We start from the raw sequence: 253,443 nt of genomic DNA on the forward strand, positions 1-253,443 counted from the left end.
GATGGAACATGGGAATTCAGGGGTCCCATGGGTTCAGATACTTTAGGATTTGGAGCCCCAGACTATTTTCATTCCGTGATAACTTTATCAAAGGCTTGTTTGCCATTCTCTAGGCCAAAGGGACCTAAAACAGCAATGTTCATGCTCTGTTCAACATTCATGCTTCTATTGTCCTGGTGGTAGTGATATTGATGATGACAATGATGGCACTGCTGGTGCTGGTTTTGAGAGCTTTCATTAACAGAATCTCCATGCTCATTTTATAAATACTATTTCACTAATCTTCACAACACCCCTATAAGGTGGTATTGTTATCTTCATTTCTTTAGGCCAGAAACTAAACCAGAGAGGTTAGATAACTTGCTCAAACTCAGCCTGCTAATAAACAGAAAGGAACCAATTCTCTAACCAGAAGAGTTATACCATTTAGACTGTTAGGAGCAGTGAGAGTGTGCTGGTTTTACCCTCAAGATGCTAGTGGTGTGTTACCATGTTTAATTTATACATACCCTGCCCCTTTTAATAAAGGGCTTGAGGTAGCTTACAATAAAAGCACTCCAATATGGCTTAAAAATAGGTACTATTGAGTGGGAATTAAAGCCAATATGCTAACAATAAAAGTATTCCAATTTGGCTTAAAAATAGGTAATATTGAATGAGAGTTAAAACCAATGTAAAGTAGTTGCTGTGATTGCTCAGATAGGGCTCTGAGCTTCCTGGCAGCCACGGTAAAAACAGAGGTATTATAAGTCGTAAAGCTATTATTGTGGAGATACAGTGCGTGTTCTTCCTGGGACTAATTTAGAAATTCTATATACCTTCTATAAAAACCAAAGGCAGGTGTTAGGTTAGGTTTCCCCAAAAGCAGACTCTAAGTCTGAGATTTGTGTGCAGGAGGTTTACTGGGGAGTACCAGGAACAACATCTCTAAGGAGGGAGTGAAGCAGGATTGTGCAGGGGGAAGTTGCACTGCAATGCAGTTGCCACAGCGGCCTCATCCTTCTGACTCTATAGGAAGCTCTGGAGCTTGGATGGCCTTTCAGAGATGTCTCATCCTAAGTCAAAGGGGCCAGGACTTTATTCTCCTGCATCAACTATTTATTGGATGTGGACTTCCCCAAGTGGGGACACTCCCTTCAGTTTAGGGCAATTCTCAGAAAGCGACTCAGTTGTGAGCCATCAGACACCAACACCTGTGACACCTCAGGGAATGCACGTTTTTGTCCTGAAAGGGAGGCCTGGGTGGTGTACCACAGCAACCATTACAGTCCGCCCCTTGTGTCTCTCAGTTCCACTTGCTTTGTATAGTAAACTTATCCCATCTTGGAACAGCTCCTTTAGGATTCTTGTAGTTTCTTTTGGGGAAAAGCTTACAAGAGAAAGGTTAGTGAGACAAACTACAGACCCCACTGCTAGAATTGGTCTTAAAGCTGCAACTGATACTCATCATCTATGGCAGGCAGAACAATAGTCCCAAAAAGATGATTTGCCTACAAGTGATTGTTCTCTTTGAAGGATGGTGCTCTATCAAGGGCTCTGCTTTTGTCTCTGTTATTGGCACATTGGGTATTCAGCAGTGCAGTGGCTAGATCAGCCTTGATGATTGCGAGCCTGTGCTGTTGGGTTCATAAATGACTTCTGTCCCTGGTACTGTGGATACTTCATTGACACACTCATTGTGACAGTACCGGAGTGGCTGATGACAGAGGCTGACTGATATCAACTAGCCAAGTCATGCTAGTTGGCTTTCAGTGCCTCTTCCATGGTGAGTGCTTTCTGGTGAGTGCTTACATGTGACACAATGATCTTCTCACTTCGTACCCACTTCCATAGGTCCATCCGTATGTCTCTATCCTAGACTTCCTTGTGCCTGATATTCCAATCTTACTCTTTCTAGGACCCTGACAAATCAGCTAAGTCACTCACCATTGCCCATGAGTCAATGCATATTCTTATCTTGGGCTACTTCTGTTTCCACACAAAGTGGATGACCACGTATACCACGCGAAGCTCTTCCCATTGGGAGGATTTCCTCTCACCACTCTTTTTCAGCGCTACATCTGAGTGGAGGCTGCATGCAGCAGCAGTTCATTTTGGCTCCATGTACCAAATGACCCATCTGTGAGGCCTTTTACTCTTCTGTCAACTGGTCATAAAGGATCTTCCCTGTGACCATAGTTATGAGAGCTGAGGGAGAGGCGCTGGTGCAACAGTGATGGATGACAAGGGGTCTCAGTCACCTGCTAGTGCAACTTACTTGTGTCCTCTGGTCTTATTTGTGCCCAAACCTGATATACTACTTCCATCTTGCAATGGATTGCTGCCAGACCTACCTGAGCTTATGACTTAGTGGGTCTAAGATAATCCAGTTCAGATGTGCAGCTGTGGTAGGGATCATTTCTAAAATGGCCCCCAAAATGTCCTTTCCTAATCCCTAGAACTTGTGAATATGATAACATATCCCTCCTGTGATTCTGTTATGTTATTTGATCTTAAGATAAGAAGATTATCCAGGTGGGCCTGATCCAATCACATGAGCCTTTCAAAGTGGAGACCTTTTTCTGCTTGGTAGCAAAAGAGGAAGTCAGAGAAATTTGAAGCATGAGGGAAATTTGATGCACTGTTCCTTGCTTGAGGATGATGGGGGCCACATGAGAAGGAATACAGTGGCTTGGTTGACAGCCAACAAGAAAACGGGGACTTCAGACCTGTATCCATAACAACTGAATTTGGCCAACAATCTAAATGACGTTAGAAGCAGATTCCTACCTAGAGCCTTCAGATAAGAGCTCAGCCTGGCCAACACCTTGGGTTTGGCCTTATAATACCCTAAATGGAAAACTCATCTGAGCCTACGGACTTCTGACCTATGTGACTGTGAGCTAATAAATTTGTCTTCCTTTAAGCTGTTACATGTGTGTTACACATCATAGAAATATAAAATAGCATCTCTGGCCACACAGTCACTTGCTAGTCCATGGTCAGCAAGGTCAGAGGTTCTGTCTCTACCAGGGCCTAGCTATTTTTCATCTGGTGTAAAATTCCTCGCTGTACGTGTCATGGCTTGCTCCAGAACTCAGCTGTGTATCTTGTGATTCTCCGACTGGGGTTTGTAAAAAGTTCTACATAGCATCCTGTCCTTCCATAAACCCCTCTGGCACTATAGGGTCCTCTGCATCATGTGGCCCAAGCAGCAGAGTGACTTGCACCACAGCCTGGACCTGCTGCAGAATCCTTTCCTAGTCAGCGCCTCGTTCAAAGCTGGCAGCCTATGTATCACTTGATAGGTGGGTCAGAGGAGTGTCCCAAGTGTGTGACTTTGGGTTCCTCCAGAACCCAAAGAGGGCAAGCAAGTGTTGGGTTTCCTTTTTGGTGGTAGATGATACAAGATGCAATAATTTGTCTTTTATGCTGGAGGGGAGGTCCTGGCAGGCCCCCGACCATTGGATCCTTATCAACTCTCTAATGTGGCAGGCCCCTGAATATTTACAAGGTTTCATCTCTCACCATCTGGAATACAAGACCTCCAACATATTTCTTGCTCACCTAGTATTTTAACATCATGTCGTCAAAATAGAGGACTACTGTGATATTGTGCAGGATGCCCAGCTTCCTCAGGTCCGTTTGCACTGTTTTATAACAGATGATGGGAGAGTTAACACAGCTCTGAGCCAAGACCCTGGTTATATACTGCTCACTGTCCCATGTGAATGAAAACTACTTTTAATAGTCCAATAGGCTCTCGTGGGCTTAGCCCATCATGCCGAAAGGGGAATTATTAAAGCAGAAATTAATGATGTAAAAAAAGTAGAAATACAGCAGAAATAGTAAACATATCCAAACGCTGGTTCTTTGAAAAATCAACAAAATACGTATGAAGAAAAAGGAGGAAGGCAAAAATACACAAAATAAATAACAGGAACAAAATAACCATTGGAAAAGAGAAAATTTTAAAACTAAGACGATTTTTCACAACTCTTTGTGAATACACTGGAAGACGTAGATGAAATCCATAATTTGCTAGAAAATACAATTTACCAAAATTGCCCATTGTCAAGATAGAAAAGCTAAGCAAAACAATTCCCATAAAACACTCTCTTCTTAAATACACTTTCTTATTTTTCTACTTTGTTTTGTTGTTAATCATAGCAGGAGATGAAAACTAGTCTTTGAATTGCTTTTTTCATCAGATGTAATGAAAGCCAAAGTATTCAGATTTCTTAAAATAGCCCTAAATGTACTTTTGAACTTCTTACTGGGGCAATGTTTGATACTCTAGTATATAGGCTGTATTTATGTAATGTTTAGAGTGACATATTTATAAATAATCTGTTAAAACAGGAAAAAAAAAACAAAGCCCAGCAGTTCTCAATTTTTTGTGTATCATGACACTTTCACACTCTTAAAATTTTTTGAAGATGCCCAAAGAGCTTTTGTTTATGTGGGTTATATTTATTGATATTTACCATATTAGACATTAAAAGTGATAACATTAAAATAATATTTATTTATTTAAAAAAACAAATAAGGGGCCGGCCTGGTGGCGTAGTGGTTAAGTTCACACGCTCCACTTCGGCGGCCCGGGGTTCGCTGGTTCGGATCCCAGTTGCCGTGTAAGCACTGCTTATCAAGCCATGCTGTGGTGGCATCCCATATAAAGTAGAGGAAGGTGGGCACAGATGCTAGCTCAGGGCCAATCTTCCTCAGCAAAAAAGAGGATGATTGGCAACAGATGTTAGCTCAGCGCTAATCTTCCTCAAAAAACCCCAGAAAACAAAAAACAAATAAGCCCATTGTATGTTAACACAGATAACACCATTTTATGAAAAATAACTATATTTTACAAAAAAAAATTTAGTGAGAAGAATGGTCTTGTTTTACATTTTGCAAATCTCTTTAATGTTTGCCTTAATAGAAGACTATTAGATCCTCATGTCTGCTTCTGCATTCAGTCTCTTGCTATATGTTGTTTGGTTTGGAGAATATAAAGAAAATTTAACCTCATGCATATATTTAGTTATAAAGGAGGACTTTGCAGTCACCCTGAAAGGATTATAGAGACCCCTGAGGGTCCTCAGACCACCTATTTGAGAACCAATTCTATAGAAGAAACTGAAAAAGCTGTCAAATATCTTTCTCACACATACACACACGCATTAGGATCACATGATTTTACAGGGGAATTCTTCCAATCCTTTAGAGACCAGATAATCCTAGTGTTAGAGCACAGAAAAAGAAAAAAAAAAAAACTCTTTTTATGAAGTAAGTATAATAGTGATACCTAAATGCAAAAGCACAAAAAAGGAAAATGTATAGACAATTCTTACTTATAAATATTTATACAAAAATTTCAAATAAAGTATTAGCCAATAGATTCTAAGAGGACATTAAAAACAATACAACATGATCAAGTGGGATTTATTTCAGGAACACAAGGATGGTTTGATATTATTCATTAATATAATTCACCACAATAGTAAATTTATGAGAAAAGTTATATGAGTATATCTATAGATACTGCAAACCTTTTGACAAAAGTAACTACCCATTTATGATCAAAATGTTAAATAAAACAGGAATTGATGAATTCGTTTTAATAGAATAAATGTGTGTGTGTGTGTGTGTGTGTGTATTAAGACTACTTACTTCATTCCTAAAGTCAGCATCTTACTTAGTGGATAAACACATGAGGTGAGGAACAAGGAAAGGATGCCCATCCACCATTATTTAATATAATATGAGCGATATTAACCAATGCAGCTGGACAAGAGAAAACTATTAGAGGCATAAGAATTGAAAATGAAACATAAAACTATCTCACAGAAAGAACTGTTCAGTGGTTACCAGGGTCAAGGAAGGTGGGGGGTGAGCACAAGGGGCGAAGGGATGCATTTATATGGTGACTGACAAACAATAATGTACAAAAAAAATTCACAATAAAGAAAAAAATCTTAAAAAATGGAAAAAGAAAACTATCTCTATTTGTAGATGATATGATAGTATAGTTGGAAAACTCAAAAGTTTTAATGATGAAACTAACACAAACAAAATAATTTTGTAAGATATACATACACACATGCAATTTTATATAGATAAATAATATATAAATATGCAAATATGTTTAATTTATATAAACAATAACCAGTTAGAGGAGGTAATGAAAGAGAAACCCCTATTTATTACAGAAACAAAAAAGCATAAAATATTTAGGAATAAAATAGTAAGAAATATGTGAACTATGCAGAAACTCTAACATAATCTGTTAGGGACTTGTTTATAATTGTGGCACTAGGCATCTAGAAAATGAGTTACATAGCTGTACATAAGAAAACATACTATATAAGAGGCAAGCTTTGCTCTGGAAGTAGCCACCCACGTAAGTAATTTGGAATCTCTAGGGTGTTACGAGGTCCCAGGAGGGCGATGTCTGGTCCCAGGAGAGGTGCTCTGGGTACACCTTCTGGCTTGGCTGGCTGTCCATCTGGCTCCGGGCCTCTTGTCCCTCTGGGCTGTGAGACTGGCAGCTGGCGTCAGTGTGATGACTTGCTTGGCTCTGTCCTCTCTTCTAGTGTCACTTTTTCTGTAATAAAACTTTGCTTTGATCTGCTGGAGTGTCAAGTGTTTTATTTGCTACCACTAAAATCGTCAGAACTTCTCTGAGGATAACTTTAAAATACTCCCAAAAGGCAGAAAATTAGACTTGGACAAAGCAAAAATCACCTCTTGTTCTTTGACGGGACAACTCAGCATGATAAATTCTCCTCAAGTTAATATATAACTTTAACATCGTCCTAATAAAAATACCACACTTTTTTCTAGAGGAGTTGATTCTGGAACTCATATAGAAAAATAAACATGCAAGAGCAATAAAAACCCCCAAAAAGAAGAGCTGTGAGAAGACACTAGACTTGTCAAATAATAAATGATATTATAAAGGATCTATAATTAAAACTGGTAAATTAATAGACAGACTATTAGAATAAAATAGCAAGTCCAGAAATAGACCTAAGTGCATATGGAAATTTAGCATATGATAAAGATAGCATCTCGAATCACCGAGGAAAAGCTGGTTCTTTTAATAAGTGATGTTGAGGCAGCTGGATGGCCACTTGGAGAAAGAAAACATGGGATTCATGCCTCACACCATACACCAGAATAAACTCCAAATGGATCAGAGGTCTAAGTGTAAAAAATGAAATCATATAGGTACTAGGAGAAAACAGGAGAGTTAAAAAAATAATCTCAACGTGGGAGAACTTTTTAAACTCTGACTCAAAATCCAGATGCAACAAAAGAAAAGACTGATTAATTTCTCTACGTAAAAATAAAGCAACATTAGTATGGCAAAAATATAGCAAGCAAGATCAAGAAACAAATAATGAACTAGGTGGAAATATTTGCCACCTACATCAGAGATAAAGATCTAATTTCCCTAATATATATAATATAGGATAATATGTAAAATATATAATATTTATTTTATATATATATATATATATATATATAATATAATAATACAAGAAGACTTAAAATTGAGAGGGGGAAAATAAAATCAAAAACCCAATATAAGAATGGGCGAAAGTTCATTAAAAAAGATATACAATGGTTCTTAAATAACTTTTGTGAAAGAAAGAAGGGGAAATAAGACTATGTGTATATTACACATACACACAAACACACGAAAGAGAAAGGAGGGGGGTGGGAGAGGGAGAGAGAGAAGAAGGAAGAGAAGAGAGAGAGAGGAGAAAAGAGAGGAGAAAAAAGAGAGAGAGAGGAGAAAACAGGCAAGGATCATCAGTGGAGGCTAAAACCATTGGGTGAATGACTGTTGGTGAATAGGACACTTACATAGTCTCAGAGTATCAGTTCAAAGATGATTTCTAACTGCAAAAGGAAAGAGACGAGATCTGCTTTAACCAAGGGAGACAGCTCAGCATCGTCAACAGTAGTGGAACAAGCCAGAGCAATGGGCCTCCTCACGTGAGGAACAGAAAATACACATCACTTATGTAGTCTTCTTGCTAAAAAATTTTAACCTGAATCTGGTAATGGGAAAATGATAAGACAAATCCAGAATATAGAATATGAATTCTACAAGTCAATTCACCTGGACTCTTCAAAAATGTCAATGTTATAAACAACAACAAAAAAAAGTGTGGAAACTATTTTAGGATAAAGCAGACTAAAGAGAATAACCAACAAATACAATGCAAAATTTGTTTGGATTTAAACAAAAAAGCAAATATAAAGGACATTATTTAGACAATTGGGGAAATTTGCATATGAACAAAAAATTATACATTATTGTATCAATGTTAAATTTATTGGATGTCAATGGTGTTGTGGTTATAAGGGAGGATATCTTTGTTCTTTGGGAATATTTGGTATTTAGAGGTGAACTGTCATAGTGTCTACCACTTATTTTCACTAGTTCAGCAACAACAAAAATAATTAGGTAGTTAACCCATGAAGGTTAATATGAAACACACATTTAAAAACCTGTTGCTTTAGTAATGATCTTCATGACACATCCTTAAAATCCTAAATTCTCCTTTTTTTTTTTTTTTTGCTGAGGAAGATTCACCCTCAGCTAACATCTGTGCCAATCTTCCTCTATTTTGTATATGGGTCGCCACCACAGCATGGCTGACAAGTGGTGTACGTCCGCGCCCGGGATCTGAACCTGGGCCGCTGAAGCAGAGTGCGCTGAACTTAACAACTATGCCTTGGGGCCAGACCCCAAATCCTAAATCTTAATTGTTGGTGGTGGGGAGGTGTCTTGACATGAGTACAGCCACGTTTGGCCGCTCCATTGACCTACAGCCACCAGCACACAAAGAAATACAAAGCTGCTTTCTGTGTGGTGGGAACTGGCCTTTTCCCGGGAACTGGCCTTTCTCCCACGGAAGGAGTTGCAAGTTGTAACAGTTCAAGGCTCTTGGAGCGTCGTAGCACGGGATGGACTGGCCATCTGTGCCGGGCTAAGACGATAACCAAAGAAAACAATGCACGTACACAACTACTGGGCTGGGACGTTAGCCAAGGGGCTCAGTGCACGTACGCCACTGATAACCATTTGTGCATGGAAACACTAGATACTTGCTCTGTAAACTCTGTAACTGCTTATATAAACTGCTGGAGACTGAGACCTGGTGAGAGTTCCACCTGTGGAAGGGACACCTTGCCCAGGACGTGTGATCCTTGCCCAGCCACGTCGACTGACAGGGCTCTCCCGGCAGTGGGGCGTGGATATTGTGAGTAACTAATTTGATGTGAGTAATTGATTTACTGTAAAGTAACTGATTTGATGTGTTCTCTTTTCGGTCAACCTGGTGTTTCTCTTTCCGGTTGATTTGTGTCATTTCCCTTCAGTCGATCTGGTGTTTCCCTTTCCGATCCATCTGACGTTTTTCCCTCTTATTATATGACCTATTCGGATCTGCTGCTATCTCAGCCCATGTGGATGTTTTCCCTTTCCAGTCGAGCTGGTGTTTTTTCCCTCTTATTATTTGACCTATTCGGATCTGTTTGCGGACTATCACCTTTACTATCCTCTATATAATAAAATATACCTTCAGTCCATTTGTTTGGAGTGGAAAGTGTCTTTTACATCTCCGATCGAATCCCCGAACCTCTCATAACATAATTGGCGCTGTGAGCAGGATTCGATTAAGGAGATGCCTTTCCTATTCAAACGAAAGGTAACTGAAGCCAAGGTGGAAGAAATTCCAGGATGGGAGGACCCTCCTTTTTGCACTCTGGCTGGGGAGTGGGCTCGTAGTTCAGGGTTATGTGAAGCTTGGGATGCTCATCTGCCACGATTGGAACCGTTGGATGTGACCAAAGCTTTGCAGACGGTGGAAAGGAAAAACAAAGATGATGTTTCTTTTTTGGCACGGCGAGGTTGGTGTTTGCTGACTGCTTATCGTCGGGCTATAGAAGATAGGGATAAGATACAGAAAGAGAAGGCACTCTTGAAAAAAGAAAATTCAGATTTGCATTTTCACTTGGCTATGATTCAATGTCAATATCATACACTGGGAGATCAGGCTCGTAACTACCAAGCTATAGCAGAAAAGGCTGCTGTAAGAGTTGCCAAATATAAATATAGAAAGAGGAGAGGAAAGGTAAATGAACGAAAAGTTCATAGGGCCATAGCATCGGCCGGTCCTAAGTGGGACCCGGACACATGGGATGGTGATATCTGGGATGAGGATTCTGAAACTGATTATGAGGAAGAGGAAAAACCGCCCAAACGCACAGAGGCACGTCCTCTTTGCCGTCGGCGGATGGAAATGGATGGTAATCATTCTGTAAGGAAAGATGTGATTGAGGATTTTAACCAAAAAGAAATTTCTGATATTTTAGCCCGGGCTACACAAAAGCCTGGAGAAGCCATTATAACCTGGCTTGTTCGCCTATATGATATGGGCGCTACAGGAATTAATCTGGATGCAGGAGATGCTTTTAAATTTGTAATTTTGTCCAATGATCCAGTAATACGGGGAGCTTTCAGAGATTGGAGCATGAATGCTCACCCCCCAAATGATCGTGGACAAGACACTGATGGTACAACTTTATTGGCTCTTGCAATAAAAGGAGCTCAAGATAAATACCCCACGGAGGATATGTGGCCGGACACTGATAGACCGTAGTATACTTTAAAAGATTGTGTCCAAAAGATGAGAGAAGAAACCATGAAACGGGCTGTGTTTCTGGGGTGTGGTGAAGCTTTAAATGAAATGACTTTAAGTGTCCAGGTGCGAAACAAGTTGATAAAAACTGCACCTCTGGCATACAAACAAATAATTACAACCCTTCTCATGAATGAAACTGAAAACCCTATAGCAACACTTGCAGATAAGATTATGCAGCTAGCAGACTTGGGAGACTGGCAGACAACTGAAAACTCTCCAGGAAGGGAAAAAAGAAAAACATTCTTTAAAAAGGATAAAATGACTCGAGGTAATATGTTTTTGGCCCTACTCCGGGCAGCAGTACCTAAAGACCAGATTGATGGAGTTGACACTAAAAAATTATGGAAACTATATAAAGAAAAAGGGCTGAATGTAAAACAAGTGAATAGAAGGGACAATATAGAGAATGCTTCCAACCCAGTGCCTACTGCACCTAGTGCACCGCCTCCTCCCTCGGATCCTCTTCTTGCTGACTTACGTGATTGAGGGAAAGGCCAAACCTCTGTATCGATTAGTGCCACTATAAGAAAAGATATTAGACCACATGTACCAATTAAAATATTTTGAAAGAATGGATCTACAACTAGTGTGCAGGCACTTATAGATACAGGGGCGGAGGCCACCCTTATCTATGGGAATCCAACTAAGTTTCAAGGTACATCAATTCTGATAACTGGATTGGGAGGAAAAGAAATCCAGGCAGTTACCACTAATCTTTCTGTGCAAATTGGGCAACTACCCCGGCGCACATATCTAGTTATGATTGTGCCAATACCAGAATATATAATTGGGATTGATATTCTAAAAGGATTGACATTAAATTTGGCTGATGGACAATACCAATTTGCTATTAGAGCTTTGTCTTTTCATATTAATGCTGTAATTGTGGGATGTTTGCATCATGAAGTAGAAATTCCACCTGCCACGCAAGTGGTCAAAGACAATATCGCATCCCTGGAGGACAACAAGAAATATCTGAGACCATAGAAGATAATTTGGCTGTAAAAGTCCTTCGCAGAGTAACTACAGCCTGGAATAATCCTATCTGGCCTGTTAAAAAAGGTGATGGGACATGGAGAATGACTGTAGATTACAGAGAGCTAAACAAAGTGACTCCGGCTATTCAAGCGGCCGCCCCTGATTTGATTACTCTTATAGAAAAAGTGCAATGTTATCCAGGCACTTGGTATGCAGTCATAGACTTGGCTAATGCCTTTTTCACCATACCTATACCTAAAATTGTCCAAGAACAGTTTGCTTTCACGTGGCTGGGACAACAATATACCTTTACTAGACTTCCTCAGGGATATGTGCATAGTCCCACTATCTGCCATCGACAGGTTGCTGAAACCTTGGCAAAGGTACCTGCTTCTGATGATGTCCAAATAGTACATTATATAGATGATATTATGATCTAAGGAAATGAAGAAGAAAGAGTACAACAACAGTTAGAAAAAGTAATGGACACACTTGAGGAGGATGGATGGAAAATTAATCCAGCTAAAATTCAGGGCCCAAGTTCAAGTGTTAAATTTTTGGGAATACTTTGGAATAATGAAAAACAAGAAATTTTACCTAAAGCTAGACAAAAGATATTAGATTTTGCAGCACCCCATAACAAAAAGGAAGCACAAAAATTTATTGGATTATTTGGATTTTGGAGGGCACATATTCCACATTTAAGTCGGCTCCTTGCACCTTTATATAAAGTTACCAGGAAAAAATATAAATTTAAATGGGAAATGAAACAAAAAGAAGCTTTTGAAGCAGCCAAGCATGCTATTCAGACTGCTTTAGATCTATGGCCAATTAAACCGGGACCCATTGAGTTACAGGTAGATGTCATTGATCAATATGCCAGCTGGAGTTTATGGCAAAAACAAGGTGCCCGACGTTATCCTCTGGGATTTTGGAGTCGCAAGCTTCCCTGTTCCCGTGAAAGATATAGTCCTTTTAAAAAACAGTTGTTAGCCTGCTATTGGGCTCTAATAGACTCAGAAAGCCTTACCCTGGGACATGAAGTAATTATGCGACCCCAAATACCCATCATGCAATGGATTCATAGCACACCTGTTACTCATAAAATTGGACATGCACAAAAATTTAATATCATCAAATGGAAATGGTATATTCAAGACCGGGCCAAACCTGGCCCAAAGGGGTTGTCTCTATTGCATAAACAAGTGTCTCAATATAGCAGTGAGCCAACTGTGTCACCTAAGACTGATATAACAGAATCTCCTCTTCAATGGGGTGTCTCATATGACCAATTGACTGAAAAACAACAAAAACATACCTGGTTTACGGATGGTTCTGCCAATATCAGGCTCACGGAAATGGAAAGCAGTTGCCTATAACCCATCCACCCAACAAACAATTGTCACCACCGGAGATAATATGAGTAGCCAATATGCTGAACTTTATGTGGTGTATCAGGCACTTCAACAAGAATGGGGGCAACAATGTCATATATATACTGATTCATGGGCAGTGGCACAAGGTTTGGCAACGTGGATGCCACAATGGAAAAAACATGATTGGAAAATTAATGATAAAAAAATATGGGGAAAACAATTATGGGAAGACATATGGTTATGGTGTCAAAACACGATTGTTACTGTATTTCATGTTGATGCTCACAGTTCTTTAATTTCTGCAAAACGAAAGCATAATTCTCATGCTGATCAGCTGGTGCAGATTCGTGCAACGCACAACCCAGGCTTAGCACAATGGGTCCAAGAAAAGAGTGGACACTTGGAAGAACAAGCTTCATACAGGTGGGCACAACAAGGGGGAATCCTTGTCACCCATGATATTGCCACTGCAGTACAACAATGTCAATTATGCCAACAGTTAAATAAACGGGGAGTTCCACACCCCTACCAAGGTCATATCCAAAAGGGATTATTTCCCGCCCATACCTGGCAAATAGATTTTATTGGACCCTTGCCAAATTCTTGTGGATATACTTATGCCTGCACTGCTGTTGATACATATTCTGGTTATTTACTGGCTATACCAGCTAAAGTGGCCACCCAACAGAGTGCCAGAAAATTACTAGATACAATTAAGTTATATTATGAAACACCAAGGCAAATTCAGAGTGACAATGGTTCCCACTTTACAGGTAAGTTGATTCAAACTTATACCAAGGAAAATTATATAGAATGGATTTATCATATACCTTATTACCCCCAAGCTGCAGGCCTCATAGAACGAATGAATGGATTGCTTAAACAACAATTGAGGAAACTTGGTCATGGCTCATTAAAGGGGTGGCACAACCATCTAAGTACTGCTCTAAATATGTTAAATAACAGGCCACTAGGCCCTAATGAGACTCCTCTGTCAAGGTTGTTACCAGCAAAGATTACAGAAGTGACAACCACCACGCATGAGTTTATGACCTTAACCTATTGGCCCCTGACTCAGTCTGCTAAACCACCTTTTCGTGCCACGGCCGAAGCGGCTGGATTGGATTTATCTACTGTTCATTCTATTCAATTGCCCCCTAAGAAGCAGTCTACAGTCCCTACTGGGATAAGGGTACAATTTCCCAAAAACACCCTTGGTTTGTTAAAAGGATGCTCTGGACTGGCAGCAAAAGGTATTGATGTACTAGGAGGAGTCATTGATCCAGATTACCAAGGAGAAATAAAATTTATATTATATAATGGTAGTGACACAATACTAACTGTAAAGTCTGGGGAACGAGTGGGACAATTATTGGTGCTTCCCCTTTTGACTCCAAATGTGTCACAAGGACAGCCTCCAAGTAAATTAACTAAAAGAGGAATGCAAGGATTTGGGTCTACAGATGGATGGAAACCTGGAGCAAATGTGTGGGTGACACATCCACCCAATGCGGCTCCCCGTGCCACAGAAGTAGTGGCCCAAGGGCCCACTACAACACTCATAGTTATGTATCCAGAAAATAAACAGTTATATCATGTTCCTAAAAGTTCTGTTTCTTTGCGTGAATAGATATTCCTGCTGTGTTCACTATGCTATGCTGCACCTCCATGTCTGCTGCAGACCTACACACCAACTAATGTCTCCGTAGGACAACCTTTGACCCTGCACTGTTAGACCAACTGCTCTACACCAGTGGGACCTATAACCTGGACTATGAATGGCCAAGAAATTTGGTCTCAGAAACATCAAGCAACTTCTCAATATAAGATAATTTCTCTATTACCCTGTCTTCTGCTACCCTCTGTGATGGGGGCTGGTCTGGACTTCTACAAGCTAGTTTGTTAGGCCTAAGTGTTACCTTATCTAATGTTATCTTTGATGCTGTACATGATTTGCAAAATCAAGTTAATAACATTTCATATTCTAAGGGGTTATTTGATTGGTTGCCTTGGGGTTTGGGTCTTTATTGTGAGATATTTTTATAATTATTATAGTCATTGGATTTTGGATCCTTGGATGTGCCTTATGTACTTGTGTACAAAGTTCATTATCTGTACATATGGTGTCTTATGGTTAATGGAGACGGCCGCGGCCGAATATATCATGACATGAGTACAGCCATGTTTGGCCGCTCCATTGACCTACAGCCACCAGCACACAAAGAAATACAAAGCTGCTTTCTGTGTGGTGGGAACTGGCCTTTTCCCGGGAACTGGCCTTTCTCCCACGGAAGGAGTTGCAAGTTGTAACAGTTCAAGGCTCTTGGAGCGTCGTAGCACGGGATGGACTGGCCATCTGTGCCGGGCTAAGACGATAACCAAAAAAAACAATGCACGTACACAACTACTGGGCTGGGACGTTAGCCAAGGGGCTCAGTGCACGTACGCCACTGATAACCATTTGTGCATGGAAACACTGGATGCTTGCTCTGTAAACTCTGTAACTGCTTATATAAACTGCTGGAGACTGAGACCTGGTGAGAGTTCCACCTGTGGAAGGGACACCTTGCCCAGGACATGTGATCCTTGCCCAGCCACGTCGATTGACAGGGCTCTCCCGGCAGTGGGGCGTGGATATTGTGAGTAACTAATTTGATGTGAGTAATTGATTTACTGTAAAGTAACTGATTTGATGTGTTCTCTTTTCGGTCAACCTGGTGTTTCTCTTTCCGGTTGATTTGTGTCATTTCCCTTCAGTCGATCTGGTGTTTCCCTTTCCGATCCATCTGATGTTTTTCCCTCTTATTATATGACCTATTCGGATCTGCTGCTATCTCAGCCGATGTGGATGTTTTCCCTTTCCAGTCGAGCTGGTGTTTTTTCCCTCTTATTATTTGACCTATTCGGATCTGTTTGCGGACTATCACCTTTACTATCCTCTATATAATAAAATATACCTTCAGTCCATTTGTTTGGAGTGGAAAGTGTCTTTTACATCTCCGATCGAATCCCCAAACCTCTCATAACAGGAGGTTGTAGGGACACTCAGTTATCCTAAAATTACCCTTGATGAAATAGTTCTTCAGGCAACGAACACCCAGCAATGGAGAGGTCATAACTTGTCCAAGATTATGAACAGAAAGAAAAGACTGGAACATGAGGAAAGAATGCCATCTTATTATCTATGCCTTAGACTATGTGAGATTTCTTTTTTCTTGTTCTTTCTTTTACTTTTTAAGGAGACTTTTCATTAAAATATAACAAATATGCAGAAGAGACACAAATCGTACATGTATAGCTTATTGTGTTTCTACAAAGTGAAACCATCATCCAGATCAAGAAACAGAACAATCCAACAGCTCAGAAGCCTCTTTAGGGCTAAGATTAAAAACTCAGCTTGAGGATCACCCAGTGGATGCTTTGTTTCCCTGCTTACTTGGCATATCTATTTAATTTTTTTCAGCAAACATTTTTTGAATACTTTCTTCCATGTCAGACACTCTGCAATGCGTGTTGCCTCATTGTGTCCTTCATTCTCAGCATGCATCTGCCATACCAGCGGCTGTTCGTATGTTAACATCTTTTTCAGTTATAGAATAGACGTTTCTCAGGCTTTCACGGTCCAGCATCCATTCATTCCTGGCATCCTTAGATTTTCCACTGGAGAAATCACAGACTCGCCAGTTTTCAGTATGCATGCTTCAGGTGGAGTTGATGTCACATCTGGCACCAGGGGTGAGCACGTGACTCTGGCTCAGCCAAGGAGATTATCACGTTTTCTGGCCATAGATTGATTCATAAATAGGTACATGACCCAGTCAGAGCCAAAGAAATGTAATAAGGATTTTCTTAGGACCGTCGGGAGAGGCATGCTCACTTTTCTACTAGACTTGAAGCTGGGGGGATGTAGACATGGAAATGCTGAAAGCTATTCTGCCACTTCTGAAGGGTCACCCCAGCTTCAGAATTTCTATGAGGTTGGCTGAGGTCTCCATTGACACTTTATCACAGCCCACCTTCTCTTTCTGCCCAATCCTGCTTCCTTCCCTTCCCTTCCACACGTATTGATGCCTGGAGCAGCCCCTAATAAACCTGCTATACCCCATCTCTATCTCAGAGTCTGCTTCCCAGGGAACCTAACTTTGGCAGGCACGGTGCTAAGCACTTACATAAATTATTCACCCCACAGATGAATTCTGAAGACATACTATGTGCCAAACACACTGTGTTGTGATTCTCACCACAACCTATGAACCTCATTTTATAGGTGAAGAAACTGAGGCACACAGTAGTTAGGTAACTTACCGGAGGTCACACAGCTATTAAGCAAAAGAGTAAGGATTCGAACTCAGGTCCGTCTGATTCTAAAGCCCATGCCCCTAATGATACTGCTACAAACAAGCCAATGGCAGGACTAAAAACCACTCCAGAATTCCAGATCTTCATAGCTAACATTCTTGTGCTGAATCAAAGAAACAAATATGTACTCTACTGTGGGCAGATCTTGGTGTTTGATGATGAAAGGGCTACTAGGAAAGGCAAGCCCAGTCTCTGCAGCCCAGGCATTCCTGATAGTCAGGAGAACAAGGTATGATGCTTGAAAAATTAAATCACAAAAGAGTAAAAAGAGATCACATTATCAAATAAAAAATACACATGATTTACTGGGGAGTATATGATTAGCTGCCAAGTGGGATGTGCAGACCAGCAGTGCAATATGCTCTCCAAGAAGGGAGGCATTCCTGGGGTGGAAGTGGTCTCAATCAGGCAGGGCATGGAGGGAGAGGGGCACTAAACAGAGGGCGAACAGCAGACAAGAGGAGGTGTAGGGGGCACAAGTGCAGAAGGTGTTTTCCCAGGGAAAGGCTTAGACCAGCCTGGCCAGAGACTTCAGTGTGAAAGGAGCCAAGCCTGGAGGCTGGACCAGGGTGAGGCTGTGAAGGTTTTTGGATGTCAGAGTCCTTCCTTTTTGGATCATCAATCCTTGTCTCCCGGCTCCTCCTCTGCCTCCTATTCTCACTTGGTCCAAACCTCTTGCCTTCCTTGGTGGCCCTGGGATCGGAATTGAGCTCAAGCAGGGTGAAGAGCCCCTGCTGGCTGTGCGTTCCTTCATTTGGCTTTCTGGGCTCTCAGGTCACGGGAACAAAATCTCCCCAGCCCTGCCCTCCCCCCTAGGCCCATTCCTCCCCATATCACTCTCCTCGGGCTGCTGTAACAAAGTACCACAAACTAGGTGGCTTAAAACAACAGAAATTTATTTTCTCAAAGTTCTGAAAGCCAGAAGTCAGAAATCCAGGTGTCAGCAGGGCCATCTGAGACTCTGGGTAGAATCCTTCCTCTTCCTAGCTTCGGGTGGCGGTGGCCAATCTTTGGTGTTCCCAGATGTGCAGCTGCATCATGCCAATCTCCGCCTCCGTCATCACACCGCATTCTCCCTGTATAATCTAGGTCCACATGTCCCTCTTGTTGTAAGACACCAGTCATACGGGATTATGGTCCCCGCTAACAACCACATCTTAACTTGATTATATCTGCAAAAGCCCTATTTCCAAATAAGGTCACATTCACAGGTGCCAGGGGTTAGGACTTCAACGGATCTTTTGGGAGGACACAGTTCAGTCCATAACACTCCCTTAGACGTTTTAGACATGCTTATTTCCTCTTCCCTGGGGAGAGGGGAGGAGAGTGAAGCAGACATATGTTAAAAACCTTACCCTGCCCCAATCCTAACAGGCCTTCCCTGGGATTCTTTAAATCATCAGAAGTCAGATTCCTCTGGGAAACATTCCAAGCCCCCTGCAGGCAACCCCCCTGCAGTGCCTCCAAACACCAAACCAAACCACACCTTTCACCATCCCCCCTACATCTCTTGGGTGTCCTGATTTCACCCGACTCAAGTTTTCTGAGCCGCCTGGTGTAGTGTGACAGAGCAGGTCATCATTATAGCCACTGGGACTGAGAGGTGATTCTGGGCCAGACTGTGCTCGCAACCACAGGAAGAAAAGATTTGTTACCCCATCTCATGGATGAGGAAACTGAGGGCAGAGAGCTTACGAAGCAAGCCCAAGGTCACTGGGTTGGCAAGGGGCAGAACCAAGATCCAAACCCAGGTCTGTGAGTCTCTTACCCACAGAGTGTTCTTCTGACAATACCCGCTTTTCCCTGTCTATCTGCCAGATGGTTTTTACAATTATATCCTTTCACCCTGGGCTTTGACAGGTAGAAGGTGACCGACATCCTGACTCAGAGCTCCCCTCTCTCTTTCAAGAGAAGACTGTGTATTATGATTATTGAGTCTCCAATGGGAAGTCCAGTAATCCTAATACTAAAAACAGCTAACAACAGCTTGCTGGGTCCTGATCACATGCCACCTGACACTGGCCTAAGTGCTGTACATTTTAAAGAAAATTTCAGCTTTACTGAGGTATAATTGACATATAAAATTGTAACATATTTAAAGCGCACATCATGGTGGTTTGATATATATATACATTATGAAAAGATTCCCTCCATCTAGTTAATTAACACATCCATCACCTCACATATTTATCTTTTTTTTTTTGATGAGAACATTTAACTTCTACTGTCTTAGCAAATTTCGATTATACAATACAGCATTAGCAACTATAGTCACCATGTTTTACATTAGCTCCCCAGACCTATTCATCCTATAGCTGAACGTTTGTACCATTTACCAGCCTGCAAAGTGTTTTACATTTAATCCTCACAATAACCTTACTATGTGGGCACTATTGTTCCCATTTTTCAGATGGGAACACTGAGGCTCAGAGAGGTAAAGTAACTTGCCTAAAGTCATGCAGCTAACAGATCACGGGCTGGGTTTCTAATGCAACTATTCTCTATGCTGAGAGGGGGCAAGGCAGGGTCTCCTGCATGGGGTGGCCCTGGGATGACCAAAGGTCTCACATCAGGGAGTGGCACCAGTCTGCCCGCTCCAGGCCAGCTGCATGCCACTCAGTGAGGTCAGCACATCACAGGCTATCACTGTTCCCGGCGTCACGCTGGCATGCAGAGGCTCCGGTGTTGCCTTCCATAATGGTCACCTGATCCCTGAGCTGGTGGGCAAGCGGCCTGAAATGTTTATTCCCTGACGACCAACTGACCTAACAGACAGACAGCCTGGGTGATAAGAGAAGACCGAGGAGGTGAGTGGGGGGAGAGGCTGGATAAAGGAATCCCTTGCTTCTGAGAAGTGCTGTTTTGCTTGGCTGGGGCCCAGAGTCACACTACCGGCCTCTGAATGACAGCGACATTCCCCAGGGATTAAGCAGTGTAGAAGCGGGTCTCCACAGGGGGTGCAGAGCCCTATGGAACTTCAATCATGCAATAGCCACCAGCTAACATTTCTCCCACATTCATTTCATACCTTCATCACTTCCCATCCCCCCCCCAAAAAATTCAGCTACAACTTGTTTTATAACATCTCTTCTTGTACCCTGTGGCTTTGGTTTCTCTTGGAAATAGCAAAGGAGATAAAGTCATTTTCTGGATCCTTCAAAGCACAGCTCAAAATTCTTCTTTTCCGGGTAACTCTGCTGTACCTCTGAGCTCCCTGGGATTCTGAACTCAATCCACAGTTGTTGGTTTGTTGCCAGGTACTGAACAAACGGTGGAAGGACAGAGCTCAAGCCACCTGGGCTTGGGGCAGTGAAACTTTTAAGGGAGGCAAAGATGCTGACGTCACTCCTGGTTTGGGATGACTGCTTTTCTGTTCAGGGACGTTGGATACACTTAGTGGTCCAGAAGCCAGATTTTCTGACTCCCAGCCAACTGTTACTTTGAATATAATACAATACCTGTGTGGCTCATTAGAGGACGAGGGGCCTGGCTGATACATCCAGGGCCGGAGAGGTAGAGCCTTTCCCGGAAGCCAATGAGGACATTCTGTGAGTTGTTAGGCAGAAAAGAGCCTCATGGGTCGTGTCCTCACTTTTCCTCAGCTAAAGTTCCCTGTCTCCTTCAAACTCCAATGTGCATCCAGTTCCATGAGTAACCATATTATTTTTAAACAGCATCCTCCAGCCACTGCCTCTCCTGGGCTTTCAGAGAGGCAATTCTTTGTGAAGCCAGCATTTTATGATTGTTTAAAAATGGCTGCAGGGATTTCATGAGTTTAAGTAAAAGATTATGCTATATATCTGAGAGAGGGGCCAGCATATGGATAAAGTTCATCTCGGGGGAGGGAAAAGAGAAGCTGGGTCCTGTGGAGTGACGGGAAACCAAACGGTGAGATACTGGAGACAGCAGAGAGGGTCAAACCAGCCAAGATTTGAGACTAGAGAGGCGTCCAGTCTCAAAAGCCCCATTACATCAAGAAACACCATGCCACCATGCGGAGTAGTTAAAAGTTCGACCCTAGGAGTAATAGAGACTGGGGTTAGCTCTGCAGCTCCTCCACTTAGCATCTGGCCAGGTGGCTGAACTTCTTTGAGCCTTAGTTTTCTTATCTGTAAAATGGGCATAAAAACAACCACCTAATAAGGTGGTTGTAAGGATTAAATGAGAAATATTATGTGCTCAAGACAGCCTGGCATACTGTAATACTCAAGGAATGGTAACTGTTATTATTAACACCCAGATAACAGTTAATATGTTATGGCTAACTTTGATAGACTGCTTAATATCTATCCATAGTTGTCAAACTGGTAGATTGTAACTGTATCAACATGACTGCTGGCAACTTAATGAGTTAATTATTCAACTGTCGCTGTTGGAGCTGGTAGGATAGCAAAAGCCTGCTCTGGACAGTACATTGTCCAGCCTGCTTTGCCTTCATTCCTCCAGATGAATTTTTGCTTTAAAAATAAACATCCTATTAATGTGCTAAGTGTTGTTAAGAGTTACTAGTTGAAGAAACAAATAATCGTTTTGTTGTTAGTTAATAAAAAATAACATGTCCATAGTAAAAAATTTTCAAACAATACATATACTTCGATAAAATTTTATTTCAAGTATGCAAACAATATAAAAGGTCATAAAAGAAAAAGGTTCCTGCCCCATCCCAATTTCCCAAGGTAACTAGTCTTAACAATTAATTATTTGTATAACTTTCCAGAAATGTTTTATGCTCTTTGATTTTACACAAATTTAATCATACTGCAATGCTGTTGAGGAACTTACATTTTCTCCTTGGAGGCAAATGCAGACGTTTCTCCGTCTTGGAATCTCTCCCTAGCACTACATGCAGATCTACCTCCTCCTTTTTAAGCGCTACATTATATTCCCTTGTAGGTAGGGGCCATCTTTTATGTAACCAGTCCCCCACTGCTTGGCACTTTGGTTGTTTTTAGTTTTTGCTATTACGAACAATGCCACAATAAACTCCCCTGTACGTGGAACTTTGGTTGTTACTACAAATAAACCCATAGGATAAACTCCTAGAAGGGTAACTGCTGAGTCAGTTTCCTTTGTTGTGATTTTAACAGCGCCAGCTCACTTCCAAAGAGGTTGCAGCAACCGACACTTTCACCCACAGTGTAGGAGAATGGCTGTGTCCTGCAGTCTCACTAGCTCTGGGTATTATCAAACTTTACTAAGTAAACTGTTATTTAAAAAACAACATTAATAATACACATATGTGGAAGGGCAGTACATATGAAATGATCTCATCTGCAGAGAGGAATGCTCACAATCACCCCGAGAGGTGGGCTAGCTCCCCTTTGAACAGAGGGCAGGGAGCGCAGGGAGTCTGACCAAGGTCTGGACCTCGGCTCCATTTTTATTATCCTGTGACCTTGGGCAGGTTCACCAAGCTTCTCTGTCTGCAAACTGGTGATATTAAATGAAATAAGGCATGAGAAAGCTCCTAGAACCAGTGCCCAGAACCCAGTAAACATTTATTAATATTACAAAGCAAGCCAAAGTGCCCGAGTCCCTGGCAAGTTTGAGAATTACCTCAGTACTAACAAAGACCTGGGTTCTATTTCCCACTTGTTCCTACTACTTCCTGCCAGGCTGCTTAATTTCTTTGAATTTTCATTTTTGTAAGATGTCAATTTGGATCGCTCCTATTAATTTACTGATCTAGATAGATATGAGTGGCAGAGTTGAGTCACAATGCAAGTAGCATTTTACATTCACTGCATGACACAGGCAGCATCACAGCAAAAGAAGACAGGTGGGAATCTCAGCTCCATGTCTGTCCCTGAGGCAATGAAGAGAGGTTTGGGGCCAGATGGACCTCACTGCAGTCCTGCTTCTGCCCCTTAAAAGCCAGGTGAGCTGGGGCAAGTTCCCATAGCCATCTGAGCCTCGGTTTCCTCTATTCTAAAACATGGATAACAGTGGCTAACTCATGGGATTATTGTGAGTACGAAGTTAGCAGCTGACTCCTGTTAAATGTTCAATGTATTCATAGACAGAAAAAGCCCCACTGCCTGATAGTAGTTTACTGGTAGGTCAGGAGGGACAGGATGGTTCTGCAGAGTGGAACAAAGAGAGATGTTATCAGCCCTCCCCGCCGAGTCACGCTCCCCATTTGTCAAGTCAGGTGACTCACACAGCAGTAACTGCGAAGCGCATCCTGGTGTGGTGGGGGTGGTGAGTGCACAGGGCAGACAGAGCAAAACTGCTACTTTCTTGCATGGCTGCAACCCGTGCCAGGGATCTTTCTCATTCTTCCTGGAAAGCAGCGAGAAAACATAAGTTAAAAAATAGTTTGGGGCCAGCCTCATTGCCTAGTGGTTAAGTTCAGCATGGTCCGCTTCGGTGGCCCAGGTTCGGCTCCCAGGTGAGGACCTACACCACTCGTCAGCGACCACGCTGTGGTGGCGACCCACATACAAAATAGAGGAAGATTGGCACAGATGTTAGCTCAGGGTGAATCTTCCACAGGAAAAAAAAAAGTTGTCATTGGACCTGCTTAATACACTTAAAGTTTGACTTGCAAAATGGAAATGCTTGTTGGATATGATCCTGGACACCATTTTGTGGGGATTTGAGGTAGGACAGGAACTAGATTTAGGGTTATGCTGCAGTGTTCCCCTCTCCCTTCACGTCCACTTCAATTCAAATTTCAGTTAGTACCCAGCACATAAATTGCAAATATTAAGCTATAATCATGGGAATGGGATTTTTGAAAAACACCTTATGAATTACTAATTTTTTCAAATTTTTTTATTTTGAAAATTTCAAACTTACAGAAAGGATGCAAGGCAAGCGCAATGAATATCTAGGTTTACCGACTGTTATTATTTTGTCACATATGTTAATACATTATTTTTGAGATGCAGAGACTGCATTCATAAAATATAGTCTTTCTTCTCTGCCAGTAAAAAAGTTATGGGGATGGACTTAGTTATATCAATATTGCGACTGCCAGGCACTCAGTTTCCTGTAGTTTGAGATCCGTTGTTGTATTTGGCTACAAGGTTGGAATATAAGGAATCACATTTATAATAACTGCCAAATTGAATACCTCCTGCACCAAATATGGAGATACATTCTCTAATCCTAACAGCGACTGTGCAAGCTAGGGTCTCATCACTGCCAATTTACATATTTGGTAACTGACAGAGAAGGTGAGTTGCCCCGCTGGTAAAAATAGGTCTATCTTTTTGACTACAAAGCCCTTTTCATAAAGGTTTTGGAGGATTCTCAGAGGGACATTTTTTTTAATTGTGAAATTTTTGTTGTACATTACTGTTTACCAGTCACCATATAAGTGCATCCCTCCACCCTTTGTGCCCACCCCCCACCCCCCAGCCCCTGGTAACCACCAAACAGTTCTATCTGTCAGTGTGTTGGTTCATCTTCCACATATAAGTGAAATCATGCACTGTTTGTCTTTCTCTTTCTGGTTTATTTCACCTAACATAATACCCTTCGGGTCCATCCACATTGTTGCAAATGGGACGATTTTCTCTTTTTTATGGCTGAGTAGTATTCCATGGTGTATATATATATATATATATATATATATATATATATATATACCACATATTCTTTATCCAATCATCAGTCGAGGGACACTTGGGTTGCTTCCAGGTCTTGGCTATAGTGAATAATGCTGTGAGGAACATAGCGGTGCATAAGCCTCAGAGGGACATTTTAATGCAAGCATATGGAAAGTTTTAAAATTAGTTTCTGGGAGAGTTGTAATGTTAACTTCGGGTAATTACTCTCGACCAAGGAGGTGGGGGGCTGTGGGAGGTGGGGTTTTATGGAAACCATAGTCAAGACTTGAGTGATAGAAACTAAAGATGATCAATTAACCACTCAGACAGCCTGAGAAGATTCTTTCTGAGATGGGCTCTTACTAGCCATGTAGGGTGGGACAAATCACCCCGATGACTCCTCATTTGTGAAATGGGGACAACATTCAATACCTCTTTACCTGTTTTTTTTGGTGAGACAATTTTGCGAATTCTGATGATCCTTATGGCTACAAGGAATTGATGTATCATTTTATCTGTAGGAAGAAGAGAGAGAGAGACGAAGGAAGGAAGAGAGAAAGTTGACAGGACATTTTATCTGTAGGAGAGGGAGGGAGGGGAAAAGATCTAGATAGGATGACAGAAATCAAGGAAGGCTTAGCTTCCTGGGGCTAGTGGGGAAGTTGACAGAAACTCACAGTCTGGGGAAAGAAGAAAGCATCTTTCAGGGAATTCAACTAGTTGCCTGGTTCCAGAGAACCCATCTCCATAATTTTCCTCCGCGTGGCTGCGAGAGGAGGACGGGTGGGTTTGAGACCATCAGCAAACTTCTTTCCAGGCCGTGGGGCACCCTGGCGTGCGCTTTGGCTTCCAAAGCACCCAAGGGACGCTTTTCCTCGCTTCCCAGGTCTGCCGGTGTCAGGATTTAAAAAGTCCGTGCGCCCGAGGAACAGTAAGGATCTCCTGGGTAACCACTTTGCCCAGCTTCTAGATATTTCTGCGGCACCAGGTGCCTCCCCAGATCTCCACCCGCGAGCCAGGACATTACACCCGCGAGCCAGGACATTAAGTTGCACCTTGCAGGGTGGCTCCTCAGCGCAAGATGCCCGTGTCCACAGCTGTGAACCGATGTGTGCAGGTGAACCGGCGCACACCGGCTCCGGGGCAACGAACAGAGCTTCAGAAGCGGCGGTGGTGGCTGCGCGATGTTGGCGAACTCACTCCTTTTCGTCTTTTACCTTTCCACTGAGATTTCGCCAATAAATAACAAGGATAAAACGTATGCTTGGTTTTCTCTTTGCGCTTGCAGGATCGTGGCGGGGCTTTTAAAGAAGAGGGGGGAAAAATGAAGAGAAACCACGGCGGCCCCACCGGGTGCTTCTGGGCACCCCCGAAATCAGCAGCTGGAACTGCCAATTTGGAGAGCCCTCGGGCCTGGTCATCTAAGACCTGGGGTTACAAGTGCCACCGACCTGGGGGAGGGTCTGGGCTTTTCCCTCGGGGCGCCGGGCCCCTCAGCCGCAAGCGCACTGGCCAGGCTCCAGCCGCCAGAAGCGGCAAAGCCCGGCGCATTTCGCACTGGCGATGCGCGCGGACACCCCGGGCGCGCTCCGTCCGCCCCGCTTGGCAGGAGCGCGCGAGGCCGCGCGCGCCGTCCCCAGTGACAGCCCCGAGGCCGCCGCGCTCCCGGGAGAGGCGAGAGCTGGGCAGCCGGCGGCGGGCTGGCGTGTGTCTCGCCACCTCACGCGGTTGTGCTGCGCTGCGGAGCGCCCGGCCTGGGACCCTGAGGGCGCACGGTGGCGGGTGCCACACGCTACGCTCCCTCCCAGCTCGCTGCGCCCGGGTTCGGCGGGCAGACGTCTCCGGACCTCGCCGGCGCCGAGCAGCCCCCGGCTGCCGAGCTGCTCCTGCCGGCCGGGAAACGCCCCCTGACCCCCACCCCCGCGGGGCCCGGCAGGGCCAGCGGGACCCGCGGGAGGAGGAGGAGCAGGCGGCGCCGCCGGGACTGCCTCCTCCCCGCCCCTCGCGTCTCCTCCCCGCGCCACCGGGAAGGACAAGGGGACTGGGCACGGGGACCCCGGCCAGTGAGCGCCCGTGCCCCGGGGCCGCCCTTCGCGCGCGCTCTCCTGCCGCGAGCCGGGGCCGGTCTCGCCTCACATGGTGCTGGCCGCAGCCATGAGCCAGGACGCGGACCCCAGCGGCCCCGAGCAACCGGACAGAGATGCCCGCAACGTGCCCGGTGCCCCGGCGCCTCCAGCGCCGCCGGGCCCGCGAGGGATGCCGCCGCCGCCGCCGCCGCCGCCGCCCCAAGCCGGCCTACCCCAGATCATCCAAAAGTAAGAGGAGGGAGAGGGGAGCGGGGAGCGGGTGTGCACTTGGGGAACACGCCCCGGGCGCCCCCTTCTTTGGCTGCTTCTCTCCTGTCCCTGCTGAACTTCGCTTGGCCGCCTGGCGTTTGAAGTTCTCCTGCCCACTCTCTCGGCGGAGTGGGTCTCTTTCCGCCTGTTTGTGAGGTTGGGGAGAGGGAAGCCAAGTTATGCGGGGAAAATAATTTTCTTTTTCCTTATCCCCTTTCTCATCTCTTCAGGGATATTTCTGGATGTTTTGAACTAAAATAGCTCAAATTGAGGGAAAATGGACCAGAGGGTGTATTTCATCTTTCTGGTCCCAAGAGGCCGCTGAAATATATGGAGAGCCGTGCGTGAGTGTGCGCGCGCGTGAGGGGGTGTAAGGAAAAGGCTGCCAGGAAGGAACCACCCTTCATGGGGCCCCTGAAGTTTGTAAACAACACGTTTTGCTTTGCTCTGATGGAAGTATTTACACTTCTCAGGAAGGCCCTTGCGAAGAGTTCTTAGCCGCGCAACCGTTTACCGTTAATGTTACCATCTTGCGATTCAGGTGAACTGTGCGACCTGGGTCGCGCATTTTGAGAGCCGCCCTTCCCAGCGCGAGAGTAGATTGGGGGTGGTCGACAGGCTCTGAGAAGTTCTTTCGGCTCATTTGGGGGCCATAAAAGTCAAGTGATGATGTTTTGTTCGTTCTTTCGAGATTTCGTTTGACAGTTTGAGGCCTAGAATGTTGGTTTGTGTGAAGGATCTTTATTCTCTTAAGGGTTTCCTCAGCCTGGCATGAAGTTCCCCAAACTAAGAAGTGTAGGAAAGTCAGAATAATGAGTGCTTGGGGGAAACTGACGAAACTAGAGAAATACACACAAGTACAGCAAAATCAATCGTATGGAACAGAGCGGAGATTTTCCGGCGCTGCTGTATTGATGCTTTGAGTTACATAAACTTATTAAAGTGTAGTAAGAGAAATAGCCAGTTATGGGGTATAAATGGTACTTAAATATTGCTTTTAAGACTGACATATAATAGAAAGAATAGCGAAAATTCAAGTTTGATATCAAAGGACGCTGGTATCGTATTTCAGAACAAAATGGTTCCTTTTTTTGACTGGTAGAAAAGGAAAGCTCCATTTCTGACAACTCTTTGCTTTAGTTTGATGTTATATAACTTTCAACTACTAACAAGTTTCCAACTGTTTGAAAATGAAAATATTTATATTGTTATTCTGTTCCTATTGTTTTGCAAATTGTTTCAGCTGACTTGCTAAATATGATTGACAGTTTAAGTACATCATTACTTAAAAATTTCTCTTTAGTCCTTAATATAAATATAGGTCAACAGAGAAAAAAATGTTTAAAACCTTAAGTTTATTTCCTTAAAAAACCTGATTGACCAATTATTAATTGGGAGATATCTAATGTATTTCTTACCAGCCCAGTGTCATGTGGCTTCAGATTAGGCTGCGCATTAAGTCGACTGAATTTGCTTTAGTATTGGAATCACCCTGCATTTTCCTATCATTTGCTTTAAATTAGGAACAAAACAGGAATTTTATGTTCACAGAAAAATTTTTGCAGATGCGTGTCTGATTATGAAATGTTGCCAGGTTGAAAACAAATGCCATTTTGTGGAAAATGGATCAAAGTGTATTTTAGTTACCTCATTTAATAATTTGCCTTGTAAATGTATCCCCATTTGGAAAATTCCCTCTCTGGAATAGCTTACTTTAGTAGATAATTCTGAGCTTTTCAAACGTGGCCCCTCCTGCTTGCAGTCCAGGATGGAGACCTCTGATAGCTCTGCCTTGTTTTGCACTGGTTACAGATTGGTGTTTAGGGGCGAGGTCTAGGGCCAGTGAATGTGCCTGTGGGATTTGATGTTTATGTGCTTATGTTTCAAAGTCTTTCTTTATAAGGATGATTTGGGGTTTGCACTCCCCTCAGTACCCACTGAAATTCCGCTGGAACCGGGCGTAACACGGCAAATGCTTTGCAGGTCCAACTTTAATGCGCTGAAATTTGAGCAGCTTATTTTGAAACTGCGTTTGCATAATTTAATCTGAGCAACCATTTTTGTGTAGTTCTGAGGTGCTGTTTGCATCAGCCATCTTTGAGAAAACGTAGCGAGGAGATTGCCCTCAGCTGCAAAATTAGTTGCCCGCCTCTTGATTTGGGAATTTTGTGAGCTAGAGCTTTGCACGAAATTCTTCTCTAGTGGGTCGAATATTAAATAGATTTTATTGGAGAAGCTGTGTTTTTTCTAGTTATTTTAGGGAGGTTATTATGTAATTCATAAGAGGAGAAGTTTTGATTTCTTTCAAATGATAAAGATATTAGTCTTCATGTTGCATAGCGTTTAAGGATTACAAAAGTCTTCACTTCTTAATGTCTATGTTTGCTCGTTTTCATTAATAACGGCTTTCATTTTGGGTTAAAGTCAATGACTTTGTTAAAATAATACTTATGATCACAATAAAAACTGATTCCTGTTCATGTACATTGTATTTGGTCTTAAGAGAACTGCTGTCTAGTACATTTAAGTAACTAAACCCATGAGGTGTGATGACGAGTAAGACCAGCTTTGGGTTTGTTTTATGGAAGATGGTCTGGGTCCTTATGAAGACTGCATCGAAAGTTAATTTCTGTGGAGTACTTTTGTTCTACTCAGGTATATTTCGTTTTCTTATTATTGTTTCTTAGCTTCAGTCACGAACTGTGCATGACCTTTCTGCTTGTTAACCCCTGACCCCTGGCCAGTATTGGCTTTACCTATAAAGATTATCAGTCATGTTTAGACACATATAACTAATATCTTGTAAGATCTTTGTTTTAGACATGCATTCTCTAAGTTGGCCAATGTGGAGGTGTTATTGGATAAATGTCAATCATTATATAAGGCATTTAGGCAACGAGAAATATAAATAACACCTTAAGAGGAGATTTGGGACGAGTTTAGTGAATAGGAATAATTTGAGGACTTAAAGTATATATATTTTCCATACTAGCAGAAGTAAAAAAAACATTGGTGTGTGTCGGCAAATGTTTTATAAGGATTTATCTTCTCAAACATTCACAATATTTTATTTTCAAAAGTGTTTTAATTTGTGCTTTAAAGATCAAACCTAATTCTTGATTTATAAGAAGTTATTTATTAACCCTGATGAACATCAGAAATTTGAAGTTTAGGTTGTGAGTTTTAAAACTCTCTTCAGAATCAAAACAGTGCCACTCAATTTTGTGTGAAATGTTGAAGTTGGTTGTCAGACGTAGCTACAAAGTGTGCCCCTAATCCTGGTGAAAATTAATCAAACAAGCATACACACAACTTCTATGCAGTGAATACACAGGTGATTTTCCTAAAATTATTTGACTTGCAGCAAAGTATTCCTGGCTAATGCATGACCTCAAGTTGCATATTTAATTTGAGTATAGATGACTTATTTTTTCCTTTCCAGATTATTTTGATAAGCAATGAATAAAAATCAATTATAAAAATAGAAAAAGTTTTGGTTTAGTATTTGATAGCTAGTGTCACCTGCATGTATTTGTGGCTTATGAAAATAAAAATCCAGCTTTGATTTCTAAAGTTTATAGTCTTCTGCATAGCATTAGGATGCTGGCTGACTGTTTTCAGTGCAAAGTGCTCCCCTGATTCAGTATAGAAAGTGTTATAAGTAGTCACTCTTGATTGCAGATAATTTTACAGACATTCTGCATTTGGAAGTATCTCCGTGTAACTCCTAGGGAGTGACATGCAGGCAAGTTGTGTGTGATGTCCACCTACTTTGATGGGCATGCTGACAGTTACATCCAGAATCGGGGAGGAAATAAGAATTTGCCAAAAAGGGATATTACCTCACACTCACACTTGGTCCCTTTCTGGAAGGAGGATGGAATTTCTAACATCTGCCAGTTTCTAACATCAGTTTAAGTCCATTTTTAGGGGAAACAGGGATCCACTTATAGAAGGAATTTTGAAAATTTTAAACACCATCTTAAACTGCACGTAAGACAAGCATTCGGCAAGAGAAACCATCTGAGAGGATTAAGCACTTACCCAAAACAGGGTAGGAGAGAGGGTAGGTTCTTTTCTTAGCATTCTGAAAAGTTTCTTTGCTTCTCAAGAAAACCTCTTAAGGGTATTTTTTTTTTAAAGAAATTTTGCTTGAGTGCTTGTTGTGATATAAGTATTTTTAGATAGTAAGTGTAGCCATCTAGTTAAGAGTTTTTCTCAAATTGCCAAAGAGATCAGTATTATGAAATGTAGTACATTATTCTCATTAGTCACGGAAAATGACTGTACATATGGTGCGCACAGCAGTTCTAATGCCAGTGCTATGGGGGAAAGAAAAGAAGAAAATTTTATCACCCATTTTATTCTTCTATCCACTTACTCTTTTGCTACCTCCTTAGCGGTTTATCAACTTAATCATTTTAAAAGCCCAAATCTGTCCATTGGAATGTGAACTCTGATCTGTTGAGTTATCTTTGTCTGTCCTTAATAGTTACAAGAGGGGGAAAAACCCCACCAGGATTAACTCACAGTGAAACGATCCCACATTATCCAATTTCTCTTTCTCAATCTGATATATTTTCTTGCGGCTGTAGGTTCTTGACACCAGTTAAACTAATATTTCTTCCCTGCACACAACAGCTAATCCTTTAAGTAAACAAACCAATGTGGCTCCGTTCACAGCTTTGATAAACAAGAATCCAGAAAAGGTGGGAATAAGGGTCTAATCAAGGGGTAGAATTGAAATGGACTGAACTAAACATGGAAAGCAAGCATGGAAGAAGCTTGAGATAGTGGAGTTAAAATTCCGAAGAGAAATTCAGCAGCAGGGCTCCCTTCTCGCTTCATCCACCCTGGTCCCCCTGCCAGACGAATGCTTGAAGGGGTCTTCTGTGCCACAAAATCCCACTTAATCTGATTTTTATTTCCTGCCACAGTAATTATCTTGTTTGGTATGGTCTAACATATTACTTTATGTACTTGAACAGAGAAAGTTGCTGTGGGTCCACAGCTGGTGTGAATGGCTGGTAGCTGGGTTTAGAGTAGTGCACTGAACAGTTTTGCAGAAAGTAAAGCAATCCATATCCCAGAATCAGGGCAAAGACGGGAATTAGTGGTTTGTAGAAAGGAGTACAGGGCAATTCCCTTTCTGGTTAATGAACCTGGCAGGATCGTGGTGATATGTGTGTTATCCTGGAAGCTTCACGTTGCTTGTTCCCACCAGTGAGAAGACTTGGAAATCCTGACTTTAATTAAGAAGGCACATTTTGAATCAGGAATGTGAATTTGGTTTCCAGCACCACCGAGGAGGTGTCGGTGGTGGGCTGATATTTTGTCGGGCTCAATGGGTGGTCACTGTTTAAATTCCACCCAACTAGGGTTTCAGTCTTTGACATTTACAGGTAGCAAGTTTGGGGACAAGTCATCACTGCCAGCTGTTTGAGGAGGAGGTGAAAGGGAAGAAACCGCCTCCCCCAATATTGTGTTTCCATCGAATGTGATAAAGTCTTTACAGTGGCAGAAGTTACAGCCAAGTTAATTGATCCTCCTCTTTCCTCGATTCCTGCTATATTTTTTAAGATAAATAAGTCCCCTGATGGTTTAGAAGGCAACTTTTCCAACTTGCTGACAGCAGATCCATCAGGGAGATGGTACACATTGCTGTGAATGTGCTTTTTGAGCACAAAGGGAGCCGTTTAAGCAGCTTGCATGAGGATGTGTTAATAACTTGTAGCTCAGTTTGCCAAATAAATCTTTCCACATGTTCAGAAACAAAAGGCTGGGAGTCAGGCATGTGTTGGGGGTAGGGGTAGTTGTCACCCCGTGAAGATGGTTTTCACGCCACTTTTCTCTTCTTTCATGTAGGTATTTGCTTTAAGGATGCCCCAGGGCCATTTGGTCCTGTCCTTTCTTTGCACCTGCTTTCTCTCGATCACACTAATGACCCATCAGTTTTCAGTTGCTACTTCCCACTCTGGCCCAAACCTGGAAACCTCCACTCATGGTTGTCTGGATATCTTAAATACTTCTCAGTTTTGCAAGTTGTCTATAGACTGTCTCCCAAATATGATTTTGGCTCCTGTTAGACCCACCCTTAAACCTGACCTCCAGTGTCATGACACTGAAGGAGTAGACAAGGTAATATATATTTTAAAGACGTATTGATTTCACTAAGTTACTTCTTTTGGTTTATTTTGAATTCATTATTGAATAGAATGGTTTAGGATCTGCCTGGTGTTGTCAAGTGTAAAATGAGCATTTTTGCTCTAAATTAATTATTGGGTTTCTGACAAGGAGAGTCAGAGAGGAAAAGAAAACCCTGGATTGGGAGTTGGTGATCTGGACAAGCCAATTAACCTTCCTAATCCAGCCTCTCCAGGGATTGGAAATGATCGATGGCAGTTCCTTCCAAGAATTAAATTATGCGAATGTCCAAGAATATTGCTGAGTGATCATCAGTGTAGACTGCCTCCCCTCTCCTCCTGTACATCTGATGGAGAATATATCCCACATCAGTTACATTTTAGCCATGGGCGTGGGTTCATGTTTGTAAGACTGTTCACTCATGAAAACAACAATAACCACAAAAAAAGAATTTTTTCTTTTTCCCAATATTTGCAAAGAATATTTGGATCAATGCCATAATTTTAAGTTAGAAAAGTAGACGCTAATGTTAGTGAAAAGGAGGGCGTTTTATATTGCTTTATAATCACTAGAAATTTTTTTTTATTTTTTAATAAAGAACGATTATTTTGGAATGTTATAGTGAATATTTGAGTTTGCAAAAAGAGTACTGTTTTCAGTTCAGGAGACAGATCCAATCATTTTCACGTGTCTAAATTGGATTGTATTAAACACAGGCACGTGAGAGTATGTTTGGTGAGGTTACTGTTTTTAGAGGCAGAAATGTAAACGCAGAACCTACAGACCGTCTTCCAGGAGCTCGGCTGCTGCAGGGACTCGGACTCCATCAGCCGTGTCTCGCGGTCACTCTGCGTGGGCTGCAAAGACTCGCCCAGGGCTCGCGGCCTGAAAAACACCTTGCGAAGAGATCGTGGTTGTCCAAAAGGTGGGCCTCAGGTTTCTGTGTGGCTTCCTCGAATCGAAGAGACCAAATGTTTCCAGAGCGTCCTAAGGACCGGGTTTCCTGGGGCCCCTGCGTCCTCCTGGCCTAGCAGAGTAGCTGAAAGCCTGGAGTTATGGATATCCTTTGTTTGATACTTGAAAAGAAAATTTTTAACCTTGGGCATAAAAAGGGAGATGAGTTGTGTGATTAAATATTGATTTATAAACTTTAAGTTATATATATAGTAAGGATGAGCATAAAGATATTTATTGCAGCATTTTCTAAAAGAGCAAAAAATTAGAAACCATCTAAATGTTTCTCAGTTGAGAAAGTAAATCATGTGCCTGTATAATGTCATGTACCATTCAGCCATTAGAATGATGCTGTTGTCTTATATTTATTAATATGGGATACAAATCACATAATATTGTTAACTAAAAGAAGCTACAAATAGCACGTACACAGGGATCGCATGTTTTTAAAAAAATATGTGTGAGTGTGTGTGGGGGGCTTGTAAGCCTGGGAAAACATCTAAAAAACAAATATAAAGATGTTAACAGTGGTTCTAACTCTAGGTGGTACAATTATAGAGGCTTGTCTTTTCTTTTTTTTAATATACTTTCTATTTTTTTTTCAGTGAGCATGTATTAATTTTATAATAAGAGAAAACAAAACTATTTCCGTTTTTAAAACAAAAATAGGACTAGACATTACACATTGGTATTGTACTGTCTTGAAGACTGAACTGCCCACTAGTGTCTTAGATTTTAGACCTGGAAGGCATCTGAGAGCTGCTGTAGCCCAGTCCTCCTGTTTTGCTAGGTAAGGCAGGCGAGCATCAGAGAAGTCAAGTGAATCCTTCAAGATCACATAGCAAGGTAGTGGTCAGGCTGGGATAGGAATCCTTGTTTTTCCATCTCTTGTGTTTTCTACTTAGGCTGCCCTTTTGTCTGCCTGGAAATGGAGGAGAGAGAAATGGAGGCCATTCATAAACTAACCATTTATCCACTGGCTCTAGTCTGCTCAGATCCCCCAAGGGGATTTTGGGTATGTTATCTTCCCCCCTCCCCGAATCTCACCCCTTGGTTTTTCTGCCCATGGGGTAGACTGGGTCTCTCCAGGGCATCTCAAGGTCTCTTCCTTCCTGCTAAACAGAAGCTGTGTCACATTTTCTCCTCTGCTCATCTTGGCTCTAGGTGACTTTTTTTCAGATCTTTAATAGGAAAAACCCAATACCCACTTTCCATTCATATCCAGAAACATTCCCTTGACACCCTTCAAGCTATGGTATAAAGATGGACCTTTTAAGGTAAAAGGATAACTAATATTTTTATTTATAGGAAACAAAATACATTTCACTTCTTATTCTCAAGCAAATAATAGGAATCCCTGGTATTATTTCTGCCACCTCATCCCCTACTCATTCTGCTTCAAATTTGTTTCAACCAAGGATATAATTTTGACTGTACTAAAAAAGTAATCTTTGCTTTTGGGGGAACTGCATTTGTGTTCTTCCTTGCTCTCTCAGACGTACTCTCTTCTCTCTCTCTCCATATATGTATTTAAGCTATTCAAAAGTAAGTTGCATAACCATAGTTCTGTTATCCTATCTGAGGAAATTAGTCTTACTTTAATTTTTTTTCCTAATAAATACTAGATTTTTAACTTTTTCCAGTTTACAGAAGAACATCTCATATAGCTATTTTTACAACCCTTGCTGGTTCAGGTTTGCAAGTGCATTTGTTCATGATGTCTCTCTTAATTTAGCAAGTGTACTTGCCTTTTTCTGTTCTTCATGATGGAAGATTCCAGGCTAGCTGTCTTGTAGAATGAAGCATGATCTGGATCTGTCTATTGTTTCCTCATGACCAGATTCAGGTTAGCATTTTGGCAAGGATATGCAATGGGTCATGTGTGTTCCACTAAGTTTGATCCCTTGGTTAACGTGGTCACCGCTAGATCTCCCCATCATAATCAGGCATTTTTCTCTTTGTGATTAGTAAGTTGTCTGTGGGAGTGACACTGTGAGACCCTCTGAATATCCTGTTTCCCAACAAACTTTCATCTAATGGTTTTATCTTTTAATTTGACCATATTTTTAAAAAGCCCCTTTGATGAAATATGTGGAACTGAAATGATAACTAAATATCACTTTAGAATGGATTAGCTTGAGTATATAGGTTAAATCAGCCTTGCACATGTGTTTGCATTGTACCAGCCATAGAAATTATCTGTAGCCTCTAGAATTTTCTAGTCCTGACTTGATAGGAACTTAATTGATGGACACACTGCTTCCCACTTAACCCCTACAGTGGGCATTCTGTCACGGGCTGCAGTACTTTTTAATACCCATACAAAGTGAATATAAATCCCTTTTAACGCTAATGGCAGTGAGTGGATGCTCATGTAATTTTTGCTAGCTCACACAATTTTTTAGGCATCCTCTTGAAGCTGTGTCGACTCTTTGCAAAAACCTTTTATCTTCCTTTTCAAAATCATTGTATGAAGCCGACTTTAAAAATGCCTGATGACTTGCCCTGAAGCCTAAACTGGGTGAGTCCTGGAGCTGGTCTCTGACTACCAGTTTGTTCATGCTTTTTAGATTTAAGTTACACAGCTATTTTTGCCTCTTCCAGATTGGTCTTCTTATTTTCATGCACAAAATATGTCTGGGTGGGGAGTACTGAAAAGAATCAGGAGCAGGCATGCTCTCTGGTCTAGTTTCAGCTTTGCCACCGCTAACCCTGAGCCTCAGTGTTCTCGTCTGCAAAAGGGAACCACAATAATAAAGTAATTATTATTAAGCGTAATTAAATAATGAAGGCAACAATAATAACTACTAACATTTATTGAGTGCTCCCTGAGTGCCAGCTACTATTTCAAGCACTTTGTGTGTTTAATCTATTTAATCATTTAATCCAACAATAATCCTGTGAGATAATGCTGTTATTCCCCCTCCCCCATCCCCATTTTACAGATGAGGAAATCAAGTCACAAATTTACAAGGACTCAGCAAAGCTAAGAAAAATATTCCTTATGAAAGAATTGGCAGGCTGGGGCTGGGATGGGAGAATGGTATGTAAATTCAGTTGATCATATCTCTATGTAAATATCTGTCCTCAAAATAATTTATAGAAAACCCACCATTTACAAAGAAAATATTATAGAAAAAGATTGCTGAAATAAATTTGAAAGTAAGGCAAATTTAATTTGAGATAAACTAAGCAATCCAATGAAAAACATTTTCTTCTGTTTCTTTTTTCCTTTCTTAGTCTCTTGTAGCTTTAAATATGCCTTTTGGTTTAATGTGAAATCCGTATCCCAATTTAAATTCCACGAGCAAATCTGACTCTGGCATTTGATTCACTGTTTTATTCTACTTGTTATGCATGTTAGGCAAGACCTGAATTTGATGCTCAGAGAGTATATAAACACTTATAATCCTCTCAGCATGTGCTAAAATAATAAAAGATATGATAGTTTGATTTGCAAAATGATCATCTGCCAAGTTCTACCATACCATTTTGAACCAATTCAAAAAACCAAGATTCAGCAATGATTAAAGTGTTGGAGGCTCCTATTAATAGCAAAAAGAAGTTCTGATTTGAAACATGGCCACATCAGCTCGCTTAGTCTCCATGAGACCTACTTTTTTTTTTTTTTTTTTTTTTGTGAGGAGATCAGCCCTGTGCTAACATCTGCCAATCCTCCTCTTTTTTTTTTTGCTGAGGAAGACGGCCCTGGGCTAACATCTCTGCCCATCTTCCTCCACTTTATATGGGACGCCGCCACAGCATGGCTTGCCAAGCAGTGCGTTGGTGCGCGCCCGGGATCTGAACCAGCGAACCCGGGGCCACCGCAGCGGAGCGCGTGCACTTAACTGCTTGCGCCACCGGGCCGGCCCCGAGACCTACTTCTTGAACAGTCTTAGCAGACGTCGTTAGAGATGTTCTTTTGCTTTAAGAAACAGTTGTCTGTCAAAACCAGACTGAATAGAATCAATAAATCAGGAAAGGATTGTTTGCTTTTGACTTTCAAAAGGGTTTACAGTAAAGATCCTTTAAACAGTGAGTTCTTCAGTGTATTTCAAATAGAAATTTAATAAGTCTAAGACTTCAGAAGTCCAATGATAGTTTTTAAAACTTTTGTCTTTTTTGATTTTGCAGAGGTATAATTGAGGTATACGAAGCCGCATGTGTTAAGGCATCCATCAATCAAGATAATAAATATTTTTATCACCCCCCAAAATTTCTTCATGCCTTTTATAATTTCTCCTTCTCTCTTTCCCTTAACCCTCTTCCCCTCAGGCAACTACCCATCTACTTTCTATCACTAGAGGTGAGTTTGCATTTTCTAGGATTTTATACAAATGGATCACAGTATGTACTCTCATTTTTTTTTTTTGCTCAGGAGGATTCGCCTTGAGCTGACATCTGTTGCCAATCTTCCTCTTTTTTTGTTTTGAGGAATGTTAGCTCTGAGCTAACATCTGTGCCAGTCTTCCTCTATTTTGTATGTGGGTCACCGCCAGAGTATGGCAGATGAGTGGTGTAGGTCTGTGCCCGGGATCCAAATCTGAGAACCTGTGCTGTCAAAGTGGAGCACTCGAACTTAACCACTATGCCAGGGGGTGGGCTCCGGTACTCTTTTTTTTTTTTGGCCTGGCTTCTTTCACTCAGCATAATGATTTTTTTGGAAATAATATTTTAAAAAATTTTGATAAAATTCACATAACATTTGCCATTTTAACTATTTTAAATTCAGTAGTATTAAGTACATTCACAGTGTTGTGTAGCCATTATCACTATCTAGTTCCAGAACATTTGCATTACCTCAAAAGGAAACCCTGTCCCCATTAAGCAGTTATTCCCCATTCCCTCCTCCCCACAGGCCCCTGGCAACCACTAATCTGCTTTCTGTCTCTATTGTTTACGAATTCTGGACATTTCATATAAATGGAATCATATGTTATATGCCTTTTTGTATCAGGCTTTCACTTAGCAGAATGTTTCAAGGTTCATGCATGTTGTAGCATATATCAGTACTTCATTACTTTTTATTGCTGAATAATAGCCCATTGTATGGATGGACAGCATTTTGTTTATCCATTCATCAGTTGATGGATTTGAGTTGTTTCCACCTTTCGACTATCGTGAATAGTGCTGCTATGAACATTTGTGTACAAGTTTTTGCTTGAACATCTGTTTTCAGTTCTTTTGGGTATATATCTTGGAGTGGAATTGCTGAGTCATATAGTAATTCTGTGTTTAATTTATTGAGGAATTTCCAAAGTGGCTGCACTGTTTTACATTCTCACCAGGACTAAATGAGGGTTCCAGTTTCTCCACAACTTTGCCAACACTTGTTATTTTCCTTTTTTTTCACAAAAATTATGGCCATCCTAGTGAGTATAAAGTGGTATCTCATTGTGGTTTTCGTGTTTTTCTTTTTTTAATTTTTAATTTTTTTTTTAATTTTATTTATTTATTTTTTCCCCCAAAGCCCCAGCAGATAGTTGTAGGTCATAGTTGCACATCTGTCTAGTTGCTGTATGTGGGACGCGGCCTCAGCATGGCCAGAGAAGCGGTGCGTCGGTGCGCGCCGGGGATCGAACCCAGGCCGCCAGCAGCGGAGCGCGCGCACTTAACTGCTAAGCCACGGGGCCGGCCCTTCATTTGTGTTTTTCTAATGGCTAATGATGTTGAGCATCTTTTCATATGTTTGTTGGCCATTTGTATATCTTCTTTTTTTTTTTTTTAAAGATTTTATTTATTTATTTTTTCCCCCTAAAGCCTCAGTAGATAGTTGTATGTCATAACTGCACATCCTTCTAGTTGCTGTACGTGGGACGCGGCCTCAGCATGGCAGGAGAAGCGGTGCGTCGGTGCGCGCCTGGGATCCGAACCCGGGCCACCAGCAGCAGAGCACACACACTTAACCACTAAGCCACGGGGCCGGCCCTGTATATCTTCTTTAGAGAAATGTCTATTTAAGTCCTTTGTCCCTCTTTTGAGTTGTTTATCTTTTGTTGTGAAATTGTTAGAGTTCTTTATAAATTCTGGATACTAGACCCTTATCAGATATATGATTTGCAAATATTTTCTCCTGTTCTTTGGTGTTTCTCTTGGCATAATGATTTTAAGGTTTGTCCATTTTTTTGTGTATATGACAAGTTTGGTCCTTTTTATTGCTGAGTGGTGTTCCCTTTTATGGCTATATCACAAAATGTTTATCGATTTACCTGTTGATGGACATACAAGTTGTTTCCAGTTTTTGGCTATTACAGATAAAGCTGTTATTAACATTCCTTTGCAAGTTTTTATGTTGGATGTATCTTTTAGTTTTCTTGGGTAAATATCTAGGTCATTGATAATTTAACCTTTTAGGAGCACAGAGGTGATACATAATAATTTTTTGAGTGAAAACATCTATGAATTTTTATTACTATGTCTTTGAATGGAACATGTTATTATGACCCTTCAAGGCGTTTAAAGAACACATGCTTTTTCATCTTAGTTTTCAGGGCTAGTCTCTCATTAGCTTAGTTTTTTGTTTTTCTTCTACTGATGAATCTTCTTTCAATAATTTTTCATTTGACAAATAATTGTTACCAGGGAACTTGGGTCACAAGATGAATAAGACAACAAAATTTTGGAACTTCAAGCTGGAAGGGACCCTAGACCTCATCTAATTCAGTTCTCTTGTTTTATAGAGAAGGAAGCCAGGTCCAGAAGGACCACCAGATTTACCTAAGGCCACTCAGCTATTAGAGAAGTTAAGTGAGCAGAGAAAACTTACGTGCCTGTGAGAGTAATTTTAAGTCTCCTGGTGACGAGGTGTCCACAGATGCAGCAGTGCTAGGGGGTGAATGAACGGCACTGTGCTCCTGCTGTGCTGTGGGGTTCACAGGGCACTCTCTTACTTCCTAGGTTATCCCATTTAATCCTCCAACGACCCTGTGAAGTAGGTAGGGATTAAGTAACTACTCAGGGTTCCCCTAGCCAATGACTGGAGAGCCCAGGCTCAGAGCCAGGCCTTCTGACCCGTTCTACCTTGCGCTCCTTCCTTCCTTCCTTCCTTTGGAACCACCCCCACGCCCCCTTCCGTGCCACTGCCATTGCCTTAGTGCAGGCCTTGTAGCTTTTCCTCCTGCCTCCAGCTGGGCCTGTCTTCTGATCTTTCTTTTCTCTACAGCAGTGCAGCCTTAATCTTGTCGTCTGCTTGCTTAAAGCCCTGTGGAGCTTCTTGTTGCCTTGTTGAGATTCAGACTGCTTAGAAGCCCCTTGTGGATCTGCCCCCACTTAGCTGTCCAGCCTTGGACTTGCTGTTCTGTCTTTGCTGTCCTCCTGTTCTCTCTACCTATACTACCTTCTCTCTCCTGAACTCGAGCGTTCCCTTCCGTCTATACAGATTCTGCTTAGATCTCACCTCTTCTAGGGAGGCTTCCCTGACCCAATGCAGGAAGCGGGGGTTGGGTGTCCATTTCCTGTAACACTTCATGGCCCCCACTGTAGCATTTACCACATGCTTACCTCTTGTTGGTCTCCCCTGAAGACCCTGCAGAGTCCTTGTGGGCAGGACCAGTGTCATTCATCTTACTGTCCTCAGCATCTGGCAGGCTCCCTGGCTCATAGTTTGTTGAATACATGAGAGAATGAGCAACTTAACTGCAGCGCAACTTTGGATCTAGCTGACTTTGTGATGAGAAAGGACGGTCTCATGGATGAGAATTGATGCGAGACTAAAGCTTGGTTTTCTCCAACTTAGGTTTTATTCAGGCTGCCTGTCTGAAAGAGCTAGAGAGACCCAGATACTCTGCTGTTGTGTTTTGAGAGGTGGGATAGGTGGCGGGGTGGGCAGCACAGACTTAGGTAGTAAGAAACCCAGCTCTGGTCTGGGCTCCACTGTCAAGCCTCTGTGTGAGCAGAGGAAGGCACTTAGTCTCTCAGGTCCCACATTTGTTAAAGGAGGTCCAGGGGGTGGGATTATTATAGGGTATGGGGCTTCCTGTAGAGTGTGGGCTTGTTAAAGGGTGTGGGGTTTGTTATAATGATCAGTGAGATGACGTGAACATGCATTGATAGGAATAAAGTGCTGAACACGTGTGTGTCATAATGTAACCTGACTTTCTGTGTCACTCAGTCATCTCCAGCCAGGGACCTGATTGTGCCTGTAGAGGTTCAGGCAATTTCCAGGCTGAATTTCTTTTGTGAGATTTGATCCGAATAGGAAAAATGGTGGAAATGACCACATAGAACACCCCTTAAACCCTCGTTGCATCACAGCTTTCAACGACGGAAATTTCTGGATCACAAAAAAGGTTTTCAAGCCCTAAGCAAACACTTTGCTTATTTCAAGCAATTTCTTTTTTTTTTTTTATTTTGTTTTTCCCCCAAAGCCCCAGCAGATAGTTGTATGTCATAGCTGCACATCCTTCTAGTTGGTGTATGTGGGACGCGGCCTCAGCATGGCTGGAGGAGCGGTGCGGCGGTGCGCGCCGGGGATCCGAACCCCGGGCCACCAGCAGCGGAGCGCACGCACCTAACCATTAAGCCACGGGGCCGGCCCTCAAGCAATTTCTAAAACAACACAGTTGCGACACTGAGATACTTTATTATTACCTTGACGTTTGTGATAATGATAGTTTAATTGTGGCAATGATAATGACAGTTGACCTGTGGCAGCTGCAAAAAGGAGTTGCCCAGAAAATAAGTTATTGCCCATAATTTTTCAATGAGACCTACTCCAACCACCCTATTTAAATTGCATCCTGCACCTTCCAATCTCCCTTACTTGCTCTATTTTTTTCCACAGCACTTGTCATCTCCTAACAGGTAATATAATTTACTTATTTTCCTTGTATACTTCCTTATATATTTACTTACCTCTCCTCCCACTCTGCCTGTGCCATGTTAGCTCTACAAGAGGAGGGGAGTCTTATTCAGTGATTACCCCCCAGCACCTAAGAATAATACTTGGCCCCTAGAATCAGCTCACTAAATATTTGCAGAACAACTAGATGAACTGTTAATAAAAATGCCAAGCTTAGGCATTGTTACGTGGTGGCATTTGTTTCTTCTCGGAGCCCACCTAGGATGTGAACTGTATGGGCTCTAGGATCTGAGTTTTGTGACTCGGGAAACTGAAATGAAAGTGCAAGATGTTAGAAGATCATAGCCTCTGTTCCTGTGTGATTCTTGGAAGTAAAGAAGATACAGAACCTGGGCTGCCCCCCGGGCCCTGGTTACCAATGACTCGGTGCTCTTATCGCTGCCTGGCGCCTGCAGTGGCCAGTCTAGTTGGACTCTCTTTGGCAGAGATCTGAGCTGTGCATCTGGTGAGATCTTGTTGTTGGAGAAAGAGCAGTGGGGCTGAGCATCCTCAGTCCCTTGAAATAGGGACCCAAAAGACTGGAACAAAGCAACAGGGGATTAGTGAATAAATTCGGCTATATCCCCCCATGCTATGAGGACCATCTCTGTTTGCTGTTACAGAGCAGTCTCAAGCATATGGGGAAAAAAGCAGGGTGGGAAAAGTGTGTGTAAGAAAAGGAGAGAATAGTAATATATGTATATATTTTACATTTGCCTTAATTGCATAAAAATACTGGAAGGATAAGCGAAAAGAAAACCTAATAAAATGATGACCTATGAGTGCAGGTGGAGAATAGGATGAGTGGGTAGAGGGTGTGAGAGTGAGAGCCAAGTTACAGCAGGTGATGGAGGGGTGACGGAGGGTGATGGAGGGTGAAGGAGGAGGCTCCAGGAAAGACAGGTCCATCTGTCTCAGGAGGTCAATCTGAGCTGATTCTGAATCTACGCCTAGGGGCTTGTCAGGTTGTTGGAGGAAGGTGGGGTCTAGATGGAGGTGGGAGGAGAGCATTCTAGGTAGGAATGCATTTTCAGAGATGAGAAAGACCATGGTGAGCTGGGACATCAGAGTAATTCCACTTGACTGGAGGTCAGAGTGTGTTTTTAATTAAGGAGCACTGATATGGGATGGGGTAGCTGGGGAATGGTGAGAGCTGAGGATGTAAAATAAGGCGGGATGCTGGTGATACAGAAACATGTTTCTCAGTGTGTTTCTCTAACATGTCAGGAGGCCCCCGCACTAGTTGGGCGAGAGGTGAGGAGGGTCTGAAATGAGGAAGCACTATAGCACAACAGCTAAAGGTAGATATTGGAGTTTGCATCCTGGCTCCCTACTTGCTTGCTAGCTCTGTGACCTTGGACAAGTTACTTAACGTCTCTGCAATTCTATTTCTTCAGGTGTAAAATGGGGCTGATTGGGTATCTACCTCATAGTGTTATTGTGAGGAGTAAATGAGATCATACATGTAGAAGTGCCATAAATATTAGCTATTTGTATTAAGGCAGTGGCAGTGGTGATGGAGGGGAGGGGCCAGATTTGAGAGACACTAGAAATAGGGATGAGCAGGAAGAACCAACAAAGTCTGCATGCTGCCTAATCTCAGATGCTGGGAGGATGCGTGGGGGAAGGAAAGCTCAGGGAAGATGCTCTTCAGTGGTGTGGGTGTGTCTAGGGGGCCAGCACTTGGCTGTGGGACTATAACTATCCACATCAGATCTGTGATTTGTTAAAAGGATGAAAGGCAGTTAGGAAAGGAGAAAGCACCGAGAAGCCTCCCCCTGCTACCATGAATTTTGATTTTCCAATTCAGGGAACCACTTGTAGTTCACAAAGACCTAAACTAACCTATGATATTTTCAATCTGAATATTTAATACTGTGCCTAACTTCTCTGACATAGTTAGGGGAGAGAAAATTATGTGTAAAGTGAGCATGTAAGTCAGGAAAGGCTGAGGATAAAGGCAGTTCCTTGAGCACATCACTGTCGTTTCTCAAAAGAAATTTCCTTTGTCCAAAACGTAGAGAATTAAACCAGATGGCTTTAATTAAAATCCCTTTCAGAGATTGTTAATGAAGCCCCCTGAGATTTCATCGATTTTTTTTTTTTTTTATTTTTATTAAAGTCCCATCTTATGGTGGGAATGTAAAAATGGTACCTTCTATGGAAGGGAATTTGGCAATATCTAGCAAAATTACATGTGCATTATTTTTTGACCAATCCTATTTTAAAGATCAATCCCAAAGATAACATGAGGAAAAATAAGAAAAGACATATGCGGAAGGCTTTCCATGGTGGCATTATTTGTAATAGCAAAAGACTGAACATAACCCAAATGTCCATCAATAGGGAATGGGTTGAGGAAACTATGGGACATCCATGATGTGAGATCCTATATGGCTATAAAAAGGAAGGAGTACAGTCTCTATATGCAGCTATGGGATGATCTCCAGAGTATATTGTTAAGTGAAAAAGGCAGGGTGCAGAAAAAACAGATAACTTTTTTCTGAGAAATACATATGTATTTGCTTATAATTAAAAGAAATGGAAGAGTAAACCAATGATTACCTGTAGGGAGGGAGGAAATGGATGGATGGATCAAGGATAGAAGCTAGACTTTTCTGATTGTGTTTTGTACATTTGACTTTAGAACCCTGTAGATGTTTTTCTTAACTATAGACAAAATTTAATTAAAATAAAAAATAATTCCCCCAAATCAAGATTAAAATGAAACAAATGTATGTATCAAGGTGATAGCTTACCACATACAGAATTATTTCACATAACTTTAAAACACAATAATTTGATTATACATCTCTGGTGGAATATATCTTAAGGTCAAAATAAATTCCAAATAAATATTAAGTTATTTTAGTAATATTGTTAGTAATAATATTGATATTACTATTCTGAATCAATTATATATATAGTAAGTAATTATGTTAAAATCATCAGAAACCCATATTTTTAGTATAATAAAAAAGAGGCAGCAATTTTATACTCAGAGATGTTAAGTAAAAATCCTGTAATCCCTAATTTGAATTGGAAATATCAGTATGAACTAATGATATATTTTCTCTTTAACAAATAAAAAAGCAGTTCCTAACTTTGTCCATTGAAATGCCTAGAAAAAATGACTAACTTAGTAGCAATAAGCACCTCTAATGTCCAGATTGGACATGGCCTCTAAGTACAATTTCCCACTAAAAGGGACTATGAATCCTCAGAAAAATGGCTTATTCCAGGTCTGGGACAGGAAATGTGCAAAATGAGTTGGAATATCTTGTATCAGAAAGCAAAGAAGCTGTCATAGACCACTTGTGTCCTGTCGAAAGGGCTCAGGAGCCAAGTTTAGCATTTCTCACTGCCCAAACATGGAATAATTTGAGCATTAAAAAGAATAACTATAGTAGATTGACATACATCAAATATATTACAATTGTGTAAAATCCACGAGTTAAAAATTCAGTGGTCCCCAGTGGAAGAGGTTAGGGAACCAACTTATTCTGAAAATTAGTCAAGAAAGCAAAAGAAACAGATTCTGTCCTTCCTTTTGGTTATCTTAGGGTATCCAAATTGTTGATGAGGGGAAGTTCTTTTTTATAGAAGAATTCTATCTAACAAATACAGAAGGAATTATAGAATTGGAACGTCACCATTTTGTAACCTTTAGTGAAATAATGAGTTTAGACAACATGGTTATTAAATGTCTGCTAAGAACATTAGATGAAGCTGATGGGAAACTCTATAATGGATGGATCAGGCTAATGACATTCAAACCCACTGATCAATCTTAATGTCAAAAAAAGAAAGACTTCCAGACATCATGTGCCTACTGAAGTGATGCGATAGGAAGTACACAGCACTATCAAAAATAGAACCTGAATCTGTGTCAGGCCCGACATCTAACTACCAGTTTATGGAAGATACAGGGGACAGAGGAACATGTGAAAACAACACCATGGAGGGCCAGCCCTGGTGGCCTAGTGGTTACGTTCATCGCACTCTGCTTTGGCAGCCCGGTTCTGTTCTCATGCGCGGACCTACACCACTCGTCTGTCAGTGGCCATGCAGTGGTGGCGGCTCACATACAAAAAGAGGAAGATTGGCAGTGGATGTTAGCTCAGGGTGAGTCTTCCTCAGCAAACAAACAAATGAACAAAAAAACACCACCATGGAGATACAAATCAACCAGTTGGAGTATGGGACGCTCTTCAGGCCAGAAGACCTGGTTTCTTCAACAAATAAGAAAAGCAGGAGGGGTTCTTATCTATAGATTAAAAGAGACTAAAAATACTTACCAGCAAAATGCAGTCTATAATCTTTGTTTGGATCCTAGTTCGAACAAACCAACTATTAAAAAAAAAATTATGAGACTACTTAGAACATTTGAACAGACTGGATATCAAGGCTAAAGAATGATTTATTCATGTATTATTTTATTATTTATTTGTAGTTGTGATAATGTAATTATGTTAAAATTAAAAAGTTATTATATTTTAGAGCTATATACTAAAGTATTTATAGATGAAATGATGTATTTGGGATTGGCTTCAAAATAATAATGTGGAGGTGAGAATGGGCAGGGGTGCAGAGTAAATAAGATTGACCAAAAGTTAATAATTGTTGAAGCTGGGTGATGGGTACATGAGACTTTATTGTGCTGTTCTCTCTACTTTTGTATAGTTAGACAATTTCCATAACAAAAGTAAAAAAAAATAAAGCCCACCAGCTCAATCAGTTGGCCGGTCTTGATTTCAGCTGTCCCTGAATGTAATTTTGGGCTGTGGAGTATACTCTTGCAATCACCTGACTAGCGGTTAGAAGAGCTGGGATTCTAACTCACATCTGTCTGGCCCCAAAGCTCGAGGTCTTTCCATCTTACCTTGAAGAATATGTCCCTCTATGGCTCAGACTGTTGTGGAATGGTTTAGATTGAGAGTTTATAGGGTTTTACAAGCAGCTGTAATATAAACTTGGGAAAATGGAGGCAAAAGCAAAACAAGAACCAAAAATCGGAACCAAAACATCAGAGTTGGTCTTCCTTCGAAGGGAGGAAATTTAGGCAAGAAGATGGAAAGACTGCATCCCTCCCCCCTTGACCTGGTGGGGCCTTTCCTGTTGTACCAGGGTTGTGGATTGAGAGAGACCTGGATTCAAGCAGCATGGCCCATCACTTACTAGCTATGTGACTTACTGTTCTGTGCCTCGATTTCTTCAGCCAACCTCATCGGGTTGATGGGAGGATTATGTGAGCTTGTAAGGCCTCACATGTTTATTTAGAAGAGAAAGCAGAAGCACAGTTCACTGAGATCCTAAAAATCCTAAAGCTGGGCTGGGCATTCTGTGTTTGGAAGTGCCTAATGACCTGGATACCCCCCTCTCCTCTCGGCCCTAGCACATTCTCCAGCACTTTCTCCAGGACCTGGGGCAGCCTTGCCTGAGTTTGGAATGACCGTTTAGCTTGGGTGAGGAGGCACAGTGCTTTAAGGGCAGTAATTTTTCCACCTGGCCATGTTTTATTTTGTTATGTGGCTGGATAGCCAAGGGCAGCTGGAGAAGATCCTGCTTAGGTGAGTCCACAGAAAAGTCCAGCCAGATAGCTGGACACCAATGTTAACTTTGCCATCTTTGAGATTGGAAGGGAAAGGTGAAATTGCTTGTCTTTTCTGAAGGAAGCACCACATTTTCTTTTCCTTCTACTCTGTTTACCTCTTACAACCATAACCCGCCCACCTTTCCTCACTAAATGTCATAACACACAGGGCTCCATCCTGGCAATGGGGATGTTTTCATGAGCCTTTTAAGAGTTCCTGGCGAATGTGCTTGGTTGAGTCACTTGGTCACCTGGGAAGCGTCCAGGAGCCATACCTTGTGCCTTTGATCCAGTGTGGCCTTTGATCCCTGGTGTCCGGCTCTCTTTCCCCCACTGCGTGTGACCCGTCCACTCGGTGGGGGCCTGGGTGTGAGTGAGCTGCTGGTTGAGGGAAGCTCAGCCACATGGGGCCCTGATTTACGAACTGTCCCGATTTAACTGAGGCTACAGCACTTTTATTAATAGAACATGCTGCATTTCCCTTTTATAAAAATATGAAGATCACTGCACTCAGGAAAATGCCTGGTGACTTTCTGTCTTTAGGGCATGTTCATCATCAGGCTAAAATTAAAAGTGAAGTCAGGCCCTTCTTGAGTCTATTTTTAACTGAGTTTAGCATATGAATGTGAACGTGAAGTCTTTCTTTAGATCTCCCTTAACTCAATTACTTACTTATGCCAAGCATCCCGCCTGGAGTTCCAGAGCCATGGCTGGGTCTACCTAGGGTGAGAGGCCCAAAGGGATGTTAGGGTCATCTTGCTGATCCTCTGCTATCTGAGTTTATGTGTCTTCATCCTTCCTAGCTTCACTTATTCCAGAAGGTTAAGGTGGAGCTAGTCATTATACTAAAAAAAAAATAAAATGGGAAAAACTCAACTAACCACCCAACCAACCAACCAACCTGTGACCATTCTGTGATGCTTAGATATCAAGTAGCCCCTAATTGGTACATATTTTTCTAGGGGCTCCAATTTAGGAGCAGCCACTTGGGTGGAAGGGGAGACACTGGATGGCAGGGGAGACTTTGTCATTCAGCAGAAAGTGCGAATGGCCCTGGCATACCACGGGAGACTTGGGACAACAGGTGGAAGGAGGGAGAGGGAAAAAAACTTAACAAGTGTCATTCCTGTCCAGAGAGTTCACAATGAGTGATGAGAGTGCTAGGGGAAACCTGCAGAAATCCTCTTAAATTCCCTCTTTGAAATCTTTTTAAAGTCTACTCTTTGAGGACTGCGAAGGGAGGGGAGAGCAGAGGGCAGAGTTGATCCTAACTCTTAAGATTCTTTGGCCTAAAGTTTCACTTGAAGGCAGAGACGACAAAGGCTCTTTTTCTGAGCTGCTGCTTAAGGCAGTTCCCTGTGGACAGTTTTCGAGTAAAACACTTTTTTAAAAAGCTTATTTATCATGATAAGTCCTGACCCTTGTTTTGTTTTTTTGAAAAGTGATTTTGAAAATGGTGATTTTATGTGAAAAAATAGTGTTCAAGTTGTGTCATTTTTCTTTCCACTTTTACATGAAAGTATATTCAGCTCAGATTGCCCTGAACCCCTTAAAGGCGTTGTCATTTTTAAGCAGAGGAAAAACTTCCTTTTATTTTTTTGGTGTGGCAGCAAAGCCATCATTGAGGATAAGTGAAGATTTATTTAAAATGCCCATTACTTTTGCTAATCCGCTGATGGTGAGGTTGTTTATGGCTGGAGAAGTATGAAAACGTTTCCAGATAGAGTCTGAGAGGGGAGAACAGGGAAGGGGTGTGTGTATTTGTCTCTGTGTGTGTGTGTCTGTGTGTGTGTGGCAGGGTGGTCATTTTTACTTTTGGGAACTAGGAATGATATTTCAACAGTAAGCTCCTTCCATATATTATTTGTGTTTTCTGTTGAAAGCAATCAAAATGAAGTATGACATGTTTATAGGCCACTACTGTCTGTCTTAAAAAGTCTCTTATGGGTTTTTGCCTGCCATTTAACAAACCACTTACATGCTTTAATGATGTTTTCAATAAAACTTTGGATTAAATTACAACACTTTTAGGCTCAGAAGGTTGTTTTCAATTCTGAAGACTTTGCACCCTCACTTGATTGCAGTACATTTTAAAGGACTGGCTGGCCCAGCCGGATTGATACTTCTGGGTGTGTCCAGTTAGTAAAAGAAGGTAAGGTTTGGAGTGGGGAAGGGTATACACTAAACGTGCTTAAGAAAGTTGCCATAGTCCTGAAGCAAAGTGGCTGAAAGATGCTCTCCTGGTTTCTGGATAAGGCAGTTGCTTGGGACTTGTGAGTGGACAAACCCCTCATAAACAGAATTGCTGAATTCAAAATAATATGCCATTTCTTTGAAACCATTCAATTTCACCCTATTTAGTTGTTCCAGGTATTTTGTTGTTGTTGTTGTTGAGGAAGATTGTCCCTGAGCTAACATCTGTGCCAGTCTTCCTCTATTTTGTATGTGGGATGCCGCGGCAGTATGGCTGACAAGTGGTGTAGGTCCTCACCCGGGATCCGAACCCTGCGAACGCCGGGCTGCTGAAGCGGAGCACACAAACTTAACCACTACACCACTGGGCTGGCCCCTGTTCCTAATATTTTTGTCTTGGTTTTTACCTTGACTCAACTTTATTCCTTAGTGAGCCTAATGATTCATCTCTTTGGAACCTTTTATTTCCACCTTGTTTGGTTGTTCCCGTTTAGGAGAACATTTTTGTCTTGTTTTTCCCTTGCCTCAACTTGACCCCTTAGGGAGTCTAAGGATTTCACATTTTGGAGTTTCAGGGTGGATCCAAGAAATGGTCAAGATCACTCTTGTCAATTTCCCAGGGACTGTTGGGTGGTACATGGTACAGATAGATAAGAGTGTAGCACATCCTTAAATTGTCCTCTGAGGTGAGATCTGAGCCTAGATTTCAACTGAGCTGTGTTTCTTTAGATCATATGCTTGTGGTGTGTGAAAAGCCCCTGCTTTGCTTCTTTCACTGTTAAGATTTGTGGGATTGAGGCTAGGCCTGGAATCCACCACAGTGTTCCTCTCAGCTGGAGTTCTCCAGCACAGGGGCTGAGAGCAGTGCTAATTCCAGCTGCCAGCATGATCCTCCTCCTTCCCTGACAAGGGGGGGCCGGGCTCAGAGAACATTGAAATGCAGTAGAACCATCTCTCTTGCAAGTTTCTTTCCGAATGCTCATGGCTTGTGAAAATCTGACTTATTCTCATAAATACTTTAAGACGTACTTCCCTTTCTCCAGGTTTTATTTGTAACAGCACTACTGTAATAACCTAAAGGGACATTTTTGAAAGAAAAAAATCATTACCGATAATCTCTTTGTCAGACTCAATTTGCCTATTTTGTCTTCATTCCTTTAATATTTGGTCATGCGCATATATTTTGAAATATTACATACAACTTTATGTTCTGTTTTTTCTACTTAACAATATATTGTAAAAATATTTTTTGAAGCTGTATCTTCATAATTTAATTTTCCATCACTGCTTGAAATTCCACTGAGCTGATCTACCAAAATTTATCTAATTAATCACCAACTGATGGACAATTATGGTTTCAGTTTTTCACTCTTATCAATACTACAGTAGTGGATATTGTCATGCATGTAGGATGTAGCTTTGGAATATTTCCCAGGAATGGGATTTAGGTCAAAGGGTATAAATATTTTTATTGCTCTTGATATATTTGCCATATTGCTTTACAAAAAAGTTGTCCCAGTTTACAGAGTTAGCAGTAACTTACGAGGGTATGAGTTTCAATATGAAACTTATGAGAACCGCTCTGCCTAGGTGTGAATCCCAGCTTTGCCACTTGCCAGTTACCAGCTGTGTGACCTGGGGCAAGTTAACCTCCCTGTGCCTCAGTTACCTCCTCTGTAAAACGGGGATAACCCTAGTACCTACCTCACAGGGCTATTCTTAGGAATGAGTTAATATTTGTATAGTGCCTAGAACAGTGCCGATGCAAGATTATGCACTGTGTGTTTGTTAAGCAAACACATCTTGCTAGTTCAAGATTTAAAAAAATAATCAATTTAGTAGAAATAGTGACTTTACTTTCTTTTTAATATTTTTACATGTTTATTAACAGTATTTCTAAGAAACACTCTTTTTAAATCTCTTTTTTGGAAAAAGTAAATTTAAAAATGTTAATTTACAAAACAGATCCATTCTGGTGGGATATTATTTGGGAATTCTTCCTTAAGCTTTTACCACAGAGTCCCATATTCCTTTAGGGTAGGGGCTAAAGGTTAGTGTAGCTGGCCCCTGAGGTGCTGAGGCTGACAGTCAGCCACCCATCTCTGAGGAATTAGAATGCTTACATGCAGCCTGCCCCCTCACCGTGGGGGACAAACGTGGGTATTTTAGGGCCTGTATTAGGGGCTCTTCTATTCTGGTTAATGTAGAATCCCGGGTTTTTATTTTTTTTGTGTGAGGAGGACTAGCCCTGAGCTAACATCTGATGCTAATCCTCCCCTTTTTCCCCCTTGAGGAAGATTGGCCCTGGGCTAACATCCATGCACATCTTCCTCTACTTTATATGGGAGGCCGCCACAGCATGGCTTAACAAGCAGTGCCTAGGTGCGCGCCCGGGGTCCGAACCTGTGCGCCCGGGATCCGAACCTGTAAACCCCGGGCTGCTGCAGCAGCACGCGCTCTTAACTGCTTGCGCCACCGGGCCAGCCCCTAGAATCCCGGTTTTGATGTCGGAGATTGCTTTTACCTGGGAAACTGTGGAGACCCCCTCCTCGCTGTCCCCGGTGTTTCTCGCGCACGTGGATCAGGTTCTCCCGCGCCAGTGGCGATGCCCGGGACCCTGCGGATGGGGGCAGTGGTGAGGCTTCAGCCAGACCCTGGCAGGGGGGCTGGAGGGCGGGAGAGGTGGCGGCACTGGTCACTTTATGGCTCGATCAGCTTTCCTCTCCTTAATCCCGGTTGTTTTTGCTGAGCTCTCCGAATAATTCAACCCTGTGTGTGTTTAAAAACTCTAGAAGCCTGGGAAATCTCAGCGAGCCGGTCGAAGGGGAGGCTCCCCGCGCGTCGTGTGTCACCCGCACCCAGACCCTGCGTCCCCGCTCCGTAGAGACCCCCTCTCCTGGCTGGCTGCCGGCTTCTCTCGGACCCGCCGAGCTTTCGGGCGTCGTCGGCCGAAAGCCCCGGGGCCAGCGCGCTGTGCGGCGATCTTCCCGGGAGTGCGCGGAGGTGTGAGCGCAGCGCGCGCGCTTCTCCGGCCCCGAAGCTGCTCCATCGCCGGAGCTTCTGTCCCCTGCCTGGAGACATTTCCAGGCCCGGGGTGTCACAGCAGCCCCCGGAGAGATGGTTGTTTCTCCAGGAGTGGGAAGGCTCTTCTTTCTTTTGGTGCGCCAATGCCCCCAACCTGCTGGGATGTACCATGGACTGGTACCTTATCAGTTTTTCAGATAACGCTGAACACGAGCTCATTATAGGACAGAGGAAAAGTAGGAAAAAACCCTCATGGGTCCACCTTCCAAAATCAACTGCGGTTTAGGATAGTCCTTTTGCCTTCTTTTTCTATACATAAATTAATTTTTTTCTAGTTTTAATTGTGCTATGGGGTTCAATTTCGAAGTCTGCTTTTTTCCTTAACATTATTTTACAAACAGGCATACTGGCTGCATAGTATTTTATTAAGTATGTACAACCATCCCCCTGTTGGATATTTAGTTGGTTGGGGTTTTCTTCTTCTTTTTTAAAAAAATAGTTCTGTGGTAAACATCTTTTTGCCTAAAGATTTCTCCCTATTAGGTTATAGTCCCATTATTGTGATTCTTGGAGCAAAATGTGGGGATATTTTTAAGTCTTTCTCTCTCTTTCCCTCTCTCCCTCCCTCTCTCTCTATATATGTGTGATATATACATATATATTTTCAAATGACTTTCCAAAAAGTTTGTACCAGTTTTCACTCCTGCTAGCTATGCTTGAGTGTATATTTTACACCAGCCTCACCGGCACTGGGTATTGTGAGAATCTTTGTCCGATACTGAGGCCAAGGCCACAGGTGAGGGGAGTTAGGAGGTACTGACTTGGAAGCCTGCATTTTGTAACCCACTTATTTCCAACTCCTTGCATTTTGAGGATATCGGCCTATATTGAACCTGGAGGAATGAGGTTTAGTTGTGTTTCGGGGGTTGTGGTGGTTCTAGAGGTTGTCTTGATCCGTGTGATTCAAGTAGAGCACTGTCTGAAATGGTCATAGCTTGGTAACCCACGAGCTTGAGTCACATATAAAGGGAATACCATTTTTCTACGTGTGGCACACATTTTTGGGGTTGGCTTCCATTTTAAGGAGAGTGGTCCACAATGAAGAGGCTTTCCCTTGGCAGTTTGAGGATGTATCTTCCTGGGGCAGGGACTAGACCTGACATCGTTTTGAGCACCCTCCCCCCTTCACACCCTGTATGTTTATATTGCAATTGCTTGTTAAGGTTGTTTCCTGGAGAGGAGGATCTCTCTTCAAGGGTGCACTTCAGTCCCTTTGTCTGTCAGGCTCATGGGAAGAAATGCAGAAGTCACTTAACAGCCATTAGTCTGCCAATGTGTTGGAAGGGGTGGGTTTTAATAACAAGTGAACTGTGTAGGATGATTTGAGTTGTTCGTCAGTTTTTATGTTCTGTAAAATCCATTAGAAAACCTGTAACTGTATCACCAGTCCATGTATTCTGTGCCTGCCTCTCATGTTCATGAGGCTTTGCTTACAATAGCGAGCTCTTAAATCCAAGGCTGCTGTATTTGCCCTACTACTTTGAGTTAGAGCAAGATTCCGATGTTCTGAAATGTAAACAAGTTCTGAGTAGCTCCCTAGAATTATTCTCAATTCCCAGCCCATTTCCAGATGCCAGGCAGACTTGAATTACAGAACCTGTAGTTGGACATTTGTGTCATGACTACACAAGCTCAATAATGTCTCCCAAGTCTTTGTGGATCGCTTAGAAGCTCACTGGATTAATAGGGTTGAAGCCTTTTAATCCAAATAATTTTAATTGCATTAGGAAGCCTGCATATTAACAAGCCGGTAGTTAAGTGCAGGCATTAAGGTTGATACTGCTTAAGTCTTTGAGATCAAGTATGGAATCTGGTATTTTTGAGGCTGTAGATGAACTATATTCTTTAGACTCTTTCTTAAGTTCATTCTCCACTCTTGGAGGTAATTTAATTATCTCAAAATTATTTTAAATGTCTTAAAATAATTTTAGGATTCCCCCACCAGGGGACATGCCTATTTTATATGGCTGTGTGTGTGTGTTCACTAGCTCTGTGTCATTGCTTATAGAGGATATAGAAGTATCTCACATACTGTCCTCAAGGAGCTTCCAACCAAGTTGTGGGGATAAGGCAAACAAAGCTGAAATATCTAACGAATGTTTCAAGACAGGATATAATCCTGTATTCACAGTGTGTTGCTGATTGGTGATGATGTTCTAAGCGCCAATGTTGTGGGGTGCAAATGGTCTGGAAGGAGAAGACCAGTGGGTCCTCAGTGTTTGGGGAAGACATGGAGGGGTCAGAATTTGGAGGGGCCTTGAAGGAATGAGCAGACTTTGGATAGGTGGAAGTGAAGTTATTGAAGTTATACCCCGAGGAGACTCTGGGGCAAATAAGAAGAGAGCCTGGTTAGAAGAATAAGATTTTTGTTGAATTGTGGTGGGTAAAAGGTTAGATACGTTTGGGAGGAGCCCAAAGTCAAGAGGAGAGGCTGATCCTTTATATCACCACTGCCATCACCATCATCATCAACCACATGTTACTAGCAGCTAACCTTTATTGTGTGCATACAACCTGGTTCTCAGGGCTTTACATATGTTATCTTATTTAATCCTCAAACAACCTTATGAAACAGATTACAATTATTATGTCCACTTTATAGCAGAGGAACTGAGACACAAAGAAGTTAAGTAACTTCCAGCTGGTATGTGGCAGAGTTGGGGTTCAGGTCGACTGAATCAGGCAGCCTGATTTCAGAGTCTGTGTTCTTCACCACAATATATTACTACCTCTTAGTAATAGTTGAGAGCTCCTGATGAGATTAACATGATCCCCTTTGGGTTCTGGAGGAGCCCAGCCTTTCAAGTCAGACGTGGGCTTACATTCTGGCTTTACCACTTATTAGCTATGACCTTGGAAGTTATTTCTCTGAACCTCAATTTCATCATTTATGAAAGAGGGATAATAATAATAATAATACTAACGTCAGCATTGTTGGGAGGATTAGATGAGATAATATACACAAATCACTTAGTGGAATGCCCACTGGGGAATAAGCAGGCAGGCAATGATAGCTGCTCTGGGCTTATATTTCTCAGCTATACCTGGGGCTGTAAAGAGGTCTCTGAGAAGGAGAAGGAATGAGAATAAGACATGATTCAGTTAGAATTTATTTGGTGTCACTTGCAATGATAATTAGCCAACACAGATACCAGACGTTGTAGTCCTTCTTCTGGAGCATTCCAGGAATGGACTATAAATTCCAGATGTGGTTCTGCATTGCTCCAAGAACTGACTGCATTTCTCCTTGTCCTCCAAAACTTGGAGGGTAAAACCAGGACATTGCCATTGTACTGAAATTCGGCACAGGATCTGGTGCCAATTGTGCATTCCAGGGGCTGAAATTGGGATCTGCTGAAATTATTGGTGTCCTAGCTCTGCCGCTTCCCACTTCCGGATGGTGCCGACTGCAGATAATTGCCCTGCATCTCAGAGAGGAAAATAGATAGCTGAAAGTAGCATGTTTAGTTGTCTATAAGGTTAAACAATGCATGGAATAATTATAACCAAGACAGAGACATTTAAACAAAACATTTAAAAGAAAAAAAAAAAACAGTGGAAGAAAAACTGTGTTCTAAGATGAAGTGCTCATTAGAAAAATCACTCTCAGACTTTATGGAGAAATAACACTTAGTACTTCTCACATTTGAGTCCCTGCACATTTTTAACTGTTCACATAGTAGTTTTTCTCTATGTGAGATTCTGTGGTTGTAGAGTTTTTCTTAAGATTACTTCCTCCAAGAATTTCAAAAGCCACAGTGTGAGTGTCTACCAAGAAGAACAATTTCTAGTCCTCTTCTGATTTTCAGTCTCTTTGGTGGTGACGAACTTATTTGTTCTGTCTCTGTTTCCTCGGTATGATCCAACTTGGTTTCCTTGGAAACACTAAATGTTCTTTGTTGCTCCTAATCCAATACTGGTTTTGAAATTTAGGGATGTAAGAAGCTGTAAGGAAAAATAAGAGTTAAAAAAATATGTAGTGTGTCTGAAAATGTGAAAATTTTATTAAAATCCCAAAGTCACTGTAGAATTTTTAAGTTTTCAAATAAGGCTAGAATCAGATGGCTGCTTGTAGACCTATTTTGTGCTAAGTGGTATTTTGGAAAAACTGGAGTTATGTTTAATTTTCCAAATTTTCTAATAGGTGAATTTTAAAACAGAAGATCTTAAGTAGTTGGTGGTTTTGATGGGCATATACCTCATGTTGCTCGTCTTCATGTAATGAATGTCTCTACAAGAGTAATGGTGTCAACCTGGCTGGTAAAATAACGGCTCTCTGAATTGTTTTGCTTGAAGTAAAGGGGGTTCGCATCCTCCAGAGCTGGCTGCTTCCCAATCTAACCCATAGGACACTTCATTCCTGGTTCATTCAACCAAGAGAAATGTTCATTGAACACCTACTGTGTGCTAGGTGCTATCATAGGTGCTCACTGACAAACAGAACAGGTGTGGTCCCTATGGGTGGAGCCCACAGTCTAGTGGAGAAAACAAACATAAACCAAAAAACATACAGATAACTATAAAAGAATAAATTGAGATAAATACTATGAAAGAAAAGAAAGGATTTCTTTCAACCTAAGGTGGGGAAATAGAGCTATGGGAATACTGAAAAGTTTATTCATACAAAACAGATTCCTATAAAAAGCTAAACAAAGAACAAAGATTAAAAATGATTATGCAAAAAATGTGGAGGTGTCAAGGCATTTAAATACATCAAGTTTCCATTAATTGGCCATGAAAGTGTCACTAAATGGAATTCTGTCTCAAGACACGTTTGAGCTCATGGCCATGCTGAGACCACAAATAGTGAATCTCCTTGTAATTTGGTTCACTTTAGTGAAAGTAGCCTCGTACTCTCTGCAGCATCACTGAAGATGGACCTCCTGAGTCAGCCACCTTGGAAAAGCTCTGATTGGGTGACTTCTCCCTCATTGTTCATTTCTGCTGAGATGCGCTTTGGTTCTGGAGAGTACCCTTGAGTGCAAGGCCAGGGGATCTGGGTCCTACTCTCCATTCTGCTGCCAGCTCCTTTGGTCAATGAGCTTGGCTTCCCTGATACTTGGAGACTTGGGATATGAAGGGGTTGATCTTGGTGACTTTAAGGAGTTTTTCTGGGTCAAATTTTATTTTATTTTTGTGAGGAACATTAGCCCTGAGCTAACATCCGATGCGAATCCTCTCTTTTTCCTGAGAAAGATTGGCCCTGGGCCAACATTTGTGCCCATCTTCCTCTGCTTTACATGGGACACTGCCACAGCATGGGCTGACAAGCAGTGTGTCAGTCCATGCCTGGGATCTGAACCTGCGAACCCTGGGCTGCCGAAGCAGAGCGCATGAACTTAACTGCTAAGCCACCGGGCTGGCCCACCAATTTTTTTTTTTAATTTTTTTTATTGAAGTCATAATAGTTTATAACATTGTGAAATTTTAGTTGTACATTATTCTTTGTGAGTCACCGTATAAATGCATCCCTTCCTCCCCAAATTTTATTTTAGAAGAAATGGGCAGTAGGAGAATGTTTGGGGTAGCATCACTTCATACTTAATTAAAATGTAACATTTTCATGGTGCGATGCAGTTTTGGAGCACTAGACCAGGAGTCTGAAAGTCCCAGGCTCAGCAATACCACCAACTCCTGGAGTGACTTGGTTTATGCTCATTCGGGCCCATGGCGCAGATGGGTTCATGCTTGGCTGCAGCCACATTCAGAGACAAGGAGGCTCTGTAGTGGGTAACCATGCAGATTCTGGGTTCAAATCCAGAACACTCCACTAAGTAGCCATGTGGACTTGGGCAGGAAACTTGGCCCTCTTGAGCCTCAGTTTTCACATCTATAAAATGGAACCTCTGTTGCTCATCTATAAATACTCTACTCTTCCTACCAGGGTTAGAGCAAGGATGAAGGCCATGTAAGGTGGTTACCACAGTACTAGGCACATAGTAAGTGCCCAATAAATGTTCACTGTCCCTGTCATTTTTGTTCTTATTAATAATTATTATGGCTTCTGTTATTGTAGTTCTCAGGTGGGCACAGCATGTAAACCCCCTATGCCTTGGTGTCCTACCTGTGGCGCCTGCCTCACAGGTTGTTTAGAAAGTCAAATGTCATTATGTGAAAGTGCTTTGTGAACCCTCAGATCCTCTCCAGAGGCGAGGGGGAGGACTGGGCAGGCAAAAGCAGAAGGCTGGAGGTCTGTCTGTCTGCAGCTCGGCTGATTTCGAGGGAGGGCTTGGCTGAGCCTGGAAGCCAGGTCTGTCTTCCTCCAGCCCTGACAGACTGAGGCACATGCAGACGCACTTCCCATCCAGGCAGACAGGCCCAGCCCGCAGATGGCCACAGAGTCATTCACTTGGTGATTGTCAGTCACAGCTCCTGCCATCTCATGCCAGAGGCAGTCAGAGGGCATCTCCATCTCAATTTCATCTCTAGACTGACTCTGCCCGCTTTTAACCTCCTCGTCTGAAATTTCTAGAGAAGGGCATAGTAGGACAGCACTGTTTTTAAATGACTTCAAAAACAATTATATAGGGTACTCAAAAACAGTAAAATCCAGAAACTGTGAGTGATGGCCTTAGAGCCGGGCGGGCACCTGTTCTCATGCAGGCTGCTCTGGGGGAGAGCACTTAGTTTGTTTGGCAAAGCCGCTGGAATGTTCTTGGTGGGGCGGAAGCCCAGGAGTGGGTGGTGGGTTTGCTCCTTGGGTGTGTTGTCTCCTTCCGAGCAGATGGGGCTGAAAGAATTTCCAGAGGGAGGAGGGACAGCACTGGCTGGGGAAGGCCCAAAGGGCTGTTTTCCTGTCCAAATGGCCCATTCATAAAACGCCTCCTCTCCCTTCTCCAGATGGCACCAGCCACTGCTTGGTTTTTCCCCACCTCAGGGGTTCGTTTCTTTCAAAGGAGGGAGGAAGAGCGCTGTCAGCAAAACGTGGAAGAAGCCTCCATTCTTTGAGCTCCCTCCGTTTTACTGCTCACCTGCTCTGCGTGATAGATGGCCTCCACCTCCTCCCCGGGTCACGTGTTTAGCTGTGAGCCAGGATCTGCCAAGGGTGTTTGGCTGGCTCTGGGGCTGACACACATGGTTAACCAGCCTAGGTTCCAGTACTCTGTCACACGGTGCCTGTCACAGTGACAGCTCACCTGGGGGGAGGCTGACCGACCTTGGCTTGCTCTGCTTGGTGGGACCTTCGCCTCTGCCCCAGCTTAGTCCACTTAGACTGGGGCCGATCACTAAGGCTTGGGGGGAGAGAGATGGTTCCTGAGGGTCAGTTTGCCCAGCTGCTCCTTGCAGGGGAGAGCTGCACCCACTTTTCCTTCCTGCTCCTCCTGTGTGCTCTCCTGCCACCACCTCCCTTGCTCAGCCCTCCCCCTTGCCTTCTCTCTTCTTTCCACTTCTTTCTTGCAATCTCTGTCTCTGATTCTCTCTCTTTTCTGGCATAATTATAGATGTGATTTGTTAAAATTCATGAAAAATCTTGACTCTGTGTGGCATGTTTCCCTGGCAGTTGCTTGGTGGGAGAGAAGCAAGGGTCCCTTCTGTCATGTTCCTTGCTGACCACGCAGGGATAGCTCTTGAGTAGTAAATGAAGAAGGGACACCTCCGCGGAAGGCATTTCATTCCCTTGTCAAGGCTTGTTGAGAAGCTGGTGACAGAACTGGCCCTGCATCGTAGGAACTCACTATCTCCCTCTGCTGTCAGACCCGTCTCCTCTGCGGTGGGGTCTGCACCCAACTGCCCCTGGGCGACTTTTCCAAGATGATCTCCCCATTCACCTCCCTCTTAGGGTTGGTTTAGGCTTAGAGAGACAGCATGGGAGAGATTTAGATGTCTAAGTTCATCCTTTTATTTAGTACTTTACATTTAAGTACAGGGATCCCCAAGCCATACTATATTTTTACGGGCAGTATTGGTTGAAGCAAGAAATACTCTCTGCTAATCCTGTCTGCCTTCAGGTCACTGGCACGAAGTGTCAGTGACGTTGGAATTATTTTCACAGTTGCCTTTAAGCCCCATAAAGACAAACTTTGGAAGGTGATGCTGGCCTAGAGACGGCATTCCCTCAACCTCAGACCAGGCTGAGGAGTTGATCACAATTCTTTGTTAACTTTTTATTTTGAAATAATTTTAGACACAGAAAATTTGCAAATATGACACAGAGTTCCTGTGTACTTTTCACCCAGCTTCCCCAAGTGTTAATAACTTACAGACCATGATACACTTATCAAAACCAAGAAGGGAATATTTGTATAATATTTGTAACCAAATGACAGATTTTTTTTGGATTTTAGCAATCTTTCCACTAATGCCTTTTTCTATTCCAGGGTGCAGCCCAGGATGCCACATGGCATTTAATCGTCATGTCTCCCCTCCAGTCTGTTTCAGTTCCTCAGTCTTTCCTTGTCCTTATGACCTCAACACTTCTGAAGAGTACTGGCCAGTTATTTTTTAAAACAAGGATCAGCCAACTTTTTCTGTTAGTAAAGAGGTAGTAAATATTTTCAGCTCTGCAGCCATGCGGTCTCTGTTGCACCTCCTCAGCTTTACTGTTATAGCACAAAAGCAGCCTTAGACAATATGTAAATAAATGAGCACGGCTGTGTTCCGATATAACTTCATTTATGAAAATAGGCAGGGGTCCACATTTGGCCCCCGGCTGTAGTTTGCCAACCCATGTTGTAAAAGGACCCTAGATTTAGTTTGTCTACTATGTTCTCATGATCAGATTGAAGTTATGCATTTTTAAATAAGAATCCCACAGAAGGGATGTGCCCGTCTCAGTGCATCACTAAATCACTGGTTAACGTGATGTTAACTGTAAAGTTAAAAGTTGCTTTTCCCCACCTGGGTAATTAAGAATATCTCAAGGGAAATACTGTAAGATTATGCAAATATCCTGTTTCACCTCAAACTTTCACTTGCTAGTTTTAGCATCCATAAATAGAGCTTGCCTGCAACAGTTACCCCCATGGTGTTCTAATGCTGAATTTCTGTTTCACGCGTTTCTTCTACATTTGTTAACTGGAGTTCTTCCATAAGGAAGAACTGTTCCTTCTCTCCCCTTAATGTATTCATCAATTATTTATATCAGTACAGACTCACAGATATTTCTTTTATTTTTTGGATTATGATGCTCACAGTTTTTGAAGTGGCTGCCAAATATCACCTCTTTTGGGCTTCTCTGGTCTCATTTAAGTCTTGGCCACCCTCTCGATTTCATAGTTGGCTTTATTCCAGTGACAACTTGGTGGGTGTCTGGTAGCCTTAGACCTAATAGATCTGTTTCATTCATTTGTTAATGGCAGAGGGCACTTCTATTTTTCATCCCAAAGCACTGGCCAAGTTTATGCTCTCCATCTACCACACAGTTGGTTGAGTTGCAGTAGGAGTGTTAGGGCGATGGGAGCCGGTTGGAAGCTGGTAATTGGTTTTCATTAATTTTGTTGGGTGGAGGAGGAGTTGGTAGCATTTTCTGGTACATGACAGGTCCAGTTTGAATTGAGTATGGTCCAAGGTATTACTTCTTCCTCCCCTCTTGCTCTTTAAGAGCTTTCTTTTTATTCTATTTGTTGGGAACCTTTATGGGTGAAAAACCTGGCTTGGGTGCAGAGTTTAAAGTAAATAGAGTTGCCTTGCTTTTGTACGCACATGTCTAGATTAAAGTAAAATGTCAGTTTAAATGATTTTACCTCAATTAGAAAGCCAAACAGGCTTCCAAAATCTAAGCCTCTGATCTGCTTTTAAACACAATGAATATGTTGTCCACTTTCTAAAATAGGAGAAACTTCTATTTCTGCCTATATTTATAATTATTCCTTTAGTAACCATTTGGAAGATTGGGTGAGCGGCCGGCAAGTGTGGCTCTTACATTTCTGCTAGCCCTTTAGATGATTTCAGAAAATGCCCTTCGCTTAGGGCTCCTTGGTCATGATGACAGAAGGAAGAGAGGAAAATGCAACACGTCCTGCGACCAGGAACAGGCTTGTATTCCTCACTTTGAAAGATTTTTTTAACTAATTAATTTTGGGGGGAAGGATGAGTAAATTCACTCAGCTTTTAAAGAAATTAGTAGAAAATTCTCCCACAGTATCAGTTAAGGAACAAAAACAGAGAGAAGAATTGTCATTTGCCCAAGAGATTGTTAGAGTCAAAAAAAAAGAAAGAAATTTGGGAGCTTCTGATCTTATACTGGACAGAATTCACTAAAAGATAGAGCCTCATAAACTGAAACTTCATTTCTACCTTCTTTAGGTGGGTATGTCTGTGCTACAGAGTCCTGTGGAAGTTCAGGCTGGTTCCCACTGGTAACCGAGAAATTGCATCCGTAACTTGTTCATCTTGTCTGACTGTAGAATTGGATGAAAAGCCAAGATGTTAATACTATTTCAAAATTTACGAGAGAGAATCATAGACTTCGTTGCCATGTGTTTATTTCACTATGTGTGAAACAACCTAATAAAGTTAGATATCTGAGTCAGATGTAGATCTCTTGAAACTTAGGGCCACCAAAACAATCACTCCCAAAAAATAACGTGAAGGAGACAGGTCAAGAGGACTGCAGCAACATATCTGGGTGATTGTGATAGACTGTGACGTCTTGAGAAGTGAATTTATTCACAAAAACTCAGAGCGCTGGGTCCTTGATCTGCCTCTCGGAGAGTGCCGCGTGCCTGAAATGAAGTGAAGAGTGGTTTGCTCATTTGTGAAATGAGGAGATTGGACCAGCTTTTGGTTTCGGAAAGACGTTGTGTGGGTCGTTTCTGTCCTTTCTGGGGTTTGTGATCACAGTGGAAGCTCAGCATTTTCACACATGACCTGACAGATTCGTTGTCATCTTGTCCTTGGCGGGCCTGTCAAAAAGAAGTTATTTCGAAAGCATATCGCTGGTTGTACATTTCATTCCATCAAGTGCTCATGTAACTGCTGCAGGCCTCTGAGATAAGAGTGGAAAAGTGCCCTGTGCCCTTCCGAGTGGTGGGTGATCTATTTTCGACTTGGAGACTGGTGACAAACCTGTCTTCTGTCAGGTCAAACTCGCAGAGACTTTCTTGTTTTCTGTTCTTCTGTTGACAGCTGTGTCCGTGTTCAGAATGGTCATAGGGTAGTGGGAAGATAGCTGTGGCATTTAAACACCTAGATAGGAAGGGGCGATGGAATGCATTTTTCTTTGCTATTTTGGTCAGCAAGTCCCTAGTAGTCTATAATGAGAGGTGAAGAAGTGAGGAGAGACCTCTGGGAGGATGGGCAGGAAAAGATGCCCAACTTCTGGTTTGGAAGACACAGAGGGAGAGACATCTCTACCATTGGTGGGTTTAGTGTCTGGAAAGGGAGTGGCCAGAAGGAAAATGGAAAATGAAGGTTGGATTTGAGGTAGCCTTGGGTGGTGGGAGGGTATGGAGGTGGGATGGAGATAATGAGAAAGGCAGGGCTCTTTTTTGTTTTTTGCATGCTGTATAAAACATAAATTAAAACCCATCCGCTGAAAATTGCATTTCTGTAATACTTTTAAATATTGTGAGATCTTTTTTTAAAAACACAGTGGTACAGGCTGACATGATGGGAGAGAACTTTTAAATCCTCAGCTGTACTTACTATAAAGATGCATGTAGCTCTGATGGGGATTGGTTAAATGTCTCCTGAATTCCCAGCATCTTGCATGCACATTTATTAGCCTCAAAGCTTTCACAAATCCTTTGCTTTCCTCATCTGCAAAATGGAGCCACATCTATCTGCCTGACTCACAGGGCTGTTTTGAAGGTCCAAGGTCCAGTGCTATGCTACATTGTCAGGGCTCTTTAGATATTTTATAAAACCTGTAATGGAATCTAGGGGTCTCATGCCCAGACCTCAGCTTCCTCTGTTTATTTATAGTAGCTAGTGATTCTGCCCCTTGCCCCCTCCTTTATTTAAGGTCGTGGCTCCCTTCGAGATTCATATATACAGGGCTCTTTTTCTCAGAAGCACACACATGCAATTTAGCGTAGAATATTAGAGGCTCACAGTCTCAAGCCCAGTTGAGAACCTCTGATTTGACTGGTTTTGTTTTCTGGAAATTACAATTTGATCTGAGAGAGCTAGGTTTTTACAGATGCCTGGCATTTGGAATTTTCTGCTTGTATGCATCTTTCTTGATTACTTATTTTTCCAGTGGAAGAAATCATTAAATTGTGTTCTTAGTGTAAGCTCAGTGCTCTGCTAATACTGCCCCCGTTCAGCTGCATACAGCAAGACTGTAAACTCACAAAAGCAAGATTGTAAATTCAACACAGGAAAAAGCTGAGTCATATGGTACCCACTGGGAAAGTCGTAAGATATTAAAAGTACATGAGTCAAAAGCACCCAAATCATATTTCCCTTTCCATCCTTGAAATGTCATAGCTAGCCAGAGGGTTAACATTTTTTTTAGTGATGACCCCAATCAATGTGATTTAAATCATCCATGATATATTTATAGCTGAATAATTAAATTGGATGATGTGACAGAACACTTAAATTGTATTTATGGTCATTGATGGTATTATGCATTATTAGAGAGAAGCGTAGTTACACCAAATTAAATGGAGACATCTGATCCAGACATCAGTTCAGTAATTTCATGGGAAAAAATAAATCTAAATGAGCAAAAAATATTGTGGTATTAACTCCAATGTGATGGTATTACAAGTTTTCCCAGTTAATTAGTAACACATATTGTAGAACAAATGTTTGAAACAGAAATCACATGCTCTTGCATAACAGAAAGAACCTTGCACTAGGAGTCAAGCTGGGAGACTTAGGTCTCCCACCACATTGCTGTGTGTCCTTGGGAAGATCACTTCACTACTCTGGAGCTGTGAAATGCAGGAAATAGGACTACATTTCTTAAATGAGAGAAGATTTCTTGCAATGTTAATATTTTGTGACTTTAAATTTAATTCTGCGATTGCTGCTTTTGAAAAAATGTGCTGTCAACATTTAACATAACGTACAGAAAAGTGGACAAATTGTATGTGCATAGCTCATTGAATTTGCACCCTTCTAACCAGCCCTGGATTAGGAAATACAGTGTTATTAACATTCTAGAAGCCCGCCTTGTTGTCTCTGGGTCTTGAGTGCTACTCCAAAACGTTTTAAAAAAAAAGAGAGAGAAAGAAAGAAAGAAAAAATTGAGGTGATAGCAATTTTTAGAAATTTGGAAGTTTAGCATTAGAAACCAAAAACTGTATTCGTTTGAAATCCTATTAATCCAGTCCACAATCCCCAATCCACTATTTTGAAATTTGAATAACTCTGAAAACTGAGAGTTTTTAGCAAAATTATTGGGCAACAAAATTTTACCTGAAAGGATAGATGGCTGTTTGTAGGTGGCTGTTTGTAGTTTTCATTTATCCTGTCTGGTGTGACTGTTCATGCATCTTGCTGAAGAAGTGTTCACGTGATTGATGATAAGATGTTGCCCCTCGACTTCACTTGGATTTAATGTACAGCACATGTGTCATGTTTCTTCTTTGAAATCAAATAGATTCTAAATTCCCAAACAAATCTGGCCCCAAGGATTTTGGATGAGGGATTGCATATTCAAACCACAGTGTAATTGTTTATAAGGGTGGACACTCCAACTTGTTTATTGCTTAGATTTGTATGATATTTATCTGAAAAGTAAAGCAGGTGCAGTTCTGATTAACTACCTTGTGCATTATTGGACGTTTCCCTTCTAATGCTTTTTTTTATATTTAAAAAAAAACCAACCTTTTATTTTGAAATAGTTTTAGATTTAATAAAAAGTTGCAAAGATAGTACAGAGAGTTACCATATACCCTTCATTCACCCTGCTTCCCCTAATGTTACCAGCTTACATAACCATAGAACATTTGTCAAAACTAAGAAATTAACATTGGATACAATACTATTGACTAAATTATAGACATTATTCAAATTTCCTTAGTTTTTCCACTAATGTCCTTTTTCTGTTCCAGGATCCTACATGGCATTTAGTTGTCATGTCTCTTTGGTCTCCTCCAGTCTGTGACAGTTTCTCAGACATTCATTGTTTTTTATTACCCTGACAGCTTTGAAGAATACTGGTCAGGTTGCATGCGACAACATGGATGGACCTTGAAGGCATTTTGCTAGGTGAAATAAGTGAGACAGAGAAAGACAAATACAGTGTGTTCTCACTTATATGTGGAATCTAATAAAAACGACAAACAAAAAGACTCCCAACAAACTCATAGAAAAAGAGATCAGATTTGTGGTTAGAGGGGGAGGGGGAGTTAGAGGAAGGTGGTCAAAAGGTACAAACTTCCAGTTTTAAGATAAATAAGTACTAGGGATATAATGTACAACATGATGACTATAGTTAACACTGCTATATTACGTATAGGAAAGTTGTTAAGAGAGTAGATCCTAAGAGTTCTCATCACAAGGAGAAAAATTGTTTTCTTTTCTTTTTATTGTATCTATATGAGATGATGGATGTTAACTAAACGTATTATGGTAATCCTTTCACAATATATGTAAATCAAACCATCATGCTGTATACCTTAAACTTATACAGTGATGTGTGTTAATTATTTCTCAATAAAATTGGAAAAAAATAGAATACTGGTCAGGTATTTTGTAGAATTCCTTTTAGGCATTTGTTTGGTTGTTTGTTTAGATTTTTGTTGATAAACTCTTTAAATTAAACTTTTATTTTGAGATCATTGTAGATTCACATGCAGTTGTATAAAATAATACAGAAAGATCCTGTGTATCCTTTACCCAGTTTTCCCCAAAGGGAACATCTTGAAAGCTATAGCCAATATCACAACCAAGATATTGACATTGATGCAGTCAAGATACAGAACATTCCCATCGCTGCAAGAATCCATCGTCCAGCCCAACTCTTGTACTCTTTTGGCTCAGCACGTGTTGACTGAGGTCTCCCACGGGTCAAGCTCTGCTCGAGTCCTGGGGAGACGGGTGAACAAGAGAGACAAACCTGCTCTTACGGAGCTTAGCTTCTGAGAGACGGACATGAACAAGGAAGCACACGCAAGGATAATAGAATGTCAGCTAGTAAGTGCTGCGAAGAAAAATCGGGAGACTAAGGACTGGGAGGAGGAAATCCAGAATTCTGGCTTCTCTTGAATTCGAGAGCCCTGGTCATATTGGGCCGCCCTTCCCTCTCAGCGCAGCAGGCAGGAGCTTCAGAGCAGCTGCTTGCTTTTGACGGGGTAACTGTTTAATCTGTGGTTCACACTGAAATCGTGTGTAACTCTTTTACCTCCTGTTTGTTGGAAAGCCCTGGTGGTGTCCTGTGCTGGTGGTGGGTCTTTAAAAATCTGAGGAGTTTGTTTTAAGTGCAATTCCGTGCAGAGACATGCTTCTGTTGCTTCTAATCCCACAGTGTAGAGTCTGGCCTCACAGTGATGGCGTTTTGTGGAGTTAGTGACAGCAGACGTCGTGTATAAAGCCTATTGTAGCGTTTTCATTTGTTGGTATTCTTAGTATTATTGAGAAGCTATGACACAATCAAGTGGAGGGGAAAGGTTTTGGATTGCAAATATTTAGAATGGGTTTTTCATCTGATTGTCAAATCGTGTCACTCATAACAGAGATTTCACCATTTTAAGTGCTTCCTGCAGATGATGGGTATTAAAAAATACTTAAATAGGGCCTTCACATCAATATATTGAATGATATCAGTTATTTCAAAATCCTGGAAATGAGTGATTTCAAATGAACAACTAAGGCCATTTTTTAATTGTAAAATATACATAACTATTTTTAAGTGTACAATTCAGTGGCATTAAATATATTTACAATGTTGTGTAACTATCCGCACTATCTATTTCTTTAACTTTTTCATCATCCCGGATAGAAACTCTGTACCGATTAAACAGTAACTCCTCATTCCTCTCTTCCCCCAGCCCCTGGTAACCTCTAGTCTACTTTCTGTCTCTATGAATTTGCCTAATTAATTCATATAAATGGAATTATAAAATATTTGTCTTTTTGTGTCTGCCTTATTTCACTTAGCATAAGGTTTATCCATATTGTAGCATGTATCAGAAATTCATTCTATTTTCTGGCTGAATAATATTCTGTTGCATGTACATTGTATGTATTTTGTTTATCCATTTGTCTGTTGGTGGACACATGGGTTGTTTCCATGTTTTGGTTATTGTGAATAATGCTGCCATGATCATTGGTGTAAAAATATCTGTTCAAGTCCCTGCTTTTCAGTTCTTTTGGGTATGTACCTAGGAGCAGAATTGCTGGATCATATGATAATTCTTTGTTTAGCTTTTTGAGGAACTGCCAAACTATTTTCTAGTGTCTGCACAGTTTTATGTCTCTTCACTCTCTTGATAGTGTCCTTCAGTGCACGAAAGTTTTTAATTTTGAAGTCCAGTTTATCTATTTTTTCTTTTGTTGCTTATGCTTCTGGTGTCATATCCAAAAAATCGTTGCCAAATCCAATGTCATGAAGCTTTGCCATATGTTTTCTTCTAAGAGTTTATAGTTTTAGCTTTTAAGTTTAGGTCTTTGATCCATTTTGAGTTACTTTTTGTATATTGTATAAAGTAAGTGTCCAATTTCATTCTTTTGCATGTGGATATCCAGTTTTCCCAGCACCATTTGTTGAAAAGATGGCCCTTTCCTGTTATACATGAGAGGTTTTTCTGGGGCTCTCTGTTTCATTCCATTGTTCTGTATGTCTATCCTTATGCCAGTACCACACTGTTTGGATTACTATAGCTTTGTAGTAAGTTTTGAAATCAAGAAGTGTGAGTCTTCCAACTTTGTTCTTCTTAAAGATTTTTTTGGCTATTCACTGTCCCTTGAGATTCCATATCAATTTTAGGGTAGATATTTCTATCTCTGCCAAAAATTTCATTGGGGTTTTGATAAAGATTGCATTGAATCCAGAGATCGCTTTGGCTAGTATTGACATCTTAACAATATTATTAAGTTTTCCAATCCAGTAACATGGAATGTCTTTCCGTTTATTTATGTCTTCTTTAGTTTCTTTCAGTAATGCTTTGTAGTTTTCAGTGTACAAGTCTTTCATCTCTTTGGTTAAGTTTATTCCTAAGTATTTTATTCTTTTTGATGATATTATAAATAGAATTGTTTTTATAATTTTCTTTATGGTTTGTTCATTGCTAGTGTATAGAATTGCAGCTGTTGATTTCATATCCTGCAACTTTGCTGATTTGTTGATTAGCACTAACAGTTTTTTTAATGGAATCTTTAGGGTTTTCTATATATAAGATTGTGCCATCTGCAAACAGAAATAATTTTACTTCTTCCTTTCCAGTGTGAGTTCCTTTTCTTTCTTCTTCTTGCCTAATTGCTCTGGCCAGAACTTCCAGTACTATGTTAAATAGAAATAGTAAAAACAGGCATCCTTGTTTTGTTGCTGATCTTAGAGGAAAAGCTTTCAGTCTTTCACCATTGAGCATGATGTTAGCTGTGGGTTTTGCATAAATGCCTTTATCATGTTGAGGAAGTTCCCTTCTATTCCTAGTTTATTGAGCATTTTTATCATGAAAGAGTGTTGAATTTTGTCAAATGCTTTTTCTGCATCAATTGAGATGATAATGTGGTTTTTTTGCTTTATTTTGTTAATGTAGTATATTACATTGGTTTTTTTATGGTGAACCATTCTTGCATTCTGGGAATAAATCCCAGTTGGTCATTGTGTATAGTTCTTTTAATATGTTGCTGAATTCAATTTACTAGTATTTTGTTGAAGAATTTGCATCAACGTATCATAAGGGATATTAGTCTGTAGTTGTCTTTTCTTGTAGTATCTTTGTCTTTGGTATTAGGGTTATGCTGGCCTCATAAAATGAGTTAGGAAGCATTCTCTCTTCATCAAATTTTTGGAAGAGTTTGAGAAGGATTGGCATTAATTCTTTAAATGTTTGGTAGAATTCACCAGTGAAGCCATCTGGATTTTCTTTGTTGGGAGGCTTTTGATTAATGATTCAATCTCTTTACTTGTTACAGGTCTTCTCAGATTTTCTATTTCTTCATGGGTCAGTTTTTCCAAATTGTGTGTTTCTAGGCATTTTTCCATCTCAGTTGGCAAAATAGTTACTTCTGTCTGTTTTATTTTATTACTTTCTTGCCTAAGAGTGAAACTCTCATTTTAAATGGCATGTTATTTCTTTACAAGATAAAGTACCAAGGAACATGAAGGTTTTGCTTGTATATGTCATTGTTGATGTGTATTCTATTTTTGTCAAATATTTAATAAAATATTTTACTGTGTGTCTTGTGACCCATTAAAAGTAGGAAACTGTAGGGGCCAGCTCGGTGGCATAGTGGTTAAGTTCGTGCGCTCTGCTTTGGTGGCCTGGGGTTTGTGGGTTTGGATCCCAGGCGCGGACCTACGCCACTCATCAAGCCATGCTGTGGCAGCGACCCACATATAAAATAGAGAAGATTGGCACAGATGTTAGCCAAGGGACAATCTTCCTCAAGCAAAACGAGGAAGATTGGCAACAGATGTTAGCTCAGGGCCAATCTTCCTCACCAAAAAAAATTTTTTTAAAAGTAAGAAACTGTATATAAGATTATCAGGCTATATAAAAATGTTTCCAACATACTAGTTACTTATAGTTTAGATTACAAAGCTTCTATGGAGTTTTTGGTAAAATATTATCAACTGACAGTTATCCTTACTCTTGTAAACTGACTTTGTTTTTATATGGTCTTTAGCCCATTTCATTGGCACAACAGAATGAACCAATGATATATTTGGCTCAAGTTTAAATTTCTCAAGTTTTTTTCCAGCAGTTGGGTCAGATGGGGTCAACAGAAGCAACCCCCATCTGTGTGGTATAGTAGCTCTGTAACTTTCTCCTGTGCTTCTACCTGGTCCTCATGGTGGGTATTTCCTGGTAGAGAGTCATTCATTCAACAGTTAAGTCCCTGCCATGTGCCAAATACTGCCCTACCCAATGATATCCCAATGATGCAAAACGCAGAATCACACAAAACAGGCAACTTCCTGTGCATTGAGAGAACCAAGGGATGAAAACAAAACCAAAGGCAGCTTTGGTTCTCAAAAAGAAGATGATTCTGCCATCCGCACTGTAAAGTTTAGAACCTTTTTGTCCTGTTCCTGTGAATGGAGTGACTCCATTCCCAGGCTCTGTCATATTGGTTGGGGCTGGGTTGGCCCTTATGTTGGAAGCTCGAGTAGCCACCTTTAAGGGGAAGGGGGCTGTGATGAAGCAGTAGGGAAATTTGTGCAGGGCCTTGGAAGCGTTCCAGAGTTATATGTGAAAGGTGATATTCTCACTACAGAGGAAAATATGGCAAAATGGGAATCTAACCATTTCGTTGCAACAGGAGATTGGACTCAAGCTACTAATGTAGGGAGAGACCGATGGAGAAGAATTGAGGTTTGAATTCTGAGTAGTTCTGCTTGAAGCGAAGAGCTGATGATAGTTTGCATTAAAATAGTGATTTCCAAGCCACAGGCTTTTCAACAACAGCAAACTGGATCTTACCAAAAGAGGGGAACTAATTCTGTTAGAATGTACCTTAGTATTGCATCTTAATCAGATACCATGAGAAGCTGACTGGTGTTTAGCTTGAGAGTTCCTACAATTTTGAAATACGCTCTACCCAAAGAATGGGAATAAATCTGGCCAGTAGCCTTCTATAGCGAGTCAGACACGTGTGTCAGGAAAGATATACTAGTGGAGTATCGTGTCCATGGTTCAAAGGTTGCCTTTACTTCTTGAGTTACATTTTCATTGAGAGCACAGAATTGAATTTTTCAGGTGTTGTTACTTCAAAGGGTTCTCCAACTCTTCCATGCATGACAATTTCTTAGGACATCCTTAGGTAGAGGGTGAGATGATATCCTGGGGTGCTGAAATTGCCAAGTTTTCCGGCCCCTGCTGAGTTGTGACCCAAAGTCCCCTGCAGTTTAACTGAGGCGCTTTATTCCTCTGCAGACTGGAAGCCCAGGATTGGAAATTTAACGCGAAATAAATAATTAAGTCTCAGCTTCCACAGGTGCAGAGGGCATAAATAATCCAACTGCGTGCTGTCCGGGCATTCCATATCATGGGCCATTTAGATTTAATGCCCAGGCACTCACTCGTAACTGAATATGTCAGAGTGCGGCTCCTGCCGGGGACAGGGAGAGGGTGCTGTTTCAGAGCCGTGTGCTTGCCTGTCTGCTGGAAAGCTGCCTCCACCCTCTGAGTCTTCTGGAGACCTTTTGCTGGCTTTGTCTCCAGGGAAATTCATCTGCCCCTGCTCAGCGCCGAGGACAAAAAACTACAACCAACTCCTCTTCTGGTTCGATGAAGGAGGTGATATATTGAAGGGCAACCCAGGAAAATCACTCATTTAATTGGAAACATTTGGGGAAATGGATGAGTTTACTGATGGGAGTGGACCTTGAAAACTTTGTTCTGAGTCAGGAGTTTGAACCTGAGACCATTTGAGCATTGTGGAGTGGCTGAAAGCTGGTGTCCCTTTCTGCTTCAACAGCTAATCTTGTGAAGGGCACTGAGGAGTGGCAATCCATTTTCTGGTGACCAAAGATGAGGACACAACTACTGGTTCTAATTATGTCTGCATCATTTACACAGCTTTGCTCATGGTAGAGGTTTAATAAAAGTTTGTTAAATGAGCAAATGAAAGAACACTGATGCGTCGTGATGTTCTGTACTTCCTAGCTTGTCTGGTCCAGTGCCACTCACAGGGGGGTTCCCAGACCAGCAGCATCAGCATCACCTGGGAGCTAGTTAGGAGTGAAAATTCTCAGGCCCTGTTCCAGACCTACTATTCCATGTTGCTGGGTGGGCCCAGGAATCTGTTTTTAACAAACTCCCCAGTGATACTGATGCCCACTAAAGTTTGATCACCACTGGCCTAGAGTTGCTTCAACCAGGGATGTGATTTAAGAATCTGACCCACACTCACTTCCTCTCTCAGTAGGAAGTCACCACAGCTGGTTACGAGAGAATCATACTTTAAATCCTTTCATGCACATGTTTCTTCACGCCCCAGAGCTTCTCACTCAGGACAAAGCTAGTCCCCTGGCTTTTTTCTTCAGATCTTATGTTTCCAGGTTCTGTGCTTATTCTCTTCCAGGAAAATAGAGATGGGGTGAGGTGGGAGATGTCCTTCTATCGCTGATGGCCAGAAGGAGGCAATCATGTCAGACACTTACTGGATGCCCACTGTGTGCTAGGCCCAGGCTCCGGTCTCTGTTCCCAGGACCTCGGGAGCTCTGAGGGAGGTAGACAAGGAGGTGATGAGTGCTGGGCCAAGTGAAGGCGGCACTCACTGGGCTGTGTCTGGGAGCACCAGATGGACCAAGCTCAGACCTGCACTAGGGTGGGGCAGAAGAGGCTTCCCGGAGGAGATGCTGCCTGGGCACCTCTTGTAGGATAAGTAGGGTGGCAGAGAGTGCAAATAGGGAGGGGCAGAATGGAATTTTGGGTTAAGGAGCAGCACCGCTGAAAGCATACTCTAGAGAGTGCTTTATTCAGCTTTTGGGGACTCCATATTTACTTATCATTGTACTTTTTAAATTGACTTTAATCCTACATGTAGTAAAAGTGTGCAACTCAGATTTGCAGCTCAATGAATTTTTAAATGTGTCCTCACTCTTGTAACCACCACTGAGATCAAAATATGGAGCATTTCCAGCCTCCTGCCAGGCTCCCTATAGTCTTTCTAGTCCATCGGCCCCTGCCCCCAAAGGAAACTTCATTTTCACCTGTGTCACCATGGATTAGTTTTCCTTGGGGACTTTTTTAGACTATAAACTTCTTGAACAAAAAAATTTATCCTGGACAGCCAGAGATCGCTAACAGGCTGAATATGGCTTCAAATTATGTGTTTTTGTTTGGCCTGCACAGTTTTTTTTTTTTTAATTCATTGCTAACATTTAAAAATTGGGGGATTTCACATAGCAATTGAAAGATCTCATAACATTGGGCTCCTGTACCTTGGTAGCAGCCCTGGGCTGCAGTTGCGTAGAGTCTGCCCCCCTGAAGAAGTCCCCGCTACTCCCCATGGCTCACTTCTAGCCGGCTACACTTCTGTTACCTGCCTGGCCCTGATGGCGTTTGAGTTTGCGATCACCTTTCAGTATCATCTTGTGTCTTGGCTTGGGGCCTCCAGCGTGGCTAAGGGTGCTTAATAATTTTTATTTGTTCGTTTGTCAGCGTTTATGGAGCACTGACTATGAGCCAGGCATACGCTGGGAACTGGGAATACAGAGGTGTTTACGGGCAGCAACATGATGCATTGTTTGTTAGCTTGCCGTGCAGCTAACTAGACGTGTGGCACGTCCTGTCTTTGTGAGTTCACTTCTCACTACCCTCTTGGATGCCACCCATGCGGGCTGTTTCCTGGTCTCTGAGCCCACTCTGTCCCTTACAACTGTCCCTCTTCTGCCATCACCATCCCCTCTCTCTGGCCCTGACCTCTGCCTGAAGCATTTGCTCAAGTTCCACCTCTTCCAAGAAGTCTTCACTGACCATCCCTTTCTCTTGTGACACCTCCCTCCTCTGAACTCCTATCAATGTATTGCCCACACCACTGTGCAATTAATTCTGTCATTGAGTCCCTCACATCAAAAAAAAAAAAAAGCCCTGGGCCGGCCCCGTGGCTTAGCGGTTAAGTGCACGCGCTTCGCTGCTGGCGGCTCGTGTTCGGATCCCGGGCGCGCACCAACGCACCGCTTCTCCGGCCATGCTGAGGTCATGTCTCATGTACAGCAACTAGAAGGATGTGCAGCTATGACATACAACTATCTACTGGGGCTTTGGGGGGGAAAATAAATAAATAAAATTAAAAAAAAAAGCTCTTATCTCTTAAACTAGATATCACATGCCCTGTGGGCAGAGACTTTGCCTTATATTTCCTGACATCAATCCATTATGCCCTGCATAGTTCTGAGCATACAGCAGGCGCCCAGTAAATACAGGAGATGCACTGGAGAGCAAAGCTGAGCCAGAAGAAGAGGCTGCGGATGGCAGCGTCTAGGGGGGCAGAGAGGGAAGCACCAGCCTCCTCACCAGGAGATGCCCTTGCTGGCAGTTGCCTGGTAGGAATCCTGCCCTCCTGTGAGGATCTAGCGTCCTTGTGAGAGCACTGACACCCTGCAAGGAGGGGACAGACACGCCGGCCACTGGGCCACAGGCATTCCAGGCAGTGTCATGTGAGGTGGCAGTTGCGGTCTCCCCTTACAGCCTGACCGAGTGTCCGTTGGGGTGGCAGGAAAAGGCTCACCGAAGACAACTGGTGGCTGGAAAGGTAAGATGTCGTTTCGATGGTTGTCCCCTCAGCTTTCTGCTGTGCTCCATGGAGAGCCTGGGGTGCCTGCTCTGTCTCACTCTCAGTTCCTGACTCGGTGATAGAGATTGCTAAAGGCAACCCAATTGCAAACAGCTCCATACTTTGTAACACTGCCTCCTTGAGAAGTACCTTAGATGTTGGCAAAGGATGGTGACCTTTCTTGAGTAGACTTCTGTGCCCAGCCCAGCCTGCCAGCCCACTGCAGTGGAGGTGAGAGAGGCAAGAAGAGCCTTTAATTTAAGGGCACTTGGCAGACAACCGGCTCGTTTGCTAGGGTTCTGTTATATGTCACTTGATGTGCAGGGTTCCAAGAACTATTTGGTCTCTTGACAGGGAGCATGATAGAATGTCAGGACCTAAGCTAATGTAAAATATGTTTTGCCCTGCCAAGTCATGCACGGGCAGCGCAAGAAGCCCATCAGTCATTCACACGTCTGCACCGTGTGGCTGAGGGGCTCCGCTGATGGGATTTAGCCTCTCCAGAGCGATGCGATGATGGAGATCCAGCACACAGTGGGTTCTTACCCAGAGCATGCTGATTTTGAAAAGCATGAGGCTAAATACCCAACAGTGGAATAGCTGGATCATATGGTAGTTCTATCGTTGATTTTTTGAGGAATCTCCATACTGTTTTCCATAGTGGCTGCACCAGTTTGCACTCCCACCAGCAGTGTATGAGAGTTCCCTTCTCTCCACAACCTCTCCAACACATGTTGTTTCCTGTCTTGTTAATTATAGCCATTCTGACGGGCGTGAGGTGATATCTCATTGTAGTTTTGATTTGCATTTCCCTGATAGTTAGTGATTTTGAACATCTTTTCATGTGTCTGTTGGCCATCTGTATATCTTCTTTGGAGAAATGTCTGTTCAGGTCTTTTGCCCATTTTTTAATTGGGTTGGTAGTTTTTTTGTTGTTGAGATGCATGAGTTCTTTATATATTTTGGAGAGTAAGCCCTTATCAGATGTATGGTTTGCAAATATCTTCTCCCAATTGTTAGGTTGTCTTTTCGTTTTGTTGATGGTTTCCTTTGCTGTGCAGAAGCTTTTTAGTTTGATGTAGTCCCATTTGTTTATTTTTTCTATTGTTTCTCTTGCCCGGTCAGATGTGGTGTTTGAAAAGATGTTGCTAAGACTGATGTCGAAGAGCGTACTGCCTATGTTTTCTTCCAGAAGTTTCACAGTTTCAGGTCTAACTTGAAAACACCAATTTGCAAAGGTACATGCACCCCTGTGTTCATTGCAGCCTTATTCACGATAGCCAAGACTTGGAAGCAACCTAAGTGCCCATCAAGGGACGAATGGATAAAAAAGCTGTGGTATATGTACACAATGGAATACTACTCAGCCATAAGAAACGATGAAATCCAGCCATTTGTGACAACATGGATGGACATTGAGGGCATGATGCAAAGTGAAATAAGTCAGAGGGAGAAGGTCAAATACCGTATGATTTCCTTCATTAAGTAGTAGATAATAACAACAATAAACAAACACATAGGGACAGAGATTGGATTGGTGGTTACCAGAGGGGAAGGGGGGAGGGAGGAGGGTGAAAGGGATAATTGGGTACATGTGTGTGGTGATGGGTTGTAATTAGTATTTTGGTGGTGAACATGATGTAATCTATGCAGAAATAGAAGTACAATGATGTACACCTGAAATTTTTACAATGTTATAAACCAATGTTACTGCAATAAACAAAAAATTAAAAAAAAAAAGAAAAGCATGAGGCCACCCCTTAAAAAAATGCACATTCTTAAAGAGCACTCGTTTCCCATCTCTCTTTTTTCTTACACTTCCTTCTTCCTGTTTTTCCTCTCTCCCACCCTCCTTTCTCCCTCTTTCCGTGTCTTTGTGTTTATCTCTGGTGCCTTTGGCACTAACCCCGGATGTCCAGGTGACAAGCTTGGCTAGGTATATAGGTGCTACATTCTGTTACTTGGGGACTTCAGATTTAGATACCAGGACAAAGCGTTTTATTCAAGTTTCAGCTTCAGGCCAGTTAGGGAATCTGACACTGGCAGCTATAGTACAATTGTTGAGCAAAATCATTATGGGGAAGTTGTACCAATTAAGAAATGTTTGGCTGCCAACAGAAAACCCAACAAACAGCGGCTTAAACTAGAGAGACATTTATCGTCCACTTAACAAGAAGTCTGGAGGGGAAAGCTGGGGCTGGCTGAAACAGGACCGTGTAATCCCATTAGTGGTTCAACAGGGTCTTCAGGGGCCCAGGGTATTTCCATCCCTCCACCTCTCCATGCCCACTGAGCTTCTTGTTCTTATGTCTGTGGCCTCCTCTTCAAAGAGTGGCTGACACAGGTTCCAGGTATCATGTATTTTCATGCCGGCAACCAAAGCAGGAAGTGAGGGATGGAGGGTGGGCCACAGAGCAATCTCGTAGTTTACTTCTCTCTTATGTGGGAGTGGAAATTTTTGGATCCTTGTTACGCAAAGGAAGTACTGCTTAAATGTGAAAACTGACACATGGACCTGGGTCATTTTGGGGTATCTGTGACAGAGTGAACTGAGACTTCATTTTCCTGGTGACCATTCCCAATTGCATTTCCAGTTGTTCTTTCTCAAAATCACAGATTTGAGGAACTGTATTTCCACCTAGTTTCTTCCAGCCCAGAGTTCACAGTTGGGCTTAGTTTTCATCAGCGGATGAGCCAAGGCTTAACTGAGAATCTCTGTGAGCTCCTGCCTTAGAAACCAATTAAGTGTCTGGCCCTACTCCCTGGTACCCATTCCCTTTTTTCTGAGTGGTGCATTGTCTCAGCCTGGACCATGGGTAACAGACTGTTCACATCATTTAGCGGGTGGAAACTGAGCTAGAGCTCTCCCGATGAGCGTTAAGTTACAGTGCCCTCTGGTTGGGAGTCTGTCTTTTGAAAAGTTTGGGTCTAGCCCTCCTTTTGCCCTTTCTAGCAGTGAATCTTGGGAAATGATTTCTCTCCTGAAATAATTTTGGTTTGTATGCTTGCATGTCCATAGACACATGCATACGCACATACCGCAGCTCTAGGCCACTGCAATGGGAAAGGGAGACTGCGGTTTCATGGTAGCTGTCTTTCTGATGAATGTCCCTGTGTCCACCCTCAGAGGCTGTGACATTCCTGCCTTTTCCACTTTATAATCTGAAAATGTTCTGCGCCAGGTTGCCTTGCTATAGGCCTGCAACTCTGGAATGCCACATAGGTTCTGGGTTTCAATCCCCAGGGCCCACATCGTCTAGCATTTTTAAGAGCCTGTGGGCTTGAAGCTGATAAGGCGAGGGCTAATGGAGGCCATTCTGAGAGTGCTGGGAAGATAAGGTGTTCCCGGTGACAGGGCAACAGGATTGTGAGAGCTGGGGCGAGGGTGTGTGAGCATGACACCATTACATGGTCTTGTGTCAGCCTTCCCCTTTCATCTGCTCCCAGACGCATTTTGCTTTTGAGGGCTCCTCACTCTTTCCCTCTAAAATGTGCTCCCAAATGTGCCTAAGTCCTCTCTCTGTTCTCCAACCTCTGCTGGCAAAAGTGACAAAAGGAAGAGTGGACTTTACTCTGTGGGAAGTTGCTCCGAATTGTTAAAAGTATTCATCTTCCCACCCGGTGGATAGTTTTATGTTAGAATCCAATAATTCTGCTTACTTCCTTTAAAGTGGACAGCATATGACGTTTATGGTTGACTTTGTGATCAGAAGGATTTGTCATACTTTTGGTCTGGATTTTGGGAATCTTCTAGAAGATCCATGGTCAGGATTCAGGGTCTAGTGCACTTGGTGGCCCCCAGCCTTCAAGGGTGAAGTGCAGAGATCTCTGAGGGGAGAGTTCTAAATCTAGATTGCCTGCCTTGGAATCAGATTCCATCTGTTAACTTATTTGCTCTGTGTCCTTTGGACAATGTATTTAACCTCTCTGTACTTCATTTCTCCATCCGTAAAACGGGAATCATAATAGTACATGCCACATATGGTTGTTAGGAGTCAATGAGTTAACATTTAAGTGCTTAAAATATTACCTGACAATTACTAAGCACCATATAAGTGTTCGTTAAATAAACAAATCTTACTAGTTTGAGATTTTTTTGTTGGCTTACTAGTTTTCTAACTGAAATTTTTGTTGAGATAATTGTAGATTCAGATGCAGTTGTAAGAAATGATACAGAGAATTCTGGTGCACGTGTTCCGTTTATCCAGTTTCCTCTAGTAGTAACATTCTGTGTAACTACAGCACAATATAACAATCAAGATATTTGATACAATCCACCTATTTTATTCAGATTTCCCCAGTGCTATGTGTACGTCCTCGTTTATATGTGTGTATGCATTTAGTTTTATACAATTGTATCACACGTGTAGGTTCATGTTTGCATCACCATAGCCAAGATACTGAACGGTTCCGTCACCACAAGAATTCCTCATGCTGTCCTTTTATAACTGCCCACTCCTCCCTCCCTTTACCTGCAGCCCCTGGCAATGACTAATCTCTTCTCCATTTCTAAAATTTTGTCATTTCAAAAATGTTAAATAAATGGAATCATATAGTTTGAAGCTTTTGGAGATTAGCTTTACTCACTCAGCATAATTTCCTGGAGACTTACCCAAGTCATTGAGTATATCAATAGTTCATTCCTTTTTTTTGCTGAATAGTGTTCTATGGTATATTGTTTAACCATTCACCTATTGAAGGACATCTGGGCTTTTTCCAGTTTTTGGCTATTACAGATAAAGCTGCTATGAACATTTGTGTACAGGGTTTAGTGTGAACAAAAATTTTCATTTCTCTGGGATAAATACCCAAGAGTGCAATTGTTGGGTCATATGGTAACTGCCTGTTTGTGTTTACCACTTTAATAGGTATAAAATAACACTTTGTTATTTAAATTGGCCTCTCCCAACGCTAAATTTGTGTTCAACTCTTTGACTTGTAGTAAGCACCGTGTTAGTATTTGTTAAATAAATTAAAATGGGCTACTGGGATTTACAATGTGTCCAGGACTGTGTAAAAGACAGGAGAAGGAAGGAGATTCAAATGGTATGGTGATGATTCTTGTCTTCAAGAAGTGTTTCATCTTGGATCTGGGAATTGAGTAGTTGCAAATAAGAGCCAATATAGATTGCGACTGTGTGCAGTCAGATTATAGAAGGCTTGGAAAAGCCCAGTTGACTGCTGGGTGGGAGGCCTGGGATGGAGAGAGGGTGGAGGTTGGGGAAAGGATTGTCAGTGTTGGTGCCACCAGTGCTTGAGATCAGGAATTTGATGGTCTTTTGTATTTGAGAAAAAGTTGGAAATATTTGAATTTGAAGTAATGCATCAATTTTGCATGGAGTATGTGTTTTGGGTCAAAGGTGAAGATCATTGTAGAGTCATAAATTCCTTTGAAAGGACGTTTGTTACCTACAAGAACAGAACAGAATCATGGCGTTGCTGGAAAACCAGCTGGGTTTAACATTTCACCATTGTGAACAAAGAGTTGGATTCCTGGCCAGGCGACATGCTGGTTTTCCCAGGCCCTAGCAGGAGGCTTGTTGTTCCTATGGAGTGGGGTCACCTTGATGGAGTGCAGTGAAAGCTCACCTTAGCGTGTTTGACACCTGGAGCAGATAATTTTTTACATTCCTATCTTCTATATGTCAAAATTATTTTCAGCAAAAGTCATGTAATCAGCAGTCATTATTTTCTTGATTTTTTCCTTTAGTTTGTAAACAATGAATGATTGAAAAAGAATACATTTAAGTTTTAAAGATACTGAAGTGGGCTTTCACCACTTCAGAGTGACTGAATTGAAGTAAGTCAAGTTCTGTTTGTTCGTTTTTTAAAAATTATTTTTAGGGCTGGCCCCGTGGCTTAGTGGTTAAGTGCGCGCGCTCCGCTGCTGGTGGCCCGGGTTCAGATCCTGGGCGTGCACCAACGCACTGCTTCTTCGGCCATGCTGAGGCCACGTCCCACATACAGCAACTAGAAGGATGTGCAGCTATGACATACAACTATCTACTGGGGCTTTGGGGGAAAAAATAAATAAATAAAATTCAAAAAGAAAATTTATTAAAAATTATTTTTATTTTTTTTGCAGGAGAAGATTCGCTCTAAGCTAACATCTGTCTATCTTCCTCCTTTTTTCTTCCTCCCCGCCACCCCAAAGCCCCAGTGCATAGTTGTGTATAGTTGTAAGTTCTTCTGGCTCTTCTATATGAGCCGCCGCCACAGCATGGCTACCGACAGATGAGTGGTGTGGTTCCGCACCGGGGAGCCAAACCCCAGGTCGCCGAAGAAGAGCCCACTGAACTTTAACTGCTAGGCCATCGGGGCTGGCTCTCTTCGTTTTTATAATCATTGTTCTATCACCATTTGTTTTAAATCTGTTTAAACAGAGGGATATATAGTACTGCAGGGATTGGAGACATCAAAAGATTCTGAACTATCATGAATTTATTTTTGAAATCACTGGGAGTCTGGTTTGCATATGTCAGGGCCAACCGCAAAGCTAGGAGTTCTGCAAATTACCTTTTATGTAAATACAATGTTTATTAAAGGATAAGTAATACAAATATGCTAATTTGAAGCTTACATATGTATATATTATTTAAATAGTAACTGCAGGAATTGTTTACAACTTAAGCCAATAAAATATTTGTTTTTCAGGAGGAATAGCTTCTCACTGATGTTGGTTAGAATTGCTGATGTTGGGCCGGCCCTGTGGCTTGGTGGTTAAGTGTGCGCGCTGCGATGCTGGCGGCCCGGGTTCGGATCCCGGGTGCGCATCGAGGCACCACTTCTCCGTTCATCCTGAGGCCGAGTCCCACATGCAGCAACTAGAAGGATGTGCAGCTACGACACACAACTATCCACTGGGGCTTTGGGGGGAAAAAATAAAATAAATAAAATCTTTAAAAAAAAAAAAAAAAAAAGAATTGCTGATGCTACGTGATAAGAAAAAGTGATGACTTTTAGTGGTTTGATTATTGTTTTAAACTCTGTAGAGACAAAGCTCTGCCTTATTGCCTGCACTGGGGAAGCCCCACCTTGGGTTTGACCACTGGTGGAAAGCAAGGGCTTTAGGAGTTCTGCTGACCGGAAATTGAAGCCCAGCTTTGCCAGTTTGTAGCAAGCTACTTTACTAGCTGTAGTCAGCTTCCTTACTTGCAAAATGGTAAGGTTTTGTGTGGGTTAATAATATAACCTGCATAAGGTGCCTGGAGTAGGCTCTGGTGCACAGTAGGTTCTTAAGAAATGTGAGTTGTCTTCCTTTCTCCATCTGGAATGGGCAATATCTATGTGTCTCGGGGACTAGTCCTGGACCCTGAGAAGGGAGCTTAGGCTGACCTTTTCATCCTCTTTCTGACATCATCTGGGAACCCTTTAAGCAGCATTCATTGAGTGACTATGTTGAATCCCAAGGGAAGCTAGAACACACTCCCAGTGATTCTGAGATGCATCCATCAGGATGTGGGCTTGGGTGTAGAGAGCGATCCTGGTCTCTCCTGGGCTGAAAGGGAGGGGAATTTTAGGACAGTGTGTTCAGTTTGTCCACCAGAAGGGAAACCTCAGGAACAAGAGTGATTCTCCTTTGCTTGAGAGAGAAGAGCTTCGGCAGCTGTTTCTCCTAAGGGAAGAGGCTTGGTTGTAGTCTGAACTTTACAAACCACTTTCCCCCTCTTTCTCTGCCTCCTCCTCATACTGATAATTGCCAAAGAATGTGGTTGAGGCCTTTTGTTGGCTTTTGCGAGCTTTTTATAGCAGTTTAGAAGGAATTCTTGGTATTCTTATCATGTATTAAAGATCAAGCTATTCTTATGTATGACTCAGCTCATGTTAAACATGGAAATATGTTGAAATGACCAGGGAGGCGCTAGGATGGCTACTTTATGTAGCAATTTTTTTGTCATAAAATGAACCTGTTGCACTTTAAAGGGACTAAAGAGAATTCTTAATTTTATACAGTTTAATCTGCTGGTGATAAGGTTTTCTTTTCCTTTACTTTTAAGGGATGTCTATTTAATGACAGCTTATTGGAGCAAAAGGAAGGACAAATATATTTTGTTATTTAAAAAAGTTTAAAGCGTTTATTACAAAATGTATCCTAGAAAACTGTTTCATGTTGTAAATAATCTCAGATATGGATTTTTGAATGTGAAATGGAGCTTAAGGTTTCATTTTTGCTAACCTGATATTCCAGAATGTTTTGTACTTCTACAAAATTAGCTGCATAGCCAATTCATTTCAACTGGAAAATGCATCAGAAAACATATAAATTAATCAAAATCAAGCTAAAAATATACTGTTTTTTAGTGTTTTTCCTGGTCTTAGTCTCATCTTGCCAATTTATTCCTTAGGGCAAGCAGAATATTTTTAGAAAACATAATGAATGGTCTTAAAGGCAGACATGACAGATCTGAAGCCTTAAACACACCAAGTAAATGCTTGGTAGTCACATGGTTAACGTGCCTAGGAGGGCCAGCTTCACTAGCATGTGACCTGTGCAGTCACACGGGGACCCATGCGTAGAAGGGCCCCAGGCCTGGTTTAATGCTTTGTTGTCACTGTTTTGAAATTCTTAATAATTTTTGAACCAGGGGCCCCACATTTTCGTTTTGCACTGGGCTTTGCAAATTATGTAGCTGGTTCTATGTATCGGCTACCTGGTAATTCAGCTTAAACTAATTTTGGGCTTTTAAATGTTCAGATTAATCCTAACTAGACATTTATCAGCTTTTTTTTTTTTTTCTGTACATGAATTTGTGAGGACCCACCTAATGACCTTTTATTTATACATTTCTTTTCAACTATTTTCAAAGTTCTAATTATTGGATAAGGTGGTGTTTTTGAATATTTTAATTTTGTTGTGTAGATGTAAAATGAAAGTCCCATTTCTTTACCAGTATCTATTCAAATATATAGGTTCCATAGATTTTTGCTAGAAAAGAAATGAAACTCGTGTTTCTCAAATTGTTAGTAGTGGCCATGGCTGGAGGCTGAGATTTCAGAAGATTTTCACTTTTTCGGTTTTATAGCTCTGAATTTGAGTTTCTGCGGCAAGCAGGAATTATTTTTGTGATTGGGGCGGGGAACAATAAAAATTAAAAAAAACAAAACCTTTCATTTATTGTAGCTTTAAAAAGAGGAGCAGCTCCTGTTGATTCTGGCAGACAGCCTCACAGAGTTGGGGCTCTGGGGTTCCCATCCCTGCAAGGGGTCACAGAAATGTTAGGACAGCTCACGAAACGGCTGGGAGCAAGCGTGGCCAAGAGTGGGTGGTACTATTTGTGGCAAAAACATTCAGTGGGTGTTTGTAAACTTGGGGGAGTCTGGGCCTGGCATTCAATTTTACATGAGGGCCTGATGGAATCTTATTTCATTTTAAGTCCTTGGCTATCAATTGTTGTGTTTTTCTGTCTTTCTTGTTTTAAATGCTCCTCTCACCCTTCAAGAGCAGGTCAGAAATGTGGTGCTTTTGGCCAAAGCTGCTGCTCGCCTTTGAACCAGGACAGGGCCGTTCTTCTGATGCGGGGTCAGGTTCAGTGTGAGATAAACAGCTTCGTTCTCTAAACCCTTGTTGACATCTCACCCTGCTCTACCCGTGGCACCTCTGCAGCCCGCCTGCTGCTTGTGAAATAGCCAGGATTTAAATGCCGGGGTCGAGAGTAAAAGAACCAAGGGGTGACCCTGGCGTTCTGTTCTTCTGCTGGACGCCTGCCTCCCAGAGGGCAACCCCGAGGGCGTGCTGGGAGCACTGGAGCAGACGGCAGGCCAACCTGGGACAAGCTCCACTCCAGCCAGCCCAGTTCCTCTGCTGAAGGGAATTTCTGCCCTGACGCCAGAAGGTCATCTCTTATTTTTCTGTCTCTGCTGTCTGTGGGCAGAAATGCTTTGGCCCCAGGCCCCGGCAAATCTTAAACATAATTTTATAGATAAATTATAATTTCAAAAATTATAAGGCTCAAAGTAGAGCGAAGTCAGAACCTATTTGCATTTAAGAGAATGTAATGTTTGATCCATTTGGCCACGTTATTTTTTTAACTTGTGTCCCTTGGAGCCCCAGGAGCTGCTGCAAAGGGGGCAGGATAGGGTGAGAGTCTCCTCTAGGTCCCCACTCCACATCTCCCAGACCTGCTTCCATCATACCAGCATCATATTTTGGTTTTCCACCTAGTATTTCATATGAAGAAAGAGTTCATTGCTAAAAAGCGGGAAGTGTGAAAACCACAGAATTTGGTTAATCTCTTACCATACCGTTTGACCCTTAGCATCCACGATCTCGTTAGCGGAGATTTGTACCGACGAGTGAAAACATACCCAGTAGTTGGGCTATGACCATATTGAACATTTTGCTTTGTATTTGAGGTCGTTTCTAGCACAACAGGTTGGTGGTCATGCTGAGCAGGATGTTCCCCGATAATCTGGAAATGTAGCCAATCTCTAGACCATGATGACAATAATGCAAACTCTTCTCTAGTGTATACTGTGTGCTTGGCACTGGTCTAAGCACTTACGTGCCTTCCTCATTAATCCTCGCAACAACCCCAGGAGGTAAATCCCCAGTTTTTGTTCTTATCCCCAGTTTTTGGTGCCTCTGGTTCTGAGTTTGGAGAACAACTGACTATTGGGGCTGCCCTGTTGGCCCTCCTGAGAGAGTTGCTTTTCCACCTGCTGTTCTCTGCCTCCCAGCCAAACCTCTACCCCACCTTAGCCCTCCTTGCCAACAGGGGGAGATTGAGGAGGGAGAGGGAAGCTCACATTTTGGGGAGTGCAGGTTTCTTGAAGACAGACTGGTCTCTCCTTCCTTCCTCTCCCCCTTTGGGGAGAAGGGGGTGGGGCTTCCTTTTCCCAAAGTCTCTTGTGAATTTTGGGCACCCCAGCAGCTAGTTTCCCAGTTGGACGTCTGCTTTGTCAGGAACTGCTACCTGTTCTGGGCTCTCGGCACAGGAGGAGAAGTAGGGGTGGGACCCTCACCTGGAGGACAGGTCCCCTGTGAGCCCCAGACTCTAGAATGTGGAGGAGGGCAGGTGACATTGGGGCCACTGTCTGCTGGGACTGCTGTTGCTTGGAAACAAGGAGGCTTCCACATAGGAAGGTTGTCTTGAGATGCTGCCTCTGGAAGGGGGCATCCAGATTTCCCAAGAGGAGAGGCTTGGGAGGGAGGCTTTTGTTAGTGTCCTGAGCCCAATAGACCACAGATGAGGACGTGTGTGTGTGTGTGTGTGTGTGTGTGTATGTAGTAGTAGTAGTAGGTGTGGTACAGTAGTTCCCCCTTGTCCGTGGTTTCGCTTTCCATGGTTAGAGTTACCCTTGGTCAACTGCGGTCTGAAAATATTAAATGGAAAATTCCAGAAATAAACAATTCGTAAGTTTTAAATTGCACACCGTTATGAGTGGTGTGATGAAATCTCATGCCTTCCCCTGGCTCTATCCTGCCTGGGACGTGAATCATCCCTTTGTCCAGCTGATCCACACTGTATACACTCCCTGCCCGTTAGTCACTTCATAGCCATCTCGGTTATCAGATTGTTGTGGTATTGCAGTGCTTGTATTCAAGTAACCCTTATTTTACTTAAAAGTGGTCCCAAAGTGCAAGAGTAGTGATGCTGGCGATTCAGATATGCCAAAGAGAAGCCATAAAGTGCTTCCTTTAAGTGAAAAGGCCAAAGTTCTCGACTTAATAAGGAAAGAAAAATAATTGTATACTGAGGTTGCTAAGATCTACAGTAAGAAAGAATCTTCTAGGGCCGGCCCTGTGGCTTAGTGGTTAAGTGCACACGCTCTGCTACTGGCGGCCCGGGTTCGGATCTTGGGCACGCACCCATGCACCGCTTCTCTGGCCATGCTGAGGCCGCGTCCCACATACAGCAACTAGAAGGATGTACAACTATGACATACAACTATCTACTGGGGCTTTGAGGAGAAAAAGAGAAAAAAAGGAGGAGGATTGGCAATAGATGTTAGCCCAGGGCCAATCTTCCTCAGCAAAAAGAGGAGGATTGGCATGGATGTTAGCTCAGGGCTGATCTTCCTCACAAAAAAAAAAAAAAAAGAAAGAATCTTCTATCGGTGAAATTGTGAAGAAGGAAAAAGACTTCATGCTAGTTTTGCTGTCACACCTCAAACTACAAAAGTTACAGCCAGTGTGATGAGTGCTTAGTTAAGAGGCCAAAGGCGTTAAATTTGTGGCTGGAAGACACGAACAGAAAACATGTTCCAGATGACGGTGACATGTTGCATCAGAAAGCATTGAGCCTGTGTGAAGATTTCAGCAAGGGGTCCCCTGAAATGAGTGACACCAAGCCATTCACTGCAAGTAAAGGATAGTTACACAGATTCAGGAATGGGTTTGAGCTGAAAGAGAGAGAGAACACATATGTATAACTTTTATTACACATGTTGTTATAATTGTTCTGCTTTATTATTGGTTATTGTTAATCTCTTACTGTGCCTAGTTTATAAATTAAACTTTATCATAGATGTGTATGTATAGGAAAAAACATAGTATCTATAGGGTTCGGTACTATCTATGGTTTCAGACATTCACTAGGGGTCTTGGAACGTATCTCCTGTAGATAAAGAGATGCTACTGTAGTAGTAATTGTGAACAGAGATGAGCCTTTTAAACTAAGGCTTTTGCAATTTAGTAGCTATTCTAATAGTCCATGCAGTAGTCAAAGCATGACGTGAGAAGACTTTCTAGAATTTTTTAGTCTTTATTGATTAAGGCTAATAAAAACTGTTCTAGAGACCCTGATAATTACTCTTCTGCTATGTCATAGGTGTATACTTTTAATTTTTTAAATTTTTATTAATTTTTTTAATTGAGGTAACATTGGTTTAGTATTATATAAATTTCAGGTGTATATCATTATATTTCGACTTCTGTATAGACTGCATTGTGTTCACCACCAAAAGTCTAGTTGCCATCTGTCACCATATAAATGTGCCCCTTTATCCCTTTTGCCCACCCACTTCCTCTCTGGTAACCACCCATTTATTCTCTGTCTCTGTGGGTTTGTCTGTTGTTATTGTTTTATCTTCCACATGTGAGTGAAATCATATGGTTTTTGGCTTTCTCTATCTGACTTATTTCGTTTAGCATAATACCCTCAAGGTCCATCCATGTTGTCACAAGTGGCACAATTTCATCTTTTTTTATGGCTGAGTAGTATTACATTGTATATATATACTACATCGTCTATCTATTCATCTGTCAGTAGGCACTTAGGTTGTTTCTAAGTCTTAGCTATCGTGAATAATGCTGCAATGAGCATAGGGGTGCATATATCTTTTTGAATTAGAGTTTTTGTGTTCTTTGGATAAATATCTAGGAATGGAATGGCTGGATCATATGGTAATTCTATTTTTAATTTTTTGAGGAATCTTCATACTGGTTTCCATAGTGGCTGCACCAATTTGCATTCCTGTCAGCAGTGTACGAGGGTTCCTTTTTCACCACGTCTTCTCTAACTCTTGTTATTTCTTGTCTTTTTAATAGTAGCCATTCTGACAGGTGTCAGGCGATATCACATTGTGGTTTTGATTTGCATTTCCCTAATAATTAGTGATGTTGACCATCTTTTCATGTGCCTATTGGCCATCTGTATATCTTCTTTGGAAAAATGTCTGTTCATATCCTCTGCCCATTTTTTTTTTTTTTTTACTTATTAAAATCTTTATTCATTTTCTTTTTTTTTTTAAGAATTGAAACCCATAGAACACATTAGAAATTTAGGTACGTCTCTTGTCTTGTTTGGTTTTACCAAGCACAACCTCTGTGCAACAACAGCTCTGAGAGGAAATCCTTGGCAGATCAAAACAGAGGATAGTGGTTCCTACACTTCCCTTTTAAGCAAATAAATTAGCTTCCCAGTAAGTTATTCCCAGCTCCCCCCCAACATTTGTATTTGTGAGTAACACCTTAGTTCCTTAAAAATCTGTGGCAGTACAGTACCCGGCCCCTACCCTTTCAACCTACACTTGAAGAATCTAAGGAAGAGAATCGGGCCTTCCCCTGTACAATAGGTCTCACCAAGTCAGGCCCACCTGGCTCCCTTGTGTGCCCAGCCAGGGCGGGCACACCAGAGCTGCTCAGCAGGTGTCTGCTGAATGCATGGTCTTATGTCACTGAGGGTCCACTCTCAGACACTGAGAAGGGAACCTTTTACAAGCTTCAAGTTCTTCAGCAACATAAATCAGTGTTTCCCTGTGTCAAAATAAATACTTTTTTCTTGTTAGAATACATATATGACTATATACATACATATACCTTTACTCATGCTTCCTGAAGCTCAAGCTCACAAGATGACTCATACAAGACAGCTCACTGACAGATGCTGTTTTACCATCATTGAGGTGTGGTCATTCACTGGTCAAACAAAAATACAGGGACCATCGAGAAGGGAGGTTGAAGGAATATGACAGATGGAAGGCCAAAAGGCTTTTTTTATTTTTCTCTTTTTACAGAAAAGAAAAGATGGATCTCTTTGGAAGAACATGTTGCCTTCAGGTGACATTGAAAAACTGCCACGTATAGGATTCATCTTTCCCAAAACAATATACAATGGATGTACCTGAATTCTTCCATTTCCTTCTTAAATTTAATTTGACGTATTAATCCTGAGTGCAAACAGGGATAAATGCCTTATTAATAAATTATTGAACAATACTCTGAGCAAATCAGATCCTATTAATTTGTTCTGTATAGAAAATTATTTATGCCCAAACCCACAATATAGCCTCATATTGAATTAATGAACAATTTTAGAATGAAACCTCTATACCCATATTTCCCCGCTCGAACTCTGCAATGAACAAATATAAGAAGTGGAAGAAGGTGGGCAGGAAACTGCAGTCAGCTTTGAGTTCTTGGTTTCATAATATTAAAATGTATCCACATCTACCTATACGTTAGCTAGGCGCACCCAACTTACGGCTCACCAAAAACCCTTCCAATGACTTGTTTGATTATAATAGTCCTAGATTCTTTTTTTTTTTTTTTTTTTTTGTGAGGAAGACCAGCCCTGAGCTAACATCTGATGCCAATCCTCCTCCTATCTGCTGAGGAAGACCGGCCCTGGGCCAACATCCGTGCCCATCCTCCTCTACTTTATGGGACACCGCCACAGCATGACCCGACAAGCGGTGCATCTGTGTGCGCCCGGGATCCAAACCCGTGAACCCCAGGCCGTCGAAGCAGAGCACACGCACTTAACCGCTGTGCCACCTGGCCAGCCCCCTAGATCTCTGCCCATTTTTAAATCAGGTTGTTTGTTTTCTTGTTGTTCAGTTGTATGAGTTCTTTATATATTTTTATTAACCCCTTATTGGATATATGATTTGCAAATATTTTCTCCCAATTGGTAGGTTGTCTTTTCGTTTTGCTGATGGTTTTTTTTTTTTTTTTTGCCATACAGAAGCTTTTTAGTTCGATGTAGTACCATTTGTTTATTTTTTCTTTTGTTTCTGTTGCCTGAGAAGACATATTCAAAAAGATACTACTAAGACCAGTGTCAAAGAACATATTGCCTGTGTTTTCTTCTAGGAGTTTTATGGTGTCAGGGCTTACATTCAAGTCTTTAATCTGATTTAAGTTAATTTTTGTGTATGGTGTAAGATAATGTTCTACTTTCATTTTTTTGCATGTGGCTGTCCAGTTTTCCCAGCACCATTTATTGAAGAGTCTTTTCTTTCTCCATTGTATGTTCTTGGCACCTTTGTCAAAAATTAGCTGTCCATAAATGTGTGGGGTTATTTCTGGGCTCTCAGTTCTGTTCCATTGATCTATGTGTCTGTTTTTCTGCCAGTGCTGTTTTGCTTACTATACCTTTGTAGCATACCTTAAAATCAGGAAGTGTGTTACCACCAGCTTTGTTCTTTCTCAGGATTACTTTGGCAATTCAGAGTCTTTTGTTGTTCCATATAAATTTTAGGATTCCTTTTTCTATTTCTGTGAAAAAAGTCATCAGGATTTTGATAGAGATTGCATTGAATCTGTAGATTGCTTTAGGTAGTATGAACATTTTAACTCTTCCAGTGCATAAGAGTGGAATATCTTTCTGTTTCTTTGTGTCTTCTTCAATTTCTTTCAACAATATTCTATAGTTTTCAGAGTACAAGTCTTTCACCTCCTTAGTTAAATTTATTCCTAGGTATTTTTTTCTTTTTGTTGCAATTGTAAGTGGTATTGTATTCTTGATTTCTCTTTCTGCTAGTTCATTGTTAGTGTATAGGAACTTATTTATTTATTTTTGCTGAGGAAGATTTGCCCTGAGCTACCATCTGCACCAATCCTCCTTATTTTGTATGTGGGTTGCCACCACAGCATGGCTGATGACGAGTGGTGTAGGTCCATGCCTGGGAACCAAACCCACGCTGTCAAAGCAGAATGTGCTGAACTTAATGACTAGGCCATGGGGCTGGCCTCCCCAAAACTAATGTTTCTATGTTGATTTTGTACCCTGGAACTTTACTGTATTTGTTTATTATTTCTAATAGTTTTTTTTTTTGTTGGATTCTTTAGGGTTTCCCATATGTAAAAATCATTTCATCTGCAAATAGTGACAGTTTTACTTCTTCCTTTCAAATTTGGATGCCTTTAATTTCTTTTTCTTGCCTAATTCCAAATTTTTCTTGCCAAGAATTCCAATACTGTATTGAATAAGAGTGGCAAAAGTGGGCATCTTTGTCTTGTTCCGGTTCTTAGAGGGATAGCTTTCAGTTTTTCACTGTTGAGTATGATGTTAGCTGTGGGTTTGTCATATATGGCCTTTATTATGTTGAGGTACTTTCCTTCTATACCCAGTTTATTTAGAGTTTTTATTATAAATAGATGCTAAATCTTGTCAAATGCTTTCTGCATATGTTGAGATGATTGTGTGATTTTTAATCTCCATTTTGTTAATGTGGTGTATCACGTTGATTGATTTGTGGATGTTGAACCATCCTTGCATCTCTGGAATAAATCACACTTGTTCGTGGTGTATGATCCTTTTAATGTATTGCTGTATTCAATTTGCTAATATTTTTTTGAGGATTTTTGCGTCTATGTTCATCAGTGATATTGGCCTGTAATTTTCTTTTTCTGTGTTGTCCTTGTCTGGATTTGGTATCAGGGTAATGTTGGCCTTGTGTTGTCCCCTCCTCTTCAATTTTTTGGAAGAGTTTGAGAAGGATAGGTATTAAATCTTTGAATGTTTGGTAGAATTCACCAGGGAAGCCACCTGGTCCTGGAATTTTGTTTTCTGGGAGGTTTTTGATTACTGTTTTAATCTGCTTACTAGTGATTGGTCTATTCAGATTCTCTATTTCTTCTTGATTCAGTTTTGGAAGGTTGTATGGTTCTAAGAATTTATGCATTTCTTCTAGGTTATCCAATTTGTTGGCGTATAGCTTTTTGTAGTATTCTCTTATAATCCTTTGTATTTCCATGATATCTGTTGTAATTTCTCCTCTTCATTTCTGATTTTATTTATTTGAGCCTTCCCTCTTTTTCTCTTAGTGAGTCTAGCTAAAGGCCTGTCAATTTTGTTTATCTTTTCAAAGAACTAGCTCTTAATTTCATTGATTTTTTTCTATTGTCTTTTTAGTCTCTATTTCATTTATTTCCACTCTGATTTTTATTATTTCCTTTCTTCTACTGATTTTGGGCTTCATTCGTTCTTCTTTTTTTGTTCCTTTAGGTGTAATGTTAGATTACTTGAGATTTTTTCTTGTTTCTTGAGGTTGGCCTGTTTTGCTATGAACTTCCCTCTTAGTGTCACTTTTGCTGTATCTCATAGATTTTGGTATGTTGTGTTTTTATTTTCATTTGTCTCCAGGTATTTTTTGATTTCTTTGTTGACTCAATAGTTGTTCAGTAGCATTTTGTTTAATCTCCACATATTTATGACTTTTCCAGTTTTCTTCTTGTAGTTGATTTCTAGTTTCATACCATTGTGCTTGGAAAAGATGCTTGATATTATTTCAATCTTCTTAAGTGTATCGAGACTTGTTTTGTGACCTAACATGTGATCTATCCTGGAAAATGTTCCATGTGCATTCGAAAAGAATATGTATTCTGTTGTTTTGGGATGGAATGTTCTGTATATATCTATTAAGTCCATTGGTCTAATGTGTCATTTAAGGCTGGTGTTTCCTTATTGATCTTCTGTCTGGATAATCTATCCATTGATGTAAGTGGGGTGTTAAAGTCCTGTATTATTATTGTGTTACTGTCAATTTCTCCTTTTATGTCTGTAAATATTTGCTTTATGTGTTTAGGTGCTCCTGTGTTGGGTGTATAGATATTTATAAGTGTTAATATTCTCTTGTTGGATTGTTCCCTTTATCATTATGTAATGCCCTTCTTTGTCTCTTGTTACAGTTTTTGTTTTAAAGTCTGTTTTGTCTGATATAAGTATTGCTACCCAGCTTTCTTTTTGTTTCCATTTGCATGGAATATCTTTTTCCGTCCCTTCACTTTCAGTCTGTGAGTGTCTTTAGATCTGAAGCATGTCTCTTGTATGCAGCATATATATGGATTTTGTCTTTTTATTCATTCAGCTACCCTTTTGATTGGAACATTTAGTTCATTTACACTTAAAGTAATTATTGATAGGTATGTACTTGTTGCCATTTGCTACTTTTTTCCTGGATTTTTTGTAGTTCTTGTCTCTTCCTTTCTTCTCTTGCCCTCTTCCCTTGTGATTTGATGGTTTTCTTTAGTGTTATGTTTGGGGTTCTTTCTCTTTATTTTTCGTGTATGTGTTATAGATTTCTGGTTTGTGGTTACCATGAGGTTCATATATAACAACCTATGTATATAGCAATCTGTATTAAGTTGATGATCTCTTAAGTTCAACCTCATAATATAAGCCCAACATTTTTACTCCCTTCCCCCATTTTATGTGTTTGACATCATATTTTATGTCTTTTAATTTTGTGTATCCTTTAACCTGTTATTTTATATGTAGATGATTTTAGTACTTTTGTCTTTTGACCTTCATACTAGCTTTATAGGTGGTTGATCCACTACCTTTACTATTTGTTTGCCTTTACCAGTGATATTTTTCTTTGATAATTTTCTTATTTCTATTTGTGGCCTTTTCTTTTCCACTTAAAAAAGTCCCTTTAACATTTCTTGTAAGGCTGGTTTAGGGGTGATGAGCTCATTTAATTTTTACTCATCTGGAAAACTCTTTATCTCTCCTTCTATTCTGAAGGATTACCTTGCTGGGTAGAGTATTCTTGGCTCTAGGTTTTTTCCTTTCAGCACTTTGATTATATCATTCCACTTCTTTCTAGCCTGTAAGGTTTCTGCTGAGAAGTCAGCTGACAGCCTTATGGGATTTCCCTTGTACATAACTTTTTGCTTTTCTCTTGCAGTTTCTCTTTATCTTAATTTTTGATAATTTAATGATAATGTGTCTTGGTGTGGGCCTCTTTGGGTTCATCTTGTTTGGTACTCTCTGTGCTTCCTGTACCTGGATGTCCGTTTCCCTCCCCAGGTTAGGAAATTTTCAGCTAATATTTCTTCAAATAAGTTCTCTGCCCCTTTGTCTCTCTCTTCTCCTTCTGGGATGTCTATAATGTGAATGTTAGTACACTTGATGTTGTTCCAGAGGTCTCATAGGTGTATACTTTATCACCTGGACTCAAATAAATGTTTCTGTTTGGAAGAAACAGTATTTTTTCTTTTCTGTAATTCCCTATCACATCTATTATTACATCTATTATATTCTCTATAGAGTATAATAGATCTTAAAATGGTTGTCAGTCATTCTAGGTCATCCTCACTTTGGCCTCCATATTTTGAGTGTCTCTTCCTTCCTCTTTGAGTCCTTCAGTTCCCCCAGGCTACCTCCTTTAATGTTCTTTTGTTCTGCCCACTGTCTCAATTCTTGCTCTTCTTTTCTCTCTGCTCTTCAGGACTCTCAATGTGAGAATCACGAAAGATAAGTAGTGGACATAGAGGCTGGACTAGCAGGGCAGATGCAAAGAAGTGGGTTTATATGTACACATGGAAATAGTCCTGGAAAAGGAGTCTGGACAGTCGGGTTCCAGGCCTGGCTGTGTGGTTCTAAGCAAGTCTCTGACACAGAGTAACATGCAATAAGTGTTAGCTAGCATTATAGCTGTTGTTGGTTATTAGTTAACCTTTATGGGCCTCAGTTTCCCTCCTTGTTAAACGATGGATATGCCTTAGATGATATTCTGAGTCCTTTCCACTCTCATTTTAGGTGCAACAAGATTAAATTGGATTATAACCCTGACTAGGGTAAGTCACTAGGGAATAAGGACCAGGCCTTAAACCTCTCTGTGTCTTTTGTGATACTTTGCACACTAAAGGGATGGAGTGGTTATCTAGTAATTTGGTACTGCAATCTGATCATTTATGGCAGTAATAAGGAATTTTAATTAAATATATGCATTTCTTGCACATTAAAAGAATAAATGAACTAATACTACTTAGCATTTATATAGTGTTTTGAAAGAGCTTTCACATTCCTTAATTTAATGTCAGTCTCACAACCGTTCCCTAAGGTAGTAGAGCAGATCTAACTCTAGTTTATGGGTAAAGAACTGAGGCTTAGGGAAACAGTTATTTTTTCAGGTTTCCCAGCTTCTGACTGGCAAGTCTGGAACCAGAATCCAGGGCTCCTTATTGCTGGGACAGTGTACCCGCTAAGGACTGTCTCCTAGGCTGGTTGGGATCAGTAAGAAATACTTCCTTGTGAAGACTGATGATATATAGATGTGTTAATCCCAGGAAGATGCATGTCCTACAGGATCATAACCCAGGAATATTATTAGGATGAAGCTTACCCATCTACGGTGAGGACCTGGGTTAAGCAGGTCTGTGCCCGGGGTTGGTTGTAGAGGTGCTCCTGATCCTGCACACGGGTTGTGGGAAGAGGAGTTGGGACTTCTGCTAAACCCACGGAGCAGACACTTGAGCCTTGGCACACATAGGATTGAGGAATAGTAGGAGACTCTCTTAAGGGAGATAGAGTGTTCCCTGATTCAAGATGCTCATGACCCTGGGTCTTGCTCATGGTGGGCAGCTGGAAATGTCACCATATCTGCAGTCCTTGGAGGGCAATGAAAAGGTTTTGTAAAGGAGGAGTTCATTGGCAGATGTCTCTGATACCATTGCTGCAACAAAGAAGGTTGGCCTGGTACTGTCCCTCTGAAGCGGTGCTTTGCAGTGCTTGTGGGCGTGCTGGGCTACCCGTCTGGCCATCCGGGCTCCTAGGAGCTGCTGGAGGGGCAAGACACTGGGGACTCCAAAAGCTGCCAACCCGAGGCACCCCTGGAAAATCACATTACTTGAGAACAGGAACTTTTGCCACCAGGATTGTTGAGCGACCTAGATGAGAGCAGCTGCTGGCTGCTGTCAGAAGGAGCTGCTGCCCTGAGAGAGCAGGGACAGCCACTGGGAGCTGTAGGTGGCCCGTGGCCAATGGAAGCCTTCAGTGGGAGCAGCAGATAGAGGGCCAGGCTGGGAAGTTCTTCCCAGTTGTCCCTAGCTCCACAGACTTCTTGAAGAGGGGTAACATGGTCCATCTTCCAATATACTTCTCAGCGAGGATGGAGAAGAATCCTTTTCCATTAGGTGACCTCATTGGAGATCCAGCAGCTCGGAGGGCTTCAGCTGGCTTGAATCGTCACCTGGTCCTCAGGTTCCTGGGAGGGGGATGGCTCAGAGAAAAAGGATTACTTTTATTATAGGCACCTTCCCAAATGAACTGGAAAAAAATATCAGTAATCCAGCAGGTTTTTTTCCATATTCATGTTGTTAATATTTATATTTCTTCTGCTCCATCACTCTTTACTGATTAACTCCCAAGTGGAAGTGAATGTTTCCTTGTCTTAGACTCCCGTCATCACACTATCTACACCACTTTTATGTCAGTCAGTCATTCATTCACTCCTTCACCAGACGTTGGTTGAGTACCTTTGACGGGCCAGTCAGTGTCAGCCTTCCTTTGTTGTGTTTTACTTATTTGTGTTCATATCTTAGTCTTCTACTAGACTGAAAGCTTTTTTATTAAGTCATGATAGACTTATGCTACAGCCGCCAAATCCCAGAGGCTTAATACAATGAAAATTTATTTCTCACTCCTTCACGGGTCCTACATGGATTGGTGGGGCAGACCATGGAGGGGCTGCTCCATACAGTCCCTCAGGGTCCCAGGATGACAGAGGCTCCACCCTCTCATAGCTGCACTAACTGGACCACGTGGCCTTCTTGTCACTGAGACAGGAAAAGAAAGAGAAGTGCAGAGGCTCACACCAGTAATTAAGTGCTTCAGCCTGGAGATGGCATCACTGCTCCTTGCAGCCTATTGGCCAGAACTGATCACATGGATCCACCTTTATAAACTACAAGAGGACCAGGAAGTGCAGTCCCCCTGTGTGCCAGAAGAAAAGAACTGGATAAGACTGAGCACTAGAAGTCTCCACACGAGCTTTTTATTATGCTCTTTGTTCTCTCATTGGCTTGAAGCAAAGTTGTCTTGGGAAGTCTCACATTCTTGCTTTGTAAAAGAGGTAGGATGTAAGTGATGAAGAATGAAGTATGTGTTGCTGATGGCTCAGTTTGGAAAAGACTAGTAATAAGTAGTTTCGGCATCTCTGTGTGAAGGTGTCTGTCTTTTCCCTTTTCTAGCAATGGAGAGGTGGGTGGTTAGGGATGGAGCCAGCCCTCTGAGCAGGCCCCAGGTCCTTCAATCCAAGGCAAGGTTTGATCTCATTTCCTATAAGGAACAAGAGCTAGGACTGCCGTTACCCCTCCGTACCTGAGCACCAGAGCTCCTGGCTTCTCCTGCTCTATGGGCCTGGGTAAAGACAATCTTAATTATGCTGCAGCCAACATAATTAAAAAATGTATTGTCTCCTTTTATGTATTCAACACCATTGAAAGAGTATCATTTGGGATTGGGGTAATCTGATTGATTTAATATTGTGAGATATAGATTATGCCCTAATTTAGAATGAGAACACAAGAGTGGTCAGGATTTCAGAAGACAGTGGGTATTTGAGTAAGCAAATATTTATTGAATAAATAGCTAGAGTAAAAGGATTAAACAATATGGAAAATTTGGATTTATGACTGTGCCTGTTATCCATCCTGTAACTATTTTTAAACATCTGTTGTCTGAGCTTTCTTCCTTATGTGTTTGGATTCTGTATAAAGAGAAGTTGGTTGGCTGTGTTGATGTCGAGTTGATCTCGTCTGTATATCCTGTGACAGTCACCTACACCAGTATGTCCATTTTTAATGACAATCGTCTGAGGACAGAGCTGTGGGATGCCTGCTTCATTCTCTTTACATAGCTCCTTCCACAATGCAAAACAAGGTGTTTAATAAATGATGAAGGTGGTCTGCAGGAACAGTCTTCGTATTTAGTTCACTACACCCTCATCCTTTTCTGTTCTTTCAAAGTACTGTGTGGACACGTCTTGTCTTTTTCCTTCATATCTTGTAAATATTTCGCTGCCCCCTCTCATCCTTCACCTCCCTCCCTCCAGCAAAATTCTATCTGTGAAAATTTCATTTTGTTCTAAGGATGATAATCTGGAGGGAGCTTTAAGGAATGTAATGGGTTTACTTGAGTTCTTGGATGACAGGCCCCCAGCACCCCATTCACATACACAGGGGTTACCAAGATTGGTGTCCTGGCCATTGACTAGCTGTGCAACATTGGGCAGTAATTCCAGATCTTGTTCATTTCTGGTCTGTCGTGGATTGTGTTGTCTGTTGCTTGGTCTGCCTGTCACACTTTCCCATCCCTCTTCCTCTGATTCGAGTTCCTTTGGGGACACTCCTCACTGAATCCACATGGTCCTAGTGGGGCTGTCAATCATGGAATCAGGAAGGGGGTCTTCCTCACTCACTGGAGTGGGTAAGTGACCCAAAGTTCTCCATTGCACTGGCCCCACTCACTGAGTGAGGGAGAAGCACCCTTGTCAAAGTTTCCCCTGGGACTAATCAATGGAGAGAATCAGTTCCTTTTGCACTAGGGCTGCTCAGCAGAGAGGGTATGTGTCTGGAGCTTCGGGCAGCCCTCTTGTCTGCCACGTGGTGATATTCTTGGTGAAGGAAGAGAAACCGAGACAAGCAGAGTGTGAGGTGGGGCTGGAGACAGAGGCTTGGCCACGTTGTCTCAGCCCCTGCCTGCAGTGGGGCCTGAGGTCAGTGCCACCCCTGGCTCCCCAAATACAGGAGCCACCACTTCCTCTTTTGGTTTCTGCTTCTTTGGGTTGGGTTTCTGTCATGTGCAATGAAAAGAGTTTGAATACAAGTCCATCATCATCCTCTAGTTTTTAAAATGCTTTCAATTTTATAAGCAGTATATGAATTCGTAGTTATAAACGTTCACACACCTTAGCATTTCCTTAGAAGTATTGAGTAATAAGTGGAGGGCTCCATTCTTCCCCACCCTGCCCAGTTTGAATTCTCTCTCCAAAAGTCTCACTGCTGAGAACAGTTTAGGGTATACACTTCCAGCCCTTTTTCTTTGCATTTACATCCATATGTATGTATACAAACATATATAATTTGTTTTATTTTTTTGGCAGATAGAGTAACATATTACATGTGTCATTCTATAACTTATCGGGTTTTTTTTTTGAGATCTTTGATGCTGGTACATGTAGTTCTGCTTCATTCTTATTAAAGACTTCATAGTATTTGATAGCATGGATACTTTGCTTAAATAAGCCTATGTTGATGGACATTTAGTTGTTATTGTCATGTCTTTTCTTTCTGTTACAACAGTGCTGCAGTGAATAAGTCTGGTGTTTTCTGGCATACATATGGAGATGTATCTGTAGGTGGAGCATTCTAGTAGAATGACTGAGGCATAGGACATACACATGAAAAATTTTGATAGATTCTGCCAAATCGTGTTCCAGAGAGGCCGGACTGACCCGCGCAGTAGAGTGTTTGTTTCCCATCTCATGGCCAACACCAAAGGTGAGTGCTCTTCAGTATTCCTAATCCCCAAAGTAAAAAACGTGTGGTCCCTGTTCATATGCATTCCTCTGAATGCTTGCGAGATGAGCATCCTTTAACAGGGGTCTTGAATTTCTCCTTGTGTTCGTTGATACTCATAGTTTTTGCTTGTTAAATATGTGGTTGTGTGTCTTTCTTATTGACTTGAGTAAATTCTTTGCACATTATGGATTTCAACCCCATGTTATTGATGTTGTAAATATTTTCTCCCAGGTAGCGCTTTTAGTTTTATTTACAAATGGGTTTTGTTTTGGTTTTGGTTTTGTCTCTTGGGAGTATGTGTGTGTAATATTAGATTTTGTCTCTGTTCCTCTTTGATTGGGCAGATGTTTTACATTTTTATGAATTCAGATTTGTCAGTCTTTTTCTTTATGGCTTCTGAGTTTTGCATCTTGCTTGGGAAGGCCTTTCCCATCCCAGATTATAAGGAGTTTCTCTTAGGTGTATTTTTTTTAAAGTTAGCTATTTCGTCCAGCATTGTCATCTTCATCTTAGTTTCTTCATCTGTGAATGAAGATAATATGTACCTCCTGAGGATTTAATGAGATGATATGTATAAGGGTCCTGCCTCCCTCTCCTCCGTCCCACCTTTCCAGTCACAGCATTGGGAAGCCTACTTCATTCATAGTGGAGTCTTCAGGGCTGTTTCTTTGATGCCAAGGAGTTCGGGCACAATGTTTGGGAGCCCTGTGTCCACTCTGCCACCAGCAGGTGACTGGCTGCTTCCAGGGAGTGCCCACGACCTCACACCACCATCGCTCTCCTGGAAAAGCGAAACTCTTCTCACATCCGCTGTCTTCCGTCCACAGTTTGCAGTACAGGCTTGAGACTAACGTATTCTCAGATCGCAAACCTTAGAGTCACCCTGGACCCTCATCTTTCTCTCTCTCCGCATCCAGTCCATCAGCAGATGCTATCAGCTCTACCTTAAAACACATTCAGAATCTCCCCCTTCTCACCACCTCTTCTGCTGCCACCTGGGCCAGGCCACCATGGCCTCTCACCTAGACAGGGTGGTGTCCTTCCCACCCTCGCCATCTGTAGTCTGCTGTCCCGCAGCAGCCAGAGTGACCTTTTAAGATGTAAGTCCAGTCATTTCCCTTCTCTGCTCCAACCCTCCAGACCCGCGTTACTCAGAATAGAATCCACAGGTCTTGACCACGCGGCCCTCTGTGGCCTTTGCCTTCAGGTCCTCTTCCTTCATTCCTGTCCTCTCCCTGACACTCTGCCCCTGGGTCTTGCTCTTCCTCAGGTGCCCCAGGGCCTTTGCTCTTGCTTTCTAGAGCTCTCTCCTTCCAGAGGCCTGCAGCATTCCCTCCCTTGCTTCATGTGGCACCTGCTCAGTTGTCACCTTGTCCAGAGCCCTTCCCTGGCCCCTGTCTCCAGCAGCAGCCCCCAGTCCTCCATCACTCTCTGCCCCTTTTTCCTTTGTCAATTTTTCTCTTAGTGCTTATCATTGCCAGGCACATTATACATTTATCCATTTTTCTGTCTTCCTGTAGTGGAATAATTTCTGTGAGAAGAGAGATTTTGTTTTGTTTCCTGCTGAGTGAATCTCTGGCACTCAGAGCAATGCCCAGCATGTAGAAGTTCCTCCTCTGTTTGTTGAATGATTGTAGGAATGTGCAACCTGGACTCTTTCTGATGAGGGCCGAGCCTGCTGTTATATCCTTGCTACCTTCTCATCTATCAGCTTGGGGTGGGTGCTTGCTCTTGTTAACGCCGATTCCTGTGGCCTCAGGGAAGCTCTGTCAGGACGCGAGAGGTCGGTGTTTGCATGTGTCTGCCACGTTTGTGTCCGTCCAGGCAGAGTCCTTCTAGCAGTAAATCATCGCTGTACAGACTGTGCCTTTTCACATGACCCAAGGGCAAATCAGCAAGCCCCTCGGCAGCCTCCCTAATTGGTGTCATCTTCAAAAACAACCTGTGGCTTCGACTCTGGTTTTGCTTGTGAAAGCATCTGCCTGCTTCTCATAAAACATCTTAATGTGGCCGGGTGTCTGGATCTCACTGCACCTTCTCATGTCGCCAAGCTGTAAAATGAAGGCCTAAAAATAGGTGTGATAAGCAGATTAAGGCAATTTATTGCAGAGCTCCCCTCCCTGCTTCACCTGCAGCCCAAGAGTAGACACATGAGCACAGGGCAGTCTCGGGGAAGACGCATCCTGAGACCTCAGATGTTGGAATGAGTCACGTGGAGCGGGCAGAGCTTTGTCGCCTCTCCCAATTGGGGGGGCTCCCCCGTTGGGCACCTGCCTCCCGCCCCACCTCTGACCTGCCTTTTCTCCACCTTTGGTTAACGGTTTTGGGAGAGAGGGCCGTAGTTTGGAGCAATGAAGTTAATCATATTAGAAATGACTTTCTTCCGATGACACTTCTTTCCTCTATACAGACTTCCTGGCTTTTCATTGCTATCAGTGTTTAATTCTGGTAGTGAGGCCAGATGATTTGAATGATTAATAGAAAGATGTATTTCAAGGAGAATAGGAGGCATTTTAAAAATTAAATTTTAATTACACAAGTAATATATGAATACACCTTGCTTTAAAATATTAAAACATTACCTATAAAGCTAAAGTCTCTTTTTTCCACCACCCGCAATCTCAGATCCTGCTCCAGAATCAATCACTGTTATCTATTTGCATCCTTCCGTTTGCACCTCAGGGACCCTGGAACACAGGGTGAAACTCATTCTGCCTCGAGTTCTGTTGACAAATGGGCACTAGGGCCGGGCATGTAACAGGGGCTGCACAGCAATGGGCTCGTGTAATCCTTCCAGCCACCCCTCCTGGGTTAGGAGGTGGGCACCCTATGGTTGATAACAGCTCAATTGAGATATATGTCACATACCGTAAAATTCACACTTTTAAAGTTTGCCATTCAGCGGTTTTTTGTGTATTCACAGAGTTGTATATCTATCACCACTGTCTCAGAACAGTTTCATATTCCCAAAAAAACCCACACGTCCATAAGCAGCCACTCCCCATTCGTTTGTGTAACAACCTCTGCTCCCACAGGTTGCCAGCCGCTCAAGTTGAAATTGCTCAAAGCTGGACGCTGCAGAGCTGAAGTGGCTTTACAGCCAATGACTACTGCTTTGTTGAAGGAGGGAGTCTGTAGGTGTTTCCTGAGGCCTCATCTTTTTTACCTGCTGCCCTGCAAGAGTGTTTAATCAGGATCCTCGGTTCTCTTTCTGGGGCAGAGGAGGGATTGCTGGGTTGTTGGATCATTGACTCATTTTATAGTTGTGAATGGAGAGAGGGGTCAGTTATTCAGACTGTCGAGTGTCCGTCCACTGAATCCTGGGCTTTTCCTCCAAGATGGCTGCTGTGAAATGTCCAGTAACATCCCTGTAGCCACCGGTATGCTGGGTCATGTGGTTGCCCCACCAGCGGTCTGGAAGTTCGAGACCTGGAAAGGGTACATTCTTTCTTTGTAGCCAAAGCAGATATTTTTGCTGCCTGTGAATCATGAGGAGTGAGAACAGCAGGCAAGAAAGACAGGATCACCATTATCACCAAAAAGCGTTTATCACGTACCTGCGTGTGCTGGGTTTATTATGGCGATGCCCGGCATCCCCCTGCCCCTGGGAACTTGACCTCTCGGACCCTGATCGTACACCTGGCACGTGCTGGGTATTCAAGGAATGAGGCCCCGTTTCTGTCCTCAAGAAGTTTTAAGTCTTTGGGTTGGAGAAACACCTGTGGACCACCGCGTTTCTGCAAGGTGGACTGTGATAAACAGTTACTGAGCTGCTAATAAAGTGACAGGCACGCCCTATGAACTTGGGCAGTCACTGCCCTTCCCTTCTGTCCAGCAGGATAATAATTCTTGTTTAATTCACAGGGATGTCTTGAGAGTCACTGAGACTGAGAATGTGCCAGCCCTGAATGTGCTAGTAGCTCTAACATTTTGGGGTCAGATATCTCTTTAAGTAGCTGATGAAAGCTTTGGACTTCCACCTGAGAAAAATTATTCTGGAGCGCACATCCACGTGATTTTACAAACAATTTCAATTTCATGGTTTTTGTCGACATCCCATAAACCCATCCTTGGACCCCTGTGGGGCTATAGGTTAATAAGACCTGTTTCAGAGCTTATCCCCTGAAGGGTGTTTTTAAAATCCCAGATGGTAATTCACATCTTTATTATGAAGAATACTGTTTCTCAGTTATTTCTACATTAAAAATCTTTCTCCTTAAAAAAAATTATTTGTTAAATGTCCCTTATGACTAGATATTATTTAGATTCTAGAACCCCAAGGATAAAACAAAAGCCAGGTAATCTGCTTGACCGTAGTTTTCCTCCATGCTTCTATACATGTGTAAAATAAAATAGAAAACAATGGCATAGGAGCAGATCTTTTTAAAAAGTATACAAAGCACACAAATCTGGATTTTAGGTAGGACATCTTGCTTGGCTGTGTATTTTGGGGCTGCAGAGCCCACAGAACTGTTTGGGGGTAGGGCTATGTTAAATCCACCACTCTTGTAAAACTAATTTTATGGCACATAGCTGGGGTGGCATGTGTGTAGGAGGCCGAGGGCATTGGCCACACCAGGTTTCCTGAGACGCGGGGGCAGGATTGACAGGCACAGCTTGGTCTCCACGCTGGGGGGGAATCTGCTGCGTATGCAGCCTCCTTCCTGCCCCTCCCCGTGCTGGCAGGCGGTGGTGCCCCGGCAGACAGACCATCCCTGCCTGGAGGCAGACGTGCGTTTGGCTGCCCCATCTGCCCCCTCCTGCCTGAGTCCTCTCTCTGCACACCCACCTCGCGGCTCCCCTGACGCAGCCCCTCGGCCAGCCCCTGGGTGGAATGTCCTGTCCTGGGAGCATTGCATCACTGCTGTCCAGGCTCCTGCTCCTGAGGGCTGGTGTGACTCTGACCATGAAAGGGCTGAGGTTTGGGTTTCAGGGCTGCTGTGGGTGTCTCTGTCCTAGGTGGCCTGTCTCAAAGTTGGAATGGTAAGGTCACAATACCACCCTGCATCTGTACAGCATGGTATTTGGTTTTTTCCTACTAAAGCATTTTCTAAGATCTCCTCTTAGCCTCCCACGGCATGGGCTGCTGTTCAAAGCGCCAGTATTGAGTGAGGCTCTCTGTTCACTCGTCCACAGCTCTCAAGGGAGCCTGTCTGGCAGATGGCAGCAGGACCACTGTGTGCCCAAGTGAGAGTTTTACTGATGCCGCACCTTGGTGATCAACCCCAGGGCCCCCACCCCCTGGATATGGGAATGTGGGGAAGCAATGGCCTCTCTAAACTACTCGGTCTCCTTGTCTGTGAGGTGGGAATGATAATACCTACTTCCTTGGGTTTATATGAGGATTAAATGACATAGCAGAAGGATGGCAAAGTTTGGGGGTCTCTAAGACCACTCTCACTTGTGACACCAATTGCAAACTTGGGGGTCCCCAAGACCACCCTCTATTCTGACACCAATTGCAAGTTCAGAGGTCCCTAAGACCACACTCAGGGGTGATAATTTGTTAGAAAGATTTACAGAACTTACTGGAAGCTGTTATATTCACAGTTATCGTGAAAGGATAGGGATTAAAAAAAGCCAAGGGAATGCGCGCACTCCGCTGCCGGCGGCCCGGGTTCGGATCCCGGGCGTGCACCGACGCACCGCTTCTCCGGCCATGCTGAGGCCGCGTCCCACATACAGCAACTAGAAGGATGTGCAACTATGACATACAACTATCTACTGGGGCTTTGCGGGGGGAAGAAAGGAGGATTGGCAATAGATGTTAACTTAGAGCCAGTCGTCCTCAGCAGAAAGAGGAGGATTAGCATGGATGTTAGCTCAGGGCTGATCTTCCTCACAAAAAAAAAAAAAAAAAAAAAAAAGCCAAGGGAAGAGGTACATGGGTCACTTCCAGGTGTAGAGGTTCCGATTGTCCTCTCCCAGTGGAATTGGGCAAAGGGCTGACTTTTCCTGGCAACAGTGTATGACAGTAATACACCTGGAGTATCACCAGCCAGGGAAGCTCACCTGAGCCTTGGTGTTTAGAGTTTTTACTGGAACTCAGTTCTCTAGACATGGTTAACTGCCCACGTGGTTGACCTCAGTCTCCAGCCCCTCTGGAGGTCAAGCTGATACCACATGGCCCACAGCCCCCACCATAAATCACGTTGTTAGACTATTCAGTGTGACCCAAGGCCCCCAGGAAAATAGACACTTGTCAGGCAGGACAGTCCAAGGGCTTAGCAATCACCTCCCAGAGCCGAGGGGAAGGCGTAGCCAGACCTCTCTTTGGGTAAGGTCGATTCTTTACTACACAAGGACAGTGCCTGGTGCAAGGTGGACTTCAGGGAATTGCTGTTAGTTCTCATTTTTATGCCCCAGGGTCAAGATGACGGAGAGTGGCTTTGATTTTCTTTCTTTCTTCCTTCTCTTTAATTACGTCTGTGGTCTTGGGAGGGTGTCACTCACCTTGCCAGTTTGAAGTTAATATTGGAGTGTGTTTTTGCCAAATAATAATTCCTCTCTTTCACGTGGTGCTCTAAACCTGTCAGGCTCACCTGTGCTTGTTTGAACCTCACAACACCTGATGAGGTGGGTAGACAGGTGTTGTTATCCCAATTTTACAGGTAAGGCAGTGACATCATAGGAGGCTCGCTGAGTCACCAGGACTCAGCACTGACCACAAGGATAAAGATGGCAGTCCTTGGGCATCTTTCCACCTCCTTCTGTTGACACCTGAGCCATCAGCTCAGATTTATGTGCACGGCCTTGAACTAGATGGGCCTGGGTTCAGATCTGGTCCCTGCCACACCCGGGCTGCAGGATCTTGGGCAGTTTCCTTTACTGCTCCCCTGTTCAATAGGTTTGTTGTCAGAATCATGTGGAATCAAGCATGGAAAGGGTCGGATCGTAATACAGGCAGCTGATGTGGAATATTAGCACTACCAGTAATACTCTTTCACTGTTATGACTACCACTGCAGCAACAACAGCAGTAACATGTTAAGCATTTTGCTAGGTGTGTAAGAAATTCAGCCTGAGAGGGTATCTTGAATACAGAGAAGACAGTTCATGGCACAGTCATTAATCCTTTTTAGATAATTGCCAGATAATTATATAAATAGACTATAAAACAATATTTGTTGCTCCCAAACCTCCCTCCTGCTCCGGGGTGTCCCTGCCTTCAGTTCTGGCACCTGGGCCTTCCTTCTCTGCCCATCCTGCCTCTGCTCTCACCTAGGAACCCCTACACCTCCTTCTCAGCCCAACTCCTCGCTGACCTAGTTACGGGGCTCACACCCACTAATTTACTCTCTCCTTTGAAGCATTTATCCATCGCACGTTCACATTTCTTTGACAATTTGATTAATGTCTATCTCTTCTGCTAGGCCCTGAGCCCCATGAGGGCAGAGGCTGGGATTTTATCTCCCAGATCCAGTGCGATGCCACCATAGGCTGTGCAATCCCGACAGCCAAGTGGGGTCTCTTTGAGGCTCCGGGGGTTGATTCCCACTGTGGAGAACACTGACCTTCGTGCCCTGGTGTAGTGCCCACAGCCCGAGGGGGACCATGCCCATCTGTGCCACATGTAGGCTGTTGGAATGCTCAAGAGACGTTCTGCTGACCTCCTCTCTCTGGGGAGTATTAATGTCATTGCCTTTCCTTTTCAAGACTTGTCCCAAGTGCCAGATGCTCATCTGCACTGGCTCTCAGCTCTGCACGCTGCCTGGGAGGAGCAGCTCCCTGGATGGAAGACAGCAGCTAGGTGTTTGCCTGAAACTTTTGACACGGTTTCCTGGGACTTGCCTTCTCCCGATTGTGCATTAACTTAGCAGCACCCAGGCAGAGCCTCTACAGCCAAGATTTAAGAACATCCACACGGAAAGCTCCCAATTTTAACCTCTTTAATCCTGGCTTGGAGTCCTCCCCATCCCCACCCCCTTTACTGGGTGTCTGACTCCAGAACACACCACTTCAGACAGGCCCTCTAGGAGAAGTGAACACAGCTCTGGTGCTGATCACTCCTTCTCTAGGCTAAGACAGGGAGCCAGCCTTGTGTGGACTTTGGATTCAGCTGTGCTATTCCATCTGTGGCTTTGAAGAAGCTTTAAGCTGCTAGGAGCTTCATCTGTACAATGGCCGGAGTGCCCGGCCCATGGTGGGCCCTCAGGCTGTGTCAGCATATCCTCCTCTCCAAAGCTCATCATGGTGGGATGGAGTGCTCCCTCTCCAGTCTTGTTCAAGTTCCTGAACGAGGACAAGGAGCTCTGGGACCCTGTGCTCAGCTCCTCCTTCCTCTTTCTTCTCTCCTCTTCCTAATTAAATGACAATGCCAGGGCAGAGTCATGGCTAAGAGGCTGGCAGGCAGGGAAACAGGAGGAAGGAGAAGGGGGGCATTCTTTTTTTTGGTTTCCTCCCTCCCCACACCTACTTGAAGTGCCAACCCCCCACCTCCCATCCTGCTTGGTGTCCTGCTTAGAGTGGACGTGTAGATCAGGCAGCTCGTACTGTCCCAATTCAAACCCAGGGTGCTAGATCTCTTCTTTAGTGTTGTGTAACTTAACGTGCTTTGTGTTGAGCTGTTTCTGATAAGTATTCCAGTGTTCCATTCAATGACTAAGGTGAGTTTTAGGTGTGAAATTGTTGTGTTTTATCCTTTCTTGGTATGAAAGGTCACCGTTGCCCTAGTTACTCTGAGTGAGGCCGGTTCTCAGTATCCGGGAGTGGTAATTATCTGTGTGGGAAACAACCAGGCTCCTTCTTCCTCCCCGGTGGCTGTCCTCAAACTCAAACGCAAAACCAGCAAGCAACCAAAGAAGGTGCTCATTTCCCTGCTTTAATCCTTTCCTTGAGAGAACGAAAGAGAGAAGAGGGGTCACTCATGTGGTTCCTTAGTTAAAAGAAAGGATGGGACGGGTGAGGGGAAAGTTGAAATTGTGTTGGAATTTCCATTAGAGCAGTGATGTTCTCTCCATGTTGTCTTACACCTGTACCCCAGGTCACAGGTTTCCTCTGCCATCTCCCATATCTTTCTGAAAAAGCCAGGAATCCACCCTTTTTAGCTGAATTCGTGAATCAGCTTCAGTTACAATTGTGTAACTGTACAATTTTCTGTGTGCTGCCGCCTTTGTCCTGTCCCTAAAACAATTTTTCAGCAGCCCTTTATCTTATAAATTTGTAGACAGTCTCTTTTTCCCCCTTATTTTGTTATCTAGGGTGGTTCACCTTAGACTTTTCTGAGAAGGTGCTAATGAAAATAGAAATTCTTATGGCAGAGTGGCTTCGGAAGGCAAAAGCGACCTTTCTTTGTCCATCTCAAATTACTTTCCTTAGGGTTTGGACTTCTGCAGGAATTTTCTTTAGTTTTACACTTGGTAGAGTGATCTCTTCAGCTGAATTTGCAAAACGTAAGTCTTTTTGTGCTCGGTTTAACGTTATAGTAAGATTTGAGGTATAAATCTGGTCTTTGAGCATTCTCACCCATTGCACTTGGCATTAGATGCCTCTTAATCTCACATGAAGATTGATCTAACCCCATGTGTGCACCTTCAACACATCAAGAGCCATTTCTTATCTCCTTAATCTTCCTACCTACTTTTTTTCTAAAAGGACTGTGTATCTCAAATAACTGCTGCTTTTGATCTGAGTTAATAATCACGCTGTATTTCTGATTCTGACAGTCATTTTTCCCTTTTCTCCAGGTGTTTTCTTTTACACAGCAGCCTTCAATATTTCTATATAGCGGTTGTGTTTGCTTGTCTTTTTAATGATTATCTCCACTTTTTCCTATTCTTCCCAGCCCTTTGTGTTTGAGAAGTTAGTGCTGACTTTCTTTTTCTGACCTTTCTTTCACTGTTAGTCGTATTTCTCTCCAGAATTCTCTGTGCTCTCTTCTATGAGAAGTATTTCTTATGCTGATTTCTTATGCCTATTTTTAGGCATCTGTCTCTGCCCCTAGTCTCCTCTCTTAGATTTCTTCTAAGAATTTGGGGGAAGCTTTCATTTCTCCATCAGATACAAGCAGTGTCACTTGCTGCCAATCCTGACTTCTCACAAAGGTAAAGCCAGGTTTTCAAAGGCATGTTCAGTTCACTGCTCTGTCCACAGCAGTTGGGGTTCATTCTTTGGAAGATTCTGAAATCAGTCCCTAAGTTTTTTTTCTTTCCTAAACTCCAATTTTTCCATCCTGGGGCCCCGGGGCCTTCTGGGCTGAGTGTGAATCACCAACACTGAAGTCTGTTCTTGGTGGTCACTGACACCCCATTCTTGGATTTTTTTTTTAATGTTCAATTTATTTTATTTTTCTATTGATGTCTTAATAGTTTATAACATTGTGAAATTTTGCTTGTACATTTTTGTTTGTCAGTCACCATATACATGTCTCCCTTCACCTCTTGTGTCCTCCCCCTACCCGCATTGCCCCTGGTAACCACAATACAGTTTTCTCTGTCCATGTATAGGTTTATATTCCACATATGAGTGAGATCATACGGTGTTTGTCTTTCTCTTTCTGGCTTATTTCACCTAACATAGTACCCTCCAGGTCCATCCATGTTGTTGCAAATGGGATGATTTTATCTTTTTTTATGGCTGAGTAGTATTCCATTGTATATATATACCACATCTTCTTGATCCAGTCGTCAGTCGAGGGACACTTAGGTTGCTTCCACCTCTTGGCTATAGTGAATAATGCTCCAGTGACCATAGGGGTGCATAAGCCTCTTTGGATTGTTGATTTCAGGTTCACTGGATAGATTCCCAGTAGTGGGATAGCTGGATCACAGAGTATTTCTATTTTTAATTTTTCGAGGCATCTCCATACCGTTTTCCACAGAGGCTGCACCAGTTTGCATTTCTACCAGCCATGTATGAGGGTTCCTGTATCTCCACATCCTCTCCAACATTTCTTGTTTTTTGTCTTGGTGATTATAGCCATTCTAACGGTCGTGAGGTGATATCTTAGTGTTGTTTTGATTTGCATTTCCCTGATGATTAGTGATGTTGAACATCTTTTCATGTGCCTATTGGCCATCTGTATATCTTCTTTGGAGAAGTGTCTGTTCATTTCCTCTGCCCATTTTTTGATCGGGTTGTTTGTTTTTTTGTTGTTCAGTTGTGTGAGTTCTTTATATATTATGGAGATTAACCCCTTGTCAGATATATGTTTTGCAAATATTTTCTCCCAGCTGGTGGGTTGTCTACTCATTTTGATCCTGGTTTCGTTTGTCTTGTAGAAGCTCTTTAATCTGATGAAGTCCCAGTTGCTTATTTTTTCTTTAGTTTCCCTAGTCTGAGTAGGCATGGCATCTGAAAAGATTCCTTTATGACCAATGTCAAATAGTGTGTTGCCTATATTTTCTTCTATGAGTTTTATAGTTTCAGGTCTCACCTTCAGGTCTTTGATCCATTCTGAGTTAATTTTTGTGAATGGCGATAGCAGATGGTCCACTTTCATTCTTTTGCATGTGGCTGTCCAGTTTTCCCAACACCATTTATTGAAGAGACTTTCCTTTCTCCATTGTATGTTCTCAGCTCTTTTGTCAAAAATTAGCTGTCCATATATGTGTGGTTTTATTTCTGGGCTTTCAATTCTGTTCCATTGATCTGTGTGTCTGTTTTTGTACCAGTACCATGCTGTTTTGATTACTATTGCTTTGTAGTATGTTTTGAAGTCAGGGATTGTGATGCCTCCAGCTTTGTTCTCTTTTCTTAGGATTGCTTTAGCTATTCAGGGTCTTTTGTTGCCTCACATGAATTTTAGAGTTCTTTTTTCTATTTCCATGAAGAATGTCATTGGGATTCTGATTGAGATTGCATTGAATCTCTACATTGTTTTAGGTAATATAGACATTTTAACTGTGTTTATTCTTCCAATCCATGTGCATGGGATGTCTTGCCATTTCTTTTTGTCATCATCGATTTCTTTCAATAATGTCTTGTAGTTTTCATTGTATAGGTCTTTCACCTCCTTGATAAGATTTATTCCTAGATATTTTATTCTTTTTGATGCAATTGTAAATGGTATTTGTTTTTTGAGCTCTTTTTCTGTTAGTTCATTATTAGCATACAGAAATGCAACTGATTTTTGTAGATTGATTTTGTACCCTGCAACTTTGCTGTGGTTGTTGATTATTTCTAATAGTTTTCCAATGTATTCTTTAGGGTTTTCTATGTATAAAATCATGTCATCTGAAAATAGTGAGAGTTTCACTTCTTCGTTGCCTATTTGGATTCCTTTTTCTTGCCTAATTGCTCTGGCCAAAACCTCCAGTGCTATGTTGAATAAGAGTGGTGAGAGTGGGCAGCCTTGTCTCGTTCCTGTTCTCAGAGGTGTCGCTTTCAGCCTTTCCCCATTGAGTATGATGTTGGCTGTGGGTTTGTCATAAATAGCCTTTGTTATGTTGAGGTACTTTCCTTCTATACCCATTTTGTTGAGAGTTTTTATCATAAATGGATGTTGGTATTCTTGGATTTTTGAGCAGAAATTCTGTAGGGAGTGTTGCTCTTTTCTTGCTCTGAGAAGACAGAGATGGTGTCAAGGGTGAGAACCTCCTCTAGGAGACCTGAGGACCTCGCTGGAAACTGATGACTGTGCTGACATCTGGAACCATCAGCAGCCCCCACCCCCATACATAGTTCCCCCTAACAGACCCCAGGAAACTCTAGGAAACCTTCCCAGGCAGCAGGGTGTGGCCTGAAATCAGTAACGACCAATCTCAGTTACCTGCATTATCAAGGCTACTTACCAGGCTTAGAAAACCTCCTTTCTTTCTTGTCAGTACTTTCCTTATGGAATCGTTCTTATGGGTACCGGGATCCCTGCTGGACATCCTACTTCCATCAAGATTCTTTGCTCCCTTCCCTTCTTGTCTCTGTCTTAGCATCATCACCACTTAAAAATATAACAAGAGGGAAGCTAGTAAGGCTCCAAAATGATGCACTGTTGACAAACAATGCCCTTTTGGAAAATGGAGTTCTTTTTGAAGTCTTTCTTGGGACCTCTTTCCACCCTTCTAGCTCCAGAGCTTGGTTCATGGTGTCTCAATTCTGTCCATCCCTGTCCTACCCAGACATTTCTTTAGGGCAGAATTGGTGACCCCCTCCCACCCTTTGCCCCCTGCTGGGGATGCTTCTTGTGTAGGGATGAGCAGAACTATGGAGTGAAACCATGAAGCACAGAGCCAGGTATCGGGCTGAGAGGATTGTCAGTGTGGCTTCCAACACCACATAGTGGGTGTCTTTGGAGGAGGCTGCCTCTGGGTAAATGATCTCCGGATACACGGTGTAGGCAAACACCATGATTTGTGGTTACTATGAATAGAGTTGCCCAAACGAGGCTAGCTCTTTGGTGTGTGCACCTTGATTAAGGTCAAGGCAAATCAGGGGTACAGCCCCTTGCATGACCCCTGAGGCTTTTGTCTGTGGTTTCTGTTTAGCCTGAGAAATACTGGCTTCACTCTGGCCACACATTTCCCACACTTGTGACTCAGCACTTTCTGGCTGCCTTTGACTTCCTGATGCCTGTGACTTTGCAGAATGCCTAAGAACTGCTCCCTCAGCTACTTTCACTCTCACTTTAAAGATTATCGCCTCTAAAGCAAGGTAATGGACATATTTTATCCCCAGCAATTTGGTTTGCTCTTATGGAGCGTTTTCACAAAAGAAGGATCTCACACACCACTTCAGCTCATCAGCTTGTGTGGGTGTGATGTTTAACCATGCCTGTCTTTTCTTGTCTTTTCAGTATACCTGGGAATGTCTGTTAAACCACATTCACTAGATTCATTCCTTCCTTTTTTTCCTAAAAATAAAATGAATGCCTCTCTTCCATTGGATGGGGAGAGAATTTTCATCATTCACTGAAGGTCTACATTCTGTCTTCAGTTATTGATCTTTGGGCAAAAACTTGAAAGAAGCATGCTAATTCAAAAATGTCTTCTTGATTGATTTAGTTTTTATAATGTCATAGAATATTAGGAAGGTCTCATTTTTGTGCTTGGAGAAATTGACTTGTTCTTCCATTGTTGTTACTTTGATCTACTCTATAGATGTTGAGCAGAAGGCTGGTGAGGTTGTGGGAGGTGAAAGAGGAATGGAGGACAGACTGAATGAGGAAAATTAGGTCTAGAAGTATCAGTATAGAAATGACTCCAAGAGTTGGCTCCAGGAGCTCAGACCCATTTGTAAATTTTAGGTCATTTACTTTCAGATATGGTTTTGAGTATTTTTTGAACTTGAGGTGTAATTGGAAATGATTCGCTGTTTAATCTTTTAAAACTGGATTTGCATTTGCATCAAATTTTATGTTTTAGCCTACCTTATTCAATCCTGTGGGTGAATTCATTTTATCCTATAAGCCAAGATGTTAAAATTTTGGCATGGATCGTAATAAAAATTCCTTCATATTCTCATTTCAAGAGGGTCCTTATTATACCTAGACCCCAACCCACTGAAATGAGTAATCTTAATGGTGGATATTTTCTCATTTGTAAGATAGGGCTGCTGAGAGGATGGGTGAGGTTATGTACGTACCTGGCACACCTCCCAGGTAGCTCTGTCATTATGATCATCATCACCACCACAGTGGCCCCTACTCAGTCCAGCTCAGCCATTACAGTGAGGGAAGTCCAGGCCTGGCTGTCTGCCCTCTGGGCTGTGGGCTGGCCTCAGGTGGCCTTTGAGGCATATCCATGGCAGGGAATAATTGTCTTTCCCTGCCTCTCTGAAGCTGAGTGTCAGAGCTGGCTGCTCAGCTGCTACAGGGGCTTCTTGGTGAGGCTTGGAGGCAGGTGGTGCCCCTGCCTCTTCCCCAGGCCCGGGGATAGCACTCAGACCCTGCTTGCCCATCCCACCGGAAAGCCAAATGGAAAAGTGTTGGAAGTAAGGCACACTTCCACGTTAACCATCTCTGTCCTCAGAAGCAGCTGGGTCAGTGAGAGGCAAAATGGGGAAATATGCTGATGATCACTCTGGACCGTTCCCTGAGCCCTAACTTCATCCCGGTGGTTGGGGCACTGGGCTGAGCAAGTTCACCTACAGGGCCTCATTTAACCTGCACGGTCATCCCTGCGAGGATGTGTTACTCTCTGCACCTGACAGATAGGGAAACAGAAAGGTGATCTGCCAGTGACACATGGAGAGTAAGTGGCTGAGCCAGGATTTTAACCCGAGCCCATCTGGCTTTAAAGGTGTGATCTTGACTAGTCCCTAGAGAAATGTATGTTTAATGAATATAATAATAACATCAAGATACCTGAGGCCAGGAGGGAAAGTGGGTTGGGCTCTTTCATAGGCTGCCCAAAGATATAAAACATTTGAGAGATTTATTATAGTTTTTTTTGGAGGGGCGGGGTGTCTTGTTACATCATAACCTTCTAGCTCCTCTTCAGAGCTGACGTGCTCTTGGAGTCATCTTGAAATAATAACCCAAATAATGCCACTTGGCTCAGTGTTTTTTTTTTGAGGAAGATTAGCTTTGAGCTAACGTCTGCTGCCAATCCTCCCCACTTTTTTTTTTCTTTTTTTTTGGCTGAGGAAGATTGGCCCTGGGCTAATGTCCTTGCCCATCTCTCTCTACTTTATATGTGGGATACCACCACAGCATGGCTTTGATAAGCAGTGCGTAGGTCCACACCTGGGATCCAAAGCTGCGAACCCTGGGCCACCGAAGTGGAGTGCGCGAACTTAACCGCTGCACTGGGCTGGCCCCTCAGCCTTTGTTTTAATGTCTCCTCACAAGCTGTGTATCTGTGCTGTTATTTGGCTCATATTGATTTGGACAAAAGTTAAGTTTGTGTCTTCTAGATGTATATTTTTCCAGCGACTAAAACTAAACTAAACTTATTATTTGAAAAAATTGCATGCATATGATAACAATGCAAATGATGCAAAGGTATATATAATGATCAGTAAATCTCCCTTCTTGCGAGACCTTCACTTCTCTTATTTCCCCTCCTCAGTTTCTTGGGCATCTTTCCAAAGATATTCTTTACTTATAATAACATGTATCTGCGTATGTATCTTTTTTATGCAAAAAGAAACATATGCACACTATTTAGCTGCCTTATTTAACTTTGTTTTAACAACATGTCTCTGAAGAGATTGCTGCCTGTCAGCACATACAAAACCTCCCTGTGCTTTTGTCTTGAATAGTATTCCACCCTGTGAATGACCGTAATTTATTAGCCCAGGCCCTGTCGATCGAGGTTGTTTCTAATATTTTGCTATTCCTGACGGTGCTGCAGTGAGCATCCTTGCACATGCATCTTGGCATGTAGTATGAGTCCATTGGAAGGATGCATGTCTATAAGTAGGATTGCTGGGTTGAAGGTGTATGTGTTTTTATTTTGATAAAAATAACCATCCAGGGTATGAGAGTGCCTGTTTGCCCCACCAGTCTGCCATCATCTCTGGTTTTATGCCTTCTAGTTAAACACCTGCTACCACTCACAGAACTCAGGACACTGCCCCACATACAGAAGGTATGTGGGTAAAATTGCTAATTAACATGCATGTTAGTAGGAGTTTCACCAAGATTTCTGGTTTCATGGCTTGAGCATCTGACCCAAGTTGTGAAAGGCTTCAGAATTTAACCACAGGCTTAGGCTATGAAGAAACATTATTCCCCACACTTCGTCCTGACAGCAGATTAACTGGGCGATGGGCAAACCTGGCCCTTCCCCTCACCAGCCGGTCTGCCTCAGAGAGTGCAAATGTGTTTGCACAAACATTCACACTTTCAGACCCGAAGAGGGTGAAACTCAATCTTTTGGCAGCAAACCCTAAATAACATGCACTTAGGAGTACAAAGTCACGACTTCATAACCACAGGGCTTGGGAAGAAGTTGCTTAAAGCAAGAAAATCATAACGCAGTTTCTGCAAAAATTAAAGAGATCAAAATCCACCTTCCCAAATTACATTCTCTGTCACGTGCTTACTTCTCTACAATGCTCTTTGCACTAAACAGACCCAGTTTGCACTGAATTCCATACTTGCTCCCTTCCCAATCACACGCTATATGTGTTTGTCAGCACATTTACAGCTGTGCAGAACAAGATGTTTTGTTTTATTTTTTGCCTTAAATTTCATACATTTTTGGATTAGGTCATTCAACAATAATCCTGTTTCTATTTGGTTTTTCTTGGGAAAGCTAGTTTAAACATTTACCCCCATCTAAAAAACAAAAAAAGAAGAGCCAGCCTGTCATCAACCAAGATGACAGAAACAGAGAGGGACGTGGTTGTTCCAAGTGCCCGTGTGTGCTGGGAGCACAGAAGTGTACCAGCAGCGTTGGAGGCAGTGCTCCGGCGTTGCTCAAACTCTTTCTTGGCCTGTTGAGATTTAGTGCTGTCTAATGGAGGAATTGTCTTTCCTTTTTTTTCAGTAACCTTTTTACTAATGTACCTCAGCTTGATGAATTTTTATATCGTAAACATATCCCTAAAAACTTGCGCCTAGATCAAGAGACAGAACATTACCAACACCCCAGGAGGGGCCGGCCCGGAGGCATAGTGGTTAAGTTCGTGTGCTCTGCTTCAGTGGCCCAGTGTTCACAGGTTCGGATACCAGGCACAGACCTATCCACTGCTTGTCGAGCCATGCTGTGGTGAGGTCCTCTATAAAGTAGAGGAAGATGGGCACAGATGTTAGCCCAGGGCCAGTCTTGCTCAGCAAAAGGAGGAGGATTGGCATCAGATGTTAGCTCAAGGTTGATCTTCCTCACCAAAAAATAAAAATTAAAAAAAAAAAGAAAACACCACAGGAGCCCCCTGGCCCCCTTCCAGTTACTACCCTCCTCCAAAGGTCATTACAATTTTGAACATTCAGGTAGTTTAGTTTGCCTGATTTTGAATTTCACATAATTGGAATTATACAGTATGTTCTCTTTTGTGACTTTCTTTTGTTTGTATGATTCATCCATGTTGTAGCAAGCAATGGTACTTTGTTAATTTTCACTGCTGTATAGTATTCTGTTAAATGGCTATACCAAAATCTATTTATCCATTTACTGTTTGTGGATATCTAGGTTTTTCTAGTTTCTGGCTATTACAAGTAAAGCTGTCATAAACATTTTGGTACATGTCTTTTGGAGAACATTCGTACACATTTCTGTGGGGTATATACTTGGGGGTAGAATTGCTGGGTCATTGGGTTGTCTTACCATGGGCTACAAGACCAGATCTCACTATTGCTAGACTCCCTGTGGTCATTCATTTATTCATGTATTAATTCATTCATGTGCCAGGCACTGGGATATGGTAAGGACCTGAAACAGATGTGGCTTCTGCTCTTGTGCAGACATTAATCAAGCAAACACCAACATGAGGTGGTGTAATTGCAACGGAGATAAGGGATAGAGAGGAAAGAAGCAGGATTTCAAGAGAACATATGGCATGGGGAATGGATCTGGACTCAGAGAGGGAGTGGTGTGTAAGGGAAGGCTTCCCTGAAGAAGTGACACAAGCTGAGATTGGAAGGATGAAGAGAAATAAGCTAGAGGATGGAGAGGGAGGAGCTTTCCAGGCCGTTGGAAGGGCATGTGGGGCACGTTCCTGGAGCTCAAGGAATGCCAGGGTGGCCAGAGTGCAGAGCAGGATGAGGGGGTGGGAAGTGAGGCTGAGATTGGGGAGGGGGTTGCAGGCCTTTGTGTTTTTCCTAGAGCAATGGGAAGCCATTGAGATGTTTCAGAATGCGGTCACGCGATCTTGTAGGAACCATGAGGACCTCCCTCTTTATTCTTCTGTTTGTTCATCCTCCTTTGAAACCAGGTGAGGCTGGGCTGACAGCACTGAGTGGAAGAGGCAAAGCTCTCAGAAGGGATTGTCAGCCAATTGGATGACCCCTCTTAGGCCAATCTCCTCATCTGGACCGGGCGTTGGCTAAGGGCGCTTCTATGTCTGGGTGGGTTTTGTGTGTGACCCTGTGGACAAAATCAAGACACTCTTGTGATTCTTCTGTCTCTCACCTATCCCCTTGGTTTTTGTTTATTGTGTGTTTTGTTTTGGTACCTTCTCTGTAAAAAAGGCAACTAACTCCTATCCTGAAACCCTCACTGCACCTGTGACATGGGAAGCTCTTTACAGATGTCACATTAGTTAATCCCTGCAACTTTACCTGGCCCCAGTTAATCCCTGCAACTTTACCTGGCCCCACAACCAGCACCTGCCGCACTCCTGCCAAAATGAGGCTCCTTCCCGGCCCCAGCATTCCCAGAGTCTACTTTCTGCTGTTCTTTGTGGTGGTCCCCTTGCAAAGAAGGTATCCCAATTTATCCTTTTAGCCTGCTCTTCAGGTCCCAGGCGAGCTCACCTCCACAGGAAGCCTTCCCTGATTACTCCCACTCACGCTCACTTGCCCCTTTCCTCTTCCTAATAACTGCTATTGTCCCTGAGGACAGAAGCAGTGTTGGAACATTTCTTTGGATGGATGGGTAACTGAATTTCCTAAGGGGGGTTTTGAACAAACCTATTTAATATTTTAACACAATTTTGATTTTTGATTAATGAAACCAACTCCCACTTTTGTAATAGACCCTGTAGGAATTAAAGCCAGGCAGATGTTCTTGTCTAGTGATTCTCAGTGGGCTTGATGGGTGTCAGCATCTATGTGTGGGGGATAAAGGGAGATGGGGGTAGAGAGGGTGGTATATGAAAAGGTGCTCAATGTTATTACTCACTAGGAACATGCAAATTACAATGTTATATGAGATACTACTACACACCCACCAGAATGACTAAAATTAAAAAAGGCTGACAATACCAAGTATTGGTGAAGATGTGGAGAAATTGGAACCATAATTCATTGCTGGTGAGACTTCCGTAAATTGGTGCAGCCACTTTGGAAAGCAGTTGGCAGTTCCTCAGAAGGTTACACATAGAGTTACCATATAGCCCAGCAATTCCACTCTTAGGTATATCCCAAGAGAAATGAAAACATATATCCACACAAGGACGTGTACATGAATGCTCGTAGCAGCATTATTCCAAAGTGGAAACAACTCAAATGTACATCAACTGATGAGTGGATAAATACAACGTAGTCTATCCATACAATGGAATATTATTTGGCTATAAAAAGGAGTGAAGTACTCAGACATGCAGATGGAGCTTTCCTACACCACTGGTGGGAAGGTAGAATGGTACAACCGTTTTGGCACACAGGCAATTTCTACTGAAGTTAAATACATGTCTGTGACCATGCCAATCTGCTCATTATACATCGAAAGCAGCGAGTATGTACATCCACAAAAAGACACGTGCAAGAATGCTCATAGCAGCTGTATTCATAAGAGTTCCAAAACTGGCAAATGGATAAAGAAATTGTAGTATATTAATACAATGGAGGGGGCCGGCCCGGTGGCTTAGTGGTTAAGTTCGTGCATTCTGCTTCGGCGGCCCAGACCTTGCAGGTTCGGATCCTGGGCGTGGACCTGCTCACCACTCATCAAGCCATGCTGAGGCAACATCCCACAGAGAAGAGCTACAACTCTACAACTATGATACACAACTATGCGCTGGGGCTTTGGGGAGAAAAGAAAAAAAAGAGGAAGATTGGCAACAGGTTTTAGTGCAGAGCCAATCTTCCAGAAAAAAAAAAAAAGGCAATGGAATGCCACTCAGAAATTTAAAAGAACAAATTACTGGCATACAGTCAATATAAATGAATCTCACAGATATGTTGAGTGAAAGAAGCCAGACACAAAAAGAGTATGCACAATATAATTCCAGTGATATGAAGTTCAAAATCAAGTAAAACTAATACTTAATATTAGAAGTCAGAAAAGTGGTTACCTTGGGGGTGGGGGGAGGTATAGATGATGGAGGGAGGTACATGAGAAAACTTTTTGAGGTGCTGGAAATATTCTATGTATCTTGATCAGGGTGATGGTTAGACGGGTGTACATGTATGTTAACGAGATTAGTGCCCTTTATGGTACATTTCTTATTTCACAATTAAAAAAAACTAATTAAAAATTATTTGATTTTATTTAAAAATTTTATATTGAAAATTATTTTTAAAATTTAATTAAATTTTAAACATTTAAAACCAATTTTAAAATTGTCTTGGTTTTCAAACTAGTTGTGAGCTCCTTGAGTCAGGGACCTTGGTTTGCTCCTGTCTGGGGGCCACTCCCAAGCCAATGGAAGGCCTGGCTCCCTAGCTGTGTTTTTCCTTCCAAGTCAGCAGAAATAATTTGGGGGCCAGGGGAGCCTGCCCAGTTTCAGCAGGGCCACTGCAATTGATCTGTTCTTCTCCTAAAGGAAATAAATGGTGTCGTAGGACCTTCAGACACAGCATTCCTTAAAGAGAATCTGGCTGAGGAGCTTTGTGAGATGTGGAGGGGGCGGGTCCCGTGTATCTGTGATTCCTCAGTGGGACACAGGAGCCCTGTGATGGGCGCCCAGACCAGCGGCACCGAATGGGAAGGGCCCACTCGGCTGTAGAATTGGTAAGAAAGGTTTGAAATGTTCCACGACGGCTCAGAATCCCTCAGGGAGCTGATACATAACTGAAAGGGGTATGGGGAGTTGTCAGCGTCCTGCAGGGGGGTAACCGCTGCAGGGGGCATTTCTGGCTGGACACGGAAAGGCAGTCGGATGCAGTTCTGTTGGTGGCGTGTAGCCCCGTCTCTGAGGACTGAGGGTGAGCCTGCACATATCCGAGTTATGCTGTGTCCCTGTGGCAGCTTTAGTCCAGCTTGGGGCTCTTGAAGCCTTGCCTTGTTTTTAGGAAGGGGTTTGACTAGGAAACCATGAAAACTTTGCAAGAATCTGCAGTCTGGGAGGGTGTTTGGTCAGCAAACATGTATTGGGGGTCCACTCTGTGTCAGCATGTGCCAGGCGCTGTCCTAGACACCGGGCTTTCCACAGTGAACAGAACTGATGAAATCCCTGTCCTTGTGATGCTGCGTTCAGCCAGTCTTCTCAAAAAGTAGGACTGTTTTGTTGACCTGCTTGTCTCTTGACATCCAGAGAATTTTACATTAGGGAAAAGTGCTTGTGTGTAGGCATCAGGAAGAAAGAAAGTAGGGAAGAAAGAAAGCCTTCCAGATAGAACTCAGTTTGAGGACTGACCTGGCAGGGAGGCTGATTGGAGCATCAGTTTGAATCTTGGCTAGGGCAGCTTCCTGGCGGTTTGGCTTTGGGCAACTTCGATCTGTAAAGTGTAAAATAATCCCCATCGGCAGGATTGTTGCGAAGATGAACCGAGATCACATAGGTCAAGCCCCTGGCCTGAGGACAGGTGGCCGTCTTGGCCATCGAGGTATGAGGCTTCCGGAATATACCCCACACAGCAGTGAGAAAACCTCGCCCAGCGGCCTCACCCGTCCTGGGTGTTCCCAGCCCCAGCTGTGCCGCCTCCTCCTCCTCCCTGCCCGGCGCCCAGACCTGCTGCAGCCTCCCCTGATCCTCAGCAATGCAGACTTGTCTGGGAACTGGGGCGGTAAGGCAGCCTGGCATTTTTGGCCAACTGCTGAGCTGAGGCAGGTTCGTCATCAAGGCCGGGGCCAAGGAAGGAAGTCTCTTTGGAGGCCCCAGGGCTGCTGGCCCTGGAGTTCTGGAAAGAAGGCTGTTTAGGATTTTGTAAAAATATGCTGCTTGGGTGTGTGTTTGATGGCCTCGGCTGTGGGTTGGGGTGGAGTGGTGTTGACCTTGGCAGGTTAGGATGCTTTTGTTTCTGATGGAACCATGAAGCGTAGGTTGCCAGTCTTGTGTGGTGGAGAGAAAACTAAATTTTTTCTGAGGTTGGATGTTTTCGAACCAGCCAAACCTGAATGGCAGGACATTCAGTCCTGAGTTAGTTGGGCCCCTGAGTTAGTACCAGCTGGGTGTGAGTGTTTCGTGGGGGAGGGCGGGGTCTGGGAAGAGAAGGTTGGCCAAGGTTCAGCTGGAGAGGGAGGCCACAGGGGAGCTAGTGGGAGCCCAGTGGGGGAGCTGCCTTTCTGCAGAGCCGGGATAAGGATCTGCCAGAGAGATGGAGCCCACCTTTCCTCTTGTCCCCTCCACAGCTTCCTCTCCCACCAAGGCTTGGTGGGGAGCTTTGGGGGAGCAATATAGGGGGGTAATTTTTGTGGCCACCTTGAGCTCCCCTGGGAGTCGACTGGGGACTCCTTCCTGGGCTAAGGTGACTTGGTTTCTTCTTACCTTCGTGCATCTCCTTACTCAGGAGGAGGGCAGCAGATGTAACATCGTTATTTGTGTGAAAACATAAACACATTTGTTCCAGGGGGCAGTGTTCAGCAGATGCACAGGACACTCGTGTTTGCTCCAGAGAGCTCAGAGAGAGGATGCAGAAGTCAGCGGGGTCCAGCTTGGCAGAAACATCCTCAGCAATCCCTGGTGTTGGGAGCCTCTGTCCAGGGTAACATGGCTCTCGTTATCTGGGGTTCAGATCCTTCTCTACCTTACTGTCTGCATCTGTCTTTTCCTTTTGATTCTGTGGTATTCAGCTGGACTTTCCTTAACTTCCTGACCGTTCAAGATGGCAGCTCTCCTCTCACATGAGGCTGCGCTTCCCTCAGCAGCTCCCGACACCTCCTCCAGCTTGCCTCGCTTCTCCAGTGTCTCCCATTGCCATCCGTACGTTCTTTGTCCTTGCCTTCCATACCAGTTTTCATCCAGGACGTCTTCCACCCCTCCCCAGGCCAGAGGCTCCTGGGTACAAGCTGAAAAGCGCACGTATTTAACGTACCTTAGGGTGGATATAGAAGAGAAGAAACTGTCAACAGAGGTACGCAGAAAGCACAAATAATAAGGAAATACAGGTCTCTGCTGTGTCATCTTCCCAAGCTTCAGATGTGGGTGTCCAGAGGCCTGCAGCCATTTCCGCAGTATGTCCCCTGGCACCACAAACTTCCTGTGTCTGAATTTGAATTCGTCATCCTCTTGCCCCGTCTCCTCCTGTTCTACACGACTCTACCACCAACTCAGGAGCCATCCTGGACTCCCTCCTTCCCCTCACCTCTACCCACCCGTACCTGCTCCATGTCCAGTCATCACCAAGTTCTGGCAGCTTTCAATCCTAAAGGTTTTATAAATCTAACTCTTCAACCCAGGCTCCTGCCATTTGCTGACTCACAACTCTGTGGCAGGCCGAGATTGTTTTCAGTTGCCTGTGGCTGTGCAGGTGCTGTTCCCTGTGCCTATAACCCTCCTGCCTCAACCTCCACTTCTTGCCTGGCTTCGTCCTACTCTTTCACCAAACCTCAGCTCAGACCTCAGCTCTTCTAGGGAGCCTGCCTGGACTAAAGGTGCATGTTCCCCCCGCTCTCCCCAGGAGCATCTGGCGGTACCCTCTTCCAGGCTCCTGCTCCTCTAGAATGTCCGTTTCCCACCTGGTGTGGGAGTGGTCCTTTCAGATACCTGCCTCCTCCTGGACTGGCCACTCCTCCAGGGCACAACCCAGAAGTGGCTGAAGTTGTCTTCGCCCAATTTGAGGAAGGCAGGGAAATATAGAGGAAAAAGCAGTGGATGGAGGGTCGGGAGCCCAGGTTCTGCCTGGACCCTGGAGCCACCCAGTGAGTGCGCGTCTGTTTTGGTAGACCAGATGGACCTAGGAGCAGCTGCGAAGTCCCTTCCTGCTCTGATGTTTTGTGAGTCTGCCCATGGGTGTCTGCTGCCTCCAAGTGGACTTTTCCATCTGCTCTTCCTCATCAGAGAAGACTTCTACACCACCCACTCCCAGGTCGGGGCCTGGGGAGAGGGAAGACCTCTGCCTTTCTGTAGCTTCCTGAGCCGTTCCTTCCTTAGCTCGCAGCCTGGAGGCCCTTGCCTGGTCCCCCATATAGAGACCTCCCAGGTCCTAAGACAAGAAGACAGAGGACTTGGACAGTGTTGCTGCTCGAGCCACTGAAGTCTCCAGAACCTTAGCAACGTGGACCCCTGGACCTTGGTCTGAAGGGTGGGGCCTGGGCCAGTTCCCTTGCAGTATGTTCACCCGGCCTTTTTCTGGAAATGTTAAGGCAAGAAGCCCAGCTAAACCCAGCATTTTTTACTTCACTCACAAACTTCATTGTCTGAAGGTTCTGTTTTCTCATAACACTATTCCTTTCTTTTACAAAAGACATACCAAAAGAAAAAAGAACCTCAACCTTATACGCACATCCAAGTAGTACTGCCTAACACTTCAGGCACAGCTGGTCCAGTAACTATATTTTAATAACTCTTCATAGCGTTTTCTGTTTTGAAAGCACCTGGGTAGTAGCTGGAAGGATCTGTTAAGGTGTAAAAATCCCCAAAGTTGTATTTACAGAAAGCAGAGACCCCTCTTGTTCTTGAGTACAAGGCTTATGCCAGAAACACAGACAGATCCATTTCCGTCTTCTTCAACCACGTTCTTCACCTCCAGCTCCCACTGTGAAATAGCTGCTTGCTGGTGAGCTTGGGTCCCGGAAAGACGTGTTAGCTGGGCACAGGCCGGGACTGTCACGTGAGGTGCTGGACTCTGCCTTGGTGCGACACAAGCCATCACTCTCAGAGCAGCTCAGGCCCGCGAGGGCTTCTGGGAACCTCGTGGGTTAATCACTACCCTGTTTGGGAGCTAAGAAGAAATGTATTTTAAAAGCTATTTTTGAAAGGTTTATGATAAAATGGCAAATTTTATGTTGTGTGTATTTTACCAAAAAAATTTTTAAAGTCTTTTGAGCTAAATAGAAGCTGTCACATACATTGCCTCACTTAATTCTCTTAACCTCCAACGGGGAAATAATCCCCATTTTAGAGATCATTAAACTAAGGCGCAGAGAGGTTAAGTGGCTTGCCAATGGGCAGGACAGTGTTCGTGAAGTAAGTGGGTTTTAAACTCTGGTGAGCTTTACTCCAAAGCTTCTCCCTCTGCCCACCTTCTCATAGTTTGCCACCCCAGAGTTTACACACAGACACACACACGCACACACACTCAATGCCTGCATTGTCCCTTGGTTTCATTTTTATTAGGTGTTCCTTATTGGAAGAAATCAGCTTCTCTTCACTGAAGAGATTTGTCAGTGATCCCTGGTAGGGGCTCCAGACCCCTTTTAGTTAGGAGGAAATAGAAGAGTGTATAAGAGCACAGGACCAGGATGGTGTCACATTTCCTAAGTTTGAATCCCAGCTCCTTCACCTGCTAGCTGTGTGACTTTGGGCAAGTTACTTCACTTCTCTGAACCTCAGAAGATACCTCACCCACAAAGAGCAAGTGCAAGTAGAAGTATGAGGAGGATTAAATGAAATAGCGCCTGTCAATCTCTTAGCACAGTGCCTGGCACATGGTAGGCTTGCAGGACGCCAGTGGCTCCTGTGGTTCTGATGCGCCTCACCTGGGACCGTTGAGGGTGGCATTCCAGACCCTCAGGATCTTAGAGGGTGGTGGCTGGGAGGCTGTGGTTTCACCAGCACCCAGCTGATGCTTATCATTGGGATGGCGGGGACAGCTACCAAAGTGAGAAGATAAAGATGACTTGATATATAAAGTAAAAGAGCTTAGAGGAAAGTTATTACCTTAGAATATTGGTTCTCAATGTTCTAGCGGCGCCTGGGAACTTGATGGAATGCAAATTCTCAGACCTCACTCCAGACTTACTGAACCGGGAACTCTGGGGCGGATGGTAGCAGCATTTGCTTTAACATGCCCTCCAGTGATTCTGATGCCTGCTGAAGTTTGTGAACCAAGCCTTAGAATTAAAGAGCCAGTGCCTTATTTAATTTCAAATAAGTAGAGATGTACATGTAGCCATTGGGGAAGAAATCTAAAGATCCGTTCACTGTGCCAAGAAGAGAAAAGAAAGGAATCCATGCACATGGGGACATAGTTATATTTCTAGTGAATGCAACGATTCCATCCTGGTCTTTGCTTGTCTTGTGGTGAAACACACTGGCCAGCATGTGAACCAGAGAAGCCGATGGCCGGGACCCTGAACAGTAGCCTCGACCTCGCGTCTTCCCAGCGGCTCCAGCGCTCCCTCCCTGATTGCTCCAGCGTCCTTCTTATACACTCTGTCTCTTCTGGTTGTTGTTTGGGTCCGTTGTCAGCAGTTGCTTGAGTACAAACCTTCTGCCTTCTCTTCCTTGTTGCTCCTGGGCAAGCCCAAATGGTGACTGCAGAACATCTCAAAATAGGCACATTTTCTAAGTGTCTCCCACCCAGTTCAGCAAAATACCCCCATCTAGTGGGAGCTGAGCTGTCTAGTCAGTGGAATCAGAGGCTGTTTCTGCTACACACCAAGTATCACAGGGCTCCCATAGAAGATTAAGACTCTCCTAATACGGGATCAGCAAGAAAGGGGCAGAAGAGGGATGGAATATTACTTACTCTAACTCCTTCTATGTTGTTTCTGCTTCTTCCTGCTTCTCGGAAGCTGTCACATCACCCTTTGTCTGTTTTGGGGTATCAGGAATCTCTTAGGCTGTCTTGTCCTCGTTTTCTCCTTCCTTTTCTCTCAGCATTCTTACCCCTCAAATTTCTGGGCAGAGATTTTTCTCTACTCAGATTTCACTTCTACTTTTTTAGGGACGAATATTTATTTCTTCCTTTCTTTTGTACCTTCTCCCTCTCTTGGAAAGCCTCTCTGACCCTTCCCCCTTACCCCATTTGACATATATCCCAGACTCCTCTGGGATGTGGAAGAACATCTCATCTTGAGCAGGTAGGATAGTAACAGCCCTGGGCAGGTCTGTTACACCTGGGCCTGGGAGGGGGTTAGCTCTGAGGTTATCTGGGCAGCGGGGCCAGTCTCAGCCGTCTGTGGAGTGCCCGGGTGAATTCCAAACCACTGACAATTGGTGTTGGTTCTTAAAGCCTTGGGTGTCCTCAAATTCCAGCTCATCCCAAATGGCTCTAGCAGTTGGTGACATGTGAACATTTTCCTTTTCCAAACTCATTCCTTAAAGCTGTAAAAATCCCAATAACAGTACTATTTATTGAGGGTCCATTATGTTTTGGCTAGATCATTGGTCCTCAAACTTTAGCAGACATCAGTATACCTAGAGGGCTTGTTCAAACACAGATTGCCAGGCTCCCCCTAGACTTACAGTATTTCTGACTCTGTAAGTCTGGGGTGGAGCCCAGAAGTTCCCAGGTGATGCTGACGCTCCTGGTCCAGCGGCCCCACTCAGAAAGCCACTGCCCTAGATCATCCAACAGGTGCTCAAGGGATTAACTTCAACCTCATAACACCCTGTAGATTAGGAATTATTACCCCATCTTACTGACAAGGAGACAAAGGCCGTGAGAGAGAACAACTTCCTTCAGGTCATGGATATCAGAAAGCCAAACTAGGATTTGAATCCAGAGTCCTTGTAGCCACTGTCCACCATCAAGCCACAGTGTCTCCCAGATCTCAGGGGTTGCACAGACTGCGGAGGTGCTCAGGGTTCTCTTCTAGGCTTATCTAACAGTGTGAGACCCAGAAGAGCCCTTGGCCCCGTTAGCCCAGCCCCCTCACTGTTCATGGGAGGCCAACCATTCCCCAAGTTTTTGCCTCTGGCAGAGATCTTGACTCACAGCCAAGTCCTCTGTCCTCTATCCACATCATTTAATGCTCCTCGTTCAAGTGTTCGTTGAGATTCTCCTTTGAGAAGGGCCCATGTGAATACAAAAGGAATCATGTCATCTCTGTCATGATGGCCTTTGACTATCTTTCATGGCAGAGCTAGAATTGCATCAGGAAGAAAGATCGTCAGAGACCCTGATACTGCTCTGGGGGTGAGATAAAGAGAGGGGGGACTGTGGTGGAGAAATGCACCGAAGGCATGAAATAATCTATTCATCTCCTCAGCTGTAAGACCTTTCTAGCCCACAATACCCCATGGCAAATCCTACCTGTTTGCTGTCATTCTTTCCTTGCTGTGCTCCACATCCCAGGGTGCTGATCCCTGCAGACTGCACCTCCTAGGTTCCTGCTGGGTCTGACTGGTGCCAGGCCCTGGTGGGAGATTGGAGGGGAGGAAGGGAGATGCCAGGATATTTCTCCTCCTTCTTCTCTGTGGCTGGTCCCGTCTTTGGAAGTACCTGACTATCTTCCAGGGCTCTACCCACCCCCTCCTGTCCCTACCATCTTTTGTTTGCCTTCTCACTTGTATAACAAATTCCCTGGATTAAATTCTCTTTGTTCTAAATACTTGGAGTGGTTTCTCTTTTCCTAATTGGGTCGTGACTAATATAGTGTCCCTCTCCCCCCAACACACAGGTGTCACTCTTCTGTTCTGACCTACCACACACCACTCTGTTGCTATGATGTATTTGCACGTGTCTTCTCCAGTAGCCATGACCTTCTCAAGGGCAGACATCATATCTAATTCAATGTCGGGTCTTTAGTGCCCCCCCCCATAGCTATCACTTGTAACATGCTCAGTTAATGTTTGATGAGTGAATGAATGATAACATGTGGCAGGGCCTGAAAATGCATAAGAAAATCAGAGTATGAACATTCAAAATCTGTGCAACAGTCAAGATTCACCATGTGGATACTGATGTATGCTGCCCCTCTCCCCAATTTAAAATAGTAATAATAAACCTTAAGTTGGTTAAAAAAGACATAATAGGCCCAAAATGGAGACATTTGCCCCTATGACAGCAAACCAAGACTTAATTGCAGTTTCGACCTTCAGCAGGAATGTAATCTTATTGGACCAGTCTGGAATTTCCTAACTAGCCCTAGTGAGGTTATCTGAATGATAAGACCCCTGGGGTTCCCTTCCCGAAAAAGGAGATGTCCTGGCCTGAAACAGTCCTTCCTTTTCTTTTGCTAATAACTTCCTTGCCCCACCCTTCTGCCTGTAAAAACCTTCCATTTTGTACATCTCCTCAGAGTATCTCTCTACTTCCTAGATGGGATGAATTGTTGAATAAACCCAATTAGGTCTTCAAATTTATCTGGTTGAATTTTATTTTTTAACAAACTTATAGTCCAGAATACAGATTTTTAAAACATAAATTTGAGGGTGTGTGTTAGTTATTTACTGCTAGTTTACAAGCCACCCCAGAAGTTAGTGGCTTAAAACAACAGTTCACCATTTCTCGTGATTCTGTGTGTTAGTACTTGAGTTGGCCGGTCTGCCTGGCCTCACTCATCGCTGCATTTGGTTGTGGTTCGCCTGCGACTGCCTGCTCTTGGGTGGTCTTGCTCACTTGTCTGGGGCCTCAGAAGAAACGGCTGAGACTGCCCATCCTTTCTCTCCACGTGGAGTCCCATCCTCAAGGAGGCTAGCCCAGGCTTGTTCAAAAGGCGGCAGGGTTCCCAGAGGGGGAAGTGGGAAGCTCTCAGACCTCTTGACGCAGAGCCTGGAAGTTATGCAGCCTCACTTCCTGTGCATTCTGTTCCAAAGCAAGTCACCAGCCCAGCCCAGATTCAAGAGATTGGGACATAGATTCCAATTCTTCCTGGGAGGGGCTTCAAAGGATTTGTAGCCATGTTTAATCTACCGCACAATAGTTATTCTCATTACAAAACAATCTTTATTAGAATATTCAGTACAGGCGTACCTTAAGTAGAGCCTTCTGGGGTAGATTTAAAAGGTGATTGAATAACTCAGGGTCCACAAAGAGCTAGCTAGCTATCACTGATTTTCTTAGTTCTTTGTCTGACCACCAGATGGCGGCATTGCTCAGTGCACTGGAGCACGTCAAGGCCGGCACCCAATTCTGCCTGGAGACGCCCTTAAAGCTGAGGGAATCCTGTGATTTTGCCATGGTGGATCAGGGCAGGGCAGTGCTGACTGCAGAGGGGACCTGGGATGAGGATTGTAATGAACATTGGCTGCTCCTCTGGAAAAGGAAACAACAACCCTTTCCTCCTTATTCTTATAGAACTGTTGTAGGAACAAGGATCAATGAAATCTCTTCACCTCCTGGAATGGGAGACTGGAGTAAGAGGCTGCAAACATCATCCCATCACAATGGACACAATCACAAAGAAATACTGTTTATAATAAAGTAATGTTTGCATACTCCTAGACTGCCTATCAAAATTACATTGTATTGACTTCACTACAGTGTTGTAAATAATTCTGTACCAGTGGTTTCTCTACCCTCTGCACCATTATAGTTGTTTATAAACTTAAAAATGACAGTGTGTCCAAAAACTGATGACATCTGATTAAGATCTGCAGTCTAGTTCGTTGTATTGTGCCAAAGTCAGGTCCTGGTTTTGAGAACATAACATAGTTGTATAAGATGTTACCTTTGGGGGAAGCTGAGTGATAGGAACATAGATGTCTCTGTACTATTTTTGCAAGTTCTCCTGAGTCTATAATTATTTCAGAATAGAAAGTTAAAAAAAAAAATCCTCTCTATAAATAACCCCCACCTGGTTGTGTATTATTGGTATGTGCATTGTTGTTTGAGAGAAGAGGGTTGGAAAAAAGATTTTTTTGGTTGTTCTACCGCAATAGCATCCTCTCCTCCCCATTTAGATCCACTGACCGCTTCCGAGAGCCCATGCAGACTCAGAGCACCTGTGAGACCAGCTGATCAGCTGTGCAGAGGAACGGGAGCCAAGGACGTGGAGGTGCATTCACCTCCCTTCTTCCTCTCTGGACTCAAGACCCTCTGTTCCAGGGCCTCCTACATTCAGGGCTCTGCCCTTGACTAAGTGCTTTTCTGTTTGGTGTCTTACGTCACCCTTCTTGGGCTCATAGGAAGGCACTTTTATTCCCATTTTGTGAATAGGGAAACTAACTCTTAGGGGTTGAGAGACTTGCTGGAGGTCATAAGTAAGTGATGGACGCAAGGCTAGCAGGCAGGCCTTGACTTTTAACCTAGGTTTCCCTTGTTAATTCCTAAATAGACTAAAAAGAGAAAAAAACTTTTTCAATTGAAGTAATAAAACTTGTTTTGAAGTTTACATGTTTAAACTCTAAGCCGTTATTTCACATGTTTTTATTTATTGGCTTGCTCTCTTAAAATGCACCCTGTAATGTTCACACAGTGTTTGAAGTAGGGAAATGAAAGTTTCTTATGAATAAGTGGAGAAAGTGGTGTTCACTTTTTTCCCCATCAATGAGAAAACAATAGGTAGCAATGGGTTTAATAGTTCTGCGGTAAAAAGGCATTTCCTGAGATTGAATCAAGGGCGAAAGGAGACTCTCTTATGTTTGGCTGACCAAAGGAACGTGGGAACTTTTCAGCTAAAATATAAGTTAAAACTGTGAAAAATATAAATAGCATCCAGCCTGCTTTTCAGTTTCCACCGCACCAGTGAAGTCGGTAAGCCTGTGGGAAGGCTCAGACACGGGTGCTGCCCTCAGAGAGCTCCCAGTCCAGCTGTGGAGACCACGTGCAGTGTGCAGCGTGCATGACGCCGCCAGAGAACAACGCAGGGCTCTGATGCTTTGGTGCCAGGCCGTGTACCACAGGCGTTTCTGGAAACAATGGCTACTGAGGCCTGGACCACTCAGAGGAGGCATCGGGGAGAATGTGCTGGACTTGGGCTGGATGTAGAGATGAAGGGGGATAGCTCTCTGTTGACTCTTAAAATTGCAGTGAAAAACTGGGCTCTTATATAGCCTTGTGCCATATAACGATGTTTCAGTCAGCGATGGACTGCATATACGACAGGGGTCCCATAAGATTAGTACTGTGTAGCCCGGGTGTGTAGCAGGCTGTTCCATCTAGGTTTGTGTAAGTACACTCTGTGATGTTCACACAATGACGAAATCACCTAACAACACGTTTGTCGGAGTGTATCCCCATTGTTCAGTGACACGTGACTGTAATTGACTGTTATATTCACACAAGCTAGCTGTGTGCCCCTGGAATAATTATTTATATCTTCTCAGCCTCGTTTTTTTTTTCCTTTTTTTGTGGTAAAATACCCATAACATAACCTTTACCATTTTAACCATTTTAAGGTATACAATTCAGTGTCATTAAGTACATCCTTAATGGTTGCAACCATCACACTATCTAGTTCCAGAACTTTTTCACCGCCCAAAAAGGAGTCCTTGCACCCATTAAACAGTCGCTCCCTCCTCCCCCAGCAATTGGTAACCACTAATCTGTTTTCTGTCCCTATGGATTTGCCTGTTGTGGGTATTTCCTATACATGGAATCGTACAATATGTGGCCCTTTGTGCCTGGCTTCTTTTACTCTGCACGTGTTTTCAAGGGTCCTACCTGTTGGTTAGCCTCAATTTTATGTTCTGAAAAATTACTGTGTCAAAGGCACTGTGGGGCATGACCAGGCTAAAACATGGTTCATACTCTGAAGGGTGCTTGTCTGCTGGAGAAGAGAGGCATGTATCTGGTCCATTCTGATACAAGGTGGTAACCTTAGTGGTACAGGGAAGAGCACCAACATGACCCCAAAGTTCATGGGTGACAAAGTGCGTGGTGTGTTTGGGTAAATGCAGGTGGTCCCGGGGTTGCTGACGCATAAAGCCTTCTGGGAGACAAGGTGGACGAGGAACCCAGCTCAGAGCTGAATGCCTTTCTGAGAAGTCTGGACTCAGTGACAAGTAGGAGCCATTGAAGGTTTTGAGCAGAGGAGTGAAGTGCTCCACCCTGCTCTTCAGGAGGACGACTTGGTGGCAACATGGAGCTTCATCTGGGGCTGGGAGTGACAGGAGTGGGTGTTAGAATAATCCAAGCAAGAATGCCGACTGGGGCGTTGGCAGTGGGAATAGCGAGGAGCGGATAGACTTGCTATTGCTAATGGAGACTGACTCAGAAGAGTTCGGTCTCTGCGTGGCTCTGGGGGCTGAGGGAGACGAGGAGGTGAAGATGGGCTGAAAGGGATCTGGTGGGAGGCCCTTGCGCCCGGCTGTCCTGTTCAGCCTCTCTCCTTTCTGCTCTGTGGTGTATCAGGCTGGATGTGTCTTGCAGGTTACTAAATAATAGAGGAGTTTAAATGACACCATAAGGGAAGGCGTTATGGGTCTTCTGGCCAAGCCCAGGAAGCTAATGGCTCATCCTCAGTCTTCTCGGCTTGCCCTGGGTCCTTCAAGCCAACCATTCAGGGATTTTCAATCTCTGGCCTTAGTGCAAACTTCGTTCAGGGGCTTTGAGTTTTTTAGGGACCATGCAGATGGTCCCTTATCCCTGGCCCATGCTGCAATAGTACTTGGGACCATAGTGTCTGTCCCCATTTTACAGATGAGGTACTTAGAGATTGCAAAGTTGCCTTGATGATATGGCAAGTAAGTGGTGGGGCTGAGACTTGAACCCAGGCCCCCTAATTCAAGAGGGGCACGGTCTTCTCTCCACCGCCTGCCCCTGCTCCCACTTGGCCTTTGCACTCTGTGCTGCTGAGGAGTGGGTCCTCCTCCGACTGCTTTCAGTCGTTCTGATTTTACCCCGGATGTGCAGCATTACTCCAGTTTTCCCTCTTTCCAGCTGTTTGCTTGGACAAGGCTAAGGAGAGTTTGGGGTTGCTGACCCTGATGTTCCTCCGTGTACCTCAGACAAGTGAGCTAAGAGCTGGAGAGAAGCTTGAGCATAAGAAGGGAGCATAAAAAGGGAGCAGGATCTTGAGCATGGACTGTGGTTCTGTCTCTCTTCCTCACCACAGGCATTTTCTCATCAGGACTGAATGGAGTTCCTGGTGGTTTTGTGTGTACAGCCTCAGGGGGACTATGCTGGCCACACTCCCAGGAATTGCATTCTTGCTGAGAAGCCAGGAGGTGTGTGGCGTCACTCCAACTGAACTGTGTGAGAAACCCTCTCCTGCCTCTGGAGTTGCTGCTCTGCACAAAGGAATAGGTCCTTGTGTACCCAAGAAAGTCAGCGACCCATTTAGGGGCCAGTTAATCTCTCCAATTAATCCTTGTTCATATGAGATGAAAAAGGAGGGAGAGGTTAAACGGTCTCCAGAGGGTAATCAAATCCCAAATCTCTGCAAGAATTCACTTTTTAAAAACCAAAATTCTTCTGCTTTCTTCATGAACCCCCAGAGCCTCACTACGTGAACTGCCATAAAGTTAAGTATGTACACACACACACACACACACACACACACTCTCTCTTAAAGAACACTCATCTTAAAACCATCTGGCCAAATGTTACCCCAGCACCTACTACATTTGGTAGGGTCAGAGGAGCAGGAAGTGTCAACATAAACACCACAGCAGTAGAGTGTAGAAGGATATAAGCAATCAGCAAACATTTATTGTGCACTTACTGGTGACAAGCACTGTGCTATGGTAGATGGAAAGATGTATGAGATTTATGCCTTGCTCTGAAGGAGCTTACTAGTTGGAAAGATGTCATCTGAGAACTTAAAAAAGGCAACTGCTACCCCGTGGTCAGCATCATGCCTACTAGGGAAACCTTAGCAGTATTCCCAATTAGAGTCAGAAATAAGATAAGGATACTGGACATCACCACTGCTGTTCAACATTGTGCTGGAGGACCTAGCCAATGCAACATGACAAGAAGAATAAATGAAGTATAAGGATGGAAAGTAAGAGACAAAGTTCTTGTTATATGTGAAGATTATATGATTGTGTGTACCTTCAAAATTCAAGAATTTTCAAAAGTATTATATAAAATAAAAGAGGTAAGCAGAGTTGCAAAGTATGGTATCAACATACAAGAAGCAATAACATTTCTAACCCTAAGCCTAACCCTCAACTATAGGAAATGCTATAGGAAAAAAGATATTGTTCATAATAGTAACTAAACTGTAGGGTACCTAGGAATAAATTAAATAAAATATGTATAAGAATTTAATGGAGAAAATCATAAAATATTATCAGAGTGTATAATAAATGGACAATGATATGTTCATGGATGGGACAACTTATTAGCATAAAAGCATCTTCATTTAAGATAATTCTAATGAAAATCCCAATAGGATTTCCCTTAGAAGTACACAAAGCAATTCTAAAATTCATTTGGAAGAGTAAAGTACATAAATAGGTCTGATCCTTCTGAAAAAAAAGAATAAGAAGATCAATAAAACAGATTAGAGAGTGGGAAAACAGGCCTAAGAATCCCTGTGAACTTGGCCTGGGGCCGCAGTGCATTATAATCCAGTGGGAATGGCTGAACTCTTCAGTGACTCATGCTGAGACAACGGGCTTTCTATAGAAAAGATTAGATCCTTATCTCACAGCACATACAAAGATAAATTTTAGCTAACCCTAAGTGTGAAAATCAAAATTTCAAGCAGTTCAAAGATAACTTCAGGAGACTATCTTTATGACCTAAGAGGTTAAAAAGAATTTCTTGGAAAAGACCCAAAAAACACAACTCAGAAGTGAAAAGATTGATAAATTTGACTATGTCAAAATATTATTATTTATGGATGTATTGTGTAAGAATATGGCTTAGCAGCATTAACAGAGATGTTGCCTCTGGACAGGGAGGGAGGAGGGAGGATGAGACAGGGGACTCAACTTTATCCATAATGTTAAAAGCAACGAAATGTTAACATTGGTTAATTCTGGATGGTGGAAACATGAGAGCTTGTTATATTTATAAATATTTTTGTATTTAAATTTATTTTCAAGAAAATACAAGGAGTGCTTGCTTTGGCAGCACATAGACTAAAAAAAGAAAACCCAGAGCAACTAGCAAGCCAGATCAGCATGCAATGTGGAAGTGATATTTGTATTACGGGAAACTGCCTGGCCCCAAAAGTCTGATTCTGGTCCTGGCACTGCCATCAACAAGCTGTGTCCATGGGTGAGAACCTTCCCTCTTGGAAGCTTTTCACTCTGGAAAATAAGAGGATTGGACTGACTCCCTGCTGAGGTCTGCTCCCTTGCCAGCTCTCACATTTTCTCTTCTCTCCATGGGAGAGAACAACTGCTAGGAGAGCAGAGAAGGAAGAATGTGTAAGGAAGAGCATTCTTGTAAGCAGAAGTTCTGCACAAGCGTATGGAAGTGATTATCATTGCGATCAAGTCTGACTTGCCTGACCTCTTAATTCGTAGGCCTCGCCTGATTTCGTAGGCCTCGCCTGATTTCTGTTAAGCCCCAGACCTTTCTGTTTTCTTTGACAGGGTGGGTCTGGGTGCCCTGTAGTGGTAAGTGTGCTCCCTACCAAGTGGCAGAGATTCTTAATTAGCTGGGACTGAGTAGGAGTGGCATGCTGCTGACATTAATATAGCAGCTTAATTGGTCTCCATTATTGCTCTGGAGTCATAGCCTGAAAAAAAGCCAAGAAATACACCTGGGAATGGTGGAGTAGGTGAGGAAGGATGTGAGGGGTCTCTAGGGAGGTACCACTGTTTCAGTCAAGGTGGTTATCTGTGGCCTGGTGATTTATTTAGAAACAGGAGTCTTGGAATCCAGCCTCGCCTACGGACTGGCTGACCTCTCTGGCCTGAATTTTCTCATCTGTGCAATGGGGTTGACCGGATGAGACCAGAGTGATGTAGGGGGTCATTTCCTTTTTGCTTGCAGAGAGAGGGCTTTGAAAACATAAAAGGGGGTGGGGGGCAGTGGTGGTGAAGAACTGGTGCAGTTTTCCACTGGTGCTGGGTATTTGTAATTACAGTTACCAAGCAGGAAGTGTAACCAAGATCTCAGGCATCTCAAATAACTTGTGTGTGTGGACAGACTCTTCGAACTTTACATGATGTCCCTAAAAAACCGGTCTGGGTGCTGGATGACAAGAAAATCAGAGTTGAAAGACAGGGCAGCCTCTAATGGCCCCTGTTGGCCGCGGGAATGAATTTTAAAAGACTCAACTGAGAATCTAAACTGAGAGGTATTAGTAGCAGGATCAGATTAGGGGTGTAGACACACCCAGTCCCTCCATTCGTCTTGATCTTCCCACTGCACAGACTGAAGAAATTTTCCTTCTATCACAGCCTAACTCTTATCTTTTTCTCTCCTCTGTTTTTCCCATTCTTACTTCATTTAGCCATCTCTTCTTTGCGTCTTCTGGGTGTTTTCCCTGTAAGATGGTTCGGGAAATGAGGGGCCTTCAGAGGCTCCATTCTGTTGTCACAACAGTGTTTTGTAGGATATGCTCTAGAGTTGCCCTAAAATGAACCCCCTATGGCTATCTGTGACTTGAACAATTTGAGTGAAAATGGCCACGCTTTTTTTTTTGAGGTCATAACAGTTTATAACATTGTGAAATTTCTGTTGTACGTTATTATTTGTCAGTCACCATATATATGTGTCCCTTTACCCCTTATGCCCACCCCCCAACACCCTTCCCCTCTGGTAACCACTAATCTGTTCTCTTTATCCATGTGTTTGTTTACATTCCACATATGAGTGAAGTCATAGGGTGTTTGTCTTTGTCTAGCTTATTTCCCTTAACATAATACCCTCAAGGTCCATCCATGTTGTTGCAAATGGGACGATTTTGTCTTTTTTTATGGCTGAGTAGTATTCCATTGTATATATATACCACATCTTCTTTATCCATTCATCAGTCATTGGCACTTGGGTTGCTTCTACTTCTTAGCTATTGTGAATAATGCTGCAGTGAACATAGGGGTGCTAAGTCTCTTTGAATTGTTGATTTCAAGTTCTTTGGATAAATATTCAGTAGTGGGATAGCTGGGTCATATGGTATTTCTATTTTTAATTTTTTGAGGTATCTCCATACTGTTTTCCATAGTGTCTACACCAGTTTGCATTCCCACCAGCAGTGTATGAGGGTTCCCTTTTTTCCACATCCTCTCCAACGTTTGTTATTTTTTGTTTTGGTAATTATAGCCATTCTAACGGATGTAAGGTGATATCTCATTGTAGTTTTGATTTGCATTTCCCTAATGATTAGTGATGTTGAACATCTTTTCATGTGGAAAATGGCCATGCCTTTTGAATCCCACAGTTCCCAAAGTGCTGGCTGTGATTTGACTTTGCAACTTTTAAACTTTATCCCTAGTTTGTTGACATCCGTGAAGAGAGCGTTCTCATTTAAGAGAGTTCATTGAAGTGATAGCATTTGCATAGAAAAATTGAGAGTGAGGGGGAGCTGGGAAAAGTGGACATTGCTCAGAAGCAAATGTGAGGTTCCTCTGCTTTCAGTGACCAGCGTTGAAAATCTTGAACTTTATGGCAGTTGTTTTAATCTATTAGGAGATTATATAGAAAATTAGCAATAAACGAAAGTTGCTCTTTAAGTATTTATTTGTATTAGAATGAAATAGGTTTCTTAAAAGCTCTGTGCAGATTTAATTCTTAAGCCATTGCTGCTATTTGTGCTTCTCCTTCTCCACAGTCCCTGCCTACCCACCCCCCTGCACTCCCCAAGGCTGTGTGATATCCTTGGTCTGGGGCAGTGGCTGCTCCCCCCTAGTATGAGGCTGTTTCTCTTTGGGATGATGCATGACTCTTCAAGGTTTTAGCAGCATTGTTTTGGTGAACATCTCATTGGGAAGCCCCCCTCAAGTCCAGGCTTGATTATGTGTCCTGTTTTTTCAATCCCTGCTCTTGCAGCATTTGAATTGTATGGTTGCACCAATATTAAGGGAGAGTCTTGCAAAAGCATTGTTAGTTACAGGCAGTCACACATTTCTGGCCACTAGCGTGTCTGTCTTAAATATGCAGAATAGTTAGAGGCAAGCGGATACAGACTCAGTTCTGGGGCTATCTCCGTGCAACAGATACAACACTGGGAAATCATTCAGATGTGTTTGCGACATATGGAGTGTGTGTATGGCGAGTAAAACATAGAATTTGCTTTTTTTTGGAAAGGCAGAAGTAAAAGTTATTCTTAATTAGCTGTCTGGATGAAATCACAATGGCCTTGGATGAATTATTCAACTTGACTAGACTTCAGTTGCATTATCTATAAACTGGGTGTAATAAGATTTACTTGTCTGTTAGATAGAAGGCTGGATGTGATGGTCTCTGGAGAATTCCTCTATGGATTTTTGATTTGCTAAACACTGAGCTGAAATAGAACAGTCTAGACGTAGAGTGTACTTGAAAGGGGTAAGTATGTGATTGTTGTTGTTGTTTTCGGTCATTTTCCATTGTAAAATGTTGCATATACACCAAAAAAATACTTAAAGCATATATATGCAGAGTTTTATAAATAAGGCAGACTCCTCTGTAACTATCACCAGGTCAATAAATGGGATGTGCTGGCTTCCAGAAGCTCTGAGTATCTCCGACCCATTCCAGTCTCCTTCCTCACTTACCCTTTTGTGGTAACTGCCTTGCTTTTCTCTATAGTTCTACCACCTGTGTTTCCTTCCACTAGTTTGAAAGTTGTACACTCTTTCTATTCTAAAAATTAAAATATTTGTACTTAAAGTTTAAAGTTTATCAAACTTTCATTTCCCATTTGGTAATACCAGGTTGTTGGAACCCTCTAAAAACACTTACCCCCTCCTAGCTTATCTCTTTCCTCACCATTGTGTTTTAATTCTACATATTTTTAAGAACACCACAAAATATATTGTTCTACACAGTCAGCGTTCATTTAGATTTATTCTTGCATTTGTCACTGTCTTTGCTCTTCATTCCTTTTGTGTTTCCAGTCGTCCATCTGGGATCACTTTCTGTCTGCCTGACATACAACCTTTAGAATTTCCTTCGCTGGTAATGAACTGTCTCAGGTTTTGGATGCCTGAGAACTCCTGAATTTCACCTTCGTTGTGGAAGGAGAGTTTTGGCAGTTATATTAGTTTCCTATGGTTGCTGTAACAAACTGGATGACTTAAAACAACACAAATTTATTCTTGTACAGTTCTGGAGGCCGGTAGCCCACAATCAGTTGCACTGAGCTAAAGTCCAGGTGTCAGCAGAGCTGTGCTCCCTCCGGAGGCTCTAGGGGAGAATCTGTTTCCTTGCCTCTTCTTTTCCAGCTTCTGCAGCTGCATTCGTTGCATACCTTAGGTCCTGACTCCTTCCTCCTTCTCAAAGCCAGCATCACAGCATCTTCAAATCTGTATCTTCTTCTCTCACATCATCTTCTTCTCTGTGTTGAATCTCCCTCTACCTCTCTCTTGTAATAACACTTATGGTTACATTTAAGGCCCACTCAGATAATCCAGGATAATCTACCCATCTGGAGATTCTTAACTTAACCACATCTGCAAAGTCTTTTTTGCCGTATAAGGTAACATTCACAGGTACCAGAGACTATGACTTGGAGATCTTTATTCATCTGTGCACAGGAGTGTATAGAATTATAGGTTGGTTGTTATTTTGTTTCAGCATATTAAAGATATTATTCAACTGTCTTCTGGCTTCCATTTTGATGTTGAGACATCATCTCTCAGTCTAACCGTCAATTGTTTTAAGGTAATCTATATTTTTCCTTTGAGATTTTATTCCTGGTTTTGATCACTATGATTACTGATCACTGTGATGTGTCTAGGTGAGCATTCCTTTATATTTATTCTGCTCCAGATTGTCTAGGTCTTTTAAATCCATTATGTCTTTTGATAGTTCTGGAAAATCCTCAGCTATTATCTCCTCAATATTGTCTCAGCCCTATCCTCATTCTCCTCCTCTTCTGGGACTCCAATCAAATATATGTTGGATCTTTTTACTGTTATCATCTATGTCATAAATCCACTCTTCTGTGTTTTCCATATTTTTGCTTTTCTATGCTATATCCTGGACAGTTTCCCCTGATCTAACTTCTGGTTCCTAATTTTCTCTTCTATTGTTTTTAGTCTGCTGCCAAACTCTTCTATTGAAATAGTCATTTGTTACTGATTTTTTCTTTTTCAAACGTTCTGTTTGATTATCTTCCAGATCTCCTAGGCTACTTTTTACAGTTTTTTCCTTCCCTGCAGGTATTTGCAGACATGTCATTTACTTTTTTCACGTAGTAAGCATATATGAACTTAAATCTGTAGCTGAAGCCTCTCCAGGTGTGTTTCTGTTCTCAGTTGTTTATATTGCTTCTTACTCACGTTGCCTTATTCCCTCTGCGTCTGATTATTTTCAACTGTTTTACTGGTTATTGCCCTTAAAAATTGTTTGTGGAGATTCCCTGAGGTCTGCAATAAGTGTCCTTTCCTCCTTCTAGTTGATTTTTAAGGGCACTACAAGTTGGAAACCACTTCAAACCAAGTTCATTGCCCGTCTATGCTATACGTTCCTGGGGTGCAAATCTATATGAGGGCAGGTCTGTGGCCACATCTTCTCTGGAGTATTTTATCCCCTTCCTTTTCCTTCTCCTCCTCTGCTTAGGTCCAGAGCAGCCTTCTCTCTGGGCCTGTGGGGTTGGGGAGGAACAGGAGGTGACAGATTAGTTCTGGTTCATCCTAATCCTATTAGTGTAGCCCTTTGGGACGCAGCTTAATGCAGGAAAAGGTGCCCTGTAAGAGTCTTTACATTGAATGTGCTGTGTGCCATGACTTCTGTCACCCTTACACCTCCAGTGTCTTCAAGACAAAAGCAACTGTGGCACTCAAATAATCCTCTGGTCTCTTTGAGTTCAGGCTTCCCCCCAGAACTGGCTTGACAGGGAAGGCCAATTTTCAACTTGTTTTCAACTCCTCAGTGCTTTTAAGGTGATTATCCGATGTTGTTTTCAGCCAGAGGGTTTGATCTAAATAACCCACTACCTAACCTGACCTTATGGAAAATAACTATTACATTTTTATTGTATAAAATTATGTATTTGTTCAACAACTATTTGTTGTTTGATATTTGCCTTTAGGAATTTTATAGGGCAGAAAAGATCAAGGGAGTGTAGGTCCACATATTTTTATTTGTTTTCAGAGATTAGTAGTAACCATATGGAAGACTGATCTGGTGTAGATTTGGGGGGAAAAAAGGTGTGAGACTTTTGATGGATTGTCCCATCACCATTATGAAATCGAAGAGCCCATCTTGCTTGACGCAACTTGTTCTTCCCTGAAGAGGTAACTTCAGTTGGCCAATAAGTTGCATATTTGCCTTGAAAAAATAATGACCAAAGGAAAACAAACTACTCTTAGCTGGTTTCTCAGCCACCTTGGCCTGGTCCTGAGCTGCCCTGTAGTGGCCAGGGTCCAGCCTCTTCAAGTTAAGGGCAGCTGTGAGGGCGGCTGGCTTTGATTCTTGCTGTGGAGACAGCATTAGTCAGCAGCCTCTTCTCTCATGCCCTCGTTCCTTAGCACTCCAAAGTGTGTCTGTGACAATGAAGGTGGATTCCTGACTCTGGCCATGGATAAGTGGATATGTTTGGGCCAAGTTTGTGAGTTCAGTCTTTGGCTTACTCTCAATATCACATTTTGACCAGTTGGTCTTAAATCATGCTTTTAAAACTTTAAATCCCAAATGTCAAGAATGAATTTTTGACCCCTTGTTCCTCTTATCCCAGATTTGGACGGAAACCTCTGAAATTCTAATCAATGTGAGGAAAAGCCTGTAAATCATTTGTTGATTCAGAAAATGTTTAATGGACTTCTGTTGTGTGGAAAGCATCATGCTGGGTATTGTGGAAGCCTTGCCCTCAGGAAGCTTATAATCTTGTCCTATGCAGAGAACTCAAGCACAGTCACCTAAGAAAGAAACTGAGATTTAGAGGGACCCCTGAGGTGGTTGTGAGAGTGATGTGGCTGTGATGTTTGTCCCATTAATCATGAGGTGTGATTTGGTTGCTCTGGCTCGTGGTTTTCTCTCCCTTCTCCATACCTCAGTGAGCATCCCTCCCAAATCTGGGCTCACGTCAATGAGTGTGACCTTGCCACCTGGAGGAGGACCATTCTTTGGTCAAGGTATGGAGGTGGCTGTGCGTCTCTGTTTAAGACTCAGCAGAAGACTAAGTGGAGAAAGCCTGAAGGTGGGAACTGATCTTGCTGCCTGTCACCAGGCTCCAGGCAATCTTGGCCAAAGAAACAAAAATTAATTCATGATTTATGCATCAGAATAAACTCAATTTCCTAGAAATCATTTCAGAATGGATATTACAATTTGATTAATAAAACATGGCTGGAGTGAAAGACGTTTTTTCCTTGCCAATTCTCTCAAAACTCATTTTTCTGCAATGCTCCTACTCAAGTGAGGTTGGTGCGTTTATTGATTGACGTCACTAAGAGAGCAGTTAGAGCTTCTGCAAACAATGGTTGTGTGCTCCTTTAAGGAGGAACCAGCCTAAAATCAGATTTGTTTCCTCAACAAGAATTAGGGGGTACACTGTCAAAGCTTCTCCAAGCTGCCCCTCTCTTTCTTGGCAACTATCAGGCTGTTAGCTTCCAGCACCCCAACTTCCTTGACTCTGGGGATTCCTTCCTGGTTTGATTCTGAGCACACACTCTGCCTGCTTTTATTTTTACTTTCTATTTGTTTATTATTCTCCTTCCATTGCACATGCTCTTTTTCCTTGCGTGCTCCTCTGATTGTATTGCTGAGTTTTTTGATCCTAAACAAGGATGAATTTTGCACTCAGCTTGTTGTGAAAGTGCAGTAACACGTGACTCATGGTATGTTTCCCAACTTTTATATCCTTATATTCCTCTGGTGTTTGGCCATGGGGATCATGTTTTGCTGAATGTAGTACTCTTCCCATTCCGATTTTAAGGTAAATAGTAAAACAAAATTGTAGTAGAGTGGCTCCTCCTTCTCCTCCCCTCCTCCTCCTTCCATTCCAGAGGGGGCATCAGCACTCAGAGCATTAAAATACCAACTCCTTAAACTTAGGATAGAGCCCATCCTGTTACTTGCTTTTGTATATGAGTGTGGAGAAAAAGTGTTGCCGTGGAGGCTATCTAATACTATGTTAAAAGGTACTTTGATCTTTTGCAAAAGCAGAGAAGGAAGACAGTGCGAGACACAACAGTGCTGGGCACTGTTGACTGACTGATGGAGGCGATAAAAGGCAACTAGTGTTCTTGGAGGAGAGTCAGGACAAAGTTGAGTGTTGGCTACTCTGCTAGTACCTGAGCACTCCCAAAACACTCAGTCTCCCCAGATGCTCTTGCTGGGGCCTGTGCTGGGACATTATCTTGATCCATGGGAAGATTAGCTGCAGCTGTCTTGAGTGGCTGGTGTCCTCTGATCTCAGAGTGATAGGGTAGACCCTACCTAATTTATTCAACAATATTTACTGAGCCTCTACTTGTGCCGGCTACTGTTCTAGGTGGTAGGTGTGCAGCAATGGAACAGGCAGACAAACTCCTTGTTCTCACAAAGCGTATATTCCAGGGGAGGAACAGGCAATAAAGCACGAAATAAACAAGGTAATTTTAGATAGCAATAAAAGTAGGATAAGGGAACCGAGAGTGACCATTTGTCCTGCCTTAGGTTATTGAGTCTGAGGTGGCTTCTTTGGGAAGATGACGGTAGCACAGGGACCTGAGGTTGAGAAGGAGCCAGTCACATGAAGATCTGAAGCAGTGCTGTCCAGTAGAACTTTCTGAATGCTGGAGATGTTACTTACCCTCCTGTCTAGTATGGTAGCCTCTAGTCCCATGTGGTTATTGAACACTTGAAATGTGGCTAGTACAACTGAGGAACTGAGTTTTAAATTGCATTTAATATTAATAAGTTAAATTTAAATAGCTACGTGTAGTTAATAGCTACCCTATTGGACAGTGCAGATCTAGAGGAAGGACTTTCAGGCAGAAGGATCCTAAGGATAAGGTCACCTTGAGAACCCAGTATGGGATCTATGTCTGGAAGCTATATTCAGTCTTTAAAGAGCAAATCTGGAAAACTTAAAAATGCTTCCTACCTCTGTTTTGTGGGCCCCTGGAGAACCTACAGAGGAACAACAGTTAACCAGATGGGAATTAAAAACCCTTGCTCAACAAAGAACCCGTTTCCTTTCCTGGGAAGGGCTCATTCCCACATTGTCTGACTCACAACTCTTGACTGGTTTCCTCGGCTAACGGGCTGTAGTGGCATTTGTCTGTGCAGGATGTAGCCGTTACACAGGCCCAGCTTGTTCATTCTGGAAACGAATCCTGTCTTTGTTTGTTCCTTGCATCTTCCTGCAACAAGAGGTTGGAACCTCTACCATCACTCTTTCAAGGGGTCACTTTGCATTCTCCTTACTGCCACTATCCATCCTAGGGGACTGAGACCTCATTTTTTCTGAATTAACTTTTCTTTGTTCCCCCATTGCTAAGGATGGCATATTCAGCCCTGGTTATAAAGAGAAACTGGTGTTTACAGATAGTTTCACCATGAGTTGCCACTTATGTTGAAAGGGTTAAGAAAGAAAAGAGGAGAGAAAAGGAGAGAAAAAGAAAGGTTCCGGGAATGTTTCCAGTGGTTTTTTCACATGCCACACATGCGTTAGGATCTCTTAGGCTGTGGAAGCCTCTGTACCTCTTGGCCGAGAATTGGGCTATTCCAAGCAGCCACGGGTTTATCCCAGCAGAGCTGGGGAGGCGGGGCCAGCTCTGCTGGCCATGGCGGGGACCAACTCTGCCCATCCAGTGTGGGTGGAGACTTGGTTCCAGCAAGATTCCAAGCTGAAAACAGAGCTGAGGTAGCCACTCCTGGCTCAGAGTGCTGAAGATTAGAGGAGGCCCAGCTACACAGTGTCTAATCCTGGGCTAGCCTGAATTAGTCATTGGTTACCACTCTCTTTGCACTGGCATACCAAAAGAAAAGACAGTTACCTAGCACCGCCCTGAAAGGTTTATAAAACCCAGCCAAAGGGATCAAAATGTTAAACTGGAGACCACAAGCCCAAGCCTGCTTCAGGGGGCTGGGCAGTGACCCCGCCTTTTCCCCTGGTCCTCCTTGACTGTCTGCAATTAACTCAGAGCTCCTCCTTGCCGCCCCCAGGCCAGCAATGGTTTGGGGGTGTGGGCAAGGGGAAAGGGTAGAGTGGACTTTGAACTGTGGCACCAAGGAGAAGATGTCTGGATATTGATGACCTAGATCTCTCTGGTGAGAAGTCTGAGGTCATAAAATGAACGCTTTATTTACCCCTGAACAACGTGCTGGCATGTTCCGCCTGCTTTGTGCAAGGCACCTTCCTGGAATACAAGTGTGAAAACCCATCTGAAGCATGTGCTTTGGCTTCACGAGAAGACACACGTGGCCATGGCTTGCGTGGGTGCCTCACTTCTCCATGTGCCTTGCCTTACTTTTTGGCATATGGTTCTCCAGGAGAGCAGTGCCTGCTATGGGCAAGGGGCAGTGTTAGACAACTTAATCTGGGGATGTTCATTTGAAGGTCCTTATAAGCTAGATGGGGCAGCATTAGCCCAACTGAATTCATTTATGCCTAAAAAATTCTTTTTTTCATTGAAAAATGAACGTTCATTGAAGAAAAATTGCAACATTTACAAAATGAGAAAGGAGAAAAAAATTACCTACGATTCCACCATCTAAACATAGCTGCCCCCATGAACATTTTGATGTGTTCTCTAATAATATATATGTTTTTCTACCTAAGGGTTATTTTGCCTTTTATGTGGCTATAGCCATACTATATATACAATTTTGTGCACTGGTTTTTAGTTTAACATTAAATAGTAAGAGGATAGTAAGCATCACTTTTGATGGCCACGTGGCGTGCCTTTGATTTCCTGTGTACTTGGCATTGGGTGTTTTGATCCACGAGGACTCGGTAACTGCTGGAGGTCACACAGTGAGTTGGTGATGAAGCCAGGCGCAGCTGAGCGTTCCTTAACCTCACTGGTTCTCGACCTTCCCCTGCCTTCATCCCTCACGCATGGGCTGTAGACCCCTGCCAGTTGTGTCTCTTGTTACATTATTGTGTTTAACTTCCTCCTCCCCCTTCTATGAGGATCACTACACCACCTGCTGCGGGACATCTCCCCAGGTGTGGAAGCCAAATTATCCTCTTCTGTCGTGTCACCTGAAGAAACTCATAGTATCGTATTAAGTGGCAGTATTGGTTTGGGCCCCATTTGCCTCCTGCTTCTCCCAGCCCAAGTTTTACCCTCACACCCTTCCCACCCCTTGTGTTAATGCTGGCTCTGTAGCAGGAGAAAGGATTAGCTGGAGGAAACAGAGACAGGCTGGGCTGTCCAGCAAAAGGCCATCGGGCTGTGGTGTCCTTGGAATTGCTGCTGTCATTGTGGATGGAAGACGTGGCCCCCACCACTCCCCTTCCCCTCAGAGTTCCTCCGTTCCATTCAGGCCTGCTCTGTGGGCATGTGTTCACTTAGGGCCCCATGCTCAGAAGGGCCCTATGCTTGGTGTCATGCTCTGCAGTCGCTATCTTGAAATTCTTTTTTTTTTTTTTGGTGAGGAAGATCAGCCCTGAGCTAACATCCAATGCCAATCCTCCTCTTTTTGCTGAGGAAGATTGGCCCTGGGTTAACATCTGTGCCCATCTTCCTCTACTTTATATGGGACGCCGCCACAGCACGCCTTGACAAGCGGTGTGTCAGTGTGCGCCCAGGATCCGAACCTGCGAACCCTCAGGCCGCCGAAGTGGAGTGCACACATTTAACCACTACGCCACCGGGCCAGCCCTTGAAATTCTTAATAAATTTTGAACAGTGAGCCTGCATTTTCATTTTGCACTGGGCCCCACAAATTATGTAGCCAATCTTGTTCTCATTACACTTGGAACACACCTTACCTGCAGCATTCATCTTATTTTACTGTATTATTTACACTTATTACTCATCTGGCACACTGGGAGGTGTTTTAGTGGAAAGATGCTACAGACCTAGTGGAATCATACAGACCTTGTTTCAAATGACCACATATTGACTTAGGGACTTTGGGAAAGTTACCCAGTAATTTGGAGCCTTAGTGTTCTCATCTGTCAAGTTGGGATAGTGAGTTTAACTTTTTAAGACTCGTGAAGACCAAGAGAATGTGTGAAGCGGGCAGCATAATGCCTTGCACATCCACACTCTATATGACCTCACGTTCCTCCCTCCCTGCTTACCTGGCACAGTGCTGGTATACAGTAGGTGCTCAACATGCACTTTGAACAGAACTGAGCTACACTGAACTGAATTTCAGTTTGTGATGGTCAGTGTGTGCCCCTTCATTTCCAGATGGGCTCAGGGATTGAGTCCTAATCTCTGGGTGGGAGGTAGGACCACACAATGAGAAGGGCTCATTCTAAAGACTGGCTTTTCTTCTCCTGAGAATCACACTCCAGGCCATTTATCAGGATTCCTTTTATCTTAATAATCAAGTTCACAACAGGCACTGGGCTGTTGGACACACACCTGCTACTGTAATCCTGGAGGTAGGCTTGGTCCTCATTCCACTTCCCGTGGCTGCCTGCAGCTGTCTGGCTCCAGGGCATGTGTTCTTAACTACTACACAGCACTGCTTCTCCTTTCGGGGGCAAGTGAGAGCAGAGCCATAGTTATGGGTTTGGGGAGATGTATGTGGTGGAGTGCTTTTCAGTAAACTCTTAGCCTAAGAGAGTCCTGAGCATAATGAAGGAAGACAGAGACAGAGGATGGGCAAAACGTGCAGTCACTGATTGGAGCCAAGCCTTGCATCTTGGGGAATCCTCATACATCACAGGAGGGACTCAAGGCCTGAGCAGAAATGCAGCTTCAGCCAGGTTGGCTGGTTCCCGTAGGTCGGGATCTGGGACTGGCGCCTTTAGATGTCTGTGACTGAGTCAGCTGCTGAGAGCCAACCAAGCCTGGGGCAGCCTGTGGACTGTGACTAAATTAGGAAGAAAGAGGCCTTGGGCTCTCCCAGGAGCTCACTGGGGAGGTGGGTGGTGGACGGGCCTCTGGTGGGCAACTGGAAATGGGCTGTTCAGACAGACATGACTGGCTTTCGCTTTGCCTTTTCCGTGGGCTGTCGGGATGTCACACACTGAGTCCTAGCAGGAGAGAAGCTTCCAGATGCCGGTGACCATATACCCAACTCCCTACCTCCAAGGGTGTGAGTTACATAGGAGAACCCAGTGAGCCTTCATCCCGAGTCCTTTATAAACTCTTTCAGGGAGATTTCACCTTGTAAAAAGCATACCTTGCTGCGTAATTTTGGGAGAGGATTATACTGAATACTGGGCATCACAGATGAGGATCAGACCGTCCAGACAGGACAAACTGGGATGATGGCTGCTTCACACAGCCTGGCAACGAGGTACCTGCGGAAAGCAGATTTTGAATTAGAAAGTCACGGGAAGGTTTCGTTTGGTGTGATTGTTTAAGTATTACAGTGTGAGATTTGGAAAGAGAAGAGGAAAGAAAGTGACAGGAGAATGGTGGCTCCTGGGGAGAAAAGTGAGCAAGTTTCTAAGTAATTAAACCATAGATCAGTCCAAGCCCATCACTAGACCCCAGGGCTTTCAGTCAATGAGGGGCTTCTTGACTTTCTTTTCTTTCTTTCTTTTTCTTTTTTCTTTTTTTTTTTTTTGGTTTCATATTTTCTGCAAGACTTGTGGGAGGGCTTAGCATTGGAGCAGTTTCTCAACGGCAGCACTACTGATATCTTGGGCTGGGTAATCCTTGTTTATGGGGTCTGTCCTGAGCATTGTAGGATTTTAGCAGCATCCCTGGCCTCTGCCCAGTAGATGCCAGTAGGACACCCCCACCCTCCAGTTCTGACAAACAGAATGTTTGCAGCATTCCGTGGGGGGAAAATCGCCCCCAGTGAAGAGCCACTGCTTGGAGCCGAAGACAGTCCATTTTCCCTGCTGGAAAGTATTACAGTTACCACAGGGCAAGTGAAATAATGAGTCGCCTCACTTCATCTCCTGCTGCACAAAAGCATAAAAAAGAAGGGGCAAGCTGTTCAGGAGGTTTGCTGGTTGGGAGTCAGTTTGTCGGTGCTGTCTGATGTGGCTACATCACTAAAGGTCCTTTGGGGGACCTCCAGGACCATATTGTTGCCCGTGAAAACCCAGAGTAAAAAACAAGCAGGTAAGCAAAAAACAAACTACCATCACTACCAACACCACCAACAAAAATTAAGAAAGTAACCAGGTCAGGAGGCTGTGGAATTTCATTAAAATGCCCCCATGGTTAGCCTCAAGACCTCCTCCCTCTGAAGCACTCTCAGGCGGCCTGTCTGGGTAGAGCTGGCCTGGGTGTTGATATGTGAAGAGGCTGAGAACATGTGGCATAAACATCGACTGATATTGTTTGCCATTTACACTCAGCATGTGTAATGCAGCAGGAATGGCTCCTGTGGCATGTGACTCCCCTTCCAGATGGGTATGCGGTGCGCTGAGACCGCTCTTTCTCTTTTGCTCGCTCCCTCGCTTGCGTCCCCCCTCGTCTGCCCCTTCCAAGACTCGGGAACAGTGGATGCTTGTCATGATTGGCATGCAGAAAGCTGGTAGAATGTCGTTGGAATTTTCTAAGGAAGCACACGCGTGACACCCAAAATGACTCCCGGCTTTGGTGGCCTCAGGTGAGCCCTCAGTGCCAGGCGTCCTGGTCTTTTTCAGAAAGGTAAGGTTGCATGACGTCATTCTACCTTTCCCCGGCACAAGGGGGAAACCAAGGGTTTTCTTTTTATTCTCTAGTCTGGGTCGCACTTGTGACCATGTTCTTGGCGCTGAGCATTTGTGCATGAGTATGCGATTTGTCTGTATCCCCACCCCCTCCTGTTTAAAAAAATTGTAATAAATGATTCACAAGGGCAGGGTAACATGTGACCTAAACACAGCTCCCCATGACCCCAGTGAAATCAGCGATCCCAGTGTCAGGAAGTCTAGATGCTCTTTTTACGCCGGTTACTAAACTAAAAAAGAAAAGTCGTGCGACCACGGGAAAACAGATTGCGTTATCGCCAGATCTGAGGGAATGGAAGGGGACAGTTTTGGAATCCTGAAACCTTATGAATGATGGGAGTCTCTTAAGGTTGAGGTGTTTTGTGTTAATTGCTGGAATTTGTCAATGATGGAAAGTGAACATAAAGGCATTTGAAATGTCGGAGTCAGACTCATGCACCAGGAGGGGAGTGCCAAGTAACAATTCGTGAACAGGGGATATTTTGCCAAGGAAGAAGCTTGAAAGTTGCTTCTAAGCACCTCTCAAGGAGCTTGCGATACAAATTTCAGCAACTATTAGGTATCCTTAAGAAAAGTTAAATTTCACAACAAAAGTATTTTAATAGTCCCCAAGCAAGCAAGTGTATAAACTTCTGTCATGAGGTCCAGGGGACATATTTGGACCTGGATGTGATGATCTGTTAGCAGGCTCGAGAACAACCAGACATGACTCACCTTGTTTCTTTATCTGAAGCAATTAAAAGTCGCTTTGACACATTCCGGGGAAGAATACTGGTTTTCTGCTTGCAAGAGTGTAGAAGCAAACCCACGCTGGTAAAATGGCGTGTATGATGTATTTTACGTCATGGGAATTTTTTTAACCTTAAAAAAATCCATTATGTAGCTTTGCCATTGGCTTCTGCCTTATATGTATTGGGATCTCTTTTTTTTTCTTTTTTTCATGTCTTTGCAAAGATGTCAGAAAACTGAGGGGGAGAGGGTTAATATTTTCACGCATTCACCCCTTCCCCCACATGCATACACTAACAGCTGCCACGTATGATTTTGTGGAATTTGATATTTCGAATGAAATAACTTCCTTCTTCTCCATAGTAATATAATAATCAATTTTACCATAGAGAACTGTGTACATGTCAAGCCTTGGCTGCTCCTAATTAGCAATGGATGGGGTAGCAGGGGAGAGTGCTGGAGAGCAGATCTGAGTGTAAAGTCAGCCATTGAGTTTTACCCATTCTTTCCTGCCTCAGCCAAGGCAGTTCTCAGTCTGCTTGGATCTTAACCACAGGTGTCATTTGTGGTGATCTGAGAAAATATCCAGAATGGCACGGGCATATGTAACCGAGATGGGCCTGTCCCTCTACTGTGGTTGCTTTTTGTCTTTTATCTCCTCTCTGCAGTGACTTTCATTTGGCCACAGCTTTGTAAAATAGAGGCAGAAGCCAGAAGTAACCTACATATCATATTCACAGGCACCCATGTTTTGTTGGCTGTAGTCAGAAAGCATGTTTCTCCAGGCACCAGAAACTCCCATTCACTTTGGGAAATAGATGCTTTCTCAAATAAATAGTTACATGGTATATTTATAAAATTTCAACCTTAATATTCTCATTTACTCTGAGGAATTTAAAAGAATTAAATGGTGCATATTATCAACACACACACAGAAACATATACCTCGTTCTTCACAGTGAAACACTTAGCATAATTTGCTAAGGTCTTCGTTCCCATGTGCTTAGAGATAGTCATAAATTCAAGTGAGTGGAATAAGTATTTGTTCAGTGCCTCTAACTTGCCTGACACTGAGCCAGACAGACACTCAGGAATTTGAAAGATTTTAGGATGTGGATGATGTCTTCAAGGTGCTTATAACTTAGAAGGTAAAAGAGAGGTCCCCCAGCAAACCTCACCTGGCTCCCTGCGCAGAAACCACATGCACTCTGAGGGAAGGCTTGCCACAAAAAATACTTATTGAACTGTGTGAAAGATGCTTCAGTATAGCTAAGAAATATTGATTGATTGCCCACTGTGTGTGTGACCCTTTGTGGGCTTATAAAAATTTCAGTGTTTATTCTTAAGTTTAATTTAAGACAACTAGTCATGCTGTTTATAGTGACAAAATGGCTTGTGGGGCTAAAAGTAATGAAGAACAGATTGATTCTATTTCTTTATATATTGGTGAGTCTCAGACTTTGTTTCACAATAGTTCTCTTGGGGAGCTATTAAAAGTCTCAATGACTAGAGTGACTCAGAATCTCTGGCAATGTGACCCAAGCATCAGTATTTTTTAAAACCCCCCAAGTAATCGCAATGTCATCAAGTTTGAAATCTAGTAATATAGATGATTTTATTAAAAAAATTTTTTTACCCTATGGTGAGTCTGGAAGGTGGACTTTCTCATAATGATAATGTTGCTTGACTAAAGAATTTTTGGCCTTCTGGAGTCTGACCCTTCTGTTCTCTGTGTTAGTGAACTCAGTGTGAATGGAGCTATGCTTTCTTCCTATTCAACAAACCCGATAACTTGACACTGAGACAATCAGTCAACTAACTAAATTATCTGAGGTTTTGTGAACCTTGACTGTTTTGATTCCAGGAAGCCAAATGTTGTTGAACATGTTGATTGAGTCTTTTAAAGGAAGATAGGTATAAGAGTAATTATATGTGCCCTCTGAAGTTATCTTTGCAGTGTCTGAAACCCCCATGGAAAAGAAAGCCCCTTTTTGATGTACTGGGTGACTAGTAGCTAGAGATGGCTCATTAAAAATACAGTAGTTACTAAATTTCTTATAACTCACCATAGATTCTTAGAGTTGGAAGGTAGGTCCAAGATATTCTAGTTCACAAAGTGGTTCTCAAAGTGCAGCATCAGTATCACCTGGATTTGTTAGAAATACACCTTCTCAGGCCCCAACCCAGACCTCCTGAGACAGAACCTGGGGGCGAGCCCAGCATCTATGTTTTAGGAAGCTTTCCTGATGCCCACCAAAGTTGGAAAATCACTGCTGTGGTTTCATATTGTCATTTTACAGACAGGTCTGTTAAGTGGAGATTAGGTGCCTCGCCGAAGTCATCTAGGACTAGAGGAGCAGTAGAGGCTAGAAACTTAGATCTCTCCATGCTGAAGGCTATCTCCTCACCATGGCCAGATCATCCTGACTTTTCCGTGTGTCGTAAATAACAGCTTTAAGAAAAGACCCACCATCCTAAAATCATAAGGATCCTTAAATGTTGCCTCATCTGACCCTCCCACTTTACAGATGAGAAAACTAAGGTCCACAGGGTAAAGGGACTACAATAAGATGTACAGTTGTTGGTGGCAGAGCCTGTGTAAGAAGTGGGTCTAATTACAACCAGAACAGTGCCCCCCACCCACCCCCACTACCCTGTACCGCTTCTTCAGTTTCACATGGAATCCTGGTATTTGGCTTAAATAGCATTGGTTGAAATGTCCAGGTTAACATACAGGCAACTCTAGGAAAAGACTAGCTATTTTGGTTGAGAATTTTAATTCTTTAAAATTAATCTAAAATTGTATTTTGATTTAAAATTGGCTTGAATTTTATAACCATCCTTGTACATTTACCAGAAAATCTCAGTGATATAAACTACTGAAAATAAAGTTCAGAGAACATAGGGACTGTTCCTGGAGCATGTGTTTTGTCTCAGGATCGTGTGGATTAGACACTTACATCTCAGATCACACACTGAAACTGCATTTTCTTCCGATTTTGTTAAAAGGAAAAATGTGGCAAGTCTGCTTGATGAATATTTTAGAATTTTATACTTGATGTGGTTGGTGGTATTTACATAATTTTGACAGTGTTCAAAGACCGAATCTAATTGACATTCTTTACAGAGCTTCATCTTCAAAGCCTTGTAGCAATGCACACATGGAACCTCTAGCTAGGAAAACAAATTGAGAGTATGATACACAACTCTTATTTCCACACTTGTACACATGGAGCAGGTGTGCACCTGTATAGAATTGTTTATTGGTTCCACAACCTACTGTGTGCCGGGCTATGTGACATGAAGTAGAACACATAATTTCCGCCTTCAAAATGATCATGGGGCAGTGAGCAAGTCAGATGAGTGATTGAGTAGACAATTACAAGAGAAGGTAATAAGACTTAGAAGAGAGTATAATTGAGACTAACAGAGCAGCAGGGCATTATAGGGGATCACAGAAGGGGTGCCAGCACACACTGGATGGGGGCAAGAGTCAGAGAAGGCTGCCTGGAGGAGGTAACATCTGAACTGCGTGTTGAAGGATGGTAGTTACCTAGGTGAGGGGCAGTATGGAGGAGGTTGGCCAGGAGAGGGAACAGTATATGCAAAGGCATTCTTATTTGTGTGCATGTTGTTCTTCACAGGGGCAGTATTGGCCTGTAAACCCCTAAATGTTTCATTTGCATGTGTAAACATTAACATCTGGCTTCTTAAAGAACTTTGTGCAGCAGTTTTTAAATATACATTTCAAACAGCTTGTTTTTCCATCTCAAAAGCCTCCGATGTTCCCCGGAAAAGTTTATCGGTTGAGAGGTCACCATATCTTATGTTAGTGAGAAAACTGAAAGATCTCTCCTAACCCCAGAAGTCACACCAACTCCCTCGAGTTTAGCCTGCACAAAACCAGTGAAATTCTGCCTGACATGGATTTCCTGAAGAATTGTGTGTCAGACAAACCAGCTTCAGCCCGAAATGGATTCGAACTGCATTTTACGGTGAAAGCCTGGGGCTGTCTGTGGATTGCTTTTGTAGAGGAGAGCATCTTATCATGAAGCACTTTTGGTATTTCAGTCACTAAATCGTCATGGATAGAGTTAACAAAGCCTCTCCTAGTGGTGAACTGCCTGCCCAAGAGAACAAGGATAGAAGAAATTAAATTAGTTCATGCTGTCTGGTCTGCAACACGTACATCTGAACCAAGCCATATATGTAACAATGGTTTCTTTAAAAGCAGTTCCAGGAGCTTAAAAATAGCTTAATTTGTGAGTAATAGTAATTGTTATTATTATTATTCGATATTATTCAGTAATAATAATAATTATTATTATCATCATGCTTTGCAGAGCAGCCGCACATCATGTCTGATCTTCACAACAGCTAGCATGGCAGACATTATCATCTCCTTTTGACAGATGAGGAAATTAAACCTCAGAGTCATCAGATTTCAGAGGTGGAGACTTTGGAGATCCTTTCATCCAGCTTTCTCATTTTACCAAAAAAAGGACAGTTGACTGACCTACAATCCCACAGGGAGTAAATAGTGGCTGTGGGACCAGGCCTGGGTCTTCTGATTTCTAGCTTCCCAATTTTTTTACTCCACCATGCTGCCTTCAATCTTCAGTGTGTTCAAAGAAACTTGGGAGGATATGCATTTGTTTCTTTAGGAGAAATATTGTTGAAACCAGTCCTACATGCTGTTTTATGAATACACACATGTATAGGAAAAGTCTCTTGTTTTTATACTTTTTCCATATGTAGATAGATACAGATAGATAAAGAGGCAGATATGTAGATAAATAGACACGCACACCACATATGGATGTCACTGGGGAGACAGAGGTGGAATTGGACTGGGCAGAGTCTCAAAGGGGACTTCAATTTTATCTGTGTAATTTTATTTTTTTGATAGAAAATATCTGAGGCCAAAATGGCCATAACAGTAGCATTTGTTAATTTGGGGTGATGGGCAATGAATTCGTAAGCATTTGTTACATTCTTCTTATTTTTGTAGTTTTAAAATTCAGAACAAAACAAATATGAATATGAAAAATAATCTACAATACCATCGTTTTATAAAATAGAGGATATTTTAAAGGAATAAAAACGGTACAAAAGGAAAGAAAAGAAAAAAAACTAATATATGGTTCTTGGTGGTGAAGTTGATGTTAATTCTCTCTTTGCTTTAAGTGTTTCCTGTTATGACACCAGTAGAATGTGTATTATTTTGTCTGTGTTTGCTGCATTATCAGTTCTCTTTTGCACACTTTGTGCCCTTCTAATAACTTCAGCAGGAAAAGCAGGCCCTCTCTTGTCAGTTATAAAACCACTAGCTGCCTCTTCGTGACCTCGTGTCGCCCTGGTTCCGAGAATCTTATTCTGCCTGATGAAAGTGATACAGGGTTTAATGGACCAGAAGGCTGGAGATTTGATACCAAATGTGTTATTTAAAATCACCTCCTGGATGTGTTAACTTATTGTGGTAATCATTTCGCAATATATACATTTATCAAATCCTTATGTTGTATACCCTGAACTTATATATACATCGTTGTATGTCAATTTTAGCTCAATAAAGCTGGAAAAAAATTAAAAACCACTATGACAAGTTGGGAGAAAATAACACAGAATAAAGGAAAAAGATTTATATGTTAGTACTTTTAAACAAACAAAAAACCAAAAAAATCACATCTAAGGAAGTAGGGCCAGGAATGTGGTTTTCGAAGTTCCCTTTAGGACGAATGGATAAAGAAGATGTGGTATATATGCACAATGAAATACTACTCAGCCATAAGAAACGATGAAATCCAGCCATTTGTGACAACATGGATGGACATTGAGGGTATAATGCAAAGTGAAATAAGTCAGAGGGAGAAGGTCAAATACCGTATGATTTCCTTCATTAAGTAGTAGATAATAACAACAATAAACAAACACATAGGGACAGAGATTGGATTGGTGGTTACCAGAGGGGAAGGGGGGAGGGAGGAGGGTGAAAGGGATAATTCAGTACATGTGTGTGGTGATGGGTTGTAATTAGTATTTTGGTGGTGAACATGATGTAATCTATGCAGAAATAGAAGTACAATGATGTAGACCTGAAATTTTTACAATGTTATAAACCAATGTTACTGCAATAAACAAAAAATTAAAAAAAATAATAATAAAATAATAAAATAAAGATAAGGAAAAAAAATGAATAAAATAAATAAATAAATAAAATATTTATTAACTTCCAAAAAAAAAAAAAGAGTAGAAAACTGAGGGCTATGGGTTATCACTCCATCCAGTGAGGGATGGAAAGAGATGGAAACAGCTAATGTAGTCTACTCTTTTTAATAAACATTAATTGAAAGGGGAAGGAACAAAAGGAAAAATACAGAATCAAGGAAGCAACTTTTGGAGGGGGGAGGGACTTGAACAAGTGTGGCAAACATTGCTTTTCTCCTACTGTCATGGACTGAATTGTGTCCCCCAAATTTCATATGTTGAAGCCCTAACTCCTAGCACCTCAGAATGTGACTGTATTTGAAGATAGGGCCTTTAAAGAGGTGATTAAGTTAAAATCAGGCCATTAGGGTGGGCTCTAATCCTATCTGATGGTGTCCTTATAAGAAGAGATTAGAACACACAGAGAGACACCAGGGGTGTGTGCACAGAGGGACAGTCATATGGAGAGGCAGCAAGAGGATGGCCATTTGCAAGCCAAGAGGGAAACCAACCCTGCCAGCACCTTGATCTTGGACTTCCAGCCTCCAGAACTTCGAGAAAATAAATTTCTGTTGTTTAAGCCAAAAAAAAAAAAAAAAAAAAAAGAAGTTCCCTTTAATGAACATCCAAAAAGAGGATAGAATACTGGCCTTACGGTAAAAAGACCCTCGTTCAAGTCCCAGCCAAGTCTCTTATTCACTGAATGCCCTCAGGTGGTTCATGTGACCTTTCTTGGTCTTAGTTTTGTTAATAGAAGCTGGAAATGGTCATATTTGACTTACCTACCTATATGGTTGTCATGGAGATCAGATAGCTAATGAGATGAAACACTTAGTACCACTCTAACTGAAAACCACGAAACAAAGAAGAGATGAGAGAATTATCATTGCTGTTATGAATCACTCCGAGAGGTGTCATGGTGACATGAATCATCCTGTGGCAATGTCATGGCGAAAGCCCAAACGTCGGATAAAGCCAGCATTGACCCAGTAATCTCAGAATTAGTCACGGAGGCCTCGCTAGTGATAATTCAGTGACTCTGTTGTTACCAAGAAGACAGCACTATCAAAGAAGTGTGTGATCTCACTCTTCTCCTGAAAAGAAGACTCACCTGGTGAATGTTGATGGGACGTGTCCCACCGTATGGGCTGCATTAGCCCTAAGGAATGAGGAGACCTGGGTCCCAGTCCCAGCTACCCTCTGTCTAGCTGTGTGACTTGGGTTGATTCACATATTCTGCCAACTTCATTGGGTTTCAATTTTTTCCTCTGTAGACTGAGTGGATTAAACTGGATGGTCTCCGAGGCTTCTTCTGGCTCTTAACATTTGTGATAATAGCTAGAGTTTGAACCTCAGCCCCAATATTACTGTAGTATCATCATTGTCATCTTTGTAACCTGGCATTTAGGGTAACTGTTGCCTGTGGTTCATACCCTGACTGTGCAACGGAAGGGCAAGACCCAGCACAGACCTGACCCTGAGCATTGTACTTTATTTGATTTGGCCAAGCTATAAAGGTGTGACCAAACCTGGAAAACATTCTCTTGCCTGGTCAGGAAGTCTCTCGCCTGGATTACATTTTACATCTTAGCACATAAGAAGAAATGGCATATTCATTGCTTGGCCTGGGAAGGGAACTGAGTTGAACTGGAAGTGAATTTAAATTCCTGATTGGTTGTCTTGGAAGAGACTGTGCTTACTGAACATGTGGCCAGTCGGCTTGGTTTAGGCTCTGCTGTGCTCTGGGCTGCGATTCTTGGCTTCTGCTTCTGGGTGGCTGCACATCACCAGGGAAGAGCTTGCTGTGAATCCACACACATTCACCCCACTGAACTTCAGCTGCGTCCTTGTTATTCCACAGCTCTTTCAGTCTATTGTTGACTGCTTATCCAGTTCACCAAGCAGTTGTTATAGCTCTCGCTGTTCCCCCAAGTCCCAGTCTCCACTCCTGCTCCCTCCTCTCTTGGCAGATGTCCACCCTTATTCTTTACTTCCCTTCTCTCTATATTTACATCTCTTTGTGTTTTCTGTCATACCTCTCTATCTGTCTCTAAGGAAGATTTGTCTCTCTGCTTTGCAGAGCTCACCTGCTGTTTGCACTGATGGGGAAGACGATGATGGTAGTGAGAGTAATAGTAATGCTAATGGTAATGGTGAAGAGACTAGTAGTCGTAGTGGTCGCCACTGCATTTGTTTAGTGAATGCTTACTGTGTGCTAGGAACTGTGTGGAACAGTTTATGTACATTTAACTCTCAGAACAAGCCTATGGCTTAGATATAGCCGTCTTGCTTCAACGATGAGGACCCTGAGGCTTAGAAAGGATGAATATTTGCCCACAGTCCCCAGCTTATAAGTGGCAAACTGGAATTTCTACCCAGGTTGATCCTAACTCTGAAACCTGAGCTCTTAGCCTCCGCAATGCTCCTTCCCATCCCCGCCTCCCATCTGTGATGCAGAGCACCATCACATTGATATGGCTGGTACTTCATAAATATGGCTGAACTGATTTTAACTCAGCGTTCTGACAACTCTTAACCCCGCATCAACCCTTATAATGTAAACAAGAAAAGCTTGTGACTTCTGTTTTTGTAATTGAGGACACTGAGGCTCATAGAGGTAAAGTCTGTTGCCCACTGTGACACAGTTGAGAAGCATGTCATGGATTAGGACTAGAACCCAGGATGCCTGATTCCTACCCCTGGGTCATAGAGGGCAGCCCACAGCCCAGTGGGCACTCACCGTATACTCCCCTCTCCTCCAAGGGAAAGAAGACTAAAGAACTGTTATTTCTTTTTTTTTTTTTTTAATAGTTTGTTGAATTTTTTTTTTTTTTTTGGTGGGGAAGATTAGCCCTGAGCTAACATCTGTGCCCATCTTCTCTATTTTGTATGTGGGACGCCACCACAGCTTGGCTTGATAAGTGATACATAGGTCTACGCTCGGGATCCAAACCTGCGAACCCCGGGCCACCAAAGAAGAGCACTGGAACTTAACCACTATGCCACTGGGCCGGACCCCATTGTATCTTTAATAAAGATCCTTTTCTCCCAGAGGGATAGCTAATGCTTTGCATAAAGCTATTTCTTAGGCCAACAAAAATAGCCTGTTAGGTGCTGAGAAATGAAAGGTGTCTCAGTCGATTAGAAACTGCCCCCTGGTGAGGGCTGAGGCATTCTGTCCCCTGCCCACAGGAGCACCTGTGTGCTGGAGCTGGATCTCTGAACCTATAAAAGGTTGTCTTGCAGCCCACACACGCCCTTTTGGGGACTCCCCTCCCACACCCCATTCACACCCTGGCCTCGTGACCGTGACCACAGCAGGGGGCTCCTACTCCACCCAGGGTGGAGGTGCATTCTGTTTCCTGAACCTCCAAGGGCAGGTCTCCCTGGTCAGCAGATACACCAAAGTGACTGTCCTAGTTTCCCCTGCGGTGACCCCTTAGCTGCAGCTGGTGGGTCCTTACAGTAGTCCACTCCACAGAGGAAGGTGGTGGGTGACAGGGAACTCTTGAGTCATCATGGGGCCATGGAGAGGAACCATTTGAATTAAATGCAGATGGTTCAAGTCAATTGGCTTTCTTTTTACATTATTATTTTTAGTAAGCAAATAAAGGAAGTGCATTGGTTCAGGTACAGAAAAGTCCAGGCAGATCTGGAGGAAGCTGGCTCAAGGCGTCCCTGAGGTCATCCAGGAGCTGCCTGTGCCCCTGTCTCCAGGCCAATGTCTTTGGGTTGGCTTTATTCTCAAGCAGGCTCTCCTTAAATGGTAGCTTAAATTCAACTAGTTTAGCAACCCAGGCATGGCATGACAAAAGAGTGTCTCTCTCCCAGTAGCTCCAATAAAATGTCAGGGAGTGTCCATCCCTGAGCCAGTGCACTGTGGCCAGGGGGCTGTGACTGGCCAGGTCTGTGTCATATTCAATGGAGATTACTATTCCCATTTTACAGATGAGAAAATGCTGAGGGTCAAAAAGATTAAGTGACTTTCCCCCAATCATACAACCAGTAACTGGCAGATGGAAGCCAGGGTCTCTGACCACAGTTCACCCTACAGCTGCCTTTCACCGACAGCTGATGCATCTTTGCATCTGTAGATGGATTAATAAGCCCAGGATGTTTGTAAGTCTTTGTTCAGAGTTCAAGGACAGCCCTTGAGTTGGACTTTTCTTTTGTTTGTTACATTTCACTGAAATATCTGAGGTTTGAACCACTTCCTTCTGTGCTTTGCTGTCTTGTGCTTACCTTCGTTGGAATATTCATCACTCACTGTGTTGGTCTGTCTCCCCTGCGACCTCAGGAAGGTTTCTCTTTTCCAGTCTCTGTGTCCCCACCACCTAGCAACTTTGCCTGGCACATAATAGATGCGTAATTCATGTGGGCTGAGTGGACAGACTCATGAATGCCTTGTTGGCCCCTTTGATGGAGTCTGCTTCAGAGCAGAGGCCCCACGGCCCCCGCCTGTGTCTTGGATGCTCTCCTTTCCTTTCAGAACAAGGTGGATTACATCACAAAAATCTCATTGATTTTCCAGCACCCTGACTCAAACTGAGGAAGGACACTTTGCCTCACACCTTGTGCCCAAATGCTAATCCATCATTTCATCCTGCTTGAGACTCACAATAAAGTGTGAAAGAGCTTTGGGACGAATAATAAGCATTGTCAAGCCAGGACAGCTGTTGCACTCTCTCGGTGGAAACAATATGTTGCACATCCTTTTGATACTATGGAATTAAACCATTAGAAACAGTTTTCATCTGGATCTCCTAAATCTCTTGGCATTATAAGAGTAACTGGTTCTCCTTTATGTTATATTTTATTTTTAAAACTCTTGAGAGAAGTGCTGCTTTAATTAAAAAAGAAAAAAAACTTTCTAAGCAAGCAGGGAACCAAAGTTTTTAGTGTAATTATGCACTGTGAATTCTTTGTAACAATTACTGGCTCAGAAAGGAAACCTCAGCCCTGGGGGCAGTGAGCCTTGTAGAGGCCTGGATGAATCAGAGTGGTTGTGCCAAGCACTTCTTTTGTGAGTGTGGACCAGCCCTCTGTGTGGCTGTGCGATAAATAGTCTAGGTCTGGGCCGGATGCTCGGGTTATGTAACTCACTGTGCTGCTCTCTCCCTCCTCCCGAGATCTGAGGTTTGACTATGTGACTGCAAACAGGGCCTCTGCACATGGTTTAGGAGGAGAGAGGATGAGGCAGGTGCATAGAACCTTTGAGGAGGAGAGAGGATGAGGCAGGTACATAGAACCTTCCCTCCCACCCGCTCCCCAGACAAAGAGGCATCTCTGCTATCGCCTCTGGAGCTTATGGGGGTCCCAGAAGGGTCTTGTGTCTTTGCATCTCTCCAGTGCACAGTGAGTGCCTTGCATATCAAAGGTAGTCAGTATCTCTCTGAACAGAGGGAAGGACCGCAGATAAATATGAGTAGAGATGATAATTTGGTGATGAAATAGATGGTCCTCGGGCTTGGGGTTTTTGGAGACAAGGCTATTCTGTCGGGCACTGGAAGCTGATTTGGATGATTGGGGTTCTCATTAAGGTTTTACTGCTACCCAGCTATGTGGCTTTGGGCAAGTCACTTTCTCTCCTTGTTAATGAGTGGAGTGGATGAGTTGATCCCTAAGGGTCTGCAATTCTAAGCTTTCCAAGGTTGCCATTGCTCCAGCTGGGTAAAGAAAGCTGCCTTTGAAAAGGAAGAGACCTCTGGGTTTTTCTGGCTTGTACAGAATTGGTTCCTGGCTAAGTTCCCAGAGGGTCTTCAGATGGCTGGTCAGTTGGTTTGTGCTCCCCAGGACCTCTGCGGGCGTGAATTCATACCAACAAGATCCAGCCAATGTCCACATACCCATCACTGCCTCTCTGAGTGGAACCCTCTTTGCATCCATTTGTCTTGGTGGGTTGTATTAGCTTCCTATTGCTGCTGTAAGAAATTCCTACAAATTTAGTGGCTTACATCAACACAAATTTCTTACCTTATAGTTCTGGAGGTCAGAAGTCAAAAAGGAGTCTCACGAAATGTACACTCTCAAAAGAGATGTCCACATCTCCTTAAGGCCACCAGGTTCTGCTGAGCTGTGCTTAATAGCTTCCTTCTTGTTCTGTTCATCCACCACTTGTGAGGCAGTGTGTCGGGGAAACATGAGAATCTTAAAGACATGCTCCCTTCCCTTGTGGGGCTTAAGTCTAGTGGAGGAGAAAGACATGTAAGCAATTATTTTTAACACAAGGCAGGATGTGCTAAGTGATGTAACAGTGACAAATTGAGGTAGTGGGAAGACAGGAGGGCGACATCAGTTTTAGCCCCTAAGGATGTCAGATCATATGCCCCAATTTTGCCTCAGAAATATGATTGTTGGGCCGGCCCTATGGCTTAGCGGTTAAGTGCACGCGCTCCGCTGCCGGCGGCCCGGGTTCGGATCCTGGGCGCGCACCAACGCACCGCTTCTCCGGCCATGCTGAGGCCGCGTCCCACATACAGCAACTAGAAGGATGTGCAACTATGACATACAACTATCTACTGGGGCTTTGGGGGAAAAAATAAATAAATAAAAAAAAAGAAATATGATTGCTATGTGCACTTGAATTTTAGGCTATTAACTCTTGTAGGCTAAGAATTTTAGTGCTTTTTTTTTTTTAATAGGATGATTTGTCATTTCCTCTTTATCTAAGAGTGTTTGGTTCAAAAGAGGCTTCTAGTTCTGATGATTCATGTGAAATCACTTCTACTCAAGGTTTATTAAAGTTGGGGACAATAAGAATGTCCTAGGCAAAGCAGAAGTTGGGAAGAACATCTGGTTAGTCTTCTTATTGCATGCTGGATCTGAATGGGTAACTTCTATAAAACCTCAACCGGACTCAGGAAAGCACTCATTCCCATGGCTGACCTACAAATACACAGCGTGGTTGGCTATCCTAGTTGGAAAGACAGCTCTTCCTTGAGTATGCTTTCAGAGGTGAAGGGGAATCTCCAGCAAGAGCTCCCTCCAGCCTAGAACACAGTTTTAGAAAATACGGCTGAATTCTCTGGGAAAAACAAAACCAACCTTGTCTTATTCTGGTCATGGAAACCAAGTTGGTACCTCATTATCGCCTTGTTAGCAAGGGCAGGCTGCATTGTGGACAAACCTGGTAGGAAGGGTTGGCCCTGTGTGGGCAGGGTTTTGAGTTAAGCTTAATTGCTCTTCTAAATCTCAGCTACTTAATGCTACACAAGTAGAAATCTATCATCAGACTCTTGACCATCCTCGTCTTCCTTTTATATACTTGCCCACGTACAAATTAGGGCCTCCCCAGCTCTGCTGCTGCCATGATTTGTGCCTGGGCCACACCAGGGCTTGGCTGCAACCAGCATAACCACCCAGAGGAGAAAAATCTGTCACCACCTTTAACCTTGACCGTCTAACCGTCCAATATCTTAAAATGCAGCCAGCCTGTTCTGCCCTTGGAACACAGCAGGGCTGCTGTCTGGGTGAAGGTAGTGTCTCTTGAGTGACTTATAGAAAATTCTTGATTTCTCACAGAATGGGAAAGAGTAACCCAAAGTCATTTTAATCTGGCTTTGAAATGTGTTTCGTACTTGTATTTGAATGTGGACGTGCTTGGTGTTCTGAGAACTCCCTTCAAACAAAACAGTGAAGCAGCCCATAAAGACGCACTGAGATTGGGCTGAGAAGCAGCTGTGCTCCTTCTCCTTTTCAGATCCTGGCTGCGGTTTGAATCCTACTCTGTCTGGTGAGTCTGTGCTCACCAACAGTGAGTGTTTATTAAGTAGGTCACCTAATCTCTCTGAGCTTTAGGTTCTTGCCCTGCAAAATTGGGGTGAAAATTACCTACCCCATAGGACTCATGGAGAGACCAAGTGAGATAACAGACCATGCACTGGTCACACAATGGTGTCACAGTAAATGTGAGAATCTTTCCCACTCACCTTTCTCCCCACTACCTGCCTCCCACCAGTCTCTTAGACCAATGCAAAGGGCCAGCCTAAGCAGAAGCTCTCTTTCCTCAAAGTATCTCCAAAGTGGGAGAGGTGTGACGTGCCCCACACTTTCCATGCCTCCCTTTCTTTCCTCACCCGTGCCTACCCCCAGGCTCTCTCCTTTTTTCCTCATCATAAGACTTTGACTGCACAGAGCATGTGACAGTGGAGACCTTGTCTAGAGTGTCCCAGCTTTACAGTTTCTGCCCCACACTTTCATGGGCGTGCTGAATGTACAGCCTGAGTTCTCTGTGGTAATCCCAACTTCAAATGCACAGTCCCATTCTTCCCATTAACATATCCTAGGAATTCCAGTTCATCAACATCCCAAACACATTTCCTGATTACACTCATCCCCCAGAAGGGGAGTTTTAAGACCCAGGAAAAAGGGTCTTAGAAAAGAACGCTGACGATGGTAACCACATATCCCAGACTTTCTGGGAAAGTGTCCCCTTTCCAGACCATTTGTCCTGGTTTTCGGTCCAGAAAATACCATAACCAACCAACAGAGGTCACAAGAAAGGCACATGTCAGACAGAACACCCCCCAGTAAGATTCTCTGAGAGCCCACCACTGCCTCTGACTCAGAGTCAGATTGTTCACTTGCAGTGTTTTTGGTATTCCTTCTGCTAGTTGGGTTTGAGAGTAGATTGAAAGGAGTACAATTCTTGTTGCTTTGGGATGGGAAATGAGGATAAGGATGAAAATATTTAGCACAAATACACACATAATCCACTCTGTGTGCCATTTTGAAGCCTGCTTTTTCCACTTCACATTAGAGTGTATGAATTTTCTCGTGTCACTAAGTTTTTTTTTCTGGTAAACAAGGACCTTACCAAATTCCCGATAGTGTCTACCATTGGCCATGATGGGGGTGGGCTTGAATAGGAAGAGAGATACCCAAGGGGGATTCAGGAGGTTGGAATGTTTTCTATCTTAAGCTTGGTGCTGGGTACAGTTTTTTGAATGTCTTAAGTCTTACATAATAAAGTAGAAATTTACACCAATAGTAAATGGTTACTTAACAATTCATTATGTAGATATATATCATAATTTACTCAATTTAAAGCCTCCTCTCCCCCCTGTTATCATGTATTTGTAATTTTCAACTTTGGACTCTTAAATACTGTATTATTATTAAACATGTTTGGGCATCAAGTTTTGTCTGCATTTTAGCTCATTTTCTTAGGATAGATTTATAGAATTGAATTACTGGGTGAGAGAATGTGGCTGTAATGAGTGCATGTTACCAGACTACCTTTTAACAAAGTTGCATGAGTTTAGTCTATCATTCACGTTGTGTCCATTCCACTTTCTCTCACCAGGACTGAGTGCTGTTCCTAAAAAAAAAAAAATATTTGCTACTTTGCTAGGCAAATATTTGTTTCTAATGGTTTTATCTTGTATCTTTTGGATTACCAGTGAGATTGAACATTCCATCATAAAATAGCTTTTCTATGGAGTTTTTGTGTTTTTTTTTATTGATGTGTGCGCGTGAGCACAGGTTTTTGCAGACTCACATGTGGGGCCTGTATGACCTGCTCTTGTTGATATGGTGGGGACCACAAATAAGCAAAGAAGGGGCCTCTTGCCCCCTCGGGGAAAACCAGGTGTGCATCTAGCCCTTTGTCTTCCTGCAGTGCCGCCAAGCTCCTGGACAAGAACCCCTTCTCGGTCAGTAACCCGAACCCTCTGCTGCCCTCGCCCGCCAGTCTCCAGCTGGCTCAACTGCAAGCCCAGCTCACCCTCCACCGGCTGAAGCTGGCACAGACAGCTGTCACCAGCAACACTGCGGCCGCCACGGTCCTGAACCAAGTCCTCTCCAAAGTGGCCATGTCCCAGCCTCTCTTCAACCAGCTGAGGCATCCGTCCATGATCAGCGCCCCCCAAAGCCATACCGGGGTGCCCCAACATGCTGCAGCCATGCCCAGTGCCCGCTTTCCCTCGAATGCAATTGCCTTCTCACCCCCCGGCCAGACGCGAGGCCCAGGACCCTCTGTGAGCCTTCCCAGCCAGCCTCCCAATGCCGTGGTGATGCATCCTTTCAGCGGGGTCATGCCTCAGACCCCTGCCCAGCCAGCGGTCATCTTGGGCCTTGGCAAGCCTGGGCCCACTCCTGCTGCGGCGGGGTTCTACGAGTATGGCAAAGCCAACTCTGGCCAGACGTATGGCTCTGAAACAGACGGTCAGCCCAGCTTCCTGCCAGCCTCAGCCTCTACCTCGGGCAGCGTGACCTATGAAGGGCACTACAGCCACTCAGGGCAAGATGGCCAAGCTGCCTTTCCCAAGGACTTCTACGGACCCAACTCCCAGGGGTCACACGTGGCGGGCGGATTTGCCGCTGAGCAGGCCGGGGGCGTGAAAGGCGAGGTAGGTCCGCTGCTGCAGGGTCCAAACAGCCAGTGGGAGAGCCCCCACGGATTCTCTGGCCAAAGCAAGCCTGACCTTATGGCAGGCCCCAACCTGTGGCCTCCAGCCCCTAGCCAGCCCTATGAGCTGTATGACCCCGAGGAGCCCACCCCAGACAGGACCCCTCCTTCCTTTGGGGGACGGCTAAACAACAGCAAACAGGGTTTCAGCGGTGCCCGGCGGCGGCGGGCCAAGGAGGAGCAGGCGATGCTGTCCGTGCGGCCCCTGCAGGCTCAGGAGCTGAATGACTTTCACGGTGTGGCCCCCCTTCACCTGCCACACATCTGTAGCATCTGTGACAAGAAGGTGTTTGATTTGAAGGTGAGTCTTCCTAAGGCAGGCTGGGAGCCACAGCTGGAGCCCGGGTGGGCTCCCCACCACAGCCCACCTCTCACTACTCATGAGCAGATGTGCTCATACATTTGGGGACTGGGTAACAGAATTTCACCATCAGGACCCTTGATTAAAATTATAAGTGTTAGAACCAAAATTCATTTCAGATATGTATCAGGGCCAGTCCCTTGCTTTAAGGCAAGTCACAGATTCTTAGCCGTGTTTATAGATGAGAAGGCTGCAGCTGGGTGGGGGGTCAAGTGACCCTACTTGGGTCACAGAGAAGGGACTCAGGAACTGGAGTCTCCTGCCTCCTCGAGGAGGGCTTTTCCTCTGTGCTATGTCTAGAAGCTGCTGTTCCTGGAGTACATACGTTGTTCTGAGTACGAAAGGGGAGAAAAAAGTTAGCAGAATTTTGATCAGGGGCAAGAGAGTAATTCTCAAGTGAGACCTACACAAATTATTATAAAGGGCCTCTGCTTCCCCATCTGCAAAATGGAGATGGAGCCTCATGACACCTTCCCAGTGGTTGTAAAATGCTTTGGGTCCCTGCGAACAAAGGTCCGTTATAGCATAAATTTCCCCCCAGAATGCACTGATGATGCAGTGAAATATTCCAAAGCAATAATAATTATAACAGCTAACGTATATTACACCCTTTCTGTGTGTCAGCAGTAACTCTAAGAGGTGGATACTACTATTATTCTCATCTTGCAGATGAGAAACTGAGGCCCAGAGAGATGAAATGACTTGTCCAGGGCCCCATAGCTAGAAGGTGGTAGAGTAGAGATTCGAACGTGGGTCTGACCCTCCCAGAGCCTGTGCCTCTTAAGCACTAGGCTGTGCTGCCTCTCATCTCTCATGCCATCTGCACAGCGTAATAATCCCTGCTTGGTGGGAGTCACACCAGAGTGTGTCATTCACCTCTGCTTGGGTCATGTCGTGCAAGTGCATCCCTGTCACTCGGGTGGGACACACCCTCTCACCTCCAGTCTCAGGAGGAGGCTGACTGACACTGGGAGGTGATGGAGGATTTTATCTATCATAAGCCTTTTCTAAGGCTTTGAAATTCACTGTGAGTCCACCTGCCAGGTTCTCCCAACTGGATATAGAAATGGGTGGGGTATCTCTGGGGGAGGGGAGATGGGGGTACGGAGGAACCACAGGTCCACTGAGGGGAGAAGAGGGATGGGACTTGTGCATCTGGGCCCCTGTCCAAGATGGGCACAGGATGTGTGAGTCTGGCCGATGGAGTGAGGGCTGGATGGGGAGGCAGGACGCGGGGAGGATCCTGAGAGGGAGAGGATGAGGGCAGGGAGGTGTGTTTGCAGGGTTGGTCCAGCCTCTGGGCGCTCTGAGCTGCCTGCCTGGCCTTTACTCATCCCCTGCCTTCTCATGGACTTAGTTCTACTTCAGTCATTTTTCCTTCCTTCTGGCCTAGGACTGGGAGCTGCACGTGAAAGGGAAACTACACGCTCAGAAATGCTTGGTCTTCTCTGAAAAGTGAGTGCCATCTAGGAGAACAGGTCTATGCATACGCTCAGCAAGTGTTCATTGAGCATCTGCTATGTGTCATGTTCTGTTCTAGGTGCTGGGGAAACAGCAGAGAGCAAAACAGGCAGAGTCCCTGTCCTCAAGGAGCTTACACTTAATGCGGGGAGGGGCAGATGATAAAATAAACAAATGGATTATAGAGCATCCCTGGTGGTAAATGCTAAGCAGAAAACAATGGCAGGGCAGGGCCAGGAAGTGTGTGTGTGTGTGTGTGTGTGTGTGTATGTGTACACTCACAGGGGCTGGTCCTTGCATTTTAAATAGGCTGGTCAGGGAAAGGCCTCACTGAGGACATGTCAGGAGGGGATGGAATGAGCCTGTGGCTGTCTGGGGTCATGCACTCCCGGCAAAGGGAACAGCAAGTTTGAAGGCCCTGGGTGGCCCCAGAATGCTGAGGCAACGTGAGTGTGACCAGAGCAGAGTGCCAGGGCTCAGAGCTGGGAGGTGCCAGGGCCCAGATGCTGAGCGTTGGAGCTGGTTGTGAGGACTTCCATTTTGCTGTGAGTGCGATTGGAGCATTGGAGGGCTGAGCAAAGGAGTGATTTGCTCTGGGTCTACTGAACGGGACCCTGGCTGCTGTGCTGAGAATAAAAGGGGTGGGGCGGGGGCAGACTCAGGGAGACCAATGAGGAGGGGGCTGCAGTAATCCAGGTGGGGAGGAAGGCACGTGGGCCAGGATGGAGAACAGAGAACTGAGGTTAAGCGTTTCGAAATGAGCACATCCAAAAGACCTCCCTTTCTTAGTGTTCACGGTAGCCAAGAGGTGGAAGCAAGCCAAATGTCCACCGACAGACGAATAGGTAAACAAAATGTGGTATATCCACACAGTGGAATATTACTCAGCTTTAAAAAGGAAGGGAATTCTGACACATGCAACAACATGGATGAACCTTGGGGACATTATGCTAAGTGAAATAAGCTAGTCACAAAAAGACAAATACTGTATGATTCCAGTTACAGGAGGTAGAGCAGTCAGATTCATAGACAGAAAGTAGAATGGTGGTTGCCAGGGGCTGGGAGGAGGGAGAATGGGTAGTTACCATTTAATGGGTATAGAGTTTCAGTTTTGCAAGATGGAAGGAGTTCCAGAGATGGATGGTGGTGATGGTTGCAAAACAGTGTAAATGTGCTTAATGCCACTGAACTGTACACTTAAAAATAGTTAAGATGGGGCCGGCCCCGTGGCTTGGTGGTTAAGTGAGCGCGCTCCACTGCTGGCGACCCGGGTTCGGATCCCGGGCTCGCACCGACGCGCTGCTTCTCCGGCCATGCTGAGGCCGCGTCCCACATACAGCAACTAGAAGGATGTGCAGCTATGACACACAGCTATCTACTGGGGCTTTGGGGGGGAAAATAAATAAATAAAATCTAAAAAAAAAAAAAAATAGTTAAGATGGTAAATTTTATGTTATGTGTATTTTACCACAATTTGAAAAAGGTCTCCCTTTTTTGGCTCCCTCTTTTTTATGGTGGTAAAATTCACATAAGAACTCACCATTTTAACCATTTTAAAGTGTACAATTCAGTGGTGTTTAGCACATTCACAGGCTTGTGCAAACGTTACCACTATCTAGTTCCTGGACATTTTCATCACCCCCAAGGGAAACACCATACCCATTAAGCAGTCACTCCCCATTCCCCCTCCCCTCCCTGGCCCCTGGCAACCACTAATCTGCTTTCTGTCTCCATGGATTTGCCTCTTCTGGACATTTCATATAAATGGAATCATTTAATATGTGACCTTTTGTGACTGGCTCTTTTCACTGAGCAAAATATTTTCAAGATTCGTCCCTGTTGTTGCATATACAACCTTTTATGGCTGAATAATATTCCATTATATGTATATACCACATTTTGTTTATTCTTTCATCTTTTGATGTATATTTGGGTTGTTTCTATCTTTTGGATATCGTGAATAATGCTGTTATGAACATTCGTGTACAAGTTTTTGTTTAAACATCTGTTTTCAACTGTTTTGAGTCTGTGCCTAGGGGAGTGGAATGTTGGGTCATGTGGTAATTCTTTAACTTACTGAAGACCCACTTTTCACCCCTCTCCAGCGCCGGTGTCCGGTGTGTACTTGGTTCGGCAGAGGGAACGCTGTGTGCCTCTCCCAACAGCACAGCCATTTATAACCCTGCTGGGAATGAAGGTGAGTGAGACCCTCCAAGTCAGCAGCTTGAAGCAGAAACCAGCTTCCCAAAGGCTCAGTATGTCATGTCTAATAACCAAACTGCCCTGATATGCCCTCCTGATACATCTGTAAAGCAATCAGATCCCAAGACACTAAAATACACGGGGCCTGCTGTCTGGGCTCGTCGACATTTTCTAACGTGTTTTAGACATAAAGCTTTGCTGGTTATCAACATGCCCAGAGGTGTATTCACATCAATCACTAATCAGTATGTTAGAGGAAACTTTCGTTTTTCTCGTCCCGCTTGTGTCCTAAAAACATCTTTTGAAGTTAAAGAAAATGACTGGGTTTTCACCTGGTTTTGTGTAATTTATCATTTAGATTATGCCTCAAATCTTGGAACATCCTATGCGGCCATTCCAGCAAGACCATTTGCTCAGTCAAATCCTACATTTCCTTCGGCTTCCCCGGGGACAAATGTGAGTACAGAAGCATTTTCTCTGTTGTCATTGTCACCATCAAAGCATTTGCCTCGCCTGCTATGCCTGGTATAGCGGTGCAGAGGAGGCCGGGATGAAGCAGGAGCAGGTGTGGCTTGTGCTGTGCAGGAGAACGTGTCTCTGGACAGAGCTCCAGAGCTGTTTAACTCAGTCCAGCCAGTGTGGAAACACACAGATGAAAAAGCTGACATAAATTCTTAAAGTCAGAAGCACTCATAGACTTTCTAGCGTTCGGCACTGGTTCAGAGAAGGAAAAGTTTGAGCTTTTATGCGTGTGTGTTTTTAAAGACTTCTTGATGTTTTATTGAAGTGACCATTTCCTATGAGTGGGCAATTCTGAAACATGAACCCGAAAGAGAAAATGTGTTTGAAAGTAAGGACCAGGCACTAATGGTCTGTGTTGGCCCCTTGGGGAGATGGTTGCATCTGTGGAACACTTTTAGTTGTGTTTGCATTCCTCTCTCTCTACAACATGCACTATAGGCCCCAAAGCTCTAAAGCTCCTTCCTTCCTTTTTCCACTGATTGTGACAATTCTCTTTCTCTCTTCCATTTCCTGTTTTCCCACTGCGTGCAGCCTCCTTTCTCCCGGGAGCTGTCGGCTTCTCTCCTCCTCCCCTGGGAACACATGGAAGGAGATGTAAAACATCTAGAGGGCGCGTGTTGAACCCTGCGAGAGGGCGCATGTCTGTGTGTTTTTGCCTGTGCCTGTGTTTTTTTGAATTCGTGATGTGAGCCACAGCAGCCTTTCTCTCTCCTCATGCAACGAGCGAGCACAAGCTCATGAGAGCAGGCCTCCACGTGCCGTCCCCTCCACGTGTGTGGGCATTTGAGCAAAACTTAGGAAGGGCAAGCTGAGAAGTGTAGGCGTCAGGCCCTGGGGGTGAGTGAGTGGAGAGTGAGGAGGTTCATGAGGAGAAGTGAGGCCTGCCTGGGGCCAAGATCTCTATTTGTTTGTGTCTGTTTGTTTGTGATGTTGAATGGGCGAAGTGCTTCAGGAGAGAGCCCCCTCTGCAAGCCCACGTTTTGGTGAAAGAGAATTTTGTGGTTTCCCTCTCTGCACTCTCCTTGCTCAGGGCCACGCCCAGTCAGTGGCCACTTTGTGTCAGTCCCAGGAGAGCAGAATGGCTGGGTTCAGTGAAGCCTGTAATTTGTCTTTGAGGTCAGACTCCTAATTAGATGACCTTGTGTCCCAATGGGGGTGCTGGCAGCTCCAGGGCCTGTTTCCCCCCCACTGTGGACCATGGAGGCACCTCTGTGCCTGCAACCCTGCTCCAAGCCCCCAGGACTGAGGGGAAGGGAACTGTCACTGAGATGGAGGAGGCCAGATTGGGTGGGCTGGGGTCTGGGCACAGGAAAGAGAGCCAATGTCAACTGAGCCCCTATAAAAAGGGGATGGCGCTGAGTGAGATGAGGAGAGGCTGGGGCAGGACAGCTCTACGTCTGTGTGTGCCTCAACCCCACCCTTGGACGGTGACCTGTGACCCAGAGGCCCTTTCCTGTGGATGTGGAGTCAAGAGACCTAAGCTCAAGTCCTAGTTCTGGAGCCCACCAGCTGTGTGGCCTCAGGCAAGTCGCTTTACATCTCTGAGGTGCTGTTTTCTTAAATGGGGACCATAAAGCCCCTGATAATGACTTTTGAAGATAAAATAAACGACCGAGTTTTCATCTGGCTTATGTCATTGATCGTTTTGATTATACCTCAAATCTTGGAACATCGTATGTGGCCATACGAGCAATTTCCTGACTCAAGGTGGGAGCGAGGCTCAGGGTGGACCAGAGTTGTCCTGCGCTTGTGAGGATCAAATGAGACCCTGTATGTGACAGTGATTTGTGAACTGTGCAGTACCAATGGCTATTGCTGAGTAAAGAAACCTTTTAACCCCCGTTGTGGGGAAACCTATGGTGTCTGAGGCTGGCTCTGTCTGCTAGCCGTCGTGACGTTGGGCAGGTCTCAGTATGAGTCTTTGTTGCACACGAATCTGTCTAGTAATCCCTGTAGTCACATCTGCTCAAATGCAGGTGTGTTTCTCTTTAGGAAAACCTGAAATACAAAAATATTGACGTTTGAAGACAAGCTGAGAAATGAAGAGCTGATTGATCTGCGGCTGAAAGATATTTTGCAACGCTCCTTTAAGTAGCAGGGGAATTGCTCAGAGAAATTATTGATTTTTTTCTGCCTACAAATACTGACCTCCAAAGATAAGCATCAAGGAGTTATTACTCTGTTGTCAAAAGATACTTTGTGAGGCTCAGATGACTGCCCAGTGAGCAACTTCTACATATACATTTTTATTGTTTTTCTGCTTACATAATTTATGCTTTTTGCAAACATTCAAAAGGAAAAGAAATATTTAATGAGGACGGTGAAATTCCTCCATTATCCCCCTCCCAGCTTCCACAGAGAACCCATGAAGGCTGTGATGCATTTTCCCCCAGAAATGTTTTCTGGTCCTGTGCCAGGGCTTTTTCTTTCTGATTCCACTTACATCCATCTTTTCAGAAACACATTTTGTTGAGTAAAACCAGAACCAGCCAGAACTCCACCATTGTAATAACACTATTGTTTGTAGAGCAAAGAGCAGTTGTTGCTTCTAACGCTCTGTTTTTAAGCAGGAGAACAAAGCGACTCAGGGCTCTGGGAATGAGCCTTCAGAGGGTCTCTGAACCGCTGCAAAATCTAAAACGACCGCAAAACCCATCTACCACCTCCACTAGGCCCAGGCTTGGCTGAACTTACACTTGTCTCAACTCCGTGGGAGAGCGAACCTTTCGTTTCTGTGGTTATTGTTGACGGAGGTGGGACACTGAACTGACAGCCGGGTGCCGTGTTTACTGTTGGGGGGGTGATCTGTGACTGTCCCCAGCCACCCGCCCCCCGACTCCAGGGTCCGGGAGAGAGGTGTTCACTTTCAGTTAAGCTTCTGCGATCTGATGGAACAGAGGCACTTTATTCTTGGCTGTCTGAGTGGTAATAAACAGAGTAATCAGGTTTCTGGAAGGGGCCGTCAGGGCCCTCTCAGGCTGTAAATAGTTTTCTCATGCCTGCCCAAGATGCACTCTGCCTGCTGACTGTCCCTGTAAAACCGCCTTGCGGTTTTCACAGCCACGTGGAAGTTTATTTGGTGCTGGTGCCACAGGAGGGCCTCCCTGGCCCGGGATGATACACCGCGTTTCTGTGGTTTCTGTCTCATTAGGACCCTGTACACCAGAAAACTTGTATAAATAAGGAAACTGAGGCACAAGGAAACATAAATGTTTGTGGAATGCCAGAGGTTTAGGTTGCCCTTCAGATTGCTGGCTGTTTCTAGAACCTCTGTCCATCCACCCTGGCCTTCCCGGTCCATTTCAGAGCACTCTGGTCTCCGGACTTGCAGAGAGCATGAAGAGTAGTAACTGGTGTGGCAAACCCCTCGCCCACCATGCCAGCTCTGTCCTCGCACTTCTCCCCTCTGCAGGGCCCACCTTGTGCATTTTCTAAGAGCAGGGAAACAGGAGACCTGGTGGGTTTTGTTTTCTGTTTTTTTTTTCCTTTTCTTTTTACAAATCCGAATTAATTTTTCTTGTCGCAAAAGTAGTACAAACATGGTGTAAAAAAATTCAAACAGTAATAGAAATATAAAAAATAGAAAATCTGACCGTGCAGAGAAAACTGAAGGTAAATGTCTTTTGCTGTAACTTTGTATCTCTAGCTAGTCCATGTGTGCATGTTTAATTAGAGAAACTATGTTTTTTTTGCAAAAATCAGGTAATGCCGTATAATCTGTTATGCAACTTGGTTCTTTTCACTTAGCATAAGCTCTTAATACATATTTTAAGTGGTTTCTAGACATCTTTCCACATCCAAACATAAAACCCTATCTTATGTTGTAACACCGTCCATTGTATGCGTTCGCCATAGTTTATCAAGTCCACGACTGATTGACTTTTCAGTGAGACCTGAGTTGTTGTCACAAATCTACCACTACTGAATTGCTCACAGATTAGGTTCCTTAACTTCTCCCAGGCATCAGTGTCCACATACACAGTGATGGGTATGAACCAGATGACCTCCCAGCCTTAAGATTCCATGACTCTAAAGTTTACAGGGATATTGAAGTTGCTCAGCAGGTGAACCAGCCAAGACCCGTAGGCAAGTTTGGCACCAATAAAAGTACATTTACTCTAAGTCAAAGCTAATATGCTTTATAAAATATTTGAAAGTGTCAATAAAGATATCTGTGTCTATTCTCCAATGTAAGCCAAGATCCATAGCTATGGAACCCACACGCATTTGCTATGTACACAAGATGTTCAAAATCAACACCACAAGGAATAAATATTTGCCCTGTGTCTGTCCTCAGGTGTGTTTAGCACAAAACCAGCCGAGGCCCACAGACTGTGTGCCACATGAAATTAAGTCACCCCTAAAGGAGATCATGCTGGAGTACAGAAATCTTTTATTAAAGGTGGAATCTACACTTTGTAGCTCTAGGAAGCACTTTGAGAGGCTACTCTCCCCCCACAGGCCTGTTGCCCTAAGCCACATTTTTATTGCAACTCGGTGAGTTATTTGAACTGCGCCTCTTCTTTGAACTCATCTGTGAAGGCTGTTCCCACCTGCATCAGAGGGCATTGAAAGGTCTCAGAATCTTCCTACACAAGTCTGTTTGCTCCTTTCACATTTCTACCCATCTATAAAAGATTTGTGGGTGAGTTGAGAGGTCTGGGACCCAGCCACATGAACTATTAGAAGCAACATCTGGTTTTAAATGAGTGATGCCAGCGTGTAAAAATGTACAGCCCATGCCCCTGGTGGCATGTGGGGGCATTCTGGGTCAGTGCTGGCCTACAGACTGACTGAAGCGTCCCCCAGACTGAGAAAGGATGCCTGTCCCTTTAGGTTAGTACAGTCATGCACTGCATAACGATGTTTCAGTGAAGGACAGACTGCATATACAATTGTGGTCCCTTAAGCTTAGTACCGTATAACCTAGGTATGTAGTAGGCTATACCATCTAGGTTTATGTAAGTATACTCTATGATGTTCATACAACGCCAAATCACCAAATGATGCATTTCTCAGAATGTGTCCCCATTGTAAGCGATGCAAGACCATAATTAGGGCTTTGGTTACAACCCCTACACCTTAGCTCTCTTAGAGCTTTGACCTTAGGCTGGAAAGTTTCAAATGTGCCTGTGCCTCCCAGGAGCTCAGCAGGCAGAGCAGGGTGGGATGTTAACCAAGCCCATCAACACCTCACACCAAAAGTTCCAGTTGGCGAGGTCTTACACGATTCTCTCTAAACCCATCTGCTCTTCTGCCCCAGAGCACGTCATCAAAATTTATTTTTGGTAACTTTTAATTTTAATATACTTCAGGCTTATAGAAAAGTTGCAAATAATGTATAAGGAACTCCCTACCTTTTGCTCGGATTCACTACTTTTTTACGTTTGGGCCCATTTACTTTATCATTCTCTCTCTGTGTCTCTCTGTCTGTCTCTGTCATCCTTCTGTCCATGCATGTCTATCTATCTATCATGCGTCTATCTTATCATCTATGCACGTTTTTTCCTGAACCATTGGAGACATTGAACCTCTTCACCCCTAACTACATCAGTATGAATTTCCTAAGAATGCACACTTTCTCTTACATAATCACAGTACAATTATATTTTTCCCAGTCTAGGATCATCATAGCACATCCTTTAACTGTTGGAGGAAAGAAGGAACAAATATTTATTTATAGGAGCCTGCTGGATGCCACCTGTAGCGCCAAGGCACTTTACATACGTTGTGGCATTTTTGTCTCCTAAACCATCCTGTGGAATCAATTTTTATTTTCCCTGTTTTATAGACAAGCAGACTCAGTCCTGGAGAAATTCAGTAACGTGCCTACAGTTAGTCACTGGGGAGCAGACACAGATCCTGGTCTGTCTGTTGCTTCTGCTGCCCTGGCCCTGGTGCCTGGAGACTATAAGGCACACACTTGGTGTGGGTCTGTCCTCAGAGAGGGAGTAGGCCTGCATGTCTTGAGTTCATCTCCATACATCATCTCAGCTCTTCCAGGCACTGTGGGCGCACAGTCATTCAGGGAGCTGCAGAGCTCATCACAAGGTACTCACTGCTTGAGCTTATCTTCAGCCCTGTAAAGATGAGACCACCACCAGCATAGACAGGCATGTCTGAAAGATGAACATGCTTGTGACCATATGCACGCTGAAATAGCTGATGGCGTAGAGAGGGAGACAAACATTCCATTCACTGGGACAGGGAGTGGGAAAGACGGGTTTCCTGTTTATGCCCAACACAGTTGGGGAAAGTTATCATTATCCTGGATCTTAGGGTTTAGCTTGGCAAGGCTTCTGGGAGGAGTGGAATTTTACAACTTAGAGCCGCTTAAGCATGGATATTTCACATCTGGAAAGGACTTTAGACGTATAGGCTACCTCCCTCATTCCAGACGTTGGGAAACTAAGCCCCAGAAAGGACAACTAGTCTGTCCCTGTCATGCACCTAATCAGTGGCCGAGCTGGGACTCAACTCCAGGTCCTCTGTCTTCCAGGCTCAGCGTCTTCCCACTGCATCAGCAAGTCCTGAGGTTTTTACAGCCGAAGCCCATTTTAATTATTTACTCCTACCTCAAGCTGTCACTGTCCTGCGTTCCAAGTTTGGAACAGTACTGTATCTGCCAAAGCGCTTTTATTAGTGAGTAATTAGCTAGTTACCCATTTTTATTAATCAAAACCACAGACACACATCAATCAGACTTTCTCATCAGCCTAAGATCTAACCAGGGTTACCATATGGATAGAGTAAAGAAACTCAAAGTATGATCTCAACTCAGGTTTTTTAAATGTCAATAATAATAATAATAATAATAATATCCCTTGAGGTATTATCACCTTCAAAGACCCTTAAGGACTTATTAGAGAACCCAGGTTGGGAATTATTGTACAGCATCATGCTGCCCGCTCAACAGCACTCAGGGTTGTCTGTGCCCCCAGTGAACAAATCTTACTCTAGATGTACCATCTAAAGACTGCGTCCTCCCTTCCTCTCACCTTCCCACTTTCCTCGCTCCTTCCCTTTCTCCCTCATCATTCAGATCGCCCACAGAGCATACGGCAAATAATAGCCATGTTTGTATAACTGTTTCAAGAACAGATTAGAGAGATCTTACCTATAACTCTAAACCTTTTATGAATCAAATATGATTTTGAACCTAATTGAGTTGAACAAAAAGAGATTTTAGATCAATGACAGAAAAGAACATAGACTGAACTGTCCTAAATCAAATATTTGCGAGAGAATATAATACATAAAAATTTCTCTTTCTAACTGGGTAGGATTTCTTGCGTGCTCTGGAGCCAGACACAACACAAAGCAAACCATTAACACAGTGACTCTCGAGATTTTAGATTTGCGAGATTTTCATTTCATAACTCACTTAGGAAATGGTAAACTGAGGTAAACTGGTTAAACTGAAGAAGCTGCTCGCGGTTGCTGGAGGTACTTGGCTCCATCCTGAAGGGTCACTATCTTGGCATACCTATAACCCATTTTCAGTTCACCAGTTGAGAAGTCCCAAATTAGCATAATTAACTGAAGAATACTAAAAATCTCATGATTATTTGATTATGGGATATTAAGTGACAACAAGGGAATCAATCAATAAAATTCAACTTCTATTTCTTTTTTGTGTGTGTGTGTGTGAGGAGATCAGCCCTGTGCTAACATCTGCCAATCCTCCTCTTTTTTTGCTGAGGAAGACTGGCCCTAGGCTAACATCTGTGCCCATCTTCCTCTACTTTATATGGGACGCCGCCACAGCATGGCTTGACAAGCAGTGCATCAGTGCGCGCCTGGGGTCCAAACCGGAGAACCCCAGGCCGCCGCAGCAGAGCATGAGCAGTTAACCGCTTGTGCCACCGGGCCGGCCCCCTCGACTTCTATTTCTGATTTAAAATCTTGGGAGAAAAAAGCACTCATGGAATGTATTTTTTAAATTTGAGTGAAAACCTTAATTGAGACCCGTCCGTTGTAGTGCCTTTCTGATAACATCTGCAGCGTGAATTCGTCCTGTTCTTTGGTGACTGGCAGCTGCGAGAGTGTTTATTCTTCAGAAGGCTTTTCTACCACTCAGCAGTAGTTGGTGCACTCACGCTCGGATAAAAGCCTCTCGAGTTGTTCTTTCAGTCTGGAGGAGACAATGAGAGAGGCACTGGCCCTCGTGCCCGGTCACTAGGCAACTGGACAGGCAAGGAGCAGGAGCAGCCCAGACTGCCCTGCGTGTCTGCTGCATAGTCCAAGCTCACATCAGCCCAGGCCGACCCCAGCAAAGTCACATGGGGCAGAAACATGCCCTGCTGTGAGGAGGCCGGGCGGAGCGCCCAGCCTCGGCCCTCCTGTTGATAAACTCAGAGGACCAGCCACTTTGTCCTGCTTGAGAACTCAGCTGGGTCCGGGTCTTTATGTGGACCCCAAAGAGAGGCAAAGATCCTGCCTTGTAACAGCCCTCCTCCTGCCATCCCTGGAAAAGGGCTCAGTGGTTGTTAGCCAGGCTCAGACTCAAAGTCTCCCAGTTTACAGAGAGCTCCATGTGCACTCCAGGGAGGCCTGGGGATGCTCTGGGAGCTACCTGGAGCACATTGTGAATCCTGTTCCCCTTTGGGAACGTGCTTGACCTCTGGACTTTGCAGACGGGGAGGTCTGAAAGGGGCCCTTGGTTTTCTCCAGTTCAAGGTTGAACCATAAAAGGAAATTCTATAGCCTCTAATTGTCCTCAGCACAGATGAGACAAATGAGGGCTTTTCATGGTAGAATTACCCAAATATTAGCCCTTGTTAGGGATGAGACCTTAGACTTCCGCACTGTGTTACCTTAGCAGAGCCGGACCCACATCAAATGTAATTAGATGTTGAAGTTCACTTTATCATAGAAAATGGTGATTATGCAAAATGTAGCCTATGCTATTAGAATGTGTTTTGGGTTTGGAAAATTGCATCCTTCTCTTCCACATTGGGTTGGCTTGTGGTTACTAATTCTTGAACCTCCCAGAGACTCCAGGCTAATTAAGGTTTGCACAGACCAAACGGACACACTTCCTCCCTCCAGGAGCTTTGATCAGGCCCAGGTCTTGACTTCCAAACTGTGTTCCTTAGAGATGCCTTTGGGACTGCAGGGTGGAGGGTGGCAGCAGCATGCTGGACCCCACCGTTTGTCTGGAGCAGCTCCTCTTATTTGTTGAGTATTTTGGGCCGGCGAGCAAGCTTTTGTTTGAAAGAAAGAATTCCAAGGCTAACAAAGTTTTGAAAGCCACTGCCCTGAACCACAGATTATTGCTGTGAATATCTGTGTGTATATATTAGGTTTCCACAAATTCTTTCTATGCTCTTTTTTCTTTACTGGAATTTTTTAAAATTAGAAGTCAAACAATATGAGACATATAAGAAAAAGGTCAAACATCTCTCCCCTTACTCCTTTCTACTTCTGCTCTTTGAAGATAACCAGCATTGACAGGTTGATACACATCCTCCCCTGCCTTTCTCTGTGCTGATGTCCTTTAAAATGTTTTCATTATGAAAAATTTCGAACATACAGAACAGTATAGACTAGTGTAATTAACCCCTGTATACCCATCCCCCATTTCCAATAATTATCAAAATTTTACAATACTTGCTTCATCTGTCTCTTTCTCATATATTTTTGGGTTTTGTTTTGTTTTATAAAAATGGCATCATACTACACATGCTACTTGACAACCTGTTTTTTACTTAATCTATCTAAAAAATTAGTCTTTATCAGCTCATTTACCTCCTCCTTTTAATAGCTTTGTAGTTTTCCATTGTATGCTTGAACCATCATTTACTCAAACATTCTCCTTCCTTGGACATTCAGGCTGTTTCCGAAGTTTTTTGCATTCTGGCTGTTTCCAAAGTTTTTTGCCACCTCACAAATTACTGCAATAAATGTCCTTGTACATATGTCTTTACATATTGGTGCATTTATTTCTGTAGAATAGATTTCCAAAAGTGGGATGGCAGGATCATGGGCTATATATATTTTAAGTTTTGTTAAATATTGCTAAAGAATATTATAAAAATGTTGTAGATACACAACCTCCCACCAGTAACGTATGGATATGCCCTGGATGTGGTTGCTCATTAAAAATGTTGTGAATCTTTTTTGTAGAGAAATGGCATAAAATCGATTTTTTGTGTGTGTCTGTGAATGGATTCTTTTTCTGCATTAATTTTGTAAATTACAGTTTTGCAACCATTATTTAGGGGAAGATAGACATTAGAAACATCTGCAATAGAGGGCAAGAGGGAAATGTCTTTTGAAGACCAGCCACTGCTCTTTGTTCCTGTTAGTTTGCACAGCGGAAAATGGGTGCTGGCCGTGTGGTACACATCTGTAATCTCCCTGAAGGAAGCTGCACTGAGAATGACGTCATTAACCTGGGGCTGCCCTTTGGAAAGGTCACTAATTACATCCTCATGAAGTCTACTAATCAGGTAGGTCTGGGCACTTTCACACTAGCATGTACCAGATAGACCACACGTTAGTGGGAGGAACGATATGATTTTTTTTTTAAAGAAGCTATTCTTAACATAGAGAGGTAATAGAGAGCTAGCCTCTTGTTGGTACCGCACAGAGGGTTTTTTTGGTGGTGGTGTGTTGTTTCCCCTTGTTTTATCTTACCCTTCTTGTGATGGGTCCAAGCCTTTGTGAGTTGCCTAGAGATGAGGAGCTGCTTTGGAATGAGGGACTCATTAACATAGAAAAGCTAACTGGCCCCCAAATAGAAATCCACGGACTTGAGTCTTTTCACTGTGTGGCTAACCCCTTGAGCTAATGCTACAGTCTTACCTTCTAAGCTTCTCATATCCGAGGGCCTGGATTTGGAGCCAGCCAAGAACTGACTGGGGACAGGTATTTTCACTGATCCTTGGTGTTAGCATCTGAGGCCCTTGGGTCTCATAGCAGGAGAGTAGGTGGCAATTGATGGATGCCTGGTAAGTCTAAGGAACTAAGACCCTTAACTCATGGGGATTGACTGAGTCCTTGGGGGTTAATACGTTTGTCTTCATTTCTAAAGTCAAAGTGGGAGTTTATACAGAGAATGGTTAGAAATCAGAATAGTTTGTCTTTTATTTTTAACAAATATTTTTACTTTATGAAACAGAGGAACTGCCATAGGGGAAATTCTTAATTAAGGTGTGAACTTTGAAGACTCAAAGTCACATCACATCATCAATGGTCTTCCTCCATCAATCTGGGCTTAGACTACTCACTTAGTCTCTTTGTTCCTAATTCCCAGAATTCTGTTTTGGGTAAACATCCAAAATTCAGCTTGCAACATTAATGCAGTGAGATTCACTGAATTAATATTATCCCTATTTGACTGGTGAGAGCTGGAGGTGCTAAAATGTGTGCATAAAGAAAGAGGCACTTAGAAAGCTGAGTGGCAGAATTTGAAATGAAACTCTAAAGAATCTTGACTTCTTAGTCTCCCACACTTCTACAAATAGACTGTGACAGCATGGAGAAAAGCATGGCTGAAATTCAAAAACAAATGTCAGGGAAGGTGGGAGAATGAGATTGTTTAGCCCATTTGGTTCAAGGAAGTGGGAGAGGAGGGCCTCACAAGGAGAGGTCCCTTGTCACAGACCACTTTTCCTTCTCAACATGGAGAGACCAGATCAGTACATCGTCAGTATTGTGCAAACCAAACAAATCTAAGAAACAATAACAGCGATGAATCCGTCACAGCAGCTACCAGGGTAAGCTGAGAGGTTGGTCAAAACAGTCTATTTAGAAAGTCTCTGCAGACACTCATTGAATGGAAGAGCCCATTCGTTTCTAAGTGTTTTATGCGAACAGTTAAATAAAGAGGAAAAATGCTATGGAAACTTATGTGAGGGTTTTCCTCTCTCTTTAACTCACAAAGGCGTGGCCTTCCTTCAAGCCTAGGGAGCCTCTGAGTTTGTTAGTGTATTTCTTTCTTTGCAAAGAAAGTGAGAGCTCAAATACCCAGGGCTTGTGTCTCTGTCTCCTGCCATCGCCACAACCAAATAGCAAGTTCCTTTGTGCAGCAGACTCACTGTCCCCCTACCCCACCCCTCCCCTTGGGGAACTCCCATCCCAGGGGGCTCCTGTGGCATGATGTAGTCCAGGATGGACATACGTAATTAAGAAGAATGCTTGGTAACCATGGGGATCAGGAGAGGGGGCCATCTTATAATGAGCTCCTTTGAGGAAGTTAATAAATAGTTATCTTTGAACAGATGGCATCAAAGAGAGCTCTTTCTTGTACTGATTTTTTTTTTATTGAGGTATAAAATATATAGTCTAAAGTGCACTAGTCTTGAGTGTACAACTCCATTTATTTTTTTACATGTGGACACCTATGTAATTAACATGCAGGTCAAGATATAGAACATTTCCAGAACCTCAGAAGGTTTCTTCATGCCCCTTGTCAGTCAATATCCCACCCCCTCCCCTGAGGGAAGCTCATCTCTAACTTTATCACTGTCGATTCGTTTTGCCTTTTCTTGACTTCATATACATGGAATCATACCTCGTACTGAATTTTGTTTAAGACTATTCAAGTCAAGCCCTTGGACTCAAGCCCAATGTATGTCCTTCCTTTCTCTCCTAGGCCTTTTTGGAGATGGCTTACACAGAAGCTGCCCAGGCCATGGTCCAGTATTACCAAGAAAAATCTGCTATGATCAATGGTGAGAAGTTGCTCATTCGGATGTCCAAGAGATACAAGGAATTGCAGCTGAAGGTAAAGTATTCTCTTGTTCATTCAGTCATTCAACAAACATTGGCTTGTCAGGTATAGGCCTAAGTGCTGGTGGGAAGGAGAGGATAGGAAAAGATCCAAAAATTGCTCATTCCCTTTGAGGATATCACATGGGAAGGCAAACCATTATAACATGGCAACATAACATTGAGGTAAGTACAAAACACAAAGGGATGCTTGAGACAGGATGACTAACTACCTGGACCCAAAGAGCATTTTACAGGGGAAGTCTTGAAGGATGAAGTAAGAAGGAAAATGTGGTTGCATTTCAGAGATGGGAGTTCCAGGCATAAACCTCTGAATATACCCTCCTTCTCTGCTCATACAGGTCTTCAGTAACTTTTTCTTCCTCCGTCACCCCCCTTGATCTCTTATTGTCTCCTGCATCCTCTGTATTTATGTCTTAAGCCCGGTAGAAGTCCTTCTAAGCTGGACATGGCTGAATTGGCCACTGTCAGAACTCAGGGATGAATTCAGATAATTCCAAACAGGGCTTTTGTTTTTGTTTTAGCTTGTTCTACATTTCTCTTTTCTTTTCTTTTTTCTTTTTTGTTTTATTGTGAAGTATAACATATAGACATAAAAGTGAATAATTATGTATTATACAGTTTAAAAAGTAATAATGGATGAAATCCCATAAATCCCATAAAACCACCACCAAAGTCAAGGAATAGGACGTGGACAGCACCCAGAAGCCCCTGTGAGGCCCTCCTCATCCTCAACCCCTCCCTCTCCACTCTCCTGACTGTGAGGATAATCATTTCATTATAGTTCTACCATCTATATATGCCTTCCTTAACACTATAGTTTAGTTTTCCCTGTTTTTGAACTTTATGTGAATGGAATCATCCTGTCCATGTTCTTTCATGTCTTGCTTCTTTCATTCAACATTGTGCCATCCATGTTTTTGGGTGTGTCTGTTTATTTTAATTGTTATATAAATTTCCCTTGTATGACTATAAATTTATTTATCCATTGCACTATTGATGGACATTTCGGTTGTTTCCAGTTTTAAGGTGTTAGGGACAGTGCTACTATGAACATTCTCAAACATGTTATCCTGGTACACACATACATCAGCATATAGGTAGGGATACGTACATAACTAGGGGTGGAATTGCTGGACCACAAGGCGTGCTTATCCTCAACTTTACTAGATAATAAATAGCAAGCTGTTTTCAGAATTAGTTGTCCCACGTTTCCACTCCTACTAGTAGTGTCTGAGAGTTTTCAATGGTCCACCTTCTTGTTAACACTTTATCTTATCCAACTTTCTAATTTGCCTGTCTGGGGAGAGTGTAATAGTTTATTCTGGTTTTGTTTTTTCTTTTCCTGATTACTAATTGAGGTCAAGCACTTTTTTGTACGTTTGTTGGTTATTTCCTCTAGATCTTCTCTGGTGGGAAATTTTTTTGCAAGCCGTTTGCCCCTGCTGCTCTTTTGGATTGTGTCTTCCTATTGATTTGCAGGAATTCTCTTAACTGGAATACTTAGTCCATTTGAATTTATTGTAATTAATGCTGTATTTGTGTTTAAATCTTATTTTGTGCTTTCTACTATCATATTTAGTAGGGATTTTCCAGTTTACTTCAGCTCATTCCACATTTACTTAGAGTCCATTCTGTTCAAGATCCACTGCCCTTAATCTGCCTTCTAGGTTGAAGTCAGAAGTCAAAGCCTGAGTGGTTGTTTCTAGCTAGGACTAGCATTCTGACAAGTCTACAGATGTAGATCGGCATATGTCAACCAGTTGCCAAAGTCCTGATTCTGCTTTGCTTGCATTATTGCTTCTGAAGTTCCTTTGTCAACCATTCTGCTTCAGGCAGAACCTGGCACTTTTTTCTGACTAATGAAAGCATGTTGCTTTTCTCAGACAAGTAAAAGATCCCATCCCGTTCTGTACTCAGCCAAAGTTCCTGTTCTCCTGGATTCTCCCCTGGGGGCTACAATTGAATTTCTGCACTGAATTCCCAGTGGAGCTTTGGTCTCCAAATGCGGTGTTGTCATAAGTTTCTCATTAGGATTAACAGCAGTACTCAGCTTCTTAAATTAAAGTACCAAGGCACTGCAGTACCTTACCAAGGGATATAGTTTGGGGTGGTGCAAAAAGTATGGGTTAAAGAGGTCAGATGGTCAAGGTTTGCATTCAGCAAATGTTCATTGAGTGCCCACTGTGGGCAGGAACTGGGCCAGGCCCCAAGCATATGGAGGTAACAAGCTTGTAGAGGAGCTCACAGTCTGGTGGGAGGAAGAACAGGTAAATATAGAACCATCAACTGGGCCGGCCCCGTGGCTTAGCGGTTGAGTGCACGCGCTCTGCTGCTGGCGGCCTGGGTTCGGATCCCGGGCGCGCACCAATGCCCCGCTTCTCCGGCCATGCTGAGGCCGCGTCCCACATAAAGCAACTAGAAGGATGTGCAGCTATGACATACAACTATCTACTGGGGCTTTGGGGGAAAAAATAAATAAATAAAATTAAAAAAAAAAAAAAAAAGAACCATCAACAACCATGTGACCTATGCCAGATTGGAAGGTGATGGTGCCAATCTAGGCTCTACTCCTTCCTGCTTTGATGAGCTTGGACAAGTTGCTTAATCTCTGTGAACCTCAGTTTCCAGATCATTAAAGGACTATACCTTAAGTTCTTTAGTTTTAATTTAAGCATTTTTTATCGTGTATTGTCTATTTGGGTCTCAATGTCACCCTCTGCTATGAGGTGTATAGGGTGGATAATAACAGTAATTATAACAGTACAATAACAACAACAAGAATATGTACCTTTAATTGAGTCCTGATACTCTGGATCAAGTAATATTCCAAGCACTTTACATACACTGTCTACTGTAATCCTGACATCATTTCTATCAGACAGATATTATTATCTCAGTTTTATGGATGGGGGAACTGAGACTAATAGAAGTTCAGTAACTTGCCCAAGATCGTACTTACTGGAAGAGCCATGATTAAAACTTAGGACTGTCTCGGTTTTGCACTGTATCTGCATCTCTATATTGTGTTATTATGATCTCTGTTGTCCACATGAAAGAAACAGAGAGAAATCGAGTAATTTGCTTACAGTCACCCAATCAGTAAGCAGCAGAGATAGTATTCTAACAGAGCTTCTCAAACTTTAATGTGCATACAAATCGCTTGCGGATCTTGTTAAAATTTCTGATTCAGTGGGCCTGGTGCAGGGCTTTGATTCTGTATTTCTAACAAGTTCCCAGGAAATGCTGATGCTTCTAGTCCTCAGAGCATACTTTGAGTAGCAAGGGTCTAGAACACATTGTTTTCTGACCTTTAGTAAGGATTTTCTGCTTCCCATGCTGTCACATTGCCTCTTAGGCTCATTGTGAAGGTCACATGGGATAAGCTATGTGAAAGCATTTCAAAGCATGTTTCAACTACATAGTAATGCATTATGATCCTTGTGTCGATATGAATCAGCTAGAACTTTCTCTGCAAGTAACAGAGATCCGTTTCAATTAAGGATATTGGCTAAAGTGAAAAAAGGAATTTATTGGCTCATGTAACTGAAAAGTACAGGAGTGGTTCTGGCTGCAGGCACAGCTGGATTTAGGGCCCCACTGATGATGTATTAGGACGTGATTTCTCTCCGCTCTGCCTGCTTGGCTTTGTTTTTGGGGTCTCCCTCGTATGGCCCTTGGCAGCCCTAGACCCTCTCCTTTAGGTGGCATGATGGCTTCAGTGGCTTCAGCAGCTCTGGCTTCTCATCCTCCCATTTCCTTCAACGAGAGAGAGCCAGAATTTTTCCCAGTAGTTCCCACAAAAGTCCTTAGAGTCACTCTGATCGCGCCAGCTTAGGACACATGCGCTTCCCTGAACCAGTCTCTGTGGCCAGGGAGAGGCTGTGCTGTGATTGACCGGGCCTGTGTTACATCCTCCGAGCAGGGGTAGAAAAGGGGGAATGGCTGTTGAGGAGGTAGACAGCAAAACACTGTATCCATTTGTGTCTCTGGGCCAAAGAGGCCACCACGTGGGGTCCCACCAGGGCTTTCAGAGGTGGGGGAAGTTGTGATTGGTCTTTCTCCTCTGACTTTACCTTTTGCCCTCCAGGCAAAGTGGAGGAAGAGAAAGGAGAGATTTTAAGGGCTTTCTCATCTCCTCTCTTGAATATTTCCTCATGCCCATAATCTTCTCTCCTCATACCCTTTTTGTGGCAGGGATTTTATTCCTCAGAGCATTTGAGGCAGAACCTTTCACATAATAGGTGTCCACTAAACACGTGGAATGAATGAAAAGCAAAAATCTAAAGGAACAATAAAAAGTGAGAGTGTTTTCTTCTTGCAGACCTGGACAAGAAGGTTGAATTATTTTCTCGATTGTTCTACAGAGACTTCCAGAATCACAGCATCTGAGATGCTGACGGGAACTTGGAAAATTTAAACCAGTGTCTCCTAGTCACTGCATCAGAGAATTGTCAGGGGAGTTTCAGGTCCTCTTGCCCAGAGATTCTCGTTCAGTAGATTTGGGGTGGGACTGAGGCTCCCAGGTGATTTGGGGGCAGAGGGCCTGGTTTCAGAGCCACTGGTCTTGCCAGCCTCCTGACTGCAGAGAAGGTCTCTGGCCCTGGGAAGCAGTCTTGTGAGTGGTCCACGATGCTCTCAGGAGGATTAAGTCAGCAAATGGTGATTGAGAGTCTTCTCCATCTAGGACGAGGTGCTGAGAGCTACAATGAATATGAGACATGGTTCTCACTTGGGGAGAATTTGCTGTCTAACTGAGGACACAAGCTATTCTTATTATACAAGATTTAAAAGTTATACAAGATTTAAATGGGAGCTTCTAGAAGTTCATTGGCAAAAGGCAGTGTGACTTGGATGTGTAAAGAAAAGAGAGATTACTGGGCAGGGCTTTGAAGGATCAGGCAAATTAGCTAAACAGAGAGGAGTCTTCCAAGTGGAAAGGGTTGGATGACAAGAGATGTAGAGCCTGGAAAGCACAGTGATGTTGAAAACGGTCGGGGCTGCTGAGACAGGATCTGGCTCTGATAAGTTCAGGGCTCATCTGGAAGGTTTCAGCCTCTTCCTGGGACTCTCGAGGCATGCAAAACAACTGTGGAAGGGTCAGAGGGCGTGACACTCTCTAGAAGCTCCCTTTATGTTGGCCCAGCAGTCCATGGCTTTTATCAGTGTTGCCTGCCATGCCCGAGGCCTTGGTGGATGCCAGATGGGCCTCATTATCTCACCTTTATGGGTGGAGAAAGTGAGTCTCCCTGACAAGAAGCCTGGACCCCAGGTGACCCAGCCAGCTGGAGGCTGAGCTGGGGCTACTCTTTCTGGGCTGAGATTCTTGCCTCCCTCTGAGTATGCCAGCACCTCCCTAGGACTGCATGGGGCTTGGAATCTCACCCTTGTCTTAGAAGCAGCAAGATGTGTTGACCGTGAGCACTGTGGATTGTCCCGGTGGGTTGTTGAGCCACATCGGTGTCATCATAGAATGGACGAAAAGATACCGCATTTGGCATTTGCTTCAAAATATTCTATGGGGTGGGGAAAGAGATGGGGCTATAGATGAAACAGGAGTGGTTAGAATCGTCGACAATGGGAATGGATTCATGGGGGTTCATTATACTCTTCTCTCTACTCTTGTGTATGTTTGAAATGTTCTACAGTGAAAAGGTATCCAAAATGTCATTGTAGACCTACTCTGTTCGCTCCCATTTCACTTTTTTGCAGTGATCACAGCTTTATTTTACCTGCCTCCCGTACACCTTTAACCACAGGATGCTGAGGCCAGGTCTGAAGAGGAAGGTTAAGAGGATTTTCTCAGTGCTGTGAGAAGTAGATTCTGTTATTTCAAAGTCTTTGGCCACTTCTGTCCCCTTCTCAGATGGCAGCTGGCAGGGTGTTTGGGCCAGGGAGTGCCAACAATTTGGAATTATCACTTAAAATAGAGGAACTGATCTGTGGTCCTCAGAGGAGGATCACAGTGCCTGTGACTCCCGGCCCCAGCATGTAGTATTTGCAGATGGTCATCTTTGTAGCCCCAGCCATTCATCTTGGACCAGGTATTATGGAGCACCTGTTCCACGCAGGGCTCTGTGCTGTTGCTGCCTGCGTGAACGTTAACAATCTAATGCCCTGCCTCCCTGGGGACATGAATAGAAGTAACTTCAGAGGGCGCTGGGCTGAAAGTGGCCCCAGGAGGATATTCTGTGACTGGGAAAATAAAGGGCAGGGAAATGTTTAAGCCAAGAAGCGGCTTTTCTAGCCCCCAGAGAGTTCTAGATGCATCTCTTTGACCCCTGGGGCACTGCATGGGCCAAGGGAGATGTTTTCACCTGTGGTGCTGTTTGTCTGGCTCTGCCCCTCATCAGGGAGCACCCCAGAGGGGAAGGGTATAAAGGGGTGCTGTCTGTGATGAGGGAGGTATGGAGGGGACCACGAGCTCCTGGCTCTGACATTGGCCTGACCTGCCCCTCCCTGCAGGTCTCAACCCCACCCCGTGCTGCCCCTGGGTAATCTGCAAAACCTCAGCTGCGCACTGATCTGGCCATCCTCCTCTCACCCCAGGCTTTTCCGGATCTGGGCTGGAAGGAACAGTCAGGAGGATTTGAGGTTCTAGAAGAGCAGAAGAAACCTATTTGGGACTATGGGGACTCTTTGCTACAGAAAAGCCTCATCCAATCCCCTCAGGGAATTTGTATGTTCTGAAAAGTTGCCATGGGACATTTAACCCAGTTTGGGGGCACATTCTTTAGCCTTTGCCTGTTCCAGCTGGGCAGCATGGGCCATGGATTTGGGACCCAGGATGTGGCCTCCCCGGTGATGGCAGGTCTCCTCACGTGTCCCTGCACGTGGTCCTGAGGGCTCCCACCGGCTCTCCAGAGCTCTGTTTGCTCATGTGTTGACCTGGGTGGAGGCAGTCCCGCAGCAGGTCTTCTGGGGAGCAGCCACCCCAGGCTGGCCTTTCCCGTGATGGCACAGTAGGCAGCTTCCTTCTTGTGGCCCAAGGTGGGCAGGCAGGGAGAAGACCTGCTCAGAGGGGTCACCTCCAGATGAACCTTCTCGTTCTACCCCCGGGTAGTGACAAACAACCCTGGCAGAAGGACAGGTGGTCACGGGTGGGGTGGAAGGAGGCATCCTGGGCAGCCCCAGCTTCTTTCCTGGCTTGGCCTTGGGTCTCTGCTCATGTTCCAGTTTAAGCAGCTGAGGAGCGAGATGACAGTGCAGGGCCAGGGTGATCTGGCTACTTGTGGGTGGCACTTGCATACACTCTAGAAGGTCAACCTTGACAGCTACAATCAGATGGAAAGGACCATTTGCCAAAACTGTGAGGCCCCCTTTCGGGTGGATATCCTGACCAGTGCTAAGGGCTGGGCCTCTCCTTGCACAGGGGTTTACTGACTTCTTGACCTGCTACTTCATGACTGCAGGGGACAGGTCACTGCCTTCTCTTTGATGTTCTTTCCTTTTGCATTTCAAGCTGACAAGAGATCCCTCCCTGGTGTGAATATTTTATATCCCTTTCCTGAGTCCTAGCCCTGACCTCTCGCCCTGAAACCACAGGCAGCTCCTCCTTCATTCTCTCCTTTACTCCGTGTTTTCCCAGCACAACCCTCAATCTCAACAGTGACACTGATGAGCAGCCATGCACTGAGAGGACCCATAGAATTCTAGTCCTGGCCAGACCCCATGGCTCACTTCCTAGCTCTGGCCCTGGTTTTCCCATCTGTAAAATGAGATATATGACGACACCTGACATTCATATAAATCTAAGATTCCCTCATTCTTTGTAAACTACATAGAAAAAACATTGAGAATAAAAAGAACAGTTGATTAGTTAAATAAAACTTAACAAAACTCTTTTAAAAAACTTAATAAAACTCTTTGTCAGAAGCTGACATTACAGACTGAGGATTTTGAGTTCTTTTTTCTTTAATGTTGGCTTTATTGAGATTTAAGTCACATACCATAAAATCCACCCTGCTCCATATACTTTAAATAATTTTTTTTTTTTGCTGGGAAAGAATCGCCCTGAGCTAACATCTGTTGCCAATCTTCCTCCCTCTCTTTTTTTTTCTTTCCACCCCAAAGCCACAGTACATAGTTGTATATTCTAGTTGTAAGTCCTTTTATTTCTTCTACGTGAGCTGCTGCTACAGCATGACAGCTGACAGACGGGTGATATGGTTCCATTCCCAGGAACTGAACCTGGGCCACCCAACTGGAGCACGCTGAAACTTAACCACTAGGCCAGCAGGGCTGGCTCTCCATACATTTTAATTGCATGGATGCATTCTGTGTAGTCTTTTCAAATATGCTTCCACTATTTCTTTTGTGCTCAAGAATTTCTTTTTTTAATCATTTATTTTATATTGTTTGTCCATTCTGGGTTTAGGAAAGAGCCTTGTTTGGGATTTGGGGGCTGGAGTTGGTCCTGTCCTGGCACAGCCACTATATAGTGACTTCTGGAAAGGGCAGAGCATTTGAATGCCTGGCATCCTTAGCTGTGAAACATGGCTCACAACCTATACTGTCCACCAAACAGATTTCCACTGAGAACGAATGACCCCTATGGAGGAACACGCTGGAGTAAGGTGTTGAAGGGATCACGGAGCATGGAAAGGGTCTTGGAGTTAAAATGCCTGTTGTCAAGTCCTGATTCTCTAATGATCTCTATGACCTAGAATGTGTTCCTTAACCCAGCCCCACTCCAGGCGTCACCATCTACATAGAATAGTGTGGCTGGTGACTGGAGTTGTGTAGGGCAGAACTCTGCCTCAGGCTCTCTGGGCCTCAATTTCTACATGTGTAAAATGTGGACGCTGTATTCAGTGCTCTTCAACTCTCTTTCCAAGTTATAATGCCTTCCTTCCTCCTTCCTTCTTTCCCTTCTTTCTGTTCTTTCTGATATTTCGTTTTATTCGGGAGGGATGGAAGGCGGGTATTAACAAATGCTGCTTTTTCACAGCACGTGGATGGTGAGCACCAGGCTCCTTCCTTCCCCAGCTCAATGGACGCCATGTCCCGTGGACCACTCGGCCCCACCACCATTCAGCATCATGCTCACGTTCCTCATCCCCTGGGTTAAAACTTTTTCTTCCCCTGAAAAGGCACTTTTTCCCCTTTGGTGGACTGGGAAATGAACCCAAGTCCCAGCTACTTTCCTTTGGTGTTTGCAAGGCCATTTTTGGTCTGATGGTGACCTCTCTGACTTTGCCTAGAAACCTGGGAAAACCGTGGCTGCCATCATCCAGGACATCCATTCCCAGAGGGAGAGGGACATGTTCCGGGAAGCAGACAGGTGAGGCCCAAGCCTTAGGTCTCAGGGCAGATTCTGAGCAGTTGAAACCCTCTCCTATTTCTCATTCTTACGGGTATTTGAGTCACACTGTGCCCTGCCCTTGCCCCTGCTCTGTCCATCAGCCTTTCTGGGCCCTACCTTGTCATGTGCCCAACGGAACACATCAGTCTGGTCTAGAAGTGCTGCTCAGGTTAAACCTCAGGAAAATGCAAGATGCTAGGCTTCCCAGTGGCTCCTCTTTGGTCGAAAGGAGGATAGGAAGGGGTCTATTGAAGTTTGGCCCTTTGGAGCAAGTCTACACTCTACTGAAACAGCCTGAAAGTATGTGTGTGTGTGAGTGTGTATGTGTGTATGTGTTCTGTTTAGAGCCAGCTCTTGAGTTTTCATGAGCTGAATGTAGTTGTAGGAACAGGAATGTAGATGGCCCCCCAAAAAACAATTACTTGACGAGTCACTTACTCTGAACACTGAATGCATTCAGTTTTCCAACTCATTACTTCCAACTGAAATTGTGACCATGCCAAGCTGGGGCTTCAAGTTTACCACTGTCGCTGCCCTTCAAAGACAGTCCCTGTGGAGAAAGCCAAGGTGGAAAAGAGCAGCAGCGGGCACCTGGCCAGAACATTCTGTGGTTCTTACCCAGGGCTGCCACAGATGGCGCTCTAACCTCATTGTAGAGAGCTGAGCCCAGGCTGTTTCCCCAGTGACGGTCAAGGCAGCCTGGTCCTAGTGAGCCACATCTGGGTGTCGCCTGGTCAGTGAGGGCTGTATGGTTTTCCTATATTTGGGAACCAAATGAAAATTGCCCATCCTTTTAGAATATCTGGAATGATTCAGTTGATCTGCTTAGTAATCAAACAACCTTCAGAGTGTATATGTATATGTAATACGTGTGTGTGCATGTGCGTCTTTGTATGCAGCCGCTTGGGTTTGAGATTTTTGTGTTTAGTTGTTTGGTTTTTTTTTTTTCAAAGTGGTTATTTGGGTTTTTTAAAGACATATGTAAAGCCAAACTGCTGGCTGCAGTTCTGTGGCAGAGTGTGTGTGTGTGTGTGTGTGTGTGTGTGTTTGTGGGGGGGACTAGGAAGCCTTACTTTGAACCTTAGGCAAATCAGTGTCCTTTTCTGGTTTCAGTTTCTTCATCTGAAACACCAGCAGGTCAGAGCTCTCAGGTCCCTTCCAACCGTAAAATGCTTTCCTAGTTCTTCAGCTTTTGGAATCTCTGAGCCTGCCCTCCCCCCTCTACCGTGCCCAGGATTGGAACAAATGGAGATGAAAAATAAACAAGAAAAAATGGAGGCCAGGAAGTCGCCTTTGTTCGATAGAGGCCAAGCAGAGGAGTGGCTTCAGTCTTGTGGCCAAGAGGCTGGCTAGCTGAACCCCAGGGTTAGGCCGCCTTGCCCCCAGGCTGGACCAGGACAGCTTCATTCACAACCCTCACCCCAAACACCCTCAGGAGGAGAGTCGCCTGCTTCCTGAGTGTAGCTCACTTCCAAGAGGAAGAGAGATGGGACTGAGCCAAACGGGTCCAATTCTTCATCCCAGTTCCCAGGAGCAGAATGAGTAAATGTGCATAGTGGCCAGGACTGTGCTTAGGAAAAATCCCTCCTCCTAGAAGCTAGGAGGGAGGAAAACCTTTCTCCTGTGCCACTCTCTGTGCGGTCTGTAGAGTTGTGGTGAAGAGTGTAGGGCTGGATGGGGTTATGTGCACAGTGGGTCTGTGCGAGAGACCGGGTATAGCTGGCTATAGGGGCGGGAGGGGTAGGAGGTAGGGCAGATTCTAAAAGCTGCTCGTTTGCTCCCTCACAGATACGGCCCAGAAAGGCCGCGGTCTCGCAGTCCGGTGAGCCGGTCGCTGTCCCCGAGGTCCCACACTCCGAGCTTCACCTCCTGCAGCTCTTCGCACAGCCCTCCGGGCCCCTCCCGGGCCGACTGGGGCAGCGGCCGGGACTCGTGGGAGCACTCTCCCTACGCCAGGAGGGAGGAGGAGCGAGACCCGGGCCCCTGGAGGGAGAACGGGGAGGACAAGAGGGACAGGACGGACACGTGGGCACACGATCGCAAACACTACCCCCGGCCACTAGACAAAGCCGAGGTAGACGAGCGACTGGAAGGAGGGAGGGGCCACCGAGAAAAGCACCCGAGGTCTGGGTCCCCCAGCCCGCTCCACTCGGTGCTGGGCTACAAAAGCCGAGAAGACGGCTACCACCGGAAAGAGCCCAAAGGCAAGGCGGAGAAGTATCTAAAACAGCAGCAGGACGCCCCCGGCAGGTCCAGGAGAAAAGACGAGGCCAGGCTGCGGGAAAGCAGACACCCCCACCCCGACGACGCGGGCAAGGAGGACGGGCTGGAGCTGAAGGTTAGGGCGCCCGAGAGCGCCAAGTGTAAGCAGAGTGAGAAAAACAGAACCAAGAGACCCGAGAGAGACCAAGAAGAAGCTGATGACAGAAGAGAAAACAGAATGGCAGAGAGTGAGGTAATGATGCCATTTCTTCCCCAGGTCAGGAGAGGCAGGTCCCAAAGGAGGATGATATTAATATGACGATGAACATTTCTGAAACGAGTGAAACACTTTTTGAATGTTTACTCTGTGCCAGGCACAGTGGTAAACACTTTATCTCAATCAAGTCATGTAGTCATATAATCCTCACAGCAACTCTGTGAGGTAATAATAGTAATAATAACATTATTACTGTGGGTGAGGAAACTGAGGCACAGAGAGCTTAAGTTAGTTGCCCAAAGACACACAGTCAGGAAGCGGCAGAGCTGGAATTATACCTGGTGATCTGGCTCCAAATCCCACAGCACCCTGCTGCCCATGCCAGAAGTTAGGGAGGGACATGATGGAAAGGAAGGCCCTCTGGTCCTGTTTGTCCAGGGTGGAGTGGCCCTGAGGTGTTGGCACCCACACACTCTGCCAAGGGAGATTAGATCTTTGGTCCACTCCATCCTCTCTCCTGACAAAAGCATCCACCAATCCTGGGGCTTCCATGAGAGGCGGTAAAGGAGAAGCAGCCACCACCCACTAGATTATACTGGGTGCCCGGGGTGTGGTGTGTTTCTCTAGACACTGTCCATAGCGTTTCACTTCCGCTGTAATAAAAATGCTCGGCAGTTGGCCAGCACCTTTCATCTGAGCATCTGAAAAGGCCTATAACCTGCTGCATGACTTCAGTTCACACAGTGGGTCACCAGGAGGACTCTGGGTACCGGGTCTATATTCTACCTTGGCCTCCACTTCCTTCTTGCCAGAACCATCTACATGTAAGTGGGAGTGAGATGGGGGGCGGGGGGACCTGCATAAAGAACCCAATGTTAAAAATCCTACATGTATATCTTCTAGTCTGACCCAGAAGTTGGTGACAATGACTAAGTCCAAATAAGGAGCCCAATTCTCAACACCATGAAGACTAAGTGCCACACTTTTGGGCACTACTTCTGCATTCAGTCCTTCATGCATTGGTGGAGGGCCAATGCACAGGTCCCCAGGTGAACAGGACATAGTCCATGTTATGGCTGAGACCAAGGTCTAGTGGTGGAAGCAGACCTACAAACGTGATGTACACACAGTGGGGCCCATGCTGGGGTCGAGCAGTGGATGAGCTGCTCTGTGGGCAGTGAACTCTGCACCGGGAGAGGAGGAAGGCTTCCCAGAGGAGGTGACATTTGAGCCGGGCATTGAAAGTGGGGAAGAAAGCACTTTGGGAAGCAGCAAGGGCAAAAGTGAGAAAGACTGTTTTAAAGAACCTGGAGATGCTTCACGTGGCTGCATCTTTAGGGCATGTCAAAAGATAATGTTTTTGGAAAGTAAAGTCATGGTCTTGTGCAAACATAAAATGAATACATGTCAAAGATGTTATTTAACTCATTAATGAATGAGAGAACCAGTAAGATGTAAAAGCCAGTTCAAAGGGGCCTCCAAAGAGCAGGTGACACATAGAGGCAATCAGGAATGCTGAAATGGGTTTGCTAATAGATGTGAAACTGGCCTCTTCCACAGGGAATGGGGAATCAGTTGCATCTCCACCAGATGAAATTCCTTTGCATCTCTATGAACAAGAATCATTTGCACTACTATTAGTTTTCTGCAATTTACAGAGTTGTACAATAGCTCGGTTCAAGTTACAGTGCAGACTCTTATAGAATCAGATACCCCGGAAGGGTGCTGGACAACTGCCCAGCATTCCATCGAAAGGACACCCAGGAATCTTTTTTGCCCTTCTCAAAGTCTGCCACAATTTTCCCTGGCTGGCCTAGCAGGGGGAAGCTCAGGAGAAGAGATTAAGGAAGTGGGTAGGGTGGGCTCATGAAGGAGCTCGTGTGCTTCAACTAGACTTGAAATGGATCCCGAGGCCCTGTGAACCAGTGGGTGTTTTTAAGAAGAATATATACGCTTGGAGGTTTCCAAGGGGCTGGTGAGGGTCAGTGACTCAGAGGGGCTGAGAGCAAGAGTGGGCAGGGGCTCAAGCCTGGACCTCACACACACACTGCCGGTCTGGGACCCTCTGTCTCCACGGCAAAGGGGTGGAGCTGTCCCTTCGCACTCCGACCCGCCTTCAAGACTCTTCTTTGGTAACTCACTTCTCCCACTGTGGTACGCACCCTGCCTGCATTGGTTTGCACATTATTTCCCTTTTAAGGTGACGCACACTATGGGTCATCCCAAGAGCCCCAATGCAAAAAAGGATTCCCAGAAAGCCCCATGGGTTTCCCACAATGCTGTCCCTCTAGTTGGTTCTGCCTCTAATAGCCCTAGAGTGGGGTCAGTAGGGACTTACTGGGGGCCCCAACAGATTGTGTCTGTGGGTTTGGAGCCAGGCAGCCCAACATTTGGTGGAATATCAGCAGAACAAAGAGTTTCCCTCACTGATCTCAAATTCTATATCATGATCTTGAGAAGAACACAGATCCACGGCTGCCCTGGGAGTCAGATAACAGGCAGTGACGGAACTCAGGGTTGCAGGCGGCAGGCTTTCTTCTAATTTACCATGCACCTCTCACCGCAGGGCCTCTACACGCGCTCCCCTGCCTAGGAGCCCCTCCCGCCGAAGTCCATGTGGCTCGCTCCTCACCTCCTTTGTCATCGTTGTCATTACTCATCGTCACATTCTCCACAAATTTACTCCTGGCCACTACATAAAGTCACAACATCCCAACCCACTTCTCTTCCTTCCTGCTTCCTTTTCTCTGTAGCACCTATCTCCTTCTAACCTCTCCCCTGACATCTTGATTTATTTTATTTAGTGTCTATCCTCCCCCTTCTGTACTCCCCAAATGTAACCTCCACAAGGGCAGAAATTTTTGTCTGCTGTGCTAGATTAGGGCTTGGCACAGAGTGGGCGTTCAGTAAGTATCTGTTGAAGGAATGAATGACTGAACCCAAACTCTGGAGGCAAAGTCCTGGCTTCTGAGTACCAGGTCACACCCTGTTTTTCTCTGCCTCAGTGTTCTTGTTTGTAAAATGGGTGTGATCACAAGACTGTTGTAGGACTTCAACAAGCTTGTGCTCGTTAGAAACACTCTGAGATCTCTGGAGGAAGTGCCTGTGCTGGAGAAGCCAGCGTGTGTGCTGCTCAGTGTTTGTGGGTGGCAAAGTCTGTACATGAGATCCAACCCTGATCACAAGACCACAGGAAGAAGGAAAGAAATCGTCACTGAATGGGGAGAACATCGGAAAGAAGCACTCGTCCACCTTACTGGAAGGGGGATCAATACCTAGAGAAGGGAAGCCAGGCAGGTGACACAGACCAGATAGTATGAGTGAAGCCAAGGTGGAGAGATGGGACATGGCAGACCGAGGAGGAGGAGGTGCCTGTATGTTGGGGGCGGCCAGCCACTGCTCAGCTCCATTGTATGGCTGGCTTTCCGGAATGCATGCCCTGTGCCGTTAGATCTCCCATTTCTTAGAGCAAAGCCAAAGTCCAGATATCTGTATGAAATTTATCATGTTTTAGAAACTGTATAGACCAAAACATGTCTGTGGGCGAAGTGGAGCCCAGGGATCCCCAGAATGCAGTCCCCAGTATAAACAATCCATAGGAGGATGAAATGGAAAAACCCCTTGTGCTCAGTTCAGAGCCCAGACACAGACTCAAGCATGGCGGGAGGCAGGTGCGAACTTGTTATTCACTCCACCCGCTCCTACCAGTCTCCATTCTTTTATTGACCAGCATCCATAGAGCACCTAGCACTGGGGCTGCAGTTGTGAGTGAAAGTTGAAATGAGAGATTTCAACTATTGAGATTTGACAGAATGGTGGGTATTTACTGAGTGAAAAGGAAGGCAAGCAGCGGGAACAGTATGTGCAAAGGCCCTGTGGCTAGAGACCAATGTTGCTGGAGCAGAGAGAGCCAGGGTTAGAATGGTGGGAGGTGAGGCTGATTTGTCAACAGGGGCCACATCATGCAGGGCCTTGTAGGCAGGTTAAAGAGTTTTGTCTTTATCCTAAGTGCAAGGGGAAGCAAATGTTTAAGCAAGAAGATGCAGCAAGGATATGACAGTTTTTGCATTTTGGAGTGATCATTCTTTTTTTGTGAGAAAGATTAGCCCTGAGCTAACATCCGTTGCCAATCCTCCTCTTTTTGCTGAGGGAGATTGGCCCTGGGCTAATATCCATGCCCATTTTCCTCTACTGTATATGGGACACCGCCACAGCATGGCCTGACAAGCAGTGCGTCAGTCCGTGCCAGGGATCCGAACCTGCGAACCCCCGGCTGCCGAAACGGGGCGTGGGAACTTAACCGCTACACCACCGGGCCGGCCCCTAGAGCAATCATTCTTGATTGCCTTAGGAAGAATAGACTTGGGACGAGGCTACAGAGCAGAAGTGGGAGACCAGTTAGGATGTGGTTTAGCAGTAGCCCTGGCCCTGTGGTGGCAGAGCCCTGCTTGCAACAGTTGGGACCTCTAATGTCTTGGTCCATGAGCTGGTGTGGGCAGCCAGGTGCACTGGTTGCACTTATCTGTTCCCCTTAAGCTGCCGCTCTGTCCTGGAAGTGTTCCCAGGGCAAGGGGTGCACTGAAAGGTGCTGCTCTGTTTCCTTTGCCTGCAGGGAGGAAGAGCAGGGGTCCGTCTGGCGGGGGCTCCGGCGGGGCCAGGCTGTCCCTGCCTCTCCCAGCTTGAACTGGACGAGGTCCCTTTACTGTGTTGACCTAGGAGTGTGGCTGGAGGAACTGCTTGGGAAGGGTAAGGATTATTTATTTTGACAAGGGAGGGCCATGGATAATTTATTCAGGGAGATAAAAATAAAGAAAAGTGGTCCCCTGTTAGCACAAGCTATGAGTTCTGATGGCTAAAAAAGCATTTGGAGCTGCTTTGCACTTAGGTTAGCTCAGAAGACTAGAGCAAAGCTTTCGGTGGAATCTTCCACTCCAAACCCTGGAGAGAGCAAGGACTTGAGGATTTGAACTGTCTTTCCCTGTCTGGTAATAACTGGTTAAACCAGCCAGCCCTGCGCTCCTGGTCCAGCTGGCTCTTTGTCAGCTCAGGAGGGGCTCTTTGTCTGTTGTAAGAAATCAGAACTAGAGTTGTTTACTTTACACCAACCTCAGCCAAAAATGTTGAGAAAATGCAGCTTGCCCCTGAGGGAGCCCAGGAATACTCATTGGTTTGGTGGCCAAAGTTTAAGTCACAGGAGAATATCCTCCAAAAACTTCGAAAACAGGGGTTGGCAAACTTTTTCTACAAAGTGCCAGATAGTAAATATTTTAGGCTACCTGGGCCAAGAGGCAAAATTGAGGATATTGTGAAGGTACTTATGTAAGCATTTAAAATGCGATTATTTAAAAATGTGAAAAGCATTGTTAGTTCACAGACTGTGCAACAAGACGCCCTGGGTCAGATTTGGCTAGAAGACTACAGTTTGCTGACCTCTGTTTTAAAGGCTGTTCAGAGGCCCTAATTCTCACACCAGACACCTGCTTTCTATTGTTCAATTTCCCAGACATGAGCACTGTGATGAGGGACTTGATTTGAGGGAGGGAATAGGAGGATGAAGAAGGGAAGGGATTGCTGGTTTGGGCCATAGCTTCACAGCAGAGAAGGGCAAAAGAGAAGTGAGGGGGGCCCTGATTGAATGATAACCCTCTTCCTACCCATAAGGGGCGTGGATGTGATTTTTTATGGCCACGAGAGATCTGTTGGTGAGATGTCACCATGACGGTTGTTGACTCTGTCGATTCACCCTTGGGTCTTTTACTTATCCCCACTGTCTATAAGTTTTGCAGCTGCAAACAGTACCCAGTTGCCAGGGATTTCTGCCCCTCTAAAGACATCAGGCTAGCCGTTAAGACATTTCTGTGCCTCCATTTGTCTGTGTGATCTTGAGCAACTTACTTAACCTCTCTGAGCCTCAGTTTCCTCATGTGTAAAATGAAGGTGACAATAGCACCTGCTTCCGAGGGGTTTTGTGAGGATAAAGGGAATGTTGTGTGAGCAACACAGCCGACAACTCTTAGCTGAGCTCTTTATCATTCTTTTTCTCTTGGTGCTCCCTCTTCCCCACTGCTCACGTTGATTGGGTTTGTTCTGTTCTTCCTTTCGTAAGGCTGGAAAAGAGGAACAGGAGGGCATGGAAGAAAGCCCCCCGTCAGCGGGCAGGCAGGAGAAAGACACAGAGTCCTCTGACCCAGAAAACACAAGGACAAAGAAGGTAAAATTTGTCCTAAATGCCAGCAGTGTAGCCACGTCTGCATGACAGCTGTTGGGGACCGAGTCACAGGAGTCCCCGTCCTGCCTGGTGAAGCCCCGCTGCGTGGGATGTGCCCGAGACCCCACCAGTGGTTCCCTGAATGAGGCCATCCTCCCAGCACTTCTTGGAGGAGTGGCTTGGCCTGGGATCTTTGCACAGTCTTTATTGAGGAGATCTTTACTACATGCTTGGGCTCTGCCACACTCTCCAGCAACTTGGCTGTGCTCATAAGAGAAAACATGCGCCCAAAAAAACTCGGGCTTCAGAGCCAGGCTCCCAAAATAGGCAGGTCCCTTGGGAGGAGGTGGGGGAGGAGCAGGGGCTTTAAGTGTCAAATTGGGGCCCTGACCTCAGCAGGCCCAGACCCTGGGATTAACAAGACATCTACTATGCTTGTAAAGATTATTTTACTTAATTAAAATGAAAAACCCAGTTACAGTGCTGGGGCTTCCTCAGCAAAAAGAAATGTCCTTGGAACGTGGCCAGCTTTGTGCCTTTCCGGTCAGGAGAAGTGGAGAGATGGGTATCTCTGGCAGGGAAGCCAATCTCCTAAATCAGACTGCTGGTCTGTGGGCTGCTGGGGACACGAGGGGAAAGTTCCAGCAGGGGCCAAGTGTGAGCCATGGCTAAGGAAGCTGCACCCTTTCTGGGAGAGGGTGCGTGGGGAATTTTGTGGGGGACTTGCTATGGCTACGTTTAGTGATGCCCCACATGCAAGGAAATAGCTCCAGCAGAATGATTTATTTAGAATTTATAACAATCATTCCTTCATTCAAAAACTATATATTGAGCACCTCTAATGTACCAGGGGTTGAAATTCTTTGTGCCACTTTAAACAAGGTGGATTAAGAATTGAGGGCTTATTCCAAATCCTGTGCTGTTTCGAGCCTCATCCTAGGGCTGAATCCTAGTGATGTGGGACTTGAGTGGTTTACAGCTCCTAATTACCTAGTAAATGTTGCCAGGTGGAAGTAAGAATGCTCAGGATCTTTCTGGTTTGAGGGGTCCTGTGGTCAAGGTTTGTGCCCGCTGGTTGGATACAAAGACCCGCTCCTCAGCCACCCTCTGACCTCCATTCTGCATTTTGGTTCAGGAGCAAGATTGGGAGAGTGGAAGTGAGGCCGACGGGGAGAGCTGGTACCCCACGAACATGGAGGAGCTGGTTACAGTGGACGAGGTGGGGGAGGAAGAAGATTTTATCATGGAACCGGACATCCCAGAGCTGGAAGAAATTGAACCCATTGACCAGAAGGACAAAATCTGCCCAGAAACGTGTCCCTGCCTGACGACCGCCTTACACCTGGACTTAGCCAAGGATTTCTCCCAGGAGGAAGTTAAGACCATGGGTAATGGGGCTACAGAAATCAGCCTCAAGTCACCCAAAGAACTTCCTTCTGCCTCCATGAGCTGTCCCAGTGACATGGACGTGGAAATGCCTGGCCTAAATCTGGATGCTGAGCGGAAGCCAGCTGAATGCGAGACAGGCTTCTCGCTGGAGGGTTCAGGTTGCTACGAGAAGCAGGCAAAGGGAGCAGAGAGCTCAGATGTTCATCTGGCCCCCACACTCCAGCAAATGTCTTCCCCCAAGCCAGCAGAGGAGAGGGCCCGGCAGCCTAGCCCACTTCTCGATGACTGCAAGGCCAGGGGGACCCCCGAAGATGGGGCTCGTGAAGGCAGCCCCCTGGAGGAGAAAGCCAGCCCCCCCACCGAAACCGACCTCCAAAGCCAGGCTTGCCAAGGAGTGTCGACCCAGGGTAACTACCTCCCTTTTCTCCTGTGCGGTTGGGTTGATCAGACCACTGCTCACTTAGAGAAGTGTGTGGGCATGTTGAGGCTGGAACGAACATAAGTCAGGTTTTAACCAGCATTAAAACTGGTGCAGAAGCAAGCTTCTAGAAGCCTGGTTATACTGTTAGAGTTTTTAGGCAAATGGTGTAAAGAAAATCAGATAGGAAACCACACGTTTTCTGAGAAGCAAACTCAGATAAGACAGACTTCTCTGAATTTGCAGGAGCCCAAATGGACTCTGACAACTAAAATTAGCAAAAGTTTTGAGTTATTAGCCAAAGGAGCTTTGGTTCCTCGGTTCCTGATGATCACTAAGCAGCCTCTTGTGCCTGCATAACAGAGGACCACCCAGGCTGTTATTTCTGTGAGGCCTGAGCAAGGGGGCCGGAGTGTGGGAGGCTGAGAAAGGAGTGGGCAGAGGGAAGAATGAGGGACTCACTAAGGGGTACGGCCTGTTCCCCTTCTTACTCCCTCAGACCCATTTTTCTCCAGGGTCTGACAGTGCAACAGACTTGTCCTGGGCACTCCTCCGCCCCCATTGGAGGTGATGTAGTGTCTGTGCCTGGCACTATGACATCATGAAAGACAGAGTCTAAAATAGGCTAAGCCCTGCCTTCTCTGCCAAGTGGGAAATAAGATCCATCAAGGACTATGGGGGGAGGGAGGGTGAGTAGCCCTCAATGTTCTCCCAGTGAAAATTACTAGAGATTCATTTCACACAAAACTGCAGCATTCCAGAGGTTGAAGTAAGAGGGACAAGAGTCGGGGGCAAAAACTATAGAGGAAAGGCTTAAAAATTAACGTTTCAGCCCAGTGCTCTGGGACTGGCATGAGCTGGCAGGTGAGCTGGAGGCTTGGGCTGTCCTCTGTGTCAAGCTGACCTGAGCTCTTTTCACCTGCGTGGATGTGCGTCTCCATGGAAACTGCCACGGGCTGCCTTTTTGTTGCTAGAGAAACGCTGAGGCCTGGGCTGTGTCTAGAGAAGGCAAGAATAAAGGAGGAGCGAAATGTTCACCATGCTCTGGTTGAACCCCTTTTATTTTGTGGGATCAGTCTCAACATGCACTAGTGTTAATGGCTTATTAGCCTACCCAGTGTTTGGAGTTCATATTTAACAACAGTGCTCGACGAGCTTGGGGTGAGAGTGGCATTTTTTCTGCCAGCCTCAGTGCTGCTGTGAACATCAGCACAATTTTTGCCCTTCGATACTTCTGCTGCCTGCAGACATGGAGTGATACTGAGTTGGGGAGCATAAGGGTGGATCATTTCCAGCAAAGGCCTCAGCAGCCCATCCCCCTCCACCCCGGGACCAATGCAAAGATTTGCCAGGTTTTCTTGTGTGTGGCATTCTTTTGGCATCAAAAGCTCTTGATTATAGCACTTTGGTTCTAATTAGCAGTCCTCGCCCTGGTCTCATGTTATTAAGCAGTCCAAGGGACCATTCCCGATCCCACAGCACAAGGAATAGAATTGCAGGGATTCTTTGGGCGTGTTGGGTTTCATTAGTCTTTGCCTTGGCTCATGTTTTGTAGAAAGCTCCAGATACATGGAAATGAAATCTCTGGACGTGAGGTCACCGGAGTACCCTGAAGTGGAACTGAAACAGCCCCTTTCTCTGCCTTCCTGGGAACCAGAGGATGTGTTCAGTGAACTGAGCATTCCTCTAGGTAGGTGAAATACACGGTCCTTCCAGAGAAGTCACCTCCTCCAGGAAGTGATTATTCTGCAGTAACGTCTAAGAGCTTGAGAGGGCTTGTTGTTGTTTTGTTGTTGTTGTTTTTAATGTCTGAGGCAGTAACCTAGATTTGCAAGGTGCTGCTTTACAGTTTCTTGCAATTTCAGTCTCCCGTAGTAGACCAGATGCCTCACGGGGCCAGGCCTTGCGCAGCACTGCCCTGGGAGCCAGAGCTAAGCGAGATGTGTCTTCCCATCAGGGACTGAGTTATTCCTGACCACACAGCCCTTCTTCAGGCAGGGAAGAAGCAGAGGCCTAGTGGCCGCCACCAAGTCAACAGAAGAAGAGGGAAATGACCCTCTTCTTCTACTGTCTTTCCTGCCCTCCGTGCCCCAGCTCCTCCTCAAACAACACAACGTTTTTTTCTCTTTGAGGGACCAGCTTCTCTGAGGCAATGATGCTGAATAGGCTGCATCTGGGGCAGACCCTATATAGTTGATAGAGGGAGCACTAAACAGACAGAGACCTGGGTCCCTGTCTTCCTGTTCCACTTATAGGTGACTGCATGTCCTCAGACACGTCATACCCAGAATGTTTTTTGTTTTTTCTAGTCACTACAAGTCCTTTATGAATAAGTCAACTGAGAGAGAGAGAGCTGTAAAAATACTTTTCTTGGAGGCCTTGGGAGTGGGAGCTACTGTCAGAACTCATCTGGCAGGGAAGGCACCCCAGCCAGAGGCAGCATGGGGATCAGGGCCCTGTCCAGAGGAGCAGCTGGCTGGGGGCGTTGAGAGGGAGATGGCTGGGGCCTCAGGCAGGGAATGTGCAAACGCGGAGGCCTCACAGGGAGGCATGGGTTGGGGGTACCTGAGCCTTAGTTTCTTCACCTGTAATATAGAATTGTTCCAGATCAGTGATTTTTCAATGGGGTGGGGCGGGGCAGCGAGAGAGCTTAATAATAGAATCACCTAGGACACATTTTCAAAAAGGAGAATTAACTAGAGTCTCAGGGAAGGGAGTGAAGGTACTTTAAGAAATTTCCCTGGGAACTTCTGACAGCATCGCTAACCCAGTGACTCCCACTCCAGCCCACATCATCTCTGGGTCTTTACATTGACTCTGAAAGGTTGGAAAACAATGAGACAAAGGAGTAGTAGCAGCTGCTCAGAGAGAGCTTGGAAGGCGTCTCTTGGGAAGATGTGACAAGGAAGCTCGGAGAAGCATGGGTTATGTGGTGACCAGTGACCCAATGTCTGCTCATTCAAAGATGGGCTAGTCAGTATGGAGGCTCATCCTTTCCATCAAGTTTCTCTTTCTTTTCATCTCCTTTAAAAAATTTCTTACTGTTTCTGTCCCCCAAGTGTACCATTTTCAGAGAGTCAGATTTGAAGAGCAAACTTCCTTTTTTTTAAGGGATAAATTTGCTGCATAGCATCCAGCATGCCCCAAGACAAAAACTAAAAAAGGAACTACTGACCTTAAAATGAACTAAGGTGACTGCATCATGGCCCTGGGTGTTTTAACCTTGGAAAACAGTTGCAAAGGTTGCCTTTCAGGAAAAAGGTGCCAGACGGTTTATTCGTGAATTCTTCATGCATTCATTCAGTCAGCAACACTTGCTGGATGGTGTGGCACTGTGCAAGGCACTCTGGGGGAATCGAGAAATCTAACACAAGTCTCTTGTCATCCAAGAGCTTAGAATCTGTATGACACACACAAGCAAAAATTAAGAATAAATTCTGCTACCTTATAATTTGTCTTTTTGTTATTGTTTTTCGTTGCAAAAAATGTGAGACTATTATAACAAATTTAAAAAATAAGAACCATATAAAGTAAATATTAAATGTATTGCTTCCCTCCCATCTCTCCCAAACTCCAGAGGTAGCACTTTCATACCCACGGATAGTTTTTCTCCCACAAAAGCAGGATCACGCTATACACATACTGTTCTGCAATTTGCTTTTTTAACTTAACGGTGGATCTTAGAGATCTCTTCATGTCAGTACATAGAGAATGCATTCTTCTTAACCACTGCAAATATTCCATCTTAAAAGATGTACCATAAATTACTGATCCGTTCCTCTACTGGTGAACTTTAAGGATATTTTCAAATTTTTTTCCATTACCAAAATGCTATAATAGTTAAGCTTTTATTTTTATCATCTGCCATGGCACTATTATCTCTTTTAACTTTCTCAAAACACCAATGAGGTAGGTAATAATTTTATCCCTATTTTCCAGATAAGAAATCTGAGGTTCAGGATTATAAAGCTAATGATCAGCAAAGGCCGGAGTCAGGATTCAAACCCCAGGAGTGTGACTCATAGAGCCAGGCTGCCTCTATGCTCTGCTGCCTTCCAAACACGCTATTACCTTTGTGCGTGTGCCAGTGTTTCTGTGGTACAATGTCCTAGCGGGGGTGGTGTCATATATATTTGCATTTCAGATTTTCATAATTGCTACTTAATTGCACTCCAAAAAGATTATACCAGTTTTCACCGCTACTTGAGGGAAAGTTCTCATTCTTCATGTCCTTGCCAACATTGGATGTTATCAGTTTTTAATCTTTACCAATCTGTTGGAAGGAAAATGGTATCTCATTCTGTTTTTTTAAAAACAGCTCTATTGAGGTAAAATTGATGTTAATGAGGTGCACGTATTTAAAATGTACAATCTTATCAATTTTGACATATGTATATGCTTGTGAGACCATCACCACAATCAAGATAGTGAACATATTCATCACCTCCCAAATTTCCTGATACTCCTTTGTAATCTCTCTCTCCCCACACCTCAATCTGCTGGTAGCCACTGCTCTCCTTTCTGTCACTAAATATCAGTTTGCATTCTAGAATTGTATATAAAGGGAATCATACAGTATGTACTGTTTTTGCCTGGCTTATTTCACTCAGCATGATTATTATGAGATTCATCCAAATTGTTGGGTGCATTGATAGTTGGTTTCTTGTTATTGTTGAGGAGTATTGCATTGTGCGTATGGATGGACCACCTTTTGTTTATTCATTCCTCTGTTGATGGGCATTTGGGTTATTTCTGGTTTTGGGCTAATACACATTGTACTTTTATACTTGATTATAGTCCTTGATTAGCTTTGAGACCCATTATCTCCTTGATTTTGGGGTGGGGGGCTTGGTTCTATTTTTCACATTTGACAGGCGAGGAAACTGAAGCCCAGAGACTTACCCAAGGTCACAGAGCTAGGTCAGGTCAGAACTCAGGATTTCTAACCCGAGACTGCTCTGTTCAGGCGGCACAGTGTAGGAAAGGCAGGTTTTGTGCAGTGGTTAAGAGCACAGACTGTGGAATTTGACTCCCTGGGTTCAACTCCCAGCTGTCTGGGGGACACAGAGCAGCCTATTGAACCTCTCTGCTTGGCTTTCTTCACCTGTAAATCAGGGAGAGTAATAGAAGCCAAACATGTAGGGTTATTTTGAGGATCAAATGAACAAATGCTTGTAAGGTCTTAGTGTCTTCCAGCAGGAGGTATTTAATAAGGGTTGTCTGTTGTTATTATTCATTCATGAAATAGTTACTGAGACCTACTATGTTGCCTCTCACTGGGGCTGCATAACCCTTCACCCTCCAGGAGCAGTCACTCCTGCAGAGACTTCTAGGGAGGTGGGGAACAACTTGCAGGTTTTGTCCCTCTGGAGAGCGGGGCGGAGAATGAGGAGTGCCAAGGACAGGGCACGCCATGGGGAGGAGAGAGAAGTGAAGTCTGGTTGCTCAGGGCCGAGTGGGCATGGTGGGGGCGGGCACTGACCGTGTGTTTTAGGCCAGCTTTGGGTGACCCCAGCCAGCATGAGCCTGCCAAGGCCTGTTCTTACCAGAACAAAAGGGCATTGCCTGCAAAACACACGCTCCCCCTCCACCCATCCCGGGCTTTGCTGGGATGACGGAGTTATAATTACCCTCGCCAGGAACTATTATTAGAAGGCAAATGCAGCTTTAATTATCATACTTAATAGAGGCTGAAAAATGGGAGGACCAAGAGGTTCCAGAACTCCTCCGGAGGGCTGTGGCCGTTTTTCTTGCTGCTGCCGCTTCACTAGGCCCTCACATTCCAGAAACGTCCTGAGGCGGTGTTGGCATTGTAGTGCCTGTGGCAACTCCCAGTTACTCAGGAGAGAGGAACCAGGAGTTTGGGGATCTTCCCCGCCCAGGCTTCTCCTTCCCCAGCACTGTCTTGATCACCTGGTACTGCCTGACCAGCTGCCCGGGTCGGGCGGGGGCGGGGGAGAGAGTTGCTGCCAAACTGTGGGGTCTGGGTTCTCCAGATGGCTTTGGGGAAAGGTTGGAGGGCAAGAAGGCCAACCCATAGGCAGTTGGCCTCTGTGAAGAAATGTTTAACGTGTGGCTGGAAACTAATATTTTTTGAGCATCAGGCAAAATGATAGGTGCTTCCCCATAACACCATTTATGGTATTATTATTCCTATTTCACAGATGAGGAAACTCATCTCAGAGAAGTTAAATAATGTACTCGAGGTCATACAATGTAAGTAAAAGAGCTAGGTTTGACTCTAAATTCCATTTTCTCTCCACTATTCTATGAGCGTCTAAGCTTTTTCTCTTTTTTTTTTTTTTCTGGCAATGGAAGCCTTTGTTCAAGTGAAATCTCACCCAGAACCCCCAAGATGGTAGCCGTGCCCCTTGGGTTGAAAGGGGCCACAGCTGCCAGCTCAGGCACTGCTTCACACTCTGCGGTGGCTTCTGAGGCAGCTGTATCCCTTCTGGGGGTCCTAGGATAGGGGCTGGAAGGCCTCTTGGGAAACCTGGAGGATCCTGGGGACCTCAGCTGGGGTCTAAAGTGACAACCCCAGGGCTTCTTTCCTGGTACCACCCAAGTGGCAGATCCTACAGGGTCTGTGGCGGGACAGAGGGGGTAGCTCTGATCACAGGCCTGCATCTGCTCCATGTGGCCTCCGGGTGGTGCTTCTCCTTCTCTAGTTGCTGTGTCTTGTCTCATGTGGGCCTCTGCTCCCCGCAGAGAAGCAGCAAGGGGGAGAACTATTTTGTAGGAAGAGAGGACGTAGGCTGGCCTTGCTTAAAACTCCTTTGCCAGCCACAGCCAGGGGCCAGGGCCTGTTTGTGAAGTGGAGGAGTGAACTGGCCACCCACAGGCAAAGCCAGGGCCACTTTTCCATTCTTTGGGGTGAGGGGAGGAGGAGGGTGAGGGGGTGGGGAAGGTCACTCAGCTTCCCTCTAGGCAGCTGGGCCTGAGTGAGGCTCCCTCACTTCTGGGGTCTTCTGTGGACTGCTGAGGGCACAGCAATGTGCTACGTGGCAGTTTGAGAAAACCAGCTGAGGAGGCCGCCCAGGCCCCAAACCGCAGTGGAGCAATCAGTCAAGGCAGGCTGTGGGCAGGGCTCCAGGCTCCCTCTTCCCTCAGGCCTGCCCCTCCGCACTGATGAGTGGCTGTCTTGAAGTGAAACAAAAAATTGTAATTATAAGTCTAGGCTGCTTCTCTATGACAGGGTCTCCTGTGCACTTAGCTCTGTCTCACGGGAAGTGGAAAGAGAATGAGAAAGAAGCCCCGGACTTGTGGTCACACACAGGTTTGGAGGCCAGCTCAGGCCTGTCCTTGGTGGCGCCCTGGCCTGTCTCTCTCTCTCTGCAAGCTGCTGTTCCCCTCTGTGCCTGCTCCTAGCCCCTCTCTCCTTTCCACCCAGTGTGGCCAACAGTCTGACCACCCCCACCCCCAGCAGAGCAGTGGGAGCTAACCAGATGGGCAGCAGCAAAGCCCAGCTGAAGTGTGTCATCGTGCACGCAGGGAGCAGCCCCTGTCTGAAAGTGGGATCTGGGTGAGCCGAGTGGTCAGCCCCTCTTCTGTAGTTACATAGGGGGTCCTGCTTTGCACAGCCCTCACACCCTGCTCTTTTGCTGGTGCTTCACAATCAGGTGCCTCAGGAAACTAAGGCCCAGGAGGGGTTCACCTGACTCTCCCCAGGTTACATAGGTTCTTAGTGTCTGGCCTGTGCCCTCTCAGACCTGGGCTCTTTCCACTCTGCTGACCATGTCTTTAAGAGGAGAACCATGACCCCCAAAACTCTTGGTGGAGGCTGGAGCAGCTGCCATCCCTTCAAAGATAGATCCTCTGGGCTATGACACTGTCACTTCTCTGGCTATTGGGCCACTCTTTCCTTTCCTCAGAATCAAAAGGCTTCCCAGAATCCTGGGATTTATATTTAATAAGTCACAAATAGAATGCTATTAATTGATGGTTCAGATGTAAAGCCTGGAGAAAATGGGGAAATGTTTCAGATATACTATTACATGAGAAAAGGGAGGAGACAGAATTGCACTTAGGGTATGGTTAAAACTGCTCCCCCCCAACACACACACACACAAAGCCTCTACATATAGATAGTGTGGAAGATAATATTTTGATTGGAATGACTCTTGGTGTTTTTTTCTCACTTTTGTTTATCTTTAAAATTTTCTTTAATGAACATAATTCTAAAATAAACAACAAAAAATGAGAGCATTCTTTAGAGTCCTAGCCACAACAGCTGCAGAGAGAAGTACAGTGTGGAGAAATGAAATCCAACAGGTGAAATGTAAGCAACCTCCTTCTTCCTCTTTTCTCTGGAAAGCCTGGAAGCAGGCTGATAATAGGAGAGCCTGGACCTAGTTCCCAAGGGCAGTTGCAGAGCATGTAATTGCCAAGCACTCCATCCCACTTGGGGGAGTACATCCCTTACCTTCACAACCACCTGTGAATGAGGTAGGTGCTATTCTCTTCGGGCCTGTTTTGCAAATGAGGAGACAGGCTTGGAGAAGCTAGGTCACCAGCCAAAGTCAACAGCAAGTCGGATGGAGCTCATTGCTTTCCACCTGATGGCTGGCAGGACCACAGGGGCCACCCTCCACCTTCCTAATCGCCTGCCTGTCCTCCCCCATCCTTCTGCAGGGGTAGAGTTCGTGGTGCCCAGGACTGGGTTTTACTGCAAGCTGTGTGGACTATTCTACACAAGCGAGGAGGTGGCGAAGATGAGCCACTGTCGCAGTGCTGTCCACTACAGGAACTTACAGGTAACCATCGGCCTTCCTTGCCTAGCACCCAGGGGGCTCCCCAGTCTCTGTTTCTGTGAGTTTCTATCTCCTTCCACCACATGGAGAACTTCTACTCTCCCCTCAGACCTGACTCCACTGGGCTGCTCCACATGGTGGCTGCCTCCTGTGTGCTCTCAGAGCACATGTCTCCACTTTAGCACTTAGAACCTTCTATTTGGGTTGGTTTTATTGTATCTGCCTCTCCCTCTAGACTGAGTAACTTGGGTTACTGTTCACCTGGCCCATGGTTGGGGCTGACCCCTTCTCACAAGACCTGGCGGTTCCAGATGCAGATATTTCTGTTTCTGTTACCCTGTGCAGGTATCCCTGTTTGCTAGAATAAAAACCACTATTATGTTCTATTTAAATGTTCATCCATACCGCAACATAGGCATATGTGCACCAGGCACTGTTCTAGGCACTGGGGGTACAACAACAAAAAACCAAAAAAGCAGACAAAGATCCCCGCCTTCATGGAGCTCCTACATTCTAGTGTAGGAGACAAGCAATAAACAAATAAGTTTTTAGTATATTAAAAGGTGACATAAAATATACTCTAACTACCATATTTCATCCAATCTAAGGAGCCATCAGTTGTAAGACACACGGCTATTTTTTGATACCAACAAGAAAAATAAATTGCAAATTAAATGGTGAGACTCCATCAACTGTAAAATGCATCTCAATTTCAGAGATGTTAATGTGTGAAAAAAACACATATCTTAAAATCAATGAACTATAGTAATATTTCTATAATATACACCTAATTAATATGTATATAGCATATTAGAATGTGGTTTTCATAATTAACTTCTGGTATAGGCTGGGGATTAGTAACTTAATAGAAAGCATGGTATACCAGACACCAGGGGTGAGTATTTCAAGGTACCTCCTGTTTTCACTACCAGGAATCAGACTAGTTTTTTGACGGACAAGGCCTCAACTCGGGAAGACCCTCATGGTGGCAGCGTGCCCTTATTCTGGAGCAGGCATTACTTTCAGTTAAATTGTTAAAGAGTGGCTCATCTGGTGGTTCTTAACCAGGGTGTGAACCAGAATCACCAGGACAACGTTTCAAAAGTATATATACTAGGTCAGATATTCAGTAGAATTTGGGGGGGAGACCTGGGAATACATAATTTGAGAAAGCTCTCCAAATAATGTGAATATGTACCCCGAGTTAAGAAAACTCAGATATGGGCCAACTCCCTTGTTTTATAATTAAGGAAACTGAGGCCCAGAGAAGCTATGTGATATGTCCAAGCCCATGCTGATAGTGAATTACCAAGCCTGGGATCAGATCGCCTGATTCTTAATCACTTTCCTCTTTTTACTCTACTAAGCTGGTCTTGCAAACTGAGTGAGACCCATAATTTCATGGCCTGGGTCACCGTCTAGAAGGGACTGTCGTTGGCTATGTCCAAACTCAGGTCATTTAAGCTTCTTGATTTCCCTTTGGAGAGCAGCTGTCACAACTGAGGAAGCCATGGGGCCTGGGGCCCACGTCCCAGCCACTCCTGGGGGAGGGCAGTGAAGGCCTAACTTGGCCAGACCCAGGGTTCAGACTGGGCTCCAGGGAGCCAGCTGAGGGCAGCCATCTAGCCTGAAGACATCATCTTCCCCCTCCCCAAGGACATGAAACCTATGGAAGGCAGGGCTGGATGGGACCTTGGAGATCATCCAGTCTTGATTTTCCCAAACTTTGGTTTTCATACCATCTGGCATCTTTTAAAAATGCAACTTCCTGGACCTACCCTATACCTGCTTATTTGTTTTCTCTAGGGCTGAGCCTGAGAATCTGCATTTAAAAAAATCTTTCTAGCAGATTCTGATATCTCAATCCAAGAATCTTTGATCTCATCTGGCATTCTCAGCTGAGTTGTGCAGCCCCCAAGGAAACCACACAGCTTAAGGTCACCCAAGAAGTTAGGAAGAGTACAGACTTGCCAGGGCCTCTAATTCTAAATCCTGTGTTTTTTCCAGGGCAGTGGACTGCACTATGTTCTGGGCCCCTGCAACAGACTTACCTCCCCATAGCAGGCCAGAGCTGTTCGTGTGGTCCCCAGACATGTCAGTTCTAGACATTGGCTAAGCCCCTTACACTCGCCAACCACAGTTCAGGTTTCCCTGAAGCACCAGTCAGGGAGCTGGGAGCCTCCACCACAGGCTTCCCCAGATAGGGTTTCTGTAGTGGCTTTGACAAAATATCTCTTGTCCACATGGCCTCGCCCACCCCACCCCATCACACCCCAAGTTACCTGTGTGGAAAGGGAAGAATTCAGACCCGAGCAGTGGGTGCTGGCTGACACCTAAGTCAGGCAACTTGTAAACTTAGCACCACCAGGAGGCCTTGAGGTGGGGGCAGGGGATTGCTCTTCGGGGAGCAGGTGGAAGGAGCCTCCATCCTTTCTGTGCAACCCCTGCTGTGCCCCACTGCTGGTCATGGCCCTGAGAGAACCCACCCAGAGTAATCTGGAACAACAGGTGGAGTCAGCACTAGATAGGAAAACTAGATGCCTGCGTGGCTCCAGGTCCAGAGAAGAATGTGCCCACATGCAGCACACTCACCCACTTGCCTGTCTGAGTACTCAATTCCCTTCTCTGAGCTGAGGCAGTGGAGAAACCTGGCCTTCCATTAGCAGCCTGGGCCTCAGGGACCCACAGTCTGCCCCTCTCCCAGTCAGGTTCACCAACCTCTCAGGGCCAACCACAGTCTCTTCTAGACCAGGTAGACCCAGTCATCTCATGCACATCATCTTGTCTGACCCTCAAAATCTCCTGGAGAGGAGGAGGACACCATTTCTCCCATTTAACAGATTAGGTCTGAGGCTGGGAAAAGAAGAGTGACTTTCCCAAAATCATTCATGATAACGGGCAACATTGCAGAGTGTTTATTCCATGCCGGGTGCTGTGCCAAGTGCTTTATGCTCCCTCTCTTGGACTTCACAACAACCTTATGTGGTAGTTACCGTTATTACCTGCACTTTACAGATGTCAGAGATATTGGGTATTCTCTGCTGAGAGCTAGGTCATCTGATGGCAAAGCCTACACTTCTGGCCACTGCGCTGGACCTAACCTGCTGACTCCTAATCCAGTGCTCTTTGCACTACTCCTTGCTGCCCCAGCAATCAGATGGCCTGCAGCTGGGGGCCCCAGGCATTTTCTAGTCTGTCTCACTACACTGAATCCAGAATCCCAGGAGCGGCCCAACAGGCTCGCTGAGTTGGGCTGGGGGCCAGTCATAGCAGTGAGCGTTCCAGGGCGGGGTGAGGTGGCCCCCAGCTATGGAACAGAAATCCATAGAAGGACCTCCAAGACACTCAACCTGCCAGCCCGCCTGACAGGAAGCAGGTTGTTAGAGTCTCAAATGTCAGGCTGCGGCTCTGTCTTTCACAATCGCTATAGGACAGCGCTTCTCTCCTCCTGCCCTTTCAGTTTCCCCTTCCTCCATCTGCCATTTACACATGGACGTGCTGCCTGGATACTGCAGCTCTTTCTGGAAAACAGAGAGTGGCTATGAGGATTAAATGAGTTTATATAAGAAAAGCAGTTAGAAGAGTGCTTGTACAGGATAAGGGCTACAGAACTGTTTGCTGCTGTTAGGATCTGTACTTTACATGTTTTCTACAAGAGACACACATTACCTGTAAACTAACATAAAGGGGGAGGAAGTCATTGCTTAGTATGGGTTCTGTAGCCGCAGAAGGATCTGGGGAGGGAGGAGGCGGCGGGTCCCACTGGCTGGGCAAGATGATAAGAGAGGGGGCCAAGGCACTCACCCCCTTCTTCTCCCTCCAGGTCACCACTAACCCTCTCTCTCCCTGCTTTGCCCCTCTCTTCCCACCACAGAAGTACTTGTCCCAGCTGGCCGAGGAGGGCCTGAAGGAGACCGAGGGGGCAGGCAGCCCGAGGCCCGAGGACAGCGGAATCGTGCCCAACTTTGAAAGGAAAAAGCTCTGACACACCTGCTGCTGCTGGAAGCCGGGAGAGGAGGGCCTGCGAGGTGGGGCCTTCCTGACCTCGGTGCAGGAACTGAAGCCCAAGAGGAAGGAAAACCAGGCAGGCCGCATGGCCTGGGTTTGTTCTCAGAGACTCATGAAAACGCCGTGAAGTGTCTCCTAGAGCTGTCACCCTGCTGTGTCCAGCCCCCTGAGGGTCGCCTCTCTCTGCCTGTTGTCTCTTTTGTTTCCTTCAAACCTTCAATTTGCTTCTCTCTCTTCCTCCCCCTCCCTCCCTCTCTCCTCTTTCTGTGCCAAGGGTCATTTCCATTTCATAAAATCCAACTTCTCAGGGATTTTCACAGTGTTCAAATTCTTGATGGGCTAGAACAGGTCAGGCCAGGCTGAGTCATCCAAGGGAAAGATTTCACGGAAACTCCTGGGTCAGGAACCACTTCAGTGAACCTGGAGCAGTTTCTCTGCCTGGGAGGAGGGTGTTGGGGGAGGTTGGTGCTGAGTCGGGCCCTGCAGTCCTGGAGAGGGGGCACCCTAGACAGTCAGTTGGCAGAAGCTGGGAGTTCCTCCAGCTGGACTACCTTTTTGAAAAGCCCTTGGTTTTAATAACTCTTGCACCCTCTCAATTATTCTAGAAGTTCACCAGATTCATGCCTTAAAATAAAATTCAATGAATTTTACAGAGGAGGAAAAGAACCCTTCATTTTGGAAGCTCTGATAAATTCCCCCCAAACTATTTTTGTCTTCTTGATTTCAGGAGATGCCAGGGTTTGTTCTATTCTGGACAGTGAATTTGGTGTAGATTCACTTTAAATAAAAATGAAAAGAGAAGCACTTTCTCTCTCCAGCTAAAACAGCCGCTGGTAAGGGCTTAGGTTGAATGTTGGCCTCCCAGGATGCGTGGCATTGGCCCGAGAGACACCAAAACAAGGAAATGGCATCCCCACTGATGCCTGCACTCTGGGCTCCAGCAGCCTCACAGTGGGATGGTTTTTCAATGGCCTCTCAATGGGGAGAAACTAAGGAAAGAGAAGGCTGCAGGACTGAAGAGTGGCATTTGAGGATTGCCCTGGGTTTGTGGTGGCCCCTTTCCAATTTGGCAGAAGGTCAAGGGCGTCTCAGAGCTGACTCCATGCGCAGACCTTGCTGTTATATGTTATGAAGAACAGAACCCTTATTCTCATCGGGCTGTCTGATCCCGGAGGTCAGTGCCTTCAGGCCCCAGCCGGGCTCCGGGTTCCGCGTCTGATGTGCTATTGGAAGGGTTTGGGACAGGGTGCTGGGAGGATGAGGCTCGGCCGCAGCCCTACAGAAGACCTCAAGAACATCAGAGGGGAGCCTGGTGCTGTTTCCACAAGCCAACATACTCACCTGGAGGCGGCCTGCCTGGCTCAGCCCCTGGAAGGTGGTTCCTGTTGTTTCTGTTCCTGATGGCAAGCAGGTAGACGAGGAAGGGATTGTTCGTTTTATTTATTTATTTTTGCATTTTTTTTATGGTAGGTAAGAGTAGACTGCACATTCTGTCCTCTGCTCTAATGGCAGAAGGGTAGAGAGATCATCTGAGTTTGACACTGACATTTTATCAGTGAGGAAACTGAGGCACAGAAAGGAAACATGTAGAACATAAAATGATCACGTGTAAACCTTGAGGTACATGATCCCCAGCGAGGAGAGAGCTTTTGGGAAGCTGTGAGGGAGAAGAGAGAAGGCAATGCCAGAGGCAAACAGACTGGCTTGGACAGGTGTGGTGAGGAGAGGCTGGAGGAAGCAGGAAACCTGAACTTGGCATCCGGCCACCTGGGGGCCTCGGAAAGGTTGGTGTCTCCAAGAGGCAGCTCTCTGACCTCCTCGCCGGACCTTGCTGGGAAAAGCCTGCCGCCTCCATCAGAGGCTGGAACCGTGCATTGTCAGAGAGGCTGGTAGTCTTTTCTCCAGCAAAGTGAAAGCTGACCCGCCAGCTCATCCCCCGGCAGCGTTTCCATGGAAATCCCAATGGCTGTTCAAACAACCGCATTCCCAGTAGTGTAATGGCTCCCTTGCTGACAGACTGATCTTCTCCATCTTGGAAAGCTGGAGAGAGCCCCTGGGAGGGAGAGAGGAGAGGCTCTCTCAGCATTCAATCAGAACCTTGAGTTTAAAAATCATCTAAGCTTCTAATTTGTGTGTGTATATATATATTTATTTTTATTTATTTTTATACAATTCCATTGGCATGGTCCTTCACCCACTCCGTAATTTGCACTTTTTATTCCTACGTGTGTCATACACAATGCAGTATGAAAGGCAACCAGGAAAATATTGATTTATTTTTTAAAGCTTTTCCTCAGTGTTTGTCCACCATTTCAAAGTGTCTCCCAGAAAAGGTTGTTCAAGAGCAGCTGCCGCCTTGAGCTACAGATCCATGTGTTACCTGAGTTACATATAACTGAAGGCCTATGTAATTTTCTTTCATCGTAAACCCCTGAAATAAAGTAGATCCAGACCATATGCCCAAAGAATTTGGTAAGTTTGATGTTGTGTGAGCAGCAGCCGCTAGTATCAGGGTTTCCCTTTCTTGGACACTCCGAGGCTGTGATCTGTTAGATGATACTTGAACTGGACCAGAGTTTGTTTTTTGAGCTTATGAGAAAAAAAAACAACACTAGTTAATTTGTTTGAACTTGTAAAGTATTGGATTTTGTTGAGTGTCCTATAAATCGTCACCACTTTTCCTGATCTGTATAACTGACCGCAAGTGTTTGTTTCTACAAAAGGAAAAAAAAATGATTTTTAATAAAGATAATTTGAAAGCTTGTGAGTAAGGAGCCATCTGTCATGCAGAGATCCCTCGACATTTGGCTGCGGGAAGCTCGCCAGCACTGAGGTTGGGATTTGGTCCCTCTCTGAATCTAGAATGTTTCTGAAGGGTTGAAAGGAGAGGGCACAACAGCTTCCATTTGGGGCTCTGTGAGAATCTGAGATTCTCAGGGGTGAACCTCCAGAAGGGCAGAGTCTAGGAAAGTGGGAAGCTGCTGTCCCTTTTGGAGAATCAGATAGAAAAATCTCTTAGCCTCTTAGAAACCCTGAGCCCTGCTACCCAGTGCTCCCCGGTCTGCTAGTGGCTGAACCCCATTGTGCTGCACCAGGGTGAGGCCATTTCTGGGCGTTCCACCCCCTGTGAGGTGGTGGGTACCTAGCTTGGCACTTGTTAGCCCCGTGACTTCCTAAGTCCCACTTCCTTGGGCGTAACGGGGGATAATGTCGTTAATCACCTCCCAGGTTGTTTCAAGCTGGAGATAATTGCTGGCAAAAGCACTTGCTATGCTGCATGGCAGTGAATCTTTTTTTTTTTTTTAATATAGGCAGTACACTCTTTTTTTTTTTTAAAGGAAGATTGGCCCTGAGCTAACATCTGTTGCCAGTCTTCCTCTTTTTTTTTTTCTTTTTTCTCCCCAAAGCCCCCAGTACATAGTTGTATATCCTAGTTGTAGGTTTTTCTAGTTCTTCTATGTGGGACGCTGCCTCAGCATGGCTTGATGAGCAGTGAGTAGGTCTGCACACAGTATCCGAACTGGTGAACCCTAGGCCACAGAAGCGGAACGCTTGAACTTAACTGTTGCACCATGGGGCCAGCCCCCGAGAATCTTGTTTGCTTCTGGAATCTGTGCTCTGGACAACAACTCTCCAAATTTCAGTGGTTCTTAAGTTCTTTCAACCATTTCTTCTAGCAAAACAATGCAGTCAGTCTCCCGGGCCCAGTTGGCCAGTCCTTTGAATGGCCTGGAACTTTCTCTGGGCCCTTCCCTTCTGTTGGCAGTGCTCCTGAGTCAACGGGGAGGGGCTGGGCAGTCTGGCCCCAGAGGGCATAGTGAGTGGGGCAGCGTATAATTGTGGGAGCAGATTGTAGGTTGGAGGAAAGTTCCTGTGGAGCCTGTTGCTGCTCCACACCCCCACCCCCCCAGCCTATTGTGGCCATGTGCCAGTGGTTCCCAACCGGGAGGGGTGGAGAAACATCCTTCCTTGCAGCTGCTGGCTGCACCCCAGCTGGCTAAAGTAGTGAATGGGCCTAGAGCTCATCCTGCTGCCCTAAGTTCAGGATCCAGGCTACCTGGGGGTGCTCTTGTTGCTTAGTCCCAGTGTGTTGCTCCACATGGCACAACTCTAGGGGGCGCCATGCACATTGTATTCTGTAAAATGGCACCTCTGGACCTGTGCCATGGAGATATCCTGCCTGGGAGCCCCCTGAGTTGCAGTTCCCCCCATCCCTGGGTGTTCGCATTTGTTCTCTGATGTTCCTAAGGGCCTTGAAACCTAGTTCTGAGCCAGTCTACCCTGCTGGAGCTCTGACATTCAGACCCACTCTCTGTGCTCGCTCTTCTCTCCAGATATCAGCACCAGACCACCCCTGGCTTGACTCTGCCATGGCCTAGACGCTGGTGTTGCTCCTTACAGTCCCCACTTGGCTAGGCCACTTGGATACTGACCTTGGCCCCCATCTGGCCTGAGACCTCTGAGCTCCTCTGAACATCAATAGCAACTATTGCTGTCCACCTAGGCAGTGATGGGACATCTGGGCTTGCCCTCAACAGCTCCCCATTCTCCTTTCCCACCATGCCAGCCCTACAAAGAAGTCTGTCCCAAGTGGATTTCCAAGCATGTTAGAGCAGGATAGTCCCAGAGACTCTGAAGTCCTGGCCCTTCCTTTTGCAGTTGAGAAAACTGAGGCCCAGAGAGGGGAAGTGACTTGCCTAAGGCAACACAGCTTATTAGTACAAGGTCGAGACTAGAATCCAGGTCTCCTGGGTGGTCCTACTGGGGACACACAGGAAGTTTAGGTTCTTTTAGTTAGATTATTTCATGAATTTTCCAGGTCTAGCTGTAGCTGGACTTTGGCACTCAGCAAAGACTCAAGACAATCACTGATTTTTGTGCTTTGTGTGTATCAGAATCACCGGGGGAGCTTGTTAGAAATACAGACTCCCAGCCCCCTCCATGAAGATTCTGTCTCACTAGGCCATGGGGAGGGCGCAGGCATTTATTTACATTTTAGCAAGGCTCGCTGGTGATTCAATGCAGGTGGAGTCCACTGCTCACACTTTGAAAAACACTGCCCTAGACGTCAACCAGGGATTTCCCCAGCAGCTCCTGGAAGAGAAGGGGCATTTATTTTACGGGGGGAAGGGCAGGAGAGATGTGAATGGAGACCATTCAAGGTAGGAGAGACTCCAGGGTGAAAAAGGCTTGAAGATGGGAGACAGACAGGAGGAGACTAGTCTGGCTGATGGCAGATGGAGATGGTGGGAATTGGTGGTGGTAGGGGGTGGTCATCAGACTAGGTTTGGGGCACGTGTCAGGATTTTCTTATTTGGAATTCATACTTACTGTGCTGAGGCAAAAGTCACTTTTCCAATGGTGTGTTTATCCTTGTTAATGCTGAAAGCATCGTGATTATTAAGAAGACTCCTGGAGATCTGGTGATAGCCCTGCCCCTTAGAGCAGAGAGCTGTGCACAGTCAGCAGGCCTTTTGGGGAGATTGGAGTCCCAGGGAATAGGGGCATCCCCCGGGGCCATGTCACTGACAGCAAGGAACCCCGGGGTTCACACTTTCTCTCCCGCCCTCCATGAGCCACCACTGATGCCAATATTAGCCCTTATTGAGCCTGTCGACAAGCCACACTCAGTGTGTACTCTGCAGGGACTTGCTCTCGACCTCTTCACAATGCTGAGAGACAGGTACTGTTCTTTTCCCATGTCATAGATGGGGAAAATGAGGCTCAAAGACCCAAAGTGGTTTGTCCAGGGTCAGACAGCCAGTAAGCGGCAGAGTTGGGATTCAAACCCAGGTCTGCAAGGCTCTCAAACCATGCTTTTCACCTCTGTTCTCCACTGCGTGTCTCAGGGGTGGGATTTTCTCTGGTTCCTGCATCGCCCTAAAGCCTCTAGACCCTGGGTCCACCAGGAACAGCAGGCTCTGGAGGATGGGAGAGCCTAATTTAGCTATACTCAGGGGCTTATGACTGAAGTCCTGGTTGTTAGATCCCTGCAACTGATCTTCTCAACACCTCCCCTCCCTAGAAAGTAGCTAAAGAAAGGGGCACACCCACCACACTGCAGGAAAACAGGCAGGAAGGTGAAAGTGGGGAAGAAACGCTGTTTCTTCCTTCCCCACTCAGGAGAGTTGGCCAGGGAAGCTGGATCTAGAGGGGGAGAGAGGGAGGGGGGCCTGGGGGTGGGGAGCTGCTCCAGTTGCTCTTGCTTTGGGGAGGGGAGGAAAGTGCCCTGTTCTGTTTTCGGGGAATTTAGGGGTAGAAGGGTGTGATAAAGGGGATTTCCCACCGCCTCAGAAAGTCTGCCAGACTTTGCACTTTCAACCCCTCCTTCCTGAGTGAAACTTCCTTGTGTTTACCTGCCACATCTTTCCAACAAGGAGTGAGATGATGTACCACACAGGCCATGTGTGACCAGATTAAGCCAACGGAAACATTTTAAGTAAAGATTGAAGAAAGTTGAAGGTCTTGCAACTATGTGAGCGGTAAAGGCTGATGGAGTGGTGGTGAATAAGCCTAAGGAGTGACTGGGAGCCTTCTGGAAGCCAAGGCAAAAAGAGGAAGCATGCTCCATTAGTTGGCTCTCCTTGTTAGAAAGGAGAGAGCATTCCAGTTTATCTGGGGAAATTGTTCTACTCAACTCTATATTCTAGAAAAATTCTCCTGTGGGACTGTACATGGTGTGGGCAGAGGCACTGGGCTCACTGCCTAGCCCTCCTGAGCCAGTGTGCTGGCTTGAGTGTGTGGGGTTTTGTTTTTGTTTTTTTTTCAAACTGTTTTCCAAATTTTTCCTATGACTTGGCTGAGCTTCTGGGAACCATGTCCATAAGACAAGGAGGAGGCTGCTGTCATCACTGCCATCTGACTACCCAGTGTATCCACGTGACAACAGAGCACTTTGGGTGGTGACCCTGCCGATCTGGGTTCTGGAAAAAGCCTTGCAGGCATTTACTCTTTGGGGTTCCCCCACAGGCCAACCGCAGCCAGGAGGAAGTCCAGCCTGACAGGGAAGCACTGACTCCCTCAGGCTGAGCCTGGGAACCATCTCAAACTTGTTTGATAAGGACGGGGCAAGGGGAGGAGGGGTGCAGAGGGCGGACCTGTTTGCCCCTGAGCTCTCTCACCCTCACTGTCTGCAAGGCCAGGAGGGAGAGAACTGTCTGGTTCAGGGGCAGGTCCCTGTGCTGGGAATCAGGGCCCTGAGTCCCTGCGTCAAATCCGCAATGAACTCACTCAGGCTTGGGAATATGTCACCTCCTGCCACCTCAATCATCCCATCTGCACCTTTGATGTGTGCCTTGTGCTTGCCTGAGTTTGTTTGAACGAAAGTGAGATATGAGTGGGGACTCTCTGTCAGTCACAAGGAGGTGGTGGTCGCTTCCGTACCTGAACTTCCCACAGTCCCACTGCCTCATGTTACAGGCCTGCCAGGAGATAGGGTCCTGTTACCATCCTCCCACCTACCGTCTGCAGAGGACAAGTCCCTCTCAGGAGCAAACAGAGGTGCGTCCGTGGGGCAGGCTTGCTCAAGTGCCATCCTGGTCTCTGTGGTCCTGCTCCTCCAATGCCTTAGGTTGGCGTCAGCTGAGCCTACTCAACGCCGCCTTGGTCTCCACCCACCTTCTCACCCCCACAGCCTCCATTCATGGCTTGGCCATGCTCAATGCCTCGTCGGTCCCCAAACAGGCCCCTTTCTAGTATCTTGGTTTTGCATGTGGTCTTCCCACTGCCTGAAATGCCCTTCCCCTTCTCTCTACTTGGAAACTATGACTTTCTTTAACATTCATTGTAGGTAAGTGTTCGTGAAACCTTCCTTGACCCCCCCCGCAGGTGTTACTGCTCCCGCACAGTGTCCCAGGACACAGTCCCCCACCCCATGCACACACAGAGGCCTCTCTTTTATAGCCCTTATCAGGCTGCCTTGTGATCTGTTTACAGGTTTGTCTCTGCATTAGCCATTGAGTCTACAAGGACAGGGAGTGTGTCTTGCTGCCCCTGTGCCCGCCACAGAACAGGTATCTATGACTGTTAGTTCAAGGACTAAGCAGCCCCCTTGCCCATCCCCGGAACTGGTCAGAGCAACAGAGGCCTGAGCCCCAGGCCTCTGCCCAGCCACCAGCTGGCTGTAGGAGCAGGGTATATCCTTGGAGCTCTGCCAGTGAGCACCCCCCCATCCTCCGCTTTGGCCCTGTCCATCCTTCCCTCCTTGGCTCCCACCCACCCAGGACTGGGAAGTGGCTCTGACAGTTAGTGACACAAGCCCTGCTTGTGTTTGCCCAAAACTTGGCCTTTTAATAGTCGGATTTGTCTACAGCCACAAAGCTGGGTTTCCTCTGCCAGCCTCATTTCTCTGTGTCCCCAGGGGCATCCCGTCTCCAAACCTATCTGCCCTCACTCTGCATCCCCACCTAGCCAGGCCCACTCAGTTCTCAGGGACCTTCCCAGGGGGAGCTGGAAACAAAGCACAGTTTATGACAGTTGTGTCAACACTGGGTGGATGGCCTTGGGTCACCCTGTACCTTGGAAACCACGCCTGCCTGCCCACACCCAGTCAACACCTCCTGAAGACCCAGGGGCTGCAGGGAGGCTCCCGACACCCTTCTCTCCCAGCATCTAGAAAGCGCTGGAGGCTTGGACCAGTGACTGGGGATTTCACAGCCCTGGAAGAGAGAGACATTGGTTGAGATTGATTAGGCTGGCGAGATGATTAATAATTAAACCAGACCTGTTCCCAGCCACACACACACCAGGAATCACCAGAGAGCAGGGGCTAAGAAGGAGGCCGGGAAGCTCAGCATGGGGCCATCTCCCAAAGCCCCTCGGGAAATAGGCCTCTTAAGAGTCTCAGGGCTCCTCCTTCCCACCCACCCAAGGTCCTACAAGTCTACCTCCTAAATAAAGACTTTCCGGAATTTTCCCACAGCTCTGAGCTCTGAGCAGGCCTTGGGCAATTCCTAGGGTGCAGTTAGCCTTGGTGGCTCTGCCCTGGGGTGGGATTGGCAGATCAGATTGGACTTCACCTGTCTGACGCTCAATTTCCTCAAGTCCATCGTGAGTTCCTCGTGAGTGTGGCCTCTCCCCTCTCTTATTTATACTGCTGCCTCCCGGCGCTCTGCAAAGGGCAGGGCATACTCAGCAGGCCCAGCACCGGCTTCTTGTCTGATCTGGGCACGGGAGCAGCATTCAGCTCAGAGAGGAGAGAACCAGTCAGCCTGGCTGCATTCCTCCCCTATCATCGGGGCCTCCTAAATTCTCCCATGGGGCCTTCTCCAGCCTCAAGAGCCCTGAGACACTGTGTGGCTGCTGGACAGCTTAGAAGCTGAGGACCCAAACACCAGGGCTCAGCTAGGCGGCCAAAGTGGGGCTCCCTCTTTCCCTCCCGCCCTCTGTAGACTCATCCTTCCAGTGTTTCCCTTACTTTTTCTAAGGTCCTAGGGAAGCGTGATCTCCACCCAAGAGGTCACCTTCCTCCAGCTGCACATCTACCCAGAGCTAAGAGCCCCTTCCCACCCAGGGGAGGCCGCTCTTGTAGTGTGTGGTCCAGCCTCTTGTGGTTAGCTTTTATTTGGGAATGCTTAGGAGGAGCAGGGCCTCCAGCCCCTGTGGTGCCCTGGTCTCAAGCCTGCCAGCCTAACCTCCCTCCCTGGATCACTTCATCCCAGGAAAACAGGTAATCATCCTGGCCCCGCCTTCCTCCCTCCTGGTGCTGTGTGAGGTAGGACAGGAAGGAGTTGGCCTTTACTTAAGCACGCGTGCATGTGTGCACATGTATTTGTGCCTGCGTGCGTGCACGTGTGTGAGGCTTCTGGAGAGCAGCTGTCACAATTGGAGGTTTTAAAATCTGAGCCTTCCCAGGATGCCTCATCATAGGTAACACTCCAGTCTTGCCCTTTGCTGCGGCATGGTGCACCCACCTCTGTTTTAACCCACACTGCGATCTGCCTGTTCTCTCGCTCCTGGCCCAAGAATTATTCCTGTGGGATTATTCAAGCCTCTTTCCTTTCTCTCTTCCTTGCTAAAGAAAATTCTAATTGCCAAGCATTCTCCTGTCTTTCTCTTTCTTATTAGATAGAACAGTTCAATCTATAGGGTTGGAGAGGAGCCAGAGGAATGGGGCTGAGGAGATGTCCTTTGAAGACTGACTCCGGAGAGAAGAGGGAAGGGAGGGAGAGAGAGCAGGAGGGAGAGGAAGAAAGAGAATGCACTCTCTGTGGAATGTGTCAGGGAGGTTTTGTGGTGTCTTAGTGGAGAGTAGAGTGTTCGGGATGGAGAGAGAGGCTTCTGGGCAGCTATAGGGTAGAAAGTTGGAAACCAAAAGAAGTGGAAGCAGGGATTTAAGGACATGTTGCTATGGATTACAAATTTAGTGTCAATGATTAAATTTGAGAAGCCCAAGTAATATTTTTCATCTAATCTAAGACAGTGTCAATTGTAAATTTCATCTTTAATTTTTGTACAACTAGGAAAGATAAAACACTGCCAACTAGGGCCGGCCCCGTGGCTTAGCAGTTAAGTGCGCATGCTCTGCTATTGGCGGCCCGGGGTTTGGATCCCTGGCACGCACCGACGCACCGCTTCTCCGGCCATGCTGAAGCGGCGTCCCACATACAGCAACTAGAAGGATGTGCAACTATGATGTACAACCATCTACTGGGGCTTTGGGGAAAAAGAAGGAGGAGGATTGGCAGTAGATGTTAGCTCAGGGCTGATCTTCCTCACAAAAAAAAAATAAAGAAATAACACCAAGGGCCAAGTGAGAGGTAGAAACCCTGGGTGGCTTTGGAGTTAAAAAACAAACAAACAAACAAACCACTGCCAACTAAATCCTAATACAATACATTTTTTGTCAAATCATTTGTTAGGTGCAGCCTGACTTCAGGAATGTTAAAATGAGAAAAATTGCGTGTATTAAAATATATGAATACTGTACTTTTTCTTTAGCTTCTTTAAAATGCAACAACATGCTGGGACTGAACAGTGTGAGGGTCTTAAATTTATTCTGACTGCAGTCGTGTATGTGTCAGTCCCCCCCAACTCACCCCATCCCAGGGAGGGACATTGACTTTTTCACCCTTGTACCCTTCACAACATCTACTGCATGTGCCTGGCACGTTATAGGAACTCATTTACTCAATTAGATTTTATGGAACAATCACATATTCTCAAGAGGATTTGTCCTCTCCAAATGTCTTTATAAATTGTTTCACTTACATGACAATCTGAAAGATGGATAGACAGGCACACACACGTGCGCACGCGTGCGCGCGCGCACACACACACACACACACACCACAGTCTGAACATCTGCATGACCAGATGACCTGATTTCAGTCCCCCTGTGTATATGTGGGTTTATGATGGCCTTGGTGCCAGTAGCGTACCAACTGCTCTGTTTATCCCAGGCTCTTGAGGAAAGTATAGATGGGGACTTAGCACACAAAGAATGTGTTTGTGCATGTTGAAGGGAGGAGGGGCAGGTTTTGCAGAAGTTTTAAGAAAGAAATGTGGTAGTAATTGAGAGCACGGGGACAGATCAGATTGCCCACAGAGAAGAAAGGAGGTTTTATGGTAGAGCCCCCAAAGACTACCATCACTCAAGGGATGTGCAAAGGAGTCTGAGAAAACGCAGCCAGAGAATTAGGAGGAAACCTGGGACAGTATGACATTGAGGAGACCCAAGAAGAGAGTATTTCAAGAGGGAAGAGTTGGTCACCAGAGTTGAGTGATCCTGATGGGTTATATTAGTTGAGTGCTTCAGTAATTCTGAGGATAAACAAGTAGAAGATGCAGAGTGTTAAATCGTAGATGTGGAAAAACCTAGACAGATAGAATTGGATTTGACAAAATACCATTTTAAAACTGTGATGCCTTGTGTGACATAATTAATTTCCATTGGATGGATTTCCATAATTCCTTATGGATGGTGTAGATAGTCATTCTCCATCTGAATACTTTAACCCTCTGCTTTGACCCATCCCCTACCCCTGAAGGCCCATTAGGTTCCACAATTCCTGAGTCAAGCCTGACCAAGATAGGAAACATAGAAACAGTCAACCGCTCCACTATTGTTGAAGGGAGCCGCAGAATGGAGCACCCGCCCCTTCAAACATGCACGCAGTTTGACCAAACCTGGGATCTGGTTGCCTGCCTGCTGGGCTGGATTAATGTGCTGCCAAACTGGAAGCAGAACCTGGTGTCCCCAAGGGCTGGGCTCCTGCCTGGGAACCTTCTCCTGGGCTTTGATCCATTCTTCTGCCTGATGCTGGCCTCAGGCTCCCTCAGGAACAAGCCTGGTCCCATATCCTGGACACTTATTGCCAACTTCTCTTACCCTATTGAACTGACAATAGGTTGTTTTTGCCTGTGCAGTATCCCTCTTCCCTCTTCTTCCTGTGAGAGAACTGCTTCTTCTTATGGGATCCCATTCTCTGTGATTTGGACTGGCTGGTCTGTCCCATCCTTCTCACATGATCCAGGCCTGACCAATCAGAGTGCCTCATCCTCCTCTTCACAGTAATGGACTCAGGGAGAGGAATATGACCCAAATGGGCCCATCAAAATCTTCCCCATGACTTTTACCAGAACTATTAAAAAAGATTTCTAATTCTGGGCTTGCTAGCTATAAGTCAATGGTTCTCCAAGCATGGTCTGCAGATCCCTGGGGGTCCCTGAGATGCTTTCAGGGGATCCAAAACTATCTTTATAACAATATTGAGATTTGATGTGCCTTTTTCACTGTGTTGACATTTGAAAAATGATGGTGCAATGGTGGGTAAAATTACTGGCACCTTGGCATGAATCAAGGCAATGGCACCAAATTGAACTTGTAGTCATTGTATTCTTCACTGCCATGCACTTACAGGGAAAAAAAAAGTCACTTTCACTTAAGAAATCTCTTGATGAAGCAGTAAAAATTATTAATTTTATTAAACCCTCACCCTGACATACACATCTGAATAATATTGTGATGTGTTGAAATGGAAAGTACTCATAAAGCATTTGGCAGCCATGAAAATGAGCCACTCAGATCTCCTGCTGAGGTAGCATCTGCCGTCCTCTGGATCCACCACTACATTTGTGCCAAGGCCGTGCTTCCCTCAGTCTGCTCCTAGCCAATGATTGAGCACAGTGGAGTACTAATGCAGGTTCATTCTTGGGAGACATGGGACTCCTACGCTGGGTGACTTTGGCTTGAGGATTCCTCATTGGCCTGGCTGCAACTTGATTGAACTATACTGCAGCCTGAGACTTTTCCTACCTGATCCTCTTTCCTTTCCTCTCTCCTTTCCCCTGGGTGAGACCAGCATCGTGGTCTAAAAGATCTCATTTCTTCTTTAGCTCCCTCCTCTTTTTCCTTCAGAGGTGTTTCCCCCATCATGCACTTCTAATCTCTGGATATCTGTTTCTGGGAGGTGCTATATGTACGTAAAGCACTTTTACTGCATAACAAAATACCACGATTGTTTCCAGAAAAACACTCATGTAATTGTTTGAGCCGTGAGCTGAGCTAGCTACCTTTTTCACGGAATACCATTGTGACCAAGAAGAACGACTGACTGGCAAACCATGGTGATTCAGACTCGGTATTTGGCAGATATTTGCTCAAAAATTAATGAAGTGAGCTTGCCATTTCAAGGAAAACAAATGATGGTTTTGTTGTCAGTGATAAAATTTGAGCTTTGAAGCAAAAATTGGAATTTTGAAAAGTCTTGTATTCTCTACCACAAGCTTGACAGGGTCCCAATGCTTAGAGGCTCTTTTGATGAGATTGGTGGTGATATAAAGAATGCGATTGTGAGATATTGTGTAATGAAAGTGGTCAGCATTGGAAGATCTGCAAAACTCAGTGAACCAATACTTTTCAAATGACCACTCTATGATGCTTTAAAATTATGGGTGGGTAAAAGATCCATTCAAAGTCAGGACAGATCAATGGATTTTAATGTAACAGAGTATTAGAACTTCACTGATATGGTTTCAGATTCCACATTGCAACTACCCTTTAAGAAATTACCATTTTTGAATTTTGGTGTAATATCAAGGAAGCATAACCGCAATTATCTGAAAAAGTTATTAAAATATTCCTCCCTTTTCGACCTACATATCTTGGCGAGGCCAGATTTTCTTCTTATACTTCAACCAAAACAATGTATTGCAACAAATTGAACTCAGAAGTAGATATGCAAATCCAGTTATCTTCTCTTAAGCCTAAGATTAAAGAGATTTGCAAAAATGTAAAAATAATGACACTCTTTTTAGTAAATACTCTTTGTTCTGGAAAATATAATTTTCATATAGAGATATGTTATTTATGTTAACATGTAATAGGTTTATTATTGTTATTTTAAAAGCATTAATTATACGTTTTAAAAATTTTCTCAGCTCTATTTTCTACCACAGCTAAATATTGCTAGCCATAGTGCAGGTAAACACAAGTTCTTTGGGTCCTCAATTACTTTAAGATCTATTAGAGAACTACTGCTACAAGCTTAGGTGGCCAGCTGTCCTTTTGTCATTATGTGAAGGAAGCCAAGGAACTGTCTGAAAAGGAAGCCAAGCAGAACTGAGAAACAGAAAGAGTTAGTGTCCAGATATATACAAATATATGGACCAAATTCCTAGATGCAGCATGCCTGCACCCCTGAAGAAAAAGTTTCTAGTTATCAAAAGCAATAAATTATTTTCTTTACTTCAGCCAGATTGAGTTGGTGTTATGCCACCTGCAACCAAGGATACTGACAAGTAGCCTCATCCGCCTGACAGCTGGCCCAGTCTGTTGAAAAAATTTTTTTTTTTTTGGTGAGGAAGATTAGCCCTAAGCTAATATCTGTTGCCAATCCTCCTCTTTTTGCTGAGGAAGACTGGCCCTGGGCTAACATCTGTGCCCATCTTCCTCTACTCTATATGTGGGATGCCTGCCACAGCATGGTTTGATAAGCAGTGTGTATTTCCTCGCCTGGGATCCGAACCTGTGAACCCAGGCTGCCAAAGTGGAGTGCGAGAACCCAACCACTACACCACTGGGCCGCCTCACCCAGGCTGTTGATTTTAACTGATAAATGTTCAATTTTAAATGCCCACAAAAGGTGACATATGTCAACTAGTCTCCTATCATTCAACACATCTCATATGTAGATATATAAATTTTATTTCAATGTAGGATTATTATAATGTGGATTAAGACCTCTAAAGCCTGGGGACCCTTAAAATGTCCCCTGAATTATCCTCTTGATCTATCAACATTGAGTTTATCATGCTCCTGTATATAATATCACCTGTAACAGGATCTCCCACCCCCTTTACCCTGCCACCTTCTGTCATCCCAGTATGAATTTTAATGTGCATATGAATCACGTAGGGATCTGTTAAAATGCAATAAGTCTGGGTGGCACCTGAGATTGTTCATTTTGAACAAGTTCCCCAGTGATGCCTGTACTTCCAGTTGGTGGATAGCACCTGGAGTAGAGAGGCGGTAAACCCTTACCATTCTCAGGTTTGACATTCACAGCCTGTACTCGTCCCTGGGAGTCCCAAAGGTGCAAAACATGCAGTGATTTTTCATTTTATTATTCCATAAACTTTAATTGGGCAAGCTTTGAAACTGACGAATGGTATAAACAACTTAGCCAGCAACAACCTGGTTAACAGCCTACCATCCCCCTTTTAAAAAGCAAAGTAATGTATGTACATAACCTAAAAAGTCAAATAGTGCTAAAAGGTTTATAACAAAAGTGGCAGTTCCCTGTGCTCCCCTGCTTACCCCCCAACACACCCTCCAACGAGCTCCCAACCACTCCCCACTGTCTCAGCTATTGTTTCTGATATTTATCTCCATGTTTCTAAATAATATGCATACAGCACTTTCATTCTTGATGAATGAATTTTAGACACTATCCATTGACTTCCTGGTATAGTAGATGAGAACTTTAGCTTCCTTAAACTCCCCCTTCCCAACCTCTCTTCCTCTCATTCTAAACCAATATTTGTGTTTTTGTTATTATAGCTAAATAGGAATAGCTCCAGAGCCGAGCATCAAACTGTGATCGCATTGTCTTTCTTATACATTTTTTAATTTATGAACCTCTTTTTGTTGTTCTTAGTTTCCTTTGAACCCATAGATAGATCTTTCCAGTTCCATAAATAGAATTTTCCACAGAGTCAGGTAATCACTTGGTTCCTTTTTTTTTTTTTCTCCTGGAGCTTCCCTCTAGGACACTCTCCCTGCTCTGCCCCTCCATCCAGTTCCAGTCGGCACTGCTTGCCTTCCAGAACCAGTTGCCCTCCATACTTCTCACACAGCTGCTGTCCTTAGACTGTCACCACCATCATCCTGGATGCCTTTGACCTCTTCTGTGCTGCGTCTCCCGTTTCCTGGAAACCATACCTTTCCCTTTATTTACTTCTGTTTTCCGTAGAGCATACATTCAAATAATTCCTGAAAAGCATGGAAGATAATATTCGTGAGACTTGGCAACTCTTGAAATGCCTCTATTATACTCTCAAAATTGATTGGGAGTCTGGCCAGGTAGAGATTTCTGGGTTGAAAATCATTTTCATTTGGAATATTGAAAGCATTGCTGCATTGTTTTCTAGTTTCCAATGTTGCTTTTGAGAACTCCCATGCCATTCTTACAACTGTTCCTTGGTTTGTGACTTGATTTTTTTTTCCTCTGGAAGCTTTTGGGATCTTCTTTATATCCTCAGAGTTTCGCACGTCCCTGTATTGTACCTTGGTGTGGTCCTTTTTTTTTTTTTTTTAATTGAATTCATTCTGCTGGTTTCTTTCCGCCTGGAGACTCACATAAATGTTGTGCTTTGACCTCCCGGCTACCTTCCCTAATGCTACCCCTGCCGCCAGGTCCATTTTCCCAGCTGCTGAGCGCTGTCTCTGGCCTGTTCTGTGGGAAGGAGCTGAGCGGCCAGTAGCTGAGTGATAGCAATATGAATCTTGTGCTGCCCGTGCTTTTCCCTGTAGTTACAGAGATCAGGTCCACCAGTCACAAAACTCCAGGACACCATGGATCTGATGGTCCATGTGAGTGATCCCACTAAAGCTATTCAGTGTAGAACCTACATGCCGTACCCAGTGGTCCTGAGAGCCATGCTCCCCAAACTACGTTCCATGTGACTCTGGCACCACAACATGCAGCTCACAAAAAGGATGCCATAGTTAAATAAGCTTGGGAAGGCTGCATTCTAGATATCCCTCTCTTGGAGATTCTCAATGGAAATCTGCATACTAAAGGTTCTGAGGTCTTATAGCAAAGTAACCTGGTTGACTTGACTTAATTCCTTCTTTCCCCAACTATTTTACCACGCGATCATTTTAAATCAAGGAATATTTAGTAATACGCCATGAAATACTGGACTTTAGCAAATGCCATTGAACAGTACTGTGAACTCCATAAGAGCAGAAACTGTGTCAGTTTTATTTTTTACAGTATGCCCAGGGCTTAATACAGTGTCTGACATCTAATTTTAGATGCTTGAAAAATACTTGTAGAATAAATTAATGAGTCAATGAATGATTAATGCTTTCACAAGTCCCTGATCTCCTCAGTACTCTCTATACTTACAAAAAGTAAGGTCCTTTTAGTGCATTATTTATGTCACTTTGCCAGCATTGAATTCTGTGCTGTGGTCAGTTGTCCTTTACAAATGATATGTTTTTCAGGATGCAATGAGATTTTAGGCATTTAAATTTGTAGCCTCTGTGCACAGGGCTGGACAAACACAACTGTTTCCCATTAACCCGTCCCTCTGAGGCCTCCCTTCTCTCTGTGGTTTGGGCTGGAGAAGAAGCCCAAACAAGCCCTTCCCAGCGGTTTCTGTGTGGTTGGCAAAGAGCTAACGCCAGCCTTGGAAGAGGAAGGGCCTGCAGCCACTCTGACTCCACTCTGCCATTCTGGGGCAGTTGGGTAATAACGAAGCTCCGGGACCTCCTTCTCGGGAGTTGCCAGGCTCAGCCTATCTGTCCATCTTTGAGAAGGAAAGGGTAGCAAGGAAGGGAAACCTCAAGGTTTAGAAAGTGTAGGATTTGGGGGGCTGAGATGACAGAGAGAATGAAAATATCCTCCTCTGTATTATTCTCTAGTGAGAAGTTAATAAGCTACAGCCTGAAGCCAAATCCAGCCCACTGCCTGTTTTTGTACTGCCCGTGAGCTGAGCTTCATTGAAAAAAAAATTAAAAGAATATTTTATGACACATGAAAATTATATGAAATTCAACTTTCATTTTCAAAGATGAAATACATAATATCTCATTACACGTCAGCATTAACAGATGAATGTTTGCAATGATTTTGATGATAGAAGACATTAACTTTGAACACCAATTAAGTGAATGTTATTCCTCAAAAAAGAACTTTATTCTTCTCATTAGGAGACTTGTATTATAAAAAATATCTGTACTCTGTTATTATTATTATATTTTGAATTTCATCAATAAAAACTTCATAGAAATTTGTTTTCTCTTTTGCTTTTTAAGTGCCTATATAATAGCCTTGATTTTGCCTCTGACTGTTTACAGAAAAAGTTTTCCAACCCCTGCTCAAATGGATTATCTGCATTTGTGTTGGAATGACTTAAGCTGTCACATGTGGCAGAGGAGAAGGGAGTTGAAGCAGATTCATCCAGTATTCATTCAGTCAACGGGTTCTTATGGGAGCCTCCTATGTATTAGGCCCTGAGTGCACAATTGGTGGACAAAGCTGCCATGGTCCCACCCTCAGGGCGCTTACAATCCAAAGTCAAGTCATCGGAAATGCACCAGCCTGAGTGTGCATGTCTATAGGATGATGAGTCAAAGTGAGACCTACTAAAACTTTGGAGTTTTAAATGTGTCAGCTTGTCAGTGGGTCACCTTGGCCAGGGCACGGCTGCCCAGAAGCGCTCTGAGAAGTTCCGGAAGGGAGTATAAAGAAGGCAGGATCAGGTGAGCACCACGAGACCAGCAGGGGAGAAGCCAAGTCCCAGGAAAGTCAACCAGGATAGAGTGGCTCTGTCTTACTGGTTCAGGCAAGAGGCCAGAGAGTTAGCCAAAAGCAGCACCAGCAGATGAAAAACAGGGAGGTGAACGGTGTCGGAGCAAAGCTGCCTGTGCTGAGGGCTCCTTCCCATTCTCCACAGAGGATGGCTAAGGAGGTGCCTTAGCTTCTATGGGCTCAGGGCTCCTGAGAGCAGCAAGGCCACAGGGATTGTCCTCTCGAGAGGCTAAGCAATTCACAGACTCACTCCTTCCTTTAGATCCGGAATTGCTCTTTTCTTATGGCTGCGGCCTTCAGAGGATTCACGGGGGAAAGTGAACTGTCCCAGACTGCTGGAGCCATGACACCTTTAGTCTGAGGCAGCGTCAGTTGATGGGCTGGTCTACCCACTGTGTCCAGGTTGGCAGGTAGCAAAACCTGGTCTAGACTGTGTAATCTTTTCTCAAAGAGGAAAGCATCCCAGAGAGACCGTCTGGGTGCCTCAATGACCACCCTCCAGGATGTCTCATGCAATTCTGAGGCTCCAGGAACAGGGGCAAAGGTCAGAAGCAGAGTGTCTCCCCAGGACATCCCTGCAGCTCACCATTTATCCCTCCACTGTGAAAAATCACCCAAGAAATGACTCCAGGTCATAGACTTGTCTGTCATAGACTTCATAGTCATAGACTTAATCCTATCTGCCTGATAAGAGAGGGTAGAATTCTGTAAGCTATTCTTGCTAACCCCTACACTCTGGGAGCAGCCTGGTAATGTGGAAAGAACATGGGCTTTCGGGCCTCGTGAACCTCATCTGAAGCTGTGGTTCTGCCACTCAGTAGCAGCTCTGTCATTTGACCTCAGCAAGTGACAACTTCTATAAGCCCCAATAAACTTGTATGTGCAGAGAAGATAATAATTGCATCTGTTTAAAAGATATGTAGGGCCGGCCCTGTGGCTTGGTGGTTAAGTGCGCGCGCTGCGATGCTGGTGGCCCGGGTTCGGATCCCGGGTGCGCATTGAGGCACCACTTCTCCGTCCATCCTGAGGCCAAGTCCCACATACAGCAACTAGAAGGATGTGCAGCTATGACATACAACTATCTACTGGGGCTTTGGGGGGAAAAAAATAAAATAAATAAAATCTTTAAAAATAAATAAATAAATAAATAAAACATATGTAAAAAGAAAAGTAAAAGTCCTTTTCTTGACCAATCAATTCCCCCTCTCCAGACATACATTATTAATACTTTGGTTCAAATACTTCCAGATATTTCCCTAGGTTTATACTAACACAGATATGTATGTAAACACATACACATTTTTACAAACCAAATATTACTGTACATATCGGTCTGCAACTCTATTTACTTCTATTCAACAATCTATCATATACATCATTTCAAGTCCACACGTACAAAATATTACTTTTTTTTACCACTTTCATAGTATTCTCTAATATGGATATGTGGTAATTAGTGCAACCTACTAACAGATATTTAGCTTGGTTCAAATGTTTTTCTATTATAACCCTTGCTGCAATGGACATGCATGTTTACGAATCTATGTTATTATTTCTGTAGGAGACAGACCTGAAAGAATTGCTGGATAAAAAGTACACACGTTTAAAGTACACACATTAGGTTCTACCAAATCACTTTCCTCTCAAATTTGTGCCAGTTTACACTTGCATTCGCAGTGTATGAGAGTACTCATTTCTACATATCCTTGCAAGCACTGGGTTCTATTACTTTTTTAATTTTTGCATTTCCCTGACAACAGTGAAATTGAACACCTTTTTATGTTTATTAGCCATCTGCCTTTCTTCTGTGAATTCTTCATTTATATGCCTTGCCTATTTTTCTGTTTGGATGTTTGAGTTGTTCTTACTTGTAGGCACTCTTTGTACTTTAAGCGTGGACATCTGTTGGCAGAAAGAAAAGACACTGTGTTTGAAGCACCTAGGGGAGGGGAGGGTGGCTGCAGCAGGTACTGGGGGCCAGAGGTCTGTGTTTGACAATAGGGATATTAATCCTCTGTTAAATGCTGCAAATATTTTACTCAGTTTGCTTTTAAACTTTATCTCTGTGGTCCTTCATCATGTAGGAGTTTCAAATGTTTCAGTATTCAAATCTGTTATTTTTTCTTTCTGGCTTCTGGGTTTCCTGTCTTGCTTAAGAAATCCACCTCATCTTGTTGTTACATAATTAGTCTGCTCTGTTTTCTTATAATACTTGTATGGCTTCATTTATTTACATTCATATCTTTAATATTTCAGGAATTTCTATCTGGAGTAGATGAGGAATTTATGTTCCCGGCATAGACGATATGTTTCTGAGGTTTTCTTCTCTCATTGCTCTGAATGCATTAAGGGACTCACAATGTCTTGAGTAAAAAAGTCCAGTGTGCAATATGATCCTATTAATGTACTCATTTATATGAACAATTCTACAACTTGTTAATACTGGTTATCAATACAAATGTTAATATTGGTTATTTCTGTGTGATGGGATTACAAATGCTTTTAATTCTCTCTTCTCATCTGTATTTTCTTGTTTTTCTGCATAAATGACTATTATTTGTGTACTGAAATGTATTTAAAGAAAAAAGTATCAGAAAGAGAGCTGTTTACCCAATACCTCATGTGGACCCAAGCCCTATCCTTGAAAAGTAACTGGAGTGTAAGCTTCCTGAGGGTAGCACCTCCCTCCCACGCACCTAGCACGGGGCCTGACCAGCAGCAGGAGTGTGTGGCTTGATTGGCTACATTTCTCTACAAGCCCACAGTGTTCACATAGGTGTAAAGACAACAGCTCGGCTTGTTGAAAAGGACCTGTCTTCTGGTCACACATTTTATTTCCTGGTTCCACCCTTCCTCCTCCCACAGTGGGTACACCGCTCATGTTGGGAAAAGTTCACATTCTAAACATGAGTAAAAGCAAGACAAATTTACGTTCCAGGCCAACTCATCAGCAAGAATGTTTGTCAGGATCATCCCTAAACAGATAGTCTTTAAAAACAATTCAAGACCAAGGGATATCCCCTCACTACCCCAGTGGTTAATTTGGATAGTGTTTTATACTTTTCAGTAGCTTCTCACCATTCCTATTTGATTTGATCCTTGGGCCAAACACTGATATGCAGAGAACAGGACACTCGTGGAGTATATATCCTTTTTCCAATATCTGAACGTTCAGGGATGTTGGAGAGTTTCCCCTTTAAGCAACAAAACTGTGCTTATTTTAAACATTTGGAAGGAGATTTTTCTAAAATAATATCCTGTAAAGTCCTGCCCTGCTATACAGTAGATATAGAGTGCAGGCATTTGAAATTTCCTTGCAAAGTCCTTGTTGGTATCAGTTAGCACACTAGGCTCCCAGGCACGATGGCCTTTGGAGCTATGGACATGTGTGAACGTGTTTGCCCGAGTACTAAATAGCTCCTGTTGCTTTTAAAGATCTTGTTTTTGCCCTAATGTTTTTCTTTCTCCTTCCTTGCTCTCTTGTTTGCCTTTTACGTTTCTGTCAGTCATCAGTATGTCTATCTCTAGCAGACTAACTCCCTGCTATCAATTGTTTGTCATCTGTGATAGGCCAGGAAACCAGAAAACCAAGCATATTCTCAGTATACGTAAACTAAGAAAACACAGGCTCCAAGAGAAGATCTAAGGGGCTTTTCTCTGAGTAAAGAATATGAGACTGAGAGGTGGACTAATTTCCTTTGATTACTTAGAAGTCTTTTGAGATTTTCTTTCTGGTTTTCACATTGATGAAAGCGTTGGTCCCATTTTACAGATGAAGAAACGATGCCAATGAGACAAGCAAGGTGACTTGGTCAAGGTCACATGGTAGCTGAGTAGCAGAACAAGTACTAAAACCTAGGTGTCGTCCTCCACTCCATAGCCCTGTCAGGTTCGGCCTTGTACCTGCTTTCTTAGATGAGCCAAGTGGCAGGAGGTTGGCTGGGGCAGAACTCACCATTGCCTCATCAGTGTTTCTCACCAGCTGCAGACCCTTGCCTCTCTGGGATGTTTAACCAAATCCACGATCCACGTGGACTCCTTCTGCTAACGAAGGAGGCCCGGTCATAGTTAGAAATTAGAGCCTGGCAAACAGCCATGTTTACATCAGAGGGCTAGTTTATCGCTGTGGTCCTGGAGGGGATTGTTCAAGCTTATCTTCTCTAGATAGTGATGTGCTGAGGGCTGCACAGTTCTGACCCAGATGGAAATCAGCTGCAAAACACCTAGTCCTGAACACACATACATACACGTACACACACACACGTCTCAGGCAACTTAAGCCAACTGCAACTCACTGACACATCCTTTCCTCAACAGGCTGACTCCTTCCCAGAAGGCTGTGAGCTGTGCCAAGACAAGCTGGCAGGGCAGCAAAGGTCCCAGGGCACTCTGTCTGCTGATCCCGGCTGTTTCCCTGTGCTGGGTGCCTGCCTCCTGCCCTATATGCCTCATTCTCACATCTCTTGTGCAGGGAGATGGCTGGGTGAGAGGGCACACGGGAGAGAGAGAGTGGTCATCAGGCTGCAGAATACTCAGGTCCAGGACCAAAGGGCAGCTTTTGACCACTGCACATTTTATGCAAATCCTGAACTGTTTCATTCAGGGAATGAAGCCCTTGTAAAATGGTGGAACCTGTCTTTCCCTTTTAGAAATTCCACAATCTGGTTGCTCCAGGTGGTAGAGGACTAACAAAAAGCTCCAGCCCACATGGCTCTGATCTGCCCACTGCCTTGGTCAGAACCCCTTAATGGCTTCCAACAGTCCGGCCCCATAAAGTCCAAACTATCATTCCACACCCTTCATGGACTGGCCACAGCTCTACCTCCCTCCCAGCCTGGAATAACCCTCTTTCTGTTTTCAACCTTCACAGTATTTTATCTGTAGCCCTCCTGGTACACTTATCACCCTCCACTGAATAGTATACTTATTTTTATGGGTCTTATCATTCCTACTTGTCTAGTCTATGAGCTCCTTAAGGGCAGGCAGGGCCTATGCTTATCTTTGTACCTTGAGTCCTTAAAATGGTACAGGATGTTGTGGGGTGTTCAAAAAATTTTGTTGAATTAACCCAGGAACTCTCTCACAGGGCTGAGTTCATGCTTAGAGACACAAGACATCCAATTCCCCACTGTCCCACGAGCAGGAAGGACATCTTCACCCCAGCCTGCACAGAGAACATTTCAGATAGAAACCGCAAGGACATGTGGCCCAACCCTTGTATTTCAGAGATAGGGAGACTGAGACCCAAGCACTGGGCTAGGGACAGTGGATGTTATTTGTTTCATTTATAGCTGAGAGAGCTGAGTTTCGGCCAACAGAAGCCGCTTTCCCAAAGTCAGACAGATGGAAAGTGGCAGAGCTGGCATTTAAACCTGGGTCTACCTGACTCCAAAGCTCATTTTCTGCTGTGAAGGGGAAAAATCTTCAGACTCTGAAAAATCCAGCTGTCCTGCTGGTTTCCCAGAAAAGGGCTCTGACTGACCAAGGCGGGGGAGGGCTTAGGCACTGAGGCAGGCAGCACCTGGCTCCAGTGCATTCTGAGCTCTGTGGCTGCAGAAGCTGGTTACAAACTCTGCCTGCCCCAGGCCTGGCAGCCCAGCTAGCCCAGCTGAGTCTTTTCACAGAAGACCCATCAGGCAGGTACTAGAACATCACACAAGAGCCTTTGTCCAGAGGGCGCGGTGTTTTGCGGTGAGAAGTTTACATTGGCCATGCTGGTGGGGGCAAGGGAAGTAGAGGCTGCCAGCCTTCTGCCTTCAGGGCATTGCTCCAAGAGGACAAAGCCTGCGGCTCCCAAGAAGGAAGAGGGCAGAGGTAGGGAGAGGGAGCTTGGGCCAAGGGGAACCCTAGTAGAAACTTGGGAAAGAAACGGCCTGGGTGGTAATTAGGGCAGTGGATTAGAAACTCTGCAAGAGCTCAAAGCGGGTTTTGTGTTGCCAGGGTGCCGTGGGCAGTGGCAACAGCTCAGGCTAATAGGTCACTTAGGTTCAATTTCTGCCCCTTACAGCTTGTGAGGGCTTGGGCAATTTCTTGACCCTTCTGAGCCACAATTTCCTCATCTGTGGCCTGAGGGGATAATAGGAGTATTTTGCTAAGCGTAGTGAGAATCAGATACCATGGAGTGTGCCGGGCACAGAGCGGTCACTCAATAAATGGTGGAGTCTTGATGAATTTTTCTAAGCATTCACTCAGTTCCCAGATTTATGAACTAATAAAAGGATAGAGCTGCAGAGAACACCCAAGCCATGGTGTCAAATGACTGTTGACTGAGAAAAGGAAATGAAATCACCATGAGTAGACCCACATTTAGAGGAACTCTGCCCCAGAAACAGTTGGGGGGAAGACAGTCTGTTTCTAATTAGGGAGCAGCTGACAGAAGAACTGTGAAATTTAAAGTTGTTGATTCTAAAATGTTTTAAACTTAGCACGTGTATGTGTGCATGGGGCATACACGTTGTGTGATGTATATGTGTGTGGTATGTGTAGGTGGTATGTGTATGACTGGGTGGTGTATATGTGTGGTGTGTATATGTGGTATGTGATATATATGTGTTGTGTGGTGTGTATATGGGTGTAGTGTGTATGTGTGTGTGGTGCATATGTGCATGGGGTGTGTGTATGTATGTGTGGTGTGTGTATATGTGTGGTGTGTGTGTGTTGTGTGGTATGTATGTGTTGTGTGGTATGTATGCATTGTGTGGTGTGCATATGTGTGTAGTGTGTGTGTGTGTTGTGTGTATATGTGTGGTGTGTGTATGTGTTGTGTATATGTGTGGTATATGTGTAGTATATGTGAATGTGTGTAGTATGTGTATATTGTGTGTGGTATATGTGTTATCCGTACAGTAAGATTTCACCATCTTACTGGAGGACTTGTTTTTCACCTTCAATAGTTCTCAATAGCGAAGGAAGGGAAGAAACATTTATTATGTAAATACTTAATCCTTCAGTATACGTTTTTTGCTTGGCTCCTAAAGGCTCCTAGACAAGGAAAATAAGCTCAACCATCTGGCTAGTTGCAGAGGCCAACCCTAGACCCAGATCTGCCTGATAACAGTGGATGTTGTCGACTTGGCTCCTGGAAGAAGAAACCCCCAAATGCAAATAGAGTCAGGCTTCTGTTCTATGGTTTGATCTTCAGACAGCTTTTCTTGTGGTATGTCACCCAAATACCTGTGCTCTGCTCTGGCTCCCAGACCTGCAACTTCCTGCACAGTACTTTACCACTCTGGTTTTATTTTTATCAGCTCTTCCTCTGAACCAGTCCTCAACCCAGTGAAGCAGTCTCAGTGAAAGCACAAATAGCTCAGGGACTATTGGGCCTGGCCGCTGGGCTGATGCAGAAACATCAATCTTGCCTCAGCCCGTGGGGCCAGAGTGTTCCCAAGATAGCTGGAGTGTTATCCTGCACGTTCTGCCTGGGATCCAGCGTGGCTGGGGGCCATGGAGAGCTCCAGCTTCCTGCCATTCCTGGAGGCCCCTACAAATTGCCCCAGTTCCTCCCCTTGGCATGTTCTCAGCCAAGTCAGGTTTCAGCTGCAAGCACTAAAGGCAGCTTGTTGCAGTTTATTCTCCTGAGCAACTCCCTACAGGCCCAGTGAATGACAGGCAGGCATCTGCTGGGCTAGACCAGGAAGTGAAACTCCCACTGACAGCCTCAGGCAGGCTCTCATACAGAAAATCAAAATTGTGTAAGTTCCTTTTTTCCTTCACCAAACATTTATTGACAAACACCTACTATGTGCCTGATGCAGGGGCAGGGTTTTTGCCCTTCAGGAGCCCACAGCCCAGTGGGGAGCCAAAGGGAAAACAAAGAGCTGAGCCTGGGAGACCAGCATGAGGCTCAACAGGGAGAGGCATATCGTGGGAGTGATGGAGAAAGAAACGCTGCACTCTGCCCGGGGAAAACTTCTCACGTGAGGTCTGAAGGATCAGCCAGAATTCAATAAGTAAAAATAATATCAATAGCAACCAAAGTATTATTATTGATTAGGTACTTACAATATATCAGGCATCCTGCTGAGTACTTTACAAACATTATTTCTGAACAACAGTGCTAATGCAATAGGTACTGTAATGATCCAGGTGATTTTACAGCGAGGAAACTGAGGGTCAGAGAAGATAAAGTAACTTGCTCAAAACTGGGAAACCAAAGAGCCAGTATTCGAACCCAGTTCTGCTGATTCCTGAGCCCAGGCTGTAATAATTTTTAATAAGTTCAAAAATTATAGTAATATAAACAGGTATATGCTGAGAAGTCTTGCCTCTCTCCTGGTGCCTGTATACCCCATCTCCCCACTGCCCTTATAGATGTAATAGTTATATTAGTTTCTTGTATATCCTTTCAGTATTTCTTTATGCAAATATAAACAAGTCTGAATAAATATTATTTCTCCCTCTTTCTTGTAACACAAGGTGGTATATATTAACACTGATTTGTACTTAATGCAGTCTTGGACAATTTTCCAATGGAGTGTATAGAGATCTTCCTTGTTCTTTTATACAGCTGTATAGTTCTCCATTTGTTGATCCCAGCCTTTCAAACACAAGGCAGTGTGTTCCCAGCTGGGAAGATGTGGTATGCTTTGTTAAACTGTTTAAATTTATGGGGCACCAAAGAGCAAAGGGGTGATGAGATAGATTTATTTTTGAAAGATTCCTTATATGAGGCAAGACGCTGCACACAGCACAGCCTGCCTGGACATGTGGCCCCACCTGAATACAAGGACACACAGCCACAGTGGTGGCTGGGGAAAGCCCTTCTGTGGAACAAGTTCCAACTTACCTCTGGCCCTGTTGCCTGCAGCCCTGGGCCCCTGCTCTTTATGACATCTCCCCTATGTTATGCCTGCAAAGTTTTTATAGAGCTTCATGTGCCGAGGATGCAGAAAGCACATGTAGTCTTAATGTGTCACCCTGGGCTACTTCCCCACTGATTGTGTAAGCGCTCAAGACCTTCAAAGGTGGTACTTAAAGTGTTCCCAGGCCTCTAGTATTCCCTGGGAAAGTTTGCTGTCAAGGCTGTTACTGACTCAAACATCTTTGAAAGTGAGTTCGAGTCAACACTCCTCTTCTCTGAAATAGGGGATTCTCCCAGAGGATAATAATGCCTGTGGGAATAACTTTGGTCCTTTGAAAAGAGGCATTTGCTCTTAAGGTCACGTGATCATGCTTGGTAAAACCTTGCTGGCTTCAAAGAGGTTCTGTAGTTTCCAAGAAACCAGCCCCATCAAATGCACATGGCCACCAGTCAGCTGCCTTTGTGTTGACTAAGGTCTACGGCTTTGGGCCCACCACATGTACTCATCACAGTGAATAAAGCCCCCTAGTTTTGCAGCGTTGGTTCCATTCTGTTCTAGCACCTAGATATTTACCTTATCTCTCCAAAGGATTCTTAAGAGACTGTGGCTTATAAGGATAGCAGGTACCGTACAGCCTCCTGGATGAAAATATGCATAATCATAGAAAAGGGCTGTAAGCAGAATCTTACAGAATCTTAGGCCATCAGTGAGCCCAGAGATCATACTGGATAGATCACAGCCCCAGAAAGAATCTGGGAGACCTTCCAAGTTCTACATCTTCAGAGCAGTAGATTGGTCTAAGGTCACACATCCGAGTAGTAGCAGAACTAGGATCGGAATCCAGGCCTCTTGCCTTCTAGCCCTGCTCCCATTCTACTACATCACTGCTTTCCCGTGTGTACTCCATAAGATGTAAACAGATATATGTAAAAAAGAGTGCCATGGTCAAGTAAGTTCAGCAAACATTGAGTTCAAGAAAATTAAATGGGTTTACTTATGTAGGACTTCTCAGAGCCTTTAAAACACCACTGTTTATTGTGGTTTTACAAAAGGGGAGATGATAAGGAGTTTTCCTGAACTTACATCATCCTAGAACCCTTCTGTGGTGGAACATCTGCGGAGCATATTTTGAGAGACACTATATACTGCTTCCTCCCAAATAGTTCGAGAGTTTTTTAAAGATAAATTCACGGGTGATGGAGCTTTGAACTTTGTTCAGGAAATGTTGGGAGGTTCAGCTTATATTTCTGGCCCATTGAGGGCAACATAATGGAAGTTAGCTGCCATACCCGACTGGAACGACTATTGGGATGTCCCAAGATGGCATCCCATCTCTTTTTAGGACCACTCTTGTCTTAAAAACCAATTTTGTTTTGGTTTGTTTCTCACTTGTGGTTACTCTGAAGGCACTTTGATTCTGTACCTGGTTTGACTTAGAGAAGAAAGTTTGGTGGCATTACTTGGTGGAACACCCACTCTGATGATGGGCCAAAATGTAATAACATGCTATATTCCAGAAGTTCTTGACCTTTTCTGGGACAAGACTCCTTTTGGAGTCTTATTAAAAAAAGTTATAGACTCCTTGTGTCAGAAAATGCATATTCATAATAAAATTTGCATATAATTTTAGGATGTTCTTATATTCTTCGAAGCTCATCAGCAAATCACTGACCTAGATTCATTGCCCTCAAAGAGAACTTTCTAAAAACAAAACTTACACACATGCACACACACATACCCAGCACAAGAAATGGCGGTAAGATTTTAAGTTGCCCCCTCAGGAGTTATTTTTTCTTTCTTTTGAATTCTTGGTTCTTGGAGGGGACCTTGCTGCCTGCTAGTTCCTGTTTCGATGCTGGTTTTGTCAACTGTACTGCAGGGCTGCGAATCATGTTGCTTTAAATGCAGAGTCTGGGGATTTCCTGGAGCTGCTTTAAAATATCAGTCCTGTTTTTCTTTCTGGAAGCTGCCATTTTTGGAAAGAAAGAAAGAAAAAAAGGAAGGAAGGAAGGAAGTGGGCTGCTGAACGGCAAGAAACATGCAGAGAACCATATGGATAAAGGAAGGCAGTTGCATGTAGTGGGAAGAGGTACTAGGTTGTCAGTAACTTGTCTGGAGCCAGACCTCTGCCCTACTCTGGACCTGAGGTTTTGCATCTGTATTCAGAGCAAGTTGGCCTCATTAGGCCATCTCCCAGGACCTTTTTCTGGCTCTGACCTGCCATGGTGCTCACTTCATTTTTATTATAAACATTTAATAATAAAAAGCAGTATCTCTCTTGGCTTGCCCCTGTTCTCTTCTTATTTTCCACTACTTTTATTTCTTTTTGCACAAAATAAATAGAGGTTTGATTAGTTCCCTTCATTAACTTCCTTTCCTTTGTGTGTCTCCCTCTACCCAGCACTGACATCTTGAGCCCACCCTCCAGCCTTTCCTGGTTGTGTTTCCTTGTAGATCAGGCTCTCTTAATCACAACCCATGACCACTCATTCCTCTTATTTTCCAGCACGAAGAGTCTCGCATTTCCACACCAGGCTCCTTGGGCTCTACTGCCTCATTTGGGAGGCAAGCAGAAACTGTATGGTCATGGAGGAGAGGAGGGCATAATGGCAGCTTATGTGCACTCGGGGCTCACTGGAGAAAAGAGGATGAATTTTGTGAAGTGTGAAGCCTAGCTGAGGACCTAGTGTTCCAGAAGAATGCAAATAAAGCCCCCAGAGATACCATTGGAGGAGTTCTTCTCTATCCTGACTCAACACAATTAATTAGATGCAGGGTGTGACAGTGTGGTAAGTACTGGAAAGTATACTGCTGAATGGTCCTGTGATTGCAAAATTCTGAGGAGCTGGAGTTTTCATTGGCTTAGAACTCAGCCCAGGTGTAGGAGATGTGTTAAAATTTGTGGGCTTTTTGGAAAACATGATCTGCTGGAGTTTCTCAACTCTAATTGAGCTTGTTCCTAAATCCTAAGGGTAGCGTGACTTGGTGGGAGGGAAAAAACCCACAAAGAAAAATGCACCAAGAAAACCCCTCAAAACTTAAATTGGGGAAGTAAAACCTTATTAGCATTTTTTTTGGTACATACTATTTTAAAATATTGTATCTACTTCTTTGTACTGTGCTTCACATCACTCTATGCTTTTTACTCTAGGAAAGAGATTCTTGCAAATGCTCCCACCAACAGCTTCTAAACATCACACAAAACCTCCCCACCTCCCTCTCCCCCTCCTTCTCACTTTCAAGACCTTAAAATGGACTCATCTGATAGCAGGCGGCTCTGGGGACCAGAAATGGGCTCAGCTATTTAACTTTTATTCAGGAAACTCAAAGTTGAGTGGCAGAGAGAATCCAGTCCAGGCTGAGCGCCAGGTCTGGATACCCCCTGTCAACATGTTCCCTAGCCTGTGCAGGCTGGGACACTGAGATCTCATTTGTACTCTGGCTCTACTACTAACAAGCTGTGTGGTTTTGGGCAACTTACTTAACTTCTCTGGGTCTCTGTTTCTCCATTTGTAAGATGAAGGGTTTGGATTAGGGATTCCCAAATTTCCTTTTAGTATAAAAGTCCCATAATTACCAGTGACCTGCTCAAGCCTCATTTTCCTCATCTTTAAAGCAGGGAGAGTGATGTCTGCTTGTCTACTTCATAGGGAGGGAGCAAAAGTGTATGTGAAGTGCTCAGTGAGCCTTAACTCACAACACAAATGTCAGCTGCCATCATCATTAGTAGAATTCTTGATGCAGCTCTCTCTTTCTTCAGAGCATGTTTCATGTCTTTTACCATTTGGGCCAAAGAGCAATTCAGTGCCTTACAGGAATTCCTAAAATTCAGTCCTTGGTTTGAAGAAATAGGAGGCAAGATGTTGGTTCAGGTAGATGAAGTTGCTGCAAACGACAGTAGCATCTGAAAGTTCTTCCAAAGGAAGTGGGCTAAGACCTCCCTCAGTCCCCAGAGAGAGGTGGCCTCTTCTTGATCTCATTCAAGGGCATAAACAGTGCTTACTAAGAAACTTGTGTTCTAAAATGGGGCTTTGCTCAAAGAATGAAAAGGCCTTGGAGAGTTCCATCGCAATAATAGAAACAGAGGTGCTTATCTTTTACCTTGCATCTGTGCATTTCCAAGTAATTGACCCACATTAACTCATTAGCACTCCCAACCCTACACCAGCCTTCTCTCTTGCCTTCGGGATGGAGGGAGGTGATATTATCTGAGCTTTGCATTCAGAGAAAGCCCCTGAGTTGAGAGTGACAGTCCCTCTGTTCACACCTGGTAGAATTGTCCCCTGAGGGTTTGAGAGGCAAACTATCTCATCTCTTGTACCCACTCCCAGGACTCTGGTACCATCTCAGTGCCTTGCCCAGCATCATGGGGTGTCAGAACTGGAATGGCTCCTTAAAGTCTCCTTGCAGGGGCCAACTCCTTCTTTTAGAGTGCAAGAAATTGAGGACATTCAATTCCCAGAGACGGGAAGTGAAACACCCAAAGGAACACAGCTAGAGATACAGTCAACAACTTTTCTTAAGAGGCAAAAACTAGAAACTATCTTCCACCCGCACCCCCATACACCCTAACAAACTAAACACTCTTGTGTCCCTCCAGGCATCTCAATAGTGCTTAAACCTGAGGGGTATGGGGAAGATGAGATAGACATTGTGTATGTCTATCTGATCACACAGCACAGAGTTTCTGTTGCCACCTATGAACAGCTGTCTCGTCCTGGGTAACAGTGGTGGTCCTTCCTCTCCTAAACTGGAATGGGTCATTCTTAAGGGAAATGGAAGTTGTAATTCCATCATTCTGGATAGAATGAGTTAAGGGGAAGGGCTCTCTCCTTTTCACTCATCCAACAGCTAAGTGAACATAAGCCCATAGGCACAGGGCTTTAGGAAACAGAAAGTCAGTTTGTGAGAAATTATAATGTGAAATGAAAAGGTACATGTGGCCCAGAAGCCTGGGCAGCTCTATGCTTCAGACAGTAC

At 44.2% G+C, this 253,443-nt stretch overlaps 1 protein-coding gene across 1 annotated transcript; it reads left to right on the forward strand.

Annotated features, from left to right (window-relative positions):
• The first annotated feature begins 26,998 nt into the window (after positions 1–26,998).
• RBM20 (RNA binding motif protein 20) lies at positions 26,999–223,446 on the forward strand. Its single transcript, XM_004428073.3, has 14 exons — positions 26,999–27,281; positions 170,114–171,203; positions 172,657–172,718; positions 174,830–174,921; positions 175,285–175,382; positions 185,759–185,902; positions 188,050–188,181; positions 197,390–197,469; positions 199,279–199,945; positions 206,016–206,120; positions 207,253–207,913; positions 209,480–209,614; positions 216,556–216,677; positions 220,549–223,446. The coding sequence occupies exons 1-14, from the start codon at positions 27,103–27,105 to the stop codon at positions 220,657–220,659; spliced, it is 3,678 nt and encodes a 1,225-aa protein (XP_004428130.2). The 5' UTR covers positions 26,999–27,102; the 3' UTR covers positions 220,660–223,446.
• The last annotated feature ends 29,997 nt before the right edge of the window (positions 223,447–253,443 follow it).

The sequence above is a fragment of the Ceratotherium simum genome, chromosome 6 (assembly GCF_057802395.1).
Source record: "Ceratotherium simum simum isolate JZ-2026a chromosome 6, ASM5780239v1, whole genome shotgun sequence".
NCBI classification, from domain to species: Eukaryota; Metazoa; Chordata; class Mammalia; order Perissodactyla; family Rhinocerotidae; genus Ceratotherium; species Ceratotherium simum.

Bases quoted from the DNA above. Each gene is read 5' to 3' on its own strand.
- RBM20 (XM_004428073.3), top strand. From the start codon at position 27,103: ATGGTGCTGGCCGCAGCCATGAGCCAGGACGCGGACCCCAGCGGCCCC. The intron at 188,182-197,389 runs GTAAAGTATTCT...GACTTTGCCTAG, and splicing joins ACAAGGAATTGCAGCTGAAG to AAACCTGGGAAAACCGTGGC. The intron at 199,946-206,015 runs GTAATGATGCCA...TCCTTTCGTAAG, and splicing joins ACAGAATGGCAGAGAGTGAG to GCTGGAAAAGAGGAACAGGA.